The sequence below is a fragment of the Osmerus mordax genome, chromosome 20 (assembly GCF_038355195.1).
Source record: "Osmerus mordax isolate fOsmMor3 chromosome 20, fOsmMor3.pri, whole genome shotgun sequence".
In the NCBI taxonomy this organism is placed as follows: Eukaryota; Metazoa; Chordata; class Actinopteri; order Osmeriformes; family Osmeridae; genus Osmerus; species Osmerus mordax.
Genome location: NC_090069.1, coordinates 3,789,763 through 4,035,652, shown reverse-complemented (window position 1 = coordinate 4,035,652; position 245,890 = coordinate 3,789,763). Strand labels below are relative to the sequence as shown.

General features: G+C 45.8%; 27 protein-coding genes across 36 annotated transcripts in view; 8 read left to right on the top strand and 19 right to left on the bottom strand.

Moving 5' to 3' along the window:
• Positions 1-8,193, bottom strand: part of hapln1b (hyaluronan and proteoglycan link protein 1b) — a 10,919-nt gene extending 2,726 nt beyond the window's left edge. The window contains 1 exon segment of the mRNA XM_067258707.1: positions 8,164-8,193. Within this exon segment, the coding sequence (XP_067114808.1) occupies positions 8,164-8,193 (30 nt within the window).
• A 2,053-nt stretch (positions 8,194-10,246) lies between these two features.
• edil3b (EGF-like repeats and discoidin I-like domains 3b) lies at positions 10,247-16,289 on the bottom strand. Its single transcript, XM_067258706.1, has 11 exons — positions 16,247-16,289; positions 15,909-15,983; positions 15,746-15,775; positions 14,702-14,830; positions 13,369-13,482; positions 12,432-12,613; positions 12,198-12,353; positions 11,937-12,081; positions 11,300-11,484; positions 10,970-11,125; positions 10,247-10,876 (listed from the first exon to the last, which is right to left on the bottom strand). The coding sequence occupies exons 1-11, from the start codon at positions 16,287-16,289 to the stop codon at positions 10,727-10,729; spliced, it is 1,365 nt and encodes a 454-aa protein (XP_067114807.1). The 3' UTR covers positions 10,247-10,726.
• A 2,224-nt stretch (positions 16,290-18,513) lies between these two features.
• On the bottom strand, positions 18,514-24,520 carry atp6v0a2a (ATPase H+ transporting V0 subunit a2a). Of its 2 annotated transcripts, none has more exons than XM_067257905.1 (20): positions 24,404-24,520; positions 23,796-23,874; positions 23,607-23,704; positions 23,217-23,354; positions 22,664-22,761; positions 22,279-22,405; positions 22,100-22,182; positions 21,863-21,956; positions 21,552-21,764; positions 21,285-21,435; positions 21,028-21,167; positions 20,763-20,920; positions 20,544-20,634; positions 20,267-20,385; positions 19,890-20,100; positions 19,624-19,761; positions 19,445-19,549; positions 19,174-19,291; positions 18,875-19,046; positions 18,514-18,616 (listed from the first exon to the last, which is right to left on the bottom strand). In XM_067257905.1, exons 1-20 carry the CDS (start codon positions 24,518-24,520, stop codon positions 18,514-18,516), a joined length of 2,553 nt encoding a protein of 850 aa, XP_067114006.1. The 2 variants fall into 2 exon arrangements, with proteins under 2 accessions (XP_067114006.1, XP_067114005.1); XM_067257904.1 differs by having other exon boundaries at positions 19,430-19,549; positions 19,642-19,761.
• A 1,478-nt stretch (positions 24,521-25,998) lies between these two features.
• On the bottom strand, positions 25,999-27,885 carry nfkbil1 (nuclear factor of kappa light polypeptide gene enhancer in B-cells inhibitor-like 1). The gene is made up of 4 exons (XM_067258455.1): positions 27,567-27,885; positions 27,295-27,407; positions 26,993-27,113; positions 25,999-26,907 (listed from the first exon to the last, which is right to left on the bottom strand). Exons 1-4 carry the CDS (start codon positions 27,838-27,840, stop codon positions 26,321-26,323), a joined length of 1,095 nt encoding a protein of 364 aa, XP_067114556.1. The 5' UTR covers positions 27,841-27,885; the 3' UTR covers positions 25,999-26,320.
• A 5,820-nt stretch (positions 27,886-33,705) lies between these two features.
• LOC136964185 (apelin receptor B-like) lies at positions 33,706-34,974 on the bottom strand. The gene has a single exon (XM_067258182.1). It carries the CDS (start codon positions 34,796-34,798, stop codon positions 33,734-33,736), a length of 1,065 nt encoding a protein of 354 aa, XP_067114283.1. The 5' UTR covers positions 34,799-34,974; the 3' UTR covers positions 33,706-33,733.
• Positions 34,975-43,188: 8,214 nt separating this feature from the next.
• tbc1d10ab (TBC1 domain family, member 10Ab) lies at positions 43,189-49,994 on the bottom strand. The gene is made up of 9 exons (XM_067258181.1): positions 49,362-49,994; positions 47,673-47,772; positions 47,413-47,520; positions 47,224-47,330; positions 47,003-47,117; positions 46,821-46,886; positions 46,121-46,310; positions 45,830-45,984; positions 43,189-45,460 (listed from the first exon to the last, which is right to left on the bottom strand). Exons 1-9 carry the CDS (start codon positions 49,571-49,573, stop codon positions 45,101-45,103), a joined length of 1,413 nt encoding a protein of 470 aa, XP_067114282.1. The 5' UTR covers positions 49,574-49,994; the 3' UTR covers positions 43,189-45,100.
• Positions 49,995-51,821: 1,827 nt separating this feature from the next.
• On the bottom strand, positions 51,822-59,847 carry LOC136964386 (protein phosphatase PTC7 homolog). The gene is made up of 6 exons (XM_067258492.1): positions 59,379-59,847; positions 57,292-57,471; positions 56,299-56,497; positions 54,891-55,014; positions 54,549-54,678; positions 51,822-54,283 (listed from the first exon to the last, which is right to left on the bottom strand). Exons 1-6 carry the CDS (start codon positions 59,578-59,580, stop codon positions 54,225-54,227), a joined length of 894 nt encoding a protein of 297 aa, XP_067114593.1. The 5' UTR covers positions 59,581-59,847; the 3' UTR covers positions 51,822-54,224.
• A 671-nt stretch (positions 59,848-60,518) lies between these two features.
• Positions 60,519-64,228, top strand: LOC136964008 (RNA-binding protein FUS-like). The gene is made up of 2 exons (XM_067257872.1): positions 60,519-60,661; positions 61,635-64,228. Exon 2 carries the CDS (start codon positions 61,642-61,644, stop codon positions 63,148-63,150), a length of 1,509 nt encoding a protein of 502 aa, XP_067113973.1. The 5' UTR covers positions 60,519-60,661; positions 61,635-61,641; the 3' UTR covers positions 63,151-64,228.
• A 1,250-nt stretch (positions 64,229-65,478) lies between these two features.
• LOC136964547 (sodium- and chloride-dependent GABA transporter 1-like) lies at positions 65,479-72,528 on the bottom strand. Its single transcript, XM_067258705.1, has 14 exons — positions 72,387-72,528; positions 71,443-71,577; positions 70,863-71,070; positions 70,640-70,772; positions 70,295-70,429; positions 69,898-70,001; positions 69,677-69,801; positions 69,218-69,330; positions 68,991-69,131; positions 68,741-68,837; positions 68,544-68,644; positions 68,253-68,423; positions 68,026-68,082; positions 65,479-65,931 (listed from the first exon to the last, which is right to left on the bottom strand). The coding sequence occupies exons 1-14, from the start codon at positions 72,526-72,528 to the stop codon at positions 65,479-65,481; spliced, it is 2,115 nt and encodes a 704-aa protein (XP_067114806.1).
• Positions 72,529-73,157: 629 nt separating this feature from the next.
• On the bottom strand, positions 73,158-83,608 carry LOC136964012 (calsenilin-like). 2 transcript variants are annotated; one of them, XM_067257877.1, is made up of 9 exons: positions 83,443-83,608; positions 80,367-80,541; positions 75,892-76,016; positions 75,527-75,596; positions 75,195-75,265; positions 74,951-75,058; positions 74,692-74,796; positions 74,523-74,585; positions 73,158-73,853 (listed from the first exon to the last, which is right to left on the bottom strand). In XM_067257877.1, the coding sequence occupies exons 1-9, from the start codon at positions 83,446-83,448 to the stop codon at positions 73,806-73,808; spliced, it is 771 nt and encodes a 256-aa protein (XP_067113978.1). In that variant the 5' UTR covers positions 83,449-83,608; the 3' UTR covers positions 73,158-73,805. The 2 variants fall into 2 exon arrangements, with proteins under 2 accessions (XP_067113978.1, XP_067113979.1); XM_067257878.1 differs by lacking the exons at positions 80,367-80,541; positions 83,443-83,608 and adding an exon at positions 76,704-77,313.
• A 5,657-nt stretch (positions 83,609-89,265) lies between these two features.
• Positions 89,266-90,940, bottom strand: LOC136964013 (proliferating cell nuclear antigen-like). The gene is made up of 6 exons (XM_067257879.1): positions 90,720-90,940; positions 90,533-90,638; positions 90,342-90,401; positions 90,049-90,240; positions 89,623-89,746; positions 89,266-89,342 (listed from the first exon to the last, which is right to left on the bottom strand). The coding sequence occupies exons 1-6, from the start codon at positions 90,938-90,940 to the stop codon at positions 89,266-89,268; spliced, it is 780 nt and encodes a 259-aa protein (XP_067113980.1).
• Positions 90,941-93,497: 2,557 nt separating this feature from the next.
• On the top strand, positions 93,498-96,962 carry trim69 (tripartite motif containing 69). Of its 4 annotated transcripts, none has more exons than XM_067257869.1 (6): positions 93,500-94,206; positions 94,760-94,855; positions 94,959-95,366; positions 95,691-95,713; positions 95,812-95,927; positions 96,086-96,962. In XM_067257869.1, the coding sequence occupies exons 1-6, from the start codon at positions 93,562-93,564 to the stop codon at positions 96,628-96,630; spliced, it is 1,833 nt and encodes a 610-aa protein (XP_067113970.1). In that variant the 5' UTR covers positions 93,500-93,561; the 3' UTR covers positions 96,631-96,962. The 4 variants fall into 4 exon arrangements, with proteins under 4 accessions (XP_067113969.1, XP_067113970.1, XP_067113971.1 ...); XM_067257870.1 differs by having other exon boundaries at positions 93,501-94,206; positions 94,959-95,276; XM_067257871.1 differs by having other exon boundaries at positions 93,503-94,206; positions 94,959-95,192.
• A 1,077-nt stretch (positions 96,963-98,039) lies between these two features.
• Positions 98,040-110,677, bottom strand: LOC136964005 (bone morphogenetic protein 1-like). Of its 2 annotated transcripts, none has more exons than XM_067257867.1 (20): positions 110,536-110,677; positions 107,743-107,884; positions 107,514-107,611; positions 107,111-107,228; positions 105,355-105,533; positions 105,153-105,258; positions 104,066-104,190; positions 103,811-103,926; positions 103,433-103,535; positions 102,739-102,855; positions 102,484-102,629; positions 101,961-102,156; positions 101,178-101,303; positions 100,557-100,717; positions 100,160-100,340; positions 99,826-99,951; positions 99,522-99,649; positions 99,155-99,368; positions 98,377-98,627; positions 98,040-98,252 (listed from the first exon to the last, which is right to left on the bottom strand). In XM_067257867.1, exons 1-20 carry the CDS (start codon positions 110,675-110,677, stop codon positions 98,118-98,120), a joined length of 2,910 nt encoding a protein of 969 aa, XP_067113968.1. In that variant the 3' UTR covers positions 98,040-98,117. The 2 variants fall into 2 exon arrangements, with proteins under 2 accessions (XP_067113968.1, XP_067113967.1); XM_067257866.1 differs by having other exon boundaries at positions 107,514-107,663; positions 107,774-107,884.
• A 2,290-nt stretch (positions 110,678-112,967) lies between these two features.
• npffr1l1 (neuropeptide FF receptor 1 like 1) lies at positions 112,968-114,686 on the bottom strand. The gene is made up of 3 exons (XM_067257874.1): positions 114,416-114,686; positions 113,957-114,056; positions 112,968-113,808 (listed from the first exon to the last, which is right to left on the bottom strand). The coding sequence occupies exons 1-3, from the start codon at positions 114,684-114,686 to the stop codon at positions 112,968-112,970; spliced, it is 1,212 nt and encodes a 403-aa protein (XP_067113975.1).
• Positions 114,687-116,388: 1,702 nt separating this feature from the next.
• On the top strand, positions 116,389-129,162 carry antxr1b (ANTXR cell adhesion molecule 1b). Its single transcript, XM_067257880.1, has 18 exons — positions 116,389-116,640; positions 118,573-118,644; positions 119,583-119,654; positions 120,171-120,252; positions 120,418-120,451; positions 120,827-120,906; positions 121,561-121,629; positions 122,046-122,126; positions 122,340-122,400; positions 122,496-122,594; positions 123,677-123,746; positions 124,129-124,207; positions 124,489-124,584; positions 124,783-124,824; positions 125,035-125,127; positions 125,863-126,030; positions 127,360-127,440; positions 128,380-129,162. The coding sequence occupies exons 1-18, from the start codon at positions 116,486-116,488 to the stop codon at positions 128,776-128,778; spliced, it is 1,833 nt and encodes a 610-aa protein (XP_067113981.1). The 5' UTR covers positions 116,389-116,485; the 3' UTR covers positions 128,779-129,162.
• Positions 129,163-129,837: 675 nt separating this feature from the next.
• LOC136964004 (AP2-associated protein kinase 1-like) lies at positions 129,838-151,256 on the bottom strand. The gene is made up of 21 exons (XM_067257865.1): positions 150,276-151,256; positions 148,181-148,299; positions 147,952-148,060; positions 147,326-147,468; positions 146,850-146,971; positions 146,450-146,531; positions 146,154-146,286; positions 145,757-145,860; positions 145,434-145,519; positions 145,173-145,333; positions 144,356-144,486; positions 143,586-144,005; positions 142,990-143,138; positions 142,748-142,902; positions 142,558-142,650; positions 141,726-141,821; positions 140,702-140,806; positions 139,767-139,916; positions 138,176-138,346; positions 137,569-137,676; positions 129,838-132,214 (listed from the first exon to the last, which is right to left on the bottom strand). The coding sequence occupies exons 1-21, from the start codon at positions 150,430-150,432 to the stop codon at positions 131,508-131,510; spliced, it is 3,501 nt and encodes a 1,166-aa protein (XP_067113966.1). The 5' UTR covers positions 150,433-151,256; the 3' UTR covers positions 129,838-131,507.
• A 355-nt stretch (positions 151,257-151,611) lies between these two features.
• Positions 151,612-157,614, top strand: anxa4 (annexin A4). The gene is made up of 13 exons (XM_067257876.1): positions 151,612-151,747; positions 152,646-152,697; positions 153,044-153,131; positions 154,199-154,293; positions 155,053-155,166; positions 155,276-155,366; positions 155,703-155,782; positions 156,187-156,243; positions 156,341-156,434; positions 156,675-156,770; positions 156,923-156,981; positions 157,122-157,244; positions 157,358-157,614. Exons 2-13 carry the CDS (start codon positions 152,689-152,691, stop codon positions 157,415-157,417), a joined length of 966 nt encoding a protein of 321 aa, XP_067113977.1. The 5' UTR covers positions 151,612-151,747; positions 152,646-152,688; the 3' UTR covers positions 157,418-157,614.
• A 1,452-nt stretch (positions 157,615-159,066) lies between these two features.
• On the top strand, positions 159,067-161,843 carry LOC136964010 (beta-4C adrenergic receptor-like). The gene is made up of 2 exons (XM_067257875.1): positions 159,067-159,160; positions 159,597-161,843. Exon 2 carries the CDS (start codon positions 159,626-159,628, stop codon positions 160,778-160,780), a length of 1,155 nt encoding a protein of 384 aa, XP_067113976.1. The 5' UTR covers positions 159,067-159,160; positions 159,597-159,625; the 3' UTR covers positions 160,781-161,843.
• Positions 161,844-169,884: 8,041 nt separating this feature from the next.
• prlhr2b (prolactin releasing hormone receptor 2b) lies at positions 169,885-171,260 on the top strand. The gene is made up of 2 exons (XM_067258513.1): positions 169,885-170,333; positions 170,624-171,260. Exons 1-2 carry the CDS (start codon positions 169,885-169,887, stop codon positions 171,258-171,260), a joined length of 1,086 nt encoding a protein of 361 aa, XP_067114614.1.
• Positions 171,261-172,190: 930 nt separating this feature from the next.
• brf2 (BRF2 RNA polymerase III transcription initiation factor subunit) lies at positions 172,191-175,056 on the bottom strand. Its single transcript, XM_067258433.1, has 4 exons — positions 174,857-175,056; positions 174,621-174,680; positions 174,121-174,442; positions 172,191-173,979 (listed from the first exon to the last, which is right to left on the bottom strand). The coding sequence occupies exons 1-4, from the start codon at positions 175,011-175,013 to the stop codon at positions 173,067-173,069; spliced, it is 1,452 nt and encodes a 483-aa protein (XP_067114534.1). The 5' UTR covers positions 175,014-175,056; the 3' UTR covers positions 172,191-173,066.
• Positions 175,057-175,350: 294 nt separating this feature from the next.
• On the bottom strand, positions 175,351-187,955 carry rab11fip1b (RAB11 family interacting protein 1 (class I) b). Of its 3 annotated transcripts, XM_067258592.1 has the most exons (7): positions 187,556-187,955; positions 182,914-183,359; positions 182,267-182,747; positions 180,587-182,176; positions 177,808-179,073; positions 176,847-176,961; positions 175,351-176,180 (listed from the first exon to the last, which is right to left on the bottom strand). In XM_067258592.1, exons 1-7 carry the CDS (start codon positions 187,903-187,905, stop codon positions 175,980-175,982), a joined length of 4,449 nt encoding a protein of 1,482 aa, XP_067114693.1. In that variant the 5' UTR covers positions 187,906-187,955; the 3' UTR covers positions 175,351-175,979. The 3 variants fall into 3 exon arrangements, with proteins under 3 accessions (XP_067114693.1, XP_067114692.1, XP_067114694.1); XM_067258591.1 differs by having other exon boundaries at positions 180,587-182,747; XM_067258593.1 differs by lacking the exon at positions 177,808-179,073 and having other exon boundaries at positions 180,587-182,747.
• Positions 187,956-189,297: 1,342 nt separating this feature from the next.
• Positions 189,298-193,143, bottom strand: LOC136964206 (PDZ and LIM domain protein 2-like). Its single transcript, XM_067258210.1, has 8 exons — positions 193,043-193,143; positions 192,794-192,945; positions 192,617-192,689; positions 192,151-192,311; positions 191,717-191,850; positions 191,077-191,191; positions 190,196-190,932; positions 189,298-189,977 (listed from the first exon to the last, which is right to left on the bottom strand). The coding sequence occupies exons 1-7, from the start codon at positions 193,133-193,135 to the stop codon at positions 190,773-190,775; spliced, it is 888 nt and encodes a 295-aa protein (XP_067114311.1). The 5' UTR covers positions 193,136-193,143; the 3' UTR covers positions 189,298-189,977; positions 190,196-190,772.
• Positions 193,144-194,207: 1,064 nt separating this feature from the next.
• rnf180b (ring finger protein 180b) lies at positions 194,208-199,796 on the bottom strand. Of its 2 annotated transcripts, XM_067258208.1 has the most exons (8): positions 199,691-199,796; positions 198,844-198,931; positions 198,187-198,279; positions 196,832-197,788; positions 195,310-195,523; positions 195,008-195,133; positions 194,600-194,816; positions 194,208-194,247 (listed from the first exon to the last, which is right to left on the bottom strand). In XM_067258208.1, the coding sequence occupies exons 2-7, from the start codon at positions 198,922-198,924 to the stop codon at positions 194,623-194,625; spliced, it is 1,665 nt and encodes a 554-aa protein (XP_067114309.1). In that variant the 5' UTR covers positions 198,925-198,931; positions 199,691-199,796; the 3' UTR covers positions 194,208-194,247; positions 194,600-194,622. The 2 variants fall into 2 exon arrangements, with proteins under 2 accessions (XP_067114309.1, XP_067114308.1); XM_067258207.1 differs by lacking the exon at positions 194,208-194,247 and having other exon boundaries at positions 194,339-194,816.
• Positions 199,797-201,641: 1,845 nt separating this feature from the next.
• Positions 201,642-203,072, top strand: htr1ab (5-hydroxytryptamine (serotonin) receptor 1A b). The gene has a single exon (XM_067258209.1). It carries the CDS (start codon positions 201,642-201,644, stop codon positions 202,881-202,883), a length of 1,242 nt encoding a protein of 413 aa, XP_067114310.1. The 3' UTR covers positions 202,884-203,072.
• A 5,071-nt stretch (positions 203,073-208,143) lies between these two features.
• On the bottom strand, positions 208,144-209,483 carry LOC136964366 (uncharacterized). The gene is made up of 2 exons (XM_067258463.1): positions 209,428-209,483; positions 208,144-209,309 (listed from the first exon to the last, which is right to left on the bottom strand). The coding sequence occupies exon 2, from the start codon at positions 209,200-209,202 to the stop codon at positions 208,408-208,410; it is 795 nt and encodes a 264-aa protein (XP_067114564.1). The 5' UTR covers positions 209,203-209,309; positions 209,428-209,483; the 3' UTR covers positions 208,144-208,407.
• A 13,989-nt stretch (positions 209,484-223,472) lies between these two features.
• Positions 223,473-225,322, top strand: LOC136964405 (nodal homolog). Its single transcript, XM_067258514.1, has 3 exons — positions 223,473-223,791; positions 224,276-225,039; positions 225,170-225,322. Exons 1-3 carry the CDS (start codon positions 223,473-223,475, stop codon positions 225,320-225,322), a joined length of 1,236 nt encoding a protein of 411 aa, XP_067114615.1.
• Positions 225,323-230,970: 5,648 nt separating this feature from the next.
• LOC136964187 (ankyrin-1-like) overlaps positions 230,971-245,890 on the bottom strand; it is a 45,468-nt gene continuing 30,548 nt past the window's right edge. The window contains 19 exon segments of the mRNA XM_067258186.1: positions 230,971-231,327; positions 231,679-231,770; positions 231,972-232,055; positions 232,402-232,696; positions 232,874-233,543; positions 237,009-237,167; positions 237,475-237,606; positions 237,972-238,046; positions 239,003-239,087; positions 239,938-240,057; positions 242,215-242,343; positions 242,577-242,805; positions 242,935-243,031; positions 243,450-243,654; positions 244,360-244,571; positions 244,905-245,059; positions 245,236-245,460; positions 245,565-245,677; positions 245,810-245,883. Of these exon segments, the coding sequence (XP_067114287.1) occupies positions 231,702-231,770; positions 231,972-232,055; positions 232,402-232,696; positions 232,874-233,543; positions 237,009-237,167; positions 237,475-237,606; positions 237,972-238,046; positions 239,003-239,087; positions 239,938-240,057; positions 242,215-242,343; positions 242,577-242,805; positions 242,935-243,031; positions 243,450-243,654; positions 244,360-244,571; positions 244,905-245,059; positions 245,236-245,460; positions 245,565-245,677; positions 245,810-245,883 (3,128 nt within the window). The 3' untranslated portion in view covers positions 230,971-231,327; positions 231,679-231,701.

The window sequence follows — 245,890 nt, the reverse complement described above, 5'->3', positions numbered from 1 at the left end:
CAAGGAATATGTAGGACACACTGCAATAGTAATTTACGACCATGCTGGCACGAGGGTCATTGGTCGGTTGACCCTTACAAATCATTTTAGAGTGGGGTGAACCCGAGAGAGTCCGAGTTATTAGCAGAGGGGAGGAGAGCATCTCTCTATCACGCACACTTTCTCTCTCTGTCTCTCTCTCACACACAAAGGCACACACACACACACAAACTGACGCCAGGGAACACACTGCAAAATCTCACGCTGAGAACTATAAACTAGCTGGCATTGTGTCATCACATAAAATGAGGTGTACCATGCTTTGGAGGCTATAACATGACTGAGTTCTACTCATCTTGAGTTACTCTTGTAATTAAGTCCACTCCACAGGTCTCTCCCAATGGATCAACTGTCAAAACAAATCAAATTGTCCCATTCAGTGCGTTTCTATGTAAGGTCACCGACACAGAATGTTACAATGTTTGCACAATTTACTGTACAGCCTCTCTCACCCTTGTGGGTAAGGTTGTGTGTGTGTGTGTGTGCGTGTGTGTGTGTGTGTAAAGAGCCACTGGAGTTGCTAGAGGCAGGGAGACGGTGAGGTAAACGTACGGATTGTATTACACGCGTGTCCACATGACATGAACACTGACGGAGAGAGATGTGATGTCAGGCCGGGTTTACGTTTCTGTCTCTATCAAGCCACGCTCGGAACACGGGCTCCCTCTAAGTAAGGGATACTGGACTGAAAAACGACATAGAACGTCATCCATGAGCCTTGTTATGATAAGCAGGGAACGGCATTCACTTACTGTGGTTCATAAGTTCAAAACACATACTATTGTAGCCTGGTGATAGAGAGGTGGTTTAATTACAAATGAGATCTTTCTGAAATAACTGGGGAGTCAGGTGGCTGAGCGGTTAGGGAATCGGGCTAGTAATCTGAAGGTTGCCAGTTCGATTCCTGGCCGTGTCAAAATGACGTTGTGTCCTTGGGCAAGGCACTTTACTTGCCTCGGGGGGAATGTCCCTGTACTTACTGTAAGTCGCTCTGGATAAGAGCGTCTGCTAAATGTAAACTACATTTAGTAAATGTAGCCTCCGAGGCAAATTGCCTCCGAGGCAAGTAGGGTGAAGTGCCTTGCCCAAGGACACAACGTCATTTAGCCTGGTGGGGAATCGAACCGGCAACCTTCTGATTACTAGCCCGATTCCCTAACCGCTCAGCTATCTGACTCCCTATCCCGAGCAGAGTTCCTCCCTAGGCCAGTCGACTGTAGAGAGGGATGGAAGGAGGGGGGGGAGGGGGGGCTCTGGACTGTAGAGAGGGATGGAAGGAGGGGGGGGAAGGTGGGGGCTCTGGACTGTGTCAAAGATCACCTGACAGACAGGCCCCGGCCCTCCAGCTCCACAGATAAGACCTCAGGCTCTGCACAACACGCACAGACGGCAGACGTTCACCCACTGGACTCCAACCATCACGGCTCGTTACACAAACACTGCGCAGATATGTCCCACCACCCCCCGCTCTCTGTGATGGACAGTGAGCTCATGGAATAAGGATTTCTGTCGCTTATGGGACCTCCACTAACCGTTCCGATTTTAAAAACGGTTGGAACTGGTCACCTAGCATGCTCCAGTAAGGTTCATGTTTGTTTCATGTCCACAGCAAACTGTTACCTTCTAGGCGAATGCAAGACCTTGTGTTTAACTGTTTGAGGATTCTTTCTGGATAGGAAAAAGGCCATAAAAAGAGAGTTCAAATACTGCCTCCTCTCCTTCGTGTCTCCTATAGGGTCCCAGTCTGAGGTGAACCACAGACACACACACACACCTACAGTACAGCACAGTGCATACAGACAAACACTGTCACTTGCAAGTGCGCGTGTGTGTTTCTGTAACCAGGAGCGACACATGTTCTGTTAGTGCTGGGGGTGGGGGGTTTATTAATAGTGTTGGGTGCGGTGTTTGAATGGAGAGGTGGAGTGTTGAATATTCACAAATAAAACAGTCAGACAAACAGAGGTTTTTTACCCGGGCGGATATATTTTCCTCAGCGGCAAAAGTGGTGAGTTCAAACCTGTCCACCTTCATACCCAACCACCAACCCACCCTCCCACACACACACACACACACACACACACACACACCCTCACACACACATCTCAGTCCCTCAGTAGGTTCTCTGACGTCGCCCTCACCCCACCTCCGTCGGTACAAAGAGTGCTCTCAGTCCAGAACACACTGGCTCTGTGACCGTCCGCCTGGGTGGCTGGGTCACGCTGCAGCACGATGAGGGGGAAATGAGGCTTCTCAACCTCAAGAGGCTCGTAACCCAATCACAGCCCTGCACTTGTGCCCATCCGAGCCCGCCGTCGGCACGGTCGCAGACAGCCCCGAAGGAGAACGCAAGTTGAGGGTTCGACTGTAAATCGGACCACTCGCGGCTCAGATCAATTGTAGCCTGTTCCTGAAGGGGGACGGGAGAGGTCTGAGACCCCCTGCTGACAGGGCCTGCCCCGTGAGAGTGCCTGATCAGAAATGGAGCCAGGCTCCAGGCCTTCCAGGCCCCGGTGTGTCTGCAGTGGGGGCGAGAGGACCCCGTCTGACTCCCCACCGCCTGGCTCGGAAACACGAGACCCCTGGAAATTGGACAATTACTCAACGCAGGCCCGACCTTTAACCTTCACCCCAACCCTCACCCCTAATCCTTACCCCACCCCTCCTCCTGAGTGTACCCCCCCCCCCCCCCCCCCCCCCCCAATAGGAGTAGGGAGAGCACATTCAGCATACCAGCTCTTTAACACCCCACCTCCATCACTTCAACGTCAGTACTGACAAGGCCCCGGTTTCTAGCCTTACATCCCAGAGGGGCCCTTTCTAAGTAAAGGCGACTCACACACACACACACACACCACACACACACACACACCATGTAGGTCCCTGTTATATATGACACCGTAGGAACTTGAGACTGAAGGTGTATATCAGAACCTGTCATTTCTGACGTGCAGAGTGGGCTTATTCCAGTAGAGGGCATTGTTTATGCTTGCTGTATCCACAATCCACTCTGTCATAGCAGCCGTTCATTGGCCCACGGTCAAGTTTGAGGCTGGACGCCACAGAACCAACTCTGCTGATTACGGATTGTTAATTTACCTCTCATAACTATACTAGTCCCTAGTTGAGAAGCATATATGTACACATTTACAGGCATTCAATGGGCTGTGCAATAATAGTCTCTTTGCTGTCCTCTGTTCCCGGCAAAGGAAATGTTCCGTCTGTTGCCAGAACACATCCTGATGAGCAATTCCCCCCCCCCCCCCCCCCCCCCACACACACACCCACAAAGACACACACTTCTTCTACTCAGGTAAACATATTCAAATGCAAGACAACACTGAATCCAGCATTCATAAGATAGTGACACTGTTATTTCCGACTGTTACAAGCCCTCACACTCACGCAAACACGCACACACACGCAAACACACCACACACACACAAGCACACAGACACACAAAAACACACAGACATCAATATTTGTTTAACCAGCTGTTTCCCCTACGTTCCATTCCATTTCACTGCATTAAAGGCTGTGGGTGAGTGTGTGTGTGACTGTGTGTGTGTGTGTGTGTGTGTGTGTGTGTGTGTCCTGACGTCCATCTCTGTGAGAAAGCCCTGACAGTGCAGTCAACAGACATCCTTTTCTGTAGGGGACCGGCAGGGGGCCACAAACGTGTGCGAGTGTGTAAGTGTGTGCGAGTGTGTAAATGTGTGTGTGTGGGTCGGGGAGGGGCATGTAACACTGGGAGCCACAGACCCTGGGCAGAGTGGAGCCGTTCAGTCTATCAGAGCGCAGAGTGCGGCTAAAAACTTTGGCTGAACACATACATCTTCAGATGTAGGCTTGTCTAATGCACCCGTCTCCTTGGTCACTTTAATGGCCAACCACAAGTATGATAAACTGTGCAAGTTTCATTAATTATAGAATGGAATCAAATAAAGAAACCACTTTGTTTACACTCCATTGCCATTTACCAATAATTCACGAGGGTAGTGGTGTTCATCCCCTCCCATTCTGCTAGACTGACACAAATTCTTTAGAACAATCATCATATCTAGACTATAATCAGATCAAGTCTAATATAATATAAGATTATTTTTAGGATATAGGTATACATTGACATTGTAACGCAGAAACGATAGGTTAATCAGTGTCATGTAAACAAATCAATGCAAACTTAAAACTTTGACTGTTAAAGAATGTGTTTAAAAGCCATCGATGTTTTCTACTTTTGATAACTTGTGTCGAAAAAAGCTACTTTACTTTGGTAAAAGTAACAAGGCACGCGCTGTTCCACAGTTAATATTCACCAAACTGTACAAATTGTATAATAGTGCTTAAACAGGACATATATAATAAATAACAGAAAATAAAATTACCTTGAGTTCCGTACGATGGATCTTGAGATGCTACAGACAGCAGCGAAGGTTTGGAATGAGTCAACAAGCGCACGAGCGCAGTCAAAGGAACCACGTCACGGGCGAGTTAAGTGGACAGAGAAAAAAAGGTCTCTATGTTTCTTCTTATTTCAGGTCAAACAAGTCGTTTTTTGTGATTCAGTGATTCATTACAGAGTCAGAGTAGTTTTTTGTCGTCCTACTGCGTTCGTTCTCCACGGGTCAGTTTCAGACATCGGTATCTCGGAAGAGCAGAGGTTTTCATTTCAGAGGCACACAAATTTGTGAGGCGCTTTATAAGCGAGTGACACACATTTTCAGAAAACCAGGTAAAGTTTGCAAATACGGTGGACAGAGTTCAGAAAACTACTGATGATAACAAATTGACTCTGTCCCCAGAAATGTATTTTCAGACTTTTTAAGCACATCAGAAATAATCGGAACCAAAACGTGTCCATAAATTATAATCCATCAATTCCACATGGTGACAAGTTTGACTTGATATTTCACTATTGTCCCCAACCCCATCCCTCCCTCTTTCTCTCCTAATGATGGCAGCAAAAATGCACAAACTAACACACCCTGCTAGCTTCTGGTCACAGTCAGTCAACTTGGGTAAAATAGAGGACTAGAAGCTAGTGTTTACTGGCTTGGGTCACACAACCACCTAAAGTTGTGAGGAACCACCAAAATGAGCTCTCAAAGTTAAACCTCTTTGATCATGTGTTGTCGGTTACAGAATATAACAGCATTTTCTGTTAATGTTCTCCACAGACACAAGAAATGAACTGATTGTAGGTGTTTGTCAAACACACAGTTCTCTCTCAATATGAGATTCCGCTTGGAGCAGTAGTGGTGTCCAGAGGTCTATGGTCGCAACTGATTAAGACACACTGCTGCATTTCTCACAAAGTCCAGTTTGACTGATTTATAGTTCAACGTGGAGAATCTCCTCCAATTCTCAAGAGGATGGAAGAAGTCTGTAGCTTCTCTGTGTAACCTTGTTCCGGTCTTCCTGGGGTCGCTGATTACCTGGGGGGGGGGGGGGAGGGAGGAAGGAAGGATGCTTTCCTTTGACCTAACAGGGGTTAAGCCTTTGCAGAATCTTCTAGAGAAAGCCTCCACATGATCATGTTTACGTTCGTGATTTTAGGCCTAATGAGGAACAGTTCTGTGGGTGTTGATTCACTTACAGTGGTTTGTCTGCTTAGTCTAACCACATTCTGCATGGAATGTTTCGCAATACACACACAAGAGATTTACAAAGTCTTGACACAAGCACATTCAAACTTGCTTCGGGATTTCATCTCAAAGTTGATGTCCCTGCTCCTGTCTGACGGACATCGATGCTCCTCTGCCCTCTATGAAGACACTTCTATGTTTGAAGAGACACGAGAGTTAGTTAGACACAACCTACACTGTAAAACTCCCTGTCAACACCCAAATGTCCAATTACTAGACAAGAAACCACAGCTTAGCTGCTAAATTATGTTCTTCAGTTATTAAGCTATATTGCCACATATACATGCCAACTGACGTTGTGTCCTTGGGCAAGGCACTTCACCCTACTTGCCTCGGGGGAATGTCCCTGTACTTACTGTAAGTCTCTCTGGATAAGAGCGTCTGCTAAATGACTAAATGTAAATGTAAATATTCTACAGAAACCAAGTCACGAGAACAAGATGACGGTGATATCACTGTTGCAGTGGCGTCTGTGATGCACGCAGCAAATATATTCTCCTCGCAGGAGAGGTAACAGACCAGACTTAGTGGCTCTTAGAATATTGAGAAATGCCACATTTCAAAACAAACCGTCAATGAACCAAGCCACAAAGAGCTCATGAAAATAGTTGTTCTACGACTTTACAGTCAACTTTAGAGGGAGGGCTGAGATGGACAGCATTGTGAAGTGTGTTTATTTATAACAAGTCATCCCCACTGGCATCACAGATTAAATTGTGATTAAGTCATTAAATCACACAGTAGTCCAGGGGTTATATCACATCAAGACAGGGCATCTCAAATGCCTTCCAACCACTGCGTTAATTGGAATGTGTTTCTCATAAGGAAAGGGTGGAACACACTCTGCAATAGTCCCAGACTGATTCACACCTGAGGGAAAGTGTCGGTCAGCAGGTGTTGCATAATTCATGCTGGATACTTTCGGTTTAGTGGTGTGTTAATGACCAATGGGTTTCCTTCCTGGTTCCTCTCTCCTCTCCTCTCTTCTGCTCTGTTATGCGCCACCCTGAGACTCCATGTTGTTGTGGTAAAACCGTTTCAGTGGAGCTCTGTCCTGAGAGCGGTGGTCTGTCGCTTTCTCCTGTGATCCTGGGTCGGGACTGAGGTCTGACTGAGGTCTGACTGAGGTCTGGGATCCTAAAGGATGACCTCCAATAGGTCATGGAGGCAAATAACCTCATCCCATTCGATGTGAACTCAATCTGTAGGGGTGGGATGGCTAATCCCACTCAAGATCATTCATCATATATATTTGCCATGCACAATTAGAGTATCACCATTGATGCGGTCACTGAATTTCTGTCGGGAAGGTCAAGGTAGCTGTGAGAGTCTTGCGAAAAGGTCACCGAGCACACATTAGCAATGGATGTTGGCTGCTTGATTTTAATCAGTGGGTCACGGTGGGCTGAAGGATGTGTCCAAGGAAATTCTCCAGAGAACTTCAAAGAAAGGGAGTTTTGTAAAGTTTGGTTTAACTGTAGATCTTAAAGGCTTTAAACACACGCAGACACAGAGAAGCATGTAGCATGTAAGGACAGGGGGTATTTGTGTGTCTGGGGTGGTGGGGTTTAACGGCATGTTCAACACTGGCTCTCAAATACGCAGTAGAAGCAGGCAGCCACACCCTAACAATCATAACGACTCGCTTTTGGTGTAATGCCCTCTGTGCCATGAATGGACACTCATTCATACTCATTTTTACAACCTTCTCCCTTTCCTTGGAACTAAGAAGACTCGTTACCTCAGTGTCTGTTTCTGGAAATTGAATCATGTGTACAAGTAATAGTGAAGCTATCTCAACTTTGTTTGTGTTATTAGGTCAGAAAGTCCGGTAGCTACATGGTCAAACTGGGATGGTTTTTCTTCATCTAAGTGGGCTGAATCAGACCTTGTGAGGGGAAACACAGAGCAGCATTCTCAGAGCACCCCGCTCTCTGCTCCGCCCTGCTTCTCCCCCCTACAGCACCACCCCACAGAGCGCGCGCTCACACACACACGCACGGGCAAACACACACTCCCGACACAGCTTCGTCCACAGCAACCTGTTTACGGCTAGCGGCACACTCAAGCGCTTGGGCTACAGAATACTGCCTCTATGCAACCTGCCCATAGAGCTCCGGGTACACAGGCCCTGCTCTCATGCCTCTCCCCCAGCCCTCCCCAAACACAACCCCAGGTCGAGTTCAGCGCTGGTCCTGCGAGGGTACGGCAAGGGACATGAAACACCCCTTCACTCATCTTCAGAGCTGGCCCGACACCAGACACAAGCTGCCAGAAAGCTGGCCGCACAACAGCTGCTGTTTCATTAGCACTCCATCTGTGTGAACACACCTCCGAAGGGTCTATCATTACCACTGTGATCTTCTATATACATAGTTATTAGTACCCGATCCAAAACAATAGGGGATCTCTAGAAGTAGCAATCTTGGTTTAATGGTCATCAAGCCATCAGTCGTCTTTAGATCAGATGTGTACCTACACGACTGCCCATGTGCAGACACAGATACATGTTGAGAAGCAATTTTTGGGGGACATATTTAGAGACAGGAAACAGAGGGCTCGGTTTGATTTAAGCTTTATCTTGGAGGAAGTTGAGCTGACAGAGCTGTGATGTGCACACTGCCCCTCCAGCACCCAGAGAAGTGATAGCCTTCAGTGACGGGTTTACGGCGTGAGATTTCATGTGACCGTCTGATCCCAGTCCCTAGACGCTACCCAGAAACCCTCGAGAAGCTCCAGAGCACAGTGTCATATCCTCGTCCCTGCAATCACAACAGCTGCTCTCCTTAGATTCCGTCAGATCAGTCCAGCGTCAAAAACTCGACTGCAGCGGCGAGCTACGTCCTTCACATCCTGGAGCTGGCGGGCACTGATAGGGCACACCGGGAGAAGAGAGGCGGGAGGAAGGAGAGAGGGGGACGAGCCGAGGGGGTGGGGAGGGGAGAGGAGAGAGGAAGAAAGGAGATGACAAAGCAGAGTGCATCAGGTTCTCAGAGGGTCTTTCCTGAGTCGGCGGGGGGGGGGTTACCCACCCCCCCCCGACCCTCTATCTCACCATCCACATGTGAGACAGGACACACAACGGCAGATAAACAGAGACCCTCCGTCACCCTGCGCCCCAGTGCTGGGCCTACCGTGGAGGACCGTGTTTAGGTTCCCTGGCGCTGACCCCACTGACACGCAGATTCAGTTGGGGACCGAACGGGCTGAGGACGGACACCCTGTTTCCCTTTGAAGTCAACCATCTGTCCCCGCTGACGTCACCCTCTCAAGACATGACCCGTTCCCTTTGTTGCCTTCCGTGACCGCTTGTTTGCTGTCTGTCCTACACTCAGCACTCGGCACTCGTGTTTTTGTGCCCTGACGTTCACACACACACACACACACACACACACACACACACACACACACACACACCCTCTCTTTCTGCCAGCCTGTGCAGGCCTCTCTTCTCCCATGAATGAAGAAAGTGTTGCTTTTGACTTGATGTTTATGTATATTTGAAATGAACCGACCCCCCCCCCCCCCCCATGGAATTCTGCTCCCCTGCACTTTCGTATCAAGCCTCCATGTTCCTGCCCCAACCTCGGCCCTTTCTCCCAGCTCTGCACTCACTAACCCAGCTTCCTGAACCGGCCCAGCTTGTCCACACAGGCAGGGGGAGCAGGCAGCACAAGCAGCCTCTGTGAGTCCTTCCAGTGTGGCGTCTAAGAGGCAGAGGTGTGTTCGTCAAGGAACGCCTAGTTTGCAGTGTGTCTGTGTGTGCAGCTGGTAAATCTTTAATCTTTAGTGTGTGTGTGTGTGTGTGTGTGTGTGTACGTGCATGTTTTCCACATGCTGGGTGCCCGTTAGTCGTTTGTGTCTCTGTGTCTCTTCAGCCGTGTCAATTCAAACAGGAAATGTCTGACTCTAAGAGCCAGTGAACATTCACTTGAGGAGAACAACTAAACAAAACCACCCTATCACTTCTTTGTCTCTGAAAGATCCCTGTGCAGAGGAGACTTGGATATGCTGTGTCCTGTGTGTGTGCGTGTGTGTGTGTGTGTGTGTGTGTGCGTGTGTGTGTGTGTGAGAGAGGCTTATCAGGTCACAAGGTGGCAGGAGACAGGTCCAGTCTGAAAGAGATAAAAGGTTATAGCGGTCTCCTGTAATTCTCCTACTTCGTGGTGAGAAGGACTAACATGTGACCAAGGCAAGACAACTGCCCTGTAGTGTTGTAGAAAACCGTTTACTTGGATCCATGCAATACTTTATGGTGACCACCAGGTGGCACTGGTACTATTCTCTTTACACCAATGCAGAGAAGAGGCAGCTTCAACCTTGAAGTGATGGCTCTGGGTTGCTGAGGCTAATGCCAGGCAGACAGTGCTGTTATCAGTGTTAGGGACCATTCACTAAAACCTCAAAAGAGGAAGTGTTCACGCAGATAAAACCAGTCTGAAGTTAGCATCGAATCAATCCCAAACGACTGAAGTTAAATTCCGTCTAAAAGTCTTTATTTCAGCATTTAGTATGACTTGTTTCACATCCTCTTAAAAAAAAGGTTTCTACCAAAACGGACCTTTAACTATTGGTTTGTTATTGGACAACATCGTATAGTATACTACAATGAATGTTCAGTGCAGATTCCAGGAATACCTTTAGTGGCAAAGTGGCGATAGTCCACATGTAGTCAGTAGAGAACAGTCGACAGATTGTATACAGTCAACAGTAATTACGATGCACATTATGTGCATTGCACTGCAGCCCATCCAAAGCAGTCATGATTTAATTCACACATTAATTACACGAGTAAAAAAACGAAACAAAGAAACCACACACTAGCGACCAATAAATAACGAACACTTAGTAAGCAAATAAGAGATACTATATTATACAACAGTAATATTGTACACTGCCTGCCACTCCAAACATTCAGCGCTCTCTTATGGACTAAGATAGAAAAAGGGGAGGGGAAGAGGAAAGGGAGCTAGAGGGGAAAGGAAAGAGAGAAAAGGTGAAGGAGGGGAAGGGAGGTCAAGGAGAGAGGGACACGGTTCGGCTCAGTACTCGTCTGCACAACCCAGCAGCTCCATCCTCACTGTGATGCGCCCATACCAGGACCAGGGGACGAGGCGCAGAAAACGACCATATATGGGCGGCTCGATGACGTTCTTCCTGTGTGTATTGTTGTCCAAGTTGCCCTGGAACACCTGTACCCAAGGCAACCGCCGGGTCATTCGCAAGCCTGCCCCAAGATGCCCTGAAACCGTTCGACCGACGGCATGTCTGGATGTGTGTTTTACCTTGTCAGCGTGTTGAGTTTCATCCTGGTAGATGGTCCATGCGATGCCGTCATCACTGTAGGCCAGCTTAAACGAACCGACAAATTGGACCTGGCCAAAGTCCTTGGCTCCTTGAGTGATCACACCTGTGATCTTAGTAGGAGACAGAAGGTCCACCTGAATTGGGGGTGGCGGGGGGGGGGGGGGCAGGGAGAGACAGAAGAAGTGAGACTGGGGTTGGCCGACCGGCTCGCGTTCCTACCGTTCCACAGGACTACATGTCACATCACGTTCTCCCCCCATCCTGCCTCTTGGCTCCCCTGCGGCCGGCGCCGACTCCACCCCCCGCACCTGTAGCCACTGTTTCTGATCATCCCTGGAGGGCGTCCAGGCGTTGACCTTGCCCTGGCGGTCCAGCCGGGCATTCTCGGGCGTCCAGGACAGCAGACCCATGCCCAGGGTCCGGTACACAGAGGACGAGGACAGCTGGAAGTCCTGTACCAGGCCTGACTTCAGGCCCAGTGGCTCAGAACAGCCTGAAGGAGGAGAGGAAGAAGAACCCACGTTGAACCGCTCACAAACCACGAAGCAGTAACGTAGCCAGAATTGTATTTTTTTAGGGGGTCCCAATCTTGAATTTGAGGGGGCCCACAATTCCTTCATTTTTTTATTGTAAGCAATCACACATCTTCATGGCAGGAGCATAGCTACGAGGGGGCATGGTGGGGGCCCTGGGTCCTCTCATTGACATGTCCGGTCCCCTTGTAGCTATGCAACTGCCATGAAGCAACGTGACCAGGGAACACCGTCACACAATTAAACAGCAGGCACTGACAACACCCACTCGAATTCACTCACAGTTTGTTTTACGTCATCAACGGTTGACTGAGGGGTGAGATTGAGAGAGAGGGGGCCCTCTTAACGAGCTGAGTTTGTATTCGAGCCTCGCGTGCGGGGGGGGGGGGGGGGGGGAGGTGACATCACTGACCGCTGAGCTCACATCCTGTCAGCTCCATGCGCATGGTGCAGCGGCCCCTGCAGACCTGCGGGTAAACCCGGACGAACTGCGATTCGATCGGAGAAGAGAAGACGTTGGTCACGGGGGAGTTGCTATCCGCGTTGCCACGGAAGATCTGCACGGAGACAGGAAAACAACAAGGTTCTCGTCCTATTCCGGTTCACCTGGAGGGGAACCGTTTTGGAGGGGGCAGGAATTGGACGTCCTGTGGGCCGGCATGGCCGGTCTTACCCTGTCCTGCGTGCTTCCCTGGACCTTCGCCATTCTCCAAGTCCGCCCGTCGTCGCTGTAGGCCATCTTGTAGGACTTCACAAACTCGGAGCTGCCCCTTCGCCGGGCACCCTGGGTAATCGCCCCGGTCACGCGCATGCGACGCAGCAGGTTCACCTGTGGCCAGCGTGTGGAGTTCAGAAACCTGCTCAAATCAACTCCACCAAACGTGTGTGTCTGTGTGTGTGCGTCTACCTGTATCCAGGGCCAGCGGTCGCTCTCGGCGGCGCTCCACGCGTTGACCATGCCCTTCCTGTGCAGGCGCGCCAGGCGAGGGTGCCAGTGCTGCAGTCCAAACATGGTGCTGCTGGCTGAGGAGGCTGACAGCTGCCTGTCTGAGATGATGCCCCCCTCCAATCCCAGAGGCCCCGAGCACCCTGCCAAATGCAAAGGAGGAGAGGCAAATGAGAGAGGACAGGGGGAGAGGAGATGGAGAAAGGAGAGGGGGAGAGAGAGAGAGGACAGGGGGAGAGGAGATGGAGAGAGGAGAGGGGGAGAGAGAGAGAGGACAGGGGGAGAGGAAATGGAGAGTGGAGAGGGGGAGAGAGAGAGAGAGAGAGACAGAGACAGAGAGAGAGGAGAGAAGAGAGAGAGAGAGAGAGAGAGAGAGAGAGACAGAGGAGAGAGAGAGAGAGAGAGAGAGAGAGAGAGAGAGAGAGAGAGGACAGAGGGAGAGGAGATGCAGAGAGGAGAGGGAGAGAGAGAGAGAGAGAGAGAGAGAGAGAGAGAGAGTAGAGAGAGAGAGGGAGAGAGAGAGAGAGAGAGAGAGATGAGAGAGAGAGAGAGAGAGAGAGAGAGAGAGAGAGAGAGAGAGAGAGAGAGAGAGAGAGAGAGAGAGAGAGAGAGAGAGAGAGAGAGAGAGGGTAAAAAGGTAGAAACTGATATGGAATAATGCATCACTTACATAAGGTAACTTCAAACTGAGACACAGCATAAGACACCGATATGTTCGTCTAACAGTTACGCAACTCGCATTGGTTCACAGGCTAGACCTAGCACACTAAGAATAAGTGCAAACTAATGACAATGTGGGCAGAAAAGAGAAAAACCTTTACAGGCTCAGTGAAAAGACGTTGACACCCTGACAATGAAGAGATAGAGGGAAAAGGACGTTCGCAGACTAAACACTCACTGTGTTGGCAGTTGCGCCCTGAGAACTCTCCAGAGCACACACACGTGTAGTTGGCTTCCAGATCGGTACACACACCTCCATTCAGACACGGAGCACTCTCACACTCATTCACGTCTGGAAAACAAACACAGGGAGAGGGGTTTAAAAGCCCTTCGACACAGCAGGACTGTCAGCTCCATAAAGTCCATTCGACACCCTCTGTATATTTCATAGCTCGTAGAAGAAAATAAAATAGTACTCTTTACTTTAAACTGTCACTGTGACCTTTATTATCGATTGATCTTATTTGTTTACTACTCGTGTTTGACTGTTTTCTGTCACTAAAACACATTTCCAGGAAGACAACGACAGGAGAAATGCGCCTGGCCGATGACACACGGCAGAATTCGGACATAAACCATGACTTTCAATGGGGGAAGATTGTCAGCAGACAGGAAGCAGCTCCATGAAAGTGTATTGTCAGGCTCCTTCTGCCTGTCTAGCACCTTTGTAAGATACAGGAGTCTTCAGTGTGACAGCACACACTGACGCCTCACTGAACGGCTATTGGCCCGCTCTGACTGGAGTCTGGTCTAGCTGTGGTCCTGTCAACTAGATGGTTCCCATGGAACTCTGCTTTTGTCTAGGGCTCTCTCTCTCTCTCTCTCTGGACGTTTTTTCGACACAGATGCTGATAGTGTTTACTCGGTGCTTTGCGTTACATCTCCGATTTGAAAGAACATGTGTGTCTGTGTGTGTGTGTTAGGTTATGATAACACTATTAGTCGTTTCCAGTTCATGGCGTGTACTCTGTCATATCTGATCATCGTGAGTCACGAGTGACCTCGTTTAGGTTGTGCCGAACCATACCACGCTCCACAGCCTGGGGCCGCAAGAGTCCTCGAGCTGTTAGACAAGCTGTCCCTCAAATAGTGTGTGTGTGTGTGTGTGTCTGTGTGTGAGTGTCTGAGTGTATGCATATACTGGAAGTGTGTATTTTCAGCATGTGTGCTGTCACTGCCCATAATCCTATCTATCAGACCGATGTATGTGTGTCGATATAAATGTGTGTTAACTGTACAATCATCGCCCCAGACACCCCAAGGCAATGGGGGAAATGGCAAAAGGCAGGGTTGGGAATGTTGCCATTACACAATGTCATCATAACTCACTAAACAAGGAAAGAAAGAAAGACAGAAAGATTTCAAAAAGAAAAAAAGAAAGAAAGAATAAAGAGATATGACTAGAATCGCTGTGAACTTTATGCTAAGATTATAACAGTCTTTAATATTCTCAGGGCAAAAGCCTGAATGCCTGCTGGAAAGTGACTGAGAACTGATTAGGAGTCACTCACTGTGCTGGCAGTGGACCCCAGTGTAGCCAGGGGAGCAGTGACATAGGTACCCCAGGAAGGCATCCCCTCTCTGGGTGTCAATGGCCTCACACACCCCTCCATGGTGGCACGGGTTAGGCTGGCACGGCCCTGCATATGGACACAAACGCACAGGTTAACTCCTTCCCTCTATTCACCAGAACGATCCCAGCAACCAAGCAAACATCCCCATGCAACTGTTTGTGTTTACTGTTCAGTCATCCGGCGCCGAATCATCCAGAGTATTCCCCCCACGATAAATAATGAACAGTCTCTTGTCCTGAGTGTTCAGTAGGAGGCACGTTACACGAGGAAGAAAATAGGACGTATTATTAATAGCCCTGGCTAATATGAGCCGGCCAGGCCCTGTGGGAGGCTGTCCATCAGGTTAACAGGCACCTGAGCCTGGGTCCTCTTCGGGGGAGCACAGAGGAGAAGTCCAAACACTGTTGCCTTGACGGTTCCTGATGGGATTGAGGGGTCCCTCCCGGATGGAATACCCGCATGCTAATCAAGCACGAACACAGAAGGATGTCCTTTCCTTGCCACAGGGGTGGTCGAAGGGCTTAACTCAATCTAGGTCAACTGGTCACGAACAATTGGCTTTCTTCTCCCCTTCAAACGGAACAAAGGCTTTCTCCTCGTTAAGAGACACTAACTTCAACATCCATTTTCAGGACTATGAGGGATTATCTCAAACCCTGCTGGCTACACATGTACCTACACATGGGCACACACACACCCAGGCTTAGAACATAGCACATTTCTAAAAGTGTTTCAAGTCAAATGGACACCCCTGGTGTTAAATCAAGACTTGATGACGATGAGCTGATGATGAATAATGGGCCATTGCTCAAACACATACTTGATTTAGGTCTAATCTTACAGAAACATTAGCGAAAGGTGACACAAAGCCTACGACAGTGTTTCATGGACACCACTGCTCTGAAATAAGAGACATGATTTGATACAATCCACTGGATGTGTGTGATGTCAGTACCATTGTTCACATGACAACAGTCTCACCTGCTGACACGGGCCCCTCCCAGTCAGAAGCTGAGAGGACAGAGGGATGGAGGAAGAGAGGAGAGACAGTAGATAAACATACTGGATTTGACTTATTTTTCTTCTTCTTCCTTTGCATAATTAACTAGCCGTCAGTGAAGGTTGAATGCATTAGTCGGCTCACATGAGATGGCATCCTCTGGCAGAGGTGTCAAACAGTCCGCCTCATTTTCACACAACACGGGTTCGCACTCGTCCACTGTGGAGGGGTGGAGGAAGTTTGACATTCAGAACTAACAAAGACACACATACCCCCATTATAGGCTATCTTGAAACATTTGAAATGCATGGACCATTAATGCCATATCTTGTTCTGATATCAATTTCATCCTTGCTAGTATTCAGAGACAGTATAAATAACACAGCAATAGCTTTCATGCATGGTTCAGGGCGAGGCAAGACGGTTTGTTGACATTACGTCAGTATTCTACTGCACTTTCTTTTCCCTAAACACGCACCCACCGTTCAACTCCAGATCAGGGCTGCTCGCGCCGAGGCAAAGCATCGCCGCTAGGTAAACAAACGCGAGCATCCTCTGGAAGTTGCCGCTTCTCTCTGCGCCTTTCTTTCAAATCAAAACAAAGGACAGTACACCCAAAAAAGTCCCCTGGCTTCGGTCGTCCACTGAAGCGACGATGCGCGGTAACCTTTGATTTTATGGGCTGCCTGTGTCTGTCCCTGACAATACTTTGAGAAACTGCGCAGAACGAAATGTGGATGCTGCCGCGTCCCTCTTCTCGCCGCAGAGAGAAGGTGCGCAGTGACCGAAAACTCAGCTCCTTTTCTGATGCTCTGGGTACCAGTGACAGCAGAAGCGCCACAGAGGCTATTGTTCACTGTGATTGTCAGTCACACTGGGGAAGCTAATGATGCCTATCATCACAGGCAAAGAGGCAAAAAGTGTAAGAATTATCTGACTAAATGGACCCGTGCTAATTCACCAAAATAGTTTTACGCTTGACTACGAAACAATTATGCATTCGTTTAGCCTGGATGTTGTCTGATCAATATCTGTGGGTTATGAAACTGGCTGTGATAAACACAGAAGCAATATGACAGAATGGCTGTAATTGTTATGTGTGGAAATGTGTGTGTGTGTGGGTGTGTGCGCGTGCGTGTTTGTAGACCTTTATGCACTGATTAAAGCCAACGGGTGCAGTTTGGTTTGGCTGCTGCATCAAAGGGATGAATCGCTGCCGGACTAGAGGGTGGAGGAGAGCAGAGGGTCTGGAAGAGTAACCTAAGGAAATAACTTCAAATATAAATATGTTTCCATTCAACGAGACGGTGATATATACGGGCTTCATAAGTTCTGTATCAAAAAGCAGGCCAAAGCGAAAGCCAACAAGTTTCATAAATGGAAAATATGCAAATATGTCAGTAACACTAAATATGGACAATATCCAGTAGAATTTCTGTAGATTCTCTATTACTTTCAATATGGGTCATGACTCCTTTATTTAAGATGGTAGGTCAGACCAAGGAGAAGAATCACTGATTATTAAACAAGCTCAACTGAAACGGTTCTTATGGTGCCATCTGCTGGCCACATACACACTCAGCGACTGTTCGGTTTGGCGTTGAAGGATAAATATAAACAAAGGTTTAAAAAAACAAAAACAAGAAATCCCTAGGATGTGTTTATTTATCTTGTGCATGGACTTTTTATTTGCTGGCATTACTTCCAACTTCACTCATCACATTTAAATGGGGTTAATAAATAAGATTAAATACAATTTCTCATACAGACAGAAATATTAACACCATTTAGTCCTTGCCTCAACGCATTCTGCATTATGGCACGAGGAGAGCTTATTGCAACTGCCAACACAGTGTCATCTGATCTGGTGCATCTGTTCTCACTCATGTCCAACAAAATGTTTACAATCCCAAAAGTACATCAGAAACGATCAAATAAAAATGAACAAAAAACATTTAAAGTCTCCAGCACTCTTAAGATCACTTCCATTTGGCATCAGCACAGTAATCGTCAATAAAAACGCTGATTTTTCTTATTATACAATCATTTCTGCATTTTTCTGTTTGGAAAGTGATAACGTCTGTTGCAAAAATAAGTAGTAGTTTCTCATACCAAAGAAGGTTTACCAAAAGCAGTAGTTTCTTCACATGGATAATGTGCATTTCCGTTGCAATGGTTTTCATGTGTGTCGTTTACAAAGACATTCTTATGGCACTAGACATTAGGACGCTTGATTTGACTTCCTGTACATACTCAGAAGGGTTAAGGGGTCTTAACTTTACATTTGTCTCGGATAAATATGTTAAATAATAAATAAGCATTTAAAAAACTCCTATACACAACTGATTCATAATCAAGTCCTTAAATTCACAAACAGTAACTGGCATTAGGTAGCCAATACATAAGCAGCAATAATCCTATTATTACAAAGTATCAACATACATAAACAGTAATTTTGTACCCCACGGACTTCAGAGTTTCGCTGGATATGGTCTCATCGATAGAAGGCAGTCAGTGCAGCCTGTAACTGTTCAAAAAAAGTCTCAAGTGAAAATGTTGCTACATGTCTTCCCAGCATAACAGGGAGTTTCAGTCTGTGTACTGCATTCTACCATCGTTGTCACAGTGGGCCTCCACATCCACACTCTAAGAACCCACCCGGCTATAACACACTGCCTAACTGTGGCTCGCTCGGTCTGGTCACAGCAGGCCTTCCTGCTCCAGGACCGAGGGGAGTCGCTCGGTCTGGTCACAGCAGGCCTTCCTGCTCCAGGACCGAGGGGAGTACAGAGAAATCAAAGGGGGCAAACTTTATGCCAGTCCCGTGGTAGAACTTGTTTTGGAACTCCACCCTGGAGAACGAAGGAAAAAAGGAAGAAAGAAGAAAGAGAGAGAGAGAGAGAAGACAGAAAGAGAGAAAAATAGAGAGATAAATTGCGTAAATAAATTGCTAATAGTTAGCCTGAAGGGAATGACAGCAAATTTGAATAAATGAGAAAGTCAGCGAAGGGGTAAGCGAAGTACCCCTTCGCTGACTTCCTCATTTATATACATATTTCTCATATTTAACCATGGTTAGAGCAGGCGACTGAACAGACGAGGAGGCTCACCAGTGGAGGCGGAGGGCGTGGAGGAAGGCCGAGAGGCCCTCCATGACCAGGAGGATGGACACTGTGAGCAGGGCAAACAGGCAGAACACAGGCACCAGGAACAGCACCCCCAGTCTGGAGGTCACCCTCAGGCCCAGACGCATCACCATGGCCCACAGCACCTCAGAAAGCTCTTTTCAACACACACACACAATCACACAAATGAAAAATGCTCTGACAAAGTATAGAACATTCTAGATAGTTCCACACGTTTCCTTTCCATGGCCAGCTGCAGTGTGGGGGTGGGGGGGTCTACTCACGAGCGTGGGCCAGGCTGAGGGCCCAGAGACGCAGGTAGGAGGCCGTGTTGGAGATGCAGCCAAGGCAGTACTCTATGGTGTGGATGGCCTGGTGCAGGAACGCATCGCCAAAGTCGAACTGCAAGTGAACACGAGAGGCAAAGATCACACGACTTCAGACACTTTCGCTCTTCTTTTTTGGGGGGATGGCTTCGACGGGTCACGCCAGAACAGCCCCCCGCTGTTGGGTGTCGGATTCGTCGCCGGGGATTCTGACCTTCTTGCGTGCGGCCTCTCTGCTGGTCATGAGGTCGTCGAGGCCCTCCTCTTCATCTTCGTCGTAGGCTGGTGCCGTGGACATGTCGTCCTCACTCACACGGCGGACTCTCTCATAGCCCTTCACGAGGAGAGAGGCACTTCAAATTAGACCCACAAACACAGTCTCTCTCTCTCTCACACACACACACACACACACACACACACACTCACCCTGCGTCCTCGCAAGCCTTTAGCCCCGCGATGCAGCCAGTAGAGGTAGAGAGGTTTTCCCAACAGCAGCACAGGCACAGACAGAAGAGCTACCGCCACCAGGAAGATCTGCAGCCCTGTCTGCGGAACCACACACACACACACACACACATTCAGCATCAAGCCCGGGTCGAACCAGCGACCACTAAAATATCCAGTGCACAAGCCCAGTCAGACACAGTGGGGCTCGTAACGCTTCCAGGCCCTACCTGTCCAGGGTAGAGAGGGTTGTTGTCCCCACCCTGCATGAGGAACATGTTGATGAAGTGGATGAGGATGCTGGGAGCCAGGCGCGAGTCTCGGACTCCGAACGCCAACCATTTGTAGAGGATCATGAAGACCAGGTAGCCAAAGAGACACAGCAGAAACAGCAGCTCCGGCAGGAACAGCAGGTAGACGTTGAACTTCTGCCGGAAGTGCCTGGAAGGATGGAAGAGAAGTGATTGGCGTCTCCTTTGCGTTGTTATCAAAAGGTTTCTGATTAGCTGCGTCTCTCAGGGACAGAGAGATGTATTATAGTTCTGCTTCGTCGCTTTATACGGCGATGACAAGGGCAGGGTAACTGTCCTCGTGACTTGTGACTCACAGGTGGTTGAAAACGCTAAGCACCACCCCGAAGCTCATGTGCACCACGCCGATGATGACGGACATCTTCATCTTGTAGGAGTTGAGGAAGGACAGGCGGTTCACGGCCATGTTCCAGATCTGAGATGCAGGAGGAAGCATAAACATAGGAGATCGGACCGGTCAGCCAGTCAGCCAGCCAGCCAGTCAGTCAGTCAGTCAGTCAGCCTGGGAGGGTGAGGCTGCTTTTGTGTTTTTTATTTAGTTTGTGTGTCCATCCATACAACTTGGATACTCACAGGGTCGATTCCAAAGGGGTATGGTCCACGGAACACCCCGGACACGTTGGGGTCCAACGTGAGCACAGCGTTCGTTTGGAGAGTTTCATTCCTGCACGGACACATGAGGAAGTGAACAGCTGTACAAACGACTTCCTAACAGACGAGTTCCAGTCAAAGCTGGAATCCAAAGCGCACATGGGACACCACAGATCCAGGCGTGGAGGTCAGGTGACTCACGTCCACTGCTGGTCCGCGAACATGGCCTTCACGCTCCATCCTGAGCCGAAGATGTTGAGGGACTTGGAGAAGCAGTCGTTGTAGATGAGGCCGGTGTAGATGGAGAACAAGCCCATCATCAGGATGATGTAGCGGCCTTGGAAGAACAGCACCCAGACCTGAGGATGGATGAAAAACAGAACAAAATAAAAAATCTGAACGAAAACGCATCATCATGGGTTCCTATTGCTGCTGAGGAGACGAGAGGGGTGGTGGTCCTTCTCGCCTCGTTGTCGGATCGCTTGCGCTTGTGGCTCTTCTCCGTCAGCACCATCCAGAGGGCGAACATCGTCATGACCAGCCCGTGCCCAAGGTCCCCGAACATGACCGCAAACAGGAAAGGGAACGTGATGACGGTGTACGGAGCTGCCAACGAGAAAAAGGAACATCATCACCACCAGGGAAGCGGGAGAACTTCCGCTGCACCAGCAGCTGTGGACCTCAGATACCCGGGCCGGCTGTGGGGTGCGTGTGGAAGCCCACCTGGACTGGCCTCGCGGTAGTCTCCCACGCCGTACGCCTCCACGATGCTCTGGAACCCCGACGTGAACTTGTTGGTCCTCAGGAGGGTGGGCGGAGTGTCGCTGCTCGGGATGCGGTTCACGAAAGACGGAACGGTGGCGTCTCCCTTCCTCTGAGGCCGGGAACGGGAAACGAACCGGGTCAGGGAGGAGATCCGGCGACAAGACGGCGGCAACGCCAATTCACCGTCAAATCGCGCTCTTTCAACGGAGAAGCGGACTCACTCACCGAGCCTTCCTCCAGCGCCCCCCGCAGGTTGGTCAGGTCGCTGACGGGGCACCACACCTCTGCGATCAGACACTTGTTGGTGACGTCGAAGCTGCAGAGGTTGAGGATGTGGTAGATGGCCTTCATCTTCTTCACCTGCACCGCCCAGGTGAAGGCCGACTCGGAGGCCTTCTGGAGCACCTGCTTCAGGTAGTCCTCCGTACGGTGCAGCACCTGGATGGACGGAGCAGTGAGAAACCAACGACAAACATGATTTCCCCCTCACGGCATCGGTGGACGTTGTTAACGGACGGACGCAGGGCCGGACGTACGTTGTTCAAGTCCTGGATCCGCGTCCGGAGGCTATCCATCACGTCCACCCTCTCCTCGTCGTTCTCGGGGTGGGGGTAAAGGTGACAGTGGTAGCTAGGCAACAGCAGAAAAGCGACAAAGGACTAGGATCAGAGACAAAAACGAAAGAGGCGGTCTGTGCGATTTGGTGCACGCCATACATTTGTACGCCCTCGTGTTTGTAACGTGTCGAGAGATCCGTGTCGCGAGGGACTTACCAATCGCAGATCTTCTGAACCTTCTGTCCAATCTGGTCGCCCCAAAACGAGATGAGGAACACGACACTTTCGTTGATCTCACCCTGCGAGACAGAGAAAAAAAAACACACACGATGATATTTATGGACATGGCCATGTTCCTCGTTTGGTATTTCTGTGGGCCGTGTTCACCGTCGCACCGTGTCCAGGTCGACGAGGCTCTCGTCCACCTCCGCGTAGCTGAGGATGGTGTAGCCCTTACACACCCTCCACAGCATGCGCTCAAAGGCCTCCACTTTCACCCTCTGGATCAGACCTGAGACAAACCTGGAGAGGGAGAGAGAAAAGAGGCGAAAGGGGAAGAGAGGGGAAAAGAGACGAGAGGAAAAACGGAGAGACAAACAGAGCGAGAGAGAGGAAGGAGGGAGGGAGGGAGAGAGTGGAGGGAGAGAGTGGAGGGAGAGAGTGGAGGGAGGGAGGGAGGGAGAGAGAGAGTGGAGGGTTAAACAGTAGCCATAAACAGTAACCGTTTAACTGGGTTAAAAGTTAAGTCATTTACTTGTCATTTACTTGGTAAACCCTTACCCCAGCTTGGCTCCCAGTCTCTGCATGTTGGTGCATCCTGTCCCAGTCTCCATCTCTGTAGAGGGGAATTCTTCATACTGGGGGCCCAGGGCCTCATGCTAAGAGGAGAACAAACAAACATTACCACATCACACCATGTCCTACACACACATACACGATTGTTCAAGTTTAAAGCCTACTATACTCGGGCAGGAAATGGAGTCTGGTGATAGTGAACATGGTGACTCCCCTGGCTGAGATATAACAATGTAAAAAAATAAACAAAATATGATTTTCCTTTTTTCAAAACACAGATTATTGGAGTCATGAGATTGTCTGGATGCCTGTGGGATGACTGTTTCATTAATTAGAGTCATCCCTCTTTCTGCATCACCCTCGCAAACTGGTAGGAGTCTTCACCAGTCAGGCCTTGTCAAAGACTGGAGTTCTGAAAGGACACTGTGTGTCTGGGACAAATTTGTTGCGGCCATTGGCTATATATGATATAATATATATATAAAGAGTCCCAGCCAGGTTTGTGTGTGTGAGAGAGAGACAGAGAGAGAGGACTGACCCGAGAGCTGCTGTGTATGAAAGTGCGCGTGATCCTCAGCATGTGTGTGTACTCGGTCAGCTCCAGCAGGTTCCTCTGGAGCTTCTCCTTGTTCCTGGCCACCTCGCTCAGCTCCACCTCCAGCCTCTGCAGCTGCTCCTGAGGACCACACAGCCAGACTCAACCACCGACAGCCAATCCTCCCCCGACCACAACCGTCTTGGCCCTGAACCACTCCGTCCCGATCATCATCACAAAATCAATACTCAAACCGCATCGTGTTCTTAACTCAAACTAGTCACACGCGCCAAGCCAAAGATATAGTCTTGAGGCTTCATAATGACGTTACTCCTCGGATTCTCAATCGTGACAACATATCCCATTTCCGTACACAATACAAGAGAGCCTCACCATGATCTCAAGGACTTGTTTGGGGGGAGGGGCGACGGGACTGTCGTCCTCTTCGGGGACAGCTATATTGGCCTTACGGATCTCCCTTAACAGGTACCCTGCTCAAGGAAAAGGCACAGACACGTCACGCGCCGCCATCCACGTAGGCCAGATGTGTGTGTCAGCCACGTCCCATCTCGGTCTCCTTACCCAGAATTCTCTCCATCTCCTCACACCTCTTGATTTCGCTGACGAAGCGGCGCTGGAACGAGCTGACGCTGGGGTTGAGCTGAAACCAGAGAAGAAGAAGCGAGGTTGGGTGTCTAGGCTGGAGGACGTGTGCGCCAGTGCTGGTGTGCATAGAATTAGGGTTTATTAAACAAGGCCGACATTTTTTTTAAGGATGGAAGGGTTAGATTAATACCATCCTATATTCTGTGCAGTTAACTTCAGAAGCTAGGCTATTTTTGGACACAATGAATCATTGCTCTGCCCGAGGTCAGGCTTTAAAAGGTTTGCATTATCAGTTTGTTCTATTTCTGAGTATTGATTTCTGTGAAGGGCATTAACTGGACTGATTGGACCGATTAACCGGCAACTAATTGACATAATTATCTGACCACCCACACCACACACAGACACACACACACCCAATCTCTCTCTCACACAGACCGATACGCAAATACATGCAAGAACACACGCCCAACATTTAATTTTGTGACATTGTGACACTTACATAAAGATTCATTTAAATACAGTGAATTCGAGACAGTAAGATAAAACACGTGTGCGAGCATTGGACTATCAGGAAAACTTACATCTCGGAACTCGACCAGACCCATTTCTCCAAGTTCACTTATGCAATCATAAGCAGAACCGGACTGTAGAAACAATTGCGCCAGGCACATCTCCTCACTTCGGAACACCGACCCCATCTTATCTGCCACCTTGCAGTCGAAATCTCCTACGGCCTAAATCTCTCAAGCCAACAGTAGGCTACCGGACAAGTCTACAAATATTTTTTGTCCATCAACACCAACCGACACTGGGCTTCAATTAGCTAAATAGCAAAGAATTATTCTATTTCTTTATATAAAAAAAGATTATCTCAGTTTGAAATCAGGTTTTCAGCCACTGCAATCAAACATCAAGGCTATTTTTTACTCGCTAGCTGTTGTTTCTTGAATGATAAGTGAGTCAACGATATTTAAGAAAAGAAAGCATGTTTAGTGTCTATGTAGTTGCACATATTACACCGAGCGAGCCTACAGGCGTCATCCTATTCCTTTAATAGCTGTCACTATCGCAACCAGTCGTCGCAATGCTATGCATTTGCCCATTCAAACACAAATTAAACGACCATAGACTATATGACTTATGAAGCCAATAACGGAATTACAGTAAAATCTAGACATAACCTAAGTAAAACTATTAACGGACATACAAAATGCAGCCTTTCATTCGCACTGTGTCGCCCAGCCACTGACACAGATTGCGTCTTTGGGTTGCCAGACATTTTGTAGACGCCAGAAAGCTGTTAACGAGATGTTTTACACGGACACCATCAGTAAACAAGATCTTTGTTCAACCATAAAATGACGACAATGATGATGCAATAGTAAACACGTGTAGAGGAAGAAAAATAAACTACCATTGTGTTAAAACTCTATCAAATAATGTAGGTCTAGAATAAAGAAATGTATTTAGGTTAGGCTAAAATAAATGTGACAATTGTTGTATTTACCTGGTAAACGTAAATTCTTAATAGACACGGATTATTTAAAGAACTTGTGTGTGTTTGGGAATATTGTGCAGATTTCAACATTTTACATGTAGGCTATGTTTAGTAGTCGCTAACATTCGTACAGGGCTACAATTCACACTGACTGGATATCCAACGTGGAATATTAACAAACCTGGCAACCAGAACATCCTCTAATTTATTCTATTCCATCACTGAAATTACCATCTGTCCTTTCTTTGTGTTTAATTATGGATTTGGGGTTCACAGATTCACAGGATCTTTATTTTCTAGTTTAATGATTTAACACCCTTTCAGTTAAAATAACCCAACTGATGATGTTTTTTCTGTATTCCTGACTTGTTGATTGAGTTCGGTTGTCCCAGTCATGGTCATATCCCAACATCCAATCCTTAACCCAAATACTTTAATCTATCAATATGGACAACACGTTGAGATGGTTGGAATTAAATTGAAAAACATACAACTGGTAAAACCATCTGTGACCCTTTAAAACATGCAATTTCACTATTGTTAGACTTTGACTTTTGTTAAAGTATTACATGTATTACATTTCCTTGGTCAAGGAGGGCTTCTAATTAACTGGGTACAAACTTTTCAGATTATATATTTCAGATTAGACATTTCAGAAGAAAATGGCAGATACACATACTGATATAAATATTTATTTATATTTATAGCATTAAATAGGTCCAACTTTTATTCCCAGGTATATAAATACATTTACAAACACATAAAATATGAATTTAGTGGCTGGAGAAGCTCTGATTCATTTCCTAGGCCAAAGAGGACACACCTTCCACACCCAAATAGCAGAGCATGTTTTGCACTAGTATTTGAGTTTGCATAGTATTTTCTAAGGATACTATTCATTATTGTTCTGTACTGTATGGAGCCATGTACAACTCCGTGGCTAAACACGCCTGTGAAACGACAGGACGTGTCTACGACCTACACCCCCGTTCCTGACGAATCACCTCAGGGTCTGAGCCAGCCTGTTGAGTTCCTGGGAGAGAGCCGTGACTGTATCCAGGATCCTCTGCTTGTCTTTCTCCTGCAGACGGGCTCCGCAGCGCTGGTCGAATCGGTCCGGGTGCCAGACGGCCTGCTGTCTCCGCAGCACCTTCCGGAACACCGGCACGTCCTCCCTGTCCGCCCCGTGCAGCATCACCTCCACCATCTCCTCCACGGTGCCCTTGGGGGCGGGCCAGGGGATGTCCCCGTAGCTCAGCTTGGTGGTGGCGGTTGACGTGCCGCTCTGGAAGGTGGCTGCACATTTCTCTTCGTAGCGTTGTTTCTTCCCCTGGCGAGTCTCCTCCTCCTTCCGCGCCGCCCTCGCCAGGTACTCGGCGTGCTCTCTCTGCAGCCTCTCGTGCAGCTCCTTGCGGCTTCGCTCCTCTTCCTCCGTTTCCGCCTTACCCTTCCTCTTCTTTCCCCCCGAGCCAGAGGCTGCCAGTCTTTGGGCCTGGGCATGCTGCTTCGCAAAGTACTCGGTTCTGATTCGGTCGGCCCAGAAGCCAAAGTCTTCCTCATCTGCGTCGTCTTGTAAAAATTCATCGTCTGAAAGAAGAAGACAGGAATATCACAGACTGATTTGGTCTGCAGTCTTAAAAAGATATAAACTGCCATAATAAAGTAATATTACCATCGTATTGTCCAAAGGTTTCAAAGAACTCATCCTGGCACTCCCCAAAAAGCTTTTCTTGCCATTCCTTCTCAGGGTTGCTTTTGTGCAAAGAGCTCGTACTTGTGGAAGGCTTTTGGTTCTTCAGAAGAACAAGTTACAGTCAGTATTCATGTACAGTAGACTGATACTACAAGGTAACAACCAAAACAAGGTTCTTATCAAACAACGAACAACTCATTTAACAGTGACTATTGGAGCCAACAGGACACACCTTGGAGTAACTGTGGGCCTAAATTTCTATGGGTCTTAGTGGATCATACCTTTTCAGTCCTCATCCATTGTAGCAGGTCCTGAGGTGTAATTCCGGCATTATTTGATATGATCATGATATCCGGATTTATTCTTAGAAGAGGTACAACGAGGTCATTATATTCTGCGTAAGAAGACATACAAGAGATTATTGGTCACATACGTAGCTATAGATAGCCTTGACGGTTTGCGTCTAGCTAGCTAGTTAACGTTACAGTAGCTAGCTAACCAGCTGACTGCGGTATATTATCATTCCTTTCGATGGTACTTGAGCTAGTATTACCTCTCGTGCCGTGCTTGAGAGCCCTGTTTGCTGCAATGTGTAGAGGTGTGTCGCCTTTACGATCTTTCTGAAAAACGTCAGCTCCATGTTTCAATAGTAGTCGGAGAATAGCATCATCCCCGTGTGAGCAGGCTATGTGCAACGGGGTTCTCTCTTTTTTTCCCTGAATAAAGTTGAGGTTGAGGTCTTTATGTTTACGCAGGTAGGATTTTAGCTTCAGTAGACTACCCCCTTCAACGTATTTCCAAACTCGTTTTTGTTTACGACACACCATGGCTACACAGATCAACACGTATACAATCTGAGCCCGATAATTAGCTGCCACTGGAAAACAACAACACGGACAGACAACAGAGCTACACCATGGTCAATTTCCGGCCTGTCCAACACTGAAATATGTCCCTGTGACAAACGGTTGTGGAAAAAATAGTTCTTGTCAAGTTGTGATATCCAACCACTAAGGGTCAGTATTTCTCTGCAACCTTCAGGCACGAGGAAAGAGATATAGTACATTGTTTCCACAGTACCTACTTGCCCGTTCACTGGTAACATCTGAGTCATATATATTCACACTTTGGTGGGTTAAACTCTTCAATCCATTACGCTGAAATTCAGCAGTATTTAAAGTACCTACAGCATAGTGCAGTGAAGCAAAAATGCAGACGATTAAGTAGAGTAATGGAGGTACAAAGCCACACTTAGCCCAAGTATGGCATGTAACTGTATACCAACTGTTTCCCAATGTAACTGTATACCTATTATAATATATATTTACCCTCTGCCCAATTAAATCATCCCTGAGTAACCTCTCAGTATTCAGCTGTTGTCCTCTGTGTTGATGCTTTGCCATGGAGGTCCTTTCAGCATACCACCTGCCAGGAAGAGGGGAAGGAATGCATGAGGGGAGCATCTGTGTGTGTGTGTGTGTGTGTGTATGTGTGGGTGTTTGTTTGTGAGGGTGTGCATTTGTTTGTCAATGTCATCAAGTTGCTGTTTCAGGAACTAAAAGGACCTTCATTGCAGAAATGTGGTTGCATTGGTGTGACAGAGAGAAATAATGACAGAAGAGAGAGAATACAGAAATACTACTTCCCTGCTAAATGCTCACATCGTGTCCAGGATATCCGATTGGTTCCTTTTATACATAAATGTGACCAGAATTGTGATCGTATAGAATTCTCTTATTCCACTTCTAAACGGTCCCAATTCTCGTCATCTTTTAAGGTGACCTAGCAACACAATCGCGTCCCCAGATTGCGACTTCACATTTGTTCAGTTTAACTGCCTACCTGTGCTGTCACAGGCCAGTGCTTAGATGAGTACAGCGGAACGGGTAGTTTGAGCTACTGACAGGGGCTTCATTTAGGCCCGTGTAGTCTGGGGGAGGGAGTGGGGCTCCTTGCTCCACAATGGAGGGGATAGAGGCGAGCATGAAGGGACGCTTTGTGCCCCTGGAGGGGATGATCCGCTCTGGGGCTCAGTTCCTCAGTTCCTCACAAACCGAAGATCCGGTGGTTCCAAATCGCGACGCCGTTTGCCGTCGGAAACGACGTGCCTCCATGAACGACAGCCTCTCTTGTGCCTTTGATATGCCATCCATTTGAAAGAGAGTCAGAAACAGACAGAGAGAGAGACAGACAGACAGAGAGAGAGAGAGAGAGAGAGAGACAGAGAGAGAGAGAGAGAGACAGAGAGAGAGAGAGAGAGAGAGAGAGAGAGAGAGAGAGAGAGAGAGAGAGAGAGAGAGACAGAGAGAGAGAGAGAGATCTTCAGTTCGTCACCTCAGGTGTTTGGATCACACACTCAGGCAGAGGGACGGTGAGTTTTCAGCCTCCAGCTCATGATATGGGCCCACTGTCTCTTGGCTTTCACCTCACTTCCTTCGACAAACCAACCCCCTCCCCAAAGCCCTCCAGGCCTTTTGGCCTTCAAATGAGAGAAAGTGTGTCGCCAAAATAGATCTGGATCGTTCCATAGAATAATGCAGTGTTGTGTGTGCTCCACAATAGCTGCTCCAACACCCCTGTGTCTCGGGGGGTTGAGGTGGGGAGGGTCCTGGCGCACCAGGGGATGAACGGAGCGATGCTGCTGAAAGACAGGATATCCCTGGACAGGAACCCCTACCTTGCCTACCCGGTCTCTGTGTATCCTGCCTGGCCTGGCCCGCTGACCTTATCCTGTCCTCAGTGGCCCATCATCATCTGGAGATGGGGGGGTGGGGGGGGAAGGCGGCTGGAAGGCAGACGGGCGGCAGGAAGGCAGGGTCCTCCAAGATGTTGTGGGGGGTCGTCTCCCCCATCCCGCCACGACGCGGCCAGGCCCAGCCTCAGGTCCGGTTAGTTGACTGGACTACACCTCTCCCCATTGTCCGGGTGGAGGAGGAGCGTGCAGAGACTTCCTCCGGCTTTATTTTAGCCCCGGCCTGATTCGACTTCTGCTCAGATTTATGGAGATAATTGTCTGTTTCTGACATCGGCTTGGCTACATGCCTTGTACATCTCTGTTGTAAAATATGATGGCAGCGCCTCAAAGCAGGTAGGGTAATGTAGACCTAACAATGATTGTCTGAATGGGTTGGTATGTTCACTTGCCAGGCACAGAAAGGAGCTACTTAATGCATTCAAGGCCTTTTCCACACCCCTTCCAAGGCTTAAGTTTGTCTACATAGGACTGTACTATTGACAAACTCTCATTGGTCAACAAACAAACCCTCCACGTTAACAAAGGAAGAAACCAGTACCTTACCCATTTAGAGCTGTGGCTACTGCATATTCATGGGGTCGTGATGCAGAACCATGAACGTTTGTTTGGGTGTGGTGGTGACACCTCCTAGTCTTAACCAGGGCGTGTTCTTATCTCCATGCAGCCATCTGGGAATGAACAACCATATCTACAACCAAAGTCTCCATCCCTTGGAGTTATCCTATGGCCTCTATCTCATTTCGATTCATGAAGTTCCTAATGAGTTTTTTTGTTTATACCATGGTGTGTGTGTGTCGTATGTTACTCTGTATGTGTATTGATCTCAATGGGCGCCCTGCAGTGTTAGTGAGTGCTTGTGATAGATCTCAGCAGTGGTGTGGATGGCGTGTCTGTCCTGGCAGGAGACAAGGCCAATGAAGCAAACATGAAAAAACCTACCTGTGTGTCTGCATGCTTTTAAATGACAAGTCAATCCACATCCCTGTGTTCCTTTTAAAACCTTATAAAACCTTCCTGTCATGCACAAATAGGGTTGTTTCAGTTACACATGCTGATCCCTGAGTAAACCCCAAAGGCCCAACTAAACAATCAGTCTGAGCCCAGGGTGAAAGGTTCTGATACCAAAGCACTCTGGTAAAATGCCATGTATTCCTGTGTATAGTCTATGTTGTCTGGATGGTTGTTTTGTCAAATAGTTTGCCAACCTTTTGTTTTTTCTTTCAAAATTCATTATGGGGAGTAAAATGAGCGTGGTTTTGACTACACAGGGAATTCCCAATGGCAAAGCTAGTGTAACGAATATAAACACACTTAAAGCCCCAACAGTGTCATTACTGAGGAATGCTGATTTGAGAATTCTTGTGTAATCTATTTTGAAAAAAGGCATGAGCTTCATGGAGTTCAACATCCTAGAAAAGTTTAGAATTCAATGGATGCTGAGATGAAAATAACTAAAGAACTAAACCAATAAATCAATATGTACGTATATACATTTTGACACTAAAATGCATTGCCCCCTTTTCCCCAAAGTGACATAACGTTCCCTGGATCATGCAAGATTTGCACCGTGAAATCTCTGTAATGTGGTCCCATTACCTCCATAAAACTTGAAAACCACTAAGAGTAATCTATTCAGATTCTCTTTCACAAGGTTCTTTGACTTTGGTGCCGACAGCAGGTGGGAGACAGGAGATATGTTTTACAGTCTGGGGTCCAGTCTGCCCTGGACCCCAGCCAACCAGTTGCTCCTGACAAGAAAGATCTGGAGACCCATGAGATCTAAACACACTTTTAGCATGAAAAAAATCTGCTTCACAAATCCAGTTTCTGCATCATTGACAGAAGGCTGGATTGTAAATCTGCTTTAAACTCTCTGTTTGGATTGTGCTGGGGCTGTGACGAGCAAACACTTTAGCTGAGACAGCAACGGACGGCTAACCATCCTAAACCTGTCTCCAGTTGTTGGGCTTCATAAACATGCAGAGAATTCCAAACCAGGGCATTCCAGCCCCGCTCCGTAATGATAGAGAGGAGTATAAATGTCAGATTAGAGACAGGGAGGAGATTCTCTGATCTTCGCTGTTGTCTGTCTGTACATCTGTCTGGGGGTCAGCACAGCGATGGCAGATGCACAGTGGATGTCGGAACCCAGGTCCGCATCCCCATACACGTCATCAGCTGTCAGTAATATATACCATATGAACCATTAAATACAGAGCGCTCATCCTGCTTAAACTATAACCATCCAGTCAGCGCAGGCTGCGTCCAACTGGAAGGGAGGGACCCTGGATTAGGGGGGGCTCTTCTTCGAATCCTTCTGCGCCCCCCCCCCCCCCCCCCCCCCCCCACCCCCTGCTGTCTCTGATTACACCCGGGAAAAAAGCTCATTATCAGTTAATCATGGGATGGTCTCTTAAAGGTCAATAACCCACCATACGCGCTGAGTTTGTGTGCAAATGACCCATGACATGTTATTGGCTTAGGCTGATCACAGCGCTAACCATTGGCAATTTACATCCTCTGCAACATCCTTAACAACGTTAGTTGCTGACAATGCATGCAATGGATGGAAAAAACGATAAGATTTGTAGGAATACTGGATATTTGCTGAAAGGTTATGTTGTGGTAAAACCTTTCCATAATTAATATGTTGTTCATGACAAGACCACTGGGAGTAAACACTTGAATTTCCTTCAGGATCAACAAACACTGTCATCCTTTTTGAAATACAACACTTACAAACGCTTCTGTCGATCGCCGAGGAGAACATCATACACATTCTGGATGTTGGGAGACAGGAAAAAAAGTATTTGAAGGAGGGAAATAGGACTTCAACATGTATTTCCTCTGGACTTCTGCTTTTATTTTGGCTCTTTGAAAACACAATGGGGGGAGACCGCCTCACCCATGTGCTAACAGGAAAAAGCACACTGCAGTAAATGTCAGACATTCCACCCTGACGTGACACTCTACAGTAGAATGACCACACGGTATTATTGGTTCCAAACAAAGGTTTTATTACAAATCATAAATGCACTAATACAGTAGGTATTTACATTATGTTCATCATATACATGGCCGTGTCCTCCTCCAACTTTGTTTACGCGAGCAGAAAACACACAAATATCTTCAGACGCACACACACGCACGCACGCACACACACACACACGTTTATCATGTGTCAGAGCAGCCACATTGTAATTGGTCTTCCTCCTGCCCAACAACATTTGTCAGCTGCCATCTGTCTGTCTGGAGGCCCCCTCCCTCTGCCCCCCCCCGGTCCCCCCGTCTCCCCTTACAACACTCTAATCAAGCGGCCACACCTCTCGTGACTGGTGATCCGCCCACAAACATACACACACGCACCCCCCTACCAGTTGTAGATAAAACAGGCTGAAGAGAGTGGTCAATTAGATATCACACCTCAAGTGCTCCTTAAAGAAAACAGAACAGCATAGGACACATGCATGAATAACACACTCCACCAGGGCTACCCAACAGAGCCTCCAACCCTCCCAAGCACATGTCCACGGATGGTACGATCACTTTGTCCATTTGAAGTACATTCAGCTCAGTCCACTTTGTCCGGCTCGTCATCGTCAAGGAGCATGGTGCCAAATGTCAAAACGTTCACGCAACCTGAACTTGTTCACTGAACTTGAAGGACGTCAGCGGTCAGGACTTTCTGCCTGATGCCTGACGTCTACAGTGTCCTCAGTCACCCAGGACACAATCTGCATTTGCCAGAGCTCTCAGCCCCAGTCCACAAGGGCAGGAGGCATGCAGAACGATGACCCCCCCCACCCCCCCACCCCCCCCCCACACACACACAGACAGACGAGGCAAATGACATTGTGCACCTCTGAGATGTGTGATGTACCGGTAAAGGGTTCACGCTTAACGGCAGGGCGGGCTGGACCCCCCCCCCCCCCCTCCGCCGCACCCTGGGTCACCCGGCAGGACGGTCACACCTTCGTGGCCAGGGACTGGGCCTCGGTCTTCTGGGAGGAGAGGGAGCTGGCCGGGCTGGCGTGCATGGCCTTCTTCAGGTTGAGCAGGCACAGGCACTGGGAGCGGAAGTGCAGGTCGAAGAAGGCGTAGAGGAAGGGGTTGAGGCAGCTGTTGACGTACGCCAGGCAGGTGGCGTAGGGGTGCGCCAGCAGGAGGAAGCGCAGGAAGGCGCACGTGTCCGGCACCAGGTTCAGGTAGGAGAGGGCGTCGGCGCTCTTCAGCACGTGGAAGGGCATCCAGCAGGCGGTGAACACCACCACCAGCGTGGTGATGATCTTCAGCAGGCGCCGCTTGCGCTGGTCCTCCTTGCGGAGGCTGTTAAAGTGGCGCGTGACCGTGCAGCCGATGACGCAGTAGCACACCATCATGGCCAGGAAGGGCAGCACGAAGCCCAGGGCCGACGAGGAGATGCTGAGGCCGGCCACCCACAGGTTCTCCTGCCACTTGTCCTTCACCACCATGCTGAAGTCCATGGCGCACGACGTGCGGTTGGTGCCCTCGTCGTGCTTGGTGGAGCGGAAGATCAGCGTGGGGGCGGCCAGCAGGCCCGACGTCAGCCAGATGGCGGCGAGGGAGCCGTGCATGCGGCCCCGCGTGCGCAGCTGCGTGCTGGACAGCGAGTGGACGATGGCCAGGTAGCGGTCGAAGCTCATGCAGGTGAGGCAGAAGACGCTGGCGTACATGTTGAGCAGCACCACGTAGCTGCTGAGCTTGCAGAGGGCCACGCCGAACGGCCAGTGGTAGCCCAGCGCCGTGTACACCGCCCACAGGGGCAGGGTGACCACGAAGGTGAGGTCGGCCAGGGCCAGGTTGCCGATGTAGACGTCGGCCGCGCGCCGCTTGCCCTTGGCCCTCCACACGGTGAAGATGACCACGCCGTTGCCGGAGAGGCCCAGGATGAAGATGAGCATGTACAGGACAGGGATGAGGGAGTAGGATGGCTTCCACTCAGAGTAATCGCACATGGTGTCATTCTCCGTATCCTCGTAGTCGTAGTAGTAGTCGGTAACGTCCTCCATTCTTTCCTCCGTATCAATTCAAAGTTTCTTATCTGGATATTTCAACAACAAACCCCCCCCAAAAAGATTTTTCTTCAAAACAGCCTACAAATAAAGCCAAATCATAAATAAAACGGGTCCGAACTAGAAAATCAAGATGCTATGCACAGATTTCAGCACAGATCCTCACCAGTTGAGAATCTATGATGTCTTGGCACTTCGTTCTGCGGTCTGCCCCTTATGAAGCTATGCTGTTGTGACCCCACCCCTCTCCTCTCTTCCAGGTCGCCCCCTCCTCCAAATGCACACTCGCACTACATTTGTTCACGCCCCCATCATTTGGCATTCAGCTGAATTACATTTCCATAGTTGTATAAAGAACACAACATCAAAACGAGCAAACAAAAAATAAGTTTGCAAATACGCGACATCGTAACTATCATAACCGTATGATACAAAGCGTCAACATTAACAATTTGGATAGCTTAAGTTGCCTAAAACGTGAGATAGTCGGGGATCGCATTTGCAGAAATAATGACCTATATCGTAAATTGATATTGACTCGGTGTGCTACAAGCTACCTGTCGAGACATGATCCTGGAAGCGAATAGACCAGACACTTAAAATGACAAAGTGACCGTTTTCTCATACTTAAGAAACATGTATTAGGCTACTTCGATTGGAACTATCGTATCAACATGTCAATATGTGTTGATGCGTGGGTGGAACTTGTTCCAACATGTAGCCTACATCTCACCTAAAGTTGAGCCAAAATCCTATGGGATATATACATGTAGAATTAAAATAGATCTGCATATTTGATGTGCACAGTAGTCATCTTTAATTTAAGAATGGTTGATTATCTTGTGCTATGTTTATTCATATATTTATATAATGCAATTACATAGAGACTAAGTGAAAAAAAACATCCTATGTAGTATTATTCATGAATGGCATATTATTATTGAGTAATTTAGTTATTTACAAAAACAAGTGAATTGTGTGTGTGTGTAGTGTGTGTGTGTGTGTGTGTGTTGAGTGGCCCAGGTGGAAGAGCTCCTTCTCAGTCTCTCAGCAGAGAAACAGCCGTGGCGCCGAGAAATCCTCCCTCTCAGACACAACCAACCATCACTCAACAATGTCCCCGTTGATCCTCCACCGAGCCCTCTCTCTCTCTCTCTCTCTCTCTCTCTCTCTCTCTCTCTCTCTCTCTCTCTTTCTCTCTCTCTCCCTCTCTCTCACTCACCCTCCTTTTCCTTTCCTCTTTCCACATTTCTCCCTCTCTTCCTCGGATGATGAGGCGCAGTCGGCACGGCCGACATCCCAGCACGGGGCACGTCGGCGGACGTCAAAGGCTTGTTGTTTTCCGTGTGGTGGGAGGCCAAGTTTCAGTTCATTACTTATCTGATTGAATTGTGTTTGCCCCTTCCCTCAGACCATCACCCCCCTCCTCCCCCTCTTTCTCCCACAAGCTGCCTGTCTGTGCTACCCCACTATAAAGCTGCAGCTTTAAGCAGGAAACCAAGTTTCCTCCACTTTAATGAGAAAATGATTTATTTATAGCGCTCGTGGTTGTGTTTTCTTGTGATTTGGGGAGGCCTGCTGGTAACTCGTGGGGGAAGTGGAATAAAAGACGATTCCTCCTCTCCGCCACTTTGTCCTCTCCCGCCCCCCCCCCCCCCCCCCCCATACCCTCGAGTACCCGCAGGAGTGAGAGTCCCAAATGAGCAGATAGGCAAATGAGGCAGATTCGAGTCGGGATGAGAAACAGATGGCGGGTGCTGATCGTCGTGAAAGACAACTTCCAACAGGACGGGCCCGGCGTCCGCTCGACTGGAGTTGTTGACCCAAGAAGTCGTTGTGTGCTTAGGGTTCGAGTGAGCATGCAAGTTGACGCATAGCAGCCGGTTGTTGGTATTTACTATCTCTCAGTTACCCACCTGTGTCGCTAATTGATTGTTGTTGGGTTGGGTTGTTTATTTTGTTGTCATGGTCTACTGTGTGGCCTCTTTGTTGTAAACCCCACACAGACAAGAAGCTCCCTTATGGCCTCGTCTGCAATCTGATTCGCCGAGTCAGCCTCCACTCATTCACTCTATTATTTAACTGTTAACATCCAGTGTATCCAAGTTACATTTGGAGAAACCAGATGCATGCTTGTTAACACGCACCCGCACACACACAACACACACACACGCATGCACCCACACCCGCACACACACCCGCACACACACATGCACACACACACACACCACTGCGACAGACAGACGGTCTCATCTGTCTGCAGAGCAGCTGAATCCCTCCTTTGATCATTTGTCATCACATGACCTCAAGTGTTTAGCTTGTTTATGAGCCCCGGGTTCTGGAGCACCAAATGTGCAAGTGTGTGTCCGTGTTTGCATGCGAGAGAGAAATGATAGAGAGGCATGGAGAAAGAGAGAGAGAGAGAGAGAGAGAGAGAGAGAGAGAGAGAGGAGGACGGACAGACACACAGAGCGTGTTGCCAGTTGTGTTGTTAGTGTGTGTGAAGCTGTCAGGGACCACATACGTTGGCCTTCCTATCGTATGACAGCTGGCCCAGCAGGGTGAGATTTACAAGTGGACCACCACTGGGGGGGGGGGGGGGGGCAGTCACCACCACGCTAACACACCCAACACCTCTGAGCCACACTCAGTGGCAAGTAGGAACACAAACAGGAAGTATGGCACACACTAAGGTCACTCCAGAAGTCCTGCAAAACAATGAAGTGATGGTCACTTCTGGAATGTTCTTTTTTGACGACCTACTTTTACATGTCTCTTTCGTGCCTGAGCTGTGAACCTCTGGCTCAAACAAATGCCCTTCCCAGAGAGTGTGAATATTTAGGGCACCTTTATGACTCCAGCTCCCTTTCCTTGTGTCGTCTCTGAAGGCTCCAGATGATTGACACCAGCCTGCTAAACACGTTCGCTAAGGCGGACGAGGACTTCTCACCTCACACAGCTTCGGCCAACTCCTTCAAGTGCTAAGCTGCCCAGCTCCCCAGCTCCCCAGCTGTCTAGCTGTCTAGCTCTCCAGCCACAGCCTCTAGCGCTAAGCTATCCAGCTCTATAGCTCCAGCTTCCCAACTTCTCCTGGCCCAGCCATGACTGTTGTCTGTCTAATTTGTTTCAACCTATTTCTGGATCTTTGCTTTTGAAATTCAGGTCAATGAGAATAGAGAGAACCGTCGTTTCCAGTTCCAACCATTTCCTGTACTATTTGACGTACTTTCACACATCGAGATTCGACTACACTGTACCCAGTACTTTGCAAGTGCTGGAAAAAAAACGTAAATAAAACTTGGGACACAACAGGCCTTCCTTTCTTTACGTGAACCTTTGAAATCAATGCAGTGGACAAGGAGGATTTCCATTTGAGCTTTCCCTACCCGGTCTTTCCTGTGTATCCAACGTACAGCGGGGGAAAGCAGGCATTAGAGCCAGACACACACATCCAGCCGGATCAGTGGGGGGAAAGCAGGCATTAGAGCCAGCAACACACGTCCAGCCGGATGAACTCACGCACCAAGACCTCCGGTCCTCGTCGTCCTGACGACTGAGCACCGGTGATTATGGAAGAGCACGATTGGGCCTTCGTCCGGCCAATTAGACGAGGTGAAAGATGAGGACCTCGTGGATGTCTGTGCTGGCAGCGTGCAGCTTTGTTTGTTTGAAATGTCCCTTATCAGCCTCCGTCAGAGGGACACACGGAGGGGAGAAGGGGCTTACACTCTGGGCCCTTTTGTTCATAGAAACGAAGCCCTTTACTACAAGATTTCCTCCCTCCTGCTTTATGGCTTTCCATGCGCAAGAGTGACATGCAAGTGGAAAGGGAAGTCGACCCTTGGTGGATGCATGGTCTCTTTGTTTCATGCCAAAGCTATCTTTGGGCACGCTTGAGGGGGTGGGGGGGGGGTTATGATGACAGTGACAGTGATGGAGAAATACGTTTCTGTGCGTGTCTTTTGTGATGTTCAAGAAACACAGTGGATGTAAGACTATATCGTTCATGCACACGTCCCGTCCCCCCCCGCCCCCCCCCCCCCCCCATGCTCCCTGTATCCCAGAGCTGGAGGTCACGTGGTGTTTTGCTGACCCCCTGACCCCTCTGACCTCTCCCTCCACCCAGACCAGGCCAGATTACCAGCTACCCTAACCCTGAAGCCCAGCACTGAAGTACCATCCACCGCGTCCGTTCCCTGTTTGTATGCCAGGACAGCTTAGCTTATGAAGACAAACCACCCACCTTTCACCCCCCAGGAGACCGCAGAATAAAGGATGCTCTACTATAAATATTTGAGCAAGAAACGCAAGCTTGAACACAGAAGGGGGAAATCCCAATCTGTTGTTTGCTCACTCTGGGTATAAATAGCTCTGTTGGCGATCAGGGTTCACGGTGGAAACACGACCAGCGTCCTCGCAAAAGGCAGGGCGCCAAACCTCATCCTACGCACGCAGAGCGTTGGGATCGCGAAGGACGAAGGGGGGAGTCCAGAGTTGGTGTGTGTAGGAGGAACAATAAGAGACAGCAGCAACCCACGCGGCTGCTTTGTTAGTCCAGGCAGTGATGATGACCCAGGATATGGGTCACTTCCTGTCAGATACTGGATCCTGACCAATCCTGACCCAGATCTATCTTGAGGGTGATAGTAGAGATTACAATTTATTTCTCATGGATGATCAGCATAAAAAACGTTTTTTCACGAGGCCTAGTTCAGATCTGGGTGCTGAGGAAAAGTCTCCAGCTTTATTAGCTGTGACCTTTCACCTTGGGGTTGAGGGTCAGAGGGTCAGCCATTGAACCCCGTTCAGGAGGAGGAGAGATAAGTGTTAGGCCTTGCCCCCCCCCCCCCCCCTGCTGTTTAAAACAACAACACTGAACAGAAATAAGACCAGTCCCAGACTCTTCCTGTGGGTTAGACTGGGCCTCTCCTGGGTTTAAGACTGGCATTGTTCAACCCTCTGAATGAGAGGGCAACGACAAGGGCATTTCCAGTATTTAGGCGAACTGCATGGAACATTGCGTGGATGAACGGATTAGTTACTTTGTGAAGCTCTATCCCCGATATGTAACACAAGTCCCACCGCAGCTGGTTGACAGCTTCTAGCGTGGTGTTTAAACGCGTGTGAAATAGGAGCCTTGATTTCAAAGCAGTCCAAGGTTCCTGTAATGTATGTGTACTATATACCACACAGTCCGACACCACGCGCAGAAGACACACACACAAACACACATGTGCACATGATGCACAAACACACACACACACATGCCTGTGCGTAACACCCATGTCCACACCGGTTGGAATACAATAAGCTATTGTAACCTCAGACCAAAGATCCCGTTGCCCATATGCTTCTGTCATCAGTCTCAAGTATAACTGGGCTCTGAGGTCACTAATGTATGCGTCACAACGACTCACTAGCCACGTCTGTCTTGCTCGCTCTCTCACTCTCTCTTTCTCTCTCTGCTGGATGTGTGTGCCGTTCGAAACGGTTGGAACCCATCACCCTTCTTTGGCCGCGGGCTCTGATCCGGCGCATGCGTTTCCAAACCCAGGAAACCCCTCTCCTCCTCCCCTGTTCTCTCCTTTCCTCTCCTCCCTCCTTCGTCCGTCAGTCTGTCGCTCCGCTATCTCGGCGTGCCACGTTTTTTTTTATCTGTTCGACATCCCTGTATCAGCGTAAGTCAACTTTCTCAGGGGTTCCATGACACGTGCGCTGACGCGCGCACGCCCCGACCGAACGCCTGTGTGTGTGTATCCTCTCTGAGCCCATGGCTTCCTTGTTGGGGGGAGAGAGGACTGGATGGACAGGAAGCAAGGAGACAGCAGGGATGTGACACAACAATGGCTGGAAGTGACTTGAGATCGAATCCAGATTAGAGAAGAACACACCAACAGATAAACACTCGGCAACCTTACCCAAAGGACAGATAAACAAGAAACGCGGTCCGCTCACTGGATAAACACGAACGCAACAACAGAGGAACTGATTGCGCAGCAGACACACATCCTCTTCAAAATAATTTTCCTCCTGTAATCAAGGAGAAATTCAGACAAACTTTCTTTAACAAACAAATTAGCACCGACAGATGGACTCCTGATAGTATGAACAGATGAAGCACTCTCCTTCATTAGAAAACACACGTTAGTCGGCCGTGTTTTGGTACATTGCAAACTGTTTCAGCTATCCTCTTACGAGAACATCCTCTTACACTAAACTTATAATGGACAATGTCTAACTGAACCCATTAAAGTCAACTTAAATTGCACACCTATTATGGTTAATTACAATCGAGGTAATGAAAACACACAAGTAAAGGAGACAGTGACCCACACACACAGATTCTGTACATTTGTTGACAATTCAGGATGGGTGGACGGTCTTATTTCGTCATAGAATCAATGAATGACAGGAGAGAAGTGCGTGTTACATTATGCAGTTGCACAATCCTGTGAAACAACAACCAACATAGCTTTGGTCAAGTGAGAAGATTTTTGTACAATCGCAATAGATGCTGGTAAGGTCTTATCTTGACCACACAATAAAGCACTTCCTGTTCACTGTCCACTGTAAAAGCATCTGTTTGACCCTTGACCCGGACTACTCTCAACCAGTTTCCTGTCCCACACGCGCAGGAGATGACTACTGGAATCTTGGCTCTTCAAAGCTCTATCACCGAGACACAGTAGCACCCTGTCTCTTCTTCAACACACACACAAACACACACGTGCATATGCAGACACACATCGCACACATGCACAAAGACTCACACACTCAAGCACAAACAGTATGCCCCATTCCCCCCCCCCCCGACACACAAATGCACACCAACACACATCCAAATGTTCCTCAGAACAAGTGTTGCAAAAAATATATATAAAAAAAAAGAACAAGAAGAAAAAATAAAGTGGCAGATGTCCTCCATCCAAGTACCCTGTCAGGAATATTAAGAGTGACTTTTCCTAACACGGCCCAACGCCTTAGCAGTGTCCCCTGGTCCCCAAAGTAGTGGCTGTGTTGTCGGGAGGGGTGTGAGGGAGGGGGGCGGAGCCTGAGAGCAAGATAACGGGGCGAGAGGGAGGCGAAGGGAACCCCCCCAGACAATGTCACCAAAAAGCTTTTGAGGAGCTTTGCGGCTCTCGTAACCAGACTGTAATCTCCCAGACGCTTCACACATATGCTCCCCTGAGATCATCCCCTTCACCGCAGACACAGCCCAGGAAGGGCTGCAGAACACAAACACACATATCAAGCGGAAAGATGATGATTAAGGGGACTCTTATCACAGGGATCCTAATCGAATTAAGCATGGGAGGACATCACAGCCTGCGTACACGTGTTGTTGTGCAGGATGCCAGAGTGTGGTCTGAGTCTCCAGGTCTGTCTAGTTTAAGGGAGGCTGATTGTGGCTGATGGTGGTGGAAAGGGTGTGTGTGTGGGGGGGAGGAGTGTACCGGTTGAATAGTCTGTCTTCAGTGCACTGTGGCTGGGTTGGTTAGGGGGCCACGTCTGGGTCGTTGTCTTCCCCTTCAGATTAGCGGGGGTGAGGCCAGTCTGGGGTCTCTTGTTACACCCCCCCCCCCCCCCCCCCCCCCGGGACGCCGTTCTCACTCCGGGAGAAACGCATGAAGACTGGCAGGTTCTCCTAGGAGCGTAATAAATAACCTCCAGCAGCCTTCATCTCAAGCGTGGAGCCCTTCCACGTAGACCCCCCTCTTCGTCTTCCGTTACAAGGCACAGGAAGCGCGGAGACACCGTCAGGAGCAGACGGCTCTCTGTCCAGGCCGAGTTACCTCATGACACATCTTTGAGCCGCAGGCAGAGATGCCCACTTATAATGGGACTCTTTGTTTGGGCTGACACGGAAATCATGGGATTGGAGAAGGCCTGGCTGAGGTGAAGTCAGCATTGGCGTTGGGCTGCATGGCTGTCTCCATTGTCGGATGCGGCATGCATCCCCTCTGAGGGGAGAAGAAGGGGCCTATAGATCGCGGAAGGCTGTCTGCGCATCCATTCTGGGGCTATAGGAAGTGGCCGGGCGAGGCGATCGGGAGGGAGCTGTGGGGATCTTCTGTCTTTGAGATGCTAATTTCCCTCCGGGCTGAAAGACTCTCAGGAGCAGGTGTCCCTGGAAGTGAGCTGCTCTGTGTGTGTGTGTGTGTGTGTTTGCGTTCGAGGGGAAGGACAGCACCCGAGGATAACCCGGATTCCTACATCCTCCAATATCGCCCCAACCTCTGCTCTATGATCATGCTGTCACTTACTACATTTCTTTTCTTCTTAAATTCCTTTTCTGACTTCAACTAGAGAAACACACACACACACACACACACACACACAAACAGACACAATAAAAACAGGAATCGAGGAAAAACAGATCCATCCGAGAGTATCAAATTGTGTTTATGTAAATAGGATTGTTTTCATTCAAAAACAGCATGTTGATACAGGGAGATGTATTCTCTGATGAAATACGTAAACATGAGAGAGATGTGGCACTGGAGATGTTTCTTGAGCACATCAGGACATCAGTGAGTTGACAGGTTGGCATCAACCCAAGAGGAATCTGATGGTAATATGAGCACATGATGACAAACTGAATCATGGACGCATTTCCTTCAACGATTCCAACAAGTTTCCAGCAACAGTGAGCCCCCCACAAATGGCCTCCAAAGTGCTTTATCTATAACCCTGTATCCCCCGGGCTGGTAGGGGTCCACCCACACTAATGACAGGTGAAGCCTTGAGGATCAGCCTTAAACACAAGCGCTCAGGTCAGAGGCTGGACATATGTCAGTTTTATGAGGTTTTTTTCAGAGCAACAACCACATCAGACTAGTGACAGAAAATGCTCTTTTTTGGAAGTGCTCCTGTCAAAACCACGGGTCCTGGGATTTTTTTTAAACTTCCAATATAGGATTGTCTTTTCAATAAGCCCAACAGGTCAACGGTGGGTCTACCAGTGCATTTATATGGAGCCTGACTTGAAATACCGATTCATTCATAGGGGGAAATTGGCCGAAAGCACAATACAAAATACAGCTGGCTTAGGTCACAAAGAGTGGAAATTGCTGTGAAGCATTTACTTGGAGAGTTTGGGAACACCCAAATGTACAAACATGGCCAAAAATACAATTTGCATCCAAGTTGTACTATTCAAACATAGCCTCATTGTTGCCGCTGAATATTCTTTTCAAAGGCTACGCAAATGGGAAAGTGCTTTAGCATTGACGAGTAAAAATATAGAGTATATAGCATTTAAGTCAACATAGTTTCCTACAATCCAAAGTTGATTTTCTGTTTTATGATCCTTCAGAATCATGAACTGCTGTGGCCTTCATCTGATCACATCATATACAACAGGTAAACGATGGGGGAGGGGGAATGGTCATATTGCACAATTATAACATACAAATATATTCACAGACTTGGACAGAACTATATAATGGAGGTTAGCTCCATCGATAATGGCTGTTCACCTTGGTTACATTTCCGTTGGCCTTCCCCCCGGTCCGAGTCATCGCAAAGTCTCAGTCCAAGTTTACCGCAGACTGATTACAATGTCGCAACTCGAACATGTCAAAACGCAATCAATCTTTGGTATAGATCTCCTTCATCGCTCGGTTCAATATCTCCCAGCCCAGAGCCCGCAGAGAGGCCTTAGATACAGCCCCACAGAGCCCTCTGGTGGTCGCGAAGATCAACTACACCCATAAAGATCCTCCTTCATCCAAAACCAGAATGCTGGGCCTTCACTCCACAGCCTTTCTCTGTGGTCAAACTCCTGCACTCCTAAGGAAGCGTGCTCAGTACGTGTTGGCATGTAGTGTCTCGCTTCAGTATCAAGTGGAGAACCTTGAGTTCGGACTCCATTCCCATGAGCAGAAATGATTCAACATATCGTGAGACCTGCAGCCTTGGTTTGTATACCCGTGTGGCCCGGTGAATATAAAAAAGGTCCGAGCATCAATCTCTCAACTGATAATGAAAGGTCATAAGCTCCCACATATCTGTGCACGATAACACAGAAAGGGGAAGCGGAAAAAGGGGGGAAATGCAGATGGAAACTCTGCCGCATCTTTCACGGACAAGTTGGAAATGGCGATGGAGCTGGTGCTGGAAATGGTGATGGACGTGGGAGTTTTCACCCTGTGGTTGTGGGTAGCTTTAGGAGGGAGCTTTGGGGTCGTCGGAGGGGATGGGGGGGGGTGTTGTGTTCAGGGACACACACACACGAAAGGATCGGGTAAAGTCAAGTAGTCAGGTAAAGTGACACATCCCCCTGCTCGCTCCCTCTCCTTACAGGTAGGTGTCTAAGCTCTGATTGGAGCCCTGCAAGGGCGTGTCCTTCAAGGGGGAGGGGCCTCTGGAGGAAGGGTGGGGATTGGCTGCTCCCGGAGGCGGGCTGCCGCTTTTCATCCCCTCGTCCCCTCGGGTCTCCTCCTTGTCGCTCCGGGTTGCCGGGGGCGACTCCACCACGATGGTGGGCTTCTGTCTCAGGTCGTGGCGACTCGGCGGCTCGGCCGCCATGATGGCCTTGGCGCCGTGCATCCTGGGAGGGGACTTGCAGAGCAGCTCGCCGCGGCTCTCCTTCCAGCGCCTCAGCTGGGCCAGGTTCTCCTTCTCGATGTCTCTCTCCGCCACCGGCAGCTCGATGACCTGGGGGGGGGGGGAAGACACAGACATGTGCAGCACGCGGTCTCTCTCTCTCTCCACAGGAGGCGGGACCGAGGAGTCTCCACGATGAGAGCAGGCCTAAGGCTGCTGTCGGAAAGGGCCCCGCGATTGTTTGAATGTTGTGCATCGTTGCGAACATGGCATTCTACACCGCAGTTGCCTTCCTGCACTTGTCGATGACATGTGGACTCTGCCGTCCAAACTGAATTGTTTCACGTGGCGCAATGTTTACAAATGACCTGTTTTGGCCATAACCTTTGAGAGCTGGGGTTCAAGTTTTTTCAACACCAGTTACAGTATCAGTGCAAGCCCAAGTCTGACACGCGCGTGTGTGTGTGTGTATGGCTGTACCTCTCGAACCAGGAAGCTCTCCTGCATGTAGCGTGCGTCTATCGCCCTCAGCAGCTCCATGGTCTCATACAGGCCCTGGCACGCCTTGAGCTTCTCCTGAGATCCCAGCATGCACCTCAGCAGCACCAGGCCCACCCGGAAGATGATCTTAACCCCTGAGGGGTCAAGATAAGGTCGCCGCCACCGGCCGTCAGGGGATCGCAACGAGTCCCAAACACCAAGTATCCGCTGGGATGTGATACACGTGGGTGTACAGGATGTGTGTGTGTGTGTGTGGGGGTGCGGCCTCACCCTCGCAGAGGAACATGTCCCAGACCCGCAGCACGGAGGCCCAGGGAAGGGTTCGGGAGAAGGCGCACATGAACCACTCGGTCATGTAGAGGATGGGCTCCAGCTTGTGCTTCTTCAGGTGACGGTGGGCCACGGCCGACACGCCCCTCAGCAGGGCGAACAGAATCTCCCCGTCCAGTTGGATCGCCTCCTACGGGGCACAGACAGGCATCGACGCTCAACCGAGGGAAGGAGGGGGGAGGGTGGGAGGGAGAAAAGAGTCCTTTCAATTGGTTTAATCGAATTGTCGGTTTATGTGGCGCACGCTGCCTAGTACGCGCGATGGTTAAGTTGTTAGAGTAAAGTCGAACCACAAGAGCGGGCTCCAGGACACACAATGTCCACCAGAGCTGCTCCCCCTTCCATTCTGAACACAAGGCCATCAATTAGTCTTCTTTTCCTCAGGAGCGCACCCAGAGACCTCTGGGTAAATATCTAATCTTTTTGGTGACAGATGAACTCGTAAAATGACTTTGTCTCGTGTTGACCAGTCGATCTTTGAACCTCGTATACAACCTCCTCCTCCTAAGTCAGCAAACATTCACAAACTAGTCAAATAAACGTGTTCTGGGTGACTCTGGGGAATCTAGTGACGGTCTGTTGGGTCAGTCCTACGCGTTTGCATGAGTGTAAGTGTGTGTGTGTGTGTGGGCAGTCTCACCAGCCCTGTGCTGTAGTATCCAGGTAGGTACTTCTCACAAATCTGGACCAGACCCCAGAATGCATCCTGTCAATGAAGCAAAAATCGTTTTTTTCAATGTGTCAATACAGAACGAGACACCTATTTTGATGTGTATTGCCATGTCTGTTATCAGAATGGCGTGTGTGTGTGTGTGTGTTCACCTCTGCGGGCATGTGCATGAGGAGAACAGCAGCGATGGGCGCCTGGGCCTGACAGTAGCCCTCCTCAGGGCGGTGTAGTGTGTAGGCCTTCAGCACACGGAACAAGTCCTGCTGCCTGCAAACACGGGAACACGGGGAGCGCGCTTAAAACACGGCTCTGAAACCAACACAGAGAAGCCCTCCGAAGACGGCCAGAGCGTCGTCTCGAGATGGGGGCTCACCCATGGCCTCCCCTCGCCACGAACATCTCATGGAAAGGGAACTGCCTGTGGAGGTCCCGCTCGATCACGTCCACCCACTTTGGATCTCCAGGCTGGCTGTCCAGTTCCTGGAACACGCAGACGAGTGTGAGGGGGGGGGGGGGGGGGGGGGGGGGGAGGGGGTTGATGTGACGGGAGGACGCGACTGACCTGGAACCTCCCCTGGTTCTGCTCCCTCTTGACCTTTCCCCCGGACAGGTAGAGCCAAGCCCGGCCGCGCAGAGACGGGGGGATCCCCTTCTGACAGCGCAACTTCACCTGCGGAGCAGCACACACACACACACACACACGACATGACATCGATAGAGAGGAGGAAGAGGAGGACACTGGAACAAAACAGGGAAAAGTCGACCAAAAGGTCGAACGCCCCCCTTTCCCCCCCTCCCCCTCCCCCCCCCAGCTGAGCAGACCTTCTTGTGTTTCTTGGCCATCCACTTGTCCCAGCTGTTGAGCATGTCCAGCCATTTGGCCTCCCTCTGCCTCAGCACCTCAGGGGGAACGTCCTCTGCTCTGCGGGGGAAGATAGGACGGCTCGGTTTAGGCCTACGCAGCTCGACGCCAAACACTTTCCCGGCAGCCGTGAGTCAGGCCTATGTCATTCCCACTGGGATTAGTGAAAGCGCATGACATCACAGTCCTAGGCTTGGCCAACACGGCACACATGAGAACTACTACCCCAGAGAGGGCCCGACTAAAACAGGAACATCTCTTACACAGGAACTTGTATTGGTGGGGGGGAACTCAAACGCAATCTGCTTCCTTCATCGTCCGATGGTTCGTCCTCCGTGGAGCCTTACAGCAGGCCATTCATTGTCTTTTAGAAAACACGCCGTCATCACAATCGAAACTGGCCTAATGTTAGAGTCTATTCAATATGACTAGAGAAACGGAGGAGGATCAAAGGGACTTAGACAATGGCTGCCGTTGTAGCCTATCCCGTGTCTCCTCTCCAGAGTGCTACAGGCAGCCTGGTTGCGGAGTGCTTTTATAAAGGTTATTTCCCTGGATACCGAGAGGGCTTCGGAGGGAGGGTCAAAGGGACTGCAAGTTAACTCGTAGTTCTTTTTTTGGTGCGTTGATGGAGTTGAATAAAAACAATATGAAACTTCGGAGTAAAAGAATGGTGGTCATTCAAGTTCGACACACACCAGGGCCTCCGTGCTGTCCTGGCAACTAAAATAGAGAAATACCACCTAGTGATTACCATAAACAGGATTATAGCCGATTATCGTCGGATTACAATTATCGCACGTTGAGATGGCTCTCAGAAATAGAGACCAAACAGGGATGAACATGCACGCATGGACAAGATAGGATGACCCTGAAACACTGACTCATCAATAACCACAACAACAACATGCGACGAGCGAACAGACATGAAATGACTGAAGGTCTTCACAAAAGCATTATGTGGTCTGCTCTGGTTCATCCATCTCTGTCTGGCCCTCTAGAAGGGAGGGGCCTGCCATTAGATAGGGCGGTGGCAGTTAGTGATATGATTGACAAAGCTGTAAAAGGACACTTGCTGCTGCTTGCAAAATACCAGGGAAAACAGGAAGCGGCTTGAGAGTCCAACTTTCCCCTTACACCCCCCTGCCCCCTGCCCCCTGCCCCCTCCCACCCACCCACTCACGAGGGCCTGCTCTGAGGAAGGTAAAGAAAATAAAAAACTGAGGTCACCAAATTATAATAACGATAATCAAGTGGTAAACACTTTAACAAATGTAGTATTGATTCATTGCATAAAATATAGCTAAATAGATTTATTTGCAAAAACTGTACTGACAGAAAGAACGATTCGCCTTAGTTGAGTGGACCACCACTTTCACCAACCAAACATGACTTATAAATTATAATAACGATAATCAAGTGGTAAACACTTTAACAAATGTAGTATTGATTCATTGCATAAAATATAGCTAAATAGATTTATTTGCAAAAACTGTACTGACAGAAAGAACGATTCGCCTTAGTTGAGTGGACCACCACTTTCACCAACCAAACATGACTTAGGGCTGACAGCTAGCTACAGTAACTAGCTTAGTAAAGTCAAGTGTTCGGGTACTGTAGTAAGGTGTAGGACAGCAATGGTTACTTACGAGTCTCCTGAAAACTGTTGGGCACCTCCAATAAAACCATATTTGTCCGTCTGTCTCTCCCCAGTGTTAGAATAGCCGTTCACTTCTGAGTCCGAGCCAAAAGAAGAATTCCCTTCTGCTTCTCCATCATCTGTCAGGTTTTCCATGGTTCCTCGTAAACTTCTGGTGGACTGTGCTGACTGGAGTCCATTGCTTTGCTCAATTCTTGCCATCTACACACGTTTAGCAAATCTCCCTAAAAGTGTGGGTCAACTAAAACGTATTTCTGTAAAAAGAAACATCTCCGAACACTACTATGTGAACTCCAACGTTAGCTAGCTGACTAGCCGACCAGTTCAATATGACAAATCCAGTCCTAGTGGTCAGCTCTGTATCCGCTTAGAATCTAAGATAGCTTGTATTAGCGATCAAAACAACAACACTGCTCAGCTAACCAGTAAGTTACTAGCTAGATAGCTAGTTATTTAAATGTGTCTTGACTCTCTCGTTTCAGCGTCAATTAGCGACTAAAATATCTTTAGCTACAGTAAATATGCACGTATTAATTGTAAATGAGCAGGTAAATAAATCCCAAGAGACACGACTATCCAACTGCTAAACTGTTAGCTAGCATCACCTGACAACCATCCTCGAATCTCTGTTGTCAGCAAGTTAGAAGCTAGCTCTAGTTAGCTCGAATTAAACTTGCTGGTCGTACATTGGCTTTGCTGCCATCTGCCGGCGATGAAAGTACATTGTAATGTATATCAATGGGTAGGGTTAGTCTGTGAGTAGCAATAACACAGTGTCATAAACTGTGTGTAATACTCTCACTTTGATTTATTAAGAGTTTACAGTTGAATCGCTGTGAATGTGCTGTGTATGTATGTAAGGGTGTATTCAATATAAGAAAATTGGTTTGGCATCTATTCAAAATATCCTGCAGATGGAAGTCTCCATATGTTATGTGTACACAGCAACAGTCGGAGTAGTTTCAAGGTCATGCAGGATCAAGTCACACAGTTTTGTTGAGTTTCCAGGAAAACATCACACACTGTGCTTCACTCTTCATACACACACTAAGTTTGACACTTGACGTGCTGATGTTAGCCACATTGAGCTGAATTCTGTTTTCTTAGTTTGGGAAAGCTCTGTAAGACTGAAAGGAATTGAGGTCTTTGCAGAAAATGGTTTTGATCCTTTTATGAATTTGATCCTTTTAAACTCTGCAGTCGTAATCCTAAATATCAGCACATAACTGAAAAAACCCCAACATATGACAAAAACATTATGTATATCAATCAAAACAATCATCTTTGACCACTGTTCAGTTGCTTTCCAACCATAGGACAGAGCCTTCTATTTTACATGGTTACTTAATAAATATCATGCTCCTTATGAAGTCTATGGTTTTATGGTCTAGGTTTTGGTGAAGGGAACTTGTCACACTAACATTTTAAGAACCTAATCATCTGCATTTTCATGAACCGCTCATTCTATTCTATTGCTTTGTGTGGCCATTAGTAAATGCAGTAGGCCTGTGGCCATTTGCTCCACAGGCCTACTGCATCTGACAGTTCCCTCGTTCATAATTCATAATTTCATTCCAGTCTCCTCTGCCATTGCCAGATTTTATAGAGTAATGATTTCCTGTAAGTCTCTCCCTGGTGATATGAGAACGAGCCTGGGATTTTACAGCGATACCAGGCAAATAGCGAGGCAAATGTAGAATATCCCTATCAACACAGCTCAGAAACATCCAGGTTAATGAGGCTGTGCTGCCCAGCAGGGAGGTGCAGGCTGTGACTTGCTAAGAATTTAGCGCCAACAAAATAAACAATCCCATATACGTGTGTTTTGTACAAATACTATATTCTTTATTTCAATATTTTACAACTTGAAAACATATTTACAGAAACTAGTTCTGTATTTTACACTGTACACAGAAGCAGTTCTTCGAAACACATTATTCGCTGGAAGGACCACAATCATACTTTGCCTGGACTGCAGACGCAGCGCCACAAATCGGCAGACTAAGACTGCGCAGGCATACAGTAAATCACATTGAACACTGAGGAAAAACACACCCAGACGAGACGAGCTTGCATTGCCAGAAAAGGCCTCTTCATTGGTATACAGGTTGTTTTTTTTTGTTAAGGCGGAATCTGTGCTCCTGACCGATGTCTTATTTTAAACCACTGCAACCTGCTCTGCCATGATTTATGAACAGATCATTCAAAGGACCTAAAAAGAAATCACTGCTTTCTCAGATGAGTACAATGGAACCGATTCGAAGTGACTTTGCATGAAGCATGACTCCAGGTAGACATTCAGGAGGCAGGGCAGTGCAGGTTGAGTGTCCTCGTTATAGCTACTCTGATTCCAATGGTGCAAACACCTTTGACAATGACCACTTTCATGCAAAGACAGAATGATTATAGTAGGACAAAAGGGATTCAATAACTCGTGAAATGAACAAACCAAATGTATATATTTAATGTTCTTGCAAACCATTGATCTGTAGATGATGCTTTTAAAATGTTTTGGGAAATATTTGTTAATATATGTTTAACCACCACAAGTGGAACGATACAGTGACAGTTATCTCCATTGACAGCAAGGCTTACAGCACAGTGCCCTGGTCACACCTGTGCTTATGGCTTTCCTTCTTTGGTTTGATCAAACACTCAGCAAAAAACCAGCACTGTGATCACCAGTCACTCACATCTAAACGCCATGATCATGATTCGATCACTGTTCTGGTAACATTGCTTTAGGCACAAAAGACATCTTAGTTGCCTGGCTGCCATTCAATAAAACCTCACAGCCACATGACTAATGCATTTGCTTTCCTAATGACAGACACAATTTCGTAAACCAATCGGAATTATGTAATGGTAATATTTACTATGTTTCCCCCCCAGCACAGAATGAACGATGACAATCCTGAGCTAAGTTTGTTTATGCACTGGCTTGGAAAAGTGCGGCATTGACCAAGACCTCACAAGTCAGTGCATTAAGTACACATTACAAAAAAAGGGGCAGTTTGAGGGTTAAGAACGGGTGGGACACCGAGACCAGAACAGTATGATCAATGTCCTTGCATAAGCAATAATTAAATACAGCACGCACATCCAAACACATACAAACATGATACAATCTTGACCGTTTGTTTACTTAAATAATGTAGTTACACACACATCAGATTTACAAAATACAAGCAGCAAGTAATCATTATTATGAGACAGGTGAAAAAGGTTGACAGCCATTACACATACCACACCCAATTCTTGTTGAGGCCAATTAGTATGATTCTACTAGCCAAAAATTCAAGTCATGCTGAGAGTCTGTCACGCTTTTACTACAATTTATTTTATTTTATTATCATACTCTTGAAAACGATATCACATTAAGTTACAAAAATAAATCCTTTGTGATTCAGACCTGACCTATTTGAATTCAAAGCATTCCCAGATGCCCGTCTTCCATCTCCAACAGCAAGAGACGACACATTCCAAACTCGCACACGCAAACGTTTCCGACATGACACCATCGAGCGCCGTCAAAAGCACAATCCACAGCGCTTCCTGTTTTGATTCTTATGGCCCATGGAAGAGAGATTGAGAATATTTACTTCAAGGTTCAATCCTCTGAAAACAGTGTCGATAAATAAATTCATATTTGTGTACACATCTAGCACGTGTGATGTGAACACCTGTTGCTTTGATTACCTTTGCCGTGACCATGTGAATGCACCCACCGTTATATGACAAACAATATATACAAACCCATAAGGAGATGTGCATTCAGACAGACATTTACAGACAGACAGCACCCACTTCACGTTCAACCCCTATTGGTCTGCCCTTCCTTCTCTGGTAAACAGGCCAAACGACAAACTGGCAACTAACACATAACCCTACCCTTTCATCACTCAACCATACCAAGGCCTCCCTCCAGCACGGAACAAACATCCCACCCCAAACAGCACGCGAGCCAGCCTAAAGCCCAATTTATACTTAGGTCGCAGACACTTTTGAAAAGGTCGCCGACAGAAATGACGTCTCGGTCGACACTTTTAACCGTCGCTTAGAAGTGTCGCCTACCAGGAGAAATTTCTACTGCCGCGGATGTCGTCACATAGTGAAAAATTAAAATTGTCAGTTTCTCCGATTGATCACCTAGGCTACAAAGCGTTAACAATGTAACCATAGCTATGAATGTAACGGTAAAATGATTCTGTTTACGTCACGCGAACCTTGAGCACAGGCGACTGTTTGCCGAAGTATAAATGCAGCAGCCTGAGCGACACTTTTTTTTTTTTCTTCGTCGGCGACCATTTCAAAAGTGTCCGCGACCTAAGTATAAATTAAGCTTAACAAGTCCTTTTGACCCCCCCCCCCAAACATTTTGTCCTTCACTTTCACCTACGACGACACAGTCCAACAACCATTACACATGCGTGCGCACAACTTACGCGACGCCGACACAAGCGAACCCTAAACCATGGCTTTATTCCACTTGTATTACTATTGTGGCGAGATGAGGGGCTACATTCTAGTACCATCCCTCCCAGTTCACTTCACTATCCCTCAGTCACAGTACCGATGACGGGAGGGGATGCAATTGATGTCGAAGATGCAACAATGGTGAGCCACTCTGTTCCTCCTGTATCATGACCAGCACAGGAGTAGATGCCCTTGTCTGCCCCCACACAGCACACTGGGGAGCAGAGAGAGAGAGAGAGAGAGAGAGAAAGAGAGGGGGGGTGGCCATCTGGCTCCACACCCCAGAAAGCACCAGAGCACATTAGAGGGGTCGAAGGCGTGGAAGACTCGCGGGGGCAGAAGGAACAGTCCGGCCAAAGCACACTGGCGCGTGCCGTTAGTCTGTGTATTCTGCCACGATGGACAGCAGCACCGTGATGTCGTCAGGCTTTCCCCCTGTGAATCGACAAAACACAAGAGAGGAAGAGAAAAAAGTGAGTCCCTTCTATTCTCTAACTCAAAACGACGACGCGAGGCACTAATCTGGCCTGTGAGGCGACCAGGCACCTCAGAGGCGACCAGGCACCTCAGAGGCGACCAGGCACCTCAGAGGCGACGAGGCACCTCAAAGGCGACGAGGCACCTCAGAGGCGACGAGGCACCTCAAAGGCGACGAGGCACCTCAGAGGCGACGAGGCACCTCAGAGGCACCGCCTCTCACCTCGGACGTTCAGGCCGTTGGCGCAGGCGAACTGTGCGAACGGGGACATGTAGTTGGGGTCGTAGGCCAGCTCGTGGGCCTGCTTGGCGATGCTCTGGGCCGTCTGCTGGATGCTGTCGTAGTTGGTGCTCTGGAAGAGGGGACGCGTATTTGGATCGTTGGAATAGACACGGAAAACAATTCAAACATGTCAAAACTGGAACACTATTCTTGCCGCGTATAGGTCCGTTGTCTGTGTCTAACGACCGACTACGTCCTCATATCAGACCATCTTCTTACATGTACAAAATCGTGTGCCCAATCTGGGGAAGTAGGAATCTATTTCGCACGGAAGGGGGGTACCTTGAGTTTCTTTAGCTCTTGAAGGATCATGTAGTCTGGCATGTTGTCAAAGAGGCCGTCGGTGGCGGTGAGGATGATGTCACCCAGCTGTACGTCGAACGAGGAACTGTCAGCTGCCTCTGGGCTGCGGGCGGAGAGAGAGGGGGGGGGGGAGGGTGCATGTCAGAAGGGTGTCGAGCACTACAGAAAGTGAAACAAGAGGCAGGCTGAAAGATCGCCAGCCTTGACTGCGATAGACAGAGAGACAGATACGAAACTGCAGTCACCAGATAGCTGATCCTGGCACACGAGATAGTTAAACCTGCCGCGCCTTCCCAGGAGTAGCTGCCCCCCCCCCCCTCCCCCTCCCCCTCCCCCTCTCCCCCCCCCTCCCTCCTGCACCCAGAATGCTCTCTGGCATCACACCAATGTGTCAGCTCCACTTCCTTGAAGTCGTCTGTAACCCTGTGCCCTTGGGTTAGTCCTAACTCCCTTTAACCAGCCCCTGTGAAGCCCCTGGTGCTGGAAACAAGCCTGCTGGTGCCAACAAGTGCAAACGTGGAAAAGTAAACAATTCAATTTTAGAATAAGGAGATAATAACATGTGGTTTGGTTTTCCTTCAAGGACCAAATTAGACTTGACAAGCCATTTAGCCATAGACACTGTACATACAGTCAATTACAGACAAGATCTTCCAAGACCGACAGACTGATTGAGTTACAAATGTTTTTGTCAATTCATGAACCATGAGGGGACAATGTAACCTTATCTGTCGTTCTTTTGACCATGAGAAACAGTAATATACTGCATGTCCTCCAAGTAAGAACATTTAGCCCGACTCCACCACTGAGCTCTATAAAACGGGAAACCTCTCATTGAAAGGCAGAGACACACAGGGAGGTCATAGTCTAAACAACATCATCTCAACTCTTAAAGAGTCCTGAGAAAAACAAGCCCTTTGGAGTGCAGTCTTGTCCGCTTCCCTCTGCCAATGAGCCCCTGAGTGAGTGTGTGTGTGTGTGTGTGTGTGTGTGTGTGTGTGTGTGTTTGCGCGTCTGTCACGACCCACACTGCTGGCAGCACAGCTGAAGTGAGGGCTTGCTGTGCAGCGATAAAAAAAACCAGAAACTCATGCCAGGAACTAGGAGCTTATGGACACGTGCACTCCAGGTCAAGCTGGGGGTGGGTGGGTATGAGGGGGCGGGGGGGGGGGGGTCTGTTATAACGAGGCCAACGATTCTCAGGACTGATTCTGTACAACCAACCGATAAATGCCAAACAATCATTCCAACCGGTACGTAGCACCTTGGTACCTTTGAATAAATCCCGTGCTCAACCCGAGGGAATACGTCTAAACATCCATATTGTCTGAGCAGAGGCAACGGGGCCGGGCGGAAGATGGGAGCGCGGCGGGCGTGCGTGACTGACCTATCGCTGAGGACCACCCCCTCGGCCCCGGGGGGGGCGATGGACAGCTGGAAGGGAGTGTTGAAGTAGTGCTGCTGTTCGTCCGAGCGGTGCACCACCTCTCCTCCGCGCACCACCAGGAAGCCCGAGTCCCCCAGGTTGCACGTGTGCAGTCGGTGGCGCTGCCTGTCCAGGACCACAATACAGGCCGTGCTGCTCCCTAGGGGTTGGGGGAGGTTAAAAACATGTCATTTCCTGTATCAGACTGTTCCACTGGGGGCACCGGTAAGTGTTGCTATGGAGAGGAGGAGGGAGGAGGGGGGGGGGGGGGGGGGGGGGGGTGAGATCTCATGCTAAGCACTGGAAAAACATTTTTGGCACAGACACCCAAAACAAAAGGCCACGTCCTTTCCCTGTTCCCCCTCGCATGCTGCAGCTCTTGCTGTCGAGTGACCTTGCGAGGGAAACCTTTACTCGACGCGCGAGAGCTCCTCTCGCGCCCTCCACCCCCCCCCCCCCCCCCCCCCCCCCCCCCCCCCACCAAAAATAGAAAAAAAGTGGGTCGCTTCTGATAGACAAACATCGTGACTCGGTGACGCTTCGTTGACGTCGAGCGATGCCCTCCCTGCGATGCTGGGTCTCAGTTGAAATGTGACCTCGGGCAGTCACATGTCACGTGGCTCGGCTTAAAAAAAAAAAAAAAAACAACTGACCTCGCTAGCCATTTCTGTTACGACTCCCTTCCCTGGCATTTCAGCTGCTTTGGGGTGAAAACGGTCGACTCCAGGGCGGATGGGACCCCGGGGTGGCAGACAGGGGGTTGTCTAGTCAAAAGTGGGGTGCTGGTCCATAGCTATTACATCACCGCTAGACACGAGAAAACACCGCAACAGGAACAGATCTCTCTACCATCAACATCTACTCTATTCTACTCCTTTTTCACCTCCCCCCCCCTTCTTTCCTTCCATAGGTTGGGCTGGCTGGTCAGGCATATCAACGTGTGGGTTGTCTTACCGAGCAGCGGGACTTTGTTCTGTAGGAGCTCATAGTAGCCCGAGGTGAGGATCCCCACCGGGCTGCTGGGCGTGAAGCGGCCCTCCTTCACCAGGCGCTCACACGTCCTCATCAGGGTGGTGGAGAACTGGGACGGGTCCACGCCGTAGTCCCGCCAGCCCCCCACGCCGTCGGCTACACCTGGAGGACGGACGGACGTCCAAAGAATGAGACGAATCGCCGCTAGTACATTTACATTTATTCATTTAGCAGACGCTCTTATCCAGAGCGACTTACAGTAAGTACAGGGACATTCTCCCCGAGGCAAGTAGGGTGAAGTGCCTTGCCCAAGGACACAACGTCATTTGACACAGCCGGGAATCGAACCAACAACCTTCAGATTACTAGCCCGATTCCCTAACCACTCAGCCACCTGACTCCCCTAGTAGTGTTGAGATGCACAGTGCTAACGTCTTTGCTCACGCCCCCCGGAGACCTTTTAGGAGGTGTTTTCAGACAACTGAATCGTGTCGCATTCCAACCTCTTAAATACACAACCCTCCATCTGGCCAGACAGACACCATTGTCATTCTAAGTGGCAGCTGCTCTAAACTACATCATCTAGAAGACAAAGACCAGGACAGATTTTCTTCCACGGTCATCCACACATAGGCCCTTTTGAACCTTTCACTTGCACCTAGACACGCATTTTCATATGCGAACCCTTAAGTCATTCTGATAGCAATAGACATGCACCATAAATGCACCCTGTAATACAGTATATCAGCTAAATCTATGCATTCCTGGGAGATTTAAAATAATTCCTGTATAGCCTGCCTTGAGCTACAGTTCAAGGTCTGTTTATGGTCTTAAATCAGCAGCAGACTGTGAACAGTATGTATCCCATCAGAAATTTTAACACCAGTGAGTCTCTGTCGAAAACCATGGCTAGGGACTTCTGCCTTACACACAATTTGACATATACTAAAACTGACACCTTATCGAATCCTTCAAACAAGGTAATGAATACATAAAAACGGTGGATTGAGCTCATCAGTCAACGGAATACTATTCTTACAAGCATGTTGATTCTCTGAAAAGTGCAAATTGACCAAGCAATATGAAATCATAGATATTTAAGTATCCTTGCTTTACAGAGACAGTGGCACTGTGGGACAGCACTTAACTGCATCAATTTTGATCCGCACGACTTGTTGCGATGACTCATCCTGCGTTTTTACTATCAACTTGACGTCTTGCAGCCATCAATTACAAATGCTAACTTACACGAGCTACATAATCAACATATAGCCCAGAAAACGATACAAATAGTCAGTTTTCAGTTATAGCCTGTGAAGCTAGAAGTCGTAGCAACATGGCTGCCTCCATGCTCAACCATACTGACCTTTAAAACTAGAGAAGCCTACAGTACAGAAAAACAATAACAACAAAAAATGTTACAAGAGGCAGTAATTGACCATATTGTCGTCCCTGAATTTGTGAGATTGTTCTGTGTATAATGAGCCAGAGCTCTCTCGCAAACACTATGCGCAAAAAAAAAACGTGACGTTTATTTTATTAAAATGATATATGCTTTTTTTGGACAATGCAGTGAGCAAATGCAACATTTGACTCACGATGAATCTTGACTTGTAAAGATTAGTCTACTAATATCATATTGTAGCCACCAGCAGCGCTACAACTCAAATGTGCTTCACTCATTAGTAGGTGAAAGGTCGTCGGCGTTTCTTTTATATATATATATAAAGTGTTGGCAATGTATTTATCCCGACACCACGATTTCCTTATTACGGTTAGTATAGTCTAACATTTTGTTACGTTTAGAAGGGTAAGTACTACACAGGGAAAATAACTTTGAAATAAAGATCGTAGAGGTTAAACCAGGGTTGCACAATGGGTGGGGGTTGTTGTGTTTTCATGAGTGGGCGACACGTGCTAACAGAAGTGAAGGTCATACAACTTCATTTCAGTTTCTTTAAGCGCACTGCCGTTAATTTAGATGTGTAATTTAGTTATACTTGTGTTTAACACAAGAATGGCCACAAACATGGCAAGGATAGCAATTGGAACACAGAATATAATCTTACCCAAGACATCTGCGGACCTATTTCTGGCTATGAAACAGGCATCGTCTCCGTAGCACATCCCTTTCTTCAAGATGCCCTTACGAAAGTCTTTCCCAAAACCACAACTAGCTGTGATCAAGCTGTAGTCCCGACCATCCGTTTGAGATAGTCCGCCGAGGACAGCTCTCGCAACCAGTCTGCTATAAGAGAGTACGGATAACATCCCCAAGAACGAGCGCCCGGTCTCTACCTTTCCGAGCCCACTACAGGCGTCCCGTCTACTTTGGAGACTATCTGGTTATCCGTCCACCATATGTTTTGACTGTCGCCACCTCTGAATTAAATACAGCAGTGTTGGTCAAATTAGGCTACTACGACTGTGTGGAAGTCCTGTTGTCCTGTGAGATTAATTAGCAGCGGTTATTTAAATGTTGGTGGACATAGCCTCGGTTCCTCCAGTGTGCACCATTCTGACAGACATTTTTTCTGTACTCGGTCGAATCCACCGACCTCGGAGTCGGATTTGGCTAGATACGGGTCCTGGTAAATCGGTTGCTACGTCACAAGCTTCTGCGCACGCAAGCCAATCTAGGCATGATAAGTCGTTTTTTTCTTAGATGTAGGCATAGTGTCTGCGCAATGTAACAAATTATACAAATAGTGCACTTGATTCAAGTTTCTCTCAGGTATTAGCAGTTGTGCTCACAGGCCCCGATTCAAGACTGAAACAAAAATGTTGATAGGTGTATGATTCAGAAGCATTTCTTTCCAGATTTGCAGATCAGTAGCCTATTTGTGATTTGATATAATTAAAATAATTGACTCATTATCCCTTTATTCAATTTACACGGCATCTGTGTATTACATGAGTCTTACCAAAAAAAGATAAATACATAGCCTAGAAGATAGAAGATTGACCATTGTAGATTCTCCTAAAGAGGTTGTCGACTATTCTAGTACTGCCCCTAGTGGCCGTTTTCAGAAGCTAAAACCGGCAAGTGGAACCTATTTATTTTCTCATATATTTATTAACAATTGATGGGGTTCATTCTATTGGGGTAGGTTAAATTATATGGAGGCCATTCGAATATGCGTTGAAATACCCAATGTTTTTAAATTCACGTGCACTGGTTGGTGAGAAAAGGAGGAGGAGCTCTGACCGTTCCCGTTAAAAATGACTGTCGACAGCCGCTCCCGATTTCAAGTTATAAACACAACAACGGGTGGAAGGGACACCTAAATTACGACAGGGACACAAACTGATTGAACCACGAATTTATTTGCAAATAACAACAGCAATTTCGGTAAGAACGGCTTATGATTATTATCGAAAGAAGATGAGGTCTTTCACAATTTGTCATGGCTCAGTCCCACCGCCTTGTTTAGCCTTAAATAACAGACGTTGTAGCTGCGTCCGTTATATAACTAATAGCTGTTGCTATAATGTAAAATGTAACATGTTCTCATTATATTTCCGAGTTTATATTGGTTCTCTTATATTTGTCATCGCTTAGGTAGGCTATACCATAGACATATATGTTTATGGGCTACACTACAGTAGGCCATGTCATTGTGCGCAGTTTTAATTTAATCAATAGCTTCGTCGAATTTCCGAACGAAATTGTCAGTGGAAATATAACTGTTTTGGTCAACCTATTATCCTTAGCGATCGTCTTAATGTATTGAGTACCCACTACCATGTTATGTCTTAAACGAGGCTCGAACCAAGTAGGCTGCAGATCGTTTCAGAGAGCGCTTTGAAAATAATAACAGTTGATCATTCTATCAACTGAATTTGACGTCTAAATAAGACTAATTCTATACCCATCTTCACTGAGCTACGACACCCATCATCACTGAGCTACACCCATCATCACTGAGCTACACCCATCATCACTGAGCTACATCCATCCTCACTGAGCTACCTTTAAAAATAAATGTGTCGATCTCTGGAATAAGCTATTTTCATTTATTCAGGAGTCAGGTGGCTGAGCAGTTAGAGAAGCGGGCTAGTAATCAGAAGGTTGCCAGTTCGATTCCCGTCCGAGCTAAATGACGTTGTGTCCTTGGGCAAGGCACTTCACCCTACTTGCCTCGGGGGGTATGTCCCTGTACTTACTGTAAGTCGCTCTGGATAAGAGCGTCTGCTAAATGTAAATGTAAATTTATTAAGGGAGCAGTGCTGTCACGGTTAAAATGGACATTTACAAAAGGAAACGTAGGCCTATATTAAAAGGTCTTGTAACGGACGAGCCTCATTGTTTTTGTTTTTTCCAGGTCAGTGATGGGGAAGCTGTGTGTTTTCTTTTTCGTGTCTTTGACACTCATCGCTGTCCTGCATACTGACTCAACGTGGGCCAAGAGGAGCGGTAGCAGCAGTAGCAGCAAGAAAACCTCCAGCAGCAAGCCATCAAAAACTACAAACACTCAGTCAAATTACCCCAGACAGCCACAAACTCCCAACAGGAACCCCAACCCTTACCCTGCAGGTGGTAGTTATCCTGGGAAAGGGGGAACCAATCAAAATCCTAACCAGCAGTACCCTCCGGCAGGTGGCTACCCCGCGGCAGGTGGCTACCCCGCGGCAGGTGGCTACCCCGCGGCAGGTGGCTACCCCGCGGCAGGTGGCTACCCAGCAGCAGGTGGCTACCCCAACCAGAATCCAGGAAGGGGAGGTTATCCTGCCGCTGGTGGTTATCCTGCCGCTGGTGGTTATCCGGCCGCTGGCGGCTATCCCGCTGCTGGTGGCTATCCCAACCAAAATCCAGGCAGAGGAGGATACCCTAACCAGTACCCAGCGGCAGGAGGCTACCCGGCCGCAGGAGGCTACCCCAACCAGTACCCTGCCGCCGGAGGAGGAGGAGGCTGGGGTCAGCCAGGTGGTTATCCGGGTGGAGGCTATGGAGGAGGATACCCCAACAGGAACCCTGATAGTAAGATTCTCAGCCCCCGCTATGGAGGAGGAGGAGGCTATGGAGGGGGTTATGGACAGGGTGGTGGTTATGGACAGGGTGGTGGTTATGGACAGGGTGGTGGTTATGGACAGGGTGGTTATGGACAGGGTGGCGGTTCACCCTTTTCACGCTCGGTTCAAGGCATGGGCTACAACCCCTCTCAGCAATCTCAGGGCTTTGCCAAGAAGGCTATGATGGCTGCTGGTGTCGGAGCCGTGGCAGGAATGGCAATCGGCTACGGGCTCGGCCGCTATCCCAAGCCACACTTCAACTTCCGTAACCCCGAGGAGGAGCAATATTACAACAACTACATGTACCGCCGTTACGGCTCGAAATCCACCGACGAAAACGACTTTGGACGCGATTACGTCTTCAACCCCCCGGCGGAGGCGCAGACCTATGTCAGCTTTATGGACACCTGCATGAAGAGGACGGACCTTTTTAAGAAACAGGACGTCGCCGCACAGGTTACCCCTAGCAACCAGGGCATACAGAAGATTAACCCTCAGGGTGACGGAGACAACAGCCCAAACCTGACTGAGACGACCAAGCCTCCGACCCCGGCCCCGGCTTCCAGTGACCAGGGTGGGGCGGCGCCAGAGGATGAGGATGATATCGTCGGGATCGAGGAGATCGGCTACCCAGCCTTGGTGGAGCAAATGAAGGCGCGGCGTTGTGTGGAGTTGTACATGAACTACTCGGAAAGATTCCTGCAGAAACAGGCGGCGCAGCGCATTAGCGAACCCCAGCCCAGCCGTAGCAATCCTCTCAGCCAAGGGCTAATCCAGCAGATCACGATCCTTATCACGGTCCTGAGCAGTACCCTCCTCTTGCACTAAAACCAGGACACGCATGCACAAAGCCATCGAGGATATCTACGTGTCCTACACTAACGTCATCACCGGGTTGATCGATGAGGATAGGTTACACACGAAAGTAGAAAGGGACAGGGCCAGGCCTCTCAGCCAAAGAATGAGGTCATTCGTTAACTGTCACACATTTCAACGTTTAGGGACAGTGAGATATTGAAGGAGTCAGGGCGTCACTTCATTTAGCCGAGCCTTTATGAGGTTTTTGATATCTTTTTAACTCTCTCTTGACCCCATGACATCGTAGTACTATTGTAAAGTTTGCACTAATTCAATTTTAAGTTGGTTCTCTTATTGTAGGTACAGTTTATTTTTGAGTATTTAATGTCTTCATATTTTGGCATCCAGTTGTGGTAGAGCAGCTTGAATCCCAGTACTTTTAAGAAAACACTGTATTTATATGACATAATAATAGGTCCATGCAAATGCATGATAACATACTGTATACTTTGTGCATTGATAGTATATGTATTAAATCCTGTTGACACTAATATAATCCTTTCCATTGCAAGTTTGTTCATTGACTGTAAACGAAACATACCTGTTATGTAATCAGGCAAACGCTAAACAGTATTACGCAAACATGATATACTAATATACAACTATCATTGTAGTAATGTACGATTTCACGGAAACATCTTAATTATAGCCATCTGGTAAGCGGCAATGTATGAACTCTTTAGGGGCAGATCTCTGCAATTGAACTGTATCTGTGTCTTGTGGTCTCCTGTCATGTTCATGGTGGTCGGTTTTGTAAACACTTTCTCATGGAAAGAAGTGTGCTTTTTCTCACTGTCCTCCGTTTGTAATCGTCTCCCTTCGTCTCCACTGCACTCCAGATGTCTTGCCCTGCTTTCCTTATCTGAAGTGCACTTATTTCACTTTTAAGGATCAATATTCGATGAAATAGAAATGTTTTTCTCAAGCATGTACCAGTTGACATGACATCGGCTGTAACTTAGAAATAAGATGTCTTTTTATTGCTCTTTAGAATGTATTCCTCCAATACTGCTATGACTTTGGTATGCTTAAAGTCTTGAAGGTCAAATATGAGTGGTTTTGTTCTTTTTTCTGGTTGCTGTGAAAAGACCCTATATATATATATATATATATATATATCTATATATATATATCTATATATTACTATATATAACACATATATTACACAGTCACAATCTTTGATTACCATTATTGTGTGGTTGTTCTTCCTGGTGTACATTTAGATTTAGTAATCATCAGCCTAGTCACACAAAACAACACATTCAAGGCACATTCTAGGTAATCACATTGTTGCTAGGTAACTAGTTGCTTCAAGGGGAAATGGTAGTGAGCAATTCTTACCAGGACATTTCACAATAAGAAGGGGTGTCTATAGTTACTACGCTTGTTAAAAGCATTGCACTCGCTATTAAATAACAGGATAATCAGTCTGTAGTTTTATTGTATGATGCATACAAAGACCCTGTACAGGCGTTTATTTTCAGACATATTTCAAACTATTTCCTGTCATCAACAAAGGCATCTTTGTAAACTGAAGTTCTTGAAACCCAGTGCGTGATAGTGTCCATCAACAGTATTTGTATGACTTTCCTTGCCTCCAGTCACACTAAGATGAATACAAAGACCCTGTACAGGCATCTATTTTTCTGACATATTTCAAACTATTTCCTGTCATCAACAAAGGCATCTTTGAAAACTGAAGTTCTTGAAACTCAGTGTGTGATAGTGTCCATCAACAGTAATTATATTACTTTTCTTGCCTCCAGTCACACTAAGATGAATACAAAGACCCTGTACAGGCATCTATTTTTCTGACATATTTCAAACTATTTCCTGTCATCAACAAAGGCATCTTTGTAAACTGAAGTTCTTCAAACCCAGTGCGTTACAGTGTCCACCAACATTTGAGGACTTTCCTTGCCTACACAGTTACACTAAGATGAATGTTCTCTAACAGTAACATCCACAGCAAAGGAGATGCACATGAACAATGCACTATTCCTTTTAGCTCTTTCCACCCATTAAAGTAAAGGCAGCTGAACATTACCCAGGTCTCTCCCCCTCTATAATCACACATCATCACACACATTCACAATAACATAACCCAACCACACCCTGCTAATGAGGTCCCAGTGGTTTACAACAGTACCAGTGGGGCTTCAGATGGTGCTATTATCCAATTAAGAATCCTGATACCCAAGAACGGCAAGACCGATCGGTTCTAAGTAACCTTTTATTTCCGAATCAGGCCACTCGGAAGCGGGAATCAGCCGAGTTTCCCCTCAGAACGGGGTGTGACTAGATAGCCCTCGTCCAGCCGCCTAGACAGAGAAGCAGCGCAGATCCCAGCGTGGCGACAACGTTGCTCTTGGGCGCAGGATCGGAAGCACTTCTGTACAGGCGCCAGTCAGACTGGTTGTGAAAGCCCTGGCCCTCAGGGTAGTAGTCATCGGAGTCAGTACCATAGCCACGCCCGTAACCATGTCCTGGCCTACCGAGGGATCCCAGCCCGTAGCCAATGGCAGCTCCTCCCAGGGCTCCGGCCGCGGCGGCGCCGGCCAGCTTCAACCCCTGCTTGGAGGAGCCACGGCTCTGGGAAGGAGGAGCTTTGCCTCCCAGACCCACACCCTTCCCTCGCCCCTTGAACCCGCCCCCGCGTCTGGGCTGGACACCTGGGCATAAGGTCGCCACGATCAGCATCCACGTCCATAGGATGAAAAGCTTCTGCTGGCTAATCATGACTGGAGAGTCCTGCACAACAAAAACATTTTTTGTGTTATCTGCATTATTAGGTTAGCATTTCTGTTGATTTCAAAGATATGGACAGCTAAGAAAGAAAACAAATATCATAATCGAAGTATAGTATCAAGAAAAAGAGAGTGAATGAACAAGCCAGCATAGTTGTTTTGAATTGGGGTTGTTTTGAATCAGGCCAAATGAAGCATGGTGGTGACAGTAGATCAGCCTAATTTACAATGGCTGATGAAACTAAACCAATTCAACAGGGGCAGTCAAGAGTCGACGATAATCTCTCCTATTCAGACTGGGATTATAGTCAATCACATGCCCTGTTGCCCTTCAAAACCACGCACGGAACACATCACGCGCCAACTCCAAAACAACAAAACGCATTGACTAGAATGTCAAATCTAGAACTTGCTGCATGCATCCACACCAGCAATGTGCGACACTGAATCCATTTGTCCAAACAAAATCAACAGGTTGGGATACGCATCTCCATCTAGCAAAGCACACACTGTTCTTGATGCCAAAATAGAATGCCTATAATTAGTACCCTTCTGAAATGATAACCTTCCTAGAATCAGTGATTTCCATGACTTAATACATGTACTTATTTAATAGATAAATGTCATCCACATAACACAGTTTCTATGCCAACAAATGCAAAAAAGATTACAGTGAAAGTATAAATGCAGTGATGCCTTATTATTACCTACCTTATTACAGTCACAGAGAGCTAGACCTCTTCTGTTCAGGTCTGTCTTCGTTCAGTTAACAGCAGGTGGTTTCCAATGGTTACCACACTCAACTGTCACTTTTCTCGCAGCATCCAGTCATCAGCCTTATAGAGCCAATTGCTCCTCCCTACACAAATCATCCTAGCATTCCTATTGGCCCAAGACCCTTACAGTGGCTTGAATGATTTATGCTGATGGTAGTTTTGTTGTTCTCACCCATTTTGTCCTTTGCTTCCTGATTTTTCCATCATTACAATGTCTGCATTTCTGTTTCATATGTCTATGCAATTCTAATCGTGTTTCCACAAAGCAGCTGGTGGTGATCTTCACATCGCTATCTCAGTTGACTGTTGCTCTACATTTTCTCACCAGAGTTCTCTCCCCCACACTCATCCTTGCAGTTGCCATGGTGACAAAGATCTATGTGCTGTTGCAAATAGGCTATATTAAAGGTGTGTGAAACACGAAACACATCGCGTTTGACAGGCTAAAATGTGAACATTAAATATATAAACAATAAATGTAAATACATTACATTTGTTATCTATTACATCTAATATTCTGCTGACAAGCACACTACCAACCCCTTCTTGGCCGATTAATTATCTTTACTTAATGCATGCAGACAATGGGAGATTTATGCGCTTATTCTGTTACATCTATGAATGTTCGATATTCTTGAACCTAATCATGGTGAAAACAGTTGTTTGTGTGCCTTGCTGCACTTATGTTTCTGCACACTTCTTGTGTAACTGTCCACTATTTTATCCTAGGGAACTGGAACACCTAGTGGACATAAGAGATGGATCAGTTCACTGTGGTGTGCTTGGTTGAAAGTTCTTTCACAGATTTACTGTAAGTATCCCAGGAAATATGTACAAATAAAAATGTACAAACACTAATAATAAATTAAAAAACGTAATATTAATATATATATAGTATATATATATATATATATACTGTATATATAAATGTAAATGTAATGTCCAGACAGCTTCAAATCTTGAGACATTGTCAAGGTGAGTGAGAAATGGTCTTGAGAACCGGCTGAGGGCATGGGAAGACTTGGGAATGGCTGGGTATGTATGGAGTTGAATCCTTGCAAAGACATTGATATTGATAATACAGTAACCACCATAAACTGATTTTATTAAGAACACAAATCTGTATGCAGAATTGTCATATGGCTACTCACATGTGGACAATACAATACACATTGTATGTCTTGGGAGAGGGAATACAGGTCATATATATAACAAGACACACACATATATCATGTCATGGTCAGGCTTTTGTCATTTAGTGGGTTGATCTCAGATGGACAAGGTTCAGATAACCCTATGCACTGGCATGTTTCTCCACCAACAAACAAAGGCGACTTCTCCTCCAGATTCAGTTTGGGAATCATGGATGCCTTCAGTCTCTACATCAGGAGAAAGGGAGTGCATTTGTAACACAACGGAAAGATTCTTATCCGGTCTTATCCACCGATATCAAAGTCAATCTTTCTATGTATTTGATTGTTTACTTTTGAAATGTAAAAAAGGAAATCCTTCAATGAAATTTGGTTTCGCGAAGGATTGCTCTCCTTACACCCATGAATGTTCCTTTCCTAGAGAGCAGCTCATGCACCGCTCCTACAGGGATCCACATCACGGACAGGAAAGTGATGATCCACGTCACACTCTCTGCCCATCCTGGGAAGCGGTAAGTCTTTCCATAACGAAGAGGGGCATGTTGAGCCATGCTCGTAACCAAGATAATCTGCCGATGGAGCAAATTGGTAAACAAGATATAATGAGATCATGAATCAGCTGTGCTGTAGTGTAACAAAAGGTCAGCAGTTGTGAAAACACGAGTATGTTCCATTTAGTAGGTACCTACCATAATCAACAGAGGCGACGCCACCAACCAGCAGGCCTTAAAAAAGATATTTGGGGGCTTACCCAGAATCCTCTTTACCATAACAGTAAGCCGTGGAACTCCTGCAAAATTGTTCAGAAGCAAATTGCTCAAGAACATGTGACCATCTAGATGAAAAGAGAGCAATTTTCACAAAGTCTATTCATGTGAATGCTTACCGAATATCCAACAGATGGCTATAACCTCACATAAAGAGATTAATAGGAGTGATATTCCGACAGCATAGTCAATCAGCTGGAAGATGTAGACTCCACCCTGTATAGATAGATAGAAAGCTAGATCAGTGCTTCCAACACTAAGTAATCACATACATGTACTGTACAGCCCATGACATTGAATGACGGCATCACGCAACAGAAAGTCAACCACAGATAAAGCTGAATGTGGGTATGCAGTACTTATACACACCTGCATAATGTAGGGTAGGCCAAGGAGACATGTAAAGATGCAGAGGGATAAAGCTACCAACTCCCTTTTCCTAAGCACGGACAGAATCGTAGGCCCAAAGGTGTCCATTGTGCAAGTGACCAAGAGCTCCATGTGTCCAAACTACAAAACAGCAGCAATCTAAGTCATTCAGATCAAGTGTTTGTCGATGTGGTTGTGTGTGTTTACATGTGTGTATGTTCCTGTACCTGACTATCCAGGCCCAAGCTCATCAGCATGAGGAAGAAGAAGAATGCCCACATTTGGGCCACAGGCATCGTGGAGAAGATCTCAGGGTAAACCACAAACACCAAACCAGGCCCTGGGACAAAAGCAAACATTACACCGAAGTCTTACATTGTAAAACTAAGAACAGAGTACCCCTACTTTAGTGTTTGCTTTCACATACACAACTGAAGAGGACTTAAGACATCACTTATGTTACATTGATTGGAATCAGTTCACACAAATCCATCCTTAAGACCTATCCTTTTTCTTTAGCATTCAAGTCTGCAATTGGGTAGGAATTTTTGTTTATGTTTGTCAAGTCCTAAATATATCTAGCTGGTTATATGTTTTGACTGTACAGCACTTTGGTCGACATAAGTTGTTTTTAAAGTGCTTTATAAATAAATTTGACTTGACTTTCAATCTAACTTGCCAATTACCTCCAACTGCCAGTTTTTCCACGTCAAGTTGATGTACATGAGAAATGTATCCGATGCCAGAAAACATGACGAAACCTGCAAAAATACTGGTTGCAGAATTTGCCAAGGAGACAACAATTGCATCCCTGCGGAGGAACACAAAATATAATTACATTTGTTGTCTTCGTGATGACTAGGAGTTTGGGCAGTATCACTTAACAAAATCACATTCTATTCCATACCTGAGCATGTTGTTGTTGAATTTGTTATGGCTGGCCAAGGAAACCATGACACCCAGACCCACCCCAATAGAGTAGAAGACCTGAGCAGTGGCATCAATCCAGACCTGTTTGAACAACCCAGGGTTAGTGAGCTAACAAAGACATTACATTTAGTCATTTAGCTGACGCTCTTATTCAGAGCGACTTACAGTAAGTACAGGGACATTCCCCCCGAGGCAAGTAGGGTGAAGTGCCTTGCCCAAGGACACAACGTCACTTGACACGGCCGGGAATCGAACTGGCAACCTTCAGATTACTAGGCCGATTCCCTAACCGGTCAGCCACTTGACTCCTTCCATTACTATGCAAACTTTGCACTTCTGCAAAGTCGTAACTTTAAGTGATCTTCTCCACCCACTTGGATGTCGACCAGTTTGTGCCACTTAGGGGTCAAATAGAAGACGATGCCATCCACGGCTCCTGGCAGTCGGATGTTGTTGATCAGCAGCGCTAAGAGGACGATGTATGGAAACAATGTTGTGAAGTATACTACCTGTGTGGACATTCACAAAGAAATATTGGTGATGGACAGATCGTACAGAGACATAGAAGCTCACAAAGCATAGTATTAAAACTTGAACATGCTATTAGGGTATTTTCGAAAAGGCATGCAGTACTGCCAGTAGATGATATATCAGCACTACTCATCCTTTGAATTGTTTAAACTGTTACAACATGGATGTGAGTAATCTCTGGTTCTGACCTTGCCGGTGGATTTAACTCCTTTGAAGATGCAGAGATAGATGATGAGCCACACCAACAAAAGAACACCAAACAGTTCCCATCTCAAGCTGCCCACACGCTCTATTCCCTCAGTGATCTCCAGAAGCCTATGGCTGGATGGTCAAGTTAAAATCCTTTAGTGAAGTGTACAGAGAATATAACCGCATTGGCTCAATAAGACTGAGCCTGTGATTTGGGCTTACTCAAAGAACTGCTGTGTGGCTGACTGTAGGTGTGTGGAGTTCCCAATGGAACTAGAGCAGTTCTCCGGAACGTTCCACGTGTTGTTGCAGAGTTGCCAAGGCAGCGTAGCTCGAAATGAGTTGAAAAGGTAGTACAAGGCCCAGGTCAGGACGGTGTTGTTATAAGTGCATATGATGAAGGACAACACCACGGACGCCACCCCAACTCCTGCATGTAATAACAGAAAGGGTCAGATGGCTGAGCGGTTAGGGAATCGGGCGATAAATCAGAAGGTTGCTGGTTTGATTCCAGGCTGTGAAAATTGACTTTGTGTCCTTGGGAAAGATACTACTTGCCCCTACTTGTCTCGGGGGGAATGTCCCGGTACTTACTGTAAGTCGCTCTGGATAAGAGCGTCTGTTAAATGACTCAATGTAATGTAGAATACATCTGACTTACCTTTATATTGTGATTCATTCTACTGTCGTATACCACATGCATCTGAAGATATTTGTCACAATTATGAGCATTTTCCTAATTTCTTGCAGAGGATAAAGAGCATGCCAATGTCTTCTGAAATGCTTTCAAATGTTTCCATACCTTTCATCAAAGGGCAGGCTTTATGCAAAGCTTGCACAGGGCCTGTTCTTGTATATTGGCCCAGAGTGAATTCCATGAACACCAATGGAACAACACAGAGACACATCACAGTGACGTATGGAATGAGAAAGGCTCCTGGAGGGGGGGGTACATTAAATATGTAAACATCGCTGGAAAACATTTACGTCTCTTCAACTAAGTTAGACATTTTAGTTGGTGAGTGTTGAGTCATGACCTGTGTCCATCAGACATTTGGAAAGGTTTTATTCAGGGCCATAATCATAATATATAGCTACACATCCCCCCCAATATTCAAATCTGGTCAAAATGTCCCCCCCAATATATTGATATAAAAACATGAATAAAATATAAATGTGCTATGCTACGACATGCAACCACGCACGTTGTCCGAAATGATCATAAAAAATGTAATCATATTCATAAATAAACGTAAAGAAAATTCAGGGGGGGACCCTCAGACCCCAGCAGATTTCGTCCCCGTCAATGTTGACTCCATGGCTACGGCCTTTTGGTTTTATTTCTCAGGGATTATTCAAAAAAATGGAAGTCATGCTAGTGGTAATGGACCGAACTTTTGGAAACACCCCTCGCTTTACTTTCACTACTTCCTTTCACTGCTGTGTGCTCCTGTTCCTGACCCCATCGCCTATTCTTTACCCGTACCTGTGGAACCTGAACTAACCCCCGCCTGTTTCTGATCACGACTCTGGATTACTGGTTTAGTTCTGTAGAAACTGTTCATTCATTAAAAGTTCTGTACTTGGATCAGACACTTGGTGTCTGTAATACATTACAAATATGTTGGTGGTTAGTGTCAAGGAACTGTCTCTAGGCTAAAGTTATCTACCTAGGCACAGTCCAATAAAAATGCAGTCCAAGCAAATTGTTGACAGTTAAGATTTTGATGTATTTTTTCAACTTACCTCCACCACCCCTAAAGCATACGTATGGAAATCTCCAGACATTTCCAAGTCCAACGGCATAGCCCACTGATGCTAGGATAAACTCGATTTGATTTGCCCATGTATCTCTTACTGTCAGTCCATTATCCACCAATTGCTTCATTCTTGAATCTATTGCACGATGTAGGCAATTGGATATTTATATTAAGCTTACTTGGCAGTCTACACGATTTTACTGCTGCAGATCGGTCAAACTTGTGCAACTTGCAAGAGCAGGAGCAGGTTAGCTATGATGTGAGAACAGTGTCAGAACTCAAGACAGTTTGAGCCCCCACCCCTTGCTAATTGGTTTAAAGCATCTATCTGTAACTTGTTTATCTTGTTCGTGTTTTTATGTGTTTTTGAGGGTGTTGAGTACATTCTGCAGTGTTTAAACATGTCTTAAATCGCGTTCACCTGGCTCCTTTTTAATGTGTTTTTAATACGATCGAACGGCTATAGCCTAAATAATGATGTTCTTTTGTTACTTATGAAAGATTTGCAAAAACTTCGAAACGTAATATTGCCCTAATTTCTAGGTAGGGGGTTAGATTCTGGCAGCGGGGCAATTTTCAACACAACACCGGTCTCACCTTTAATTTTGACAGGAGCATTAAAAGGTAGGCCTACTCCGAAGCGGACCCTGAGGTGCCTTTGCGCTTCCTGTCTCCGTGCGTTTCATTGACGGTCACTGTTTGTGCCACTAATCTCCTTTCGCACAGTTTATGCAAGAATCACACACACACACACACTACTGTTTCAACTTTATTTGGAGCATGCTTACATGCTGCTATGAATCTTTTCATTTACGTTCCGTGCCTGTCTGCCTCGCCTGTCCGCTCACCAATCAGAGCTCAAACTCTGCCAAGCACCACCTCACTTCCGCTCTGCATCCTCCACCAATGTTCACGTGAAGAACATAAGATACAGCTGTTTCAGGGTAATCAACCACAATCACACGTGCATTGCATTGTATTGATATGTGCACAATTTACAAAAGTTTCAGGCAAACATGCAAGTTCTACAATAGTAGTACAGTAGTCATGAACACAACCATTCCCCTTTTGTTATTCCTTAATGTCCCCAGTGAAGAGGAATAACTGTATCATGATCATCTTTTACCATGTGGAACTAACACTTTTTACCATGTGAAACAAAACAGCCCATAGAACACGTACAATAGTATTTTAGTGAATATTCCGCTGGCTATTATTGAATGTCGTTGTTATGTGCAATGACTATAAAGGCATTCATCATTCTATCCTGTCAACCTCACAGTCCTCCATCCTATCAAACAAAATGCGGAGTCCAGTGCAAGCAGGCTCACGACATTGGAAGCAATTCGAGGTCATGGGGACACGGTCAGATTCATTCAGGGTCAACGGTTGGGCTAAGCTGATCCTAGATGACGTTCTCGAAAAGCTGCATGGAGGCCATGATGTTTTCATCCTGGAGAAGGAATACAGATGGGATGGAACAGTCGATGCCACGTTGGTTTTAAGGGAAGATCATAATAGCGCTGTTAACAGCTGATACTATAACTTATGAAGAGGTATGTCTTTAATCACTAATCGATTCAAAATAACGAATGATTCCTTTATGACTTTTACACTGTTTGGAATGCTCTGAATATCAAAAACAACGTTTGAACCATGCCCTTCTATATTAGCTCATGAGAACATGAACCGTCAGGGCCATTTCTAGGAGCCCTATCTGAAGCCTAAACAGACGCTATCTAGCACAATGAACGCAGCATCTTCTGTCTGTGCTTGCGAAGGCTGTGTTGATGTCACCCCCTAACATTCTTACGGGAGTAAAACCTCTCATATTGTGCTACTACTTAACTGCCCTTCTTTTCTGTATTCTTTGTCCAGTCTTCTGAGATACTCAACTTGAGAGTATCAGACACCTGCACCTTACATATGTAATAAATACGTTGATTTTGTCTTGAACTCGCACTTCACTATTCCCTTCATTGACTTGGTACTTTCACAGCAATTGGGTGTGAAAGTTAACCTACAAGGTCACATTGTGCGGTTTGACAGCAAAACAGGGAAGTCTGAGATTGTACCCACTGATAGTATCACTTTACAAAATGGCGACACAAGACGTGTTTACCTTTTGACATGTCTCAATAAACTCGTCGATGGTCACCACCCCGTCTCGGTTACGGTCCATTTTCTTGAAGAGGTCAAAACAGCACGTCAGTATGGCCTCAAAACAAGTCCCCCACTGTCACAGCATTGTCAAAAGTGAAGCATGTCCACTGGAATCTAGACACGTGTACCTGAAAGAACTTCTCGACGTGCTCCACGGGGTCATCATCTCGTACACTGGGGGACGTGTATCTGCCCATCATGTCATAAATGGATGTCATAATGGCCAACATCTCCTGAAAAAGAAACAAAACACTTGCAGATTCTTAAATCGTGTACATGAGTGTCAGCACACGATTGGCCGTTTTGTGTAATGCTGCAGAATATGAAAATGTAGCACTATGGTGCCATGTAGTCATGGCACCATAGAAGGACTGTATGTCACTGTACCTCTTTAGTGACGTAGCCATCTTTGTTGATATCGTACAGGTTGAAAGCCCAGCGCAGTTTTTCTGTCACAGACCCTCTTAGTAGCACTGACAACCCAATCACAAAGTCCTTCAAAAGAAGGTTTAAAAACTCAGCGTTGCTGTAATACCTGCCTCAGGTTAGCTCATATCAAACACGTTATTAGGACTGATTACATACATTTGACAAGAATTAGCAGTAGTTATGGACCCCATGCTCGGCTTACCTCAAAACGTATAGAGCCATTTCTGTCCGAGTCAAAAGCATTGAACAGAAAATGTGCGTAGGTGGTGGCATCTGTGGAGCAGTAACAAAAATAATATATAATGTTTAGCTATATATAACTACAGATTCATATGCATACACTTTCTCTAAACAGTACCAAGGTTGACCATGCAAGAGACGTAGGGTCAGGGATGTGTAAATTAGTAACTATCTGACTAAACTGTAAATGGCTTTCAAAGTTTGTACAAGTGAATGTTTGACTCTGGGGGATTGACCAGTAGCAATGTCTGCTACTTTGCCATCTCCTCTGCTGAGTTTGCATCACACACTTACCTCCCTGAGGGAAGAATTGAGAGTAGATAGTCTTGAACGTTTCCTCATCCACCAAGCCACTTGGACATTCCTGCATAGAGGGAAACAAGGCAGCCCTTAGGTCTTGTCTTGGTGTGAAGCCAAACCAAACCGACAGGTTACTAGAATGTACAGAACGCTAGAATTCAAAAGCTGCTGTTTTGGCTGATTATAATGGTATGTCAACACATCTGCCAATGGAGTATCAAACAGGCGTAAAATTACTCGACAGAGTATTTCCATCAAATGAAAAAAACGTATTTCCCATTTGGATAGCTGTGTTACATCACAGTTGTTAAGTGCAACTAATCCTCCGCCCCACCCTGATCCCATGAGCCCAACCACACGTTTTTGAAGCCTCTGTAAAGCGACTGAAGCTCCTTCCGGGTGAACTTGGTCTGGGCCTGCAGCTGCTCCAAGCCCTCGGGCTGGTGACGGACGGCAGACAGCTCCAGATCACTGTCCCCACTTTCTGATAGAGAGGGACAGATTGGAGAGAAAGCGAGAGAAAAGGAAAGGAGGGCAACGCAGAAAGAAGGAAGAAAGTGGGAAGCGAAAGGCAGAGAAGAACGAGGAGAGCGTGAGAGGGATACCGAAGCGCGGCGTGAGGATGCGCGGCAAAGTCGGCGGTACATTGTGTGGGGGGGATTGAGGAGTTGCAGGGAGGGAATGGGTCGAGAAAAGACGCGGACAGAGATGGGGAAGAAAACAGCGGGCAGGCAGAGAAAGGGTACACAGGTGAAAGTGCAAGGGAAGCTCAGAGGAGGAAGAGTGGAGGCTGCAAGACTACGAAAGAACAAGGCAAACAAATACAGGTGCTGTGCAGGAAAATGATACGAGTGTAATACCCCCCAAAACTGGTTGAAGCAAAAAATAAGAGGGAGTTACTATTGTGTGCGCTTACCATCTTACGTATCAAAAAAATGGAAAAATTATGTGGTGAAGGACAGAAGGGAGATTGTAGAAGGATATGGGGGAAACATAAGAGAAAAGACAAACATATACAGTCAGTTTGAAAGAGGCAGTTACAGTGTATAAGTTCCAAATGTTTCTCATTCTTGAATGCATACAAGAGATTTCTAATAGGATGAGATCTCTGCAGGCTTGCCCAAATCTAAAGAAGGCCGGACACAGCACCTTTTCTGCCCCTGTCTCTTACCGTCCAATGACAGGGGTTCCCATATGCCAAACTGCTTGAGAACCACATAAAACAGAGCAATGACAACAGCAAAAGCTATCACTTCCATGCCATCCATCACCCGCTCTGACTGACATCAGTGGAGCGTACTCCTTTGCTATGCAGCTAATTGACAAACCCTTAGCATTTGAATGCTTTTACGACGACATAACAACAATTCCCTGGTGCTTCCCCGCACAAATATCCAACTACAGTAATAGAGAGACGCCAGGAAACAACACGTCTGTGTTCAGACACTTGCAAGTGACACCCTTCATCTCTCTGTCCCCAATGGCACGAGTTCCACCTGCCAAGTTGTAGTTCAAATAACGAGCATTAAAACCATCTAAGTAATCCAATCGCGTCATAGCCTCATCAAAACAGATCTGCGCTCATCATATTCCTTCTTAGTCCAGCCCGTTCTTCATTCTGTCGATGTGGTTCGTGCGCTACGTTCCAAAAACCATGGAGAAGACCTCATGACCACATTCCCCCCTCTACAGTTGGTCCAGTGAAAGCTGTCTATCCGTGTACTGTGGGTCTCTCCAGAGCCTGTGAAGCCTAAATCAGTCGGGGGTGTTCTCCATGAACAGCTTCATGAACAAGTGAGACAGATACAGAGAGAAAGAGACAAAAGGGGGGTCGGAGCCCAAAGCCTGATGGGATCGATGTCGTTTTATTTTTTTATTTTTTTACTAATAGTTTCTAATTGACGGCAAGAAGGTTTCCTTGTTTGGCCAGTCATTACAAGAATGTGCTGTAAAGCTGTAAACCAGGCATTGATCCACATCTTCCTGATGGGGTGGAATATGACCAGCACTTAGCGCGAGGGAGTCTGCTTTGCCTTGCCCTGCCCTGCATGGCGCTGCCTGTCTCATTCAGGCTGCTCTGGTAGACCTGCCGTCAATTGAATTGAGTTGAATAAGCGTCAGCGAACAGATTTTTATCTTGAATCCAACCTATATCCAACCTCATCCAACCTATATCTGACTCGATGATCTTCTAACCTACCCAATACTTCCTTGTTTTGACCTGAGTCTTTGATCTGTTGTTGGAAGATGGAAGGATCAGGAAAGAATGCTCTGACAGCTTGCAACTGCTGAGAGTGCACATCTTAATGGCGTAAGTTTAGGTGAGAAGGAAAGGGGGGAGGGGGGGGGGGGTAGTTGATAGGAGTACTTGAATATGCACTCTTTCAGGGAGTGGTGAGGTCCGGTCACATGATCTGTGGCCTGAGATAAGTGTTCTGAGATCTTGCTTCTAAAAGTGCTGTTACATTAGGATCATGGATTACCTTGCATGCCTCCGATGTGTCTAGTTCCCACTGTGAGTGAGACCCCGCTCAACACCTCCAGGAGGTCCGAGGGGGTTGGATTCTTAACTTCTCTTTGAAGAGTTTTCCTCTCAAAACACGGGATGCAACAGCACAATTCCCCAGCTCCCAAAATGCTGACAACGTAGCATCAACTCACTGACTTAAAAGACTCCGATGCAGGAAATTTGGGTGTGTGTCTAATCCGATCTCATGATAAAATTTTAATAAGAGCAATAATGGGTGCATTAAGGATCACTGTGTAAGCCTATGTCATATAGAGCCCCCCCCATTACTTCAAGACCATCCTGTGATCTGCCATTCTCTCATTCTTCCGTTGCTCTAATACTTCAGGACAGTTTACTGTATTCATACAACCTTTCTGATGTTCTGATCTGTGTGATCAATACATGGCGTAATATATGCAATAATATACCTGATATATAATAGAAGCACTAGAGTCAGGGAGTCAGATGGCTGAGCGGTTAGAGAATCCGGCTATTAATCAGAAGGTTGCCGGTTCCCAGTTCGATTCCCGGCCGTGCTAAATTTTGTTGTGTCCTTGGGCAAGGCACTTCACCCTACTTGCTTTGGGGGAATGTCCCAGTACTCACTGTAAGTCGCTCTGGATAAGAGCATCTGCTAAATGACTAAATGTAAATATATGACGTGTATGTACGTTATCATCATATACAGACACTGTCTGCTGTATGTGTGTTTTGATGCGGAGACCACGAGGAGGAGAGCCAGACCTTCACTTGGCGTGCATATCAAGAACTGTTATGTTATGTTCAGTATCACCCAGCAGATGGCAATCCATGCACGTTACGGCTTCAACCATGGTGAGGCACACACACACGCACCCACCCACACACTCACGCACACAGACACACCTCCCTCACACAAACAGAACGGTAATCTGCGCACTTGTCCGTAGGTCAACCAAAAACCGGTTCACAATCAGTCTCTCAGCCCAGAGCCATGCGTGTACCAGACTGATCCGAATGAGGAAAAAAAAACGGCTTTTCTAATAACAGTTTCTAATCGGCGGTCTAAACGTTGCACTGCCCCCTCAGTTCTCTCTGAGGTGGGATTGGTGGGAGGGCTGGAGAGTTGAAGCAGAGCAGAGAGGGACATTTCAGGATTAACACGGCAGATGCTGCAGCGGAGGCCGAGAGGGGGATTTCAGGATTAACACGGCAGCAGCGGCCGCGGAGATTGAGAGGGCCTCTGTGCTCCTCGCTTGCATGCACACGTTGAACCCCGTCTAAAGCACGCACGGCGAGATACTGTCAATAATTTAGACATGCAGGGAAAATGAGGCCATGCAGGGTGTATGACGGCCCACGCTGGCCTTCCAAGTCTCTTCAACTACATAGAGTGGCAGTGCCATTCGTAAAGCTTTAAGGGAGCACAACTAGATTTTCTGATTTAGTACATTTACATTTAGTCATTTAGCAGACGCTCTTATCCAGAGCGACTTACAGTAAGTACAGGGACATCCCCCCGAGGCAAGTAGGGTGAAGTGCCTTGCCCAAGGACACAACGTCATTTTGCACGGCCGGGAATCGAACTGGCAACCTTCAGATCACTAGCCCGATTCCCTAACCGCTCAGCCACCTGACTCCCTCCCTAGTACATCCGACAAATGTGTCTGCTTTTCCATATGGCTGCATAAAAGAGGTCCACGTACGTCAAAATTCACATGGATATTAAACTGATTTCCAGCAATCGGGAAAGTTTCAAGAGGCTATGAATCACTGTAATCTTATTTAAACCTCTGCCCACATTCCTTCTGCCTGAGATAGATTTGATTTACATTGACTCCCAAGCCTCCCAAATGAACGCTCACTGATAGTTCAAAAAACAATATGTCATGTGGGAAAAAGAGAGAGAGATAAAGAGAGAGAGCGAGAGAGAGCGAGAGAGAGAGGGAATAGACCAACAGCTTAGCGAACATAACTAGCCTGTGACATGATCGATTCGCTCGGACAAAAGGGGGAGCCAAAATGAACAAGAAAGGGAAGAAAAGAGGTCTATTGATAGATAGATCGGCTGGAAGCTAAAGTGGCACCGGGATACAAAGAGGAGGAGCGCCTGTTGTTGTAAGCAGTCCACGGGCCAAAGGGAGGAATGAGAAGATGGGAGTTTTAAATATAGTTCTATAGGACGGATGGAATCATTAAAATTCATGAATTCCAATAATAAAGGGGATTGGAAGCGTCTGTCCTGTCGTCTCCCCTTCTGCTCCTTCTCCTCTCTGCCTTGGCTTCTCTCTCCTCCCACAGCCCTCGCACACGTGTTCCCCAGCAGCCTCGGGGACCCCCCCGTACCTGGGTCCTGGGTCGCCGTGCTGGCGATGATCCACTTGACGAGACAACACTTCATCAGAGACTTCCGGGTGATCCGCGGCTTCTGCCACTTGGCCCCCTCCCTCTGCCCCGCCGGGCTGGGCTCCTTCCCGTTGGCATCGGGCAGCAGGCCCCTGTCCAGCCCCTTCCCGTCAGCCTGGAGGGGAAAGAGAGAGGAACCACGTTCACGTGACAGAAACTATCGAACGCCCTCAGCTCTCCGAGAAGGCAGCCCGGCTTTAAAAAGAAAAAGCAGCGCGCCGCAGAGGTGACAACGGACACAGCCGACATAGCCGACGTGCCGATTGGAAGGGCTGGGATTGGTGAGGCCTGTGGACGGAAAGACACCACAAGGGCCACCTCCGCCCGTGCGTTTCTGTGGGTGCCACGGAGATGAAGGCGTGTGTTTTTTTTTTTTTTTTTTTGGGGGGACGACGACTGTGGGTCTTGTTATTGTTGCAGTGTCTGAAGCAAGAAGGAGTGGGGGAGGGCATGGAGGGAGAGATCCCCAGCTCCCGCCTCCTTCCTTATTTGAATATGAAAGGAAGCTGGGGCACGCGGAGCGTTGAGAAACACACTTAATAATTCACTCTCTTTAAAACTGCATCAATAAAAGATCAGAGTCAGCTGCCACTGCATGGATTGTCTCAGTGGCCCTATGTTAAACACCGGGACAGATACAAGACACACACCCACACACAGAAACACCCTCGATGCCCAGAATCGATTCATCCGAAACGAGGCAGGGTCGGCCCATGCTCAAAGCAAACTATAAATGACATTTGCATCTGTGCTGTTGTCCTCAGTTCCTATTGTAATCCACACAGTGCCAGTAGCACCCTTTAGGACGTGGTAACTCAAGAGCAGAAGACTTTGGGAACTGACATTTACAATCTTGCATTATTAACATGGCGACACAGCACTGTGTGCAGTGGCAGGCTGTATCCTCGTAGAACTGCACCCACCCCGTGATCCGACAACGGGAAGACATTCACTGGTGGTCACATACTGTAAAACCCCTTCAATGATGTGACTGGTAAATACAGACCATTCCATAACAATGGAACTTTGCATTTCTGATCCTTGAAAATGTAAATGTCTCTCTTTCTGTGTGGCTTCTCTCTATGTGTGTGTGTGTGTGGGGGGGGGGGGGGGGGAGGGGGGGGGGGCAGCACAGACACAGCATTCCTCTACTGTCCTCCTGCACATGGAGACTGGAAATGAGGCAGTCCGTAAAAAACTGTTCACCCGTATAAATGCACCTACTGTACATGACAGTAATGGGGATATCCCCTGAAAAATTCAAAGATAAAAAAGAATGTTGGGATCTATCCCTGAGGTGAATGCAAACCAATGTTACACTGGCTTGTAGAGTTTTGTGTGCTGTGGAACTGAACCTCTACATTTATCCTGGAATTGTCATCCTACTCTTTCTCTCTCTCTCTCTCTCTCTCTCTCTCTCTCATACTCTCTCTCTCTCTCTCTCTCTTTCTCTCACACACACACACAACACTTAATATAGGACCCCCATGGGAAATTCATAAGATGCACATTTCTAAAACTGTTTTCACAACAGGGGAGCACAGAAAAAAATAGTTGAATTTGCCTCGATGAACTGATTAATGAATAATTCATTTTCAGTCAGATTGCATTACCTTTTGATCTCCTTGCTTTTTCCACTGACTCAAACACAATTTCCTCTAAGAACATGTCCTGTACCATACCGTATTCAATTATGTGTCGTTCCCTTTACAGTTGCTTTGTGTGGAGAAAAAAAAGAAGCTTTTCATTACATAACCTTTTTTCCGCCACATTTAGAAATTCTTTAGTTGCCCGAAAGGGTTGTAGAGTGGTTCACATGAAAAACATGGCAGAGCCATGCTCATCATGGTTGACTGATTAGAGCATCTGTGACTCGACTGATTAATGCCACACAGAGAGAGAGAGAGAGAGAGAGACAGGCAGTGTGGCACTCTCTCTCTCTCTCTCCATGACTCAAAAGCAGTACATACAACCAGAGGAAGAGCAGTCAGGTGGACTTACATACTGTAACACGGAGAGTGTAATGTTGTCGGTGCGTTTGGGTCGACGGTCTCCAAAACTGTCTGTGCAAAGGAATGAGAGATGGCCAGTCTCAGAGGGATTTCCATACACAGGCTTTTTGTTCTGGTTTCAGAACACAATACTTAAAAAAACAACAGAGTAAGTTACAGTAGGCCTGTGTGTGTCTGTATCTTACTCACACACTCTACTCAGCAAACTCCTTATATTTGAGTCCCATGAGTGTTTTGTGACATGGTGCGGATGAGAGGAGCAGTTGAAAGTAGACACCACAAGTCTTTTATAAAAACTTAATAGTACCCAGAGGAAGACCAGGGAAAGACAGCACACCAAAGAACAGAGTGCTCTATGAGCCTGAGGTTGTGTGTGGTCTTTATACGCCACATCCACATTATTGTAGGAAGTAGCTGGCCCTGCAAGATGAACTCCAAACAGACACTTGCATGACTTCTCATCCAACCTTATTCATCCAATCAATCCTACCATTCCAAACGTATTTTTAACCGTCAACATCCTGTGATGGCAGTCGTCCTCCATTACGTCACTTTACATCTGATAACTTGGATTCATGAAATGGTCTAGTTGTCAAGTAAACTGATGCAATTTAATGGGTTTGGAAGACAACGAGTGAAAATGCGTGTGCGTGTGAGGTGCTTTCCTCAAAGCACAGGAGATAATCCGTCATTGTCCAATTCCCAATTAGCCTTTAACGCAAACATGTAAACATACAGAGCATCTCCAGGAAACGGTTTAACCCGGATTTGTCAAAACTGTATAACAACTGTAATTCCGGTGATCAAATAGAAATTGTTATACGATAAACTGTCAAAACATAACGGTCAGTTACTTCCATGACAACATGATATCAATGAGACAATCCCACATTACTGACAGGATATGAACTTGATATTAAACACCAACAAATAAGTCAGTTCTTTAAAAAAACGATCTCGACTATACTACTTCAGTCACCAAAAGTAGATATTATTCAACCTACCTGCATGGTGTCAAAGCAATTGGTACTTGAGTTAAACGCTCTGAGACGCTCGTTTTGTGGTGCGCACTTTAAGTTTGATGATATCTTTTAGCTGCAACCCTGGAAAATACACAGACGCCTTATCAGCGATGATGAGAAAAGGAGAGCGAGACAGAGAGCGAGACAGAGAGCAAGAGAGAGAGAGAGAGAGAGAGAGAGAGAGAGAGAGAGGGGGGGGGGGGAGATAAAGAGAGAGAGAGAGCGAGCGAGAATATTTCATGATTTACAAGTCTACTGGCTCGCTGTCCATGGTCCTGATCGCGCACATGGCTTCGTCCACATGCAAACACTTACATAAACAAACTTGACGTGTAAGTTGAGGACAGCGTGCCCTTAAAATGTGTATCTTGTATGCAGAACAAGCCTTGTACCTTGAGTGTCTACTGGAAGAGACGCTTCACGGTGGTTAGAGTACACTGACTGCCTTTCATGTATCACCACTCCAGGAGACCCAGTCCGAAACGGGTTGTTAGCATTCACTCTCCAGCTCGTCAACCCCACGTTCGGGCGTCCTCTAACTGACGAGAATTGTTTTTGCCAGTCCTTTAAGACTCCACAGCACTGCTCCACTGATAACAGCGGTTGAGCTAGAGCGATTTAATTGTACAAGCAGAGCAGAAGATGAGTGGATGCATGATCACTCATTGTGTCTTTGTTGAAGGGGGTAGGCCTATTAGTGGAACGGTAAGGACATTATTCCACCAGTTAGCCTGCTGTAGCGTGAAGACAGCAGACAGCAGAATGTGGGCATGTGGTAATAAATGTGCCTCGGACTCCGTGGTCACCACATTTATTCTACAGGCACATTTGGAAGACAGTGATAACCAATTATAATTTCCATTTGATTGAGGCTATATTTGTCTGTACTATGGACCTGCCTAAGCCCTACCAAGATTAAGTTAATGTGTTAACCTTCTGTGGAAAACCATCAAATAGGAATGAAGTAGGCCTAAGCCTTCCCAAAACCTACTCGAGACTCCGACAACCAATGTTCTCTTCTGGGTCAGATGCCCAAATAATGAGATGAACTGAAATGCCTCTCCTATCTGCATTCATGTCCCTGTTGCGCTGGAAGATATAATGAAGTGTTTTCATTAGGTTTAAAGTCGAATGCCTAGCCTCCTCCTTACCTAATCCCATAGAGAAAGCGAGCAGGGCCGGATTCGCAGCAACACCGCGAGGATAAAGCCTGGGTCTCGTTAAGGCGTTGAGAAAAATATATAGGCTGCATATAATTTATAAACTAAAACTCCCGAGATTTCTTTATGTTTGCTCTGTTTCTCTTTGTTGTAAATATGTGTAATGTATGAAACAATGTCTTACCATGGGATATCATATTAACATGACGCCAATCGGATGATTATTAATGAGTAGTGGAGAAGGGATTAAATCATTCATGTTCGAAATAAAACTTTCATCCATTCATTCATTCATTCATTCATACAGATTGCATTCCAATCAATAAATTTTTCAGCAGATGCCGTTCTTAAGGAGGTAAATGAACACCAGCACAGGATGTTGTCTCCCTTGCCCAAAATAAGTCTTGTTATGGTTCCAGTTCACAAAACATGCACCACAACTGTGTTCTTTACCCACTGTAAAGCCCTTCTGTGGTCATTCATTTACTGTTTTGTCAAATACATTTACATTTAGCAGGACGTACAGTAAGTACAGGGACATTCTCCCCGAGGCAAGTAGGGTGAAGTGCCTTGCCCAAGGACACAACGTCATTTTGTACGGCCGGGAATCGAACCAACAACCTTCTGATTAATAGCCCGACTCCCTAACCGCTCGGCCATCTGACCCTGAATGTGTCAAACTGTCAACACAGTAAAAAGTTGGTGTTTGTGGGTGTGCTTGCATATGTAAAAGAGAGACAAAGAAAAAGACAGATTGAGAGAAAGAGAGAGTGTGAGAGAGAAGGTGACAAAGAGCGCGCTAGAAAGCAGCAGAAAGAAAGCGGAAAACAGAGAGAGAGAGAGAGTCCGTTTCGGGAGTATGTTGCTGTGGGAACTGTTGCTATGCAGTGTTGAGGGGGCTTTAACTTGCAGGGAAGAATGAGAGAAAGTTGGAGAGACAAACCTAATTAAGATACAACGTATCGCTGAAATGCGCCGACCCAGACACAACGAGATGATACACTAGCATACAATATAAACAGAATGTTTTCATGAATGTCTCTACGTTTGCAATATCCTCTTTCAGTAGGTTTTATTGTGGCATACTGGTACGTATACCACATACACTCTCATAACCTATGCACTACTCAAATCGTTTTTGTTGTTGACATTGCTTGAGAGTGCTGGTATATTCTTGTCTGTCCCCATGTGCCTGTGGGTATCTGCCTACAGGTCTATCTCGTTCCTGCAGACACGGGCTATTTTTAGCCCCCGCAGTGAATTCCAACGAGCTCCAGGCTTCCCTGGTGTATTACACACCAATGTTCACTTTAATTGACGCTGTGAGAGTGTACGTGTGCACGTGTGTTTGTGTGTGCACGTCTATTTTTGTCGTTTCCAAGAATGAATTCATGGGACTCACGTGGTCCATGGGAACAAAGGCACACACACACACATACATTGCATAGACACACACACACACACATACATTGCATAGACACACACACATACATTGCATAGACACACACACACGATTGAATCTGCTCTCCATCTTACTTTAGCTTTCCTCTCTCTTGAATCTCCTTTTAAAATTCTTCTTTTTGCACTCTGTCATTTCCCCCATGCCCCTCTTTAATCTCCCTCCTACTCTTTGTCATCTTCCTTCCTAGCTTGCTCCTTCTGTCATACCCCTCCTCTACGTCAGTCGTTTCATACGGCGTAATTTTTATTCAGCCCTACCAGTGAACTATTCAGCGATGGTGAAACACATAAGACCAGGGTAAATTCATTGAAATGATTTGCTTATTTGCTTATCCTATCATTGTATTGCACTGGGAAAAACAGATGAGTGAAAATATTTGTCAGTATTTTCAAATAGCAATTGGTGAAGGAACACACACACAAACACACACACACACACACACATACAGTGCACACTTGTTCAAACAACAGATGTGAATCGTGACAAAAGGATCACGAGTCTATTTGCTGCTCAGGGGAACAAAAGACTGTTCCCACAACAGCAATGTGCCATCTGCAACAGCACAAGTTGAGAAGACTACCTACATTCAGAACTTTTCATGAATTTAACACCTATTTTTCTCCAAAGCGACAAATAATGGATGTACAGTAAGTGTCTGATGCAGACCAGGAGACCAAGGGACAGTGCAAAGTGCACAACATCTTTTTTCACAAAACTGCTATAAAAACAGCGGCCAGGCTCGAAATACTGGGACAGGCAAGATTTACAGGGACAAGCAAACACAAAACACACAATCCATAAATGATAGGCAAAGTCAAGGTCAAGACAGCCAGGGGTCTGTCAGGAATCTATAGTAACACTACATTTAGTCATTTAGCCGACGCTCTTATCCAGAGCGACTTACAGTAAGTACAGGGACATTCTCCCTGAGGCAAGTAGGGTGAAGTGCCTTGCCCAAGGACACAACGTCAGTTGGCACAGCCTGGAATCAAACAAACAACCTTCTGATTAATAGCCCAACCCCCTAACCGCTCAGCCATCTGACCCCCAACACTAGCAAATGCAGGAAAGGCACAGGAAAAATACTGGTCCAATCTGGCAGGGCACAAAGGAACAGACAGGGTTTATATATAGAGTCAATTTAGACAGGGCGCAGGTGACGCAGGTGACGCTTGTGATGCTCTCGTTCTCAGCTGAGGGACGGGGTCAAAGGTGAGCTCAGGCTGAGACACTGACAAGAGGTGGAGAGAAAGTACAGAAGAAAATGAAGGGCCCATTTATTTGTGGTCCTAACAGTGTATCTGTGGTTAGAGGTTCTAACAGTGTATCTGTGGTTAGAGGTTCTAACAGTTAGAGGTTCTAACAGTGTATCTGTGGTGAGAGGTTCTAACAGTGTATCTGTGGTGAGAGGTTCTAACAGTGTATCTGTGGTTAGAGGTTCTAACAGTGTATCTGTGGTTAGAGGTTCTAACAGTGTATCTGTGGTTAGAGGTTCTAACAGTTAGAGGTTCTAACAGTGTATCTGTGGTTAGAGGTTCTAACAGTGTATCTGTGGTTAGAGGTTCTAACAGTTAGAGGTTCTAACAGTGTATCTGTGGTTAAAGGTTCTAACAGTGTATCTGTGGTGAGAGGTTCTAACAGTGTATCTGTGGTTAGAGGTTCTAACAGTGTATCTGTGGTTAGAGGTTCTAACAGTTAGAGGTTCTAACAGTGTATCTGTGGTTAAAGGTTCTAACAGTGTATCTGTGGTGAGAGGTTCTAACAGTGTATCTGTGGTGAGAGGTTCTAACAGTGTATCTGTGGTTAGAGGTTCTAACAGTTAGAGGTTCTAACAGAGTTTCTGTGGTTAGAGGTTCTAACAGTTAGAGGTTCTAACAGTGTATCTGTGGTTAGAGGTTCTAACAGTTAGAGGTTCTAACAGAGTTTCTGTGGTTAGAGGTTCTAACAGTTAGAGGTTCTAACAGTGTATCTGTGGTTAGAGGTTCTAACAGTGTATCTGTGGTTAGAGGTTCTAACAGTTAGAGGTTCTAACAGTGTATCTGTGGTTAGAGGTTTAACAGTTAGAGGTTCTAACAGTGTATCTGTGGTTAGAGGTTTAACAGTATCTGTGGTGAGAGTCAGGGAACGGTCTGCATTTCTACTTTTAGCTCTGTGCCAGACTGATGCGTAGCAGTTAGGCTCGCAGTGGAGTGAGGAGCAGTGATACGTTAGGGTGATCAGGTCTCGTTAAAGCTTCTGTCACTCAAGAGGAGAATCTTACCGCCTGCACACCTGAACTCGGTGTAGGTTATTCCAGTAGCACATCATTATTTATAGATGTACAGAATAGCTTGAGTCTTACTCATTGTTGGGCTGCGTGGGTCTAAGTATGCTGTATATGGGGTGACTTAAATACCATATGAATACTCTACCAGTACATTGTATACTGTACCAGTGTTTGGGGTGTTCGAGCATTTGACTGCAGATTAAGAGGTTGCAGGTTTTGAACCCCCCTCCCCCTCTGTATATTGTTTTGGATAAAAACGTCCAAAACGAACACATTACTATAGTTAACAATTCAAGGTGCACAGTCATGGCCACACAAGCCCACTCAACATCTACAGTGTGCATGTACCAAAACTCACAGGAGTCGGAGTGGCAAGACTTTTACTCTGTAATTAACTTTCTCTTAAGCTGTCTCTCCGGTTAATTAAATACTGGCGGACTGGGAGGCAAAGCAGACGCTGTCATGGTTTTTATCAGGTATTAGCAAAGCTTATAACTTAATTACCCTCCATAACGAGTCTGTGTTTTCCCAAGCCCTTTGTCTTCAACTTTCTACTTTAGCTTAAAGGGACGAGTGGGTAGAGGACAAATTGAGAACAATCCCATGTTTGCCATCTAGTGGCCATAGATAGCTAGTACATGTGCTCACGTCAATAAACAGCACTACCGTACACTACTACACATCAAAAAAGTGAACATTTCATTTTATTAGTGATATGTTTTATCTGAACATTTTGTAAACATTCTTGGTTTTAAATGATTTTAAACCTAATAAATGAAAAATATCTTTTGCATGATATTTTTGCTTTTGCCCCATCTCAAATAAGACTGAGAACATTCTTATAGACTACACTGAACAAGCAGCCATGTAGCATGTAACACCTGATCCACAAGTCCGTCCCAGATGTCTGACTGAGGTTAGGATGAGTCCTCGTCAATTTTAGGAGGCAGGAAATACTTGATGTGTCCCATGTCTTTGATATTGTACTCCACCACTGAAGGAAAGAGACAGCATAAATCCACCTGTTGGGAATCACTTAAGCCAGTTCTGAATCTCAGAAAAGATATCGTACCCGCTAACATAGGATACAGTCGTTAAACATACCGCACACGGTACGAATATTTCACAGAGTGGCGTCATGACTAATGAACTAGTTACCATAGCCACTTTCTCTTCTTGCCACTACAACAGGGATAGTGCAGATTCAACTGAGATCCAAACTGGTGTATCCCTTGGGAATGTAAAATATAGACATCCTTGACTAATCATGTTACCTAGTGGGATGTCAGCTGACATGCTGAGCCACACGGTCTTAGAGAGAGGTGTGGCTCTGGTGAAGACGTTGAGGTAGTGGAGGGCAAAGATGAGCTGAACAGGCTTATTGATCTCAACAATCACCTTGTCGAAACAGAAAAAGTCATGGCTCAATTATTCTTGGGTAGTAATATATCCTCAGACAATGACACAAAATCAAGTGTTGGAAATAGTGGTGCACTGCAGCAGTAGGGTGAATATCGTTTTCTCTACTTTTGACTGTCTACACGATCTGTTTGATTGCCAGAGATAATGTGCTTCCGGAGAAAGCCAGTCGGTCAGCCAGCCAGTCAGTCAAACACACATTCAATCAGACAGCTGGTCAGCAACACACACAGACATCCAATCAGACAGACAGCTAGTAACATCTCGGGCCTGACTCTCACCGCCTCATCCTCATGGACGCTGGAGTTCTGGGACAGCTTGATGTTCCCGGTGCCCAGCTTACCACTAGCAGAAAACGAGACCCCTCCCTCTACACAGGTAATCATCACAGCATCCCCGATCTGAGTCATGTGTCTGCAAATGCGAGCAAACTCCTTGGATGGCATCCTCACCACACAGCTGTAATCCCGCTCCTAACAAGGGAAGATAATCTTACATTGTTGGCAACAGAGTTGGCATTGAAAGGGCTTGCTGTGTTGAATGTGAGAACAGTTCTAAAAGACGGTCCACTAACTGGAATGCATAGCTGCTCCACATCCAAGTCCATCAACTTCATGACGTAGTCTGAGACCTTCTGATCTATCCCCCCAAAACAATCATTGTTGACAGGTTGGGTTTCACATGAGATACACGTGTTTTAATACATATAATCTTGAAATATCTAATAGTTGTATGTTTGTGTGTGTAGTAGCCTACAATCTTAACATACTCACTTTCTGTCTCAAACGTCAAGAAAAGACAGTCCGCCTTGTCACGAACACAGAGGGTGACGGTGTCCTCGTTCCCTGCGCATCTCACTATCTTGTACAAGCTGTAATCCATTGTCAGTTTTTACTATTCATACTGAGAATTCGTTAACACACCGAGCTCAACGTATTGCCTTTGTATTTACCTGGCCACATTAACTCCTATAGCGAGATTGCGATCACAGCGATATATTTTGAATCCATCACTGCGCAGGTTAAGTTGCACGAGGGACACATGAGATGGGTTCATGCTTTGAAGAGAAATTCCCGCAGAATTCACATTCGAGCACGCTTCTGAAATAAGGTCTTTCAAAGCATCCAAAACTTTCTTCAGAGTTAGTCCTCGATCCAAGCATGCTTCGAACATGCTTGATGAAAGGATTAGCGAGTACAATTTTAAATTATTTAACTATTTTAATCTGATGCTAGCTGGCCCGTCCAGAAGGAAGAAGAACGCATCTAAGAATAAATGCTTCTCAAAAAGTGTTAGGCTACAGTAATTTTCCAGCCAATAATTTATTCTTAAATTCAACGGCCAGTTGAATTTTTGATGTGTTACTTTTAATGCAGCAAGAAAGGACTCGCACATAGATAACACAAATGCAAAAAGTAGGTTAGGAATTTTAAATATTTCTACTTCTTATATTAAAATGCTGTAAAACTGCGTTATGTGGAAACGTTTCATAGACTGAGGTTGCACTCTTGCACTGATCTTAAAGTGTCTGATTTTAACAGTAGTTAAGTATCAAAAGTATTTAGCTGCTATTGAATGTATGCTTAACGCTGCACTTCATAGGACCTTTACCTGAAAATATCATTGATTAATTGATTAATGAATTAAATAATTAAACCTAAACAAAGTAATGATTAAATGAGAGTGAAAAACAACATTTCAGATCATCATATCAACAGTTTTCGCTATGAAACATCCATTACCTACCCTGCAATTATACTTTTATTTATCATAAATTCGTCCTCCGTAGAATCGTTCAAACAAAATCAGAAAAAAAAAATATTGATATATTTGTAGGCCTATAATACATGTAAGCAATGTCACAGAGGGACAACAAAACAGGTGCATTGTGTTAGGCTATGTCCAGGCACAGATTTCGCACCTTCAGTTCAATACCCTGCAAGTGGCAATATCACTATCGGTGGTCACTCGACTCAGCACTAAAGATAACATATGGGCGCTGCAGAAAATGTAACAAGTTGCCTAAAGATCGTTGACAATTGAAATGTGTTGGGGTAAAAAGTAGGCCTATATATTTTTTACATAAATATAGCCAAGTAAAAAGTCAAAGTACAAAAAATTCCCAAAAGATACTTTCAGTAAATGACTCCATTGACATAACTCAACGCGTTATTATTAAAACACAACGTAGCTACCACCTAATGTTGAATCAAGTTTGCCCTGTACTTTCAAATTTAACCTCATACCAGCTCCTTGCCACATGATTGGATGTCCACAGCTGGACAGATTGATGCTGGAGGGCCAGTGTGAACATTGTGCACTAGTTACTAACGTGGGTACGCGCAGGGTACTGGCAGCGACAGCAGAGGGCAGACTGGAGCAACTTTTCAGACTAGAGGCGACTCGGTTCGTAATCCGGGACAGAGAGAGGGTCCAGGAGGAGCCTAGTGAGCCTGGCAGGGGGGTTACGTTGCGTTTTTCTGAGGGACAACATGGTCAATCCCGAGGAAAGGTCCATGGACGTCCGCACCAATCAGCGACCCAGCCTTGGAGTGGTCTTGTGCCGCGTACACGACAAATCCTCCTGGTTCAGGTAGGCCATAGAGGGGTCAACAGGTGTCCTCAACCACAAGGTCTTTCGCGTGGCTGCAATGGAATGTCCTTTTGGACTGTCATAAAAAGAATCTCCTCTGACTATGGAACGTACCATGTGACATGACCGTGACTGAGAATAATTAAGAACTGTTCAGACAAATTGGCAATCAATACGAAACGGTGTAAACGTTGCTACATTAATTATGTATATGATTAATACATAATCTCATGCTTTTAATTTTGAATAACGATTAGGGTGACTTATATAAATTGTCCTTATCGCATTCAATTAAACATACAGTATATAATGTACACACATCTGCATAACAGTTAGAAAAACAACATAGTGATTGTATAGTCTTAACTATAACACTTAGATTTGGCTTAGGTGGCTAGGGTTAGGGAATCGGGCTAGTAATCTGAAGATTGCCAGTTCGATTCCCGGCCGTGCCCAAATGACGTTGTGTCCTTGGGCAAGGCACTTCACCCTACTTGCCTTGGGGGAATGTCCCTGTACTTACTGTAAGTCGCTCTGGATAAGAGCATCTGCTAAATGACTAAATGTAAATGTAATGTAGATTTATAGTCTTAAACATGCTTAATTCACTTCAACAATGTTTACTGTAGGATTATTATCCATGACATGGAATAGCTAAGCCTGTAACCTTTTTAGTTGAAAATTTGAATGTAAGGTCCTGGAAGTTAAATGTTTTCAAGTGTACATTGTTGTATGAACAGCCAATAGGGAATCAAGACAGTGAGCTCTTGGTAAAATAGGACACATCTGTTTTCACTCACAGTGTTCACAGAGCACACACACATGTTATCACATATGGTTAAACAAATTAGTACTGACTAAGAGTTTCGGTACAGTAAAAAAAGGGACTTTGCTGAAGTTACCGCCTTAGCATTTTTTTTTCAAAACAACAACCTAAACGATCTAAGGATAGAATGACCGTGTCCCTCCCTTAAGTTTCCTGATGGGGGCTGTGACATCACAGAGGGGGCCGACAGAGCACAGCTCTCTATCTGGGACAGAGAGAGAGGCAGAGTCCGCCCCCCTCACCACCCCCTTCCTTTCCCACAGTAAACAGGAAGACTGGATGAGGCCAGAGAGGGAAGCCAAACGCACTGCTGGAGAAGAAGGAGCTCAAACAGCTGCAGACAGAGGACAAAGAAAGAACCAGAACACAGGAGGAATGAACAAGGCCCAGGAAAAGGTGAAAAATCTCCAGTCCACGTACACACTAAACTTAGAACGGAGATTCAAGCAGGAAGCTACACCGGAGAAGAAAAACTCGAAGACAAAGGAAGACATTTCAAAGCCAACCTCCAAGGAGAAGCAGAGGCCGTCGAATATGACCGCTCAGGTATCCAAAAGCTCAGCGCAGAGGCTCAGCAGAGACCTGACCTGCTCCATCTGTCTGGACCTCTTCAAGCAGCCTGTCTCCCTGCCCTGCGACCACACATTCTGCCAGGGATGCATTGCTGGCTACTGGGCTGGCCCCAGAGGCTCCGGCCAGGGAGGGACAGGTTCCTGCCCCCAGTGCAGGAAGGTGTTCCTTGGCCAGAGCTACAGGCCCAATCGAATCGTGGCCAATATCGTGGAGAGCTACTGCCAGGGGCTGGAGGAAAGCGAGGCCAGTGCCGGGGTCGGGGGTCGGCTGGGCGACGTGGAGGGCGCGGAGAAGCCCACCGCCCGCCCGCTTTGCGTGCGGCACAAGGAGGAGCTGAAGCTGTACTGTGAGGAGGATCAGGAGCTGGTATGCCTGGTGTGTGGGCTCTCACAAGAGCACAGGAACCACAACCTGGTCTGCGTCCTGGAGGCACAGCAGAGGCACAGGGTGAGTCGTCACGACGTTCGATCTCACCTCGGTCGACGAAACGTCCGTGTTCTGTCATTAGCTGCCGCATGTCAACGAGTGTAAGGGAATAAGATGTATGGACATTCTCTAGGCATTCAATGTAGGAAAGGCATTTCACCTAAGTCATGCGGTGAGGGACACACGGGGAAATAGCATGCGCCGTTCTGAATGCTCTCCCTATTGAATTGAAACTGAAAGCCTTTGTATGTCTCTGCATAGCACACAATCAGGAGTTTTATCAAATTTCTCACGCATGCTTTCATGCAGTGGCAGTTTGCGATCAACATTATGTGACAGCATATTTTCCCTCTTCAATTTGAATATAAAATCGCTTTAAAACGGCCGATTTATCGAAGATCTCAAATATGGATGGAAAAAGGTGGTTTGTTGTGTGCATATATATAGAGGCGTACTTTATCTCCCTGCATGCAGTCGAGGGTATTTACCATAACAGAGCTTAAGCCTTGCCTCGGCGTGGCCCCCAGAGGGCGCCTGGCAGGCTTTAGTAAATGGTCTGTTTCCTTCTACCCAGGTGTCTCTCAACAGCTCCATGGACTCCCTGAAGGCAGAGCTGAACACAGCGCTGCAGTGCGAGCGCGAGGCGGAGGACGAGGTGAAGAAGCTCAAGGTCAGTCGCCCCCGCCCTCGCTTCTTCCTCCGCGCGGAGCCTTTCGTACGCTTACCGCCCATCGCCCCCCTCCGCTGACCAATCGAAACCCCTCTGAACCCAGGAGCACACGGCCGACCTGAAGCAGCGCATCGAGGCCCAGTTCAGCGACCTGCACACCTTCCTGTACCAGGAGGAGAAGCTGGTGCAGGTGAAGCTGAAGACGGAGGAGAGGCGCGAGCTGATCCGATTGGACGAGCACAAGGCGCTGCTGTGCGTGGAGGTCTGCCGTCTGCAGAGGGCTCTGCACGACATCGAGGACAAGCTGAGGGAACAGGACCCCTTCTCCCTGCTCCGGGTGAGCCTGCGGTTCGAAAAACCCCAGACGCGATGCCTCGCGGCTCACGCGGGAGAATTCGAAAGCTGTCGATGCAAGGATAAGGTTTGGCTTTGCCTTGCTTCTTTGTTTGGTGACGAGTTCGGCATAAATTGGCTTCCACTAAATGGGAGGAGAGTTACAGTACACCCCTCTGTAAGTATCAGTAATTATGTAATCATTGCAGAGGAAACATTACATCTAGCTGCTAGGAGTGTGGGAGTAGGGGCAGGATGTGGAATGACCTCAGTCCTCCATGGCGAGGAGAAGGAGGGGGTGCAGCCCTTTCCCCAGCTCCAGGCTCAGGCTCAGGGCCAGGGACTTTCCCCAGCCTTCTCCAGCCATGGGGATATCCCGGAGGGTGGGGTTAGCTTGAGCCCAAACATTGATGTCATGTGGAAAACCGCTTTCCCTCTTCCTAAACACTGCCAAACTAATCATCCATCTCCTTCCTTTGTTTTTCCTTGCGTCTCGTCTCAGAACATTAAGACCCTTCTGCAGAGGTGAGAGTCTGGTAGGAGATTCGGTGTCGCCATTCGATCCTGCACCTCCCTCCCCACATTCCCGCTGCCTTGTCTAAGCGTGTGCTGTTTTCCCCCAGGCCGTCCCTGAAGTTTGAGAAGCCCGTGCTCACCGCGCCCAGCCTGTGCGAGGGCCGCTTTGCAGGGCCCCTGCAGTATCGCGTGTGGAAATCCCTGAAAGGAAGCATCTATCCAGGTACAGTAGCCACCGTCCCAAAAGCCACCGGCTTCGTTTGCGAGCGACAAATGGAAGCTCTACATCGGCACGAGACACGTTTATAGCCGGTGACACATTTAGTTCCTAGGCTGATCAGCCGGTCCTGAATTAACCCACCTGCAACAATCTGATCTCAGTTCCCGCAGCCATCACCTTCAACTCCAGCACAGCCAACCCCTGGCTGAGCCTCACCTCCTCCCTCACCTGTGTCCGCTACCAAAGCTTCAACCACTCCGTTCAGGACAACCCCCACAGGTTCAACGCCGCCCTGTCGCTGCTGGCCAGTCAGGGTTTCACCCATGGACGCCACTACTGGGAGGTCGAGGTGTACAGCAGCACCGTGTGGACCGTCGGGGTGGCCCGCGAGTCGGTGTCCAGGAAGGGAGTCATCAAGACCCTGCCGGCTAACGGCTTCTGGACTCTGTCCCTGTCCTATGGGATCCAGTACAGGGCTGGGACTGCCCCCCCCACCGTGCTGTCCCTGGAGGAGCCCTTGGCCAGGATCGGGGTCTACCTGGACTACAAGAGGGGTCTGGTGTCCTTTTACAATGCAGAGACCATGACACATTTGTACACCTTCAGGGAGGTGTTCACAGAAACGCTGTACCCTTACTTCAACCTCGGATTTCTGGATAAAGTCCATGAAAACGAGCCTCTGAAAGTTTTCCTCCCCAAGATCTGACTGGGGCTGGCGAGCTCCCACCGCGCACTCACAGTCTGACAATGCCTGAGGCCTACTGAAATCTCACTTCAAGTTTCATTTCAAAGGCTTGATGTCCTCCTGCCCTCATCTCTATGATGTTTTGAGATACAGTAGAAGAGAAGATCTACTATCACAACAGAGAGAAAAATGCTTAAACCGGTATCCAAATAATATGTAAAAAAGCCTGAATTTTCATAATGACATCACACAGCACTGCAGGACTGTTTTGTTTCGGCATAAATAGAATAATACATGTCAGGGTTTCCGGCAGAAAATGTGTCAGTTAAGGTGGTAGGGTGGAGTTTGCCACAGCTGGGGGGGGGGGGGGGGGAGAAAACAGGACAACGGCGGATATCGCCATTTTTTCGGGGGACGACGACGACTCCGTAGTTAAGGCGGCAGGCGTGTGTTGCTAAGGCGGCCGCCTTAACCGAAGGTGCTGCGGGAAACCCTGCATGTTATTATTATGCAAAATATCTGTCAGGTAAGTTAGTGTTGTACAAAGGTCTAATGCAGAAATAAATGCATTGTCGATTAGAATTATATTTTCTTGTATACCTAATCATGTATTTGAGTTATACTGTATAACCTTCACACTAAGCATGCCCTTTCCAATTAAACAATGTGCATCACCATGGTGTTTCAGTTTTAAATAACGTGGGAGTCAATTAGTCAGTGAGGGGTTGTGTCCGTTTCCATGCCCTACTCATCCGACCAATCAAACACAATACATCAGGATTTTCATGATTGTTCACTGAGAAGCCTCATGAATTATTTATTCATTTAGAGACTGACAAAATGTCTTGGAAACATGAACAGCATGTCTTGATTGCTTTTGATGAAAGCACTTACTGTAATGCAAGGTGCCAAACAAAACAGCATCACCACCTGCCAACAGCGCGTGGCCCACAAGTAGAAACAGCCATTGATTATTTATTTCTCGACTTAATCTTGAAAAAAATCTAGATTTACATCTACTGTGAATATATTCTACGATTTTTAACATACATATTGAATCTAATCTATTTCTATCGGCCTATAACTACGTTCCAATCTCCTTTATCAGTTCATCAAACGTGAAAATACCTTTTCTCAAAAATGCAAGGCATTGGGAATCACCAGGCCTCAAGGCCATTGGTTAACAACGGCTGATCAGGGAATAGGGTTTCTTACTTGGAACTCAACTCCACTTCCCTGTGTCAATGTTGTGCTGGTATCCTTTAGAGCAAATCATGTCCAGCTGTTCTCTCTCTCTCTGCCTCTCTCTCTCTCTCTCTCACTCTCTCTCTAATTGATTTCATTAAACGTTACCAACGATCTCCTGCTTCATTGTTAGGCTCCTCAGTCACAGAGTTTAAGGCGCTGGATTGGTAGGGGTCTTTCCAAGCCTCCACTGCCCTCTGGGGGAACTGGAGAGTGGAAGGGCCGGAATGAATGTGTCCTCTATCGTCAAGGGAACAAGGGGGTCACTTGCTTGTATGTAGTGTGTCCTGAAACTTTGTGCTTGTGTAGCGCACATGAAAGCCCTTCTTGTTGATGGTGTCGTCGGAATGAAACGTTAGAACAATGGCATCTCCAGCTGAGAAGATCTCTTCAGGGGGCTGAAAGGAAAGGAGGCATATATAGTCAAACCATCATTTGAGTAGCAAATCTAAAACAAGCAAAACAACTTTTTCTAACTTGAGCGGAACTTCCCTTAGTTGGGAAATAAGTGGTTAGCTTTACCCCAGATCCACAGTAGTGTCCGAGCCTGGGGGCCTTTACGTCTGCACCGTCAAAGAGCTCCAAGTAGTCATATCCACAGTTGGCCTCCTCCTCGATCTCAAAAGTCTGGAAGATGATTTCTACTCCGTAGCCTTTGTCGGCAGAGACCACCCACTGGCAGTCTAACCCTCCCGGATAGTTGTTATCCCCAAACTGGGCGTGGGAGTAGAGGTCCTTCGTCTTGACCTCAGCTTTAAGACTTCCTCCGCACTCTGAAAAATGCACAACCACCAAATTACAGACGAGAGGCAGAGAATAGCTCGTGCAAGCAAAGGAATGTTGCGAGCCTTTCGGGGAGGCAGCGGTTTCGCCCAAATGCACTGCAATTTTCATGAGGGATTGCAAGAGCATAATCTTCTGAGCGTAGAAACTATCTTTAACACCCTGCTGCCGAGGAGAGCTATGGTACAATTCCCTCGACATTATAATCCATTTCTTTTTTCACTTTTATTTCAGGGGTAAGGAATTTCACTATGATAGAAAATACGTTTGATCTTTACACAAATCCATAGAAATTTGCTGTCACTGCGGGGGTTTATTGACATGCACACCGGAGCAGGAAATTTACATTGAAATGACCTTCAGTATTGTGCTTCCTTGTCAAACGTATCTAGAGAAGAGCACAAGACCTGCAATTATTGTTACTCATGGTAACCGTAATACAGTATTGAGAAAAAATTACAAAACCCCGATCTGCAAATCCCTTGCAAATGGCCGGCCCTGGGCCCGCTGTGCTCACCCGCGCTGTGCGAAGCCTTAAAGCCCCTCTTTTGCACAGAGTTGTCCGAAAAGAAACGTAGGAACAATCGGTTGCCGCTGGAGACGACCGGGGATGGCTTATGGGCGCCACAGAAGCGACCTAAACTGGGAGCGCGCCCGTCCCGCCCATCGTAGATCTCCAGGTGGTCATAGGCGCACTCGAGGTGGGCCTCCATGTCGATCTCATCGAAGGCCTGAGAGGAACATACATACTGAATGTACTGGGAGCCCGAGAGGTACTGCAGACGTCAACCACAAACACGCAAGAGTGTGAGGACAATACGGTTCAGACAAAAGGTGGAGTGGAAATAGGTGTGGCTGTATGGATGGAGATGCCTAAAACATACAATCTTGATGCGATGACCCAGGGTGGTGGACAGGGCCCAGGTGCAGGCCTTCTTGCTGGGGTACTTGTCCGGCCAGTTCGGGCTGGTGATTGTACCTGAGACGGCGCTCACCAGATGGTCACAGCCAGCTGGAACAGAAACAGCTTCAAATGACTGTCCATTCTCTGTGACCCACTGATCACTTATGAAGCCCAAAGAGCTAAACAAGTTGCCACGGGTTGATCGTACATGCTGATATGTTCGATGTATGAATGAGTGGGAAGCTGTGTGGTCATTGGATGCACACCGAAGTTGGGACATATACCTTCCTTGCAGTCGTGTTTGTTGTCATGGAGAACGAACCCACTGCGACACTGACAGCTGTAGCTTCCGAAGGTATTGAGACACTCCTGTTGGCAGCCACCGTTCTCTTTCGAACACTCATCCTTGTCTGGGGAACAAAAGGTTTGTGTGGAATACAAGTGTTTACTGGCCTGAGATCCGCCTAACAATTGAAAACCCCTTGGAACCCCCTGATTTTAGAGTATTACATCATACAGTATCACAGCATATTATAAAGTATCAAGCATCTTGTCAACGTGTCCATTACGGATTCACAGCTTGACAGCGTTGTTCCAATAATACGTTGCAGGACTCACCGAAGAAGAACTGGGCTTTGAAGCCCTTCTTTGACACAGTGTTGTCTGACTTGAATTCAACACGCATGTTGTTGAACTGGGAAGTGATTGTCTCTGGTTTCTCCGCGCCACAGAATTTCCCATGGAGCCGAGAATCAGCCGTCAGCCCACTTCGCACCTCAACATAATCATATTTACATACCTGGTAAAGACAAATAACATATCAGTTCCTCTCTACAGCGTGCAATATAATATAGAATCATAGCAGGGACTGCCATGATTGGCCCAGCCTAATAATCAACTGTGCTATAGTACAATGTCTCAAGACATTCAATTTAATTGCCCTTTGCATGGAACGTCTGACTTCCGCTGCCTGTTTTCCCATTTTAATATGCGCCTCTAATCCAGCAGTGCTTACATCATTGCCCTCCGTCTCGAAGACATCAAAGAGCAGGGTGATGCGGTACTGGATGGGGGCCACCAGCTGCCATACACAGTTCTTGTTGGGGGGGTACTCCTTGGGCCAGCCGGGGGTGTTGATGGACCCGTTGAGCTTGGTGATGAAGCCGCCACACGCAGCTGCTAGGGTGGAGACAGGGCATACGTCAATACGTTACCACGGAGACCACTCCGCATCTCCGCACTCGCCAGTCACATCCGTCGGGTAGCGCGGAGACAAGGTAGGATAGGTCGAAAGTGCATTCGTTCATGATTTAATTGCGAAATCGTAGCCAGATCGAACCCCGCGGAGTTACAGCAGCGGGCAACCTCGTACGTAGGGAGTCAGGTGGCTGAGCGGTTAGGGAATCGGGCTAGTAATCAGAAAGTTGCCGGTTCGATTCCCGGATGTGCCAAAATGACGTTGTGTCCTTGGGCAAGGCACTTCACCGTACTTGCCTCGGGGGGGAATGTCCCTGTACTTACTGTAAGTCGCTCTGCTAAATGTAATGTAAATCCTCCTGACATTTTTTTGACAGTTTGTTTTCCTCCCAGGTGATAGGGGGTCTGTATAAAATGTAGATGTCTGTTCTTCTCTCACCCTCACAGCCGTGTCTGTCGGAGGACAGCTCGTAACCAGGGTCACAGGCGCACCGGTAACTCCCTAAGGTGTTCAGGCAACGCTGCTCGCAGTTGCCGTTGTCCGCCTTGGAGCACTCATCCATCTCTGTCAGACAGAAACAAACGAATGAGTGACAAGGATGACCAAATCATCAGCGCCGCTGTGCGATTCGCTACATGTATAATATATGCTATAAAAATCAATAAAAAAATGCAATATAAAACCTTTAAAGACTCCATTCCTGTGTTTTATTTGATTTGTTTCTATTTTCCGAGAATTTGTGCTCTCTACATGTCAAAAGGCCATTAAATAGGAGAGTGACCTGTTGGAGGTGAGGCTGACTGGGAGCACAAAGCTTTTGACCTTGCTGTATGATTATTCTGCTGGCTTGTTGGTCGAGGATAATTAGTCATTATAGTGACTGTAAGAAAGGTATATTCACATTGGTATCTCCACTGTCAAGCATGAGTGTAGGAGGGATCTACCCAGGAGCACAAACTTTTGTTCATTCGAAACAAATGCACGGCAAGGGGCACTCAACAGAAATTCAAACAACTGCCGAAACAAAGACTGACAATGAAGGAGCACATACATGGCAGGGCATCACACAGGGTAATCACACACGGACAAAAGCTGAACAAATGAATAGTTCTTTTGAATTCTGAATTGTAATGGTGCCTTCATCCTCCTCCTCCTCCTCTTCCTCCTCCTCTCCATTATCAGTAGCACCATCATCAGCTAACAAAACACACTGCCACTGACCTTTGAAGTAGTTGGCAGCAAACCCAGCCTTATTGACGGAGCCGTCAGACACAAACTTCATCCATAGCCGGTTGGAGCTGCTTTTGATGTCGTCTGGTTTGTCGTAGCCACAGAATCTTCCGAGCAGAGGGCTTCCCTCCGAGTGGCCGTCTCTCACCTCCAGGTAGTCATAGGCACAGTTGTCATGCCTCTCAATCTATAGCATATCCAAGCAGGAGGTGGAAGTCGGTACTTTGGGACCCCACTTCTGTCTGAAGCTAAATGCACACTGCTCAGTAATTGCTATAGTATGGACATTCATTCAATCGAGTCCAGCACTGTATTGTACTCAGAAAGGCACAATGAATACAAATGTCCTACCTGCTCCCCCTAACCCTACTCCCCCTGACCTTGTTACCTACTGGAGGCATTGTGATGGGACTACTTATTTTTTCTTCCCTATCTCACAGCCTCGACAATCTCACTCCTTTATGTCTCTCTCTGCATCTTTCTCTTTGTCCCTTCACTCTCCCTCCGCTTTTACCTCAAAAGACTGGAAGGAGAGGCCAACATGGAAATCCTGTGCCACCGTGATCTTCCACACGCACACTTTGTTGGGCCGGTAGTCGTCGGGATAATTGGGAGATTGAATCTGGCCATTGTCACGATTGACCTCTCCCCCACAGATGGCTGCAGGGCGAAAAGGAAGGAAGTAAACCTTCCATGAATTCTCCCAACAACAATATGGATTTCCACGTCTTCCCATTCATTTGAGATCAATGAGACCCATTCGGAATACCTTCGTACACCGCCGAGAAGCCCTTGCCCACCCAATTGCTGCTGCTCCGGAATTCAATCCACAGACGGCTGTCAGTTGAGATGATTGGTTCAGGAAGCTGGTCGCCACAGAGACGGCCTAAAGCAAATAAATGAGCACACCAACGCACCAGTGCAAATGTGAGGGTTGGCTGACTGCAGCGGTATTGAGGATCCATCTGTTATTTTTCACCTTATTTGCATGGCTTTGCATTTAAATGATGAATATGAATAATGAATGAGGTCATAATTATAATATATATTCAACTTTTGTACTTGTGTCTTATGTTTTGTCCATTACATTTGCTTTATGAAACCTTTTAGAATTACTAAAGTTGAGGTAAAAATTATGAGATTCTGCTACTGCTTGATGAAGATATGGTTGAACAACATTCAACAATATAGTGCTCATACACAGCAAATCCTAAAGTGTTCATTTTACGCCAGCTGTGTTTGTATACTCTCAAAAGAGTGGACCTAAATAACCCCCACCAGGCAAGATGAACACTGAAATGAGCTGTGCATGTTACCTGCCGCGATTCTGCTTTACACCCAACAACACCACACAAAAGGTTACACTTTGAACCCGGAGGGCTTTCCCAGGCAGATGCAGACTGGTGTCTCTGAGTCGCTCCCTGTGGAGGAGTTCTACTGTGTGAGCTCATCCATGTAAAGACCTGTCAGTGGGCCTTTTCTCCAGAACCCATCCCGGACCTCCACATGGTCGTACCAGCACAAGTGACTCCTGTAGAGATCCATGGAGGTGAAATTCAGAATAATCTGTGTGAAACACCCAAGAGGATAAGAGGGGGGGGGGGGGGGGGGGGGGTAAATGGACAGGAAATAAGGAAGTGAAATGGGAAGACAGGCGTTTGTGATGAATTGAAATTAAAGCTATAGATTTGTCCTGTCATTCCCCACATTTCACAATAGCCACATTATTTAACACATTATTTAGCCACATTATTACTATCACCAATCAGTCTTGTGAAAACCTCCACAAAGCATGTGTGTCTGTTTGTGTGTGTGGGGGGGGGGTAACATTTTGAACCCACCTTCTCTCCAGGTGTTACAGATATTCTCCAGACACAGTGAGCATATGCCGCATAGCCGTTAGGAAACCCAGGAGAGGAGAGGTTTCCAACACTGTCCTGTAAGCTCTCCCCGCATTCTGTCCAACACATCACACAACACCAGGTTAGTCGGTACTTAACAATCGTAGAATCATCTCCACCAGAAGACGACTTGCTTATGTTCAGTAACTATAGTCACGATAAAGGCACGAGAGGGTTGGAGAAGTCGAGTCTTACTTGGACACTTGTAGAGTTTGCGAGCTTGGGCAATGTCTCCTTTGCTGAGTCTGGTTCTCTGCCCTATGGGTGGCCTGAACCCGTTCACGTCATAGCGCGGCAAAATGGTGTCTAGGAAAATCCCTCTGCGTTTGAGACAAGACGATAAGAGGAGAGAGAGGAGAGGCAGGCAGCTTGTGGGGAAGGAAGGCATTTAACTTCAGGAGTCAGGTGGCTGAGCGGTGAGGGAGTCGGACTAGTAATCCCAAGGTTGCCAGTTCGATTCCCGGTCATGCCAACTGACGTTGTGTCCTTGGGCAAGGCACTTCACCCTACTTGCCTCGGGGGAATGTCCCTGTACTTACTGTAAGTCGCTCTGGATAAGAGCGTCTGCTAAATGACTAAATGTAAATGTAACTTATCTGTCAATAAATAAACCAACAGCAAATAAAATAATTATATAAAAAAAGAATGCCAAACTATTCTAAAACAGTGAGTCGGATTATTGCTTGGGTCATTCACAGTACTGGTGATCATTTCCTAATAAAGGCTTGGGCTAGCTTGGGGAATATTATATGCTGAGCTTTGAAATAGCAGAGCAGGCTTGTTTGACACTTTCATTACTTTATCAACCTCCTTTTGTCTCCCGGGGAGCAAGCTGGGGGCTGACTCTCACCCAGTTCCCATGGTGATGCGCCCATGAATGACAGGCATGTGCAAGCTGAGCGGTCTGAATGAGAGCTTTACAGTAGACTGTGCCAACCAGCTCAGTGGAGCCCACCCCTGAATACCAGAAAACAAGGCCACCGCAGCCCAAATGATCCTACACAAAGCCCCACCAGGCTGGCCTCCACGACCTGGGCCAGAGAGGAGGTGAAAGCGCCCCCCCCAAAAAAGAAGCTCAACAGAGCAAAAGCAACAGGGTAACAACTTGCACGAGACAGCGATGAAAAGGGGGCTGCTGTGAAATAATTGGCCCTCACCTGCAGGACCAAACAAATATGATCTGATTCGGTTCGGCTCGGGGCCTCGTCCAAACAAAGACACAGATGTGGCTGTATGATGGAACGCAAGCCCCAACTTGAACGAGGATTAGTGACGCGCTGACCTGGAGAATGTGTTCCTTGCATAATGCATGATGCTGTCAAAGTCGTATCCTTCGCCGAGTGAGTGGACCTCTCCTGGCTCCATCTTCAGGAAGTTGTACTCTTGTCCTGTTCATCGATTGTTAACTCAAGTCATGGAGGAAGTGCTCAACTGCATCTGGTGCATCAAAACAGCAAGGCAAAAAAGACACGCGTGCTTCTTACCTGGCTGGATGTTGTCTCTGATAATGCTCACGTGCTCATCTCTGTCTGGCCGTGTATGTTCGTGCCAGAAGCCGATGACATGGCCCAATTCATGCACGACTATCCCAAACTTGTCACAGTTCTTGCCTATGGAAATAGCCTGTGGACCCCCGCCCCTTCTCCCCACATAGGAGCAACAACTGGAGGGACACAGGAAGCAGAGGGACACAGGAAGCAGAGGGACACAGGAAGCAGAGGGACACAGGAAGCAGAGGGACACAGGAAGCAGAGGGACACAGGAAGCAGAGGGACACAGGAAGCAGAGGGACACAAGAAGCAGAGAGACACAGGAAGCAGAGGGACACAGGAAGCAGAGAGACACAGGAAGCAGAGGGACACAGGAAGCAGAGGGACACAGGAAGTAGAGGGACACAGGAAGCAGAGGGACACAGGAAGCAGAGGGACACAGGAAGCAGAGGGACACAGGAAGTAGAGGGACACAGGAAGCAGAGGGACACAGGAAGCAGAGGGACACAAGAAGCAGAGAGACACAGGAAGCAGAGAGACACAGGAAGCAGAGGGACACAGGAAGTAGAGGGACACAGGAAGCAGACGGACACAGGAAGCAAAGAGTCACAGGAAGCAGAGGGACACAGGGGACAGGAACAAAGTCCAATCAAATCAAACCTATATTACCTGAAACACTATAGGACACAAAAAGCATTACAGAACACAACAAACACAACAACAAGCTTGGAATGCTTGTTATGAAATAGCAAAGAGACAGTACAGAACACAACGTATCTATCCATGCCGCTGGCTTAGCCACCACCATAAATATCAAAGAGAATAGCAGGCGAGGTATGTTTTAACATTTCGCTAAAAGGTTTTCAATTTTGAGGTTCTCTTGCAGAATATTCCAAAGGCTGAGAGCATAACAACTAAAAGCTCTCCATGTCTCTTGATCCTGTCTTTAGGAACTGTTATCAGTTCAGTGCCAGAAGACCGGAGGGATGTGTATCTTGACAGCATGCTGGAAAAGGGACATTTGGGACACAGGGACATTGAGACCCGGGTACATAGGGACACAGGGTGGTTCATCCAGGTGTCACACTTTGTCCCCTTGATTCAACGAATGGCCCTGAGAGTGAAATATGCTATTGGTCAAATACTATGATAAATCATGCTGCAATCAAATCAACGCAATCGAAAAGCTACATGACAATTGGTAGCCATCACCCTTCTTGATTTCCACTAAGCAGTGATGGGGCAACTAACTGAAGGCCTGAGTGAGCTGGGATGAGCTGTGTAGAGACTGTCCTAGACATAAATCACAGAAATGATCAGCTTCTTTGGACTGAGTCCAATCATTTACACCACTAGGTCCTGAATTCTAGCAGCCAGACAAAGGTTCAAATAATGATTGATCTTTGGTGCTTTCACGAAAAGAGCATATGAACTACTTGACTAAAACTTGTGACTTGAATAATAATAAACGCTTGGATGATAGGTGCACAGAATGCTCTATGAAGCCTTTCAACTTGCTTGTTAAAAAGATTACACTCTAAGTTTAAATGTATTCCTGTCCACTGAGAGATCTATATTCTATGCTCCCTGCTGTTTTATTTTATGAACTTGGGCTAGCTGCTCCAAGGCAGGGAGGGTTACCTCAGATAGAACCACATTGCCAAAGACAAACCAATTTTCATTGCAAATAACTGGTGAAATCAATACGTGGGTGCCTTGACAGGGTGACAGGATTTTAGAGTCTCCTTACCCACAAGGTCGATAGGTGAAGACAATGTAGCTCTCCTCGTTCGTTCTGTCAATGAAGGTCACGCAGGTGTGCTTCTCCCAGTGTCGCATTGCCTGCCGGAAAATGGCTCGCTGACTGCCTAAAAAGATTCAGTGTTTTTCAATGCTCCTTCAATCCATAACTGTGTTTACAATACATACTGTAGGTTAGGGAACGTTTGTGGAAATAGACATCAATGTCAAACACAATTCTTTTTTTTCTATAATGTGTGTTCTAAAAAACTAACTATGTTACTTGGCTCTAAGGGAACAATATTGAATCAATCTCTAGGTCAAGAAAATGTATATAAGCGTTGGTAAACGTACTGTCTGTTCGATTTCTCTGGTACCTACCAGTTTGACTGCAAGTTTGACTTTGGACTCACCACTGAAATTGCCACTAATAACATAAGGGATAACTCCATCTGGCCACACCCTCTCAGACCTAGAGGTGGCCGCCCGTTTTGTACGACGCAATCCCTGTCTGCCTGCGTCCGTTCCGCCCTCACTGCTCTCAGCGAAGGACGACGTGTTCACTGTAACAAACACATGCAAACAGTGTTGGTTTCCGTTAAGGTAACACGGCGTGGTCTTCAAGACGGCTAGCGATGATACATGGAGGCTGACTCCTGTCTGGATCCCATACCTGGCTGTGTCTCATTGCTATGCCGGCTGTGCCTTGTAGCATCCAGAACCCGGACCACATCAAACATAAGGAGGTCCTCCTCATCCAAGGCGATGTCTCCTGAAAAGGCAGCTGAGATGCACACACACACATGCACACACACCCGATCTATCACTCTGTCTGCTATTTGTGGCGAGTAAATATAAAAGTATAAATATTGAAGTATTGCTTCTCTCTCTTTCCCAATGGAAGGTCAGAATCGCAAGGCTCTGTGATTCTGATATTCTGTTTGACCAGCACACACACACCTTTCTCACACAGTACAGCCTTGCTTCACTATGAGAGAACTCCTGTACTCCTGTACTAGCAGTCACATAGGAATAAATACATTGGGACACCTTTTCCAGCCCTGGAAATCCCTAGAGTTTTAGCCGGCATCATGACATTCTGTGCTACTGAGGAACTGTTTATTAATTTTTCGGTCATTTTATTTAATTTATTAGCACAAAATAATGGGTTCAAAACTAAAGCATATTTTTAAAATGATTTTCACTACTGAATCTTTTTTACAAGGGACTATGGTCATACAATAACAGTATATGTTGTTATATACCTGTACACATTATACACATTATATACTTTATTTGATGTCGCACTGACCCGATTCCATCCAATTTGGTTGTAGTACAATGCACAATGACAATAAAGATTCTATTCTATTCTACACATAATTGCAACATGTCAGTTAAACTAAAACCTGTTGACTATCCACAAACTCCCAAAGTGACTGAGGGAAGTATTTAACAGTAACAAAGGATTTAGGCAGGTAAGTACAGTATATAGACCTCTCATTAACCCAATAGTTTCCAGTAGCTTGTTTACCTTTTCTTAGTGTGTTCTGTAATGTTTATTTTCATATACATATCATATTCATATCAAATCCTTTGTCACCCCTGCAAGCGGGTACAGATACAGCCCCCCTAGAGTTCATAAACATGTCATCTAAGACAATAATGTGGATGTCAAAATGGAACCGTAAAATTACCCACATGCAAGTGCATTTACACTTGAGGTCCGAACGAGCTTATCAAATCATTGGCCAGGTCTTGCCTTTGAAGCCAATTCACTCATGCAAAGCGAGATTATGAATGGGTCACTGCCCCCCAGCCCTGTAGCTAGCACAAAATGCCCTGCGGCCAGAGGGATTTCATCGGCGCCCCAAAAGAGGACTGCCGGACTGGCCTCAGAAACCTCTGGTCTCCAGGCAACACATCCGTCGAGAGAGGTGAGGTGTGAGGTGAGAGAGTGATGACCTTGAAGAAGACCAATGAAGGTGGAAAGTGAAGACGCAACTATGAAAGGATATTAAGGGACGTAGGGACAAGATGGTGTTTATGAGCTTTAATCTAATGTCAAAATGGTGTCACCAGCTCTGTAGCTAAAAATAAACAGAGCAACTACACAAGCTCTGAAAAAAGACATTGGACGGGTTTCCCAGATTCGTTAAGAGCTTCTTAGCGCTAAGAGCTTCTTAGGAGTGCTCTTCTTAGGAGCGCTCTTAGGATGTTCCTAAGAAGCTCTCAACGTTAAGAGCTTCTTAACGAATCTGGGAAACCCGGCCATTAACTGTGGAACTATTAATGTGGAGAAAATAATGTTGTGGTGGAAAGGGTTTCCATAGAGTACCTGTAGGAAGTCTACTTTAAAAAGCATAGTTTAACTTATTAACTTAGTATGGGAGTGTATGGACTTTCCAGGGGTAGGTGGATGTTACCATTGATCTTGTTTTGGTAACACAACCTGTAACTTTCCCCTTTACAATACCTACCTACCCCTAAGTTATAAGTGATACTGTTATCACTTTATTATGTTTTTACTATACGTATTTCTTTGCAGTTACATGGGTGTTAGTCTTGATGTAAAGTGTTGGCATGTAATAATTGTATGTTGGTTAACTACCTCAGTAGCCTACCATAATAATTACAGTATAATTTAGCCAACTAAATATTACATTATGTGCCAAAGTGATTAAGAGCATTGTTGAACATTGAAAAGTGTGTCGTATCAGCTAAGATACCAAGAATTCGGTGATGTTAATGGGTCGTGAACTTCAGGAAGTCAATGCACGACTGTTGGGCCAAGTAGGCCACTGTAGACTCTCTTTATCACTGCCAGGATTTGGTGAGGTATGCAGACTTTCACCGGGACGAAAATTAATGCCGGTTTTTTCATGCAGTGTAATGTCACATGATGTCCTAACATTCAAAAAAATAAGTATCTCATTTTGTCAATTGTGTGTTGTGCCTAGATGGTTGATAAAAACTAATAATTTAATCTGTAAGGTTGAAAAGGAAACATTTCTGCAAATAAATGTGCAACAGACGTTCTATGGGGAAAATAGGAAGTGCAGTAGAGTGTAAAATTAATTAATTATATAGGCTACAACTGTTCTCAAAGTTGTACAATTTAGTAAGACCTTTTAAATGCTAATTAAAAAGTAAGGTTTTATTAGAAATAATTGCCAATGGCAATACCGGTTTGTCGAAAACAGCTTGTGACTCATCAAATGACTTAGATAAAAAAAGACCCTCTAGTACATTCTTGATAGATGGTTAAATAACACAGTGAGTGATTGGAACAGGACGCACACATTCACTTGCGTCTCAGACGTGCTTAAAAGAATCAAAAACCTTTAACTTTAAGATCGTGGAGTAGCCTAGGTTAGCCTATCTATTCAAACCCAACGCAGATGATTTTACACAAGAGGGGACAAATCACGTTACCAGCTTTGCAGGGATCCTTGTAGTCGATTGCGTCTGGGTAACTGAGGTCAACCAAGTTGCCCGTGTCTTCTAACTCTAATTCAACCGCTAGAAGAACGCGTAGACAGGACAGCAGAAACAAATACCTCGGAAAAATAGGCATACCTGTACCTTGTTGTCGGAATATGCACAGGTTTAGAACAAAAACAATTCAAAGACAGAGGAAGGAAAGGGAGACACAGAGACGATTTTGGGACTTTGTATAGGGCGGCGGACGGGTCTAAACACTGCACTGCCTCTCCGCATGTGTTCGTTCTGGGGCAGTGATTCGCTAACCCATCCGGGCGCAGAGCCAGCATCCCATAGAAATGCTAGTAGCCTACAGACAAAGCATAATGGAGGTCGTTACCTTGGTTCTAATATGTAGCCTATGGTTGTTATGCTTGCTTTGTAGCATTATGCCCACCAACCTGAGGCCGACTACTTCAGAAAAAATATATTTTCTTTTTTTTAAATTATAAGTAATTGAGTAAACCTAAAGTAGGCCTGCACGGGTCCAGGTGAGTAAACTATAGAATTGTATCCAACTAACATCTCTGTATTCAAACGGATATTTCATCAAGTTATTAATAAGTGATTATCAGGCCATCAAACTGTAAAAGCTTGTGAGAGAGCTGTTGATATCGTAGAGATGGAGCAAGTGTCAAAATCTCTCATGGACAGCCCCTTATCCTACATGGAAAAAACTGGCGAGTGAGTTAAAATGACTAGTGCACAGTGCCCGTGATGCAGTCGACGATGAAGATATCGGTGACACACAAACACAGAGATTCCTGGAATAATAAATAGTACAGTGTTTGTGTTTTTTTTGCCTGTTATGCAGCTGCAGCGTTTACATTTCTCAGATCACAATTGGAATGATCAAAACTACTTGTTCAACGACATCATCTAGTTATTTATGCATGTCATAAAAGCAATTACTAATTTTAAGGATCAAATTGCCAATTCTTCTGTACATTCATGCAAATGAATGTAGCATACAATTGTCTGCTGTTTCCTACATTAACAATTGCTTTTATAATGTTATCGATATTTATTGGTTTTCTATTGACAGGTCTTACCCCCTCATTGTTATAAACACCTTAGCCATATTTTACATTAGAAAATACTTAAGAGTACTATGTTATAGCCTATTGACAACATGGTAAAGCATTTTGAGTATCTTGCTTGTGAACAATGACTAAGTAATCATTTTGATGGCACTGACATGTTTATTGACATGCATATCTGTCTTTGAGAGATGAACTAAGGATTTTGAGATTTTGATTTTTTTGCAGGTACACATTGTATGGTGTTTGTATGAATTCTTTTGACACTGACAAAGGACAGATTAGGTTATATTACTATATAGCCCGTTTGCGGCTCGAAAGATCCTTATCACAATCGCTTACTGTAGTGCAGTTCAGCTCAACTCGGTTGTATTTATATTGAAGTACCAGCTCCATAGCTGAAGCCATATTAATGGTTAAAAAAAAAGGTTTTTTATTTAAAAGTTACAATGATGCTTAGCCTCACATTTTGTCAGTATGTTTAAACATTTAATACCAACGACATAATACAATACTTTAAATAACCTGCCAATTCAATCCAATACAGCTGTGAATACATGTAAAATGATCAATATTTACAGTAATTAATGAGCAAAATAAACAATTTATGTTTATTTTGTGGTTGTGTTGTCCACCTGCCTCACATTATCTAAATATACCCCCAAAACCATATATAATGGTATAAAGTCAAGAAAAAAACACATATAGTACTAGTAAATGAAATAACAGTAACATTAATATTCCCAGTCAACTAACAAAGCTGTAATACCAACATTAAAACATTTATAAATACTGTACATTTACATAGGTCGATTGTCAATACTTGGGGAGAGGTGATTAGAGATGTTTAATCGCCTCTCAGCGGACAAAAACAAAAGTGACATCCTAGTTTCACACGTGACAAATATGAAAGTAAATATTGAAACAAAACACTTTCCCCTTCCTGCATCCCAGTTGGCATGGCACAGTCAGTGAGAAGCAACTGCATGGCAACCCAGCTCCTTATGCAAAAGACTGTGTGGACCTCATCTTGAGGTGCATGGAAATCTCATACAACTAATATAAAAGTTCTAATGTTTACAGAAGAGGTATATATTGTATAACTGCTGGATTTTGTGGGGCCCCCTGGGCAGTGTGGACCCCTATAATTCCCACCCCCTTTCACCCCACTAGCGACTGTCCTGCTCCTGACCATGGCTCCTTAACAGGTCAAACTGAATGGTTCCCCACAATGCAAGGGGCATAACAAGTTCCTGATCCTCGAGAAGAAGCCCGTTGTTTTACTGATCTTATCCCTCATACACTGAGAAATTTGGCGCCCTCTGGCCTTCAAGTTCTTTTCTATCACTTCTCCCAGGCTGTGATGACCTTATTACGAGCAGCAATTGTGTTTATGTCCTCTAGGAGGATTCCCTGAGTACCCTGTGGAATAATCTTGAGAACATCTAACGATCCATTGCGTTTTTGTTTTCTCCCACAAGTTTCTGTTTTTTCAACACACACTCTTTTATGTGGCAAGAAACGAAAGGTTCCATGATGCATTGTAGTCACCATGGTCCTTCTGGAATCGCAGTGCCTGCAGGCCACAGCACCCTGGAAGCCCCTGCGAAAGTTCTTGTTGAAAAAACCGTAGATGACAGGATTGATGCCGCTGTTGAAAAAGGCCAGCCAGTGAGCTACAGGGAACAAATAGCTGCTGAGGAAGTCTATCTGTTGCTTGTCCAGTTCGCCATAGTCCGTCAGCAACATCAGAGTCCACAGCGGCAGCCATGACAGCATGAAAAGAACCGCTACCATGATGAGCATTTTGATGACTTTTGCCCTGCGCTGGGAACGAGTTCTCCTGACTTCGGCGATCCCCACTTGCCTCAGGTTGGTGCAGAGTTTGGCAGCAATGCAGCCATACATGATACTGATTAGCACCAAAGGCGCGAGGTAGACGTGAATAAAGATGACCATTGTGTAGACCTGGCGCATCTCTGACCGGGGCCAGTTCTCGAAGCAGACAAAGACAGGGTAGGTCTGGTTGTCTAGGACCATGTAGGTGTCCTCCAGGCGGAAGACGGTCAGTGTGGCAGCCGAGGGGCAGATGACAGCGAAGGCCGCCAGCCAGATGAAGAATATGGCAAGAAGGGCACTCACGGGCCTCATACGATGCCTGAATGGGTACACAATGCCTGTGAATCTGAGGGAGAAAAGGGTGAGGTCAAAGTAGGTATGTGGAGATATTCTTTTAAGATTTTTCTCAAGGCCGTCATTATGCCTTTGGAAATCCAAATGTAGTTTCGATTTCTAACTGCTTTCGATTGTGGTTATTAAGCATGTGGACCTACCTGTCGATGGCAATAGCCACCAGTGTGAACACTGAGGCTGACACAGACATTCCCTGGACCAGATTGCTCATGGTGCATGTGAACTGTCCAAACGGCCACCCTGAGAACAAATAGAGATGGATCGCTCAACAACATCAAATCAATGTGTGCTTTATGGAACGATCTATCACCACACCACACAAACAAAAAAACAAAATTCTTCGGCCAATTATATTGTGAGGCAAATTCCCATACAGATCCACCTCAAATGTAAGTTTGGGGTCCCATATTGTTACAAATCTTTTTTATTCTACTCCACGAATGTCATGAGTGACGCAACACATAAATCCGCGGACAAAATTCCCGTTTCTTAATTAATACATTTTGGGCTTATAATTGATGATATCATACAGAGATGGAAACTCCTCCATTTTTATAAACAATAAGAATGATGTAAATTATAACAATAAGAAACCCCACCTGATATCAGGTTATCAATCAAAGTTGTTGGAATGCAGAACACTCCGATTAGCAGGTCACTTAGTGCCAAGTTAAGAATGAAGAGGTTGGTGACGGACCGCATGTTCCGATTTCGAAGGACTACCAAAGAGACTAGCACATTTCCACCGACACAGAGCAGCAGAATTCCGCCATAACAAATGATGTACAGCATGGTCATCCCGGTGGTATGCAGGTAATACGGCATGAAGGTGCAGTTGCTCATTCCGTCGCTGTCCATGGTGCTGTTCATTTTGATTCAGTTAAATCCTCAAGGACCTGAAGATTTTTAGAAGTATGTGGTGAAGAAATACAAATCTGCAGGTGTGTCACAATAGTTATTTTTAAATAGTTAAATGTAACATTTAGGCTACAAAACATTGCAGTTAACATCTCACAATTACATTTTACCTTTAATCTGAAATGTGTGCATTGTACTGTTCTGAAATCGGTTAGATACATTTCTCATACAGTCATTACATGGTCTTTGCAAGCAAGACTAGATATATAGGTTCAATCATTTCAGGAAAATGACTGACATGAAGAAAAAACATTATACTGTAGTCTAAGTTTCTTTTTAAATTGTGAAAACCTGCGTCATATACTCTTGCTACAATACTTACCTCCAGGTTGTGCGTGCGCCTGGTCACCGGAGCAGTGTCGTCCATTGTGTTCAACAGGTGTGCTATCCCTGCAACTGAAGAGGAATAACACATCCTCTATATTTGAGCAACTGGCAGCGTCACTCTGGAAGAAATGTTCACCAACCTCTTCGATAACATGGAGATCAAAGTCACGCTATGTCGGAAATAAAAGCTTTTTGAATCAATGCGTTGACCACGACGGCATAAATAGAATTCGTATAAAATATAATCGTCATTGCAGAAAAACTGTCTTTTCACCGTTCTAAATTATTGCGCTGGCTACATACATGAGCCTCTACAAAGTGTCTGAAATAAGTAACCATAACAACAGGGATGGAGTCAAAGCCTCCATTTACAATTTTGAAAGACTTTAACAAACTAACTTGTATGTACAACAATGAGTGACTTCAATATTTATTTTAACCTATTTGAAAAATGTTACTTTTCTGAATGTAATGTGTGAGGTAAGGGATAATGCCCGACGAGGTGTCCAATATCACCTGATAATGGACGATGCGGAGGCGTATTGGACACCTCGTCGGGCATTATCCCTTAAATATATGTTTATTGCGATGAACGTGTCCCAATGTCAGAGTTTGTCATTATTAAAATGTGTTTAGTATATTAGTATTAGATTGTTCATCAGTTAGACACAGCTAAACACGAGGAAAGTCCTCTTGCAATGTTCCCATGGATAGTATGTAGAATGTATCAAATAATTATTCCAGTCTAAACTTTCCACTTCCACTAAAACAGAACATATTTCAAATACAAGTGTCTCGTTGTTCCATTCTATTTATTTTGAGCAACACATGTAGAGATAAAAAATATAATCAGTTATTATTCACTGACATTAACTCTCAGCATTATTTCTGCAGTTGTGGAAGTTGCCAGTTGGTGGCACTAGTGCTCCCCATGAAACGTGAAAAGCAACTGAAGTTTGAAAACTATTTTCCAGTTCAGTCTTCGACAGTACCATTTGCCACTGGTTTTGTCATTAAACGGCAAGTATCGAAAATATGGCACACCTGATCAATTTAATCTACTAGTGCTTCTGTGTATCCAAACTTGTTAAATCCCAAAAATATGTGTCGTGTTCGTGTGGGCTGTGTGCCGTGTGTGTGTGTGCACTATATCCATGTGTGCGCTCATCTGTACGTGCATGTGTGTGTACACACGTGTGTGTGGGCAGCGGCGTAGTGTGTCTGGCCTGGAGCACCTCCTGTCGATCCAGTCCAAACAGCTTCCCTCCTCCTCTCAGGGCCCAGGACTGTTGCTCCTGCAGCAGAGACGGGACAGTGATCCAGACTGGAAGATCTCCAGTCTGGAATGCTGCCGTGCCACAGCTGCTTGGGTCGAAGTGCTGCGAGGCTACTACCGAGAGACATATCTTCCCGAAGCTGGAGTCATGTTCCAGTGTGGCGACAGGCAGGCCATGCTGGTGCTGGAGATGGGTATCCTGGTGACGGTGCTGGTAGCAGGGAGTGCTGGACAGAACTCTGACAGACGGGAGGTCGGATCCTCCTGCTATGGAGGATTTGATCTCTACTTTGTTTTGGACAAGTGAGTTTTCCCTTTACCCCAGGATCTGCAATAACGTATGGATTTCTCGTGATTTTCTTGTGATCTTGTAGCCAGCTAGTCTGGGAACGTGGGCAGGCGATGCATGCTGCTGAAAGATAACCAGATGTTTGTTTCTACTTGGTTTTGTACTCAGAAACATGCCTGCGCATCGTCCTTCATGTCCTCGTCCTGAGAAATGCTCATGGCAAAGCAATCTCTTATCGCGTGTTATCGAATCTGCGCGTTCACAAAAGCAGGTGTGTGTTTCAGAGGATCAGGTGACAGACCATAGTGAGAAGCACAGCAGAGGGAGAGAGATGTATCCCCAAGGAAAAATGAATCCATGTGTTGATTACATGAAGACACAGGATATTGACACAGGATATCGACTTGAGGTGTTATGTGTTAGAAATGGTGTTTGTTATTTAATGACGTTGTGTCCTTGGGCAAGGCACTTCAACCTACTTGCCTCGGGGAAAATGTCCCTGTACTTACTGTAAGTCGCTCTGGATAAGAGCGTCTGCTAAATGACTAAAATGTATTTAAATTTAGTCATTTAGCAGACGCTCTTATCCAGAGCGACATACGATAAGTACAGGGACATTTTCCCCGAGGCAAGTAGGTTGAAGTGCCTTGCCCAAGGACACAACGTCATTTTGCATGGCCAGGAATCGAACCAACAACCTTCTGATTAATAGCCCAACTCCCTAACCGCTCAGCCATCTGACCCCCCGTCACCCATCACTGAGTTTCCAGATGCAGAGATCTCCCTTAGATTCTAGCGGCACCACAGTTTTTTGACGTTCCTCTGGTGGGGTTCATAACATTCAGATATAAACTGAGTTTCCATTGTACTGGATTATCCATTGTACTGGGTTATCCATTGTACTGGATTATCCATTGTACTGGATTATCCATTGTACTGGGTTATCCATTGTACTGGGTTATCTTTTATTTGTGAAAGATTTCTGCGTCGAGGCAAATCGTTTTGCTGTAGTATTTTCCTAATATAGTGTTTTTTGAGAGCGGCTGTCTGTATCTGGTCCTCACTCTCTCTGTGTCTCTCTCTCTCTGTGTGGAACCCTTTCACCATTAGAACCAGACATCCCAAAGTTCTAGTGTTCAGTGTCTCTCAGCACTGAGCATGCAGCCTTATACCAAGGGAAATAATATGTGAATGGCGAGAATATTGTCTGTATAAATATACTATGTACGGTATATTACATACTGTATATACAATATGAATGTAATGTGTTCGTAAATTAATCATTAATAACATCACTTTTTATACATTATTCATTTCGTTGTATGTATTCATTGTATGTATATACATACTGTATATGTATATAGGTATAGATATGTGTGTGTGACAGTGCGATTATTGCCGAGTGGCCAAGTGATGTGTGATAAGAAAAGTAGTATCGAATTGAGTTGCATTGGATCAAAACCACCAATTCCACCCGCCAAAACTTTGTTTTGAACATTGAACACTGCTTTGGAAAATATGGGCTCATTTCCCGAGAGAAGGTTTTCTGTCTAACGTTTATGGAGCCGTACCAGTAAAGGCACATACCGCAAAAAAAAATATTTTCCTTTATGGTGTCCAAACTACTCCCCCGGCCCCCCCCACACACGCTCAGCTGGATTGTGCATCATGCTAGCGGTGCCTGAAGGCTCTACAGCATAACAAGTCAATATTCATATGATAAGTGCTGTTATTGCATACACATGGTTGTGCACTCACAAAACACAGAAACTTGTGCACATGCACGTACAGTCCTTTGAAAGAAACTGAAAGTCCCCATGTTTTGAGCACATGTCCCTTTGTTTTACTCTAATGGGACTCAATTATGATGATTAGGACACATGGTGGATATGAACTAAACAACTGTTCTGTATCTTGTTGCTGAAATCTACTCATTATTTTTTCAGGTCCGGGAGTGTGCTGCACCACTGGAATGAAATCTATTACTTTGTTGATCATCTTGCTCATAAATTCATCAGGTAGTGAACAGTTGAAGAACAGCATGCAAAATGGAAATATGGATGTCATGGAAAAACTGTTTGATAGTCATAAAGGAAATACAGCAGAAACACAATATTAAAGTAATGCACAGGACGAAACATAAATATTATAAGAGATAAGTATTACTAGCGAATTAGTCTCTTTATGTACCCAATTGCTGTGAAAGAACCAAGTTAATGAAGTCAGTTGCCAATTACAAGTTCAAGACAAAATAAAAGTATTTATTACATATATATAAGGTGCAGGTGTCTGATACACTCAGAGTAATCTCAGAGGACTGGACAATGAATACAGGAATGAAGGGCAGTTAAATAGTATCACAATATGAGAGATTTTACTCTCCCTATAAATGTTATGGAGGTGTCAATCAACATAGCCTCTGCAAACAGAGGAAATGTTGTGTTCATGATGCTAGATAGCTTTTGTTTAGGTCTTCAGATTGGGATCCTAGAAATGGCCTTGACTTTCCTCCTATTGTCCTCATTCAAAGTTGCATGGCATTATACTATTTGTCAACATTGTGATCTCTGACCTACAATTTTGTGTCACAGACATTTCCTAGTCGCATCCTACAAAATAACTAACTTATGGCTATGCCGACACAAGCAAGCTTTAGCAAACAGCATAATGACAGTTTATCAATGATACAAGCAATTCATAGATAGGCATATTTCTCTTCAAAACATGACCAAGGGTCATGTTCTCATGAGCTAATATAGCAGGGTATAGATCAAACATTGTCTATTATATTCAGAACATTCAAAACAGTATACAAGTACAGTAATAAAGTAATAATTAGCGTTAATTGTAATCTTTATTTATTGTTAATTGATCAGTGGTTAATGACAGACCTCTTCACCAGATTACCAAATGTATATCTCTCTATTCTTTTCCCTCCTTTTCCCCCCTCGTGAAGTCCTCAGCTCCGGATGTCGTTTATTGTGTTTTCTAAAGAAGGAAGAATCCTGATGAAACTGACAGAAGACAGGCAAGACATGAACTGACAAACTTGAACTGTTACACTGAATTGTTTCCACTATGCTACTAATTTCTCAGGTTCTTTTAGTATGTATCCATGTTTTAGTATGTATCCATTTGTCTGTATGATTGGTTGTCTGTATTTATTGTATTTATTTAGGAGGAGTAGTTTTAGTAAATGTATTTGTGAGTGGTTTTAACCGGAACCACAGTACCAAATTTAGTTCCGGCTCATGCCAATGTTTTTGGAATGACAATAAAATTATACTTATCCTTATCTTATACTCTACCTCTTCCTCCTACCCCAAGTTTACTCCACTCACCGCTATCACAGAGTTGGCTTGACATGGTTTGACAGGACTGATCTGGTCTGGAAACGAATGATCTGAAGTGATGTTGACCTCAACTCGCTCAACTGTCTTTTGATTCAGTCAATTCAGGAGAATTTAGTTGATTGGGTTTATTCCGTGAAGAGCATTCAAATGATTGGTATTGGTTTTGCTTATGTGGATGTGTTTGTGGGTAGGGAACTCATTCGGGCTGGACTTGAGGAGTTAAGGATGGTTCAACCTGGGGGAGACACCTTCATGCATAAAGGCTTTGAGAAGGTGAGTCTTCAAGCATATACATCAAGACAAGTTAAGCAAAATGTGGTTGTATGGTGATCTACAACCTGGAAAAGCTGGATATACTGTATGTGAAATTACAACACACCAAAATAAATGTATAGACTTCATGAAATGTTTTTCAAATCTCTTTGTCTTGTACTTCAGGCCAGTGAACAAATCTACTATGCAACTGGCTATGGTAAGTATCATAATACACACAAGAAACTGTTATGCATTCAAATGGTTGTAAATACAAATGGATATCCCTTGAAATATTTGTTATCTGAATCAGTAAACTGTCCCAAAGAGAATGTGACTAGCCCAGATAACATTATGTACAATTGCAAAAAATCTATTTCAGCATAAATTATCTCAAGTTTTTACAAAGGTATAAATATCTCAAGATAACTCAATACTTCAAATCTTTTTAAAAGTTTGGATGTTTCAGCAGTGGTGTGGATTATTGGAAAGGCGAATTTAATGTTGGTATTGCCGAAGTGTCCCTTTTGCCTTGTGAGGACGTGGGGCTATGCCCTCTGTTTGTAATGTGAATCCATGTTTTCTCGATCACCAGGTTACCGAACGGCCAGTGTCATCATTGCCTTGACCGATGGAGAGCTGAGGGAGAATCAGTTTGACCTGGCCGAGAGAGAGGTGAAGTAGACACCTCTACCTGAAAACAGCCACTCAGCTCATATATTTCTAAATCCGGTTATTTCTGGTTATTTGTTTCTGTGTTCAAATGTAACAGTATCCCTTTGCCTTTCTCTGTGTGTGTGTGACATTTCTGTTTGTTCCTAGACTACTTTGTGAAGTCTTCACCTAAATTACATTTCTTATATTAGCTTTGAATCTGAGGAAAGTGTTGTTTAAATATGGAGAAAAGATCAGCCAGCCTTTGTTTGGGTTAAGCAAATGGTCTGGTTTATACAAGTTGAATCTCAGCTTTCCACCAGATGTGTATTTCATGAATTCCTGGTAGTACACGTAATGTCTTTATTGGTAAACAAATATATACAAATTGGATGAAATACTTGTTATTCTCTAGAAACTACAACCATAGACGTCTGTTTAGAGATCTTTGTTTTCTGGAACAGTTCCAATTGTATAAGTCCAGTCGTGGCACTCTCAGCCACAATATTAACCATACTCTACCACCCAGTCGGTTTGAACCTAAATAACCTTTATTTTTTTATTTTTTTTACCCATCTGAAGTTGTCAACAGCTTTTCCAAATAGATCGTGTCTTTCAAGATCAAACATCAGTTTTGCACCAACATGCTTGTTTTCATATTCAATTTTCAACCAGGCAAGTCGATCTCGTCAGTTGGGGGCTTCAGTGTACTGTGTGGGAGTGAAGGACTTCAATGAAACTCAGGTATGTGAGCTTTGTGTGGGAGGTTCGTAATACGGGAACTGAATTGAGTTTGTCAGTAAAAGCAGTTGTAAAGGTCAAACAACTAATTCAAAAGAGGACGACCTTGTAATTTGACCTTTGACCTAATAAGGCTCTCTTGCTTACTCTTTCATGGCACCAACAAAGAGTAGCACTATGGCTCAATCTTCTCCAAGGGTAAAGACGGTGCTAATTAGTATCTTGCTTTAGTAGCACATCCTTCAACTGATGTTTCGAGTACTCCACATACCCCTTCAACCTCCACTTCTCTTGAGTTACATCCTGTATAGCCAACAACCATAACAACCAATAACCATGTGCAGTTCCTGTTTGACAACAGGTCGATTCAAACAGTCACATGCAGTAATGCAACCTAACCTTTTGTTATCTCGGCACAGCTTTGGACGATAGCTGACAGCAAGGACCATGTGTTCCCTGTGAACGATGGCTTTGAAGCCCTACAAGGGGTTATTGACTCGGTAAGACAAATAACTTCAAAGAGCAGTTGGCATGCTGGATGTAGTCACAATTATACAAATGGTTTCTGGATAGATACGTGAACTCAGGCCTTGGTTCAAACATCAAACAGCCCTTACTTCGGCTGCTTCTGGTTGTCATCAACATTGCCATGATTGTCGTTGTGGTAACCTCTACCCCATCTCTTTGTGTTTCTTCTTCCCCCTCTCACTCAGATCTTGAAGAGATCATGTATAGAGATCCTAGCTGTAGAGCCCTCCAGTATATGTGAGGGAGGTGAGTGGCAGTCCTGATTTCCAGGAACACTGTGTATCCTTCAGCGTAAAACAACGACAGCCCTGCAATCACACCAAATGTCCAATTCCTCTCAGAATCCTTTCAGGTTGTGGTCAGTGGAAACGGTTTCCTGCATGCCCGCAGCGTGGAGAAGGTCCTCTGTAGCTTTGTCATCAACGACACCCTCACCTTGAGTAAGTGATACTTAACCTGACACTGATGGACTATTGCAGCATTCGTGGGAGCCCCTTGTGCATTGTAACAGGGTACGGTTGTTTAAGAATAGATATACTTCTTTTCATCTTCATCAAGTATTTACTTAAAAGAGCACCACCGTGATATTGGGTTTAGGAACCAAGGAAACCTATAGCTAATATGTAATAAAGGAATAAAGGAATTAATTAATTTTTTAAGAGTAGAGCAGGTAGTAATCCTACTGAGCATGAAAAGCCAGCTGGAAACAGAGTCAAAGTATTGTTTTCTTTACACTATTTTGACTCAAATAAAATGACGCTCGGAAGTCTGGAAGTGTTAATAATTGTTATGAGAGGGTGAGAAATTGTTTCACAGTTGTGTCGGTGGGACAACTGTGTGAAGAAGGCTTACATTTGTTCTCTTTGAAATGTGTCAGTTTCACTCATGATACCCACTCATTGTTAGTCCCCCAACTTGCAGCTGTCAGAGACATCTCTTGGGGCCCAAGCTACAGTAGGGGTCTGAAAAGTATTGCCCCCTCACACAATGTAAACTGTTATTTTAGGGGACAGTTCTTATTTACCGACCGAGTTCGTCTTGGCCAGATGAAAAGTAGAGGGATGAAGGGATAGGACGATCTACCTCTGTTGATGTAACTCCCATCCTCTATTCCCAGACCCCTTCCCAACCGTCATGACCACCTCTCCCTGCTTTGCCTCAGCTGGTAAAATACTTAGGCCCTCTCACATGTCTGGGGGGGAATGTGGATCTCATCAGAGTCGTGAGCTGTCTGTGCACACACTAGACTCGTGCTCAGTCCAGCCAGGGTAAACAAACCACAGCCCCAGAAAATGAGTTTCAGTCACTTCACGAACCACAAGTAAAGGAAATCCAGGAAATAAAAGAAGAGAAAGAATGTTCTCAAATGACTTATTCGGAGCATCGTTTCTTAATGATTTTAAAGCTACATAATGTATGAATTACTTTTCAATTGGAGTCACGCTCAGCATGACAAGACATGACTGACGACTTGTGTATTGTAGCCCCGTATGACACTGAGTATTCTGTTGTCTGTTTCCAGTGAAAAGGCCTCTGGTGGTGAGGGACACTTATCTGTTGTGTCCAGCTCCTGTGTTGGAAAAGGAGAGAACGTGAGTGATGAGTCTTCGATTCACCGCTCCAGCTCCGTCTATCGAGCCTTAGCTTGGCTCTGCGCCTGCTCGTCACCCTTTCATGTATACGTTGGTATGATGTACGACAGAACGTCATCGATCTGATTTTCTAAAACGACCATGCCGTGGCTACATTTCGGATTGCGTCTCACCAAATCGAATTCATAGTACTCGGTGTGTATTCAAGAAGCACACTGTCGAATAACAAAGCTCCGTTTTTGCTGTCTCAAATGAATTGAGGAAATGTATTTGGAGACAGGGTCGGCATTGATGGACAATGCCCCCCCCCCCCCCCCCCCCAAATGGGATGCCGTCTTTGCTCTGTCAAAGCCCCCCTCCCAACTACGCTTCCCTTCCCTAGGACTGCCACCCTCCATGTCAGCATGAACAATGGCCTGAGCTTCATATCCAGCTCTGTAACCATCACTGCAGTTAGCTGTGTAAGTACCAGAGCAGAGACTCACCACTCTGTTTCCTTGACTACATACGGTCAAGATATATAATCTTGCACCGTCTAAATGTCCATTACAGAGCAACTTTATTCCATTCTTGGCCTGAAATAGCCCCACTAATACGCTGTAACTAACTCAACATCTAACAAAAAAGCCAGGCAGTTTAGACAATTGGTCAGTTGGCTTTTGTTTTGATACAAATCTCCTGGTATGAAATCAGAACATCCATAACATAATCCTCACATTTTTGCTTTTCCATCTCCTTCCAGTCTGACGGGACATACTTGGCAATTGCTCTGCTCATCCTTCTCCTCCTGTTGACGGTAGCCATGCTGTGGTGGTTCTGGCCGCTATGCTGCACAGTGGTCAGTGGAACAGCCGTTGACTAAAGATGATTCGTCTAGATTGATGATAGACACTAGAGAAAACAGCAGTGACAACATTCAGAAATTCCATCGTTGAGGCAGTACGTGCAGGACTACTACCTGGTCCTAGTCCTGTACATGTTTCATTTTGGAACCGATGTGGTGTTGCCAACCCTAACTCTCGTTTGTTTTTCCCAGATCATTCACGAGCCTCCTCCTCCAGAAATGGAGGATAGCTCTGTAAGGACTTCCAGTTGGTTGATGATTACACACACACACACACACACACACACATATATAGACACACACCTATTCCAAAGCCAGTCTGATCTGCAAAATATCCAGTGGCTCTGAATCTTATAAAACTTTTTATTCCATTTTAAACACTGAAACAATACTTTTAAAATAAAAAACAACTGTGTTTTGGATGACACCTTCCTCCCTCTTTAGGATGACGAGGATGGGTTCCCAAAGAAGAGGTGGCCCACGGTGGATGCGTCCTACTATGGAGGACGAGGAGTGGGTGGCATCAAGAGGATGGAGGTTAGTACTCCACTCTAGCACTATGGACGGAACCATTACCATCCTGTCTGTTCCCTAAGAGCGCCGACTGCTTACTGCCCCGGCCTCTCTTCCTGTCTCTCTTCCTGTCTTTCTTCCTATCTCTCTTCCTGTCTTTCTTCCTGTCTCTCTTCCTGTCTCTCTTCCTGTCACTCTTCCTGTTTCTCTTCCTGTTTCTCTTCCTGTCTCTATTCCTGCCTCTCTTCCTGCCTCTCTTTCTGTCTCTCTTCCTGCCTCCCTTCCCCTTCTCTCTTCCTGCCTCTCTTCCTGTCTCTCTTCCTGTTTCTACTGACTCTCCTGCTGTCCCTCCTCCTGTCTCTGCTGTCATCTTGTTTCTCTCCTCCCGCCTCATCTCCTGCCTCTCCTCCCGCTTCACCTCCTGCCTCTCCCTCCGCCTCACCTCCCGTCTCACCTCCCGCCTCTCCCTCCGCCTCTCCTCCTGCCTCACCTCCTGCCTCTCCCTCCGCCTCACCTCCCTCCTCACCTCCCGCCTCACCTTCTGCCTCTCCCTCCGCCTCTTCTCCTGCCTCACCTCCTGCCTCTCCTCCTTCTTCACCTCCTGCCTCTCCTCCTTCTTCACCTCCTGCCTCTCCTCCTTCTTCACCTCCTTCTTCTCCTCCTGCCTCACCTCCCGCCTCACCTCCTTCTTCACCTCCTGCCTCTCCTCCTTCTTCACCTCCCGCCTCACCTCCTTCTTCACCTCCTGCCTCTCCTCAGGTCCGCTGGGGAGATAAAGGCTCCACGGAGGAAGGTGCCAAGCTGGAGAAGGCTAAGAACGCCCGCGTGAAGATGCCCGAGGAGGAGTTTGAGTTTCTTCCAAGTCGTACCCTTAACAATGGCATGCACAAGCCCATCAGAGCCCAGAAGTGGTACTCACCCATCAAGGTAAAGCCCTGTAGCTTTCAATTCATTGAATATTCCAAAATGTATTCCTCTTCAAGAACACGTCGACTGACAGGGATTTGATGGTTATGCAAATATATTTTGAGAGGATAAAGGAATTGTGCCTTTCACAAGCTCATTTTACATTTGCCCATTGTTCCCCAATGTGTAGCTTATCAAGCCCTTGCAAATAGAAAGATAGATATTTTATTAGTCCTTTCAGAAATTAATTATGCACCACACATCAGTCGCCAGATAAATGTAGATACAACAACTAGAATAACGACACGAGCACAAACAACAAACGACAGAGCAGCTCAACATATTTACAGAACTTTGCGCAACATATCACTAGTGCTCTACACATTATAATAAGGTGCAACAAAGGTTAAGTTATTTATGTTTCACAGTTTGTTCAGAAATGCAATACAGGTTAAAAAAAAAGTCAAGAAGATAAAAGAGTTGCCCAAGTAGAACAGCTATTGTTTGAAACTAACTGGAAATCTTATTTCAATGATCAAATGTGCACTGTTCCAAAAAATATAGTGGTCACAGTAATGAATTGAGAAGATACTCATTGTCCAATCTATCTTTGTTCACTAGAGTTCCTATGAACTCAGCGTATCCAGGAAACAGTTAATGCCTTTTGTTTCGTAATGTCTTAGTCAGCTGGATAGGCAGTAATTTGAACCAGACTTAAACTGACTGACTCCTCTGAAATGGAATCTGCAATGCTGCTGCTATTTTCCCTCAAAATACATTCTTTCCCTATTTTCTCCACTCATCTGAACAGTTGGTCCTAGTTTACTGGGTACTCTACCTTTTCAATGTATCTACAAAGGCTGTGAGTCAAATCAATACACAGACAAAAACAGACAGAGAGACGGACAGCTTGTGAAGACGTCTAAAGAAAAAGATCAGTTCTTTCGAGCAAATTATTTTTATTAAGGCGCCCAACAATCTCGTACTTCATTCAACAGTTCATTAGCTGTTGCCATGGTAACTTATTACCTTGACTGGCTGGGTGTCAAACTGTGTGCACTGCACATTGAAATGATAAGACCACATGCTGTAGCATTAGACCAAAACACTTGAGAAATGAATGACAAACACTGATACACACACCAGGAGCTGGTCAATATGGCTAAAGTATATTTTGTTCTCTAACCCGTCAGACTAAAACACAGTATTATATTCATTTCATAATCAATTTTTTTCAAGTATGTTTTTGTTACCAAGCAACAGTTTGGCATGATGATGACAGCAAACAAGGAATAACAAGGAACAAAGGTAGGATTTGAATAAATAGCATCTTCACATCTTGTCCTGCAGGGCAAACTGGATGCTCTCTTGGTGTTCATGAGAAAGGGCTACGACAGGGTGTCTCTGATGAGACCACATCCTGGAGACAAGGTGAGACCCAGGAGATAGCTGCAACGACTAGGCCAGCATGTGTCAGCCACCCTGTAAGGACGAACTGTTCAGTCAGTTCATGAACTAATACTGTACTCATAAGATTAGAACTAGAACAAAGAGTCACATTAATGTCAGACCTCTATTCTATTGTATATGCATATTTTAGGGGGGGGGGGGGGTGAGAACTGGATACTTTATGGCTGTGAAAGAAGCAGACAAAGGCATTTAGAAGGAAACGGTAAAGCGGCCAAAGAGCCCACTATGTCATGGCTTGGCAGACTCTCCTTCAAAGTCACAAGACGAAGAACTCTAAACCTCAGGAAGAAGAGGGAGGAGGAGGGAGGGACAGAGCCAAGGCTGCAGCCTTAGGAATGGAGCAGAGCGAATGGAAAACAAATGTGGAAGGTCTTTTAGAAAACCTCTTTCAATTGGCGTTGCTTTATAAAGAACCCTGATATCCCCAATAGGCAACATCACAGTTAGCGAGACACAATGTCTGCGAGGAAGTGCACTTTACATTTTATGGAGCTTTCAATTGAAGTCAATGCTCCAGCACTGAGGGATGGTCCGGTGTTTGAATCAGAATCAGAATGGGTTTCTGAATCTGATTCAGACACCGAAGCCATCCCCTCCTCGCCCTTCCCTGGCAGGGCTGTTGTTTCTCTCCGACAGCAGAGAATTAGAAGAAGAGGTCAGGGACAGCAATTCCATCTATTATGTTGTCAATATGCAACTAAATCTTCTAGTCAGACTTTTCCAGAAAACTATTTGCACACCGGTAGGAAAACAAGGATGTGGGTGGAGATCTCATTTCCATTGGTTCATTTATATGATCCGACACGGTTGTATATAACACGACAATATGTATTCACTGTAGAACAGTTGTACACCTGCTGACAATGTTTTTTCCCCACACTTTATCCTCTGTAAATACAGGGAAGATGCATAAACTTCACGCGGGTGAAATCGTACCCCGCTCCGCGCTACCCAATCTACAATCACCCCTCCACCCCCATCTACAGCCTCCCTCATAGCTATCATGACCCTCATTCGCAAGACACCCTCTCACACAGGCCCCCCTCCCCCACCTCCACGCTACCGCCCCTGCCCTCCACGCCGCCCCCGTCCTCCATCACCCCTCCCCCTTACACCCCGGCTCCAACCAGAGCTCTGCCCTCGACCTCTGTTAGCCCTCCGCCATCTCCACCCACCCCGCCGCCCCTTTGCTCCCCCACCCCGCCTTCCCTTCCCGTATTTTTGCCTCCCGAGCCTCAGGCACCCCCCCCACAAAGAGCCCCCCCCCCCTCCCGTCCTCCCCCGCGCCCCTCTCATTAGGCTCCTACTGTGGGCTACGTGTTAAAGAGAAAAGGAAGGAGTCAAGTCATGTTCCAAAGAACTGATTTGTACTGGATCCATGGAGGGGCCAACCAGAATATCTCAAATGCTGTATCCTCTGCTAACCGAAGCAAACGATACATCTTGTCAAGATCCAGCTCTCACAAGAACACAAGAAGGTTGTTTCGAAATGTCTTTACAAAATTATTCAACACTTTTTTATTTCTTGTGTGTATTACAAAGACGTTGCTTACTATGCTGAAACCACGCACTGCTGTTTTCCTAAATACACATTCTCGTAATTTCTTCATGCTGAATCGGATATGTATCATTGAGACATTGATGACTGTCATAATAATGAATTAAAACATGCATACTAAGGAATGGAAATATGAAAGTCTTGTCACAGTGTCAAACCTCTGCTTAGAAAAAGAGAGGGATTGAAATAGACTTATGAGAAGAGGTCTTACGAAGGAAAAGGGATGGCCGATAAATTCAAGTGTCCTTGTGTTTCAGCACCAGCAGTTTCATCCATAGATTCAGGTAGTCTTCAGTACTCAGCCACGACTAGTTGCAAACTGTAAAACGGGACTAATTTAATCATGGATAATATATTGTATGTTTCATAAGTTGTTTGTGCCCTCATGGTTTCAATTTGTCATTGGGGGTTTCGTTTAGGTGCAGTTATGTGAAGCTATGTGAAAATGCTTCACTTTGTTTTTGTATGCGGTAAAGTTGTCTCAATACGACTGTGGGTCACAATGACTGATGGGTCACAATGACCCGAAGAGAACACAAGGGTTAAAAAGGGCAATCCAAATCAAATGTGATTGAAGATGGCAGTGGAATGGAAGCCAGAAACGGAGAGAAGGACGGTGCAGACCAGTAGATAGGACTAAAAGTGCCGACAGCCCAAATATGTAATGACACATGGCCAATGTTTGCTGTTGAGTTGAAATTTCCACTTCCAGCATAATCTGGGGTATATTCTGGGAAGCGGCAAATTACTTTCTTTGTGTATCAGCAATGACAACCAGGATGGTCGGTTTTGAATTCTAAAATATTTTTTATTACCGGTAAGTGGGGAAAAATAAACATTATGATATGTCAAGGTAAGGCAAAATGTCTTGGTGCTTGGGCTCATGGTAAACACAGTGGGCCATCGTACGATGGTTTGAATCCAAATTTCAGTTAGCGACATGAAAATATCAGGACTGCATAAGGATATTATGACTACCTAGCCACAAACAGGATACTAACCGTACTGTACATTGGGCAATCAAGATAAAGTACCATAAACAGACTGCATTTTCTTTTTCAGCAATCTTTTTGTTCTAGCAAGAATAGGTCCTTCAAACCTTGAAACTCGCATGAATAGAGATTGCCTGGTTTAATAGCGTTGTTACATAATATAAGAGAGAGGCAGACAGACTCCTAATCCTGTGGGAAGTGAGCTCACGGAGGCATGCCTGTGGCTACAGAGGCAGCCAGGGATAGTGGGCTTGGAGGGCGACTCCAGAAAGCAATAAAACCAAATGCTAACGCTAATGCCATGCAGAGCTGCTTGATAAACGGTAGGCACGAGGCGGATCCACTTGGCTGAGCTCAGCAGGCCAGGGGAGCGGGCACTCAGCAGGCCAGAAGGAGCTCTGCTGAGTGGCAGCACGATGATCTTTAAAGGACGTATTCCGCAGTCATTTGCACGGATGTGAAGGAGGACACTTTTTAACACTGGTGACATAAGTCTCACTTTGTGTGAAATACATGAAAACAATTTAAAAGATATTTGGAGTAATAGTACATTATTATGATAATGCATAATGACATTTATGGATTCCTACATTAAATACTTTTGTACTTTTGGTACTTCTCCAAAACATGAGTGCTGTACAACTTATAATATAATATACAGCAAAGACAATCAGTGTGGTAAATAATTGAAAGGCTTGGTGTTGTATGTGATTCAATATAACAGAGAACATCCGAACTGCAAGTATGGGCTGTTTTAGTCCACATCACGCGAGACTTTCTAATGCTTCATTAAGTAGAACACATTCGATTTGACCACCAAACAGCCACTTTGCTGTGTAGTAGGTGCATACAATGTACTCTTTACGTGAAAAAAATGATAAGAAAAGGATAAGAATCTGAAAACATGAAATAAGACTGAACAAAACATGCTTTGTCCCAAAGATAGGAAAGTGACTACTTGGAATAGTTCACCAATATCAGAGTACAGCAACACGTACATCCATGACAAACAATTTTCAACTTGTACAATTACACAATCTGCAACCAAAACAAGTAATAGCACAGTTTGCATATAAAACAACATTAAATATAATTGCAGACATTAAATGTAATTGTAAAGTAAAAATCCCCCACGCAGCACAGTACAATTAACTAGTATCACTTGAAATGTCCCTGGTGTTTTGGTTTCCTGTGTTTCCCAGCAGGTTTGCTCAATCTGATCAACCACCATAACACTGAGGTAGAGTAACAGTGTGTCGTGCAAGTCCATTATAATACTGCAAGTCCATTATAATACTGCATGCACCCTTAGCCAAGAGAGTCTGAGTATAATCCATTTGTCTTTCTGAAGAAGGCAGGGTTTTTTTTATGGACAAGGGGTTAAGACCTCGTTAGGGGTCACATCTGCTTGTCTGGTTGTTTTTAATGAAGGTCATGGGGGTATAGACTGGGCTCGGGGTGAGATGATGTCCCTCGTATCAAGGTTTGCCTTTTGGACACCTGGGATGAAAGGGGGCCCTGAGAAAGGGGTCCTTCAGAGCTACTCCTCCGATGGTCCAGGAGTGCAGGGGTCCCACAGCCACCGAGCCCACGGCGGCCTGCTGACCCACGCTGGAGACCACGCGATGGGCCGCCACGGGCTGCTGGGGCCAAGGGGCCTCGGAGCGAGGGTAGACAGGCAGGGGCTGTCGCTTCAGGGGGCCCAGGCCCCGGGGGGGCAGTCGGACCTGGGGACGGGAGTTGCAGGGCTGGATCTGACGGGGAGCGCCTGGGTTTGGAGGACACGGATGGGGCGGGGGGGTCGTTTCAACAGGCTCCCGTCTCCTCCCAGGGGGAGAGGCCTGGGGAGAGGCGTCGGAGGACAGCGGGGGCTTATGGGGCAGGAGGAAAGCGGAGCGGGTGACCACGCCTTCCTCAGCCGTCCTAAAAGGGGCGAGCAGGAAGACGTCCGGCGGGGTGACTGCGCGGTCTGCAGGATAAGGGTGGCTCCTGACGGCTTGCTTCCCGGGGCCAGAGAGCTGGCTGGAGGGGTGAGGCGGCTGGGTGTCTGAGTTGCTGGTGTGCTGTGCCAGTATTCTGGGGATGGAACAGTTGTGCATGCAGGGAACCAGGACCGCCTCGCAGACGACGGGCTGTTCCCCACAAGCCTGCCCAGGGCCCCTGATACCCGACCCCCACTGCACATCTGTAGGGCACAGCGGAAAGCTAGTTTAATGCTTCATCGTAAACAACTATTATTTGGTCTCAAGACTTTATTGGTAAACGGAGGTACTGTACACGGAGAGGTAAGAGTGAAAGGAGAGATGATGTTTTGTGTGTTGGGAGTGGCGGTTCATCAGATTGATTACAGACACATGGCCGTAGGTCGGATACCGACATTACATGCATGTGGCCCAATTTTGCCTTTTGTATCTGAGTGTCGAATCGCAATGTGCGTCCCAAGAAAAATCACTCAATGTGAGCATCGTCATAAGACTCCATCTCACGGATGATTCATGAATCACAAGACACGAGGTGAGAGAAATGTCGACAAGACAACGAAAAGGTTGACACAAGGAACAACCGGACTAAGACTCTTACCTGTGTTAGCCTGCCGTCCGGACAGAGAATGGTCAATTACTGCACAGCTTAAGGGTGCATGTCCATCAAACTCAGTCACACACAGTGAATGCTGAAATTGTATTTATCCAATGTAATGTCAATTTCCTTCAAAAATAAAAAAAAACGTGTCTCAGGGCTTCGCAAAGCCGCTGAATGAATACTCAACGACAAGAATGCATTCACATTTACACATTTATTTCACCATCTCTTTCTTTGTAGTTATTTTTAGTCATCTCACAAAAATAGAAGGTGCACACAGAATAACACAGCTTCGGCAATAAGGGATTGGGTGCCACAGAGAACGAGTGAGTTTCAGAACCCTCAGAAGGACAATGTCATAAACGGCTTCCACGTTTGGCAAAAACATCAGGGAGGATGAGGGGTTTCTGGATTCCCTACGTCACAAGTTTAACTACCTGCAGGCCATGACCTTTACTGAGTACAACAGCACAGTGATGTCTACTGGGAAAAGCTCAAGGATTGCATAGGTTCATAGCCACATTAGAATCCGCGAATGACTTGACTGTACAGTGTGGGGAGAGAGAGAGGAGGAGGAAGGGTAGAACATTGTGAACAAAAGCCTTCCGCTGCAGGTACTGTATCTACAAATGCCTGAGATAGATGGGACAAAAGGATTGTTACGCTGCCGTTGTCTTTTTCTCCCTTCAATAAATGTTGTCAAACTGGAATTAGCTGCTGGCATGCCTTGCTTCACATACAGTTTTATGCAAATGTTTGGGCACCCCTGGTCCAAATTCCTGTTACTGTGAATAGTTAAGTGAGTTGAAGAGGAACTGATCTCCAAAAGGCATAACGTTGAAGATGACACATTCGTTTCCAAATTTTAAGCTCATTTTAGTGTATCGTTTTTCTCTTGTACAATTTTAGAGTGATAAAAAAAAAAAAAGGAGCACCATGCAAAGGTTTGGGCGCCCCGACAGATTTGAGCTCTCAGATAACATTTACCATGGTCTCAGACCGTAGCTTGTTATGGGCTGGCTTGATGTTCACAATCATCGATGGGAAAGGCCAGGCGATTCAAATTTCAAAGCTTTATAAATACTCCTTAAACCATGTCCCAACAATCAGCCACCATGGGCTCCTCTAAGCAGCTGCCTTGCACTCTGAAAATGAAAAGAATTGATGAGGTCGTCATCAGGTCGCCATTTCTTCAGCTCGTCATGAAATTGGCAGTTAACAGGAACTTTGGAGAGGTCAAGTTGAGTCCTGGAAGAAAACGTTTAGAGAGAACTGCTTCAGCAGTCAAAACTTCTGTGTCCCCCTCAGGGACATTCAGCAGCCTCTGGAGATGTCGTGCACGGTTCTACTGCACACATATGTATTACAAATATGTTCAGCACGAAATCTGGCTTGAAATACGAAAGAAATGTGTCCTCTTTAACCCTTGTGTTCTCTTCGGGTCATTCTGACCCATCAGTCATTGTGACCCACCGTCGTATTGAGACAACTTTACCGCATACAAAAACAACAAGTGAAGCATTTTCTTTTAACCGTCGGGCTGTCTCAGACCCCCCACATCGCGAAGGTTAAAAGAAAATGCTTTTTATTTGTTTTTGTATTGGGTAAAATTGGGTAAACACAACGATGGTTTGTTGTGAACCTTTGGGTCATGTGACCCAAAGGCAGCACAACGGTTAACCTTATGCCTTTAGGAAATCAGGTCATGTTTAGCTCGCTTAGCTGTTCGCAGTGACGGAACTTTAGACCAGGGGTGCCTAAACCTTTTGAATAAAGCTGTATCGTCAAATTCAAAGTACTCTGTACTTTCTGGGCCACAGAACAGCAGAGACGGGGGGTGCTTCGCTCACACGAGAGCTAGCATGGCACCCTGTCCACTGTGCCCCGTGTTCAGGGTGGGGGAAACGACTCACTGCTGGGGACTGAGATCTGCGACCCCCTGAATGTTGAGTCATCCATCATTTTCATCTCCCACAGCCTCCCCCTCACCCCCCTCCCTCCTCCATCGAATCAATCATCTTTTTATTCCATTGGTTGACATGGAGAAATATTCTAACCTATGTATGCCAGTGTCTCTATCAGAGGTCATACAAGTAGCACAGTGGCCCTGAGACCCATTAGGGACTCTTAAGATAGACCGACTCACTCTTCCTACCTGAGAGAGTAAAGAGGGGGCCCTGTGCTTTCAGCGAGAGAATTCAAACGGCAACACCAATTCGAGTGTCGCTGTTATTGCAGCGAGCCGAACGACACCACAAGCATATCACTCCCCCACAACTCAGACTGGCTGTTACTAAGTTACAGTACATCATGTCAACACGCACACCCGCTCGCACACGCACGCACGCACACACAAACCATCAAGTTATCGAACAAATCAACGGAACATTCAACAACATTGCCATGCTTTGATATGAGTCTCTAGGACCAACGAAAACCACTGCACATAATCATGGCTTTACAGAGCACTAGTTCAGCAAGGGTAGTGGTTCAGCCATTATAGAGCAATGAATATGAACTGATTCAGGACAACAGTCCCTTAGATGTGTTCCCATTGCAATCAATGGGAACAGTTGTTTTGTTAATTTCAACCCCAAAAAACGACCTTAAAAGAATGTCAGCAAAACCAAGCCTTCCAAGTTCACTATACTTTTACTTAGAAGATGTACAATTCATCTCAATCCTGAAAAGGTAAAAGCTAGGATTGTCACAACTGTATGTTCTGCTAAACGTAGTGGGGGAGGGGGGAAATAACTTTTCATCACACATTTGCACAAACAGGAATAAGATATTTAGTATTCAGTATTTATCCGTCTTCTTCTATGATATAGATCGTAGGAATCATATAGATATATATATCTATATGATTCCATATTCATATACTAATATTTATTTCATACATTCATTCTCTAACACTAGTCATATTCACATTTATTAACAGACACATTAATAAATATATATATTTCCATATTTTTCCACAAGTAAAGCTATGACAGACAGGGAACGAGGACTTTGTACTTCTTTTTTTTTTATATATATATTTTTTTTTTTATAGAAGAACCAAACCAAGGGTCACTACCTCTGTGCCTGTGGGTATTGCAAATGAACATATTCTAGGATAACGACAACCAAAAAAAGGAACAGGTGTGCAGGATTCTGTACAGCTAGGAATGTACATGAATGTGGTTGGAGTATAGAATGTTGTTGATGGAATGGCAATTACTTTTGAGTAGCCTAATTATGCTTATTTAACTAACTGAGGTCGTCTGAGCGCTGTCTGGGGGGGAAGCTCCCCCCCCTCTCTCTCCGCGTGTAAATCGCTGAATGAATCATTATCTACTCTCTGTATCACACAGCCTCAGACGCTTAAAACAGCTGTGTTGACTGAAAAGCATAAACTATTTGACTTATGGCCCTCAAACTCATGCTCTAGAACTCCGAGTGCGATGCTTAGGAACGCTCTAGAACTCCGAGTGCGACGCTTAGGAACGCTCTAGAACTCCGAGTGCGACGCTTAGGAACGCTCTAGAACTCCGAGTGCGACGCTTAGGAATGCTCTAGAACTCCGAGTGCGATGCTTAGGAACGCTCTAGAACTCCGAGTGCGACGCTTAGGAACGCTCTAGAACTCCGAGTGCGACGCTTAGGAACGCTCTAGAACTCGAAGTGCGACGCTTAGGAACGCTCTAGAACTCCGAGTGCGATGCTTAGGAACGCTCTAGAACTCCGAGCGCGACGCTTAGGAACGCTCTAGAACTCCGAGCGCGACGCTTAGGAATGCTCTAGAACTCCGAGTGCGATGCTTAGGAACGCTCTAGAACTCCGAGTGCGACGCTTAGGAACGCTCTAGAACTCGAATTGCGACGCAAAGGAACGCTCTGAGGGATCCGCTTCTAAAAAGTGTGGACGACTTTCAACGCGGATTATGACGAACCATCCATTCTATACGACAGCAGGGAATGATGCACGGGCAAAAACACCCACATAAAAGTGCTAAACAGGCTACGTGGAAAGTTGGCAAAGGAGGTTCCCCTTCCCCCCTTAAGTGGTAGCCTCAAGTTATCCTTTAGCTAGCTTTATTACGTGCAAATAATTGGGAGAGGGATCCCCTTTTCTGAAATGGCATGAGAGACACAGTGGCTCCACGGGACCCGGCAAGAGGATGCAATGCAGGGCCCCGCGAAAACAAGAAGAACCAAGACACAAAACGGGCAGACACGACAGGCACTGACCGACGACAGAGCGAGGACCAAAGCTGCCATCGATCGGAAAAAGGGTGAAAAGGGAAAGTGGGACGCAGTGAAAGGATGACGGGATCGACGGGGACGGGAGACTGACGGCAGGCCACCGCGGGGCGCCAAGCAGACAGGACAGGACTTGAAGGAGGGGGGGGGGGGGTGTTTTCTGATGAAGAGGGATGATGTGAGAGCGAAAAGCAGGTCGAGGTTGACGCAAGTGGTGACGGGGGCTGTAACTATAAGGTCTGGATCTATAATAACCCCCCCCTGCTCCCCCCCCCCCCCCCCGCAACACAGCTCCTCTCTCCTCTGCCAGCTGCAAATGGGTCTACAGGTCGATGAGCTGGTCCACTAGCAGCAGGGAGCGGGCCAGACTGGGGAGGCTGGACTCTGAGCTGCCACTGTTACTGCGGGAGTGGCCTCCTGTAATTGGCCACAGAAAGGGAGGGGGGAGGTGGAGGGAGGGAGGGAGGGGGGAGGTTAGAGGCAGGGAGAGGGAGGGGAAGGAGGGAGGGAGGGGAGCAAGGGAAGGGAGTCACAAGAAGCAGAAAGGAGGAAAGGATCGGAGTAGAATTGTAAAAGGAAAGAGAAATAGAAGCTGAGAAAAACACGACCAACCGATAAACTTTAAGCCTACTTGGGGGGGAAAACTAAGGAAGTGGTAACAGACGGCCGCGAATGACCGGTAAGTGTTCCGGTGTGAGGGCAGTGTCGAGGCGTACCTTGGGAGGTGCTCTTGGGGCCCGTGACAGGGATGGGGTCAAACTCGTCCTCCGGTCCAGTCTCTGCTGGAGGGGGAGCCTCCAAGTCTGCCATCAGGAGGGAGGAGTCTGGATAATGAGGCAGGGAGGAAAAGAGAGATGAAGATGCGTCAGAGCACTGGGGCTCTTTAAGGCGCTGAAGCCAAATGGTCACTTGTACGTTGAGTCTAGTGCAGTGGTTCTCAAACCTGTCCTCAAGTACCACCTATCCTGCATGTTTTAGATGTTTCCCTGCTCCAACACACCTGATTCAAATGCACGTTTGTTACCAGGCTTCTACAGAGCTAGATAACGACCCATTTATTTGAATCAGGTGTGTTGGAACAGGGAAACATCTAAAACATGCAGGACAGGTGGTACTTGAGGACCAGGGTTGAGAACCACTGGTCTAGTGCACTCAAATTCAACTGTCATCTCCAGATGGTCAACCTCTGCATCTCGAGACAACACCGTCACTATGAAGATGATTTAGTCGAGAAAAAAAAATGAATCACGAGTGTCGAGGGGGCACCGTGTTATTATGTTCTAGTCTGGTGGTTCTAGGGACAGGGGGGGGGAGGGAGTTTACCTGCCAGGGGCTGGGGGGCCTCCCCGGACAGCATGGCTAACTCATCCAGGGCAGAGGCAGCGGATGTGGGGACGGAGAAGAGAGAGGGGGCGCCGCCGGGCCCTTCAGAAGGGGCAAACTGGCCCGAGATGAGGGTGCAGTCCAGGAGAGAGTCCTCCCCGGTCAGCGCTTCTGGAGGAGCGAGGAGAGAGGACAGGTCACTGACAGGTCTGTTGACGACGCCACGAGTCTGACTTGATGGGTCGGCTTTGGTGTGAAAACCTCAACGACGGACGGCAGCTCGAAGCCATGATGTTTCGGTCTATTCGCCCTATTCCTATTTCCTCGCCCCTTGATTCGTACTTCATTTATACATTTCATTAATTAGCTTTTGGGTGTTTTAATGAAGTGTGAGAGGCGTTTTTAATCAATGTATTAATCCCAGTCATTAAAAGGTGTAGGTGTCTGCCCACAGATAAGGTTTTTATAAATCAGGATGATGGCAATTTAACAAATAGATTATCTCTGCCACGGCAGAAATGTAGCAAAAGTAACATGAAAGAAAAAAAAACCTGCAAATTGCAAGGTCCACCTTTGTCTACCCATTTGTAGATCTACGTACGCATTCACAGACTTAGACGTGAACACACTTGAAAATATGAATACAGATTTTCGGATGTTTTGGGATCTCGTACACACTTGGCCGGTGTAGGCAATCATTTGCGGATCGCGGAATACATTCGTGAATTGTTGTACGCAATTGTTCTGCTACAACAATGGCCACAGAGCTACACCACCTAAAAGCTAGCTCTTCAATGGAGTCAAGTGGGTGGTATTTACACTTAGGAGTGAGTTATACCAAGTCAACTAGGTTACACTATAACAGGATCTCGAATACCACAGAAGAAAAGGATGGGTCTTTAGTAAGCCAATCGTTTGAAAGACTTGGAGCCGGCATTACACACACAAGGCTACAGGAATGAGCAAAGCTGGTTCAGCTGGGAGACTCCGAGGGGCGCTTGTGTCAGTCGGCAACAGCAGTGTTGCACAGTGCGTGACAAATGATTCCTGAGTTCTCTCCCCCCCACCCCAGCCGCCTCCAAACTTGGTTCTGTGTTTGCGCAGTCTGTTTGTGCATGATCTCTGCTACTGAGATCAAAACAAAGACTTAAGTTGGGTTTCTCTGGCAGAGAGCTGTCACAAAGCAGAATAATTCCACCAAAGATAAGTTTACATGCATTACAATGGTGCTAAAATTGACAGATATAAATAGATATAATAGATTAGATTCAATGCCCATGCGCTGTTGTTGGTAAAATCAGATGAAGATCTTCTGAGTGAAGATATCAAAGGATGAGACGGAATATGATTCCTTTGAAATAAAATCTCTGTTCTCGGCCTGGCCTTCCTTTGACAAAGCGAGTCAATGTACGGTGTAAATGTAATGGAGGTAGGAATTAACCGACAAGCCTGCTCTCACGTCCATCAGTGGTCAAATTACTATTATTATGTTGTGTAACATCCATTATTAAATCCAGAACTGTCCATTGGTGCTCCAGCTTGCTTAGAAATGGGTATCCTACGTTGTGTTGTCTGCGAGGCAGCTACTGACCAGAATCAGGAAAGGTTCTCTCAGTCTGCGCCAGAGGAGACTCCAGACCGGGGATGAGAGGGCCGACCGACACCTCCGCTGAAGCAGCTGAGACGAGGAGAGAGGAAGTCAAGGAGGGGGATGTCAGACCGGACACCAAGGTGCATTGGCCTAGTAGAAGAGATGCTCGCTGAATACATTTTACATTTAGTCATTTTAGCAGACGCTCTTATCCAGAGCGACTTACAGTAAGTACAGGGACATTCCCCCCCGAGGCAAGTAGGGTGAAGTGCCTTGCCCAAGGACACAACGTCATTGGCACAGCCGGAAATCGAACCGGCAACGTTATGATTACTAGCCCGATTCCCTAACCGCTCAGCCACCTGACCCCAATATAGGCTCACTGATAGCTTCAAGGACGATGAAGAAAAGGTAAGAGGCACAATAGGAAGAGAGGGAACTGGACCCAAATAAATTGGAAGTGTTCACGTATACCCCTTTCACACAAATCGAATTAGATTGGAAGAAGATACACAGCTGGTGGTAAATTCTGCACTCTTCATTACTGAACCATGTAAAGTAGGCAAAGAGGTCGTAAGATGGTCAGTGTTTTTCTATTACCAAATTTTATTACGTTATAATTGAAGTATTTTGTCATTGGTTACTAGCCATATCCTGTAATTGGCACACCACTCAAACAGAAAGAACGTGGAACTTTCTTTGACTGGCTCACTTCAAGCGCTTTTTTCGAAATATATGCTCACGAATGTCAAAACACAATAGCCCTACCTTCCAACTGCTTTGACATGTAGGTATTAACCAGGCCGGCCATTTTAGGGTTGTAAATAGCCTAAACCCGCGCAAATATATAGGCCTGGAGACCATCGCTTTAGGTTCCAGGTGTGAAAGGGGTAAGAGAGACACGAAAAGATTAGTCTGAAAGACTTGCGATTTACCTTTGGCAGATTCCTCGACCGATCCACCAAATGGATCGGCCAATGACAAGAGGTAAGGGAGCATAAGAGAAGGGTCTGGGGACTTCAGTCCCTCAATCAGCTTCTCTATAGATTAGCAAAGAAGAGAATGAAAGACACAAAGTGGACAATAACAGGCAGCATGGAACAACACAAAGACCACTGAAGAAAATTGCTGGTTATTCAACAGAAATTCTTCAGAAATGGGGAGAATAGGAAAGATGGATTTGACGGTCAAGACAGACTCAAATGAATGCAGGACAATATGTCGTGTATTTGCAATCCATTTAGAGCAACGACACAATGGGATGGAAGGAATGGCAGTTATCAATTTATTGAATTGACTGAGGCCGTTTGTGTGACACGCAAATCTTGTGTCTAAGTGAAGTGTGACCATGCAGTGTGAAAAGCCCAATTTCCCGATCTGGGTGGTAAACCATAAAGTGTTACTTCTAGCCATGTAGATAACCTTGCCAATGAAAAGACCTGCTTATGCTTTCAAAACAACCTTCTTCTACAACATTCTTAAGCTATTTATTTTCTAATTTTCAGCAGTGCCAGTGAACATGATGGTCTACAACAGCAGATGATTTAACTGCATCATCATGTGCCCTTTGTGGCTATGGAATGAATCGTGGCAACTGGTAAACATTTTCTCAGTTATGAGGCGGAATAAGACAGCAAAACGTTGCGCATAAGATTTTTCCGAAGGACAAGTATGCATACATTTCATAATTATCTGAGGAAATACACTTGATGTCATAACAATCGAATTCCCTTCCTACATATCAAGAAGAGTTTGGCGGATTTTCAGTTCACCAAGTATCGTTAACTGGAGATCAAACTTAACATTGTGACATTTGAAAAATAAAAAAAACATCTGAAGAAAGCTTGGAAGGACAAACAGCACTTAATCGACTGTGAGAGAAGTTTTTCCGACACAGAAGATGAGTAAGGACAATGGGGGTGTTACAATGAAGACAGTGGCACCTCAGACACTCCGTACCTGGTGTTTTTGAGAGTGAGAGAGCATTGAAAGGCTCTGGAACAACCAGCAACGAGGTGACTGAATCCAGTCCCAGAATGTCTTCCGTGTGATCCACTAGAATGAAGTGATAAAAAAAAGAAAGATCATAGATACTTCACACTGTCACAGCGAATCACATCGTTTAATACTGATTAAACGATGTGATCTGAATACAGATTATTGCTGTTGTATAACTGCTAAATATTTTAAAACAATTGAAGCTTGTTTTTTTTACTGCTTCCAGAGGACTCACTACACATGCAACATATGCCATTACATTTTTGCATTATACCCTGAATGTCCCTAAAATATATTTAAATATGAGGTTCTTATTGCAACTTGTATGTTCTATGTGTACTTTTAAGAGGGATCAAACCATGTTAAAAATAATAAAAACCTTAATTGCTGGAAAAACTTCTTTACAAAATAATCAAATAAAACCATGTTTATTGTTGTTTTTAACCATGTTTGTTGTATAACCATGCAATAAAACCCATGGTCTTCGTGATGTCTTTGTTCCATTCGACATCACAAAACACAACACCGAAACGGAACCACCGCTAAAGCTAGCGCTACCGTGTTTAGCTATCGTTTAATTGCATTGGTGGTCAAACGAGTTCCAGCTGAACCCGAGCACATCCAGTGAGGAAACCCCCTGAGGAAAACGCAGCCCTACAGCCGACCGGCTGGGAAAGTATCGGGAACGAGCGGGAATGGACGCGTCTGACAGAAAATCTAAGCATACGTCAGTAGAGTGTATACACTAAGGCCTGGTGTGGCTGTGCTGATGGAGGGTGAGAGGGAGGCTCACCAGCTGGCTGGGGGGCCGTCTGGTCCGGGGAGGTGGACCCCAGGCCTGGGATCAGGTCCTCAGTGGGGGCCTTCTCTGTTTCTCCAGGTGCATCTGACGACAGATAAATGACAAAGTTACCCCGACACACACACACACACACAATAAATGTGGTTTCGCTAACGTGCACACGAACAATTTGTCACCGTACCATCAGCCTGCTTGTCCTTCTTCACCAGTTCCTCAGCAGTGAAGTTAGAGAAGCTGTCGTCATCAAACGGGTTCCATGCAGGGGTCGTGGGGGCGCCAGAGCCTGCGGGTGAAGCCGATGTGCCCTCCTTGCTGCCCTCATTGGCGCCCGCGGTTCTAGAATTCAAACACAGAACACAAGGGAAGCTCGCATGACATGCGGCAGGTGAGTGACGTCATGTGACGCCCTGCAGCTCTTCTTACTGGTTAGGGTCGACATCTGCAGCCGCTGCCCTGTTGATTTGTTGTGTGGCGTCGCTCTCTGGCGAGCCGGTGACTGCAGTCAGAGGGAGGTCACCGGGGGGAGGCCTGGGTTCCGCCTGCTCTGCGGTCTTAGAGGACGGAGGCGGGGCCTATACGTGAGGGCGAGAGAGTACGAGAGAAAAGCGTGAGGGAGGGTGTAAATGTGACTCCTATCCGGATAAACACGGACAATGTCGACATGGATAAAGTGAAATGGTGAGAGAGGCATGATTGACGAGAAAAAGCGTAAAATAAAAAGGGCCAACAAAAAACTGCAAAAAAAGGGATATTAACAGACAAACATGACGTATTTGCTGTGCCCCCCAAAAAACACAAAAACAAAGGGCATTTATACATTTGACAGTGATGGATGTCCTTTCATAACAGACCCACCCCAAAAAAGTAAGTCAAAGCATTGGGACGCAACCAAACTGAAAATAAGATGTGCGCTTTTCCAAAAAAAAAACGTGATGGATGGATAAACGAAGATGGATGCATGACGTCATGGATGACCGGCCCCGCTGAATGGCGACGGTCTGGAGGTGGGGGGCTGTTACCGTCTGCCGTTTCTCAGCAGCATTCGGACACGTCTCGGACGAGCTGGGCAGGGTCCGGACGAGAGGCTGCGGGGCAGCTTGGGGCTGGAGCACGGGCTGCTGGTCAGCCAGCTGGAACTGGAGGATGGGCGTCTGACCTCCAGGGGGCTGGGAGGAGGGAGGCAGGGGAGCCGATGGGGAGGGCTGAGGGTCGAGTTGCGGCACCGGGCCTGCTTGCTTACGACGGGCGCTCCGGGCAGGGGCTTTGGGCGGGGCGGGGCTGGACGGGGCCTGCGTTGCTTTCTGAGGGGCGGGGCTAGCCACGGTAGGCGTGGTCTGCTGTGGTGTGCCTGCCAGAGCTTGTGGTTGGGCCTCGGTCTTAGCCAGGACTGAGACTCCTCCCCCTGCTGCATTGACATCTGCTGGGATTGGCTGCCCTGGCTTCCATAGAGATGAGTGACAGCAAGCAGTGTCAATAACACACCCATGATGTCAACTATCATGGTCAGGTGGGAATAAAAGCATTCTAAATGTTCCTTAAGAGAAATAGCTCAATTGTATAAAACTTAGGTTATTTAGAATCCACACCTTTTTTTCCTTCTAATGCACTAATAGTATAATCGGATTAATAGTTTCCTCCATTCCCTACTCATTCCTTCAGAAACAGAATACAAATTAACTACATAACTTGACCAAATAGTACAGTTAACAATGGCATTCAACACAGTGTCTGAAATTTACCACTCGACTAAAAGCCTTAACTTGCCACGCAAATTCGGATGCAGCATTACCTGCTTCTGTTGAGTGACAGCCTGACTGGGGGGTTTTTGAGATTGGTTGAGAGCTGCTGGAGGCGGGACTGCAGTCTGGGCCTTGTGTGATTGGAGGGCTGCTGCTGGCTGGGAAAGGTTCAGACTCACACCTGTGGATGAAATAAAAACAACTCTAGTTACTAGGCTGACTTAAAACGGAAGGGGGAAAAAAGGAAAGAGTTAGGGTTAGCCCTCTGTGACATGCTTGCGTGTAAAAAGGGCTATACAAATACATTTTGATTTGATCTAGGGTTAGTCATCCTGCTCATTAGAAATTATCATCCTGCTCATTACTGTGCATTGCTAGTCATATGTTGAGAAATAAGGGCTAATAAATGTTCTGATTGGTTGTCCTTGTGTATAATGGGAACGGTGAAGCATTGTTCTGTGGATTCTTGATCTCAGACCTTCTCCTCAGCTCTGGCTTGTCCTTATACTCCTACTCCTTGCTCACCTCTTGCTTTCTCTCTGGTTTACAATGATCATTGTAGAGTATGTAAGATTGAAAGCCTTCATTTTGTAACATGTTTGCCTTGTGATTGATTTCATTCATTTGCAATGTTATTAAATGTGTATTTCATTTTAACCTTGTTTGGACCATTCTTGCTCTGATTTAACCCATAGTCAAATAACTGTAATTCTATTTGTATTGGCATTATTTGGTTCATGCTGATACACTGTTCAGTTTCCCATCTTCCTTTAAACCATAGGGGAATTCGTTTTGTTTGTTCTTGGACTATATTTAACCCCCTACAAATCCTCCTGAAGAAAAGACCGGTGAGGACTGTATACGCACCGATGGGCTGGGCTGCTCCGGCGGGGATGTTGGCCCGTTTGCGAGGGGTGAGGGCTGCAGGCTGAATGGGGAGGATCCCCGCTCTGGGCTGGGCGTGGCTCGCCTTGGGCCTCTGACGCGGGGTGATGGAGGTCTCAGTGGTGGGGACGGGGTCGGTAAGTCTGAGGGTCAAACGTATCGAGGAGAACGAAAGTCGGTCAAGACGGTTCGCATTTGTGCCCTAGAGTAAGAGGACTGAGCGGCGGCTGGCAGCTCCCTCACCTGGTCTTGGTCTGGGTTTGGGTCTTCTTGGCTGCGGCCTCGCTAGCTTTGATTGGTTCAGGGAGTTGAGTAGGAATAGGAGAATTCTGGAAATGGGGGGGGGGGGGGGGGGGGAATCCTCATTTAGATAAATGGATTAAGACCTACATGTGTATTGCAACGCACCGAGTGCAAGCGTGAGAGAAGTGGATCAAAAAAGGAGAAGAAAATGACACAAGTGTACTTTCGGAGGCGTAGAGGAAAGAAATGTCCACGGTTCAACCAGTCCCCCCCCCTCCCCACAGACAGGCTCAAATACAACCCGAGAGCAGAGGAGGACTGACCTTCACATTCTGAACAGGGCAGTCCCGCCTAGCCATTTTAAAAGCAAAGTAGGACACCTGGTAGATGTCGGGCCTTTTATCGGGGTCGGGCTCCAGCATGTACCCTGACAGACACGACGAGCCGGGTGCGAAGAAGACACGCAGACGTGGGGAATGAGCGTTAGAAAAACGGAGAGAGAGAGAGGGAGACCACCAGGCCATAACCACCAGAAACAACACAAAGCCACACACAACAGACCCCCCCCCCCCCCACACACACACACACACAACCTCGAAAGCAAAGCCCAGGCTAGAGGGGAGGAGAACCAGGGGGGTGGGGGGGTGTCCACAACACGGATTCAAGCTACGAAACACAACAAGCGCGCTGGGGGCCGCGAGGGCGAGCGTGCATACTGACGGATGAGGCAGTGGAGATCGAAGGAGTAGCGGGAGTTGTCCGGGATGGTGAAGTTGCCGTCGCAGATGGCCACCTGGCTCTCCCCGAAGGGCAGAGTGAAGAAGCACACCTTGTACAGCAGGCAGCCAAGCGCCTGGAGGACACAAAGGGGGAAGGAATTCGGTTACATCTCGACCTTCTAAACCCCCCCCCCCCGAAGGGCTTTGAAGGAAATCTTCCAATATTGATGGCAATATGTATGATGACGCAACATGATGGCAGTGTGTTCTGGGGGAGAAGCACTTGAGTCCACAAACCCATATGTCTGCTTTGGTCGTGATTGTTTTGCTGTTGTAGAGATTCACCATCTCAGGGGCTCGATATGACAGAGTCGTGTACCTGAGAGGGAGGGAGAAATAAATTGTATCATACCACAGAAGCAGCCCAATGACCCTGTGCACTAGATTCCCTGACAAATCCCGTGTTACGTGACCACATGACATTTACTCATGCTGCAGGTGTCTAGTGTCAACTAAGGGTGGACAGCATGAACGATGTAGAAAAATTCCGGTATTCATTTTCCTTATGGTATGATTTTTGACTTTAAAGTAAGCCTGAGGCTTAGCGCCCAGTACCTCATGTCACCCTTCGCAGCTTTGAGTCTTGAGTCATGGCCCGATTTCAGTCAACGTGACTTCCAACTCAGCGCCCACTTACTTTTTAATGTCTTCCTCGACTATTGTCACTCCCTCGGTTTGCGGGTTCTGGAACTTGTTGGTGGCGCTCCCAAAGTCGCAGAGCACATAGTGACCCTTGTCGTGCAGGAGAATATTCTCAACCTGCAAAAGCACGTAAGAGATGTCGGTCACAGCGGGAACCGTCACATAAGCCACATTTCAGACAAGCAGCCTCAACAGAGTCGTCCGCAGTTGAGAGTGTAAACGATAGCACTGCACTCGGACGTCCCAAAACACATCGATCAATAGTTGGTGGACTGCTCCTGACTGCTCATTGGCTTGAGTCACACAGGCTTTCAGCTGCAGCTGAGCTGCCTGAACTCACTTTTTTTGGTCAGGCCTACCACCGAGGTGCCGTGTTCTAGGCAGCACATACACCAAAGAGAGGAGAAAGAGGAGGTCGGGGGCGAGAACAAGAACAGAGGAAAGGACGGAAAATCTGATCAGATGTCCTGCCTTGAGGTCCCTGTGGATGATGGGTGATTTGCCCTGGTGCAGTCGAGACACAGCGTCGCACGTGTCACAGAAGATCTGCAGCACCTCAGCCTCGGTGAAACCGGTCTGAAGCCGCTGATTCATCAGATTCACCACCTGGCCCCCTGCGGAGACAGAACGTGTTGACGGACGTCCAAAACTGTCGGGGTCCGCTGTTAATCGTTGAAACGGGTAACGAGAAAAGCGGGTTTTCACATAAAATTGCTGTTAAAGTATGTTTGTGGCATTAAAGATAACACTGGGACGAATATGGAGCTACTTCTACTGCTAATTTGACAAATTACATTCCAGTCACTTTCCATACTACAGCTACACGATGTTGTACACTGCCCTTGCCGAACGCTGGATATCAAACCAGCAACACTGCAGTCGTGTGGAAAGACAGCGCCCTCGTATGGACTAACAGGGTCATATGAAATTGGCCAAAAAACGTTCCACAAATTCTGTGGTAGCGTGACCCTTTTTGTTTTTTTATCACACAAGTGACCTTTACAGAGTATAAGACAAACAGCGCCACCGTCCCGGGACGGACACAACCGGCTTTTCTTTTTCTTTTCAACCGGCTTTTCTTTCCCGCTCCCACTCACCTTTACAGAAGTCCATGAGGATGAGCACCTCCCAAACGTCTCCGGCACCAACAGCTGTAATACTGGAGTCCAGATAGCCGACGATGTTCTTATGGCCGACGAGGTCCTTCTGCAGAACCACAGGTTAGTGGCCGACAATAAAATCACGCCGAGGTGCAAAACAACCAGACGGTGACGGCTTGTCTCCTGTCCCCACCCCCCATCCCGTGGGCCCGTGACACACACACACCATGATCTGGATCTCCCGCTTGCACACTTGCAGGTCGTGCTCGTCGTTGACGTACATCCTCTTGAGGGCACAGCGCACGCCCTGGCTTGTGCGCACCAGGAACACGATCGCAAAGCCCCCTGCGGGAGGCGGATGCAAACGACAAGGGGTCAGATGGCTGAGCGGTTAGGGAATCGGGCTATTAAACAGTGGGTTGCCGGTTCGAATCCTGGCCGTGCGAAATGACGTTGTGTCCATGTACTTACTGTAAATCGCTCTGGATAAGAGCGTCTGCTAAATGACTACATGTAATGTAATGTTCATTTAGTTTGTGTTAGAGCAAACTCAAGTGACCTTAAAAGGAACAATAGACTATAATGGAGTTACCATAATAGGGCAACATTGGCATCATGAACAACATGCTACAGACATGTTCATCAAATTATAATATCAACGCAAGTAATGTGTCAACGGCCCTTGTGGCAGTATGATTAATTTACTGCCATGGCATTGCCTTGAGCAAATACTAGCCTGTAAAGGCCCACATACAACCATATGGTATACTTCACTGCAGATATCTGCACAATAATGTTTCATCACTGTTAAAAGGCAGGTGCATTAGACTCTCTGACAACGGTTTGGATACTGAAGGTCAGCCTGACGAAACTGCAGACTAGAATGATGCAGTAGAGCAGCAGTGGGTGTGGGGACGATGCTGCTGAGCCCAAAGTGGGGCAGGGACATCTCAACTGTCAAATAGACAACACAATGCCTGTCATCTGCCACTCTACTCAGAGGGTCTCTGGCAGAATCTCTCTCAGAAAAGAGAGTGTTTGTGAGTGTGTGTGTGTGTACGTACGTGTGTGTGTGCGAGAGAGGGAGAATAGGACAGTGCAGATAAAACTAACAATTACTTATCTTCTACCTCACATAGGCCTGCACTTTGTACACTTTGCATTCGCAGTGTAAACACTACCGCCTGAGAACAGAGGACGCTGTGTGCAGGCGTTTGTAAAGAAAGTTGTAAACGGATGCTGCGGCACTGAAACTGATTAGGATTTTCTTCTTTTTTTTCTCACATGTTCATCAGAACTGGCCTGTGGGTCTACGGGAATAAAAGCACACACACGACTTATTTTCAACCAACGAATAGGCAATTCCCTACTTGAATTATTACTATTCTATTATTGTTGCTACAGTGAATAAAGCTGTATAAAATCTTAATCTTGCTTTAAAGTGTATTACACTGGGTAACAATAACTTCACTTGTGTACACACACCCATGCACACACACACACTAAATAAAACATAAAGCCAATCTAAGATGGTGGGTGTTGTGGCTGGGTGATTTGACTTTAAATGAGTCATTTGTGAATTGTGATTTGGGCTTTTTTTGTATATGTGGCTACAACTAACTGCACACGGTACTTTGTGTGTTGTACCAGCTGTGCAACCAGCTGTGAAGCCATAGGCCAAAGTGTGATAGGCAATGTGGCTCGGGTCACCGCCTGCAGCTCTTAATAGATGAGCAGCAAGCTTGCAATAGTTATTGCCAGACATTGACAGCATAGTATAGGTTATAGCAAGAACAATGCCTATTCCAGTATAAGATCGTCCTTAAAACCTGTTGAAAGCACGTGCTCATACTAGTAGTAACCATGTCCGATGACTCATTCATCCAAACCTGTCCTACTGCCCATTAATCAGGGCCTCATTCATAAGTGGATTTCCTGCCCTGCATGGGATTTACCACATGAAGCTGTTAACAATGACAGGGAACACTTCCATTTGCCTGACCTCTGAACTTTATCCATCCACGATAGGCTCAATTACAATAGAATGGGAAAGGTAGTGTAGTGTTTCAGATGGTGTGGCCTAGTCTTCCGAGAATGGGAAGATGATACTACCATCACTGGCATTATCAACAGAACATACGACAACAGTATGTATTACACCCTTTATTTGAGTGTATTTTCGTGGCTGAAACAAAGCAGCCCAACTGTCAGTTAACCTCTCGGCGTGAAACGTTGTTAGTTTCCAGTCTGATTCAATTGTTACCATTATATTGGCCAGATTAACGTTCACCAGCATAGATTGAACTGGCAATATATCTTACCTTCGGCTACTGTTTCCTCAACAGTGACTTGGTACCGACCGATAGTAAATGCACGTCCAATAAAATTGCCACCTGCATGGCTCGATCCACTGCTTCCCCCTCCTGAACCAGGTCCAGAACTGACCAACTCCCGACGAGAATCAAAGAACTTCCTCATGTTATAAAGTGATGAGGGGCTTAAATCCCTTAATTCTAAAGAGTGCAATAGCTAAATTATACTTGTTTCCAGTTGTATTTTGGGGACAGAGCAGCTATTCTTTCTGACACTGTCTGCTTGTTTGCTGATGAAAAGCATTCAGTAATTTCTTAGCTGGCTGGTTATATCGATCTGTCAATTAGCGAGCTAGCTCCAAGATGTCAAAAAGTGACTATCCTTAGCAAACTGGCGTCTAGTCTCCCATTTGCCTCACAAACAGGCGTATGTTACGTAATATAAACAAGATATAGCACAGTGATATCTCGTTTTACAACATGTAATTAGTAAACAAGCCTGCTATCGTCTTCAGGGAAGACATTTCCATCAGTCCAGCTGTTCATAATATCCAGCTAACGTTAGCTAGCTAGCTAACAGAAATGTCCCTCCATCACCGTGGCTATGACATCTCGTGCAGCTAAGGTTATCCAGGTTAACCTCTAAATATAACGACGTGTTTCAATATATCCGCGGTGCAAAGTATGTGGTACCCGATGGGACAACTTTACACCATTTTCCATATTGTGTTGTAAACCGTATTTGTCTGTCTTTACCCTAGCTAGCTACCATATTTAGCGGTGTGGCTAGCTGGTACAATTTTCTTATGACCACGAACGATACTCTTTTTTTCTCGCTACAGGAAATGTCTACTAAATTGGCAGGAACTAGTCATTTAGCTAAATTTACGATTTTAAATGTCAGTTTGGTTTTGTCGATAAACATCTTCAAAATAAAAAAACAAATCTACATTACTCGCTAGCTACACAGTAGCTTGCACTACGTAACCTACAAGCTTTGGTTGCTGCTGCTGAGTACCACAACAGCTCTGCTGCTGACTTGCTCATCTACGTCATTGCAGAAACATGGGATCTGTAGTCCTTCTACCACCACCGTGGGGCGCTGAATTTACAGTTTTTTGGATTCAGGCTGGATTTGGACGAAAATAACTGTCATACTACTGTCGAGGAACAATATCCACAAAGAAGTATGCAAAATGCCAAATGCACATCTGGAGAATGAGACATTAATGATTGAGCACTAATCTTCATTCATTCGTGTATGAGTGGATTTTGGTTTTGAGAGTTGTCAGCTGATCTGAGGTCCACTAAAGTCTGCGGTGCTGAATGCAGCATAAAGGGGTGGGATCCAAGGGGAGGTTTTACAGTTCGGATCCATAAAGGTGGATGTTACACGCCAAGTTACATACGTTACACCCTGAAGCGACACTCTGAAGCGACTTCACACCTCAGAACTTTTTGGAACAATAGAAGTCTCGAAGGTTAGTGTTACCGCAGATAAATGTTACAATGATTCTAACATTGAAGTTCCCTCTTGAAAAGATTTACGCTAGTTGAAGGGTGTGTCTATGAGAAAAGAAAGGTTGCTTGACGAACAGTTTTCCGGGTAGTGGCCATTGCCTTGGAGAGTTCTAGCAAGTATTAGCCTAAGTATAAAAATAAAAGTAAATTCAATGTAGAACTTATCGCCTATAACTTCTCAAGATTGAGCAGATCATCCACCAAGACCCTGCTAACGTGGCAGTGGGTTAACTTACAATGACACAATGTAATTTGGAGTCACTTCAGTGAAGTTCATCGATCATGTTGTATCGAGTAGGCGACACCAACACTATTTGTGTTAACCAACGTTAACTTACCCACACACTTGGGGAAAAGGTCCCAGAAGCATACATTTACTTTTAAGCAAAAATGTTATATATATATATATATAAATTGACACTTCTTCGGATATTCGTTATGTTGGGCCTATCGTTTGAATTGAAAGAACGAGACCTGGGTTAAAATGCTTTTGATTACGGGGTCAATTCGTGATTGTTGGTAAGATGATCTCAGAGAATCTGCCAAGTGGAGTGGAGTAATGAGGAGTCCCCCAACGATTCGGGTGACTTGTGAGAAGGTCTTTTTGTTTTAATGACACACACAGAGGACAATTGAACGCGATCACGGAAAAAACGCTTTTAGAATATTGCATGCACTATTAATGAGAGACTAATGATGAATAAGTATAGGAAGTTAGCTTAAGTTACCTGCCAAAGAAAACCCTACTGAACTATAAAGTGACCATGATTTCTGCTTGATACATCAACCCCTTACTTTGTAACTAGTTGATGTAACTTCATGAATAATGTATTCAAAAGTGATTTTCCTTTTTTCTAGCTCTTTCCATTTCTTACGTTTGGATTCTTATATCTCCATTACCATGGCGGCAGTAAGTCCATCCCAGCACAGACACTAAACTTTTTAATGTATGCATAATGAGTTTGAAATGAGGAGCCATTATCAATATAATATTATTTCAATATTATATAATCATAAGTTACTTATGATTCCTGAAAACTGATGTCACAGCAGTTCCAAAATGTGGCAGGGTAACTTTCTACCAATCACGGGTATCTTATAAACATAGAAACAGTGTCAGGTGCTTAATACTGTGCTTTTGTATTTCCAAACTTTATTCACAGATACTTTAGCCATGATTATTAGAGTATTGCATCAAAGTGTGACTGCAGTGCATGTCTAAATGTATTGTTTGCCATTATGATGTGTCACTCCAGATTGGCAATCGGGGCACTGTCAAGGAGGCTTCTGGTTTCAACCCAGAGGAGGATGTCCAACGTCTGAGAGGAGCCATGAAGGGGGCCGGTAAGTTACCCCTCTCCAGATAAAAACAAATAAAGTAGGCCTGCATAATAGAAGCATTGTCTTTTAGCTTGATTATATTCCGTGCCCTTAGTGTCCTGATTCTATCCTTAAACTCCACTTGAGTGTAGAGCAGTAGGAAAGAGCTGTCCTGCACAAGAGACGGCACTGCATTTGTGGAAATAAAAAATCTAGGCTGCAGTGGTTTCCATTGTATGACCTCATTCGTTCCTCTTCAGTTGACCCCTTCAACGTTTCTGTTTTCAACCGTGTTGAGAAGCGTTATGGTATAGTCATGTCTTATTGCCTTACATTTTCGTTGTTGATTGTCTTTCTCCTCAGTTTGGTGTTGGCTTTGTCTATTGTTAGATGGTAGCTTACAGGGCAACACTGTGTAGTAAAGTAGTAAAGTCCTCAAAGGTTTTTTTCAATTTGGTGAATCATGGCACCATGCATGGAATGCTGATGAAGTTAGGGATTTGTAATCACCTTCGCCTGACTCTAGTTTTAGATGGATCACTTCTTGTGAACAGTGCCTGACTCTCACATTCATGCAGGTTTATTTCAGGCTGGATTCCGAATGGTCATGAACCACTGTACCTTATAGAACATAATTGAAAAGCAATCTTGTCCTCAAAGCAAAAACATGGTTAATGTTGTAAATGATCTTTTTAACAGCAGGATAAAAAGTGAGGGAATATCAAGTTCAAGTCTTTATTGTCAGATGCACAGAACAACACAGGGTCAGACTTGGCAATGAAATTCGTAGGACAAGACAACGCAAAGCACCCTGGCATAACATAACATATAAGTACACAGAACATAGATTACATCTATGATAAGCTAAAATATAGTAAACCTCCTAATATGCAATATTCAATACAGTATACTAAACCTCTAAATACACATAATAACCTATACTAACCTTATAAACCTATACTAACGTAAGACAAGTGAAGTACAATAGTGCAATATTGCTGATAATGCAACCAATAGCTGAAATAACCTATAATAACCTTTTATAAACCTATGCTAACCTATAAAAACATGTGTGAACTTTTTTTCTCCAGGCACTGACGAGGCAGCTGTCATTGACATCCTGTCTCATCGTACGATTGCTCAGAGGCAACGCATCAAGGAGGCTTACAAGCAGACCGTCGGCAAGGTGTGATACACTCGTAGCATTTTACACAATCATAGCTAATGTCAATTGGCACGTTTACAGTTTTTTTTCCCAAAGACCAGCTGTACGCATACTCTAAAATAGAGATGGCTGCTGTCTCTAATGACTTCTTTAATTGTGCCTGTATTTGCGTATATGGGTGGGGCAGGTTGGGCAGATGGTAACGCTGGCTAACTATTAACCTTTTACACACAGATGCATATCGGCTGTATGTTGACAGGAAACAGAGAAGCTAGTTTATCGCCGCGTTAAACCCCTAATCTTGCTCAATATATTAACTAAATAAAGGGAAGTTTGGTTTCTGTTTACTATACTGGCACTAGAGATAGTGAGCTTACAGACAGTGGCATAGACAGGGAACTGTTGATGAAGATATCCGTCGGTTGTATGACCGCAGCGGGAAGAGCAAAGATTGCAAGTGGAATCCTTGCAGACAGAAACGGTGAGTCATGGCAGGAGAGGCCCGGACGCAGTCATTGGCTAGCTGTCAAGGAACAGCCTGTCTTTCATAAACGCCAACGTCCAATGTTTCCGCAACCACACCCTGGAGACCATAACCTTGTTTCTGATCACTGTGAGCCACTCTTGCTAGGCCGTATGTTATCTTAAATGCAACGTGCCTCTTTCGACATGGCGTCGAATTGTCTCGTGGAAATGAACTTCAATCCTTTTCTGAGCAGGCACAAGGAGATTGTTTTCCTTTTCTCCGTCCCATCGCCACATTTCTTTCGTTCTTCATAGGACCTGAATGATGACCTGCGTTCCGAGTTGACGGGCAACTTTGAGAAAGTGGTCCTGGGTCTTCTGATGCTGGCTCCTGTGTATGACGCCTATGAGCTGAAAAACGCCATCAAGGTTAGACACTGTTACCCTCCATTCCCACAGTGACTGGATTTTTACATGCATTTACTACTGTAGCATCAGTACACTATATCATGCTGTTTATCTCCTCCCTGAATATCAGGGTGCTGGAACTGAGGAGGCCGGTCTGATTGACATCCTTGCCTCAAGGACAAATGCTGAAATGAGAGCCATCACCGCCTTCTATAAAAAAGGTAGCTACACTGTCTCTTTAAGCCATCTCAATCAAATCGCATGCTGATTGTATAGGCAAATTTCTGAGTTCAGCACAATGTGGATTAAATCCGATCTGACAATATTGGGCCTATTGATGGACATTGAGACAGAATATGAACACAATAGTTCATGGTAGGTAGGGCTTTAATTGATGAAAAAAAAGGTATTCATATTTGATTTTCTGCTTTTAATTATTGACAGCGTTTTTTTGCAAAGAAAGTTTCTAGTTTTCTGGTTAGTTGTACTCTTAACATGCTGTTTGAGTTGGTTGCAATTGTATCGCTATTATTGATTACCTGTCTTTTGGACGGCAGAATACGAGAACAGTTTGGAAGATGATATCTGTGGTGATACATCAGGAATGTTCCAGAGAGTTCTAGTCTCACTTCTCACGGTAAATCACACTCTGTTTATGACCTCCCCCCCCAGCTTGACCCATGATGTAAACTCTAATCTACTGCAAATACACACCTAGATGACCTTTCCTCTCATTCCATCAGAGGGATTCCATCGTTACCGTTTTATCAGGAAAACAGTCAGGCCTACTTCCTCTAATGTATCATTGACTCTCTCATCCCAGTCCTGTACAGCCATGTATTGGTGCTAACCTGAGTGTATATCTGTGGGACTTATTTGTTTTTCACAATGTATGCTTCATGTTTGGTTACCCACAATGTTTGGGGCTATCTCGTTGTTCTGTTCAGTGACCTATGCACTTTTGTAAAGCTCTCTCTTGGAAGTCGCTTCGGATAAAAGCGTCTGCTAAATGAATAAATGTAAATGTGTTCCGGTTGACAGGCAGGGCGAGATGAGGGCAACGGAGTGAATGAAGCACAGGCTGTACAGGATGCTAAGGTACGGAAACCATATACAGATGAAGGAATCATGTGCTGGGGTGATGTGCCGATGTCGCAACCGTTGGTTTGTGAAATCCGCGTACTGCTGTGTGTAGGACATCTACGAGGCCGGGGAAGCCCGATGGGGCACAGACGAGGTGAAGTTCCTCACTGTGCTCTGCGTGAGGAACCAAAACCACCTACTTCGAGGTACCTCTCCAATTTGACATAATTTTCTTTCCTTACCTCATCGACGCAGCAATCTCTGTGTCGTTCCTCCTTTTTGTGACTCAAAAATACTCGCCCCCCCTGTGGTCATTTGACAAACAACACTTTCCCCTCGCAATGGAGTTTTGGTGTTGATAACGTTAAGTTCGTACTGTCATCCTAACCCGAAAACTGTACATATCTGCACCCCCTTCCTTATACCATCTGCTCCCCCTCTCTCAGTGTTTGGGGAGTATGAAAAGATCTCTGGAAGGACTATTGAGGACAGCATCAAAAGGGAGATGTCTGGTCATCTTGAGGACGTCTTCCTGGCAATAGGTCTGACTGATCTAATGTCAACCCCTGTGATAATTTTTTTTGTATAGTCTATATTTCATGCACATGGTGCTGATAGTTATGGCTGTGTCTGTATGATGTATGTGAAATTGAAGTTTGGTGAAATGTCGAATGTGTTTGTTTGATAATTATAGTGAAATGCGTGAGGAACAAGCCAGCCTTCTTTGCTGAGCGGCTATACAAATCCATGAAGGTGATTTACCTTTTCATATCATGATGCATGTTTGGATTATGTGTAAGAAAAAACATGGAATGGTGTGGGTATAAGTCTGTGTAAATCATGTCACTTTCATGTAACTGTCGTCTTAACCAGACCACCTCCTTTTGTCTCAGGGTCTGGGTACAACAGACAGCATCCTGATAAGAATCATGGTGGCCCGGGCTGAGGTAGACATGTTGGACATCAAGGCTGAGTTCCTGAAGATGTATGGCAAGACCCTCTACTCCTTCATCAAGGTAAGAAACGGGTTACTAGATATGGCCTGGTACTAAAAGTGGATGGGGGGAAATATGTTCCCTTTTTTCCCTGTGGTCTCCAAGTCAAACTGACGATTCCTCTAATTGTTTAGGGGGACACATCGGGTGATTATCGCAAAATCCTGCTGGAGCTCTGCGGGGGAGAGCAATAGGACGGCGTTGACGTCATTCGTTGATGACTTCAACCATGCGACAAGATAATAGGTTTTTGTCTGCAGTTTCCCCTTGCTGTCGGGCAGCTGTGTTCCGACTCTCTACAATTCTAAACCCCATGCTTTTTTACAAATGAACCATGATGCCCTTTTCACAGTTTCTAGTGCTAATAAAACCAGAGACTAATTACATTTTACACCTGTCTAAGTTCCTTTTATTGATCCCATGCTATTGCATGAATAAGAGGTGTTAAGTTAGAGACCGAGCTGTCTCGAAGGCCTGGTGATGTAGACCTTACTGACCTCTGCCGCCCACAGAGAGAGACGTCTTCATCACTGACCTGTCAATGAAGTCCATTTGTTTAATTAGTTCGTTTTTGCTCATTTGTCGAGTCAGCTCACAGTCTTTTGATCCAATTACCTTAACAGCACGTTAGTTAGATTTGGAAGGCAGTAAAGCACGTAGTAATCCATTCAGGGAGGCTCCATAGCTCATAAACAGTCATTTTGACGAAGGAGCAGGCCTATTACAGGACGCGGCACAGCAATAGAAGTACTGAAACGTATGTAGTACCCTCTACTACCTGCAGGTGGGGCCACCATCATTCATTCATTTGGGGATTTGACATTGATGTCACCGCTGTATTGCATATGAGCAACAACAAGCGAAACAATAAATCTCATTGCTTGCTATAAAAATGTTTTCTTAATTACAATCCCTCTGGGAAGCAACAGCCAACAGTGAAACATGTCATGTCACAGCCCCTCAAACATCTAGGAGCAACCAGCCTCGATAACTTGAGGAAGTTGGAATCTAATATACTAATGTATTATACGGTTTTATTTTGTGAGACATTTTATACTCTAGTCAGTGGCAGGCATCACAAAGCATTCACCCAGGGCAAGCTTTCCACTGTGGACACCATTGGAAATATAGGTATGGTTTATACTGTAGGAACAGCTCTTTTCTCAGCCGTGAGCTATTGAATTGGTCAGCAAGGTTATACTGTTACAATGTAACATCTCAATTTAAGGTAGCATAATATATACTGACATTGTGCGTGAGTTTTAGGAACTGGGGTCAAGTAGTCAACCAGTCTAAACCAACTGCCATGCAAATGTGAGTCTATGCTGTTGCTGTTGCCACTGTGAGAGCATAGTGGTTGATGCTTATTACAGGCATGAAGAACATCTTGTTTCAATCCAAATATAGAGAAGGAACTGCATAAAGCCATAAACCAGTAGTGCTATTGAGATAAATACATTATATGGTCCGCAATGACAAAACAGCAAAGGTCTAAGGTCAAATCGATAGATTCCCAATGCTTATAAATTGGCTATGAGGGGTCCAGGTCCAGAAAACCAATGTTTTTGTGTATCATTGATCATCATTGATTAACACGTATTCAGGGAGTGTATATAACAAAAGAAATAAGGAGTAATTAAAGATTTGTCTACATCAGACCATTTAGATCATGTGAGTGATGTCATTACCTTTGTTGGCGATAGCATGTTTTGCAGGAAATTGCATCGCTGCAACACTCAGGAAACCACATGAAAGAAGGGAGTCATTTAGATGAAACCACATCCATGCCAGCACTGCGGAGGTCAAACAGCATACTGCTCAAACACTGAGAAGAAATGTCATAGAAATGTCTATGCACAGATGACAACTTGTTGACAGCTTTACTAAATTGCTCACCCTTGCGATGATAATCTAAACAATTCATTGGAACATTTCAGGTAGGAATGTTTTTGTAAATTTTTCATATCCACTCAAAGGATTATTTCAGGTCAGTACAAATACAGTTAACAGACTAGATCTGCCAATGGATTGTTGTAACCAGAGTTTTCAGTTGACAGCTACAGTATGGATTAGTTATATCCACTAAATGTAAGGATGCAAATGTTGCCTTTTACTTGCTTTCAAACAAATACATCAAGTTCTGACTTACGAGATGTGTTTATTTATTGTGTATTCTTTTTTTGTATAGATTTTTTTGTTGGGTGCCGCTATGAAGGTTTTGCATAAACATATTCCCTTTGTGCAATCCAACTTTAATTGCAATCTGTTAAGTGGATAGCTGGAGCATGGACAGGGGACATCCTATTGACTTTTATGTTGTGAGCACAGACGGTTCGAGTTGCTGCCACTTAGCTTCTCTTTCCTGTGCTTCAGGGACATCTGAGGGTCTGACTGAAGACAGTATGAGCAGCAACAGCCCTGCCGCACCCATGGTGACACTGCTCATTGTGCCAATTATTTTGATCACGGTGTCTGGAAACCTGCTGGTTATAATCACCATTACCCGCACCCTGCACCTCCAGACCACCACCAATGTTTTCATGACATCGCTGGCTTGTGCTGACCTCCTGGTGGGCTGTGTGGTACAGCCTCTGGGGTCCTCCCTGGTGGTGACCGGTAACTGGCTCCTCAGTGGCACGGCCTGCGAGCTCTGGATCTCCATCGACGTGCTGTGCGTGACGGCCAGCACGGGCACGCTGTGCGCCATCGCCGTGGACCGCTACGTGGCCGTCACCCGGCCCCTCAGATACCAGGTGCTGCTGGGGAAGCGGCGGGCCAGGACGATGGTGTGCGCGGTGTGGGGCGTGGGAGCGCTCGTCTCCTTTGTTCCCGTCATGAGCCAATCGTGGCGGGCTCACGATTTCAAGGAGGCCCTTCAGTGTTACCAGGAGCCCACTTGCTGTGATTTCATAACCAACACATCCTACGCCATTATCTCCTCCGCGGTGTCCTTCTATGTCCCCCTCCTGGTTATGGTTTTCGTCTATGGTCGAGTGTTCCTCATCGCCACTCGACAAGTTGGAATGATAAACCGGAGCACGCTACGCTTTCACAGTGAGAGCGACGTGGAATCTTCAGCTGGTGTCGGGGCCGTCATGGGGGGCGGTGCCGGGCACCTCGACCCAATGACAGGAGGTCGCAGGCCTACAAGACCCACAATCCTCAAGGAACACAAAGCTCTCAAGACGTTGGGGATCATCATTGGAACGTTCACCCTGTGTTGGCTCCCCTTCTTTGTGTCCAACGTCGTCAAAGTCTTCAAGCCCGGCGTCCCGCGCAAGGAGCTCTTCCTGTTCTTTAACTGGCTGGGATACGTGAACTCCGGCCTGAACCCCATCATCTACTGCCGCAGTCGTGAGTTCCGCTCTGCCTTCCGGTCCCTTCTGGGCTGCCCATGGCTCTCAGGGGTTGGTCTCTGCCGCCGGTTGAAGAGCTTGCAGAAGGCCCCCAGCCAGACTGGCCCCACTCCCGCGTTAGCGGACGGCCCGTGCCTGGAGTTGCCTCCAGGGGAAATGGATCCCGTTGATCCAGAGGCAGTCAGAATCGCACCTGTATGATTGTTTATATATATTGGTGTCAGTACAACTTTGCTTTAGGCTGTGACAGTTTTTTTTTTTTTGCCATTGTAAGCGGTGGGAGGTTGATGGCTGCTTTTTCACTTCCTTTGATCAATACCAGCGTGAGAGGTGGTTGCATGATGCAGCATGAACACTGAGAAAGCTGAAGAGATCAACTTCCCACGCTTCAGTTTTGGTTGGTTTGTTTTTGGCATGTAACTAGCGTGTGGGTGTATCGATGGGGAAGTAATGCCAGTCTAGTTTCATTAATAAAAGGCTTTCATTTGTTCATTTTTCTCAGTTGAGCTTATAGTATGAGTTATGTGTATAAGCAACATGTATTCGTATCTTCTAAAAGATCTCTCTGAAAGTGACAGTGTTTACAAGTTTACAACCTCAGGGCACAAGTTCAAAGATTACTGATAGCTGTTAGTTGGCAAGGAAATACTGTATGCTAAATTGTGCAAATGAAAATCAGTATGTGTCAGGAGGAAAGAATGTCAAACTTGTTTGTGTCATCTCGACCTAAGGATGCAAGGAAGTGACAGGTGTTTATAGCTACATGGACTGTTTCAGAGTCGGATGTTTGATCTGTCTTGACAGCACAGACCTGCTCTGGCTAGACAGCCTTAACAGATTATACCTGGAAATGTGGAAGGACGAAGCATCTGTTGCTATTCCCTGAAGACTTGTCTAGCTGGTCTGATGTCTTTGAAGGCAATATTATTTTTTTTAAATATCTGGGAAAATTGCATATTAAGTGGCACATTTTAAAGGCAGATGTAATATTGCCTCTGTTGATTTTAACCATTTATGGTTGATAATGCATATCATGAAGTATCCAAGGGTTTGTTTTCATAATTATCTTTCATAAATGTATTTCCCTCTGTCTTTTATATCAACTTTGGCAATTTAAAAGCTCATCATCCAGTTGTTGCACAAATATTTATATTTTTAGGTTGACTGCTTCCCAAGTACCAAAGCATTATGAGAAATATTTTTCTCATTTTCATTGTCTTAATGTGACAATGTATCATAAGCATTCAAATAAATGATTCTGGTAGTGTGATTGCAAGCTCATTTAAATGTGCAAGGATGCTTTTGGAATTTGAATCCCTCCTATCTTTTCACAGTATGGTTGGATAGTGCTTTTTATAAATTAATGACATAGACACCATGGAGATGTAGAGATTTATCAACTCCCCAAAACCCAGCTCATCCTTTTTTAAATAAGATATTAAAGAAAGAAATTCAAAGTTGGAACAGATTCCTGGCCGAGTATAAAACTGCATACAGGAGCAACAGGGAGTACATCATGTACTTCATGTTCACCCACAGATCTTCCTAGTCAGTTTACGACTGTGTACTGTATAAACTCCTCTACCTCAGTTGGACTGTTTACAGTCACGTAAAGTTAGATTTTATGCAGGTTGTTAGACGTCCCATGTTGTGACTCATGCTAAACTCATGACACACGTATGCATGTAAACAGCTAGCCCACAGTTCGTCTACTGGATAGCACTATTCAGAACTATGAGTCATCATAGCAGTGGTAGCTAGGCAACACTTGAACGTGGAGACCAAAACACATTTTAAGTAAAAGGATGAACTACTGATGGATCTTCCATCAACCTGGGCCCGGGGTACATGTATCACCATCCTGTATTCATTCATTGGAATCACATCAGAGTTCTGTGTGTCACTGCGCAGGGCCAGTCATGCAGGTGGCCTCAAACGACCTCCATTTCCTCACCAAACCTGTTAAATTTTGCCAGCCAATATCCTAGTGACCGTGAGGACTATTAATGAAAGATGAAGACTCTACAAGGTTCTGGGAGCATGGCCCACACCGCACAAATGGAGAAGCTTCTGATTGGCTACATCAGAATCCAATCCATGGTGTTCCATTACACAGAATGATCTACATATAACTTTTTCTTTTGAGATTCCGAAAAGGTTTGTTGGTTCCTCTCTTGAGTTCAGATTATACCTGGAAATGTGAAAGGATTAAGCATCTCATGTTATTCTCTGAAGATTTTTCCAGCTGGCCTGATGTCCTGGGAACAAATATTATTTCAGTTAAAAATGTTGTGTGCAAATATGTTGGTTTATTGAGTTCACAGTGTCTGGAAAACAAATGTTCACATATATGACAAGAAGAAGAATCACACACAACATGTGCAAATAATACATCGATATGTTGTAAGGAAGGTTGTTCTGATGCAGGGGCACTTGGGGGTTGTGTTCTGGCACACTGGAAGTGCACGGGGTGACGGGTGAGGTGGAGGAAAAGTCTGATTCCTAACAATAGCAATCTGAACTCACATTGTGCCCATCAGCATGAAGTTGAGCAGATGGATTCTCCTCTCTCCACTTTGCCAACAGCTGTTCTTACACTCACAAGGGAGCTGATTAGGAACCGATCAAGCCACAGGACATATCAAAGTCCGGAGTCTTTGGCAAGTAAGTCTCATGTAAGGTGGCAGCAGAGTACTTTCCATCAAAATCTCATAGGGACCCGATCAAATGAGTACAAAATGAGGAAGCACAAGTGTGATTTGATGTAATGTCATTATATTTTCATAATTAAACCATAGTTGAGGTGAGGGGCACTTAGCATGCACCTAAGGTGGTTTAATTCAGTGCTAAAAAAAACATGAGACCCATGAATAATGCAATGTTGTATCCCCAAAGTTTTTTCCCATATAGTTTTGTAAATTGCTAAAGAAAAGTTAAATATGTCTCTTCAGGAATGGTGTGACTATTCAGTTTGGTTCTGGGTTTATAAGTATTAATCAATCTGCAGATTGGCGAGAGATTCTAAACACCCTTGACATGAATTACGCAATGCAGACCGTGTTGTTGACACATTATTTCAGGGGCATGAAGGTCAGGAAAGGAAAGGGAAAAGACATCCCTTCTATCTTTCACAAAAGTAGACCAAAAAGCTTTTTAGTTTTTCAAGTTAAGTGGTATGAAAACTGTTGCGTGAACACCTCACTCATTTCTGCCTCTTGTCGACTACGATCCTTAGAAAATAAAAAGACCAGACAAAATATTCAGATAACAATTCAACAGTTCCATGGATACCACCTGTGGCGATATGTACCATACAGTATCATTATCTTAAACATTTAGAGAGTGAGAAACTAGGAATTGAGCAATAATACTTTTTTTGTTTGGTACCTGCCAATCACATGCTCTTCAAGATCACATTGCTTTGAATGGTTTAATTGGACGCCAACTATATGCAGTTACTTCTTCCATGTCTACACCGATTTAAATAATGACATGTTGGGAGACTTTGTGACAGATAAGGCATCCTTCTTCCATCATGTCTTCTATCTAAAACATTCTTGTTGTTGTATCATCTTGTTGTTGGACAATGATGCACCTTTTCTCTAAACCCTTGCCAGTATAATGATAATTCATTCATTGGTCTATGTTTATCAGAAGTTTCGTTTTATCATGCCACTATATCCATTATACATCCATATTACTACTTTGAAATTGTCGAAACATGTTACCTGTAAATTCAATATAATGAAATGAATGATGGAAAAAAAATCATATTTTAGCTGAATCAGCAGGGGTGCCAGCTTTTTTATTTGCAGAATAAACTGCATGAATCCTTTGAAACAGTGTGGAGACAAGTAAAGTGAACTATGATGACTGTAGTGTCACAAGGGGATGCACTACATGAGGAAACAGCAACCCCTGGTGCGACAACAAACATGGCGCAACTAGCTGGAACTGACTGGTCATACCTGGAAGATCATTGTTCTCCTGCCAGACACAACAGGGGTCGCTTTTTTGTGAGAAGCCACGAGAAGGTAAGCAACATCGTCAAACAAACAACATCCGTAACGTGAATGCAAGCTTCTCACAGTCTTGTCTCAGACACAAATCCGCAGCATAGACAAATGAGACAGAAATTCGAATTCGTGGACACTCTTTTGGATTATCTTTGTGGAATGTAGAAAACCCTCCTTTGCGCGTCTCGTATAAGCGTTTTTGTGCGAGAAAGAGAAAGAGAGAGGGTAACAGCTTCAGGACATAGGCAACTTAGGTGTTAGCCAAAATATCTTCAATCAATACCTGTTCTTGACATGAGGCCACAAAGGCAACCTTGATGTGACAGGCAGGGTGAGGGGACCCACAAGACAGTAGAGAGGGAGACGGGTGAATCCTGACAGATTATATAAAACAGAGCTATGTGAAAATTGGAGTGCCTGACAAGCCGGTTGGAGGGCTGTCACCTCACCTATGGACATCCAGACTTTGTTGACGGAAAGAGACGAACACTCACAGTTTATCAAGTAGGCATAGGCGCCACACAGCGTTAGATTCAATCCGGTCTGTGATCAAAGTAAAATTGAGAAGAAGGATGAAATGATACCCTTGGCCACTCGCTGATATAAATGTAATGGTAATAGTGGGATTGTCCAGACCTGCATATCAATGTATCACTTTCTAATTTGGTGTTCCTTTGCAATAGTTCAACCCCAATCTCTTCGCCATTCTTCATCATACTTTATCATGCTCTACCTCAACGATAGTCTGATGTAAAGGTCACAGGCAGCAAGGAAAATCCTATTTAAATCGATCATGATAACGTCAGTGAATGCACGGGGCGGACCCGAGAGCAAGGACACAGAGAGGAGTTCACGAGAACACAGGCTTTACTTTGCGAGACAAGAACATATACATTTACATTTAGTCATTTAGCAGACGCTCTTATCCAGAGCGACTTACAGTAAGTATAGGGACATTCCCCCGAGGCAAGTAGGGTGAAGTGCCTTGCCCAAGGACACAACGTCATTTGGCACGGCCGGGAATCGAACTGGCAACCTTCAGATTACTAGCCCGATTCCCTAACCGCTCAGCCACCTGACATAGCAGGGATTCTCACACAAACATCTTCAACTAGCCACAAGGTAGCAAACATATACACAGGGCAGGGATATTACACAACGGACAACAGCTGGGTGATTTGGACTAGAGACAGGTGTGTAGGGAGCCAGGAAAGTGAGACAAGACCAGGAAAGGAACACACGCCCAGGGAGACAGACAGAACACTACGGAAAACCAGGAGAACTAAAACTACACAGGGGCTAACTGAAACAGACATTGAACCAACACAGGTTCAAGATTGGGCCTCACAGATGAAACTTAGATAATATAAGATCTTATAAGATCTAGGTCATCATAAAGTCAGAGTAAAGTAAGAACAGTTTAGGGTAGCTTTAGCTGGACGTACTGTAGCAAAGTGTGGGCGACTGTACCATAGTCTAGTCTGTGAACAGTTCTACATCCTGCCTAGGCATTCAGAAATGTCCCCGTCAGTGTTACTCATGCTTTCTTACTACTCACATAGGCAAGCTTTTTCTCATCTCCATTTGATATCTCTGTGAAAGGACAGTATGGATGCTAATGGTTCAGTCTTTGTGCTTAAAACAGATTGGTTGATGGTGGGCATTGGAGAAGTAGGCTACTTCTGCCCTCTTCATGAGGTTGTTGACATTGAATTTAGAATCTAATCCTGAAGGCTGCATGATAAGTTGTTGTTTTTTCCCAACATGAAGGCCATTGCCGCTCTCATTCTCAAGAACAGTGGGCTGGGATGTGTGAGCTTAATAAAGGCCATATGGCATTTACGAGACACTAAGTGGACAATTATGGCAATCATATGGTACTCATTTCGTTCTGAGACGTAATAAATGTAACAAAAAATTAATCACAGTAGGCCTATGAGGGGGAAATAGGATGTTTGATATTGTAGAGCCGCTGGTGACCCATCTAATGCCGAACAATACGAAAACCGCAGTTTAACATGAGCGGTCTTCCTACACCTGCATATCTTACAACATGTTGTGCCATATTAAAAAAGCAAATTCTCCCCACCTTTACTGTGCTGGAAGTACTTAAGAGCAAGGCCATCGACTTCTCATTTTCACAATGCCAAAATGTAAAATGACAGTGTTTACATTAGCCCCATTAATCTGCAGATTCATCTCATGAGAATCAGCTTCCAGCCAGTTCATCACAATTCTAATAGACACAAAAATGTATTTTAAAAACTACAGCATAGGAATAATTCAAAACAAGAGCAGACATTTTCGGTTCTGTCCGGGATAAACGATGTGTGTGGATAATGCCGAACAATTTATCTTTTTGTATTTAAAATAGCTGTAGGGTACAGCTGTGGTCACAGGATGCAGGATGTATATAGAACAATAGTTACCAAAACGAACAAAGTTACGTAAGAGCATCTAAAATATACCTGGCATTTTAATCATTATAATGATCTCCATAACGCTTTGGCTAAAGGAACTACACAACCTACTATGAAGGACTGTCACACAAGCTCAATACTGGGAAGAGACGTTTTAGAGATATATTTTTAGATGCTCTTACCGAGCTTTGTTTGTTTTGGTAACTATTATGCTATAGCATCCTGCATCTGGGTTTTCTTTCTTTTGTAGTTCAAAGCGCCAAACCCACTTCATTAAGCACCGTGTAACTGGGAACTGGATACACCCCAAAGAGAAGAACTCATTTAAGACCATATGTCTGAGTAAGAGGAGGTCTAAGAGAGAAAAATAAATCTTGTCTAATCAATTCCTCTGAACACACCCTCCCGGTCCACACCGCCATGTATCATCAGCTATAGCCCACAGTATGTAGGCTATATTGCCATTCCTTTGAGCTGTCAATCACTGTAGGAGGATGGTGGAGATGCTCATCATAAACATTCAGTTTATGTTCACATCAGTAAGCATTCATGACAATGAACGTTCACTCATTTATCCGATTTTGGCTACTAAACGCTTTTGGTAGTTTGGAAGTATGCTGTACAAGGACTGATCTTATGTTTTTCCAAACAAATAAACTTGAACTGTAAAAAAAAATGGGGCACCTCATGGTTTTGATATTGTGTGCCCTATCAGTTGGTGTATGCTTTCTCTGATAGCTATCATCTACAGGGCTATCACTGCTTAAACAGCAAATCTAAATTTCAAGCTCAGATACCCATTTCTCTCTCTCTCTTTTCTCTCTCACTTTTCTCTCTCTCTTTTCTCTCTCTTTCTCTCTCTCTCTCTCTCTCTCTCTCTCTCTCTCTCTCTCTCTCTCTCTCTCTCTCTCTCCCCCTCCTCTCTCTCCTTCTCTCTTTCTCTCATTCTCTCTTTCTCTCTTTCTCTTTCTCTCCCTCTCTCTCTCTCTCTCTCTCCCTCTCTCTCTCTCCAAAGCCTATAACGGCGCGGCTCTCTTGAGCGTTGGTCCAGAGATGTGCTTTGCGTCGTAAGCTTACTACACTGCCTCTCAAGGCGTTCACTTTTGCAGTTTGCATTCCAGGTATGGCTATTTTAATAACATACATGTTTTCTTCTGTTATAGGTTGTAGCTAGTAACACAATTGCCACTTCTTAATATTGCACTTTTGGATTTGATAATACATTATAGTCAGCAGTAGCCTAAGCAGGTTTCAGATTTGATAAAAAATAATTGAATGTAGCTCCAATGTGCTATTTCTATAAGACAGTTTAGTTTTATCTTCATAGTCATGATATAAATCGATGTAATTCACATGCAAGTTGTTCACAATGTAGAACATTTATTTAGATATGTGAATCTTTAATTGAACATAAATGATGTCAACCTTAATTAAGTCCTAATATTGATCATGTAGTTCATGCCAAGATGTACAGTTTATGGTTTAACATTCCTTGATATATAGTTCACTTTTCACGCGGATTTCAGAAAAGCGCGTATAGCCGAGACTGATCTTTGCATGAATGCATGATTTCCTGATATAGAACCATAGGCTACGAGGCTAATAGACTTCAAGTCAGCTGAATGCAGACGCAGAAATAGCTATGACGCTGCGAATTCACAGTATTTTTTTTTCAATAACAACGAAGCTATATTGAATTATTATGTAAACCAAATCAAATCCCTCCCGTTTGGATCTTTAAAAAATGTTTCGACATTCAGTTGTTACTATATATAAACAATAATCTACTAATCGACAATAAATAACTCAAGATGGATCAGTTAGCCAACTATTGTACTTAGAAGTATCAATGCAAACTTTGATAACTTTTTCAAAGTAATTTTCTGTCAAAAATGTGTTGCTCCCATAGTTCTAACAAGATGATTATGCATTTGTCAATAAGATATTATTTCTCATCTGACAGCAGCTAAAATCAGCAGGATGAGAATCCAACTGCCTATCCACATGCTGTGCTGGACTCTAGAAACTGGATTATATTACAGAACCAATTAAATAGCATCTAACCAAGTGCAAATGAGCGTTAATAGATGTATTAGGTGTATGGATTCATTCAATTGGTCTCTCAGTTAGATATTACATCTGTGCAGCAAATAAGAATCCAGGCCACAGCATCTAATGAATGATGCATCTAGGCACTTGGTAATCACCCTAGACCTCATAAGACTAATGTAGTGGCAGCTAATGTATGTTCTCGGTGATTACACTTACACTTGCTTGTGCTACCTCTCACTTAATTAGTCACTGTCAGATTCTTGAGTAAGACGTTTGAGTGTAAGATCTTAATTTCAGTAATTCATGAAGATTTGGAATTGTATAGTTTGATAGTTTGATGAGACAATCATAACGGCCCAGCATGTTGTGACGTGACAATCAATGATGATGCTATGCTTGATGAAGGATTTCTATTGTTCGAGCACCACATTTCTATGTGACAGGATGTTGATTGTAAGGACAAAATTAACATTTCATCGTCATCTATTCATACGTGAATTACACAACTGAACATTGTGAAAGTGTGTCCTGTTTTATACCTGCAAATATTTAACATCAAAACATTAGAAATGTGTCGTAGTCGACGACAATCTTCCTGATTAGACCCTGCGGTCTTTGTGGTAACTGAAGGATGAGATTATCACCACAAATATAATATTACCACAAGGTCATTTGGATTCCATTATCAGAATGGCATACACATGGGATCTGTGGATAGTTGCATTAGCACTGTAATGCACATCGACATGTTGACTATTACAGCATACCCTTTTCTCATCTCAGTCCAGGGTTCTGAAAATAGGGGTCTAGCAGGGCTATGGAGGGCAGTGGCAGTGGCTGGATTGGAAGTATAATCCCCCCTGTGACAGGGGAGGCGACGGAGGCACACATCTACGAGGTGGCAGTCCCGAACGACCCGGCCAATCACAGCTCCCAGTTTGCGGACGTGGCTCTCCTCCAGAGCTTCAAGTCCCTCATCATCCCCTGCTACGTGCTGGTGGTGGCGGTGGGCGTGTTCGGCAACTACCTGCTGCTCTACGTCATCTGCCGCACGCGCAAGATGCACAACGTCACCAACTTCTTCATCGGCAACCTGGCCTTCTCCGACATGCTGATGTGCGTCACCTGCGTTCCCTTCACCCTGGCGTACGCTTTCAGCCCCCACGGCTGGGTGTTCGGACGCTTCATGTGCTACCTGGTGTTCCTCATCCAGCCGGTCACCGTCTATGTGTCTGTCTTCACCCTCACGGCTATCGCTGTGGACAGGTTGGTGTGACGCCTCCCTTTTTAAACGGAGCCGTTTGAAAGCACCGTGTACCGATAGAATGATGTTTGATCACGAGAGGACATTTTAAATATGACAAAAGTCTATATCAGTCCATATATGAATTCATGATGTTGCCCATTCCCCACTCAAACATTTCCAGTTTAATAAAAGTGAAAACAGGGAAAATTACACTGGGCTTTTAGTGAGTCACACACAGGGAACACACTGTATTCACACTGAACGTGAAATAATTAAATAACTCCCCCCCGTTTTCCTTCCACTATCACAGGTACTACGCCACAGTTCACCCTCTGAAGAAGCGGACCTCTGTAGCCACCTGTGGCTACGTCCTCACAGGGATATGGCTCCTGTCCTGTGGCTTGGTGGCTCCGGCCGTGGCCCACACCTACCACGTGGAGTTCAGAGAGGAGGGCCTCACCATCTGTGAGGAATTCTGGCTGGGCCAAGAGAAGGAGCGACTGGTCTATGCCTACAGCACCCTGCTCGTCACCTACGTCCTACCCCTGTCTGCCCTGTGCGTCTCATACCTCTGCATCTCCGTGAAGCTGCGGAACTGCGTGGCTCCAGGGCATCGGACCCGGGACCAGGTGGAGGCCCAGCGAGCCCGAAAGCGGAAGATCTTTCGCCTGGTGGCGCTGGTGGTGGCAGCGTTCGGGGTGTGCTGGCTCCCCATCCACGTGTTCAACGTCCTGCGCGACATCGACATCCGCCTCATCAACAAGCGCCACTTCCTGCTCATCCAGCTGCTGTGCCACCTGTGCGCCATGAGCTCGTCCTGCTGTAACCCCTTCCTCTACGCCTGGCTGCACGATCGCTTCCGCGCGGAGCTACGGAAGATGTTCACCTGCCACCGCCGCATTGGCATCCCTGCCAACCACTGTGCTACTGCCAGTGTGGTCCTGTGACTGGGCAGAGTTGGCATGGGCGCTAGAGAGACAGGACAGAAAGAGGACCTCTAATTGGCTGTAGCTTTTCTTCAGGAACCAATATGACTGATTTCTCAGGCTAGGAAGGAAGGTGTCGCCTTAGAAAATTGAACAGTAACATAGATTAACATACCTGCTAAACTGTTACATCCAAAGCAGGTACAATTCAGGTGGTCCATTTTAAGCTTAAAAACTATAGTTAGATGTAACAGATTGGGCTTGTAGAGGTGGAATCCTGAAGCTGAGGATACCTTGAATGAAGATTATAAAATATATATACTGAGAAAATAAATAATATATAAAAGTGAAGGAATACTTAACCAGAATAAGAGAGCGCTCTCGTCTTTTGCCATGACTGAATTGCATGAATGAATGAACATCTGCATAAAGGGACTCAAAGGTTATTATTGTCTTTTCCTGAAAATGGCTTGGAATGACGTTTTGGATAATCAGTAATTACTGTAATTTTCTTGTTATGATTCATTTCCGTGTTTGTACATTATGTATATTAAGTGTGTATATTGGAGTACAGCTTGCTTACAGTGAAAAGCCTTTTTCCTTTTTTTCATCAAAATGATCCCAGAATTGTCCTTATATGTGCTTTATTTGTCAAAAAATTATAAGAATGTCAATGATAAATGGGGAGTGGTGAACTTTTACTGAGAATTATATACCAGGCTTCTCTTATATGACCATGCAAATACTAGTATGGTGTTTTGATGCAGATGTTGTGAATTTTTATGCAATCAAATCCCAGTTGGAATTATAATACATGAAAAGCCTGTTTTAGCGACCCATTTCTCTCTTTATTAAAAATAAACAAACAACTATTGATTGGATTTACTGTGTGTATTAATATTAACACCAGAAAGAGACAACGTAAAAAGCAGGATACCATGAAGCCTGGAGAAAGAATTTATTTTTGTTTTAACACTGCACATCATAAATATTATGCTCAATATGATTACAATAGATTGAGGCTAATCAAATCATATTCCTTCAGACCATAGAAATGCTCTCATTAATCAAGAATCTATTCAAATAGTTTTTCTTTGTGTGAATGTGTGAGATGGGAAAACCTTGCAAGCATACAGCACAAATGTACTAGGATAAACTGGTGAATCATAAACTATCTTCTAATAACCACCTATCCATCAAACAATCACAAGCTCAACATAGCAATTCATCTATTTAGAGGCCATGACCTAAATCTGATTAGTATGACAGAAAAGGTCTCCCTCACAGCAGAAAATATATTTGTCTTTTATATTTTTATAAATGAACCTAAAATTTGGTTAATGAGTGGTTACCAATAACCAGTACAGCCATAAACTGTATACCTGCATGGCAACTGAGACTACTTTCATTGTAACATGAATCTGTCCAATACTGAGAAAATTGTAACAAGGTCAATTATGGAATACATATCTGGTTATTATCCCTGGAGGTATTCAGCTAGGCCTATTTCTACAGAAATAAATTGTATCCATCTGCTAGGTGCTGAGAATCTTAATACAAAAACAGTTTGAGGGCAGCGGCAAAATCAGAAGAAAAGATTTAATTTGTGCATCGTTTATAAAAGGATGAGTTCCCACTTTATTCCTAGAGAAAAATAACAAAACCCTTCCAGCATTTCTAACTGAATTAAATCAAAATTAATGTCATAGGCCCAGGTTGGATTCCAATCCATCCACCCAAGTAAAATGTAATGTCATTACCCAGAAGCACACATTGCATTAATAAGTCACACGTACAGTATTGGTGCACCCTAAATTCCCCTTCCTGTCACTGTTCCTCCTCCTCCTCCTCCTCCTCCTCCTCCTCCTCCGAAAGAATCTCCTTGGTCCTCACAAAGTCTCTCACTTCCTGCGGGGTGCGGATGTACATGTCGATCTCACTGTCTGAGATGTCCTCGTCGCCAGTCACCTCGGGCATGGGCGTCTCCGCCCTCCTCTTCCTCTTCTTCGGATGCCTGACGCAAGGGGGGACAAACAGGTACTTTTTGCTCCAGGTTTCCACCGGGACCAGGAGCGGCCGGGCGTCCGCATGATCGAGGGGTTCGTCGGCGTCCTCCTGCTGCACATCAGTGCCTGTCGTTGGGTCGGCGTCGCTGGGGGCCTGGGCCCGCTCTCCGTCCGGTTCACACGCCGCCAAACAGGGCTGCGGTGGAGGAGGGTGCTCCGGATCCCTGGTGGTCTGGCATGGTGCTGCTCCCTCCGGGCTGGCCAGAGTGGCGTGTTCCCCGGGGGGACCCTCCTGTGGGTCTGGCTGGTCTTCATCCTGCAAGGACTCCTCGTAGGTCCGCATGGCTCGCCTCAGGAGCGCGCTCTGGTTCTCCATGATGTCGTCCACGTGCGGCATCACGTTCGCCAGCGTCACCTCCACCCTCAGCCAGGGGATCTCCTGGCCCAGCTTGCTAAGCACCTTCTTCAGCTCCATCACCCGCTTCGGAGCCGTTTGGTTCCGGTTGACTTTGGCCATCTGGCAGAACTTGTCGACTGAGTATTTAAGACGATCCTTGGTGGGCCTCAGGGACTGCCATGCCAAGAACGTACAGGCTATCATCATGGGGACCGGCTGGCGCCCTGTCACAATCCAGGTATCTGCTGCCAGCTCTATCAAGGCCGTGGCTCGCTTTGTCAGAGCCTTGACGTCCTCAGACAACCCTTCAGAGACATGTTCTGGCCTCAGTTTGTATCTGTGTGTGTGTGAGGGAGAGAAGTAAGGTGTAATTCAGAGATTAGTATCGACCGAGTATATGCTTTCATAAAACACGTGTCACGTGCAAATGCGAGAGCAGTCATAGAGATGCACCCGTTCAAGTAGAAATGACACTTACTCCTGACAGTGCGCCTCCAGCATTTCAATGATAGCCGTGTTGGGAGCCTCTATCTTCAGAGTCTTCATCATCTGCAGATAGACCACACCCAGCAGTTTTGGGTCTGCCTCCAGGAGGCTGCAGATGGTTCCCATGCCGATGGGCCAGTTGCATAGCCGACAGCTCACCAGCACGCAGCATCCCACCAAAACCTCTTTCTTCTGAAGGCTGACGTTGATGAAGTGGGGGTGACTGTATGCCTGCTTGTAAAAGGTCTCTGACATCTGTTCCGTGTCCGTTTTCAGTCTGAGGATGCGACAGAACGCACGCAACCGCTGCAAGCCTGTTTGGGTGATATATAGGCTACTAAATAAGTAATACACTAAATAAGTGTCCTTCAGAACATGGATCACACAGCCACATTGGAATTCATTCGGTGTTATTAAACCCTGTTTTGCACACTGACAAAACAAACTCAGTATCTTCCAAAAGGATACTGAGACAAATCTGCCCATTCTTACCTTTGATTAAATTTCGACAAGGCTGTTTGTCTACAGCTGTGGTGTAGCGGTATGCGATGTCTACGATAAAGAAAATGAAAATGATGAACATCAAATTGCTGGTCATTTTTCCTTTGCTGCGAGAACAACTTGTCTATGCAGTAATAACACGTGAGAAAGGATAATAGCTTTATCACTTGAAGTGTCTGACGTTAACAGCCTTTATGCAATTTTGAACAGATAGCTACTAACGTTACCTGTGCCTTGCACCTCCTCGCTGGCGGTAGTGGTAAGTAGTCCTTCTGAGATTACAGAACCACAGTCTTCACACACTAATTGCGGCTGTGAGTAAAGTTGGTCGTCCACTATATTCGAGGAGCCACATTCCGGGCAAGTCAAACCCTCGGTGGCCATCTTCAAGGGCTATGGCGCTACTACCTAAATCATTATTAAGGAAATTTTGCCGTTGGAATATATAATTCAGAGTGAATTCAAAGTAAATGCCTCCTCCAAAAACCTACCGGCGGGTATATTCAATAGCGGTGCGTAAATGTCTTGGTCCGTGCGGCAACTTGGTTTAACATTGGTTCCGTTCACGAAACGCTCTGCCGCAACAGACACAGGTTGTATCGGCAATTGATTGAAAACCTTTCATTTCATATTTTGGCACATGTAGGCCCTATAGTGAATATACGGTATTTGTGAATATATCGACACAATACGCATTTCTAAACCAATGATAAATAGAGAATCATAAATCATGTGCAAATTTATTATGCAAGCCAACATGGGCATTTTTATTTAATTGACAATTTCGAGTCTCATTACCTCAATTTAGAAGTTACAGTAGTTGAACATAACACTTCAGTTGTACTGTATGTATTGTAACCCACAAACGTATTCATGATTAAGTGCATTTATGTTCCACAAAAACCTCATAGCAAGAAAAGAATACAATGTGAAAACTCGGTCATGACATGTAAGCCATTTCTGGATCAGTACTGATCAGAACTATACATTTCAAGAAACATGACAATGAGGTGAAGAGAAAAATGTAACTTCTTCATAATAGGTTGATTCTAGCATCAACAACCAGTAGTAACAGTTCTGTCTTATGTGTAGGTTTGCAAGACATTCAGAAGATGTTTCTAAAATCAATCAGAAGAGCACAGTATTTACAAAGGAAAGAGCACCACGTGACAGTTGGGTATTCAATAGAAAAGGTGAAAATTCAGTTGAGGCACTTAAACAAGCACTTAAACAAGTCTAATAAAAATGACACAGAGTATGATTTTGGAAGCGTACGTCTTAGTTTGATTTGTTTGGAATATGCCAGTAATACACTGATCCCATATATATGTATATATATACAAAAAAAAATTACGGTTTAGGAGAGTTCAGGGACATCAGGATGCAAGGTGCCTCCTCAATGACCCGCACTAGCAGGTTGTCAATGTACTGCTCCAGCTCTTTGATCTTCTTGTCCCTGTCACCCAATTGCTTCTGCTGTTTAACCACCAGAGAGATGAGCTCCTCCTGGGTCAGCTGGGAGTACGGACCCTTCACCCCAGGCTCCTGGACCTGGGGGGAGAAGGTAGGAGGGGGAGCAACCATCAGTCAGTATCAATACTAAAAGATGTAGGATAACCAGGGGACTGTGTGTTCAAAATACAATGTTAGTTAACAGCAGGCTTTAGTATCTATACTCAAGTTGATAGTCGGGGTACAGATGCAGGAATGCTGAACAGGTTGTACATAAAACAGTGTCAGTGCGCTCTAACTACACCAAATGTGCATGCAAGGGATTTGTAAAAGTGTAACATATGCTAATATATGCAAATCGGATTATAATAAAACGATCTCAAGGTACGTTATAGGCCGTGAGGCGAAGACACTGCATATTCATATACAAATATTAGCATATAACTACATTCAAAAAATAAAATATGTTGCAATTATTCCATGCACACACACTTGGGTCCCTTGATCCGGAGGTGGACAAGGATAAGAATAAATCCTGGGATTTTACGTCAGTTTTAAGTTTAGAGGTTGGAGGCAATGTATTGTGGGGGTCAACCAGGACTTCTCCCAACCAGGAATTTACCTAATTAGCATTCCACCCATGCTGGCATGTCATCAATACTATAGGTGATTCCAAAAAATACTCATTCACACCTAATCGACCTCAAGTGTGTTGGCTTGCCTGTGTGCATTGGTCACATGGTACTGACGGATTCTAAATGATACCTTGATCTTTTCTTGAATACTACCCGAGATTGCGTCAGATTTCTCTGGTTGTCCCCCCTGGATATTCGAGACAGGCTTCTGCTCCGAGGAGTTCAAGGGCTTCACTGGATGGGGCCTTCAAGGACACATACAAAACATAAGAGAGATTGGCAGAGTGATCCTAAAAGAAAAGTGAAAAAGGCTGGTTGAAGTGCATGAATGGATGGATGATGTGGTGTGTATTGGTGCTAGAGGTGACAGCAGGTGGGATGGGAGATATTGTCCAATAGGATCACACATCACCACTCACAGTCCCCAGAAGGAACATGGACTGAACTCAGTGAAGCATGGATGTGTTATTATATGTTATCTTTTTTTTCGCCACGGCCTGTAGAAGAGACTCGTGGTGACAAGGTTCAGTCAAAACACGGAATCTGTCTGCGAGACGGCGACAAACCAGCTTATCACTGCTCTTTGTGTGCTCTACGAAAGATAAGCTCAAGGACAAGTTTACACATTCTCATGGGCAACATTTGTGTAGCCAGACTCCCACTAAGTTTGTTGAGTGATCCTCGTGGAGCATAAATCTGCAACAACGGACTGTACCTTTCTACAAGTAGCATTGTCATTGAATGAGGGGATCCTATGAATAAAACCCAGTCAAGATAAAAATGTATTTTCTTTTGGACCCTTTTGTAAATCGAGAATCAAATAGCCTCTAAAAGTGTAGGGACACTGCATAACCTTTAACGTCAGTGATGAAGATTAGCTGTGTACAAGCTAGCAAACACATTTTTCCATGACAGATGAACACGTACAGTAACACACACACACACACCCTTGCAAATTGCTCCAATAGCTACAATTCAAGTTGTTAAATGAACAGAAATAATGATTCTAATCTACTGCAAAGTGGACAGGATTTGTTGAGACACAAACACAGCTGCTACTCTCTACTGGCGATGACTGGTGTCACCCTCACCTGCGTGAGGCGGAGGCAGGCTTGCCTCCCTTTCCTCCCACCTCCTCTCCTCCCTGGGAATGGGATTCCAAGGACCTGGCTTCACACGGTTGTGACCTGGCCTGCGGACAAGTGCCCTGGCCGTACATTGCCTGCGGGGACTCAGGAGTTTTGCCCAGGGATCCCTCCAGGATCTCCGAGTGAGAAAAACATTGGGTCTGGGTGATTATATTCACAGGTTGTTCCACATCGGTGTTGTTGGTTTGTTTGTTTACAGCCATGCCAGATGCAGGGGCCCTTGAGTTTTGTGGGGTTTCCAAGGTCACCGTAGAGACGGCCATCATCTTGACTGGAGGCATGGGAGCATGGAACACCTTCAAGGACTTGGGAAGGGTGACTTCTTCATTTATGGAATGAGAACTCTTATTATGAGACTGCAGACTCCCTCCATTGTCACATAATTTATGGCTCTGGGTCTCTCTTCCAGACCCTGCAATGGAATTGATTTCAAATACTACAGGGGATCCATTAGAGGGGTAGTCTTCCATGGAGGGTTCCATAGAACTGTTTTCATCATATTTCATTTTCTCACTTTGACAGGATGAATCAGGCCTTGAGGGAGCTGGATCTTTTTTGGCTGCTCTAAAGCCCCCAATGGCTGATGGGATGTCACTGATATCAATAAATTGGTTTCTATGGTGAGAAAAGCCCTGGCCTTGCAGCCCCCTGGATTCCTCTCTCATAGCTGTAGTGGAGCCTTTCAAAGGAGCAATCATCTCCACTGCACAAAGAGAAGAAGCCCCGGAGTTTGAGGCATCCCTTTCTTCTCCAGGTCTGTCGTTCGTGCCCAGCATCTCTACGGTGCTCCTCAGATCCTTCTGTATCTGGCTCTGAGTCCCTGGCGTTCCTCTCAGGCTGTCTGGGGGCTGAGGAGCTGGTCGCCTGTCCTGCAGGGCGCTGCATCGGTCAAGACAAACACCGTCCGTGGATTGACGGGAATCTGTTTTTCCCACCACCTCCATGGCAGAGTGACTTGTAAGGGTTGGTTTGGTGGTCTTGGCGTGGGGTTGGCGAGCTGTGGCAACATTGGAGCTGTGAGGCATACACAGGCTGTCGGGGGGCAGAGGAGCTTGTCGTTTCTTTTCCATCAGACTTGCAGATGAGTCTGGAGACGTTTTGACACCCTGGTGGCCAATAGGGGGAGTCGTGGGGCCTTCAACTTCAGAGGGAGTGAAGAAAGGGTTGGAGGATACTAATGGCTTGGGAGGGGTCAAACATGAGGTGGAACTGGTGGAGCAGGATGAAGGAATAACAAATCGTCAGCAATACATTATTTTTTTTTTGATTACATCAACATTCATGTTCCAGATGTTCTGTAACACAAAACATTTAAACACGAATACATACAATAAATTAGCCCATTTACAATACATGAACAAATTACAGACATATTTAAAGGCAGGGTAGGCAATGTTGTTGAGAAGCACTTTTTGTCATATTTGCCAAAATATGTTTACCTACCTTCTGGCAGTAATCAGGTAGCGTGTTTATGTGTTTTGAAAGAATGGCTTTTAAGAGAGGAGGTGGGATATTTTGGTTTGAATCCTTTCAAAATCAAGCAAAAATCGTTAGGTTCGCAAAACTCGCCTATCCTGCCTTTAAATGTTGCCTTTTAAATTCCTAAATGTTATGGAAATTCATATCAAAACATGATGTAAGAAGAAGGAAGAGTTTAAGATCAGCCAAACTAACATACAGGGGTGTTACGAACCCTAAGCTTCTAGGGTAGTAAAATGGAGGGAAATTCACAAGACAAGACATTGAAAGGTAAAGGGATTTATTTGCTTGGTAAAAGAATTTCTAATCGAGGTTCACAAAGATATGTCTGGCCAAATACTTCGGTTAGTGAAACAAGCATAGAAAAAACAGCAAGCCATCATGGATTTGGACACAAATGTGCAAGTAATGACTGCAAGATGACAGTTCTGTTAGAATCTCCGAGTCATGTCTGTCTTCACTAAACTGTCTCCGCTTGGTTCAGCCTCAACCACAAGCCTTTCCATGAGTCAGTCACTGCAGCAGCTAAGCAATTCAGTTCAATTGGCTAATGGTTCTTTTTTTATCCCGCTCTGCCATGTTTAATATGACATCTAATATAATGAGGTGAAATTTAATAGTCGAAGAATGAATCTGTGCTCAGCCAAAGGTGACAAATGTGCACATACACACACACACACACACACACACACATCACTGCAGATGTCATGGTTTGCCCTTAATGAGATATTTTTGCTACGGCTCCAACACCTAGAGCTCACACACTCCAATTTACCATGACCATGTTTCCACTTCGATAGAACGTCCACAAAAAGTTATGTAAACAAACATCGTTTTCCACAAAAGCTTCCACAGAAAATTCATGTAATTTTCATGCTAACTGAACCACCTTTGGATGGTGCCAAACATTTAAATTGGTCTCCGATTCAGTCCTGAATCAAAATTAACTATGTAAATTACATGAAACTTGGTGTCAAAACAGGTTTTCGAGCAAAACATTCTGGAGTGTTTGAGGGGTGAAAATAATGTTAGTAGATTTTACAGTTTGGTTGAGGATGAAAAGGGTGGGATGTCCGGGTGAGGATGTTACGTGGTGTATACACAGCTGGAGCCTGATTACCACACAAGAACTGAAACCGAGGCACACCTAAGAGCAATTATACAGTGTGTGTGTGCAGAGAGCTTTGTGCATGCCACAGTATACTGAATTATGTATTTATGAGCTAGATCTACAAGTACTAACCTTGGCTTGACTGCTGAAATCTTTGTTGTACGGTTGAGGGGTTCAGTAGAGTGTGCAGTAGAGGGCTCCTCAAAGGGATTCGTTGTGGAAATGTCTTCAAATGGATCTTCAGAAGGGACTTCTTCAAATGGGTTTTTGCCCACCAGGGCCTCCCCCTCTCTATCTTGAAGAACCATCCGTTTCTCAGCCACAGCCAGCCTAATCTTCTCCTGCTCCTGTGGTTCCCCTTCCTCTTCTTCTCTCATCCTCCTCTCCTTCTCCAAGTTTGCTTCCTTTCTCCGCTCGTCCTCCAACCTAGCCCTTTCTCTCTCCTCCATCCCTCTCATCTTTTGATCTTCCGCCCTCCTTTTCTCTTCCTGTTCCTTCCTGCTTTCCTCTTCAAACTTCCTGCTTTCCTCCTCCTTCGACCTCTCTTCCTCTAACCGTATGACGCTGTCTCTCTCCTCCTTCCTTTTCTCCTCCATTTCCCTCTCCAGTCTTTGCTGTTCCCTGGTCTTTCTCTCATCTTCTTCCGCTCTCAGTCTATCTTCCACCTCCTTCCTTCTTCTTTCCTCCTCTGTCTTTCTCCATTCATCCTCCTCCCTTCTCATTTTCTCCTCCATATCCCTAATCTTTCTCTCCTCTTCCTCCTTCAGTTTAAATTCCTCTACTTCCTTCCTCACACGTTCTTCCTCCTCCAACCGCCTTCTCTCCTCCTCTTCCTTTCTCAGCTCCTCCTCCTTTCTCCTCATTTGTTCCTCCATGTCCAACCTTTCCCTTTCCTCTTCCTCCACTTGCAGTCTATGTTCTTCTTCTCTCTTCAGTCTATCTTCCTCCTCCCTCCTCCTCCTCTCCTCGGTCTTTCTGCGTTCATCCTCCTCCCTTCTTTTTTCCTCCATCTCCCTAATCTTTCTCTCCTCTTCCTCCCTTCTGAGTCTGGCTTCTTCTTCCTCCCTCACACGATCTTCCTCCTCCTTCCTCCTTCTCTCCTCCTCAGTCTCTCTCCGTTCGTCCTCCTCCCTCCTTTTTTCCTCCGCATCCCTATTCTTCCTCTCCTCCCGAAGTGTCTCTTCCTCCTCATTCCTCCTTCTCTCCTCTCTCCTCATTTTGTCCTCCACGTCCATCCTTTGTCTCTCCTCTTCCGCTCTCCTAAGTGCAAACTCTTCCTCTTCCTTCCTCGACTTGTCTTCCTCCTCCCTCCTAATTCTCTGCTCCTCATCGTGCTTCCTTTCTTCCATCTCACCTCTCAGCCTATCCGCTTGCTCCATTCGTGCCTCTTCCTCTCTCCTTAAAAGTTCCTCCTCCTTCTTTCTGTCCTCTTCAAACAACCTCTCTTGCTCTCGGATCTTCTCCTCCTCCTCCTCGCGTTCCTGTCTCACCCTCCTCGCCTCCTCTTCCATTAATGTATTTTTCCTCTCTTCCGCAGCTCTCTCCTCTTCCTCAAGTCGAATCTTTTCTGCGTCTTCCAGAACTTTCCTCTGGTCTTGCTCCTTCCTAATTATCTCCTCCTCTTCAATTCTCCTGTTTTCCTCCTTGACCCTCTGCCTTTCTTGCTCTTTAATTTTTATCTTGTCTTCCTCCTCCCTTCTAATTCTCTCTTTCTCTTCCCCCCTCTCCCTCTCCTCCTTCATTTTTTCCTCCTCCTCCTCTAGTCGTCTCCTCTCCTGCTCAATGCTTCGGATACTCTCTTCCTCCTCCAACCTTCTCATTCGGTCTTCCTCCTCTAACTCTCTCACCCTCTTCTTTTCCTCTTCCGTCACCCTTTGTTCCTCGTCCAATAGCTTCCTCCTCAGCAGCTGTTCAACCCTCATCCTCTCCCTCTCCAATTCAACCCCTTCCTCCTCCTGCTCCTCTCGATCCCCGATGCTCTCTTCCTCCCACGGGAAAGGCTGCTTCCCAGCCTTCAGGGAGTCCACGGAGCTCTTGCGGCCCTGGTACCTGCGCAGGTCCTCCATGGAGCCATGGCCTGAGCTGGCCAGGCTGAAGGTGGAGCCTGCCCGGGAGCTGCGAGGCTGGGGCTCCTCGGTGTATACGTGACTGCCATTGATGCACAGGTTGCTCTGGTCTGCGGACGATGTTGAGGCCTGTCTGGAACGCCCCAGGATAGAGGTGGAGCCTTGGGAACTCTTACTGTCGGAGCTGCCTGTGCGCTTATGGGTCAGGAACTTGAATTTCTTTTTACCTAAGTTGGAAAATGAGAAAAAGGACATTGTTAGTTTGGAAAACCATTTTACACAGTGGAGATGGGTAGCTCCATGTGGCTGTATGAGATTGTTCTATCTGTAGAACTTTATAATGAGCAGGGATCTATAAGGAGATTTTCAAAAGGACTGCCAGACTGTCCTCACCCTCTGAGGAGTCTATGTTGAGGCCTGAAGATCGGCTACCAGTCAGAGAAGAGTTTCTCTCTGGCAGAGGGCCCAGGACAGACATCGACTGAGACACGTTCCTCTGCAAGTTCGACTTGGTGGAAAACAGCGACTTCAACTTGTGTTTCTTCTTCTTCTTTCCTTCCTTGTCTGCGGCCCCATCTCCCTCTGGCTCTCCTTCCCCCTCGCTGTCAGTCAGGACCTGGGTGAAGGAGGGCACCACAGCAGATGCAGAGTCCGAGAGGCCTTCCTTCTTCTTGCCACGGACCTTGTCCTTGAGTTTGCCCAGGCGGGAGCGTGGTTTTTCAGTTGCAGAGAGGTCAAACATGCTGGCGGTCATGTTGTTCCTCATGAACTGGATGTCCACCAGTACCTCCCCTCTGTCTTTGTCTGGCTTGCCAGCTTTATCCAACAACTGAAACCACCTGTTGAATACGACAGAAGACGACCAAGTTACCCAACTAATCTGAAAGCCTCTCGATCTTTATGAAGTTCAATTCCAAAATTGAGGAAGCTCTCAGTTGTGTCAGTACACATTTAATTTTATTTATTTAGTTCCTTCATTGTACATGGGACAGTTAGCCTACAGTAGTTCCATGTAATGATTGCTCCTTCATGGAAAGGTTTTGAGGTGGAAATGCTGTGGAACGTGACTCATGATGATAAGTGCTTTGGTAAGTCTGTGTTGATGTATTTATGAGCTGTGCCATCAAGAAAAAAAGAACATTGTATGAATGTTAGACATTGTTCAATAATGATAGTGTACGAAGCTCATAAAGTTAAATTGCACTTATCCTTCTGATAATTTAACAGCTGGGTTTCCTCTGCTATAATAAAGGATGTCATTTTAATTACAAAGGCTATGCCCAGCAGGGTAAAACATCTACCATTACCACTTCTCAAGCATGGAATCGAAACATGAAATTAGTCAATGGATGTAAGGCTGTAGATTTATTGGTATTCTATAAAAGCAAATCACAATTAAACAATTTTATGCAGTCTGGATTGTTTGTTTCTGTAACCCACCAACAACCGCACATGCATAAAACATCCCATAATGCTGCAGTAAGTCCTAACTGCTTAAAGGGACTGAGTGCATTGTCGTTTAAAGTCCGCTTTCTGAAGTAATCTGAAGTACTCTCTCAACACGCTTGTTTCTGAACAATGAAGAGCTGACGGAGCACGAAAAACCTCTGTCAGGCAGAACCAGGGGTCATCAGCTCACCACACAGTGGAACACCCTGCTGAACTCTGGAAGGAAACTAGAAAGGACAGGCACACAATCATAATGTGTGTGTGTGTGTGTCTGTGTGTGTGTGTGTGTCTGTGTGCCTATGGACATCTTCTGAGAGGTTACAATAACAAGAGACTGGTGCCATGAATGCACATTCTTATCTTGTTTAGAACCCAATGGCAAAGCCTGTAGAGGGTCCTGGAGAGATTGGTTTCTGCTGACACACTATAAAACAAATGAGTAACTGCCAAAATAATAATGAAAAAAAAAAAACTTGTCTCATTTAGAGGATTTTGAGAATTTGAATGTGCTTGTATCTACTTCATTGCTTATAGCCCTGTAGAAAGGCAAGACATGGAATTACAGAAAAGCAGATGTACAACATCAGTTGAAGAAATGGTTGCTAAACCTGTCCATGTCAAAGAAACTACATTGCATAATTATAGTCTGTGCTTGGGTCAGAAACTTTTCATTGTTGTCAAGCTGTATGAATTAAAAATGTCATAAAATGGGTCATTAAACACCTGATTGTCACATAGTGACAGTCTACCATGAAACAAGCAGTGAGCCTTTCAAACCACTCCTTTACAGCTGACCCATAACATGACTCCGTGGCATCTCATCATGGCATGCGGTAAGCAATAGCAAGCCATGTATGCATCTTTGTGTGAGCGTGTAAGCTCACGTGCCTCATATAAACATGCTCTGTTTAGTTAGCACCTCAATGTGAGAAGCCATTGATTCCACCCCAACCTTGAACATGGGCAGCTACACGCCCTCCTCTCACATTTGTGGCGAGGTAGGCTCCACTCCTGAGTCTAACCCCCTCCCTCCCTCTCTCCCTCCCTCGCCACGTTACAGAATGTGACATATACAGAACAAAGCACGTCAGAATGAAAGAGCGAAGAACATCTCTTGCTCCCACATTCTGTTCACGGTCCCCAGCTGCCGCCATTATCACGGGCTTCAATTCTGGTGGCAGCAGAGCAGTGTGAGCAAAAGAAGGTGGGATCCTTCTCGTTCCATACAGAATGTCTGTGGTACAAAACCGAACCCTTTCATGATTATTCTGCTTGTGAAGTCAAGCTGTCTCGCAGGGGGCTCTGTGAAGACAGCATGTCCTTAGCTTGGAACCCTACTCATTCGGATATAACTGAAGGTCTAATGAAAAGAATACAGATAATGAACAGCAGTCTGTTGACAAAGAGGAGAAGTAACTCTCTCCAGCTTTAACAAAAGGGAAGTTACCACATAAGCTTGAAAGGGTTGGCTGGGTGGAGGCCGTAGAGAACATTGGTGCTAATTCTTTTCTGAAAAAGGCCTACTGTAGCCACACCTAAAGAAGTCGTCTCACGCCTGAGTGAGGAGGACACAGTGCTGTTCTCAGTCAGGACAAACAGGAAAGGATGGCACGTTTTCTGACTCAACGTTTGGCCTATTGTGGTTCGAATGGTCTTTTCAGCACATACATTTCCTGTGTCACCCGGAATGACTGATAAAGCAATTACTTGACTCAAGCCTCTCTTATCTCAACCCACAGTTGTGTGTGTGTGTGTGTGTGTGTGTGTACGTGTCTTTTTGAGTGTGTCTAGTTGGGTGGCAGCTAAAATAGTTTTTCATTTAATCCACTCTCATATCTGTATATGACCAGGCCCCAGGAATGAAGTCATGTCCCAAGAGAGAAGTAATGGGTAGTCTGTTTAATCTAACAGACAGAAATATGACCCCTATCTCTATGTTCATCTACCATAATGTGGAATTTGAGCATCTTTTGAGCACTGTACTGAGCAAATATCTACTTTCAAAACAATTTTCCCAGCTTTCACACTATGATGTTAAGACACATTCAGGGAATTCTTCTCCCGAGTCCACTGAGTCATTCAACAAATCACTTCTTTGTCCATAAAAAGAACACCTTGTTTGAAATCGTTGTCGTCTTAGTTTGCGCCACATTTGTCCATCCACTTGACGAGAAACCTAATTGTACCTACTTCAATCAACAACCAACTTTCAGTCACATCCGAAACTGACAAACAACACAAAAATGACTTTGAACGAGTATAGACACTGAGCTGCAGAGGCTTTCGTCCTCGGCTCGGCACGTCTCCATGGGGATTGGCAGAAGCTGTGCAAACAGTAACACTGACTTATCAGCTCCAAGCTAAACATGTTATGGTCTGTTATGGTCTACCCTTGTCCTGGAAGAGAGAATGCAGGAAACCAGCTACTTTCAGGAATGCAAGGCAAAATCTGGATCTGACCTTGGAAATCAGGTGCAAAACAGCCAAAAATGAACAAAACACTGAATCAGATGCAGACTGCTCAGTCAACACCAATTTGCAAGCGCATTCATCAATTCATTGATGACAATTAAAACGGTAATTTGATGTGGATTGAGATAAGTAGGCTGGGCATCCACACCCTAAAGAGGAAACCTATTTGTTTTTTGGAGAACCATTCAAATACAACTTGCAGAGCTCGAATTGAAAGTAACTATAACATCCTACACATTATTTAGGCGGCACAAAAAACAGCATTTGAAGCTGTAAATCTCCTCTCCACAGAAGCATACCAGTGTGTGTTCCGGAAAGCTCCGAGGACGGCAAAAGAACCGAGACAGAGACAAGTCTGGCATTTAAGCCAAAGGGCAATGATAACAATAATATCACATTGACCCATCCCTGTCAAACAAGGAAAAAGAGCATGAGCTGTGCAGGTAATAAGGCCAGTCTCCAGCCTGACTCCCTGTTTCAAAGGACCTTCGTTATGTTATGAGAGGGCACAGATGCTTGACATGAGAGGAAAAGACATGTTTGAAGTTCTGGCAATCAAATAGACAAAGTGAATAGAAATAGATTATGGTTCGAAAATATTAGGCTGTGTGTGTGTATGTGTATTGGATGTAGCCTAATGCAGGTCCCATGATGAGAGTGAAACGCTATGAGACGGCTTATCTTGTTCTGCGTGCTGAGGAAACAAACAAGCCTTCAGGCTATTGAACTGAATTATGTAGTAGAGGGTGGTGGAAATAACATACAGACGTGATAACATACAGACGTGGAATTTAAAAGAGCCATTGTATTTAAGTATATGGGTGAGAAAGTGGAATTGGGCTCTTCATCCCAAGGCTAACCCTACCAGAGTACAGATGCGATGCTTATCGAGGAGAAGCAGGGTGCATTACTCCATTTCTGACCAATGAATTTGTCTATGGCCTGAAAACAAATACCTTTGAGATTACGTCTGACTTTAAGGAATTCTCAATGAAATTGCACTCTTTACAAATAGGTTAGTGACTTCAAGGACATTAGGAACCTTAATTCAAGTGACTGGATGTCAATGTAGTGTTTTTGTTTCGACTAGGTAACGAGGGCATGGTTCACTCACTCAGTTTTACTGCGGGATTGTATTGCGTTTAGCTCCAACAGATTGACCACCGCTTGTCCGAGCAACTTGTCTGGTCCCACGAGAGCCCGGTGCATTACGTTGACGTGCAATGTACAGCGCTCTGTGTTACCGTGATGGAACAGCTGCAGATCGAACGTGGCCTCCTCTTTCCACATCGGGGACACGGTCTTCTCCACCACAGAGGTGGCGAATTTCTCCTTGGCCACTTGCATGATGGCGTAAGCGTCGTTGGTGCCATTTTTCCCCTTTATCCTCAGGTTTCTTGCCTGAAGCACCGTTACCTGTACGCTTGTTGGATACCACTGTTGGCTTTGATCTGCTAGTGACATGACTGCCAATGAGGTTAAAGACGCGGGAATAACCTCCCAAATACCGCAAAACCCTGTGTAAAATGCAATAAAACGCCTCGGTGAAAGTTTTACCTTTGCGAATACTTAGGAAACAGCTGACTGGGCGTGGTTTACTGTGTGATGACGCGGAAAGCCTTTAGAATGCATTCGCTTGAGCTAAGACACTCCCCCAGATTAGGGAATAAGAATTGACTTTCGAGCTCAGCTGGAGCCTAGACATGAACACTGAGACTCCAGAAAAGGAAAGTTATGCCTATCGTTGACCTTTTACCCCCCCCCCCCCTAATTATCAAGTAAAATGATGGCCTAAATGGCTGGCCACATTCTAAATAGCATCGTAAATTTAATTTATTTAATGTCTATTGGGCTATTTATCTTATTATTTCTAGATAATAGAGCACGTTCCGAACAGTACGCTTTTCTTTTTTTACAATATTTCAAAACCTTTCGAGGCCAAGAAGCAAATAGCCCACTTTATATCCTATACCCTTCCGCCATGACTTAATGGAAAACGAGACAGCAGTGTCGAAGTCGCGGTGGTTTGGCCTCTGATACCTGACAAGCTTGTGACAACTGATATCTCAGTCAAGCCTCCCTGTTGTTTCCGTCCCATCTCCAGAGATACGGGGGCTCTTCGAATATATTCGACCCACTTCTCTCTCTGTGGGTCATTTACAGAGCACTGAGGACAGAGAAAGCTTTTATTCATTCACGCACAGACGGATCCCTCTCACCTTGCAAACATGATTAAAATGTATTACTTATATTATTTTTTATTATTATTGTTGTTGTTGTTGTTATTCAAAAAAAATATATTCTCAAACATTATTAAATGTAAATGCATTTTATATAGTAATTGATTGCATGGAGACTTTAATAATAACTCGTAATGTTTAGTTGAGGTTTTCTGATAGAGCTTATTAGGATATGCAAGTACAAGTGAAGAAACAGGTGAAAGGATGAAGACAGCGGGGGTATTACAGAAAGCAGGTTATGCAACATAACCGGGTAACTTAACCCTCCAGCTGATTCACAATGTTGCAGCAACCTACTGGCAATTTTGCTACAACTCTGGGTGTCAGCTGGGGAGTTAACTAACCCGGACATGTCGCATAACCTGCTTTCTGGAATATCATGTGGGTCAAGTACTGTCTGGATTCCATCTTGTGTTCTTTGAAGTAAAGAACACAAAATCATAGTCATGGTTTGAGATTAGGTAACATTGTATCTCCCAAAAACTGGAGGGGTGGGAAAAAAAACATGAAAGCACTACAAAGAAATTGCAGTTTTCAGACAAAAAAAATCATGCAGTCTTGTAAGAAATGCTTTTATTAAAAATGAAATGTCAACCTTTTAAAGGAAATTCGCAGCTGCATTGGGGACTAGAAAAATACTTTAAACTTCCTGGCAGGTGCCATATTTGGTGAATTATCCACTGACGACCTGACCCATGGGTTGCTGGTATCCATTAAACACAATTATTACAAATGCCACCGCATTTCAATACGCATACACATATCTGACAAAGCATTGTATTGAGAGAAGCGGTTTATACTGAGCACTGCACTTACTGTGGCCACAGAAAGTAAATTCCTCTTAGAAATATGTATCTTTCAATTCATGTCATCGCATTCCCCATGAGTATGTCTAAAGTATCTAAAGAACATATCTCACTCGCCTCCCAATCGAAGAACTGACCACTCAAAAATGTCTGTCTAATACAAATCGCATGTTGGCCATGTTTTCAGGCAGCATTTTGTTGTTGTTTATTGTTTGGGTCCAGTTACACATCATCAAACAAGCCATTTTACAGCTGTTTTTGCAGACAGTGCGTAAAGACTGACCCCTACTGCACATAATGGGAAATTTCACATTTTCAAATGCCAAGAGGCCTCTAAGCGATGGCTGTTGAAAAACCTAAGCAAAGAAGAATGACACCACGTCATATGTCCTTATGGATCTGTAGAAGCACGTCCCATAAAGGTGCATAGGTTCCTGTCTAGGTTGAAAATACCATCGTAGGCTGGGAGACACCCCCTGCCTGCCCCCACCTTATTAGAAACTGCACGTGACAGCTCGGATCTAAGATTACATTTAGTCATTTATGTCTAAATGGATGGATTCGAGAGACCGCAGATAGAGTGCGGCTAGTTTGTTAAACGTTTTAGATCAACACTTGTTTTTGTTGATTTTATGTAAAGCACTTTGAGCTGCAATTCTTGTATGAAAAGTGCTATATAAATAAAGTCTTACTTACTTACTTACCCACCTCTCAGTTGCTGAACAGTCTTTGCCTGACGGCCCTCACACCTCATTGTGTGGCTTGCTGTTGCATTTGTGGTCATGTGTTGGTAAGTGAGGGTCAACATGTGGTCGGATTGCTGGTTCTACAGATAATATTTTGGTATAAAGGGAATTGTGAAGCATTGATCTCTCGATTCTTGATCTCTGAGGGCTTCTCAGCAGCTCTCCCACTCCTTGTCCTTGCTCACCTCTTACTCTTTCTCTCTCTGATTTCCAATAATCATGGTAGAGTAGGTAAGATTTAAAACCTTCACTTTGTAACATGTTTGCTTTGTAATTTATTTAATTCATGTGCAATGTTAATAAACATTCATTTAATTGAACTTTACTTTGACCATTCTTGCTCTGATTTAATCTATAGAGTCAAATAAATGCAATTATACTATTTTGTTAATATTAATACATTGGCCAGTTTACCCCTCTTCTTAAACTTAGGGGAATCGTTTTGGTCGTTTGGCCAATTTAAAACCCCTTACCATGTATCTTCTGTACTCATATAATCACATCAGACATTTGGCCTACGTTCCTGTTGGTTCCTCGGCTCATCGAGGACTCTGACACCTCTGAGAGGCATGTTTCCCACAGTAGAGATGCTCCCCTACCCAGAAGTGTCCCCTCTTCAGCAGAGTCAGTCCACAGTCCTGACACGTGTAGCACTCCTGATGCCGATAGCGCCCCTCGCTGATCTTAATGGCTTGCGTGCTGCAGAGGCAGAAGGGAGAGAGACTCCATCACCTTGAAGGTTGTGGACACGCGGCCATTTCTAAAAGGACGGAGGAGAAGCTAGGCCAGAGCGATGTGGGTGCAGACAAGTTCACGTTAAAATGTATGTGACGTCCAACGTACACAATCCGAGTGCCGCAGCTTTCACATGAGCGGAACGGCCGCACTCTGAAAAAGGGGAGGTTGCTGGGCGGGAGTGCTGAGGAGGGCGTCTTGTCTTGAGTTCTCGGACCTGATTCTGAAAAGAGACAAATTACAAAGCAGGGCAACTGGCCTAGTCAATGGCAGCCATCGCTTTTATTTGGGTCGCAATCCTTTCAGCTGTCCTTCAAACCAAGGAGTCAACATTGGGGGGGACGAATTACATTTTTTATGATAATTTCGGACTGTGTGCGTGGTTGCCTGTCGTAGCGTAGCACATTTATATTTTTATATCAATATATTGGGGGGGACATTTTGACCAGATTTGAATATTGGGGGGGGGGGGGGGGGGATGTGTCCCCCCCAATATGTATTATGATTACGGCCCTGCTTCAAACCCCACAACAAGTCAGGTGGCTGAGCGGTGAGGGAATCGGGCTAGTAATCCGAAGGTTGCCAGTTCGATTCCCGGTCATGCCAACTGACGTTGTGTCCTTGGGCAAGGCACTTCACCCTAATTGCTTCGGGGGGAATGTCCCTGTACTTACTGTAAGTCGCTCTAAATAAGAGCGTCTGCTAAATGTGTAAATGTAACAAGTGCAGGTTGTAGTGAGGGTCTTACTTCTATAGTCTTGCTCCAGCACTTCCTGTATCAGGTTGAAGGTGTTGGATTGGCGAGGGGCCGTGTCTCTTAGTCTGCTACCCTTAAAGACCTCCAAAGTCAGAAGCGGAGACGTCTGTCTGGGGGCATCGCAGCTGAGAACATGCCAGAGAGAAAAGTGCTATCATGGCCTGCTTCTATCTGATGTATTGTAGCATGTCATGTGATCTGTAAAAAAATCCAATATAATAACATCAAGATGTTTCATGCTTTGTAATTTGTAACGGTATATATATCATTTATTTGATAGTTTCGCACATTTTACTTGTGTTATTAGTGTTGTGTCCTTGAAATGATTTTGCGATATACCTGTACTTTGTGAGTGCTTAAAATGGCCACTAGAGGACAGAAATGTCAATCAAACCAAACAAAATCCTGACGGAAGCAGCTGTCACCTCTGGGTGTTGTCATGTTGGCCCTCGGTCTTCACAGGCTTCCTGCCTGGGGAGTTCACAGCAGGCAAGACTCTCTGTTTCATAACTGTGTGGGAGCACTGGGCACTCCCCGTGTTTGTTAATCCATCTCGGCTGACTTCGGACACTTTTTGCGCAAACATCTGTAAATACAACGGGGGTCAGATGGCTGAGAGGTTAGGGTAGCAGACGGTTGCTGGTTCCATTCCCAGCCGTGCAAAATGATGTTGTGTCTCTGGGCAAGGCACTTCACCCTACTTGCCTCGGAGGAATGTCCCTGTACTTACTGTAAGTCGCTCTGGATAAGAGCGTCTGCTAAAGGACTAAATGTAAATAGTGAGTCAAAGGCTGCTTTTAAGACATGCGTATTTTCCTTCTTAGAAAAGGCAGAGATCATTGGATGAAAATAGCACATTCGGAAATCCATAAAAAAAAAACAAGAACCAACCTGTTTTTGACAGGCTGGATTTTGTGGAGGCACTGCGACACATTGTGGCTGCCTGAAGATGGCTGCGTGTGGTCTGGACAGGATTAGAGGACAAATACGACACAGGTACATGCTCATCTGGTTCAAGGACCTTTTCCCTATGTCCACGTGCTGAATATGTGGGTCTCTTCACAGTACCTTTCTATAAGCAGCGTCAGCAAGGTTCTTGAGTTCTTGATGATGTCATAAGCTTGTACGTGAAGCATCCTTGCAGCGCTCTCTCCATTGATCTCCACTATCACGTCGCCCACACGTAAACTGGCAAGCTCTGCCTTGCTGTACACATTCACCTTCAGACACACATACAGTATTTCAGCGAACAAAATCATTTCAAAAAAAGTTTATTAATATTCGAATTGGCTTATTGGTCAGTCTGTTTGTAGCTACCTTAGAGATGGACAGAACCCTCCGGAAGTCCAAGCCCCCAGAGAGACGGAAGCCCCACGGCGGAGGTCCGGTTAGAGTGACCAATGACATCATCCGGACCACGGCCTCCAGATCCCCACACCGGAGATGCGAGGGAAGACGATGAGTTTACCTTCACTCGATGCAGCCTTTCGACCTCTGCAGCGTGAACTTGCTCGGAGCCTGCCTGGTTCGAGCGTCAGTGACAGGAGAGGCTACAGAGAGGTAGCCCACATGTTCATGTGAGATAGGAAACCTCCGCCCAGGAACATCTATATATAAAGTCCTTCAAGATCTAATCTCCGTACAGAGCAGACCTACTGTGTAACATAGCTTATGAAGTCCTTGGGTCATGTTTACCATTTTGTTGCATTCCCTCTGCATGTTCCTTCTAGTTCTCGTTAGTAACCCGACAACTGAAAAACAATCACATTCCAATATACTTAATACAATGACTTAATCGTACCTGGTATCCTCTGCGGTGCCAAGGGAAGCATGTAGGACAGGACAAATATAGTAAGACTAACAGTCTCCAGGCCTTCAATTGAAAGACACCCTTGAGCCAATTAGACAACTGACGCACAAGGGCATTGCCATGTATTCTAGGCTTTTGGCTCCACCCCGCTCATTGTTCTGTCGACCACGGACTGACGGACAGACCGAGGAACAGACAGATGGACGAAGGGGAGACGCATTGTTTAAATGATTGTTCAAAGATCTAGCTCACCTCGTACCTGCTGCACCCTACAATACAAAAACACATTCAGTAAGCATTCAATTGTTTATTTTCTATTCATATCTAAATTATGTTTTAGCGGAACACAACTGGATATGTTGTGTTCATAAATGTGATTTTTCCAGTAAGATTCTGTAGCTTCACTGCTTTTGAACTGAGATTGTGTTTTTTTTGGATAGCCTTCAATTAGAAGACTTTGTTGAATTATGTGTATAGTATCATAAAATACGACAACACTGTAACTCATGAACCATTGACTGGGCATGTGTTTCCTTTAAAAGCAGACGTCTAAAGACGACCTGCACAGAACAGCCCTCCTGTTTCCTTATGAATGTAAGGCCTTCTGTTATATGTGATGCATTGGATATCAAACCAGCTCAGAGAGCTCTCCTGTTTCATTCTGGGTTCCAGTCACAAGAATGTTTGAAAGAGCCTCGAACCATCGGGGCCACTGAGGAAGAAAAGAGTGAGTCACAATAACGTTAATATTTTCTGTACACCAATAAAACCTGAAATGAATCCCTTAGATTAATTAAAGTTCACCCTTTATTTATTTTAGATGCATTATGAAAACAATGAAAAACCTCATTTGAATCATGTGCACTTTCTCCTTCCAACATACAGATAGACAAAGCAAAATAAGGTATTCCTAATAAAATGCAGAATTAAATATTTACTGTCCCGGTTGATTACATGAAACTAAACATTAAATATTCAATTTCACAAAAACGTCAAGTCCACTATCCATATTGAATGAGAGGCTAAAGAAACCTTCAAATGGATAATTATCCCATCTAGATTACTAGAATGCTGTGTTTGTTGGCGCTCAGGAGAAGAAGAAGTAGGCCAGGAACCCGAGGATGAGCAGGGCCAGGATCCAGTTGACAGAGTGGATGTAGATGATGACCAGGTCGATGTCAAAGAGCCAGCCTCTCATGTCAGCAAGGTCCAGGGCGTCTAAGGTGAAGCCCGCGGGAGCAAAGTGCCACCGTCTGTCTGCCACTGCCTGTCTCTGGTACCCTGTGTGTGGGTGTGTGTGTGGGAGGTAATGGTCAAGTTTAGAATAAAGCAGGGAGATGGAGCCACTGTCGAGAATATGGCTGTAGCTCATAAATGGCCAACTCTTACATTGACACAAAGGCATATCGAAGTGTGAGGCTCAAGGGGGGCGCGATATTTAGTGAATGGAAAGCTCGCTGCGTTCATCTCACCCCAGAAGATACGGAAGCGCTTCCTGCAGTTGGGCAGGGGCCATTTTGCACACGTGGCTTTCTGGAAGTTCTGCTTCCGGGTGTGGTAGACCTTAGGGAAGAAGGTCTTTGCTGATTGGTTGAGCTCTGAGGGCAAAGGGTGACAAGAAAAAAAAAAAAAAAAAAGTTTAATGTAGATGAAGGCGTATTTGAGGTGTGTATTTCTGTAGTATTAGTAGTTTTGTAGTAAGGCAAAGCTGCTAGGTGCATGAATGCTTTGTTTAGTGGGGGGCTGTGGTTGGGGAACGAGCGGTGCGGCTCACCTTTCTGGAAGAGCGTGTGTGTGATGAGGGTGCGGCAGAGGGGGCAGGGGGTGCTGGCGGGCCGGTTCTTGGCCAGGGTGCGGAGGCAGGGCTCGCAGAACACGTGGCCACAGGGATGGCAGCTGAATGGGCTGTAGTACACGTCCAGACACACGGCGCAGGTGTAGCCCTCACGGTCCCCCTCCTCGCTGTCGGTCAGCACACCTGACACGCTCTGACACACAGCGCGACTATTAACAAAACTGCCAGCGTGACGATAACGCAACCGTGCGGAATCTCTGCCGACACGCGACGCAATTGTGTATTTATTACCGCTACTCTCGTACCCTTCTGAACTACAATAGGGTCTTTAAAATCAAATCCTTGGGAGATCCAAGCTATAGGGCGTGCACGTTTAATCATGCGTGGCCAATTGTATTTCATTGACTTTCGTTGGCTTGTTCGGTGTAGATGAGCACCACTCCAGTTAGGCAGTGGAGTGTCATGGTGAAGGAGCATGAGACAGTGGAGAATCGTTGAGAGAGGGGAGGGAGTCAGGTGGCTGAGAGGTGAGGGAATCGGGCTAGTAATCCGAAGGTTGCCAGTTCGATTCCCCGACGTGCCAAATGACGTTGTGTCCTTGGGCAAGGCACTTCACCCTACTTGCCCCGGGATGAATGTCCCTGTACTCACTGCAAGTCGCTCTGGATAAGGGCGTCTGCTAAATGACTAAATGTAAATGTAAAATGTTGAACTGGTGGCTTCATGGCATCCTCTTTTCTCCAGGAAAGAGAGCGACGCGAGGGAGAAGAATACTCCTCGACAGCGAAACCCATTGAAAACAATTAGCCTTGCTGTTGTAGTGGTAGACCAGGTCGCAGGTAAACCATTACATTAACATGTAGCATGGTGCAGTCTGCATCAATAACACAGTGAATCAAACCTCAAAGGCCCCCAACATTCCCCTCTAGATGATAATCCTTCCCATAGCCATGAAATAGCTACAGGCTCAGTATCCAGTATTCCTGAATAGCTGCATTAATCTTTGCATCCCAACAGGACAGGCCAGACACCCAGGCCAGATCATCCTGTCTCTATTTGCTTAGTCAGCTCCCAGAATCACATTCCTAACCCTGACCCATGGCTAAAAGGCAGTTGGTCTACGATTTCAAACCCCAACCACCGATCCCTGTGCTCTAGATCACCACCATGTGGACATGTGGTGCATATATGACTGAGGCCAATGTCTGACTCCCTGATGTTTGCATTTGCTTTTTTGAGGGATTAATTGTATTTTAGAACAACCTTCTGACACTCCTTCTGATATTCTTCTTTTACTAGGACCTACAATATTTTGGCTACATGTCAAAATACGGCCTATGAAACCATCCCTTCTGGTTCATTGTTGAAATCCATCAAACATACGGCGATACATGTTATACAAAAGTGGACACGATCTACCCGGACTGTCATTTTACAGGGAGCTTCTCGCCATCCATCGGGAGACAGCCAATCTCACCTACTTGTATTCCCCACGTCTCACCTGATCCTTCTCCAGCTGGCTGTGGATCCAGCGCTCCCTCCTCCTCTGCTTCCTCCTCTGGCTCTTCAGGCGGTTCTTCTCCCTCTTGCTCAGCCTCGTCGGGCCGGGAGAGGCCGTGGACACGGGGGGGCGCTGAGCCTGGAGCTCCGTGGAGGATCCCCACACCTCCCGGGCCTCCTCCTCTTCTCTCTCCCGCTGTCGCTCCATGCTCGGGTGGCCGACCACGGCTCCTCTCGGGGAGACGGGAGGAGAACCAGGTGCCTCTGGGAGCGGGGCTGCGCGCTCTGGGGTCGGCCCGCTAGCACGGGGCTGCGCACAAGTCTGGGGCTCCTCTGTGTGGAGCGCCGGTCTTCTCTCTCTAGAGACAGGCAACAGGCGAGGAGCATTAGCTGGCCTATCAACAATGTCAAGAAGTTGGGTGGTGTTGGTTACTTGAGAAGAATGGGGTGACTGTTCCCTCCAACACCTCAGCTGCCCTTCGATATTATCCATGGGGCTTGACTGGGAGAGACCTAGAGTGCTACTGGATGTCTCCAACTCTGACCTGCTCCTCACATTTGAAAAGAAGCCCTTCTTTAGTGGGAGGGTAAAGGGATCGCTGGGATTAACTGACGGGGCCACTTGGCTGTCCGTTAATTGGTCAAGGGCATTGAGGTGGGTCGTGATTGGTCGGCTCTCCAGGTTGAGGCGGGGGAAAGAAGCGCAGCAGAACTGGGAGCTCGGTTGAGAGTGTGACCCCCCCGGTTCAGCCTGCGGGCACCCCCATCCTCCCCCCACCCTCGCCGTCCGTGTTCTGGCCATGTGGAGGGAATGTTTGTGATCGTGGTCCACCCGACTCTTGTTGAGGTGCACGGTGATCTCCTGACCACACGGGCATTTAGTCTGATTGATAAAATTAAAGCCCCCCAGTCGAGCACCGCAACTCTGGCAGTTCAGCCGTCCCACTGTCCAATGGGCCTGTGGAGAAAGACGATATCAGTGAGGATTAAAACATCGGATAGTCCTCGCAGTAGCCATGGCTGGGTGGGCACATGGAAAAAGAGCACAGAAAATCCTGTTTCAGATCTCAACCGGGTAAGGTGCTGTAATGATACCAGCGTGATTTCATGCAGAACACCAACAAATGAAGTCTCTCCAACAGGGGATACATCTAACAGAAATCTGCATACAAGTTACTAAATGACCGCTTATGTAATTTTTTTTTATTACAAGTCAGTCACCTAAGCTAAGTTCATGTAATTTTTCCATCCAATAAAGTTGCATCGGTAAAGTAATGCATTAGAACATGGATACACCTTAAACACAAAGGCATACTGATCAACCAGGTAAACACACACACACACACACACTCTTACCTGGCACACGGATGTCAGTATCCACTCAGGTAGCATTTCGACGTTCACATGCCAGACACTGCACGTGGCTTCCATGCTGTAATCTGTCGCTATCTGATACGAGACAGAAGACCTGTCTTGACTAACTTGGATTGGTTGTTTCAGAACAATGTGACGTCAAATCTATAACATTTGGCCTAACACGCAAACACATAAAGAAAGTGAATATACCAGTGATCTAATGGGTTGTGCCACATATCTGTATTATTTCCCTAACTTGATTGGGAAAATCTGTATAACTAAGTGTTATGGTCCAGTAAGATCCAGTCTGATTATTCTTGTTCTGGGTCAAATCAGGTGTATCTGCTAAAAGGCAGATGATTACGAGACAGAAGGTTAAAGAAAGTTCAGGATTCAGATAGCACTGGACATTGTACCGGACCAACATCTGAGTGTGATCTTGAGGGCAATATACCTGAAGGCTTAACCTACTCTGATTCTGTGTCGTTTTTTTATGTAAAGCACACTTAATACAATAGTGCCAATGAACAGGGCAATTCGTAAGCTGTTGAAGGCTAATACAACACAGTGTTGTAGTACATAAAGATCCTAGGCAGGGCTGGCTATACAGCTTCAGAAAGCTAAATATGATTCACTAGATGGAAAACAGTCACCCACCGGATACAGGCATGTTGAGTCTATGTAGCTTTTACGACATTTTCGGCACCGTAGCATTGCTACATTCCCTGGACTTTCCATAGATATTCTGTGGCAGGCAGATGAAGATGGCAGGACATCAGCATGGCATACAGAACTGTGTCTGTTGTTTCAGACCAACAGTCAAGACAGATAATGGAACGTGTGTGATAAACTGGCCTCACTGTAGGTAGTTCCCAATATTGAGGTCATCAGAATAACGGGTGATCAGTTCAGTGGGCATAAATAAATAAATATAGAACTAAAAACAACATTGGTGGCTTTTGCCTCGTCCAACATATTATGACAGGTTTCGCATGAATTACAAGACTAGCTAAACATGTCCTTTTGAACCTGCATTCAGGCTAGCAAAATGTGTCATTATTTGTCTAGTGTTTGGTTACGTACTGTACTAGCTCTAGCTAGTCTAGATTCTGAAACTGTACAGTTGCAAGCATTACATTAGCATTAGCTTCTAATCTACCACTTCAAGTCGCTAGTAGGGCAAGCAAACCTGACAAAGTAACAATTTCCCACATGCATGCCTAGCTGGCTGATCTAGCGATTAGGTTGAAACTAGCTCAGTAGGTCGGTCAGCTAGGCTATAACAATTCAAATAATCTAGCTAGCTCGATAGCTAACCGAGCTGAGTACTAAGTGGCAGAGCGTGCCAGCTCGGTGTTGTTGTTGTGGTACTAACAGCCATGTGGTCAACCCACCAGACTCACTAATAAACATGAATAAAGACAACTCTATTTCAAGTCGATAGAAAACACTTTTGACAATAGGTAGAATGTCAGTAACGGGGATATACAGTATCTTACTGTACCTGAGATTTAGAAACCAAAATTGCCACCGACGCTGTAGCAAAAATCGCTGATTTAACAAGTAAGTCGGTTGTACTCGGAGTTCAGGGACAATTGGTTATTGACGGGCAAGCAACAGTAGCCTACGGAAAGGCAAATAACCCAAACAGAGCTGAATGTCTAGTGCAGCAAAACTGTTTTGCTGTTTTGCTGCTCTAGACATCTGTTTGGGACATATATATATATATGTGGGGTCAAATTAGGGTCAATAATATTTTGCATCCAGAGAAATAGTTTTGCATCCGTAGAAATAGTTTTGCATCCGTAGAAATAGTTTTGAATCCATAAAAAAGTGTTGTATTATGAGAAATATTTTTGACCAACACTTTTTTTACGGATGCGAAACTATTTCTGCGGAAACCTTTTTCTGCGGGTGCAAAACTTTTTCTGCGGATGCAAATCTTTTTCTACGGATGCAAAACTATTTCTACGGATGCAAAACTATTTATATGAATGCAAAATATTAATTACCCTAATTTTACTAGCCTACATTGTATGTATGTATGATCACAAGTTCCTAACAGCAAGACGACTGAAATATATAGTTCAACAACCACATTCCACAACCATTTCGTACCCTTGCTGATTTCCTAAATCCGTTAAACATTGGCTACATTTCTATCTCAGATTTGTTAGAATGTGTTCGTGTTGTAGCCTACCTGTTGATAGGCTATCACCCTGTCCTTATCAAAACGAATACAAAAGTAGCTTATTTTATGTTGTTTTGGTACTGGACAAATTAGGCTATGTGAAAATATGTTTTCATCAAATTACACAGAATGATCATTGGAATTAGAAAAGGCCTAAAGGGGTTAGCAAAACTGCATCCAAAACCATGTTAATCCATAGCATACACAAAATCCAGGTATATTTCATTTAGGGTGGATAACAGGTTAGCGTTCCAACATTCCATCGCTTTGAAAGAAACGGATTAAAACTATAGCCAGCTTTGTCGGTCAGTAGCCTACCCTACTTCTCATCTTTGAAATTCTGGCTAGATTACTACCAGCAAGACAATATTAAATGGAAACTTTAATTTCAGTTAATTAACGCGCATGTACTCCAATTGTCATAAATGAACGCTTGGAGACTAAGAAAGTAGACGTACACCAGGTAGCAGCATTCTGACGTGCTGTTGTAGACAAGCAAGTGCCCAATACGCAACAGCCGCAACCTAAATCATTATTCTGCTAAAGACCAACGTTGGTCTCGTCGATTATTAGTTTAATCAATAAACATTTCTATAATCACTATCATGCATACATGTGAGCCTAGTCAAACAACTATTATACAAACATTATAATGACCCATCAAGGCCGTAGCCATGGGGTCAACATTGGGGGGGACGAATTACACATTACATGTTTTATGATATTTTCGGACAGGGTGCGTAGCGTAGCACATTTATATTTTTATATCAATATATTGGGGTGGAAATTTTGACCAGATTTGAATATTGGGGTGGATGTGTCCCGTCCCCCCATATATATTATGATTACGGCCTTGTAATGACCCTATGTAGGTTAGCCCAAACGTACGCTGGGGAAATAAACGAGGGAGGGATTTGTATATAGCTGGTTACTTGAGATTGCTACTCTATCCAAACTCGTTGCTTCCAAAAGCAGAATATATTTGGATGCTTGTATGCGCACGCCCTCATCTACCAGACCGAGCGACCAAGGAGATTGAATTGACGTAGCCTATTTTCCTTCGGCAGTATAAATATGCCCCCTGCTTCGTCGACACCAGTCGACACACATAGTTCATAGCCTCCTGTTCATCTCTGCTCTGAGGCGATGTGAATTACAGCTCAGATCACCATGCGCTCTGCAATAACTGGAGCTGTAGCTTTTTGCGCAGGGAAGCTTGATGTACGAAGTAACTGAGGACATTTTAAAATAGCAAAGTTTCGACATGGAGATGACTAACGACACAACAACAAATGGCAGTCTTGATGACTCGACCAAGACAAATGCCACCAAGGACATTGAACTAAGTTACCAAATCATCGCATCCTTTCTCCTGTCAGCTCTCATCTTATGTGCCATATTTGGGAACGCATGCGTTGTTGCCGCCATCGCTTTGGAGAGATCTCTTCAGAATGTCCAGAACTATCTAATCGGCTCTCTAGCGGTAACGGATCTGATGGTGTCTGTGTTAGTGCTCCCCATGGCAGCTCTTTACCAGGTCTTAAACAGGTGGACTCTTGGGCAGGTACCGTGTGACATTTTTATCGCTTTAGATGTCTTGTGTTGCACATCATCCATTCTGCACCTGTGCGCCATCGCTTTGGACAGATACTGGGCTATAACTGATCCCCTTGCCTACATGAAGAAAAGGACCCCGAGAAGAGCGGCGATTCTTATTAGCGTGACTTGGCTGGTAGGCTTTTCGATATCTGTCCCACCCATGTTGATCATGCGGTCTCAGCCCATCGGTGAGACAGAGGAAAGGCCCGATCCCATGAAGTGCGAAATACGACAAGATACACCCTGGTACACCATCTATTCAACTTTTGGGGCATTTTACATTCCATTAATCCTTATGCTAGTTTTATATGGACGGATATTTAAAGCAGCCAGGTTTCGGATCAGGAGAACAGTGCGCAAAACAGAAAATAAGAAAGTATCTGACTCGTGTTTGGGGCTGTCTCCAGCTCTTTTTCACAAGAAAACAAATGGAGAGCCTGGAAAATCCTGGAAAAGGAGTGTGGAACCCAAGCCGAATCCGTGCGTAAATGGCGCAGTTAAGCACGCGGAAGACGGCGAGTCGCTTGAGATAATAGAAGTTCACAGCAACGCAAAGAACAACCTGCCACTGCCCGATACACCGAATTCCGCTCCACTCTTTGAAAGCAGACACGAGAAGAACACAGAGGCAAAGAGAAAAATAGCCTTAGCGCGTGAGCGCAAGGCTGTGAAGACCCTGGGTATCATAATGGGAACTTTTATTTTCTGCTGGTTGCCGTTCTTTATCAGGGCGCTGGTAATGCCGTTTTGCAAAAAGTCGTGCTGCATGCCTTGGTGGCTGGGAGATATTATAAACTGGTTGGGGTATTCCAATTCCCTACTGAACCCCATAATTTACGCATACTTCAATAAAGACTTCCAAAGCGCTTTCAAGAAAATAATTAAGTGTCATTTCTGCAGACCATAAACTCACATTATATATTTGTGTAAAATGTTGGATTCCTGGTTTATTTGTTCAGAATTGGTTCTGAAACTGTTTCTATTTCTGGTGCAATATTTTCCAAAGGTTAGTTAGTTTGGAAAAGTGGGGTCAGTTGATTAAAACGGGATCAGCGTTTGATCATGAAGACAGAATAATAATGGTTATTATTATTATTATTATTATTATTATTATCATGTTAGGACCAGAATTGTCTGTGCGGAGGATACATCTGTAATTATTAGGTCTGACCGTTTATGCCCATGACAAACATTCTGCTTTGTAGTGATCAATAAAGCATGTCATTTCAGAAAACTGCGTTTGTGTTGATATTCTTCAGAATGTGACAATGAAACCTGAAATACACTAAATACATGAACAAAGCAAACCGTTGTACTGTGTATAATTGAAAAGGTAAGTTTGTGAATGCTATTTTAGATTTTAAACTAAGGAGAATGCAAATGAGTGAAAAAAACTGTCATGTACAGATCCAGAAAAAAGAGGGACCTCAGAGGTTTGTCCTGATTCCATCCAAGTTGGACTACATAGTTTAACCACCAGATAATAATTACTGTGCCTTAAGATTAAACATATATTATAGGGCTAGCACTAACGTGAAGAGCAATGCAAGGGCATGTGTACTGGTACATTTCTATTAGACATGTAATAGATGTATTTACATTTCAGTGTGTGTAAGAGAAAGAGAAAAAAATTGTGAACAATATAAGGTAAAGAAATTGCATCAACTAGAGTGAGATAAACTAGAGAACCGAAATAAATGTTTTCAAATGTACAATGGAGTTCAACTGCAGGATAACTGTTTTATTGATTACACAGATACACCTTTAGGCATAGCCCTATAACTGTCTGAATAGTGGAGATGAGGGCATGTATGCTGGTACACACTTATATGATGATATTTAATAGAAATAGATATATTTGAATGCTAAACTATGCCTGTGTGTCAGTGTGCATGTGTGTGAGAGAGAAAGAGAGAGAATGTGAGTGATGGAAATGATCTCAAATGGCGCAAGAGAACTCGAGAAGACAAAGAAAGGGTCTCAAATGGAGCTATGTGCAGAGTGAATGCTTGGGATTTGATTTCTGCCATTATTAAGATAGTCTTTTTATGTTTCTGGGATGTGTCATCTAGTGCAGCATTAGCATAGCTACAAAGCTGTACCATTTGCATGGAAGGAATCAATTAATCTCAACCTTCCACTTATCACCAAGATAAACATAAAAACAACACAAGTACACAACATCTGCATTGATTTGACTACTATCTAAAATTATATTCAATTGTTATAGCTTTATACAAAAAATATATTTCTAATGTTCATCTAATACTATTGTATTGTAGTTTTTGTTGTTGTTGATTATTTACAGCTGCACATCTACATTTGGGTTCGTTAACTACAACATGTCCAACAAATACTAGTCTGCAATGAAAACGTGATATTTACTGCTGTGTCTTAAACATACATATACAAATACATATAACTGTATAAAAAGTTACAAGTGTCGACCAGAATCTCAAGCTGTTCCTACAGCTAACTATATACAGTTACCCACGAGGCCGGTTTGGCAAAAAGCCTCTCAACGGAACCAAGGACGAAGAGCAGGCACGTCGCCATAGCGACACTCGGGGGCTGCAAACCCTGGGTCTGAGGGGCAATTATCTGATCAAAGGCCAGACACAATGGAGGAAAATAGAGAGGTCCCGCATGCAGGCCAACAGCTGGACTCACAACACCTTCCCTGAGGACCCCGTTGCTGTTTTGCCTCCCTGACTCCCAAACACAAGGCCAGACCCCTGCCCCCTGCCAACCTCGCCCTCCCAATACCTGGTTTCAACCCACCTCCACCATTTCATCCATCCTACTCCCTTGTTCACAAACAATATCTAGTGCTTGTCAGCTCCACAATGTTCTCTTTGAGTTGCAACAAGCACAGGTATAATTTCACAGCAAGTATGTTATGAGACCGCCGCCTCCTCAGATTCCTGCGCAATCTGTGTGTGTCTTGGTGAACACAGGGTGCACTTGGCAGTAATTCACTGTGTGCATTGGAGAAGGGGGAGATGGGGGGGGTAGTGGATTTATTCCATGTTAGTTTGAGTTGCTCAGTGATGTTCTGGGATCAGCCCTAGGTGGTCTTCTGTCAGGAACATTATGTTCCAGTGTCTCGAGTAAACTTGTGAAAGACGAGAAATCCCTTGAGTCTATCTATATCTGTATTGCATTGGTTTTCTTTTGAATAACCGTCAGGATGAGGAACAAGAAGTATAAGGAAAAGGTAGTTCTTTAACTGAATCAAATTTGCATTGCAGGTTTTTCATTGGCATGACCTATATTTGCATTATAACCATTTGCATTACCTTAAGATAAGTTTCTCAAACATGACTCACATCAGGTGCAATAATGTCCATACACTAAATCTACCACCAGAAAAATACCTGAACATTTTCCTCTCGATCTGAAAGAGAAATGTTTCTCACTAGTTTAGTGAAACAATTGTCACATATCACAGCTTTTCTTTCACCAATCCCATTCCCCTTCCCTTCTCACCCCATTTCTCTTCACTGCCCCTCTCAACCCGCCCTGCCCAAGACGATCCCTACTATATGCTGTCGTCATCGGATGTGGCGCAAGGAAATGCACACGTGTGACATCAAACAGAGAATCTTTGTAGTGTTGCTGTTTGTACTTTCGGCAGGTGCTGTCACCCCCGCCCCCCACCGCCCCCCCCACCCACCGCACCCCCCACCCCCATCTCACACACCTGTGATCCTAACCAAAGATGATGACACAGACATGACAAACACAGCCAGGGGAGAGGGGCGACCACATGTTTTTACTTATATATATAAGTAAAAGATACAGTATCTTATACTGCTTTACAACATTTTCTGAACTCATTGAACTGATGCAATGTATTGTTGGTACAGTAATCCCCGGCAAAACACCACAGAGTTGGTAGCAATGTTTTACACATTTCTTATTGTTCCAAATAAGTCTTATTGTTTTACTCCAAGGTTTTCAACCCTGCACTGTAGGTGAGGCTCACTATCAGAACTTCAGCTCTGCTTTATTTGTAAGACCAGAAGGTTACTGCTGCTTCCACTGTAAGTACATACTTGTTAGTCCATGTCTCTCTGCTTCCGAAAGATGAAGAGCAGAAGAGCAGAGCAGGAAGTCAAGAGAAGCCTTTTTCACCAACAACCAAAGAGTTCATCAGTGTCCTGCCAAGTGTCATTGCCATTTCAAAGGACACGGGTATAGCTCTTCAGTACACTAGGTGCCAGTGGATGAATTGGAACAGACTTTTGGCAGAGCAGGATCTTTGTCAGTTGTCGTTAAAGTGCCAATTCATTAGAAAAGGACAGAACAACGACAGTCTGGGCCTCTAACTGTAAGAAATACAACAATCAAAAAATCGGATGCATTCAAAGTCTAAATCCATGAAAAACATGGCCATTATAATGAGCAGAGAACATTCATTCCAATTCTTGACTTGTTAGACAAGCTCAGCTGGGTAGAAACCCCAGAGGCTTCAGTCGTGGGGTGAACCCAGAGAGGAATGGAGCTGCTACCCGCTGTGAGCAGGTGGAGATGAAAAGGACTCTGTTGCTTAGCAAGAACGAGATTCTTCTGTGAGAAGCAGTAGTGAAGGAAAGTTACCTGTACAGTTCTACACCCATGTCTCCCAGGTGTTACTCCAAAAGCTGAGAACCGTGGCTTGTAACATTTTCTATGTTGCAGTATTGTATAAAATGCTCTTTATGCTTTTCCTCTCCCTCTGGCTTGAAGGGACATGACACAATGTTTCTGCTTTTGGATTGAATTGTTGAAATAAGGTAGTCGTGCAGCGCAGTTAAAGTTCATTATTCGATAATTGGACTCTTTCTTTTTTTCTCTCTCTAACACACATTAACATACATTAACACACACACACAAACTGGGCACACACTCCCCTGAGGAAACAGAATGTCCAAGGCTCGATTGCCTCTTACACAGATGTTGTGAGGATTCATTCTTGTCACTTTAATATTTCATCACCTGCTGAGGACCCCCTGAAGCATGGATCCAGCAGAACAGGAATTAACAGGGCTTCCGTTATGAAATACTAATTAGCAATCAGAGTCTTAACTAAACATAGTTTCAGACTTCAACTGTTGTTATTGCGTGGTGGTCACAAGGGTTCTGTTTTAAACTATGATGTCACACAGTGAGACTGAAGAGCATGACAGCAGGTTTGGACAACACAATCTCTCGCATCGCACAATAGTGTCAAACCGAGGATCCAGGACTACTGAGAGAGAATTACAAAATCATTTATTATGGTTTACTGCAGACACATGTTACAGTAATAAGTGGAGTGAAGTAATTATGAAGCATCTGAATTCAAAAGCCTAAGAGGAGTGTGTTTTCCTCGGCCTCGTGAGTTTTTGATGAATTCCTGATGAATTGAAGAATATTTTTTTATGAATTTTGTCATGAAACTGTCCACAGTCTTATGAAATCACTGCAGATAGAGGTCGGTCAGATAATCTTGCAACCATCAAGGGGTGCCTATCCAAATAACTGTAGTTATCTGTTGTTGCAGATCCTCTCTCTTTCAGTACAGTTACTAATGAAGTGTGATGGTGGATTGGATTACTAAGCTTTTACTATGGCGACGACATTCTTGCAAGCAAAGTCAGAGATAGCGAAGGACTGGCACACTCTAAATCAGAGGTCTTGTATTTTGCTAGGATTAATATCCATAGCTTGTTACATACATTCTCAAATCGAAATGCCCATTTCACATGGATAAAAAACAGTTGGTTAAATTTAGTTCTGTGAGATGAAGAATCCATTTGACTAAAAGCAAGTCGAATACTAGCTATTTCAAAGGAGCTATGAATGCTTAGTAAGTGTCAAGTCACATGTTAGTGATGAATCCTTTATGTGTATAAATATTTTGTCTCTGCACGAGTACAATTGAAAAAGCTAAGGGCGGAAATAAGAAAAGGCAAGTCGTTAAGTAATCTAATGGGAGAAAGGAAAGAAAGAGATTGCATGAGACAGGGCGTTACCCAGCGACGGAAAACCAAGACAGGAAATGCGGCCCATCAGAAGAACAAATGCTCTCAGCTACAATACTGTGATGGACAGAACATAACAATCAAGGACATTAAGACTGAAAATAAGCAGATTACGGGATGGGTACGTTTTGCACGATTGACCCTAATGGATGCTTGAGGTTCTCGTTTAATTGAATTCATTATTGCAACTACAACCTGTGCAACATGATCTTCGACAGGCATTTGAGGTTAACTGGGAAATATTCAAAACACGGAACACTTGTGAATCAGTGTGAAGCATTGCAATCAACTCATCAGGATCGTTTTCCTAATTCTCGAAAGACATGTTCAGATAAAGAACTCCCACACCGTCTCAATACACTTGCTAAAGAACCACTGTTTTCACCCTTAGAGTCATCAAAGACACGCCCGGCCGTGATAGAGTCAAAGGGCAGAGTGTTCAAACAGGATCACCTGGGTCTGGCTGAGGCTGGACAACCTGGATGGCCGAAAAGCTCCGATCCGGGAGTAGACCTCCGCGTCCGAGCCGGCGCCCCACGACAGGTGAGGGCTGGGAGGGGTGGTGTGTATGATGGGCAGGGGGAAAGGGAGAGCCACGAGGGGAGACGTGGGGGGGAGGGGCGGCGGGGGGAGGAGAGGGGGTGGAGGGAGGACGCGATGTGGAGGGGGAGGGAGGGTGGGAGGCGGGGAAGCCGGCGGCGGTGGCAGAGGGGTGACGGGAGCGTGTATCACTAGCTTTGGCGGGGGCTCCCCAGAGGGGGGCTCCACGGAGGGGGGCTCCACGGAGGGGGGCTCCTCGGAGGGGGGCTCCCGCGCATGCCGAGTGTCGCCGTTAACAGGCAGTTCCTGAGGCAGATCAGGGTTCTTAAAGGTGTAGGTGGCAGCATGGCAAAAGCTGTAGTACTCCAGAGCGTCTCTGGTCCTGGCGAGCTTCAGCCTGTGTCGGAGCTGGAGGAGTCGGTACAGCAGCAGCAGGATGACAGCTCCAGCCAGGGACAGCAGCAGCACGACCAGCTTCGCATCCGGGCTCCAGCAGCCCTGGCCCAGACCCAGCCCGCAGGGGGCTCTGGGGGCCACAGGCTGGGGGTAACCCTCCCTGCTGTTTACTATGTCCCGGCTCAGCAGGGGCTGGATGGTGTCCAGAGGTATGGGGTGACTGCTCCTCAGCGCGGGCTGTGGGGGGATCTGTGGCGGAGGGAGGGCCTGCTGCCCCTGCATAGCTCCCAGGGTGACCCCTTAGAAATGTGTGGCTTCCACCAGGTAGAATGGGAGTGACAAGGGTGACAAGCTTGAGCCTCCGAGCTGCCTGTCTCAAATGGCTTCATCTGCATGGAAACGTGCAAAAACTGTGAAACAAATCAGGCATCCGTGAATTCAGGTGTGAAGATTTAACAGAGTACCTTAATGTTTAACATAAAAAAATCAAAAATCAAACCTACTTACCCATGTTTATAGTTTCTAGAATGTATGCTCGGAAGACTCAACTTGGACCTTAGGTCTGTAGCTTTCCAGGGTGAAAACTCCACCCATGCACCAATGAGAGGAAGCCAGTGAAACTGCAGGAAATACTGCATTTCCTCAACACTAAACACTAGCAGCCAATTGGGCAATCCTTCCCATCTCCATGGTTACAGGAAACTGGTAAAGGATGTCTTTACCGGAAGCTTTTGCTATTTTTTTCAAAGAGAGTGGGACAATTGTGCCACTTTCTCTCCGACAATCTCTCGCTCCCACATTCTCTCCGACAATCTCTCGCTCCCACATTCTCTCTCTCTCTCTCTCTCTCTCTCTCTCTCTCTCTCTCTCTCTCTCTCTCTCTCTCTCTCTCTCTCTCTCTCTCTCTCTCTCTCTTTCTCTCTCTCTAACACACACACAGTTTGAACATATTAGCTGAGCAGGTCTACCTTGGTAAGTGGCTAACTTAACCATTATGTAGACCTCAAGGCCAAACACTAAATGTTCTTTTGCACATTAACATGTTTTGACCAGCCACAAAAAGGAAGGAAATGGATTATGGATTATGATGTTGATATGTGTAAATGGTCAACTAATGTGAGCATGTTGAGTCATTGCCTGAGGTCTTTGGTGCTTTTGTAGGAAGGGCTTAGGGGAACAATCAGCCTGTATTAATGCAGTGTTATCACACAAAGTCCAGGCTTAAACCCCTGGATAACAAAAAGCAAAATATTTGGAAAAGGATGACTGTTTCAATGTTTAAAAGAAGCCCACATTCACCACCAGTTTAGTGAGTGTACTTTTGATTTGGTTTATTTATTTATTGTTGGCCTTAATGAAAGCAGGGCGTTATCTGATTAAGTCTGCCTTCAACAGACAAACAAATGACACTAGCTTGCCGAGAGACACCAGTCCAGACAGGCATCATGTCTCTCTTCATTTATCTGTTTTAATAACTTTCTATCCTGGCTGGGGAGGGACGAAAATACCCAAGTCTCACCATCCTCTGCTCACATACACCATCCTGGCCCCCCTGAAGCACGGGACGCTGAGAAATCTCAGATACAGGAGCAGGGATCATATTAAAAAGATCTCTTATCGTGGGTTTATTGGCGGCAGTAGGGAGGGTGTTTAGCTGAGAAGACTGTTGGCAAAAACAGAAAAGTAGGAAAGAAATGACCTCTGTAGCTTTAGAGAAAACAATCCCATCAAACACTGAAGTGTCAAAATCTTTGTTTTGGGCCAAAGGCTCTGCTGTTAAGACAAAACTGGTTGACAGTTAACAAGTGATTGTGGCAGGTGTGACACCCTCAGCTCCTTCTGCTAGATATACACACTCACAAATGCGCACACACATCACACACACACAGATGCACACGCACATCGCACACATACAGATGCAAAGCATGCACACACACACACAGTTTCTTCAAATGTACCATCTACCTAAATGAAAAGCAATCTCACATGCGATCATCAAAGTTACAAACCTATCATCGGCAAAACATCCTACATACATTACAGATGCCAGTAGATATTTTCCCAGTGAGAAAGGATGACCAGCACTTTGACCAGCAGTTGAAATCATCATGACACATCCTCAACTTCTATCAAGACAACTTTCTGGTGGTGAGAGAAATGATGTTCTGCTCTGAAAACTCCCCAAAAGGGAGAAGGAAATCAAAGTCAAGGATCTGGATACAGAGGGATTGGTGAGTCACTTAAGTGAGCCCTAGGTTCCATGAAGGAGTTCAGAGCTCCCGGCTCTGAGTGGCCAACATTGGTTTTGAAGGCTGGAGTGGGCTCTGGTGATTGGTTTAGTTAGAGTGTGTCTGGAGCCTGCTTCACAACCGCGTGAGGACTCATTAGCGCTCACTTTATAACCTGCTCGATGTTAAGACGAGGTACATTCAGCCATTACCACGGTGGATGAGTCAGTGTGCGTGTGAGCAGGTTCGAACGCAGACACATTTGGCAGCAAGTGAACCGAGAGAAAATATTTGACTGTCAACCAGCCAAGGAGTTTTCTTTTTCTGTGGAAATCAAATCAAATCAAAATGTATTTGTATAGCACTTTTTACACGCAAGCATGTCACAGAGGGCTTCACATACGCCCATAGAACTGCCCCTCAACCAACCTAAACCCTCAAGTAAGACAAGGAAAAACTCCCAGAAAAACTCACTAGAGGAGAAAAAATGGAAGAAACCTTGGGAGGAGCAATTCAGTGAGGGATCCCCTCCTCCAGAGACGGTTGTAAATCTGTGAGGAAAAACGGATTTGTGATTCAGATGCCATCGAAAGCAAATCAGCTTTGAACATCTTGATCTACAGAGTTGAATTGACTGTTGAACTTTGATATCACAGCAGTGACAAAGCTCCGGGTAATTTTCAATAACAGCGTGTGTGTTTGTATGTGTGTGTCTGTTTACGCACGCCGCAACATTCCCAAGCCATCCATGATCCCTCAATTGAGTTAATTCAATTATTTCACTTGCCTGATTGGAGCCGCATGACGTTCCAGATCTCAGTAAGCCTAATTGATTGTCACGCAGCTCCTAATGAATAATCAGTCTTTTAATCACCTTTTGGTAAGGCCTAGCAGGCTCTGCTCTTATACGTGTATGGCCAGTGCCCATAGTGAAAGCCTGTCTGATCAGTTCTACATGGACGTCAGACAAGCCCCTCCCCCCACGCACACACACCCCCACACTCCCCACCCCTCCAGGCCACATCAAGTTCCCCCGGCCCTAAGCTGTCTACAGCCATCCCCACACAGACCTCCACAGCACACAGAAAGACAACCCCCACCTACCCACCCCAAACCCAACACGGAAATGAACACTTACAGTATAAGACAATCGTTTCAAACCGTGGTCATGAGCACACTGCTACATGCGCTCCAGTTACCTTTCGTCATGGTCAAATATCATTTATAAAGTAATGTGTCGTGCACCATCAAGAGAGCAAGGCTTTAACCTGATCGTTCCAGTCCAGTGGAAATGAAGCCACATTCAGTAACCTTTTGGCAAAGGGAACACAGTAGAGTGGCCATGGGAATCATTAATGCTGTGCAGGAGGGCCTTTCATGGTAATCAGCTACGATTCTCACACGGAAAATGACACCGTGAATGGACACTCAATAGTCAAGGGGCACACAAGAGCACACAACTGGTCGCATTTCTTGGCAATCAGCTGTCCCACATGAAGATGTGTGTGTGTGCGTTTGTGTGTGTCATTAAATACCTCCCCGCAGGGACAAAACCCTTATTACCACTTCAGAACCATACACATACACACACACACACACACACACACACTCACACTCACACACACACGTCACACATGGCGTCAGCAAAGGCTGGGTGTTGACCTCCGTGATTGGTCGAGTAGCTGGTCCCTGTAGACCGCTCTGTGCTGCCGGGCTTCTCTCGCCCTCTCCTCTCTTTGTTCCCCTCATACATATTCATGTTATCAGTGATAAAAGGACACCCTCACCACAGTCACACTTCACCTTAGTCAACGTGTGTGTGTGTGTGTGTGTGAGAGAGGTTGTCTTCACTATGAATGCACGTCTGTAAAAGGGCCAACCGAGAGAGTGGGGCGCATCAAGGACACACTGACGTTTTGTAGGAGCCAACTTTAAAATAGCTCATTGGAAAAAAATGAATTTAACCAAATGAAGGTTGAACAACCCATTCGTTATCCTCCGCATCACATTTCAAGTCATCGATGAAACATAGTGCGGTTAATTTCCCCTGGGTTTATTATACTGCAGCTTCCATAACTGCTTTTCTTCTTAAGAGTCAAGGGCGTCGGCTCGTCAAACTTGACCCATACTTTATAACTGTCCGTTAGCTAAAAGACACTGAAAAAAGGTTATGGTTTAAGTGTGACTGTATGGTGTTTCAGACAGCTGTGAGTTTAGGGCGAACATTAATCCACGGTTCACTGCATCCACATGCATCGAGCCGAGATTTGATGATTACTCCCCAATGAAATATGTTTAGTCATTTAGCAGACGCTCTTATCCAGAGCGACTTACAGTAAGTACAGGGACATTCCCCCCGAAGCAAGTAGGGTGAAGTGCCTTGCCCAAGGACACAACGTCAATTGACACGGCCGGGAATCGAACTGGCAACCTTCAGATTACTAGCCCGACTCCCTCACCGCTCAGCCATCTGACTCCCACTATCTCATATGCCTTTGCTTGCATGCCACGTGACACCATTTAATCCATGTAAAAACGAGAGGTGATCTGTATGTTCTTGAGGGTTGAGATGTGAAGGTTAGTTATGGCCGGGTAACATGTCCTTGGGCAAATGTCCTGGCATCCAAAGTGCTAGACTCCATGTTCCAACCCTGATTTGTTTGGCTTTTTCAAGAAGCTGAACCTGACTTGCCAGATGTTTTTTTTTTACACATGATCATCTGGGAAGTCGACCATGGAAACTTTTTGAAAAAGGGCAGGCACTTGACAAAAAACACTTGGCAGGTGATTGGACGTACCATCTGTCTATCATCATCTATCACGTCCTAACTTTATCCTACGCCCCTAACCACCAGCAGCTCCTCAGTGGAACACTGATTGATCCCAACCACAGTGGTTTAGGCACAAACGGCTTACTTGGAGTTTGGCCAAATCGATTCTCTCGTCGTGGTCGTGATTGTGTGAACCAGCTGTCTCGCAAAGTCAGCTCACAAGTGCTATTTACCACAGTGGCAAAAACAAACAAAGTGGTTTGGAAGACAAATCCGAGGCTAAGGCTGAAAGCATCCTGTTAAAGAATAAACATATCAATGTTTCCCTGCATGCTGTGTGAAACAGGAGGCCTACAGTATGTGGGCACTACCTCTTATATTTACCTCACAAAGATAGATGCCTCTGGCTGCTTCAGCCTTACAACGCTGTAATTCGCCTCTCACTGAGACATCGAGGCGGTGGAGCCCAGTCCTGTAATCCTGGAGATAAAATTTACAGTGAATGCAGTTTTGGGAGCATTATGAGAGAGCACATGTAAAAAAAATTGACATGTACAATTGTACGTGTCGTATTTCCTGGTTCATTTGAAGACCGTACACTGGTTGTATGGGAGAATGAATGCACGGTTGAGCATGGCTTTCATGTTCTTCCAGTAGTTAATCTGACACAGGATGTGAAAGCTACTGTAGAAACCGCTTTTGTGGCGTGTGGACACAAAAGAGAATATCTGACGGAATAAGATAGCTGAATCTGATTGTTTACATCCACAGTTATGTTTACGTGTTGAAAAACTCTCATTAAAACTGTCAGTGCAGCTATGTAGTGACACCAGGTGTGTAGGCTATATACAGTAGATGTTCCATGTTAAGGGGATGTAAGATTGGGGTGAAAAGGGAATGTGAGATTGGGGTAAGAAATGTAAATAATTAAGTATCACCTCCCTCAGACGTGCGCTGAAAGTTTGATAAATTATTTAGAAGATTCTAGGAGTGGCGATTCATGTGAAGTATGTGCTTTTATATGTGACATGGGAATCATCCCGCTACTCTCAACGGCCGATAACAGCTTGTCCTGTAAACCCTTAATCTGATGCCTTGGTTTCATCCCTGTTAATTCTTAAACACCTTCCCTCCCGTGAGGCCCTAGTCATTCAAAAGCGGGAAAATGGACTGCTGAGAAATTGCAAATGCTTTTAGTCACCATGGAAACAATGAAAAAAGAATAATAACCGCAAACACAGGAACATGCATTTGTAAGATCTGGGCGAGGTGAGAGGGACTGTAGCTTTGAGTGATGTGATGTACATTGATTTAGACCATAGAAGAGAACTGAAGTATACAAGGACTTGATTGTTATGGGTATGACAGCCATACACATTGCTGCTTTTACTCTCAGGGTTCTTTATGTGAGATTTCTAGGCCAGTCATGGCGAGACAGATGATTGATGTAGGAACACTGGGTTAAGCACACACATTTCAGAGGAAATAAATGAATTGCTTTCAAAAGATGTGGTAGAATAGGTAGAAAAAAAAGTTCTCTCCCTGAGAAAAACATTTCGATTTGGTGAAACGCGTCCTACTGTTTATCTGGACAAAATACCCCCAAAAGGTTTGCCGTTGTCTTTCCGTCAAATTTGTCCACCTGTTTAAACCCTACACAGTCTAAAAACACAGTCACAAAACATATTTTCAGTTGTTTACTGTAAAGAAACTGTCAATATAAAATGTACATGACATGAAATATTTTGTCCTAAAATAAGGCGCAACATTGATTGTGAAAAGCTGAATCAAATCAAATCAAATTTATTTGTATAGCCCTTTTTACACGCAAGCATGTCACAGAGGGCTGAATCGTCCAATGCCGAGAGGCAAGGGGGAGTTGAGCAGTTTTTGTATCGACAGAGAGAGGGAGAAAGAGAGAAAGAAATTGCTAGTTTACCACCAATAGCACAGCAAATTGCCAGTCCAAACTCAAGTTTGGAACATAATCTTGCCCATCTGTGGCCTGGCTTACAATGAGTGACAGCCTGTGGATGATTGGCTGGAGAATGACAGTGATGGAAGTCAGAGAGGCTGTCCTGTGATCAGTCAAGGAACAGAAAACTCATTTACCCAAGATGAGAAAGTAAGAAGAGAGTTGAAGGACATATCTCTTTCCCTGTATTGTAATTGTAACTCTTGAAGCTTCAGTGAGCCCTGATGAGTTATAGGCTCTGCCAGTATTGACACTGTCACTTTGTCCCAACGGTTAAACACAGTGACGGTTCCTCTGGGTCGGATTGGTGCGCTTTCGCTGTGACAGTCCCACAGGCGCTTACTGTACCTACTCATGTTAACACTGGCTGCTAATTAGCCTGTCACCACAAATGACAGGTCCTGTCATTTATCGGATATGAGGACACTTAGAAGACACACAGATGTTTTGAACACACACACACACGCACACACACCCACACACACACACACACACAGCATGCTCAGGCTGTTTTATCCCCAAAACTGAGCATGATAAGGCATACATTTCAGCAGTGCAGAGGCTCAGTGACACATACAACCCAGTGGGCAGTTGCAGGTCTGGTTACACTCATGGTTACACCCATGTCCTGGTCTGTCTGTCTGCCTTTCCTGTCTGGCCCAGTTGGCTGAGCCGACTGATGAGCAGACCAATCATTCACATGCGCTCTCACACGAATTGGAATTGATTCTCCCTCCCTCTGACCCCACCTCCCCCCAGGTAACCATCCGCTTCCCCCTTCCCCGAACCCCCCGTTTCCCGGAACAGCACTTCCACGTTAGCTCAGCAGCCGGATGACTCAGGGAGTGTTGATACTGGTGCTATCCCTTATCCTCTTCATCTGTGGCAGCAGAATGAACACGTGTCCTATGGCTAAACTCTGAGCTACCCACCTGGTCGACCCACGCAAACACGCACATGCGTGTGCAAATCAGCGTCATCCAATCCAACCTGTTTTTGTAAAATCATTGCATTTGGCTTGCTATGGTGTCATCAGTCAACATTTTTGACTTGTTATTAAATTGTTATATAGCATATATATATATATATATTTTTTTTTTGTTCTTTTACTGCACCTGTCTAGATTGTTGGCGGTTGCTCTACATGATCATTTTTGACTTGTTGAATTTTGTTACATAACAAAATAATCATCTGTTTTTTCATGTGAACAGGAGCACCAAAACCAAATCTTGCCACAAGCCTGTCAGGAGAGATAGGCCGCTTGCCGATGAGTGAGATGGTAAATAGACCCCTATCTGAGATGAGAGGTACAAGGCTCAGGAACACGTACGCAGAGACTGATAGCTGCAATCAGCAGGAGGAGGAGTCTGAAGAGGCAGCTTATCGTGAAGGATACGGCCTTTTGTTGCTACCCAGCACTGATTGAGTCGCAATACTTGGAACGCCAAATATGAGAGGACTGTAATAATAATCAAGGCATCTGAACTGGTGTGTGTGCGTGTGTTTGTGTGTGTGCATGTGGGTGTGTATGTGTTTGTGTGTGTGCATGTGGGTGTGTGTGTGCATGTGGGTGTGTGTGTGCATGTGTTTGTGTGTGTGCATTTGGCTGTGTGTGTGCATGTGGGTGTGTGTGTGCATGTGGGTGTGTGTGTGCGTGTGGGTGTGTGTGGGTGTGTGTGGGCGTGTGTTTGTGTGTGTGCGCATGTGGGTGTGTGTGTGCGTGTGTTTGTGTGTGTGCATGTGGGTGTGTGTGTGCATGTGGGTGTGTGTGTGCATGTGGGTGTGTGTGTGCGTGTGTTTGTGTGTGTGCATGTGGGTGTGTATCCATGTGTGGGGGCGACCCCTCTTGCACGGTCTATATACTTTCAGGAAAACATGTTTACCTGTTGTTGCATAACAATCCTTGCATGGTAGTATATTGCTTAAAGTCATTGAGTGGATTTCTTCGACTTATTCTTCAGACACAACACTTCTCTCCGTGACAGTGACGGGCAACGACGCAGGGAAGCTTGCAGGCTCATTATTCTATTTTCGATTCTCACTCGCCCTGCTGAGGCAACAATCTTATTGACTGTCGGTTGGGGCGTTCTCAAGTTCTGACTAGCGTGTAGGGGTGACAGATTCCCAGAAGCCTTTGTGATATGGGGGTGGGGGGTAGGGGTGGGGGGGTACTGTCAAGATGTAGGAGATCAACACCTCTTGAGGAAACAGAGGAAGCCTCATCATAGAAGTTTGATGCACAGCGTTCAGGCGATGGGGGGCCAGGGTTGCCAGGTTTGCTCTGGTCTGGACAGCATCAGAGAGAACTTTCAACTTTTAACGTGTTACTTACTATTACAGTTCTTTTGTCATCCACATCTATCAATTTGTGATAGATGTGGATGTCTCTGGATGTGGATGTCTCTTCCACATTCACATTTTCCCTATTGGTATATCCGAACCATTCAACAATATTGATTGTGAGTCCGTAAGGACAGTCTGATTGAAAGAGTTCAGTATCAACACAAGATAATTGAAACTGCATAGACTACAGCTATGCCAAATACGCTTAACAATAGAATAGAAGCACAAGCAATTAATGGTCTGAATAACATGGAGACATTCAGTCAGAAATCAAGGATGTTTGATCATGACCAAAATGTGAATAAAAAGAAAAAGGGAAAGAAGGAACCACAACATGCCTGCAGCGAACACTGTTCAGTCTCCAGCTCCTTCAGTTTATTCAGTATTTGTCTTATCATTTCCTTCATGAGAATGTACTTTAGAATACTCTATGTGAATACATCACTTACCAGCGTAATGATTCTGTTTCAAACGTTCTTTGTCGAACACAGAGACTCACACACACCACACATAGACCGTCATGGGAACTGAAAATCATGATTCTGCGGTTGTGCAGCATCAAACCTAGACAACAGACTCGGTTGAAACGTTCTTGAAATGTTACGAAAGGTGCTGTTGGAGCTTCAGCATTGAGTTTCGCCATTTGGGAAGAGTGGGGCATCTAAATGAAAGGCAAGCGCTTTGATCTGGAAGTCCTTTCATCTAGCAGTGCTCAAGGTAGGCCATAGCTTCCTTCAGAGCATATACTGTACTGTATGTTTGCTCTCTCAACTCTCAAGGTGTCACTGTCCTCCCTCTTATACCCAAACATTTTTTGTTAATTGAGGAGTGAAGTTTCACCTTGACCACCCCCCCCCCTGCCAAAAAACACACACACACACACACACACACACTACTAAATAATACAAAAGAGAGTTGCCCACACTTTTTATTCACTACCTGGACTCAATCACTTTAAAAATCCTAACAGATATTTCAATGCGTAGCCCTCCCACATTTCTTTGGTCGAGATCACATTGTTCAAATGTTCTAAAAAACATGAGCTCTTCCTTTCTATCTAAGATGTTCGTGAGGATGCCATCGGCCATGAGTCATAATCTTCCAACAATACATCTTGCGTACAAATATCCATCAAGGACATCCTTATATGTTGAAAGGAAAAAAAACAAGAACCCTCCAAAAAGTGTCCTGAAGTCAAAATTGCGCAGAACATCCCGAAGCTTTCAGTTTGGAGGTCATGAGCTTTTTTAGGAGAGAAAGATTTACATCTTCTGCCTACTTGGAAAAAAAAACAAATCCGCCTTTCATAAGGAAATGGTGAAGATTCTCCCTCTTCACCTTCCACGTGTCATGGCTCTGTCATTCAACTCATGTTCATCTGTCACCTTCTGGCGATGTCTGGGAAGGAACTGTGTCACCCGCCAGTTCCGTCTGCTACACGAAGCTTTCACCGACTGCCACATCAGAGATCATGGTTCTGGATCCCCCATCCCGAAATGAGCGCCTGGTGAGGTTAGGTGTTGGGGAGTCCCGAAACAGATCCCAAGAGTTGTATCTATTAGCATTTTGGGTCAGTTTCAAGGAATGAATTGCATCTGACTCAAATGCATGTAGAACAACTGCAGAACAGAATCGTTCACTCCACTGAAGTCTACTTTCGCGTTATAAAGTTGCATGCAAAACTGCAAGAACAGAAAAAGATCTCTGAAGTTTACTTTTGTATTGTAAAGTTGTATGAGAAACGACATAATGTTCCGTAATTTCCACCTTCCTGTATTTCTCACCAAATGAATAAAGAACTAAGAAGACAACAATATCGTCTCTTACAATAGTACCTGCTATTAATTCTAATTACCACTACTTGAGGTATATAAGGTCAAACCAATGCGTATGGTAAGGGCTTACCTAATCCCTATTTCTTTTGAAACACTGTTTCTGAGGCCTATTATTTCCTAGCAATTGCCTCCTCCAACCTACGTCCGTAGGTTGGTCCCGCTGAGCCAACTAAAGAGCTGAATAGAAGTGCAAGTCCAATGCCCCCAAATGGACCATAACAGCCGTCCCAGAGTTCAGGTTGTCCTCATTTTGACGTCAACGCTCGTCGTTGCCATCAGCTCCATGCAAAATTGCTAGCGCTGACCGCTCCTATTAGCAATCGTTTCTGCGAGGAGAACCAGCAAATGATCACGAGGCTAACGATGATGCACGGATACAAACCCAGAACATTTCACTGACCGTCACTATCTTTGCTCCCCAGCAGTCGTTAGTATTAATACTGATCCTGAGAGACTGCACAGCTGAGACCTGGTACGTTGGAGGGCCTAAACCTGTTCAAGAGTCCTCGAAACTAAAATAAAATGTCGGACACAATCATTTCTCAACACCTGTCAGTCTACACGACAATATCCTGCACATCAATATAAATGCAATTGATTTGGTGTGAGAGTGATGGATTCAAAGGTAGGGACCAGACTGTATCTGTGGTCAGCAATGGTGATGGTGGAAAAGGTTGCTGGCTCTTTGAGTTAGAATGACTGACAGGACTGGAAGTGGGCACACCGGGCATGGAGCACAGGGGGTGAAGGGGCTGAAGGAAAAGGGCAAGAGCATTGAAAAAATATTATTAGATCACTTCAGCTGGTGGATGTGGCTAGATTACTGTAGGGCTTATAGCTGTGGGCTGACTTGATGAAGATGTCTGGCTTTTTACACTTTATTTATTTTGAAGAACAGTATGGATAGAAGTGATGTAGTTCACTATGAGATCTAGACGCCATAGCACCTATGAATTCTTCCTTCTTGATTAATAAAAAAAATGATGATATTCCACAATAAATTACCAAATTAAAAAGGGTAGACTAGCAAACCGTATTTAGAGCCTTCCACTGAGTGTATTTTAATGGACATAAGCGAAAATAGATCCACATCTCTGACCAAATCTTAATCAAACAGCGGTCTAACTGAATGCTGGGAGCTATCAAAGGCAATGTTTCAATTACAGGCACTCCTCCGCTCTGACGATAATTATCCTCATTATTCTATTGACGTAGAGGCCACTGAAAGCTCTTTAATATTTTACGGCTTCTTTGTTTTCCCGTGCGGTCCTAACGCAGCCTCGTGTCGCTTTTTTTCTAAAAGCACCAAAACAGCCCCTCCTCCCAAACAAACATAATCGCCTACTGCTTCAAAAATGTCTTTATTTTTTCAGTTTTTTTCAGGTTTATTGTCATAGTGACCGTGGAGAGAGACAGGATATGTAGGCTACAGTTGGGAAGGACAGAACATCGCCGGGCTGCAACCAAACCCCGTAGGACTCCATTAGCCTGCGTGGTACGCACTTTGCCCGATAGGCCCAAATGCTTACACTATTTTGACAATGAATTAGTCAGTCAGCCCCAAGCACGCCTATGGAGTTTTCCTGACAAGTGACTGTCAAGGGAAAAAATATACATTACTGTCTCCACTCTCCACTATAGGCTCAACTCAACAGTTCAGATGTGATTCCTCAATTAGCCGTAAAAAGAACACAAAAGGATTGTGAAAATTTGGACATGTGTGAAAGTCCAATTATGTTGTTGTGCGCAACTTCAGAAATCGTAAAATAACAATACTATGTTTATTTTGTGAACACGGTGGTTTATGGAGGACCTTTGTGGCTGCATATGCAGATGCAAGCTCACTGCTGATAGTGCTCCACGCGGCTGGTCCTGTCTAGCAAGCACATAGCCTCCGTAGTTCCCACCGAAAGGCCTATTAACGCAGTGCCATATGTTTGGGATTATTTACGAAGGCTCTCAAAACACACACAGCAAATATGTCATTTAAAATGGCTTATGTGGTAGGCCCTAATTCTTTAAGATTCAAATATAACTGAATCCTTCCAAGTCCAAAAAGGTGGGAACTACGGATCGTTCCTGTATCTGTATAGCCAATGTCTTACTGTTGGTTGACCAACAGTCACACATCGCCCCCTGTTGGGTTAACTAGAAAACAGATCGAAATGAGCGCCGTCGGTAAAGGGACCACGGGATTTCACTTTATTTGAAACATAAGGGATGCAAGGAACAATTTGGACCCCATATCATACCATTGCAATTACATCATGTAGCTACACGAATGTGCAACCCTATACATAGCCTATTAATTGTTATAGCCTAGTTAACTGCATAAAATGTAAATAGTTAGCGATCAAACGTGAGCTGTGTTTTCTTTCATCTAGCCTACAAGTTGATTGTTGATTCAAAGAGCAATTCAAATAATTTAAAGACATTTGAAAACTGATCGATACATAATTGTTTTGACTTTCGTTTCAAACCTATTTGATCCCTGACAATAAAAGGAGTTCAGGAACATCAAGAAGCTTTTCTGCCCTTGATGGAGATGGAGCCATTCAAAGAGCGAACAGAACGACCTGATCATAGACCATTTTATATTTTCACACATCATCACAAAAGCCACGCTTTGGAGTCTCTTGACTATCACTATCAATGATGTCTTCGTAATAAACTTAGTAATAAACCTGACCACCAAAATTAAGAGCACGGAATCCTTTTTCTGTGTTTTTTAGGCTAGCACCATTTTACAGTTTATAATGCCGATCTTTTTAATGCTGAGATCAAACACAGTTTGATTTAACCTATCTTGTCTCTGGAATATCTACAATGTAGGCCTACTTTTCCAGTCAGGACTTTTGTTTGTGGTCCATCATGCTTCTTCGTTTTATAAAGAGTCTCCTCTCATGTTAATGTAAATACTTCTTAACTGCGCCAATTTAAAGAAAAACCGTGGTGATTCATTCCTATGCCTTTAATCAAAGCGCAATTTTCGTTTTGTAATCTGCTTAACTAATATTATTGTCAGGGCACATTATCAAAGGGATCTCTAATAAACAACGCTCAATGCAGATGTAATAGAGTTTTCACACCTTGCCTAGTCTCCTCTAAAGAACGATTGGTTTCGATCCAAGACTTGATGTAGCCTAGCCCTTTGAGTAGGCCCATTGCTCATGTGGATCACACGGTTACTTCAAAGCCTGTGTCCTGACAGAACTCCTCAAACGACAGAAGGATTTTTATAAAAGGATGAGCGTCAGCATCTCACTTTAGCCATTCTCGACCTGACAGAGCTAAGAGTAAGAGCTATCACTAGAGAAAGAGCTACCCCTAGTTCCTAGAGTATAGACACCACTATTTCGGAATTACAGCAGTAGGATAACAACTTTACTGAATTGGAAAAATGGAAGGACTAATTCTGGGTGTCTTTTCTGTGCTTCTTCTGGTGGATTTGATATGCGTTGTCGGAACAGAGGCCGTCCCGGGGAACCACGAAAGTTTTTTGCTCAAGATGCGTGGATTATCTCGGCCTGTTGGAGATGTGAATCCAAGGCACACTGTGCACCAATCCAACAGGTTTCCGCTCTACATGATGCAGCTCTACCGGACTTTATTGGCTGGAGACGCCGCTGCCGCTAATGCTTTCAGCGCCGCTCCTACAAAGAGCCAGGACAACCCGCGTCTCCATGACTCCGACTCCGTTTTGAGCCTGGAGGCTAAAAGTAAGTCTTCTAATGTACATTCTTCATTAAAATTTTATTTTAGGCCAGCTCTTTAATCAAACCACAAACTATTTAAGCGTAAACATAGGCCTACTTGAAATTGAAGTTGTTTTGTCCGTGTCTTTATTCACTTTTTGAGTAACTCAAAACGTTTATTGTGGAGTGTGGAGCTTAATTGGTCGAGGATAATTTGAGTGTGTATGCTAGCCGCAGTCTGGTACAAGCGTGTCAAACACAGAGCAATCCACTGGAAGACAATAAAAAAACATTGTACTTTATTGATTGCTCATCGCACGAGAAAGGATTTCGTGTGAGCTGGTCACCCGCAGTGGGTGACACGATCTATCACTATCGAGCTTAATGAATGGGGCATGTCTGTTATTTACACAGACAGAGACTTGTACTGGTGTTCTATACATGTTATTGTGTGGCTGTCTGTCTCATCAATTGCCTAACCGACTTTGTTTCTATCTTATCTCTCCAGGTTGTCTCCAGGCTGGTCAAAGATGGTCTGTCACCTTCGACATGTCCTCCATCTCTGCGAGTGACACCGTCCAGCGCTCTGAACTGAGGATGCGCCTTCCAGTCTTCACAGTCTCTGAGAGAGCCACCGTGGACCTCTACCACTCCCAGACAGGCCAGTGTATCAGCCATCCCTGCCCAGGGAAGAGGCTCTTCCTGGGTCGCCTCAGTGCCGAGCCCAGCTCCATGAACTCCACGTCCTCCTGGAGAGTATTCAACGTCACCGCCCTGCTGCGCCCATGGCAGCTCCAGGACACGACCACGTCTCCCCCAGAGGACGGGAGACCAGACGAGGAGGAGAAACAGGACCCCGAGGAGGTTCAGCATCTCACTGGACAACGGGTCATGATGGTGGTGTTCTCCAAACAGAACCCCACCCCAGAGGGACAGCGAGCTCCCACGCTGATCCGCACGGCGGAACACTCCAAGTACGTCACCCTGGACCGGGATCGGACCCCAGCCGCTGTCACCCCCGGAGCCCGTCGGAGGAAGAGGCACCAGCAGGATGGACCCAGGATCGGCGCTGGGTTCGCTGCTGCCGATTCCCCCACGAAGGAGAGGAAAGGCCCCTTGTGCAAGAGAGTGGATATGTGGGTGGACTTTGACCAGATTGGCTGGAGTGACTGGATCGTCTACCCCAAACGCTACAATGCCTACCGCTGTGAGGGCAGCTGCCCCACCCCTCTGGACGAGACCTTCACTCCAACCAACCACGCTTACATGCAGGTAACACTTGACACCAAACACGTATTTCGCACACGTTCAATTACAGGAATATTTGGTGTCTTTGAATGCTACGCCACTGCTTCTGCTGGTCGCTAATATTTTCGGTCTCATCTCTCTCTTTTTTTTCCAGAGCCTTCTAAAGATGCATCACCCAGACCGTGTTCCGTGCCCGTCCTGTGTGCCCACGCGCCTGGCACCCCTCTCCATGCTGTACTACGAGAACAGCGAGATGGTGATGCAGAACCACGACGACATGGTGGTGACCGAGTGCGGCTGCCACTGAGATTCCTTCGGAAACAACGTGGAGGCCCAACTCCCAGGCACATCCCAGAAACCACCATTACATAGAGAACACCACCCTCCAGAAAACGTCTCTGCCAAGAGAACACTGCTACCTAGAACACCACTAGAAAACCCCACGACCCAGACAACACCATGAGGATCACTAAAGCCCAATTAGACAGTTCTGTTGTTGTTGACTAAGGTTTTGAATTTAAGCACTAAATGAGAGGACACTAAATGGCGCTACACACTGTTCTTTGTACCGGTATACAGTCATGCTGTCTTTATGATTACCTTGAAAGCGCTTCTATTTTTCCTGTATGACAGTTGATGCAGTATTATTTTATGTAAATATGTCTTGAGCTAACAGTATATAAAGATTTTTTTTCTAAACTGTCTATGGATCACATTTGATCAATAAAGTTTTCTATTTTGCTTCAACCAACTGTTCTGATTTACTAAATTAATCCACTGAAAACAAATATGAAACAGTAAAGAACCCACAAGAGTAACATAACATTTTCTTTTAATTTTCTGCTCCAGTTCCTAAAGAGTAATAACATGCCATGTGAAGCCTATACCGGCAAATAACATACATTATTACTAAATAAAACAATTATCTGGAAAGGTTCCTCTGTACCACAAAATCAGTGGTCAGGATTATGCTTAAAAATAAAGAGACCATGTACATCTATGTATGCAGCTTAATGTGTTACGTAGGTAATGTCTTTGCCCGTGAGGACAGATGTGAGGGAATACTTCATAATTAACTTCATTTTCACGCTATTATATAATTACGTCTTCTTCCTGTTGTTGCCGTGACATCTTCATGGCGGCCATTTCTGATGACTAAATGTCTATTTCAAACTGGGCATCCTCCTCTTTAAGAAACAAAACCAACAAACGCTTCGAGTTAACGTTCAGTTATAAATGACAATCGCTCCAAAGGTGCATGAATATTCACCACAGCTCCGAGAATCCACAGACACACAAAGCTCGGACCCTTACCCGCAGTTCCTTGAGTTTGGGGGCTGTGGTGGGTTGTGTTTGAGGTCTGTTTGGGGTGGGCCAAGACGGGGCTGGTCACCCCTGGGATATCAGGCAGGCTGGTAGGGGGGGTACGGGCCAAAGGAGATGTTCGACACTGCAGGAGGAACTTCCTGTCATAGATTATTCGAGTGCCTAGGGGTTGGTTTTAACGTGGTAGGGAAGGAAAAAAAATGACAAGTCATTGTATTGGCTGTGATTTGTGTGCCAAACTGAATGTCTGCCTACAAACATGCTCAAGATCCACCCCACTCAGATTCGTTTCAGTCTAAGGCCATATTGAGCATTTAAGGTACACAATATATTGGAAGGGTATGTACTGTCTAGGAGCAGCTTGTGTTTGAACCAAACACAAGAGAACATGGTATCTGGAGCGATTATGTCAGTAGCCAGATGAGTTTGGTGCCAACCTTCCCACATATCTACTAACTCTCAATCCCTTTGTGGAAGGTGCTGTTGTATCTAGGATTACGGGTCTATCTGAAGTCAATTGTGGGACAATATGGGATTTTGTTGTGAAAAAAATTACATATTACTTTTTAACTCTTGATGGTTAAGTATAGAATGTTAATGTTTTGGACATTATATTGCACAACTGTAGTTCTTGGGCTCACCAGTTCCAATTTGGCAAACATGTTGCTGTCAACAACAACACGGATTATTTGGTATAGTTAATAGGATAGGACCACGTGAACACGTCATTGAATAATCTATAGGCTGCACAAGTAGTCTACATTGTTAGTCTGTACCTTAATTAAATAAATAATAACCGTATCATTGCATGCGGCTAATGTTATGACTAATGTTGAGGTTCCCTACGTTACCTCCTGGAGTGGTGCTGAATATTGTGCCTCCAGGAGTTGTAGAGTAATCTTGAGGCATGTGTGCCGCATCGTTGATTATGATTTTTCGGGTGGTCGGGATCGCCCGACTGGTGGTTTGATTGCCTTGTGACATGCTTCTCCAATTGTGTTGTCTTAGAAACCAATGCAAAGTGGCTGACTGATACGCTCTATAATATATAATAACTGCTAATTAAATGAATTGAAATGTAAATGAAAAATCCTTAAAAGCGAGAGTTGCTAACACATATTTCACATTCAGTCAAATCTCTGCATAACCACAACGTTGAAACCTCCACGTGCACCAAAAAAACATCTACTACAAAAACCATAAGGGCGTGTCTCTACACTCCGTCAAATCAACACCATCGTGATAGGCTGAAACAAGGGGGCGTCAGACTAGCGCATGAGAAATGACCTGGTGGTGCCCAGTGGGACATGTAGTTTCACTGGGTCTTGATTCTACACATTTACCATCGATCATTTAAATCAGACAACAAATGTATCTTTATGTTACAATATTTCAAGAGAAAACACATTATGTCACATCTTTATTTAATAACTTCTGTAAATGGTTTTGAGCTGGTGTACAGGATAGATGATCTATACATTATTTCATGTCAGAATGATTCTGATTGAAAGGCTTATATTGTTTGTTTTTCCTCTCTCCATGACAATAAAAAAAGAAAACAAGTTCAAATGCCTACAAAGCCCCTTCATCTTCCATGATGCGGGCGTTAGCCTATAGTCTAGTAGTTACTGTAATATGTGTAAATAACATCCATAACAACTCTATAAGGGTGCATAGCATTCTAATTAAATATATTTTGTCATATATTTATACATTTATTTTCATAAAAACATATTTTTCTGTGCATGTGCGCAGTTGCATTCCTTAGTACAGAGTAATATGATATTGCGTCTATATTGTCATGTATCCATTCTAAAGGAGTATAGGTGATCACTATTCTTTGCAACAGTTACAATTTTACAACACTCTTTTAAAAGACGTTTCTTTGATCTCTCGTGTCCACCCCCCTTCCCATAAGCGATTAAACACACGCGCGCGCACACACACACTCACACATACACGCACACATTCGGGTGGAGAATACAGTTGTCACAGTGCAAAGGTTTGCGTTTACCAGCTCAATTTTCAGTTTAATCAGAGGGCAATTACAAACTGTAGTACTTATCATCGTCATACAGACACTGATTCCTCTAACATCACACCCAGGCTACATGTTATTGTACAGTTCCATATATGGGTAGTTGTCTTAGCTCCTCCTTAGATTACTCACATTAAGCAACATTAAACTGATTGACTGACAACATTTGAAAACGTGTAAATCAGTTGCTGATTGAGTTTCACTTCAGTTCATCAGCCTATTCAATTCCATAGCAGGAAACACCGTCACATGGTTGCACGGTTTGTTTACACGTTAAGTAATACTGTAGCAGAACTGACCTTGGGATGAGGGACTATTTTACCAGGTGCACTGGTAAGCAAAAGGGAGTGACATTCGGGTAACTCACTGCACCTCATACCCCGTGTCCTTTTATAGTCACGCCACAGTAATCTATGATCTCTCCACCACTTGCATACACGCACACGCACACACGCACGCACACCTTCCCCTCACCCCTTCCCCCCCCCCCCCCCACACACACATGCCCACAATCCTACACCCCTCCACAGACCATCAAACCTTAGTCTTTAGTTTCTGCAGCACACATGTTGGTTCCCAAGCTGGGTTCTGAACTCAAATACAGGGGGCAGAACTGAAACCTGAGCGGAATACAAGTGGAAAATATGTGATATGTGATCAAAGTGGCATTACAGAGAGGCTTTCATATGCATCGTTTGGAAGGGAATAGTGTGTGCAATGTCTATGTAATCTATTCAAACATTCAGTGTCTCACTCATTCAAGCTACAGTACATATATAGTGCTCATGGTTAAATATTCAGATTATTTCCAGTAAATGTGTGCTACCATGATCAATTCATTCATAGATTCATTCATGAGCTCTGGGTATGGAGTTAGCATATCTTGGATAATATCTGCTACGGTAAATGCTGTACCACCTAACCATCTTTCTGAACCTTTGCTGCCTGACTCCCAGGGCTACAACCTGGCTTGTTTTGTCTAAATTCCCACTCCTTGCCACCAGGTGGCAGTGTAACCATTTAACACTGTAACATCAAGATCAATGAAACTGCCCAGATGCAGTCGGATTTGGTTGTGAATGTTTAGACCGTTTAGATCTTTTCTGGACAAAATTTTTTCGCCATTTACATACTTGCCTGTATGACATCTTTTACATTTATGCATGCTTTGATTTCTGTGCCGATGCTGCTTGACATGTGCAGTATGTACACAGAACACCCACCAACTGTACACTTCTCTCCGTTTAATATTATTGCTGTGGCAGACACCAGTGTATACTTTATCCGAGTCTGACCAGGCTCCAAAAGTGTGTGTGTGTGTGTGTATGTTTGTTCCTGTAAGTGTGTTCCTGTGTGTGACTTCACAGTTCACGGGTCAGGGGTCAGTGTCCGTTAGACGATCACAGTGCTGTCTGTATGTCCATACTGTACTCTGAGATGTAGGAGGAGCAGAGATCTAGGACTAGCCCACCATCGTGTCATGCTGCACTACCGTACAATAGCTACTCCTTTCTCACAACATTTCTTTTAAAACCACCTCTTCATGGGATTCTTTCTGCTGCTGTCAGTTTCGGTTCCTCCCCCAGTGTACGATGCAACCCTTCACAGGGAGCAGCAAAGTGGTGCTACAGCCATAGCAAAGCAATGAGAGAGAGAGAGCGTGAAAGAGAGAGAGAGAGTGGGTAATGTAGCAGATAGTGTCTGCGTACTGTGGAAAGGAAAAAGCATGGCAAGGTCATGGGTCAACAGGACAGGTGCAATGCCAGGTGTGGGCAGAGGGGGACAGTGACCCACTGCCTTGCTTTCTAAAAGAGGAAGTTTGGTTGTGCAATTAGTCCACCGGCTGCCTCGCAGAGTCTCAAGCCGTCAAAGCCCGTCTTGCAAAAAAAACAACAACCACGCTTCAGAAGTCTGGAAAAGCACCCCCAGCACCCCGCCCCGCCCCCACCGCCCCCTCCCCAAACTCAGACCCGAAAACAGAGAAAGTCAGTCCCTACTGGAGCCAATCGACGCTGGTCTTGGGATTGACGGCTCTAAAGCAACACAGGAAGCACGGGCGTTCACGACGGAAAGACGGCACGAGGAGACTGAGGCTCACGAGCGAGGGGGGGGGCACGCCGGCTTTCTCATTCGCCGAGCACGGCGTGACATCACAGGGGGCACGAACCGACCAGGAGACGGGCTCGGCGCCGAGCCAGAACAGAAGCGAGAACACATGCGGTAGATACGCACAACACACGCACACATACGCACACTGACACACGTCCACTTAGCATAGAAGTGCATATATCACATAGAATAATAGGGAGAGGGTCCAAGTGTGTGAAGCCTTGGTAGGATCAGCATTGGCTTTGCTGTAGAAGTAACGATTGGTTGAGGGGAAAAAAAAGACGTAGCTTTTTTTGGCTGCAGTGTTTTCAGACTTAACTTGCTGACACAAACAAACTCCTTTTTTGGGAAGAAAGGTTGTCCGTCTTACCCCTGACCCAGTCCTGGGCAGGCTCCGTACCTCGTACCCCTGACCCAGTCCTGGGCAGGCTCCGTACCTCGTACCCCTTCAGTTTGTAGATAATGACAGTCAAAAGGTCAAAAGGGCATGCACCAGCGGTCAATCATGCGATGACAGTTGACAGGAAGCACTTTTTTGTAGCTTTTTTTTGTAGTTGGATTTTCGTACGTTTTTTTGTTTGTTTGTTTTTATAGAAAAAATCATGCCCTAATACTAGTGGTATATCTTTTCATTAAAAATGTTACAAAACTACAAGTTAACCCCTTTTTTCTTTTTCTTTTTTCCTTTAGAGGGGTGCCCCATGGTCCTTCTGAGGATGCTTTTGTGTTTGTGTTCATTTCAACTCGTTAGTCTCTCTCTTCTTCTCTCCACCTCTCCTTCACTTCCCTCTATCCCCTGGGTGTGTTTTTGTGGTTGGTTTGGCAGTGGATGTCCGGTCCTGCAAGAGACAGAGACATATCATGCAGTGATATTTGCTGCTATTAGTAACACAAACCTCAGCATATCCACCGCAAACACAAAAGTGAAGGTGAATACGACCAAGCAAGCAGATATAAACAGTGTCTTGTTGATTAAAATCAAGTAGAGAACAGAAGAGAAATCCTCTGTAAGACATGTATGTGCTTTGGAGGTACAGGTAAACAAAGGCTCTTTTGCAAAGTTTTTTGTTGTTGTTGCAAGCAAGCAGAGTAGGGATGCTGCTGTACGCTCGGGCGAGCGGAATTTGATAGGTACTTCTAGAAGCATCTATCCAAGCACTGGGGAAGCACGAGTGCTTGGTGTCCCGTACCTTGAGGACTGGGTATGCGTGATTCAGTGTTTTACTCTCCGCAGACTGGTGCGCTTCACTGACTGAGTGCCCCTCCTCACATCCACCCCTACCTAGAGCCGGGAGGGAGGGAGGAGGGCGGGAGACAAGAATCAGGACCCGTCTCACACAGCTGGGCCGTGTGTGTGCTCGCCTCTGTGTAGCTTGAAAGGAGAGTCTGTTCAGGTAAGTGAGTGTGTGTGCGAATAATTAAGTGAGTAAGAAAGGGAGAGATAGAGAGAGAGAGAGAGAGAGAGAGAGCTGTGGTCGCTGACCTTCCTAGTGACAACGTTTCCATGTTCATCTACAAACTGTTCCTCTCCTAGAATCTCTGCGGCATAGTCCTGCTTATCTTCTCTCTGTTTTCAAACACAAGGCACATTCAATCAACACCAAAGCCATCCCCCCACATCACTGTATATTCTAACATGACATAAAGACCATCTCCCCCATGTGTTGCACCAAACCATACAACGCATTTTCAGGGGATGTACTATGTACTATGACAATCATCAAAACGTGGCCTTTTGATGATTAAAAAAAATACAAATAAAAGGAATCGAGTGTTTGCTCTTGTCCTTTCATCTTAAAATAAAAAGAGAGGAACGGTCGAAAATGGAAAGAAAAAAACTGCCACGGAGAAGAAGAAGCATCCTCTCCCCTCCAGGCACAGGAAGCGGCGGGTGGTCGGCGTGGCAACCTGACCTGGCCCCGCCTCTGCTCCCGCTCCTGCTCCCAGGCCCGTAGCCCCGCCTCCTGGTGAGAGAAGCCCCTCCCCTTGTCAAAAGGCTGCGCGCCCAGGAGGCGCCCGCCGAGCACCTCCGAGTAACCCGTGTCACACACCGGTGTCAGCAGGGCCTCCTGGGCCACGCGCAAGCCCGGCACGCCGCCGTCGCGGCCTGATGACATCAGCCGGGGCCTGGCCTGCTGCGACCCCACCCAGCCGTGCAGCGATTCCTTGTCTGGTAGGTACGGCTGGAACGCACCTCCGCCCACCACCCTGGGGGGGAGAGAGAGAGAGAGAGAGAGAGAGAGAGAGAGAGAGAGAGAGAGAGAGAGAGAGAGAGAGAGAGAGAGAGAGCAAGCAAGAAAGCGAGAAAGACAGGAAGATATATAATGGGAATGGGAATGGTGAACGTGTTTTAGAAAGTCGTGCACGAGTTGCTGTGAGCCTGACCTGTTGTCTCCGTTGTGCTCCATGGCCCGGCTCAGTCCTGACATCTCACACAGCTGGGCGTACACTTTCTGCCCTGCAACAACAGAAAGCCCTTCCTCTGAGCCCAGCCCTACTCTTCCTCCTCCTCCTCCTTCTCCTCCGCCTCCTCTTCCTCCTCCGATCACGCCGGCCGCCGCCGCCATGGCCTCCACCCTTCTGCCCTCTGACCTCTGACCTCCCAGCTGGCCGTTCAGGTTGACCTTGGGCACCGCCCCGCTGGCCCTCACCCTCTCCCTGTCACCTGCCAGCCCCGGCTCCTGTTGAGTCTCCTCCTCCTCCTCCTCCACCTCCTCCTCCTCCTCCAGCTCCATGATGGAGCCGCTGGCGCCGCTGGCCCCAGAGCTGGGGCGCCCCAGGCTGCAGGGCAGCGACAGTGTGGCTCCCTCGGAGTCGTCCGCCCGGCTGCTGCCGTCCAGGGACGAGTCCTCCACCGTCACCAGCGAGGGGCTGACTCCCAGGGGCCACACCTGCACGTCCGACATCTCCATCAGCGTGTCCTCCTCGGTGGTGGCGATGGGGGCGCACTCCAGGCTGGACACCTCCTGCCAGTAGGGCTCGACGCCCAGCGGGGAGGGCAGGCTGTAGTGCATGGAGGCCGGGGAGAGCAGCTCCTCCTGAACCAGCCCGTAACCTGGAGGGGTGTGTTGGGGGGGTGTGGGGGGGGGGGGGCGAGAGAAGAGAGAGGGAGGCTAACACCACGCAGGCGCAGGGGTGGGGGGGGGGCGGGGAGCACTGTTTCCTGTGCCCTATGAAAAACAGTGCAGGCTCAAGGCTGTGTCCCAACACACTTGGGGAAAGGGCCCAGATTATGTTCTTTTTCGTTCACCACTCTCATTCCCAGTGAGATACACGTACACGACCGTGTCGACACCTCTTTGGAATTGCAAGTAACGAACACTAATAATCCTTTCCATGTTTCCCTGCATTAAGTCTGGATGAGCCTTTCTTACCTTGCTTCCACTGATCTGGCTGGGTTTAAAGCAACACCGCGACGACCTCTCCGGTGGATCCAGATCAGTGGACGTGAAGGAAAGGAAGGGGTTTAACTCCAGTGGGACACAGCTTGACTCTCTCTCTAACTGTATCGCGTGAACAGGCGTGTTAAATATGGAGGCATCCACAGTCTGTGTGGGAAGGGGGGGGTGGCTGATCAAATGTGTTCTTAGTAAGTAAGGAAGTGAGGTCCAGATATCTGTTCTGTACTAGGAAGAGAGAGGCGAGTGCAGTGTTGGGGTTTTCAAGTTGGGTTGGCACGATAAGGACTACGTCTGCGCGACAAATGTACAGTACGATCAAATGTACTTGTAAACAATTTTTTGGGAATTGTATGCAGTAGTTCACTACTCTACTGTATATTTCTACTGCATTGGGTGGTTTTGGTGTCATTGGATTTTGCAAGTCAGTTGTAAACTTTAGGAAGTTCTATTATCATCTGTGGATGTTCTAGCAGTTTCTATATCGTCCCAACCCTGATGACATCAGTGTGGCTTGGCAGGCTGCTGGTTCGGAAGAAGCATGTCACTGTTGCGACGGCCCTCTTACGCTCTCACACAGAAGTGGACGCACATTTTCACACGGACACAAACGCTCCAACAAAAAGGTTTGATGTTGACATGTGCACACATTCAAATTACACTCAAAAGAACATATAACGCACACGCTTTTTAATCAAAATATTATTCACTTTGCAACTATATCATTTAAATAAGGTTTAAATTGTGTAATTATTTCATACTTTTCAATCTGTCTGTCTGTCTGCTTGGCTGTCTGTCTGTATGCCTGTCTGTCTGCCCATCTGTCTGACCCATCTCTGTAGTATGTGGTAATGAGAGGTGGTAAATAGCTGAAGGATTCATGGGATCTGGAGAACTGAAGTAAGATCGGTTTCATTTTCTTTGCAATGTTCATGTCAGCAGACAAGGGTTGTGGATGTAAGGGAGTGTGCATGTGTGTTTCTGGGATGGTCCAAGATGGAAATATGAGGAAGAGATGTTCTATGAATGAGGTGGAAGAGATGATCAAGTTAGAATGAAGGAGGATGGTTTGTCTGGGTTCAGATGCCCTTGTCCTCCCGACACACACACACACACACAGAGGTGTAAAGCCGCGTCACTTGGTGAAGCATGAGATCTTAACACAAATTGTTTCACAAACACACGCACACATACACGAACAGTGCAAGCGAAAACAAACAGAACCATAAAAACAGGACACACATCTACAACGCACAGTTACAGCACTTACCAAAAAAACAAACATGAAACCTCCCACACAAACAAGTGAGGTCACGATATGTCTAAAAACTCATACAAACACACGCTTACACGGTGCTACAGACCACACTATACACACTCCAACACACCATAAGAAAACACACCTGCAGGCACATAACATTCTAATCGTGTAGCTGTAACATTCTAATCGTGTAGCTGTAACATTCTAATCGTGTAGCTGTAACATTCTAATCGTGTAGCTGTAACTTTAAGACAACCGCCAATGATTCAGCTACATCCATATCAGAATTTTAGGCGCGTCGCTGTACCACCTCAGCAAAGAAATTGCACAACAGAGTTCACACAATCCTCATAGTCGTAACAGAGCACTGAAAACACGTGAAACAAAGCATTTGAAGAAAACGATAGAAAAAGTGACACAGGAGAAGGAGACCTCGTACGTAGAAAGCATGCCATGCACACTCAAATACCTCAGCAGAGAAAAAAACACAGCAAACACAAGAACTATTGTCTTTATTGATGCACACCCCCCCCCCCCCCCTCAAGAAACACCGAAACACCCGACCCTTCAGGATCTACACTTCTTGGCTTCGTGATACATACACGGACGGAACAGCAAGGCAGGCAGCATGCACATGCATACACACACAGAAACGGGGCTGGATCGAGAGAGGAGGAGACAATCCCCCGCTCGACTCAACAGGGGGGCGCGGGGGGGGGGGGGGGAAAGATGGCGGGAGGCAGGAGGCCCAGAGGTCATGAGGTCGATATGAGGTCAGAGGTCGGAGAGGAAGTGCCGTGAGGAGTAGGAGGAGGAGGAGGAGGAGGAGGAAGAAGAGGAGTAGGGCGGCTTGGCAGCAGGTATGACATGTAATAGAAACAGAGAGGAAGAAAGAGAGAGAGAGAGAGAGAGAGAGGGAGAGGAAAGGAACAAGGAACACAGTATGGAAGCCCAGAGCACACATACACACTATGTGCCAGTGCCACTCTGGAAGAGAGTATCCATCCTAGACACACACACACACACACTCAATCACACACACACACAATCATCCATAGACTCATACAAATACAACACACGAACTAATATGGGATTGGAATTACAGTACCAATCAAAATATGTATTTATCAGATCCACGTGTAGACTATCCATCTCCAAAAGTTTGTGTGTGTGCGTGTGTGTGTCTTGACCAGTTCGTCGGTGGGAAATGTCCTCGTGTTGTCATATGTACGCGAGAACCATCATGCTCAGGCCTAAAGCATGACGTGCGAAAACTAGGATGGGAAAATGGACCTAGGTTCATGTACACATGCGGATGTGTCCCTAGGTTATAGTGTGAGGAACCATCATCACCATCATCATCATCATCATCATCATCATCATCAGGAGCAGCAATCCACCATGCAGCCTGTCCCACTTACCCCTTCTGAAAAATGGGTGTCTAATAACTCTGGGCTTGTGCACTATGCGTGGTTGCCTTGTTTCCGTGACCTCTTGTGGAGCAACAGAGATAATAAGGTACAATCTGCGTTACTCATACACTAGGGAACAAGACACATGGCAGGGTGTCCTCATTGACATCCAGAGGGGAGTGGGGTAGAGTGTTAATACTACTGGAGTTAGTTTTTTGTTTTTTGTTCTATCAAGGGTGATGCTGGTGAATTACAGTTCAGTACGTTCTCAACCCTCGCGTTCAGCACTGTTGTGGCGAGTTTGCCTCTAGCCCTTATATAAACGACATAAACTGTCGTTTAAAAAACGCCGTGGTGCATGTTTAAGATTAGCGGAGATTCGGGTAGAAGTATACTGTGTGTGTGTGAGGTGTGTGTGTGTGAGTACAGTATGCGTGTGCGTGTCTTACCATTGATTATACTGGGCGAGAGCAGGGTGGAGTCTCGAATGGACAGTCGGCAGGCGCCCTCCTCGCTGGCTCCGCCCCCTGGCTGCGGAGGCTGGCCCTCGAGGGAGCCGACGATGTCCGAGCGGTCGATGTTTTTCAGAGCCCCGTACAGGCTCTCCACTGTGGGGGGGGGGGGGCAGAGGAGGCAGAGCACAGTGACGAGCTGCGGCGTGGAGACGCTACGGGAGGGAGGCGGGTTGTGGGGGGAAACGTCGAGAGAAAAGAGACAGGGGGAGAGAGGACGCCGGAAACAGCGTGGCACAGGGCTGGGGGGGGAGAGCAGAAGGGAAGGATGTCCCTCACAAAGAAACACAGAGAGAGAGGGGGTGGGGGGGATGAAAAAGGAGGGAGCAGGTGACGGTGGAGAGGGCGAGATGATCCGTCTGTGGAGGTAGCACTGGAGGTCAGGCAGACAACGGGGACTCACTCTTGGCCTTCTTGCCCTCTCTGCCGGCCCACAGGTTTAGCAGGGCGGAGCTCTGGTCCAGCAGGGAGTTAGGGTTCTCCACCCGGATCCTGTTGATGTCGTCCACTCCAAACTGCAGCTCCCGCGCCAGCTCTGAGAGAGGGAGGGACGCCTTCAGCTTGTGTCTCCCAGGCGGGCCTCGTGTCGTGTAGAATACTGTGCTCCAGTCTTTGGACACCCAAGATTTATGACGCGGATATTGCCTTGAATATTGCGGTTTTTCTCTTCTGCACTTGTGTGGCAGTTTTAAAAGTGCTTTGTGGCTTTGAGTGTACGGGACATGTTCTAAACATGTTCTACAACGTGGAGAAAATGTTTTTTGGGGGGTTTCAATTGGTCTCAAAGCCTTTTTGTTTAACTTGAAACATTTGACATTGGTGCCCGACACTTTTGCACAGTACTATATGATGCAGCTCTACTCCGAGAACACAAACGCACCCAGCGTCTGAGGGACTGACCTGCCCAGCTCAATCCTAGCTGCTCACAGATGAGGGAGATCTTGAGTTCAGTCCTCTCCATGGCGCTGACTGTAGCTGAGGAGAAACATGCTACTCTCAGGAACGTTGCATCAACGTACGGGAACACGGAATAAACCCAGTGCACCTGTTTATGGTTAGACACGTGAGAGGAGAGCTTCTAATCATACCTTTGAAGGGTAGGATTATGAAAGGTCCCTCTCACGATTAAGGCCGTTTGCTATTTGAGAAGGACGATAGCAAATCCTACTTACCTTCACAAAAGCACTGTTCTGTTGAGGGGAATAAGCGTTACTCAGAGAGTACAGTGTTTTGTCCAGACGGTCCTCTTGTGTTAGCAAACCATGGGGCGGGGAAGGTTATTGTTAAGGAAGGTTGGTTGGCATTCATTCAGACACCTGTCCCTCTGCTATTGTTACCCACAGCACTCCAGGGGGAATGAGGAGCAGGGTAGCAGAGCTGCGCTCAGGAAGACAGAGAACGCTGTGCTCTCTCCTCCACCTTGTCCAGTAACCAGTGAGAAACCCCCTCCAAACTCCGTTTGCGCACCATAGGCCAATCAGAGGGGTTTCGTTTGTCCCGCTCCACTGTGAGGTCCCGCCCATTCTCACAGCTAAGCTAAATGCTAACAGCATCCGCCATGCTAACGGGGTATCACAGTGGAGCGACTAGCGCCATGCAAACCACCGCAGGTCATTCAGTACTACGGCTACCGGGACAGTGGCATGGAAGGGTAATTTGGCCCCAGGAACCCATTTTGGATGTGTTGGAACTACTCCAGTTTCATTCCCATCCTGCGGTCACACTGCAATGTATTCTGGGGCTTGTAGTTGAGCAGTGCATACAAGGCTCAGTCATGAGTGCCATTGCCGTGCACACGAGAGAGATAGAGAGGGGGGACTGGGAGGCAGAGGGGGGGGGAAGGGGGGTCAAGGGGAGGCAGTGCAACATTCAGAGGCCGTCTCTCCCCCACCACGGGGAGAGGGCGGGAGGGCAGGCATAGAGAGACTCACCCAGACCGGGCTCGTTGAGCGCGCTGTAGCGCTCCCTCAGAGCCAGCGGGGTCAAGGTTCGCCGACGCTCCTCGCTACCCACCACCTGACAGAAACACACACGCGCACACACCCACACACACACACACACATAAGATACTGTTAAACCAGGGTCACAAAAGCCACAGTCGCAACAGTAAGCCGTACATTTCGGGGGCCGAAAGGCGGTGAAATCGGAACACGTCGTTTGTGTAAGATATGGATGTTCGGTATGCGAGTTGTTGTGAGTTGCTGTTCCATGCGCAGGGTGGTGCTAACTGATAGCATAGCTAGGGTGCCAGCGTCGAAGTGGAATGGAGCTTTGAGCTCGTCTTCTACCTTTGTAATGCCAATCAATATACAGGCTGTCTGCGTCACTCCTGAGAACATGCCAGGCTACTTTAGAGATTGTATTACGGTCTCCATTGCATTCTGGTCTATTAGCTACTTCCCTTGGCTTTATTTTTAGCCTTTAAAAGCTCAACTGATCATAAATCAACCGAAGGTGTAGAACTCTCCTGTAGAGATGAAACCATGGCTGGGGCTTAGACCAGATCAATCAGCAATTATTTAAATGTCGGAAAAAAAACATCCCTATTCATTATTACCATGAAATGAATGATGTTTCTAATTATTTCCTAAAAAAGTCGTCCATTTGTGTGTGTGTGCGTGTGTGTGTGTTTTGGGGGGGGTGGGCTACAAGAGGGCGTGTGTGTGATGTTACAGTAAGCGTGCGCAGGGCTGAGTCGAGGTTAAGAGGTGTTCCTGAGCCTGAAGCACTACAGTTAATGCATCACGAGTGTTTCAAAACATGCTTGAGTGGGAGGAAGGGAGGTAGGGAGTGTGTGGCTGTGTGTGTGGCTGTGTGTATATATACACACACGCGTGTGTGTGTGTGTGTGTGAGAGAGAGAGCACCTTGACACAGGGTGGCATGGTTATGTTGAGGTTACACAGCACGTGCTGTACATCCTCATACTTGGTGGACTTGCGCAGAAAAGACAGGAATCCAGAAGCTTCCTTGTTGCTGTCTCGGACCTGAGATAGAGAGAGAGACAGAAAGAGACAGAAGGGGAGAAGTAGAGAGAGAGAGAGAGAGAGAGAGAGAGAGAGAGAGAGAGGGGGAGAGAGATAGAGAAAGAGACAGAGACAGAGACCGAGAGAGGAGACAAAAGAGATGGTGGGAAAGAAACAGAGAGAGAGAGAGAGAGAGAGAGAGAGAGAGACCGAGAGAGTGGCAGAGAAAATAAGGTGGCGAGAGAAAGATAGGGTGTGAGAGAGACAGAGGGAGACAGAGAAAAACATAGAGAGAGAGAGAGGGAAATGGCCGGAGCAATAAAAGAGATACAAGAGCGAGTGAGAGAGGAAGGGCGAGAGAGAGAGAGAGAGAGAGAGAGAGAGAGAGAGAGAGAGAGAGAGAGAGAGAGAGAGAGAGAGAGAGAGAGAGAGAGAGAGAGAGAGAGAGAGAGAGAGAGAGAGGTGGAAGGAGAAAGAGAGAGAGAGCAGAGAGGATATTAGACCCTGCAGTGTCGGCGGTGTGTGTGGAGCAGTAACACAGCGGGGGGGGCAGGGATGGAAGCAGTCCATAGGCAGGCGAGAGAGAGAGATTTACCTGCACATTTACCTGGACGTCTGTCAGATCAGACAGTAACAGAGTGACCGCGAGAGAGAGAAAGAGAGACAGTGAGACAGACATACAGACAGGCAAGGCCGCAAGATAGGCAAGCAGGCAAGAAGGTGAAAGTTAAGGACATGCACACAGTTACAGCTACTGAGACAGGAGGGAGGTGACAGGAAGTCAGGAGAGAGGTAGGCAGGAAGTGAGGAGGGAGGGTGACAGGAAATCAGGAGAGAGGTAGGCAGGAAGTGAGGAGGGAGGGAGATAGGAAGATAAGTAAGTAAGTAAGTAAGTAAGTAAGTAAGTAAGTAGGTAGTTAGGAAGGAGGTAGGTAGGGAGCTGGGAAGGAAGATCAATAGGTAGGAAGGAGGAAGGTAGGAAGCAAAGTAGTTAGGTAGGAAGGAAGATAGATAGATAGATAGGAAGGAAGGAAGGAAGATAGGTAGGTAGGAGGAAGATAGGAAGGAAGGAAAGTAGGTAGTTAGGTAGAAGGGAGAAAGGTAGGTGTGTGGGTAGGAGGGAAGAAGGAAGGCAGGTAACAACACAATGGAGAAATATTTAACACTCGTCTGAGACTGGCTGAGACGGAAAGCAAAATGTACCGCACACTCAAAGCCACACAGACACACAGACCGACCGACAGATTTGATGACACAATTACCCAGACAGAGAGAGAGAGAGAGAGAGACAGAGAGAGAGAGAGATCGACTGACACAGAGACGGACAGATGCGCCGATGGATGACGAGGTTGACAGAAAGACACCAAAGTCCCACACAGTCTACAAACAGCTGAACATGTGGATGGACAGGTCATTTGTGAGAGGTGGTCTTTTGGACACACGGGAGACAGTGAGACATTGAAAGACGGACAGGACAGAAACAAGATTGGAAGCACAGAGAGAAATGTGGGACAGATACAAAGACGGATTAACATTTGTACAATACAAAAGCCAGAGAGATGGATGGGCTGGAAAAACAAACACAGAAAGACAGACAGACAGACAGGTTCAGACAGACAGGTTCAGACAGACAGACAGGATCAGACAGACAGACAGACAGGTTCAGACAGACAGGTTCAGACAGACAGACAGGTTCAGACAGACAGACAGTCAGACAGGTTCAGACAGACAGGTTCAGACAGACAGACAGACAGGTTCAGACAGACAGACAGTCAGACAGGTTCAGACAGACAGGTTCAGACAGACAGACAGGTTCAGACAGACAGACAGACAGGTTCAGACAGACAGACAGACAGGTCCAGACAGACAGACAGGTCCAGACAGACACACACGTCTGATACACAGTCACATTCCCTCAGACACTGACCTATCAAAACATCTCCCGGTCAGACACACAGAGACAAGAATATACATGAATCAACATGAATCAATCTCGACGGACAAATCTAACCGCACTCAGGTCAAAGGCTAACGCGTGGACAGGGACAAACACATCATCATGACCTTGACCGGACAGAGGGACTGATGGAGGGCTACAACTATTATACAAACAGAGTTAGCGTTTCAGAGGCAGAGGCGTACTGACGGAAGGGGAGGCGGTGCGAGGGAGAGACCGACCTTGACGGAGACGGGCAGGCGGTTATCTCGGAAGGCTTGGAAGCTGAAGCTGCGAGGCTGCTGGGTGGCTTTCCTCACAGGCACCAGGTTTCCGGAACACTCCAGGTGCAGCGGCATGCCCTCCATCACCTGAGGGGGGGCGACAGGGAGTCAGAGACGACGTACGCAAGAACCTGCCCGTCTCCGAATACGACCACATTATCGATCAATCCCTGACAAAGCTGCACGCAAACAATACAATCAGGGTTTTTTTTCCCGCCGCGTTATAATAGGAAGACAGCGAAAACAACAGAGATAAACGGTAAACTTCTAGATTACCATCCAGCACCTTCCTCCTCCCCTCACCCCCCCCAGGTGCTCACCTCTATGTCGCGGCTGCGGGCCACCTCGCTGAAGTTCTCGTGCAGCTCCAGGGTCTTGTCCATCTTGTCGTCGGTCATGCAGTAGCAGCGCAGGCGGCCCTCGCGCGCCTCGTTCATCTTGGCGAACACCACAAACTTGGCCATGTAGGGCACGGCCATCAGCTCCCGGTACAGCAGGTTGGAAAAGGTCACCGCCTCTGCTGTGCGCGGGCAGTCTGCCAGCCAGAACCTGCTCCGGGGAGAGGAGTGGCGTGAGAGGAGACAAAGGCGGAGGAGGAGGAGGGGAGGGAGAGAGAGAGAGAGGAGTGTGGTGTGTGCGTGTGGGTGTTCTGCTTATTGTCTCCAAAGTGCGGCTCACCTTGCAGACACGTTGGTGGTGAAGTTGGCGCAGTTGTTGGCGTACATCAGCTTAGTGGTGCCTGTGATGTCTTCCCACTGGGCCGGCGCGGTTCCGCCTGGGAAAAGAGCGTAAGTCAACCCTCTCTCTCTCTCTCTCTCTCTCTCTCTCTCTCTCTCTCTCTCTCTCTCTCTCTCTCTCTCTCTCTCTCTCTCTCTCTCTCTCTCTCTCTCTCTCTCTCTCTCCTCTCTCCCTCTCTCCCTCTCTCCCTCTCTCCCTCTTTCCCTCCCTACCTCCCGCTCTCCCTCTCTCCCTCCCTCTCTCCCCTCTCTTCCCTCTCTCCCTCTCTCTCTCCTTCCCTCCCTCTCCCTCCTTCTCCCTCCCTCCCTCCCCCTCCCTCTCTCTCTCTCTTCCTCCCTCCCCCTCTCACTCTCTCGCATTTCCCCCCTCCTGCGCTCCTGAGAGGCGCTGCAAATCCCCCAGCCTGACAACAGCATCTCCCGCCACCATCTCCCTCCCACTCCCCACTTCCATACCGATGACACTGCAGAGGAGGCGCAGGCTGGTGGTGTCCCCCTCCCCGGCGTCACGCACGCTCTCCCTCCAAGACGGGGGCAGCGGGATCCGCAAGCCGATTGGCCGGTGGAACTTGCGTCTGCGCGGCTCCACGGTGACCACGGGACTGAAGGTCGCCTGGTTGCCCAGCTGTCGAGTCAGCAGCTCGTCAGGGATTGGCTGAGCCTGCAGAGACAGAAGCGTGAAGGAGTGAGGTGAAGGAGACTTCAAAGGGAGATATTGGGGTTGTATAGATAGTATGACATAGTAGCAGTAAAGGATGTACATGAAACCGGACAATAAACAGTCTTCATCTATTCAGATATTCACCGAGAACCAGAACGAAAAAGAACAAAAATGGGATCAACGGATAATACATAATCTAAATGTAGGTTTTGATCATATACTGTCGTAAACAAATATCTGTAAAATGAGGTAGGCAGCATGTGTGGGCTTCACATACAGTATGTGTGTAAGTGGTAGGCATTATCCAGATCTACTCTATCTGTTCATCCTTGACAATCCAGTCGTCATTGAACATTGTGGGCTTATTGTAGCACCAAAAAGGCCACCAAAAAGAAAACCAAATCAGATTTCAATATTACAGACAAAAAGCCAAATTCTGCTTTAAGCTGCAAGTATGGATTGTAATAAGTTGTAAGTTCTTGAGAGACATATTAGCTGCAAGGGTTTGTCTGAAAACAGGCCAGTGACAGTATGTTCTTTTTCCAAAAGAAGAGCAAACATTAATGGAGTAGGAGCTACAGGGCCTGTGACATAAGTCAGTCTGCTTGTCTCTACCCTCCACCTCCTCCACCTCCACCTCCTCCCCCTCCCCCTCCCCCTCCCCCTCCCCCTCCCCCTCCCCCTCCTCCTCCTCCTCCTCCTCACCTGAAGCCCTAGTCTCACTCTCTTGGTGACTGCCGTCTCTGGGAAGATGGCCTGGACTTGAGGGACCAGTTTGCTGGTCAGCTGACCGCCCTCGGGGCCTATCAGGTCGCTCTCCTGTTGGACGCGCGACACCACGGCGAAGTAGAGGGGGAAGTCTGTGGAGATGATACGGCGGATTCTTTTCTTCTCCAGCTCCTCGTCGCTCTCCAGGTCTGACCGAGGGAAGAGGTGGGGAGGGGTGGAGAGACGAAAGCGATGGCGGAGGTCAGTTAACATGCCCATACGTAGGAACTATCGGATGTACGGACCTTGAGTCACCAAACACGAGCACTATGATACGACGAGGTAACGCAATATGTTTGTAGGGGCATGTTTGGGACAGTGATTTGGTGCTCACATGAAAAATAATCCCCTAAAATGTGTAAACAATCTTTGAACCCATCCTCGTGAGAGCAGGTGGCACCGTCAGACTACAAACGAGTCTGTAAACGGCTAATCCACCTAAGCCCCCGCGCACAGCAAAATGTACCCATCCGTCCACTGACCTTCATCCATGCCGTTCAAAATGGTCTCCAGCACCTCGTCGCCGTAGCGATTGCGATGCTCCTTCCATACCGATCCGTTCTCGCTGCGAAGGACCACCAGCTCCCTGTCCCCTCGGCCCAGGGCGGCAAAGTGAGGAATCTCCACGACGACCGGCCTGTGGACACAGCGACAACGACCTATCACATCTGCCGCGATCCGAGTCCTCGTTGGGGTCGAGTACACCAAACGTCCAGTAGATGGCAGAGTTGCCGTTCCATCGAGCGAATGCAAACCCCGACGTCGACCCGACCGGCTTCGTCTGGAAGTTTGTCCTTTGGTGTGCTGACTCACCCTAAGAACTGCATACTGGACGGGCCCAGGGAGATGATGCGACTGGCCAGGCCCTCCCCCTCCACCAGCGGGGGCGGGGTGGTGAGCTTCTGGGGCTTGACCAGGCGGCAGGTGATGCGCGTGGGGGCGGCGCAAGTCCGAGGGGGGATGATCACGCGCAGGCCGTGGTGCCGGCTGCCTCTCATGGAGCCCCCTCGCGCATCCACCATGAAACTGACCAGGAACCTGAAACCCCCCGAAAACGTTCATGTCTCTCACGTGCTTGTTGAAGTGCGATTAGCGAAACACAGAGGCGCGGCTAGTGCGAGGGTGAGCGCGTCCTGACTGACCCTGTGTGTATGGGGCTGGCCACCGGGCTGACGTTGTCGGACGTCTCCGTGGCGGGGCTGCTGGGGATCAGGGAGTCGTCGTCGTACTCCTTCGGGAGGGGGACAGGGGTGTGCTGGGAAACGAGAGAAGGGGGAAGGGGGGGGGGGTTGAAAAATGGCATGTAATTGTAGAGATACTCGATACGTTATGACTCGAAGGCGGTAGCACGTGTGGAAATACGGCCATCGTGCGGGACTGAATGTACCTGATCCAACAGCACGGTCTCGGGGGACACGCAAGGGATTCTGGGTATGGGCAGGAGAGTAGGGCCTGCCCGGAGGAAAGA

Excerpts from the sequence above, each read along its gene's own strand:
- brf2 (XM_067258433.1), bottom strand. The coding sequence starts at position 175,013 with ATGGCCACCGAGGGTTTGACTTGCCCGGAATGTGGCTCCTCGAATATA. Across the intron at positions 174,681-174,856 it reads CGAGGAGGTGCAAGGCACAG|ACATCGCATACCGCTACACC; the intron begins GTAACGTTAGTA and ends TCTTTATCGTAG. Across the intron at positions 173,980-174,120 it reads CTGGAGGCGCACTGTCAGGA|ATACAAACTGAGGCCAGAAC; the intron begins GTAAGTGTCATT and ends ACACACACACAG.
- trim69 (XM_067257868.1), top strand. The coding sequence starts at position 93,562 with ATGAACAAGGCCCAGGAAAAGGTGAAAAATCTCCAGTCCACGTACACA. Across the intron at positions 94,856-94,958 it reads ACGAGGTGAAGAAGCTCAAG|GAGCACACGGCCGACCTGAA; the intron begins GTCAGTCGCCCC and ends CTCTGAACCCAG. Across the intron at positions 95,714-95,811 it reads ATTAAGACCCTTCTGCAGAG|GCCGTCCCTGAAGTTTGAGA; the intron begins GTGAGAGTCTGG and ends GTTTTCCCCCAG.
- LOC136964547 (XM_067258705.1), bottom strand. The coding sequence starts at position 72,528 with ATGAAGCAATTGGTGGATAATGGACTGACAGTAAGAGATACATGGGCA. Across the intron at positions 71,578-72,386 it reads ATGCTTTAGGGGTGGTGGAG|GAGCCTTTCTCATTCCATAC; the intron begins GTAAGTTGAAAA and ends CCCCCCCTCCAG. Across the intron at positions 69,802-69,897 it reads TTCAACAACAACATGCTCAG|GGATGCAATTGTTGTCTCCT; the intron begins GTATGGAATAGA and ends GTTCCTCCGCAG.
- nfkbil1 (XM_067258455.1), bottom strand. The coding sequence starts at position 27,840 with ATGGTGTGTCGTAAACAAAAACGAGTTTGGAAATACGTTGAAGGGGGT. Across the intron at positions 27,408-27,566 it reads TCTCAAGCACGGCACGAGAG|AATATAATGACCTCGTTGTA; the intron begins GTAATACTAGCT and ends CTTCTTACGCAG. Across the intron at positions 27,114-27,294 it reads AATGGATGAGGACTGAAAAG|AACCAAAAGCCTTCCACAAG; the intron begins GTATGATCCACT and ends GTTCTTCTGAAG.
- prlhr2b (XM_067258513.1), top strand. The coding sequence starts at position 169,885 with ATGGAGGGCAGTGGCAGTGGCTGGATTGGAAGTATAATCCCCCCTGTG. Across the intron at positions 170,334-170,623 it reads ACGGCTATCGCTGTGGACAG|GTACTACGCCACAGTTCACC; the intron begins GTTGGTGTGACG and ends CCACTATCACAG.
- LOC136964013 (XM_067257879.1), bottom strand. The coding sequence starts at position 90,940 with ATGTTCGAAGCATGCTTGGATCGAGGACTAACTCTGAAGAAAGTTTTG. Across the intron at positions 90,402-90,532 it reads TTGAGACAGAAAGTGAGTAT|AAGGTCTCAGACTACGTCAT; the intron begins GTTAAGATTGTA and ends GGGATAGATCAG. Across the intron at positions 90,241-90,341 it reads TGGAGCAGCTATGCATTCCA|GAGCGGGATTACAGCTGTGT; the intron begins GTTAGTGGACCG and ends TTCCCTTGTTAG.
- LOC136964386 (XM_067258492.1), bottom strand. The coding sequence starts at position 59,580 with ATGTTATCCGTACTCTCTTATAGCAGACTGGTTGCGAGAGCTGTCCTC. Across the intron at positions 57,472-59,378 it reads TAGGTCCGCAGATGTCTTGG|GTGTAGCCGACGGCGTGGGG; the intron begins GTAAGATTATAT and ends TCCGTCCTCCAG. Across the intron at positions 55,015-56,298 it reads GGGGTGGTCCTCAGCGATAG|CCCAGAGGCAGCTGACAGTT; the intron begins GTCAGTCACGCA and ends CTCCGCCCGCAG.
- antxr1b (XM_067257880.1), top strand. The coding sequence starts at position 116,486 with ATGTTCCAGTGTGGCGACAGGCAGGCCATGCTGGTGCTGGAGATGGGT. Across the intron at positions 116,641-118,572 it reads CTCTACTTTGTTTTGGACAA|GTCCGGGAGTGTGCTGCACC; the intron begins GTGAGTTTTCCC and ends TTATTTTTTCAG. Across the intron at positions 120,907-121,560 it reads TTGACCTGGCCGAGAGAGAG|GCAAGTCGATCTCGTCAGTT; the intron begins GTGAAGTAGACA and ends ATTTTCAACCAG.
- tbc1d10ab (XM_067258181.1), bottom strand. The coding sequence starts at position 49,573 with ATGGCAAGAATTGAGCAAAGCAATGGACTCCAGTCAGCACAGTCCACC. Across the intron at positions 46,311-46,820 it reads GATACTACAGCACAGGGCTG|GAGGCGATCCAACTGGACGG; the intron begins GTGAGACTGCCC and ends TGTGCCCCGTAG. Across the intron at positions 45,461-45,829 it reads AGAGCTTCCTGGTTCGAGAG|GTCATCGAGCTGCCGGTGGC; the intron begins GTACAGCCATAC and ends CCCCCCCCCCAG.
- LOC136964366 (XM_067258463.1), bottom strand. The coding sequence starts at position 209,202 with ATGCAGGGGCAGCAGGCCCTCCCTCCGCCACAGATCCCCCCACAGCCC.
- LOC136964008 (XM_067257872.1), top strand. The coding sequence starts at position 61,642 with ATGGGGAAGCTGTGTGTTTTCTTTTTCGTGTCTTTGACACTCATCGCT.
- LOC136964012 (XM_067257877.1), bottom strand. Across the intron at positions 76,017-80,366 it reads CACGGCGACCCAGGACCCAG|AAAGTGGGGACAGTGATCTG; the intron begins GTACGGGGGGGT and ends CCTCTCTATCAG. Across the intron at positions 74,797-74,950 it reads ATGGCTACGTCACTAAAGAG|GAGATGTTGGCCATTATGAC; the intron begins GTACAGTGACAT and ends TTTCTTTTTCAG.
- LOC136964206 (XM_067258210.1), bottom strand. The coding sequence starts at position 193,135 with ATGATGTCATTGGTCACTCTAACCGGACCTCCGCCGTGGGGCTTCCGT. Across the intron at positions 192,946-193,042 it reads GGGTTCTGTCCATCTCTAAG|GTGAATGTGTACAGCAAGGC; the intron begins GTAGCTACAAAC and ends GTGTGTCTGAAG. Across the intron at positions 190,933-191,076 it reads AGCTGCGGCACTCGGATTGT|CACGCAAGCCATTAAGATCA; the intron begins GTACGTTGGACG and ends CTGCCTCTGCAG.
- LOC136964185 (XM_067258182.1), bottom strand. The coding sequence starts at position 34,798 with ATGGAGGACGTTACCGACTACTACTACGACTACGAGGATACGGAGAAT.
- anxa4 (XM_067257876.1), top strand. Across the intron at positions 155,167-155,275 it reads AGCTGAAAAACGCCATCAAG|GGTGCTGGAACTGAGGAGGC; the intron begins GTTAGACACTGT and ends CCTGAATATCAG. Across the intron at positions 156,771-156,922 it reads GGACGTCTTCCTGGCAATAG|TGAAATGCGTGAGGAACAAG; the intron begins GTCTGACTGATC and ends TGATAATTATAG.
- htr1ab (XM_067258209.1), top strand. The coding sequence starts at position 201,642 with ATGGAGATGACTAACGACACAACAACAAATGGCAGTCTTGATGACTCG.
- npffr1l1 (XM_067257874.1), bottom strand. The coding sequence starts at position 114,686 with ATGAACAGCACCATGGACAGCGACGGAATGAGCAACTGCACCTTCATG. Across the intron at positions 114,057-114,415 it reads GATTGATAACCTGATATCAG|GGTGGCCGTTTGGACAGTTC; the intron begins GTGGGGTTTCTT and ends ATTTGTTCTCAG. Across the intron at positions 113,809-113,956 it reads GTGGCTATTGCCATCGACAG|ATTCACAGGCATTGTGTACC; the intron begins GTAGGTCCACAT and ends TTTCTCCCTCAG.
- LOC136964405 (XM_067258514.1), top strand. The coding sequence starts at position 223,473 with ATGGAAGGACTAATTCTGGGTGTCTTTTCTGTGCTTCTTCTGGTGGAT. Across the intron at positions 223,792-224,275 it reads TTTGAGCCTGGAGGCTAAAA|GTTGTCTCCAGGCTGGTCAA; the intron begins GTAAGTCTTCTA and ends TTATCTCTCCAG. Across the intron at positions 225,040-225,169 it reads CCAACCACGCTTACATGCAG|AGCCTTCTAAAGATGCATCA; the intron begins GTAACACTTGAC and ends TTTTTTTTCCAG.
- edil3b (XM_067258706.1), bottom strand. The coding sequence starts at position 16,289 with ATGCTTTGCCTCGGCGCGAGCAGCCCTGATCTGGAGTTGAACG. Across the intron at positions 15,984-16,246 it reads CCCTGATCTGGAGTTGAACG|TGGACGAGTGCGAACCCGTG; the intron begins GTGGGTGCGTGT and ends ACCCCTCCACAG. Across the intron at positions 15,776-15,908 it reads GCCAGAGGATGCCATCTCAT|CTTCTGACTGGGAGGGGCCC; the intron begins GTGAGCCGACTA and ends CTGTCCTCTCAG.
- atp6v0a2a (XM_067257905.1), bottom strand. The coding sequence starts at position 24,520 with ATGGGGTCGGTGTTCCGAAGTGAGGAGATGTGCCTGGCGCAATTGTTT. Across the intron at positions 20,921-21,027 it reads GCAAGCGATCCGACAACGAG|GTCTGGGTGCTGTTCTTCCA; the intron begins GCGAGAAGGACC and ends ATCCATCCTCAG. Across the intron at positions 19,047-19,173 it reads CCTCAGCCTGGCCCACGCTC|AGCTTTCTGAGGTGCTGTGG; the intron begins GTGAGTAGACCC and ends TGTGTTGAAAAG.
- LOC136964010 (XM_067257875.1), top strand. The coding sequence starts at position 159,626 with ATGAGCAGCAACAGCCCTGCCGCACCCATGGTGACACTGCTCATTGTG.
- rnf180b (XM_067258208.1), bottom strand. The coding sequence starts at position 198,924 with ATGGAAAGTCCAGGGAATGTAGCAATGCTACGGTGCCGAAAATGTCGT. Across the intron at positions 195,524-196,831 it reads GCCAGCTGGAGAAGGATCAG|AGCGTGTCAGGTGTGCTGAC; the intron begins GTGAGACGTGGG and ends GCTGTGTGTCAG. Across the intron at positions 195,134-195,309 it reads ACACACGCTCTTCCAGAAAG|AGCTCAACCAATCAGCAAAG; the intron begins GTGAGCCGCACC and ends CTTTGCCCTCAG.
- rab11fip1b (XM_067258591.1), bottom strand. The coding sequence starts at position 187,905 with ATGTCACTAGCAGATCAAAGCCAACAGTGGTATCCAACAAGCGTACAG. Across the intron at positions 183,360-187,555 it reads CAATCCCGCAGTAAAACTGA|GTGGTTTCAGTTGTTGGATA; the intron begins GTGAGTGAACCA and ends CGTATTCAACAG. Across the intron at positions 176,962-177,807 it reads CCTGCCTCCGCCTCACGCAG|GCCCCATCCAGTGAAGCCCT; the intron begins GTGAGGGTGACA and ends GTGTCCTTGAAG.
- LOC136964004 (XM_067257865.1), bottom strand. The coding sequence starts at position 150,432 with ATGAGGAAGTTCTTTGATTCTCGTCGGGAGTTGGTCAGTTCTGGACCT. Across the intron at positions 146,972-147,325 it reads TCATCCACAGGGACCTCAAG|GTTGAGAATATTCTCCTGCA; the intron begins GCAGGACATCTG and ends GTGCTTTTGCAG. Across the intron at positions 132,215-137,568 it reads CCCCAAGAGCACCTCCCAAG|ATGTGCAGTGGGGGTCGGGT; the intron begins GTACGCCTCGAC and ends TGTGCCCTACAG.
- LOC136964005 (XM_067257866.1), bottom strand. The coding sequence starts at position 110,677 with ATGCCTATTTTTCCGAGGTATTTGTTTCTGCTGTCCTGTCTACGCGTT. Across the intron at positions 107,885-110,535 it reads CAAGGATCCCTGCAAAGCTG|CTGCCTTTTCAGGAGACATC; the intron begins GTAACGTGATTT and ends TGTGCATCTCAG. Across the intron at positions 102,157-102,483 it reads TCTCCTTCCAGTCTTTTGAG|ATTGAGAGGCATGACAACTG; the intron begins GTAAAAGCGGAG and ends GATATGCTATAG.